General features: G+C 39.8%; 1 protein-coding gene across 2 annotated transcripts; it reads left to right on the top strand.

The window, feature by feature from the left end:
- Window positions 1-69116: 69116 nt before the first annotated feature.
- On the top strand, window positions 69117-267091 carry SNTG1 (syntrophin gamma 1; the record flags this gene model as incomplete). 2 transcript variants are annotated; one of them, XM_082674869.1, is made up of 17 exons in its annotated part: window positions 69117-69143; window positions 76730-76864; window positions 98034-98090; window positions 110894-110951; window positions 111769-111812; window positions 111906-111947; window positions 145093-145195; window positions 150213-150295; window positions 155833-155963; window positions 166410-166539; window positions 180437-180475; window positions 211651-211767; window positions 212991-213062; window positions 234627-234779; window positions 239288-239380; window positions 250697-250807; window positions 266933-267091. In XM_082674869.1, 17 exons carry the CDS (start codon window positions 69117-69119, stop codon window positions 267089-267091), a joined length of 1554 nt encoding a protein of 517 aa, XP_082530995.1. The 2 variants fall into 2 exon arrangements, with proteins under 2 accessions (XP_082530995.1, XP_082530996.1); XM_082674870.1 differs by lacking the exon at window positions 250697-250807.
- Window positions 267092-288358: the final 21267 nt, after the last annotated feature.

Raw genomic sequence — 288358 nt, 5'->3', positions numbered from 1 at the left:
ATGTAAGGATAACCACGAATTTTCCTCTCTTGAAATTTGAAGTCTTAGGGGAGTTCTCCAAATAGTTACCACGTACCCCTATTTTTTCAGGATTGTGGAGGAAGGGTTAAGACCTGAGCTGGACTGAGCTGTCTGTTTAGTCCCTATTTTTTTTTTTCCATCTCTTATTGATGTCTAATATCAATTGTGTCGTGTTAATTCTGATGTTTAGGTTAGGTTGGAGAATTTGTTGCTGTTTGTTACAATTGTTTCTTAATTTCATAATCAGTAAAAAGAAAGTTTGTAATGCAATTTTCCATTATTTTAATAAGGAAAAAAAGCAGTTTACTTTTCAAGTCATACAATTAGGCTTCTGCCCCATGACTCAGCTGAACCGGCCCTGATTGAGGTCATTGATGATTTCCTCATTACGGAAGCCAGTAGCCTGTTTTCAGAACTAGTTTTACCTCATCCCACTCAAGGATTTAACATTATTAATTTATTTTCCTGTCTAAAAATTCTCTTCTCTTTTCTCACCTCTCCGTAACCGTTCTTCGGGTTGTATTTGTGTCTTTCTTGCTCTGACTGCTAACGCAACATCAGTTTCTTCTGTCCTGGTTCTCTTTCTCCTGAGTAATTACTGCCATTCGCATGTTTCCAACACCTACCTTTTTACTTACTGTCCCAAACATTTATCAGGTTAAGGTCTGTCTCTCAAAATCTAGGCCTACAGACCACTTCCAAATGAACGATATCATATCTGAACTTACAGGTCCTGCACTTTTCTCCTAACATTGTTCTTCTGTTTTCATGAATAAAACCACTCAGCCAGATGGTCTGAAAGTTAGCTCGTTTCCACCTGCCCTCAGTACCCCGGCTTCCATGTACAGCTGTGCAGTTGACAGACTGAAAAACAGCAGCGAGGTCAGAGCACAGGCCCAGGTCACTTGTCCTGAGAGAGGTGCCCTAGGGTCTAGCTGGAGCCCATCCCCCCCATACAAAATGACCCCAAAATCCTGAACAATGAGCCTGAGTACAATCCCGTGGTCAGGGGTCCCCTCCTGCCTCCTCAGTCCTACTTTGGAAGCTCTTCACTTTATACCTAACTTGTCTTCCTGCTTCCAGAATCCTCACCGTCTGTACCATCTTCCACACTGAGTGGCCTTTGTGATACATACCCCTGAGCATATTACTTTCCTGCCTAAATACTCAACTCACCTCCTCCCACTGTAACCTGAGTCCAGACCGTCAGAGCTTTTAATGCTTCCTCTTCGCCCAGTTCACCCTTTCTATCTCATCTCCTGGTCTAGCCTTCAGAGACAACATTCCACACCAAATTCAAAAAATTATTTCATACTTCTCTTTGTTCTGTTTTATTTTTTTATTTTTCAATTAAGGTATAATTGGCATATAGCATTACATTAGTTTCAGGGGTACAACATAGTGATTCTGTGTACCCACTGCAAAATGGTCACCCCAGTAAGTCTAGTTGCCATCTGTTACCAGTTATAAAATAACTAAGTCCTAGGGATGTAACGCACAGCATGGGGACTGTAGTTAGTAACACTGTATCGCATATTTGAAAGTTGCTGACAAAGTAGGTCGTAAAAGTTCTCATCACAAGAAAAAAATGTAACTATCATACAACTTTTTTTATGTTCATGGAAGTCCTGCTAACTACTGTGTTCCTTCCATCCCTCTGTGTCCCCTGGCTTTCCACTTCCTGTTTTGCTGGTCTCATTGCAAATGTCTGTGATGCCTTTTCTGATGCCTTGCCTATTCCCTACTTTCTCCTTTGCCCCCTACAAATATGGCATTTATATTGTGGACCTTTAAGACCTGTAAACTTCTTTAGGAAAAAAACAAGATGTGCCTGTTCATTCAGATTTTTATTCGTAGTATCCAGAAGACTGCCATTTATACATTAGGACAGAATGGAATGATGTTAGTGAATGAAGTTAATGTTAGTTCTGATAAACACTCTTTTTTAAAAAGGGTAACAATTTGGGTTTCTAAGAAGGACTAAGGTAGCGCGCACCTAGATTTGTCGTAGTTTCTAAATACAAGCTGCCCTCCCATATTTTGAATTGGTTTAGAAAAAGAGAAAAATAGCCTACTCAAGTAGCAAAAAATACCTCCTCCCATATTTCTAAATGGTATGCCATTGATTTACTGGTTTATTGGTTTAATTAGAGAATCAGTGATTCACACTATTTCCCTAAAGCTCAGGACATATTCACTATATTGGAAAACTTTACTTCTTTTTTTTGTTTGTTTTTTGTTTTTGCGGTACGCGGGCCTCTCACTGTTGTGGCCTCTCCCGTTGCGGAGCACAGGCTCCGGACGCGCAGGCTCAGCGGCCATGGCTCACGGGCCCAGCCGCTCCGCGGCACGTGGGATCTTCCCGCACCGGGGCACGAACCCGTGTCCCCTGCATCGGCAGGCGGACTCTCAACCACTGCGCCACCAGGGAAGCCCCGAAGAACTTTACTTCTTTATACTGCCTTTGAGAGCAGGGAAAGTCCTTGATTATCTTTATTTATTTATTTGTTTTAACTGACAAACCAAACCCTCCCCTTTTGCACACATTAGATGCACAGTGAAATGAGCAGCTCATATCATAACAGCTCAACTCTCTGGGGACCCAGAAGCTCAAAAACGCTGACGATTTCAAGCGATACGTTTTGTGTGCAGAGTTATAACATGTGCTGTTTAAAGTCATCTGGAGAATTAAATGCAGGATAAATAGGGTGATTTCTAGTTACACAATTAAATAACATTGAAACGTAAGGCTATGTTAGTCATTTCAGAAGTTAACGAACTTCACACTCTAGTCTTATTCCTAGTAATTTAACTTTTAATTACCATCCAAGTATTTCATGTTATCTGTTGCTAACATCAATTTATAGTATCTCTTCTTTTTAAATTAAGCACAGCAGTTTTACCCTTTTCTTGCTGAAGGAGCAGGGCTGTGTCCTAAGGTTCAGTCTATTTACCAGGAAACTATGACATAATTCCAAAATGTGACCAATTTGATCAGGAGAATTTGATTCTGGTGCTGTTTGACATTTGCTTCGCAAGGCTTCTGTTGAGAAGAGCAAACTGGTGAAGGTCAACCTTTACACGTAAATAATCAGAATACAATGAACTTAGCTAGACGATTCGTATGTAAATATTGCAGCCTTTTGTTCTATGGGATGTGGAAAATAAAGTGGCATAAAAGCCACTCACACGCTGTGATGTGTATAGGGATCCAGGTACGGCTGTGTCTTTAACAGGTAAGACGCCAGGTTTGCTGAGTCTTACAGCACCATTTACTGAGTCATCACTGAACAGGATGTGTAGACCTGGGACGAAGCTTCAGTGCCTGTAACTCGCCCGCAGAGCAAGAAAGCACAAGAGCCTCGGGGTGGGGGGGCACGCTGTCAGCGTTGTGCTGACGTGTCCCCTCTTGCTGGTACCTCAGGTGTAGCGAGGTATTGCTGTGCCTCGTTAAATACTCCCCGTACATCACCGTATCACTGATGTTCTGGAATAGTTAATTATTTGGACTTAAAGAAATACCAAACTAGAAAATAAACTATACTGCACAGGGAAGTTTGTCTGTTCTGCTCTTTGCCTCGGACCATAGAAGAATGGGTGGCTGTTGAATGAATACGGGCTGAGGTGAGAGACTAGCATGTGTCCATCAGGACTGGCACCAGGAAAAACGGAGGAATCGGTTGGGTGTCCCCCTTCCTTCGGGATACCATCTTCTTCCGTTTCAGGGGACACATGATATAGACATCTAGGGAGGCTGGGTTTCCCAGAGTGCACTCACAGAATGTGGATGGCTGTGAACGGTAATGAGAAGAGCTATGAAGAAAAAAAAACTAGAGTGGAGGCATAGAGTGTCAATGGTGCTGTTTTTAACTGTCCTCAGGAAAGTCCTCTCTGGGGAGTGTGACTTGGGCAGAGGCCTGGATCAAGCAGAGAAGCAAACCATGTCAGTATTCAGACAGTGGGGAGAAGGCAGAAGGAGAAGCTTGTACGCATGCCGGGCAGGGAAGCCTGCGCGGGGTGTTTGAGGATCTACGGTGCCGCGAACGAGAGAGGGAGCAGTAGGACGCAGCCTTGGAGGAGATGCAGGGCCAGACTGACAGCGCCTCCCCGGCTGCACTGAAGACTCGGGATTTTACTGTGTGCGCGATGGAGAGCTGATGCCTGTTCTGAACACAGTGGAATGGCTGTTTCAAAAGTCTTCCGGAGTGGAGGTTAGGCTGTAGGAAAATAAGAATGGAATCGGAGAAACCGGTTAGGAGAACAACGGAAAAAGCCAGGTGAGAGAGCTTGTGTGTAGGACCATGGCGTTTGGAGTCGAGTTAGACAGAAGCTCAGCTAGGCTATGCTGTGAAGACACTGACCATGGCGTCTGGAATTGAGCTAAACAGAAGCTCAGCTAGGCTATGCTGTGAAGACAGGAAAGGTAGGCCTGTTGATGGGTTTGATCTGAGATGTCAGAGAAACGGGGGCTTCACGATGATCCCTAGTGCTTCGGCCTGGCCAAGTGGAGACATTTACTGAAATGGAGAAATGTTCAGCGTAAGGGCCAGAATTGGGAAGTTTTACAGTTTTTTCTTTTTTTTCTGAATGCTCAGTTTGAAGTGCCTATTACATAACCATGTTTAATGGTGGAATGAATTAGGCAGTAGGCTAGAGTCTGGAGTTTGTGGGAGAGTTTGATCCTAGACATACAAACACAGGAGCCATCCACATAGGTAGACAGATCTACAAGTGCGCACCTGGGTGACATCATTAACAGAAGACGAGCAGAGGGTCAGGGGAAGAGTGAGGGCAGGTGGTCACCAGGTTAGGAGAGTGGAAGGGAGAGTGCCAGGCTGGCATAACACATAACAGTTGGAGCTGGGAGCATGACCCATTGAAGACACGACAAACCAGTTTGGGTGAAACATTAAAGGCAGAGTTGACATAATATGAACAGAAAGAAGGAAGTAGTGCTAAGTTGGGATGGGGCTGGCAGCCACAGTAAGGGTACCGGGGAATGACTGAAGAACTTTCAACAGTGCCATGACTAACATATTCAGTGGTTTCTGTAAAATCTGTCAGTTGAAGTGTGAGGACAAGTCCAGAGAGGTAAAGAGACTATTTGGCTATTCAGGTGACTTGCAGGAGTGCAGGTGAGGCTGCATCTTGGGCACAGATGGTGATGATGGAAAGAGAGAAGTGAAAGTATTTGAAAGAAATTGGAAGACTTTGGTCAGGTGCCGGTTTGAGAGCTTGGAAGGAGTGTTAATACCAACTGAGCCAGAAGCCACTGGTAGGTGGAAGAGGCTTCGCGACTTTGATGGGGTCCTTGTCAAGTGGGTGCTTGGGTATTTGGGAACAGAACCGGCATGTGTATTTGGACCTGCAGTCATCTACAGCCTACTGGTGGCAGTAAAAGCCAAAGTAGTAACTGAGCTTTCTGTGTAAGTGCAGAGGGTGAGGGGGGCAAGAACCCCTGGAAGAAGAGGGGGTTCCAGCCTTGTTTATGAGGACCAGGGGGCAAAGGAGATGGAGGAGGTGCAGCCAGAGGTCTGAGACAAGCCCAGGGGATTCTGACCATGGAAGCAAAAAATGTTCAGGAGCCCCACCTTCAGGGCAACTCACGTAGGCAGTATCTGTGAGGTCCCAGACTGTGCTTGTACCCATTTGCTCCTTGGAGTATCCTGTGTGTGCATCTAGTGTGTAGCCTTTAGAACTGAGTGTAGAATTGGGCATCCACGCTGTTTTGTCAGTGTGTTAGTTTGTATCGCTGCTCTAAGCAGGTACCACAGATTGAGTGGCTTAAACAAAGGAGTTTATTTTCTCACAATTCTGGAGGCTGGACGTCCAAAATCAAGGTGTCAGCAGGGCTGGTTTCTTCTGGGACCTCTCCCCTTAGCTTCTAGATGGCCATCTTCTCTCTGTGTCCTCACATGGGCTTCCCTCTGTCCATGTCTGTCCTAGTTTCCTCTTCTTATAAAGATACCAGTCATGTGTTGGATTAGAGCCCTCCCCAAGGACCTCCTTTTAACATAAATGTCTCTTTAAAGACCCTGTCTCGAAATACAGTCATGTTCTGAGATTCAGGGTTTTAGGGTTTCAACACATGAATTTTGGGAGAACATACTTCATCTTATAATAGACTACATAAGTACTACATTTGTAAGAATTATTACTTGGAAAAGAACTTCTACAGAAACTTCTCAATATGTAGCATCGTACAACTTTACTATTCCTAGAGGAAAATAACTTACACTGTCATATTACTGAAGAGAACACCTAATCAAGAAAAAATTATGACCTAACAATACTGACAAATTAACTTAAGATTATTAGGATTATGTGGAAGACTGGATCAAGGTGTGAGTTGTCCACCCCCTTTTCTATCCGAAAATCTATGAAATAATGGGGAAAAGTAATGAAATGAATCCATAGCTTAAAAAAGTTAAGAATATCTATCATTATCGTGTTAAAGATTAACTCCTAAAAGTGAAAAAGGTAAAAATGTTAAATGAGATGATTACACCTGTAATAATTACACCTGTAATAATTACACCTGTAATAATCACACCTGTAATAACGTGTTCAGGATTAGATCGGTGCAGAGCTCTAGGCGGCTCTAATTCAGACTCAGCAGGTACAAGAAGCAGCAAGGGCTCCAGAACGTTCAAGCAGCCCTTGAGGAGGAGCACTTAGTGCGGTGTGTGTAGCAACCACAGAAAAACAGAAGCAGTAGTATGTGTATAAACACACAGACAGATGTTCTGAGGAATGGGCTCATGTGATTATGAGGTTGGCAAGTCTGAAGTCTGCAGTTCAAGTCTGAAGGTCATCAGGCTGGAGCCCCAGGAAAGAGCCCAAGCTGAGTTCAAGTCCAAGGGCAGCCTCCTTCTTACTCACATGAGGTCATTATTTTGTTCTAGTCAGGCCTTCAACTGACTGGACAAGGCCCACCCATGTAATTGAGGGCAATATGCTTTACTGAAATAGCCACAGATTTAACCGTTAATCTCATCCAAACCACCGTCACAGAGACGTCAAGAATGGCGTCTCATCACGTACCTGAGCACCACGGCCAAGCTGACACACAACACTCACCATCACAACCATCTACTTCTCCTCCACCTCTGCTTGCTAGCAGCACAGGTAAACCAGGGAGGGGGCTGGGGGGCTGATGCATAGGTCCGTGGCTCAGATGGCCACTGTCTTGCCAGGAGGCCCCACAGCTGGGCCGTGGGCACTAAGCCCCTCCTCCCAGCAGCACCTCAGATCCCTCGGCTCAGGGGCACGTGCTGACTGGCCAAAGCAGCCAGACCAGTACGGCAGTTTTCACAGAAGTCCTTTGTTCCTATCATATGCTCATGGGTATACTAGAGTCAGAGCAAGAAGACACTCTAAGACAGCAGCTAACTCCAGGACACTTTGAAAATGTAGACAAAAAGCAAAGGCGATCAAATCAAACCTAAGAAGGGAGTGCGTTTATAAGCTACAATCTAAATACTACATAAGAATACACATTTTCCACTAGAAAGAAGTACCAGTAATGTCAATACTGACAGCTGACTGAGCGGAGAAGACGATTCGTGTGCCAGCCTTCATTTCAAGCACGCCTGAGATTCTTGTACCTCTGCTCATTCCAAAAAATCCATGTACATTTGAAGGTATATGTACTATATATACATATATACATATACTATATGTGTATGTCGCTTTTACAGTTTACCTTAAGAAGTTTTTTTCTCTTTTAATAAAATATGTGAATAATTTTTTTGAAATAAGAATTCTGCTCTACACCAAACAGTGCGCCATTAACAGTGATAAGTGGTCTCCCAGCTGCCGTCACAGATATATTGATCTGAGTCACCTGCATAGGTTCTTCTTTCCTGTGATAGATTAAAGGAAGAACCATCACTGCCAATGAGCGTTGGTGTCAGCAGGTAACTTTTCAGAAGGTTAATTTTTCTCATTGCTGCAGATGCTCTTTGTTTGCCATTGTGTTCGCTTGGATATTCACATGGCAGTTTAAAGAAGATCTAGAAACTGCGGGAATCCCCATATAGCCGACATAGAAAATAAAGCACTAAAGGCATCGGCATCTTTATACAGATGCTCCCCTGTTGAGTCAAAAACCATTCTAGAGATGTTAATTCCTGATTGTTAATAAAGGAACTCTTGATAGAGGAATTGCGTCTAATGCATTAAGGTTCTGTGACGGCATTTGAGCATGTGTATATCTCAAAGCTCTAGGCTAGGAAAATTGGTTAAATTGGTTAATATTTTAAGATTTGAAATTATATATACAAGATTTAGTTTGTTCTCCGCCAGACCACACACTCTTCCCAAGCACAGAGCTATGCTCTGTATCCTAATTAAAGGAGAAATCTCTCCTATGGAAAGGGTGGGTTACAGGCGGCAATTAAAATAATCCAACTTCATTCCGTGGCCTTTACGTCATATTTGAGGAAATGAGCAAGCCCGCTTATTAAGCAGTGATCACAAGAAGTGCACCCCAAATATGTACCCCGCACACCCCATAGATCCATCTCAAGATCTGTCGTTCATCAGCTTGACTCTGGAGCCCTAAGCGCAGAGGCCATCTCACGCTCCCCTAAGTCACTGGTGCTCAAGGCGGCTCTGCGCACGTGGGTATGCCCCGCACACACTATGGTCTTCTATTCCATGGGTGCATATATTTTGTTAAATTATCTACAGAGAATTTTTGAATGCCAGCTTTTGAACAACTATAGTGAGTGTGGGAATGGTGTAGTAGCAAGAGGGCAGGGCTCGTTGATAAGCTGGCTTTTTTGACAACCATTTAGCCAATAAACAGTGCCATGCCTGTTGCGTGAGGACTCTCTTCTCAGCAAGGAGAAAACAAATGTAAGTGAAATACTGCCTTTGTCATAGTGGAGCCGAGGTGCAGGACAGGAGAGAGGCCCTTTACGCCATCGTCCTGCTCCAAAACTCCTCTGGCCACCGCCCCGCTGCCCAGCTGCTCAGGCTTCCACCCCCTCGTGAAGGACACGCCTGACACACTGGCGGTTTTTCAATTGCTTTTCATCTCAAAGTTTTCCCACAACATGTTCTTTCTGCCTCAAATATCATTCACATCGACCTCTAACCCCTCCTCACAGGACACATCTTCCTCCAGCTTCTTTCCAACTGTTTGCTTCCTTCGTTCAGCCTCACCTAAAAAGCCATTTCCTCAGGGAATTAGATCCTGATTCTAACTGGGAATCAGCAGTTAGACGTTGTGTCGCATATGCCTCTTGGCCCCGTGTGCCCCTATCTGGTGACTCCTTCTGAGTCTTATGTATTTGTTCAGCCATAAGAAAGCGAGATCAGCCTGGTCTCCTTACAGCCCTGCTCGACTTCACGTGTGATACCATAGAGGTGTTTGTCCACACAAGTGACTAGAGCATGTGATGAGCCGTGTAAAGGTGGGGATAACAGAGGGGCCGAGGAAAGTCATCCCGTTGAATTAGGAGATCGGGAAAGGCTCTCCAAAAGGACAGGAAGGTTGGGCTGAGACTTGAGGAATAAATAGGTTTTGCCTGCTGAGACAGCAGTTAAAAGTATTGTCTCCAGAGTCAGATTTCCTGGGTTTGCCACTTAGCTGGGTACATTTGCAAGTAGTCTTTCTAAGCTTCAGTTTCTCCCTCTGTGAAATGGAGATCATAAATATAGCTCATGCGTTGTGTTGCTGGGCACCATATTTATGTGCAAATACTAATAATGAACTTATCTGAATCCTGGTATATTATAAAAGCTGGTTAATAGAGTAGGAGGGTGATTAAGGGAAAGGAATCAGCATGACACCCAGTAACTTACAAGTTGCATGATTTTGGACAAGCTCTAAATGCAGTAATTCAATGAGAAGAGGAAATGTAGAGCCCCTAGAAACAGCTGGCCGGCTTTAACGATGTGAATCGTCTTGTTTTTCCTTTGGGTTTTTATGTTTCACTTTGCATGCAGTCACATTCAGCAATAGCTTTTTGGGGATTGTCTCGTTAGTAATTCTCAGGTTGTATAAATATAAAAGTTTGCGTCAGTGTGGGTTTCTGTGGCTGGCAGAGAGTAAACAGAGCTGTGGATGAGGTTTCGAGAGCTGTTTGAGAGGGCTGTTAGCAGTCTTCCTTGCTGAATCCGTCTCGACTGCTCGCCTGAAGTGTTCTGGGTCAGAGGCAAATGTCTTACTACTCCAGAGTAAAAATTGGTTAGTTGCCCCCTCCCACGTGCTTTAACCCTTATTCCAAGTCATGAGAGGCCAAGGGAATTTTTCCTGCATTCTCTGCTTATGAAGAGGCAGCTGTCCCCCTCCCCTCTCAGAAGAGTCTCCTGGGAAACACATCTGTCCTGAGTCCTAACTCCAGCCCTTTGGAATGTAATCAGGTTACGCCAGGAGCCATATCGCCCTATGTATGCAGATGTTTACAATTTAGAGGTGTTTCCAAATTCCAAGTATCATGTCTCTTTAAAATGTAAATACGTAGAAAGGGACCTTCACTGGTCTTCCTGACATTTGGGGGTGTAACCTAAGAGCTAGTGTGGGCTGTGACCATTTGTCCATCTCGGGGAGATGAAAGAAGTTGTGTCACCTTTTGGAGCAGAGAAATAAACTTGACGAGCGACTACAGATCTAATCCTCATATCGTGCAAAGAGTAAAATGTTTTCAGGGGAAGTGAGGCAGATGTCTCCCAATTTTACGTTGTATACATTTTCAGGTCTCCAAAGACTGAGGCTTCTTGCAGGAGCTCTGAGAACTCCAGGGAAGATTTATTTCCCCACAAAACCTTTTGTCAACTTTAATAATAAAACAGCTGGTTATCTCACCAGCAAAACGAGCTTATCCTGGAAGAGTCAGCAGGATTGCAGTTTGGAAAACACAAGCTATGTCTCCAGAGAGCAAAGGACAGGGCTTGCGTTTCTAGAGAAAAGGGGGTTTGGGGAGGGGCTGCTCTAAGTGAAAGTTTATTGGAGGAAAGTAAGAGTTCAGGGTGGTGGTGTGTTCTCATTGGCTGAGCTGCGGCATTTTCCATTGGCCGGGCTTGTTGTTAGGCCAGAAAAGATCTTCTTCCTTCAGCTGGGGTATTAAAGTAGCAACCTTCTTCCTGTTGGGGAGTCATGGTAGGTCTCTTCCTGTTTGGGGAAATTGACAAGTGGTAGGGATGAAAGTTCCCTTCCCAACTTTCATTTCAGTTGAGGTTTCCTTTATTAGTTGATTAGCATTTTCATATTCTTTAAACGTCGATCTCATAGCAACAGTGCCAATATATATGAGCTGATAGGAAAATTTTATTGCTTATAAGGTATTGAAATCCAGGTTGTCCTAAATGCATTTGTTTGAAAGTGAAATAGCATATACTTTGAACACGAATGCTCAGAACTCTTAGGTGAAACAAATCAAATAACATAATTCCAAAATCATGGCTGATATTACTTTAAGTCCCATCAAAACTAAGTTGTCTCTTCCAGGACCAGTTCACACATTGATGCTTTTAATGCCAAAGGTAGAGATTTAAAGATTATACAAAAGGTATATTATATTATATAAAAGGGTTTTCAAATTCCTTATTTGCAAATAGAAAGCCCAAATGTTATTTGAATATTAATCTCCTTGTTCTCAGACAGGATTAAGTACTTTACTAAGATTTCATCCTGGTCCCTAGAAATGGCTGGCATTAGCTCCTCTGTGTTGAGAGCATGTGTTCCAGACAGTAGAAACCTGCATAAAAACCACGTAGCTGTGCTTGTTCATGTGCAGAATGTTCCCTTTTACTTCAACATCTGCTAGTGTTTCAAGGCCCATTTTCCTCCTCCTCCTCCTTTTTGTGCTCAAACATAATATTTGTTTGATGGTTTATATCTTAACAGTTCATACTCATTAATGCAGCATGAGATAAAGTTGAAGTTACAGAGTGTCCTATATGACATCTAAGTACGGTACCTTGCCTAAATTATTTTCTCTTCTTACCATGTGAAGGACACATCTGAAACTTCATCAAATCTTAAGATTCATTTGGACAGCTAATTCAAGAATCAGAGTTGAGGAGGCCAGACAAATATGCACAGTTAACATTCTGTAAAACCTTTCTCAATATCTGAAAACAAACAAAATGAGAGTCATGAATATTTTTTATTGAAACATTATTTCTATAAACTTAGGCAAGTTAATAACCTCTTTACTTCTTGGTTTTTTCATCTATTAAATGTGGATAATAATTGGAACACCCTCAATTTGGCTCTAAAGCTTAAATGAGATGGTTACATGTAAACCTCTTAGACTAGTGCCCAGCTCATAGAAGGTTCTCAATAAAAATTAGCTAATTATTTATTAACATTATTACCCTGATACCATATCAGGCCATAGTTAATGAACTCTATCAAAATGCTCATAGTTAATTAACTCATCTATTCACTGAACAAAAGTTTCCTGAATGCCAACTATGAGTGCTCTGCTAGAATCCCAGGTACAAGTATAAACAAGATACACAGCATCTTAGGTCATGTGGTGTCCTTCATTTCCCCTGTCCCCACTGTGCCAGATGCAGACGAACAAGTATAAACAAGAAACACAGCATCATAGGACCCATACTATTCCTCACTCTCACAGCCGGCAGTGGAGGCTTAAGGAATGTTCATTTACGTCTTTCTTACCTATTTATAAATCTTGCTGATGAAGCATAGGAAAAATGTAGCCAGAAAAACTAGACAACATAAAAAACAAATTATTATGGCAGACTATCTTATGAACTAAGATTAATATGAGCACATCATTGTAAGAATTCCTAAAGTGTATTGTTCAAATTGTATTTTATACAATATATTCTAAATGGTACATGTTATGTTATGTAACAAACGACCTCAAGACTTAGTAGCTCACAGCAATAATAATTATTTGATTCTCTCTCCAGGTTTCTGAGAAGGTTGAGAGTTAGGGAAAGGCTTAACTCGGGAAGTCTGCTTCCGTCCTCTCACCTACGTTTAGAAACTGGCAAACTGAAACACGGGTGGGGATCTCTCTCTTTTCATGCAGTCTGAGGGCCTAGTCACGTGATCCCTCCACATGGACTGGTCGGGTTGCTTGTGGTGGTGGCCAAGTGGACATCTCATGGTCACCGGACTCTTCAGAAGTGTGTGTTCCAGCAAACAAAGCAGAGGCTGCATTGCCTTTCATGACCTGGTCTCAGAAATCACATAGCGCTCAGCTCCACCACACCCCATGGGTCAAAAATGTCACAAAACCCTACCCAGTTACAAGGGGAAAGGCCATAGGTCCCACCTCTCCGTGGGAGGTGGGTCAATGCTGCGTTATAAGAAGAACATGTGAGATGGGAGATATCGTTGTGGATGTATTTGAAAATGCATCCTGCCATACTAGGATTTCAGTGATTCTTGGAAGGTCGTCCTGTTCTAAGCTCTCTCTCTCTTTGCCTGATAGGGTATATACATTCCTAGTGTTCGCCATTAATTTATTTCTCTGACTTGGCAGATATATCTCTCCAGAAGTTGTTCCCTTTATTTTCATTAGTGTCTACCTTTGTTTAGAAACTCAGAAAATGTGAATGAAAGAATCGCTGAATATGACAGAGTTTACTAATAAAGAAAATAATTCCACTTTCTGTCTTCTTTAACTCAATTCATGAATATATTCTTTTCTCTCATTTATTTTTGATGAAGGTGTAACTAATGTCTCTGAATGTAAGAAGTACAATTCAAAAAACAAATGAGTGATTTCAGACATAATTTTCGTGAATTAACTCAGATGTTCCTGGTGAATCTTATTATGCAATCAGAAGTATATGGCGTTGAAGGAGGACATTGGATGAGAGGATTCATGAACATATGTTCCTGAAAGCACGTCTACACACACATATATACAATATACATGTTTACATACTTACACCTCCTTAAGATTGCAACTTGAAATTGATTTAAACAAAAACTGATATTCTAATAAGTGTCAATAATTGGAAACTTCCTCTTCTGTTTATAGATTAAGAAATTCAGATAAGTCTTCCCATGAAAGAAAAATAGAAAAATAAAGGACTGATGGAAGAAAACATAGAGCTAAAAAATAAACAATTACCAGAAAGACCCGAGAGGCAGCGAATAGTTATATATGCCTATGTAATATTCTTCATCAGTAATTCTTATTTCTTTGTATTGATTTGTGTTAATTTTCTTTTAGCTTGAAGGAATTATTTCAGCATTTCTTGTAAGGCAGGTACTAGCAACAAATTCTATCTGTCCCTTTTTGTTGTGGAATATCTTTACTGTACCTTTATTTTAGAAAGATAGTTTTTCCTGATATATAATTTTTGGTTGACACTTACTTTAATTCAATGGTTAGAATATGTCTTTCCGCTGCTTTCTGCCCTCCATTGACTCTAATGAGTAGTAAGATGTTTATCATATGTGGCTCCTTTTATGCGATGATGGGCCATTTTTCTCTTGCTGTGTTCAAGATTTCCTCTTTGTCTTTCAACAGTTTGACTATGATATAGCTAGGGGTGGATTTCTTTGTGTCTATCTTAGTTGGAGTTTATTGAGCTACTTGGATTAATATTTCATTAAGTGTGGGAAGTTTTGAGACACTTTTTCAAATACTTTTTCTGCCTTTTTACTCTCTTACCTCTACTTTTAGGACTTTTACTATACATATGTCGTTATGCTTAATGGACTATGGGTCTTTTTATTTTTTCTTTATTCTTCTTAATTTTTGTTTTTTGAAACTGGGGACTCTCTATTGATCTGTCTTCAAGTTTATTAATTATTTATTCAACCAATTCAAATTTACTGTAACTCTGTACTGAGATTTTCATTTCAATTATTGTATTTTGGTTTCTTTTACTTTTTTCTGACATGTATAATACCTGATTCGAAGCCTTTGTCTAGTAAGTCCAATAGCTATTTGTTCTCAGGGACAGTGTCTACTGACTGCTCTTATTTTCCTTTCTTTGGGTCACACATTCCTGTTTTAAATGGGTTTCTTTTTTCCAGAAACTGTAAATTTTATATGCTATTTTGTAAACTGTACTGCTGCAACTGTAGCTTCTCATGTTTCTTCGATACTGTGATATTTGCCATGTGTTTGTTTGTTTTAGTCATTTATTTATTTATTTATTATTATTATTATTATTTTTGCCGTACGTGGGCCTCTCCCTGTCGTGGCCTCTCCCGTTGCGGAGCACAGGCTCCGGACGCGCAGGCTCAGTGGCCATGGCTCACGGGCCCAGCCGCTCCGCGGCATGTGGGATCTTCCCGGACCGGGGCACGAACCCGCATCCCCTGCATCGGCAGGTGGACTCCCAACCACTGCGCCACCAGGGAAGCCCTAGTCATTTATTTTTAAGTGACTTGTTTGGATTATTTCTGTAAAATTTGTCTCCCCTGCAGTTTGCATCCATGGAAATCCCTGGTTTTAGTTTGTATTATTTTAGCTTAGCTCCTAAGTGTTACCTGTGGATCAGCTTTGTTTGGGAATTCAGTGGATGCTGTGCTTAAAAATACTTTGAGTGACCCTTTGCAGATGCGTCAGGTCAGTGCAGGGGGTGGGACACACACTCAGTTCTGAGGCGCCCTACAGGCATATCCTAGCTTCGTTTCCCATAGATGCAAGGCCTCCTGCTCAGCCAAAGAAGCTCAGCTGTTCCAGGCCTTCCACTGTCTCTGCGGAGATGCACAGCTTCTCAGACAATCAAGGATGTTGGGGGTTCATTAAAGACCACTATGGTGGTTTCATTCCTCAGATAACCCAGTCTTCTTAACAACAAGTTTGTTGCTTGGCTTTCCCTGTTGTTTGCTGGTGGGATCATGATAGTTTTTGACAGCACTTCTGGTCATGGGTTTTCATATTTCACTAAGAATCAGGACATCCACCTCCCGAAGTGAGGCTGCTGGTGTTTATGACCTGTCTTACGCTGGTAGAACGAGCCCATCATGGAGCTAGGTGGGGAGTTAAGAGAAACTTCAGACAAGACACCACAGACTTGAAATGTTCTTATGGAGGCTAAGTAGGTTTTCTTAAATAAGTGGTCAATTTCTAGACTAAGAACAAATTGCTTTTGAACAGTTTTGTCCAGTTTTATCATTGCTTTCTTGGATATTTGCTGAGATCCTCACTTAGAACATATCAGAATAATTTAAATATATTTGATGAATAAAATAATCAGTGAATGTGTTAATTCTTCACCTTGGCAAACATGTTTTGAAATGGCTTATTTCATTAACACATTTAAAATAACTTAGTGTTGGACACTTAAGCACATATTTATGTTGCAATTTTGAAAGCCTATAAATATTTTAGTAGTATTCTATGGTCTTCATGGTGAGAACTTACTACTTTTATCACAGTGGGCTCTCAGATGCTTTAGTTAATTAATTAGATACTCACCTCCTTATTCCACTGTCTCTGAGTCTATAAAAGTTCTGACTTCCTCAAGTAATTATTTTTACATACAATATTAAATAATTTTTGAGGGTGTTGGAATTACAATGTTACCACAGTCCTAGTACACACAGAAACATTAATCTAATTAATACTAAAAATTTCTTAACTTATTAGTATTTGTTTCAATGTCATATATCAAATACATATAGGAAAAATGTTTTGTATTACATGAATACTTAGTACACTTATGATGGCATATAATTAAAATAATATCGAATTTAAAGTAAAGCCTCAGATTATTTTGGAATAAGATGCATATAGATATAAAAAAACCCAACCTATATGAAATGTATAATTTCATAGAACATCTTCAATTCTCTTAGGATATGGCAAAAAATATTGTACTAGAAACTAGAAACGCATTTTGTAGCATTTTCAGGTAGTAAGTAAATTGAGAATGTTTCTGTTTCGGTCTAAAAAGTTTTTCTGTTCGTTTGTTTTTGTTCTTAAATATATAAAGCAATTCGAATGTTTTAATTTGTTACCTTGTATTGCGTCTGATTACAGTATCTAGAACACACTCCTCTATTAACCGGATGTGGCAGTTGGAGTAATTTCAAAGTCGAGACTTACAATTTCAAAAGTAAAAACTCCATTTGATGTTTTTATCCTAATTTGCCACTTTAAAAAGGAATCAGTGATTGTCCAAGCTGCTTTCCTATCGTTCTGTTAAGTGCAGTTGGGTATTGTGAGTCACACCATAGTTACACCAAAACAGACGTGTTTGTACTTTGCTTTGACAGCCAGCTTGGCCCTGTCCCCATCGTGACATCACAGCCTGTTTTGAGTGAAATAATAATTTGGATAAACTGTAATGTAGCACATTGTATCGGTTGATTTTCTCTGCAGTGAAATAGACCAGCGTTGACCAAACATCCCCTTCCCCGACCTGTCACAGAGGAAAACCTTAGGGAACCCTGGAGGATCAAGGGGTTTGAACAAATTGTTTTCTGTTCGATTAAAAATTTAAAAACACCTTGTTTTTAACCTTCACTTAGTTCTTCTCTGATGCTCTTCCTTGCTTTATGGAGATTCACATTTTTTACTTATATCTCTTTCCTTCTCTCTGAAGAACTTCTTTTAACATCTCTTGCAACACAGGTCTACTGGCAACAAATTCCTTCATATTGTGTTTTATCTGAGAAAAATCTTTATTTTTCCTTCACTTTTGAAGGTTATTTTGCAAAGTACAGAATTCTAGATTGATTTATTTTGTCTCAACACTTTAAATATTTCCCTCCACTCTCTTCCTGTACATGATTTCTGAGAAGTCAGATGTAATTCTTATCTTTGTATCTTTGTTCCTCTATAGGTAAGTTGTTTTTTCTTTTTCTTTCAGTTTCTTTCAGGATTCTTTTTCTTTATTTCTGGTTTTCTATAGTTTGAAAATAACATGCCTACATATAGTTTTTTTTTGCTGGAGGTGGGGGGCAGGGGTGGAATCAGTTCATCCTGCTTGGTGTCCTCTGAGCTTCCTGGATCTGTGGTTTGGTATCTTATCTTAATTTGGGGAAATTCTCAGTCATATTATTTCAAATAATTCTTCTGTCCATTTTCTCTTTCTTCTTTTTCTGGTATTTCCATTACAAATATTCCACCTTTTGTAGTTAATCTGAAAACTTTTCTATATTTTTCCTGTTTTTTATTTGTTTGTCTCTATTTCTTTGCTCTTCATTTTTGGAGGTTTCTGTTGGTACATCCCTGAGCTTAGAGAGTCTTTGCTCAGCCACGTCCTGTCTACTAATAAGCCCATCAAAGGCCCTCTTTATTTCTGGCGCATTGGATGTGGTCTCTGGCATTTCCCTCGGCTTCCTGCTTAGGATCTCTGCCTCTCCGCTTGCGTTGCTCATCTCTTCTTCCACGCTTTCTACTTGCAGAGTCTTTAGCATACTTGTTAGGGTTGTTTTAAATTCCCAGTCTGCTAATTCCAACATTCCCGCCATAGCTGAGTCTGGTTCTGATGCTTACTCTGTCTCTTAAAACCATGTTTTGTTTTTCCTGTTAGCGTATCTTTATTTTTTTCCTTCTAGCCAGAGGTTTCTCCTCAGATCAGGGTCTTGTCCTAGACGGGAGCTTTGGCTGGTGAATTTGACGCGCTGACAGGATTCACTGTCCCAGCCCCTTCAGACCTTAGGAGACCCTCCCACTCACCTATTAATTTTCAAGTACAAACAGTCCTGCCGAGCCTCAGCTGTGATGCTCCTTTAAGCTTGCTGTGCTTTCCAGAGAGTTCGCTTCACTATGAGTTTTCCTTCTGTTGGTTCATCTCCATCAGAGGTTTTGTTGTGTGTCTCTGCTTCCTTCTACCAGATATTAACACCATACCAGACTTGTAACTGTTTTTGTGTTTCTTCTCCCCTACCAAACACAACGCGGGGTGCCTGAGGCTGCCTCATCGCCTTTTGTGTTGTCATTGTTGTAGATGTTATTAATTTATAAAGAGGATATAGAGAGAGAGATTATATATGTGAGTGTGTGTGTGTGCGTGTGTCTCTGTATCAGTCCCTCTAGGGTTGTTTCTTGGGGGTGGGCAGTAATTTAAGAAGATAAAAACCTGTACTGGCACCACCTCCACCTTTCTTCTATATTCTTTTATGATTTGTAATATTCCAAGTTCTATATCTTAAGATGGATAGAGTATGCTACAGTTAATTTCATTTTTCTTTAATGCCTCATATGTTATACCTATTCATTTATTCATATTAAATGCCTAGTAAAATAAGAGTGTCTGTCATTTCATAACTGTCCATAGGTATTGTTGTATTTTAACAACTGGCTGTTAAGGTTATAAATGCTAGTTAGATTTTTTTTCTTCCTGGTCATGTCCTGCCCTCATTTTCCTAGAAACTGCTTTCCAGAGCTACAGAATTGCATAAACAGTGATTTGTTTTCTAAAAGAGGCTCCTATTCATGGACAGTTTTGTCTGTTTTAACTAGGAAGCAATACTTGTGATCTTCATATCAAAGACGACGTTGAACGGCTTTCACAAAAGGAAGCAAATGTATCTTCATGAATTCTTGGCGTTTATAGTCATCTGGAAAGAACTAATAAAAATAGTTTTCTAAAGCTGTCTGATGGTGTTAGTGGCCCTTTACTGAGCTTAATCAAGCTTAGAGTTCAGGAGATGAAGGAAACACATGCTTTTTGCTATTGTTCTGTATTTGAAAGGGCACCAAGGCTTAAATTTCTTTTGAAACATGTCCATCATTCCCAAGACAGAAATGATGGCACCCCACGATGAGACGCTAACCGTGGATTTACTCTCTTCTTTAAACTTCGAAATACTAAGTAGGCTATGCCACGTTCTCCTTTGGGGAAAAAAGCAAGTATGATGATCCCAAGGAAAGAAAGTCTAGTAGTTTTGATTTTTTTCCCCACATCATCTGATGCAAAACTACTGCTGGGCAAAAAAAATGTATTTGGCAGTGAATCTTATTGCACCGTATGCAGATTTTAAGTTTGACATGCAACCTACACTCATTCATTTAGGACAGATTGATTGTGTCTGTCTTTGGTGAAAAGATTTAAAAATCTACAGAAGCGAAAGATGACATTTAAGGCTGAACCAGGTACACTACGTCTTGCTCCTTGGCCTAAGTGTGCAGCTATTTCAAAGCTGACTGACAGAAGCACCCAAAGAAGAGATGGAAATGTCAGGCAGGTGTGTACCTAATTCAGCTCTCATCACTTCTCTTCCAAAACGTTTTCAGTCCTTAGAAGAAAAACATTTTAATACTTGGTATGATAGTAAAACGTTTTACATTTCAGTACCCTGCACATAAATCCACTGTCCATAGACACCATTGGTCAGGAAAGAAGACATATTGAATTGAGACAATTAAAGGAAAATATAAATTTGTTGTAACTCTGTCTTATTGATATTGAAAGTTAAAGCTCAGTGTCTACATATGTGAAAATAGTTAAACTGCCCATTTTATTTAACAGATATTAAGTAAGCCTCAGTCTAAATATGTGCATATCCACTGGCCAATGTGTTCATCTCCACAATGTACCTAAACTTGTAGTTTCCAATGAATATTATCCTTCAAACTGGAAAGGAGTGTGCTTACTGCAGTGATGCCACCATTGCTTAAGGTACCTGTTTTGTTTTATTTCAAACTTGTTACCCAGTTTGTTCTCTAGCTTTATTAAATAGCTTGTGGGTTCCTTGGAGAGTCATAAAATTTCAATTTCAGAGGTGATGATTTGACATTGGCACGGAGAGTCGCAGAAGTGCATTCTAAACACTGTTCTAAGGGTAGAATTTCAAGAGCCTTAAAGAATGGCAGTTGTTTTTATCTTGAAAGTGTGAAAGTTTGATTAAGTAATAAAGCCAAAGTTATCATTGAGAATATAATCTATGATTTAAGTGATACTGTTCAAATCCCCTCTCATCCTGTTTTCAAAAAGATGGATGTTCAGTTATAATCTTAAAATAATGCAAATAGGTGCCCTGGTCTAAATAAATTATTCTTTTTTAATTAAAAAACATGAGGCAAATTAAATTATCGGAAAAAAGAATTTTGGTACAAAATTTCTAAAATTTACAGATAAAATATAATTTTTTTTTTTTTTTTTTTGGCGGTATGCAAGCCTCTCACTGTTGTGGCCTCTCCCGTTGCGGAGCACAGGCTCTGGACGCGCAGGCTCAGCGGCCATGGCTCATGGGCCTAGCCACTCCGCGGCATGTGGGATCTTCCCGGACCGGGGCACGAACCCGCGTCCCCTGCATCGGCAGGCGGACTCTCAACCACTGCACCACCAGGGAAGCCCGATAAAATATAATTTAAGTGTAAAACAGAATTCAAAAATAAGGTTTAGTACCAGTGTAAAATTGAAAAACAGAGCTGTAACCAGAAGCTGGTCCTGCCTCACGGAGGACGAGGGTGAGGGGCAGAAGGGCTCTTGCAAGTACTAACCACGGTTGGGTTAAAAAGTACTGTGATTGTGGGCAACTTTAGGCATGTGCAAAAATACAGGAAGTAGTACTCGAAACAACTACACACCCATCACTGAACTTCTCTATGACAAAATACAGTTCACCTTTACCTCTTCTCAATTCCCAACACTCTTTTTTGGGTTATTTTGAAACAAAAAAAACAAACATATATTATGTTCATCTGTAAAGTTTTTACCAGGTTTATATAAAATGGGCTTTCTAAACAAATATAACCAAATACAATATCATACTGAAAAATTAACAATATCAAGTCAGGTTTCAAATCTGAAGAGTTTAAATTTTAATAATCATGTGCAGTCAGGAGAACGGGGGCTTCCTGGTTCAGGGAAGTGAAGGGAAAGCTTCTATGAAGAAGGAGGCTTCAAGGTATTTTAGTGCAGGAGTAGATTCAAAACTTCCAAGCTGAGGAGGAAAGGCATCGAGGCAGTTTTTCTATTGCACCCCGTCTCTGGGTGAAAATAAAGTCTTCTCTGGATATTTGTAACCATGCATCAAATTTACAAATTCTGTGTGGTCTGGGAACATGCAGTAAAAGACATGAACATTTAAAATCAGTTGCAAACTGAAAATACTGCCAGAAAGATACATCCCTGGCTCAGGACACACAAGACTCTTATAGATAAGACCACCTGAACATGAGTTCACAATCCAATTCCAGAACACACAAGGAAGCTTCCACTATTAGTGCAAGTTATATGACACAGCAAGCAAAAATGTGACCACAAAGTTTTACATGATAGGGTTACATAAGAGGGATGCAGAATCTAAAATCAATATATGTTAGTGAATTTCCTGGCGGTCCAGTGGTTAGGACTTGGGGCTTGCACTGCACGGCTGGGTTCAGTCCCTGGTCAAGGAACTAAGATCCTGCAACCCATGCAGTGTGGCCAAAAAATAAAAAATAAAAAGTAAATAAAATCAATATATTTTAAATAGTCAATTTTACGAGTGATTAAAATATAACAAGCTACTGTCAAACAATATACCAGACAGACCTGCAAAAGAAATAATTAGAAATTCTACCATGGAAATTAAAACCTCAATATATGCGTTAAATACCATAAAACATAGCTGTTAAAATATGAAGTAATTAGAAAACTAGAGTATAGAGCTGAACAAATCACACTCTGTTTTAAAAGATGGAAAAAGCAGAAGAGTTAAGAGAGATAAGTATGGAAAAAGATACCCAACATAGATCATGTAAGAATTCCAAAGAAGAGAATACAGAGAAAACAGAAAGGACATTTATTTTAAGGTATTGGTATTGTTGGGAGTTTTGAGGGATTCCTTATTAAAAGGCAATGTTCTTTTCCATCTGGCCCAGAACAACTTTACAAAATAATTATGGAAGTAAAATGTCACTTTTATTAATGATAGAGAATATTTTGAATAATGTACCTTAGTGTGAGAGACAAATTTATGAATGAAATTTTAGAAATACCAGCCATCAATAATCAGTATCTTACTGGGTAATACTGTGAGGTGAAACATGTGGAAAGCAGGAACAGAAGAGAGAGAAACAAAAGGAACAAGGTCGATAATGATCACGTCATGGCCAAGTTTCCTTCCCAGATTTACTTGTAAGGCATTCCACATCCTCTGAGCGTAAGTGAATTAGAGATACACAAAGTCTTCTGGGCTAAGATTATTTCACATAAAAATCAGATGATAAAAGGGTTTCCTCCTACAGATATACTTGCAGATAATGTTACAGAATAGATGAAAGACACGAGGAAACTCCTGGGCAGGATAAATAGGTACAAAACCACACCAACATATGCTGGACTGAAATCACAAAGTGTTAAAAGCAAAAAGATTATCTGAAAAGCACACAGACAGAACATGCAAATTACCTAAACAAAAGACAAATGTTTCAATAATAATAGACTTCTCAGTAGTAGAGATGGAAGCCAGAATCCAATGGCATAGTAACCTCAAATATCTGAGAGGAAATAACTGTTAACCTGTAATTTTATACTTATCCTAACTAATCCAAACAAGTGCACAGTAAAGTTTTTTCAGGCAATATACTTGAGAGTGTTTATCTTTTACATAGTTTGATTATAGAATTTTCTAAAGATTGTTCTTAATGTGGAGGAAAACCGGGCCTAGAAGGAAGGACAGAGGTGCAAGAACGGATTAGTGTGTGGATATGAAGACATTTGTGGTACATGTAACAGTGGTGGTGTAATTTAGATCATATTAAATTAATATGCAACTAAAATGTCACAGAACAGTAGGAAAAATTTTACAAGTAGGCCTATCTCCCCAGGGAGATAGGCCTACTTGTCTAATATGTGTGTAAAATGTTAGCAAAATTTTTTTTTAAATTTATTTACTTATTTTTGGCTGCGTTGGATCTTCGTTGCTGCGTGTGGGCTTTCTCTAGTTGTGGCGAGCGGGGGCTACTCTTCGTTGCAGTGCATGGACTTCTCGTTGTGGTGGCTTCTCTTGTTGTGGAGCACGGGCTCTAGGCACACGGGCTTCAGTAGTTGTGGCACGTGGGCTCAGTAGTTGTGGCTCACGGGCTCTAGAGCGCAGGCTCAGTAGTTGTGGCCCACGGGCTTCGTTGCTCTGTGGCATGTGGGATTTTCCCAGACCAGAGCTTGAACCCGTGTCCCCTGCATTGGCAGGCAGATTCTTAATCACTGTGCCACCAGGGAAGTCCCGTGAAATTTAAAGAATTAACTAAATTGTAAGTTGTGAAACAATAGACAGAAAAATTCAATTAACAAGAAAGGAAAAGAAAACCTTGAATAAACCAAAAAGAAAGCAAGAAAGGAGCAAGAACAACAACAACAAAACAGGCTAAATCGAAAGCTGAACGTGAGCTGTAACCGAGTACTGTGGTAATTGGTGTTATTGTGAACGGGATGAATGTGCCAGAGAGAAGAGCCCCATCTCACGTAGGGTCACACTGTCACTCAGGGCATTGTTTTTAAAGCCCCTTTACCTCGTTTAGTTGGGTAACTAGAAATTTAAAAAATGGACAATCAACATTTATGTAATTAAGTAGAAAATCATTGACATTGAAAAGACTCTGTCATATTTTTTCACAAATAATTTCCTACAGATACTTTAATGTTAAATAAATATACTATTTTTCTCATCAAAATATGCTTATAGATTTTTTCAAGTCTTCCATTATTAAAAAATAATCTTTGGAGCAATTTTTTTTTTCTGGAAATATCTATGCAAAATCTAGTAGGACATAGGGAAAAATAAAAATATTTTAAATTCTTATTTGTTTGTTGCATTTAGTTATGTATTTTTAGTATATTTCATTTATATTTGACATTACATTAATTTCTGTGTTTTATTTCATCTGTATTGATCCAGTGATAGTTAATTCACAGTCATTATATGACTACATTACAACCATTTATAGAACTGCACATATATGCCATCCCTCCTGTATTTTCCACATAAATGATATCCAATGGAAATCTCTTATCCTTCTTATTCTTTCCGCTGATTTCTCCTGGAGTACCAGTCATCTCCTTCACTTACTTTCTGGGCCTCAGATTTATTCAGAATATGTTTTACCTTTCTGTAGTATAATCCATACATTCAGTTATTTATTCTATCCTGTATTCATGATATTTCTTTTTTTTTTTAATCCTATGTACAGCCTAGTTAGCTCTTTTTAAAAATAAATTTATTTATTTAATTTTGGCCATGTTGGGTCTTCGTTTCTGTGCGAGGGCTTTCTCCAGTTGCAGTGAGCGGGGGCCACTCTTCATCGCGGTGCGTGGGCGTCTCACTGTCGCAGCCTCTCTTGTTGCAGAGCACAGGCTCCAGACGCACAGGCTCAGTAGTTGTGGCTCACGGGCCTAGTTGCTCCACGGCGTGTGGGATCTTCCCAGACCAGGGCTCGAACCCGTGTCCCTTGCATTGGCAGGCAGATTCCAAACCACTGCGCCACCAGGGAAGCCCCTTTCTGTATTTTTAAAAGCATTTATTCCCTTTCTTCAACATAAAATGAAAAAAATGAAATTTATTATGTGACATTTATTACTTCTATTTATTTCCTCTCCTTAATTTGTTCTCTCATTCCATTAACTGTATTATCTTCTTTCTTTATTCCTTTCCACTATGCCTTTGCATTATTTTACTGACCTTTTCTATTATTGCCTTTCAAATTAAAAAAAATATCAGTTCTGTACTTCTGTGAATGTGTGTGGTGTGTGTGTGTGTGTGTGTGTGTGTGTGTGTGTGTGTGTGTGTGTATTTTAGGCTGCTGCCTCTTGATTAGTGGGGTTAAATATTAAACAAAAGTTTTAGGGATATTCTGGATATCACTATATAAACAGCTAATCATAGACTAATAAAAATAAGAAAAACATTTAGACCAAATGATTTTGAATTACATTCAATTTCAGATCCACACAGATTCAGCCTCTATAATACAGTTTGGTTATGCATCATTGCTTCCAACTGTTGAGGCATTAATGGTGTAGTGATTACACATTTATTTTCATATAGACTGAAATCTAAGCTGCGTTACGATGGCAGAAATGATGCTCTCAATTTTCAGAATTGTTCTCTAAACTGAAATGATATATTCAGCTTTTTTTTATGTTTATCAGTATGGATTCCAACAGCTACATTAGCAGGAAGCCACTGTTGGAGCCTTTTTAGCTAGAACACGATGGAGAGGCCACTTACGAAAAGCTTTATTCTACTCTCCACCTGGATAGGTAAATGTGGCAAAGATCAATTTTATTTAGCTGCATTGGTTTTAGGTGTTTCATTTGAAAGGTTTCTTAATTGATAAATGCCCTTAGCAGATAGCCTTGAGTACATTCTGGTTTTGATTATGAGCAAACCCATTTCTTTTACTATTTTGTCTTAAATAAATAGCATTTTCAAGATAAACAGTACAAGACATAAAAAAAATTAAAATCTGCCTTTTAACTTCAGCTGCAATTTCCTAGTTCGAATCTATACATTCACTGATAGTTGCTGTATATGAAGTTTTCATTAATAGGATATTTTTATTGTTGTTGTTCACTAGCTTTTTCCTTAAGTGGAAATATAGGAAAATAGTGGCTATCTACGACAATAGAATAAAATTGTTAATTTGTACATTCTGAATTTATTTTTTGTTGTCAAAATTATGTAGGCATACTTAGAATAAAATGGTGTTTGAAAAACACATCTTTATAGCTTCTTTAAAATCCCTTTTATAATAGAAAGCAAACACAAAAAGAATAGTATAATGAACCATGATCAATGTCTTCTTTCGTTTCTCTTCAACATCATTTTTTTCAGCAATATTTAAAAGTAAATTTGGATTCCCTCTCATTTCCAACTTAAACACTCCACAGTGCATACCTGAGATACAAGGGCTTTCTTTTTCTACAAAACTAGCTTTTCATTATCACAATTTTAAAAATATTTATAAAACTTCCATTAATATTTAGTAAGTTATCAATTTTCAGGTGTTCGCTTGTCTCCACGCTATCTTTTCAACTTTGGTTTCTTCAGTTTAAGACCCGAAGAAGCTCTTACGTTGTTAGGGATGCTGGCTGCCCCAGGCTGTCCTCACCTTTAGGATTCTTCCGTGGCCAGTGTTATTTAATCTTAAGGAAAACACTCGATCTGAGTTTGACTAGTATTTTTAGTTTACACTTGTCTCTTTATTCCTTCATAATGAAAATCTTGGTTCTTTGGCTCATTGAAAATTTTCTTCTTTATCACTCGTTTTGAGCAATTTGATCACAGTGTGCTTTATAATATTCTTATATATATATAAGGCTATTATATGTATAATATTCTTTGTGTTTCTTGTGTCTGGCTTTGTTGAGGAAGTTGGGTCTGTGTGTTCCAGGCATTTTGCTTCTTCACATATATTTCTGTTCCCTCTTCTAATCTAGACATTCTAATTACATGTATAGTTGGCCACTTGTGATGACCTATTTATTTGTTTTAATGCTTATTCTATTTCATAAGTTCAAATTTACTATTTTATTTTTCTTTGTAATGTCTAATGCTGGCAATACCATTCAATGTGTTTCTTTTTTAATCTCAGATATTGTACTTTTCACATCTAGAAGTTGGAGTTGGGACTTTTTAATCTTCTATATCTTTACTAACCACTTGGAATACATGGGATCTAGTTATAATTATTGTTTTATTGTCCTTGTCTGTTAATGCTAACGTCTGTGTCAGTTCTAAGTCAGCTCTGATTGACTTCTTATCACCTTGTGATGGGTTGAATTGTCCTGCTACTTTGCATGCCTGGTAATTTTTTATTGGATGTCAGATGTGAGTTTTACTTTACTCTGTGGTAGATATTTTTCAGATTCTTGTAAATGTTACTAAGCTCTGTTGTGGGATGTAGTTATTTAGAAAGAGTTTGATCCTTTTGTATTTTGCATTAAGGTTTCTTAGGCTGGACTAAAGTTTTTTAGGTTGGACTAGAGCAGTGTTGGTTTAGGGCTAATTATACCTCCTTACCGAGGCATGGAACTTCCAAGTAATTTACCCAGTGCCCCATGTACTCTGGATGAGGGAAGGGCACTCTTCTTGGCCTGTGTGAGGATGGGGTAAGATTGCATCTAATGTTGGTAGGTGTTTCTCTCCCTGGCCTTGAGTCATTTCCTCCTATGCCTGTCCCCTTCCCAGGGATTCTATCCAGGCGGTCAGCAGGGGTGTTGTTAGGGCTCACCTCAATTTTTCTCATTTCTATGGATCACTGACTTTATTGCCTTATGTCCATAGTTTGAATACCATTGTTTCATATATTAAGTTTTTATTGTCTTATGGAGGAGATTAAATCCTATCTCTGTTACTCTATCTTGGCCAATAGCCTAAGTCATAAAAGCCAATTTTTATTTTGTATTATAGTTAGTTCAGCGAATTTATGTCTCTAATGTAAATCAGTCATATTTATAACACAAAAGCATAATTTAAGGCAATGTAATTGTTATGCAAAAGAGAATTAATGCAAGGATCACTGGGCAATAAAATCTATATGACTTGATCAGCTTTGATTTTGGAGGATGACATAAAGAGAAGAGTCAAAAGCTGGATGTCAAGAAGGGAGCAGCAGAAGGAGGTGGTTTTCAGTGGAAGACGTTAGAGCCATATTAGGCCTGTGTCTCATAGCAGGCGAGAAGCGCTTGTCCATCTGAAGAAAACATACTCATAGTTGTAAATGGAGATCTGAATCTCAGGGAAGGGTGGTACATCTTGCTCTTTCCTGAAAGTGCTTCATAATTTTTAAAAATCATGCTTTTGCTTATGCTGTTCCCACAATGTGGAATGACCTATGCCACCTGTCCCTATATTTCATATCAAAGTCTAAATGTAATTATGGGACAATTTCAAATGTCACTTGTTTTGTAAAGAATTCTGTCATCTCTTTAATTAAATATGATTACTTCCAACTCTGCATTTGGCTTATGCCTCTCGAGTATTTTTCATTTACCTTGTTTTATAGGCACTGGTGAACTTCACTGTCTACTAGATGCCATTAGCTTGAGAGATAGCCTGCATTACATTTTTGTATCCCTTATGGTAGTGGTTTTAACTATAGTACTTTGATAAATTGATCCATTTGAATTCATCAATTGTGCAGTGTTTATTAAGTGATTCATTAGTAAAAATGTAACCATTAAAGCTGTGAAAGACTTTCCTCATTCAAAATGAGTTTTAAAAGATTCAGATTTCTTTATTATAACGTTCTTTCATGTACATTATATTTGATTTCTGTAATGTGAGATCAGTGGGTGGGGCTGCATTGATCACTACGGGGTTAGTGCAGTGCAATTCAACTTCATTTCCCATGTGTGACCGACAGGAAAAAAATAGCATTGCTTTTCAGAAGCTAATAGAAGATAAGTTATAAGTTGAAATGAATAATTATATTTTTATTTACTTCATAAATACCTTAATATCATTGAAACTCTATGCATTTTATTGACATTCCCCATAAATTAGATAGCAAATAGTAAAAGAAATGAAAAAATAGCAATTGGTTTTACAGTGCAACATTGTTAAGCAAATTGCTTAAGGGTAATAAAGTAGCAGGTAAGAATAATAAACTAATATTGTAGGTAGTGAACACAATGCTGGATGGAAAATCAGAAAATGTAGATTACTTCAGAAAACCTGCAATATTGGACTAAAATGTAAAATAGATGAAATTGTGAAATACAGTCATTACAAGAATTTTTTTTTCTTCTTAGACACTCACAGTAAAAATAGGTATACTGAATAGCTAACTTCGTTAAAAACCATCAAAAAAAAGAACAATAATACGAAGGATGAAAAATCATCAAAGTTCTGCTCTGTTCTTCACCGTGAACATCTACTTTGCAGTTAAGATCAGCAATTTCCAGGTGTAAGCTGAAAGTATACTGATGACAAGCTAGTTCTACCTTTTGAATTTTAATTGAATAAATACTACCTGAAAATTCAGAAAAGTGAAAATTGAATGTGAGAAGACATCATTCAAAGGGAACAATATTACTCAAATGTTTTCTGTATTTTTTTTTTTTTTTTCTGTACGCGGGCCTCTCACTGTTGTGGCCTCTCTCGTTGCGGAGCACAGGCTCAGCGGCCATGGCTTATGGGCCCAGCTGCTCCGCGGCATGTGGGATCTTCCCAGACCGGGGCACGAACCTGCATCCCCTGCATCGGCAGGCGGACTCTCAACCACTGCACCACCAGGGAAGCCCCGTATTTTTTTAATTTAAATCACAATTAAGTTGGTTTTCAAGAAAGATTTTAAGATACTTTTTCCTTCAGATTTTGGGTGTCACTGTTTACCTTACCTTATCTCATTATTGTCCTATAGATTATATTTAATCTTCTTCCCTCTTAGACTTATATTTGCAAGTGATGAATTTAAATACTTATCATGGTCCAGTAGAATAGTACTTAAATCCATGTTCTGGTTCTATAATTACCACCTAATACATGTAGAGCCATTAAGCACACTTTGAATACTCTCTGAACCTTACTTTCTTCATCTCTTAGATGATGGAGTAAGTCAGGTGATCTTTAAAACCCACTAGGGTAGAAATTCGATGTAATTTCTTTAAACCAATGTATTACTTTTGGGAATTTTCACCTGTAATATGCCACTGATCTGTAAGTAAAGCATAAAAAACATGTACACACTCTCCTAGCTTGTAGAATTTGGTAAACATGGCAGAATCCATGATGATTCCAGAACATGTTTATTAAGAACCGAAAATGTAAGTCTGGGCACTGAAAGTAGTACATACCTCATCTCCTGTAATGACTCACCAAGTGACCGTGGTCATGTATATGTAACTAATTTTGGACCCATTTTGCATGTTTCTTTTACTGAAAAGTAAAGCTTGATTGTCAGAGGAATAGGTGCCTTCACTCATGTCACTCTGAAAAAAGTAACAAAACCTAATTAAGAGCGGTGTGAGGTATTGAAATTGACTTCTTTATGTCACATAATGGTTGGTTACTAACTTGTATAGCAAATCTGTCCAAAAAACTGGAATTTACAAAGGGATCATAAACAACGTGGCCTCTCTTCTCTCTGTGTCCTCCCAGCATCCGTGCCTACGCAGAGCATGTCTCTTACCAACTGAGTTGTAATTGCTACAGGCTTGTTTATCTTCCTCACTGGACTGGAGGGCAGGGCTGTTTCCTTCCTGTTTGTACTTGGAGCTGTTCTCAGCAGGGGCTGTACAATCTACAAACATGAGGAAAAGAATGCTCTAAGGTAATTATGTAATCATGCCAGGGTGGGACCCGCTGGGTGCAGCGCTTCACCACGTACAGAGCATCAGCCTTCCTGTAACTTGAGAACACACCGGGGTACACTCCTAGTGGTCTAGATCTCGTTCCTCCCTGGAGCTCCACCTGTTCAGTGTTCTTACCCATTCTCCCTAGAGAAAGGGAGATAACGTTTGATTCATTCCCTGCAGCACTTCGCAGCAATCACCCTTGATACAAACAGCGCTCTGTGACTCCCGTGATGCACTCTGTAGTAGTTGTCTTGGAAGGACCTAGTGGGGGACCAAGAGCTCTGCATCCAGAACTGCTGGGTCCATTTCCTCCCGTAGATTTAGGATGCTGCCAGCCCCTCTTGTCAGTACCTGAGTTATGTCACCTGTGATAATCCAGATGCACAGAGCCACGCATATCAGCTTTAAAATCCCGTAATACGTGTTCTCTGTATGTGTGTGAACCATAACGATGTATTATGTGAAAAATTATATGCGTGCACATGCATCTGACTATCGACCTCATATTTTAATGCACTTCTTTTTTTATGGACTTTTCAAAATGTTATTACATGTATTTTCTATTCTAGTTCAAACATTCCACCTTTGTTTATCAACTGGAATATGCTTAGAAATAGAAATGTCCCTCTTCTACCGTTTGGTTATCTAGTGTTACAGCTATTGCATTGTTTAGGAAAGGCAGGACAGATCAATGCTCGATTCTTTTCATCTATTTAACAGTTTTCAAAACATAATTTGATATTCTTAGTAGAAATACATGCTTATGCCGACTAAAATTTATACCAAAATTGTCATATTAGATTTATTCACAATAGCCAAGAACTTGAAACAAGTCAAATGCCCATCAGTATAATGGTTCACTGAATAGTGCTATATTCGTTCAGTGGACTATGATATAGTAATTCCAGTGAATTAATTAATAATTCGCATAACTGCATGGATAAATCTCAGAGATACAATGTTGAGTTAAGGAAATCAATTAAAAAAATACATCCTATAGACCTAGAGTCTGTCATACAGAGTGAAGTAAGTCAGAAAGAGAAAGACAAATACCGTATGCTAACACATATATATGGAATTTAAGAAAAAAAAATGTCATGAAGAACCTAGGGGTAAGACAGGAATAAAGACACAGACCTACTAGAGAATGGACTTGAGGATATGGGGAGGGGGAAGGGTAAGCTGTGACAAAGCGAGAGAGAGGCATGGACATGTATACACTACCAAACGTAAGGTAGATAGCTAGTGGGAAGCAGCTGCATAACACAGGGAGATTAGCTCGGTGCTTTGTGACCATCTAGAGGGGTGGGATAGGGAGGGTGGGAGGGAGGGAGATGCAAGAGGGAAGAGATATGGGAATATATGTATAACTGATTCACTTTGTTATAAAGCAGAAACTAACACACCATTGTAAAGCAATTATACTCCAATAAAGATGTAAAAAAAAAAAAAACATCCTGTATGATTCCATTTATGTACAGTCAAAAGCAGCTCAAAGTAATCTCTGGTGACAGAAGTTAGATGAGCAGTTACCTGTGGGGCAGATAGTGCTGAGAGTGGTCCAGGGAATCTTCTGGAGTGTTGGAAGCTATTTCCTCATCTGAGTATGTCCTCATCAAGCCTTTCACTGAAAATTTCTGTGCTATAAAGTGTGTAAAGTATAGTATAATTTTAAGTGGTTTAGTTCATATAATGGTGGTTAATAACACAAACAAACAGGCACACACACCATAGTGAGTGCAGTGAACTCACTCCCTGTGAGAAGTGTGAAGTCTCCATCTAAATTATTATTTTTTGCATATATGTGTCCAATTGTTCTAGCACTATCTGTTGAAAGATGATATTTTCTCCATTGTATTACTTTTGCTCCTTTGTAAAAGATTAGTTGACTATATTTATGTGTGTCTGTTTCTAGGCTCTCTGTTCTGTTCCTCGGGTCTATTTGCCTATTCTTTTGCCAATACCACTGTCTATTACTGTAGCTTTACAGTAAGTCTTGAAATTGGCTAGTGTTCGCCTTGCAACTTTGTTCTTCTTCAATATTGTGTTGGCTATTCTGGGTCTTTTGCCTCTTCATAAAACTTGAGAATCAATTTGTCAATATCCACAAAATAACTTGTTTGGGATTTTGATTGGGATTATGTTAAATCTATAAATCAAGTTGGGAAGATGTAACATCTTGAAAATATTGAGTCTTCCTGGCTGTAAATGTGGACTATATTTCTCCACTTACTTAGTTCTTTTATAATTTCTTTCATCAGAGTTTTGTAGTTTTCCTAATACAGATTTTATACATATTTCATTAGATTTATACTAAAGTATTTCACTTTGGGGGGTACTGATATTAATGATATTTTGCTTTTAATTTCAAATTCCATTTGTTGATTGCTGGTATATAGGAAAGCAATTGACTTTTATCTGTTAACCTTGTATCCTGCAAACTTGCTATATAGTTTATTAGTTACAAGAATTTTTTAATCAATTATTTTGGATTTTATACATAGACAATCAAGTCATCTGTGAACAGACAATTTTATTTCTTCCTTTCCAATATGTATACCTTTCTTTTCTTTTTCTTGTCCTATTGCATTAACTAGGACTCCCAATACAGTATTAAGAAGGAGTGGTGAGAAAGGACATTCTTGCTTTGTTTCTGATCTTAGCAATAAAACTTCTAGTTTCTCACCATTAGTGTCACGTTAAATGTAGTTTTATTTTTTTGTTCTTTGTCAAGTTCAGGAAGTAGTATTCCAAGTTTACTGAGAGGTTTTTTTTGTTTGTTTGTTTTTTGGTTTTTTTTTTATGCGGTACGCGGGCCTCTCACTGTTGTGGCCTCTCCCGTTGCAGAGCACAGGCTCCGGACGCACAGGCTCAGCAGCCGTGGCTCATGGGCCTAGCCGCTCTGTGGCATGTGGGATCCTCCCGGACCGGGGCACGAACCCGTGTCCCCTGCATCAGCAGGCGGACTCTCAACCACTGCACCACCAGGGAAGCCCTACTGAGAGTTTTTATCATAAATAGCTGTTTGATTTTATCAAATGTTTTTTGTGCATAAATTGATACAGTCATGTAATTTTTCTTCTTTAGCCTATTGATGTGATAGGTTGCAATAGATTCCACTTGATTGTGATGCACAATTCCTTTATACATTGTGAGATTCAATTTGCTCATTTTTGCTGAGGATTTTTGCATCTATATTTGTGAGAGATAATGGTCTGTAGATTTCTTTTCTTGTATTGTCTTTGGTTTGGGTATTAATATTAGTGTTAATACTGGCCTCATAAAATGAGTTAGGAAAAATCCCCTCTACTTCTGTCTTATGGAAGAATATATAGAGGGTTGGTATCATTTCTTAATTAAATGTTTGGTATAACCATGGAATCCATATGGGCCTATTGATTTTTGTTTGGGAAGGTTTTAATTATTGCTTCAATTTCTTTAAAAGATATAGGCCTAATCACATTGTCAGTTTCTCCTTGTGTGAGTTTTGTCAGATTATATTTTTCAAGGAATTGGTCCATTTCATCTAGGTTATCAAAATTGTGAGCATAGAGTTGTTCATAATATTAATTTATCATCCTTTTAGTGTCCATGGGATCTGTAGTGATAGTCCAACTTTTATTTCTGATTTTAGTAAATTGTGTCCTTTTTCTTAGTTGGCCTGGCTAGAAGTTTATCAATTGTATTGATCTTTTCAAAGAACCAGTTTGGGTTTCATTGACTTTCCCTGTTGATTTTTCTATTTTATTGACTTCTGCTCTAATTTTTGTTATTTCTTTTCTTGCTTACTTGAATTTATTCTGGTCTTCCTTTTCTAGTTTTATAAGATGGAAGCTTAGATTATTGATTTAGATCTTTCTTTTTTAATGTATGTTTAGTGTTACAAATTTCTCACTATGCACTGATTTTACTGTCTCCCACAAAGCTTGATAAATTATATTTTTGTTTTAATTTACTTCAAAATATTTTTCACATTACTTGAGATTTCTTCTTTGATCCATGTGTTCTTTGAAAGTGTGTTGTTTAATCTGTACGTATTTGGGGCTTTTCCAGCTATATTTCTGTTATTGACTTCTCGTTTACTTCCTTTGTATTCATAGAGAGCATACACTGTATGATTTCTCTTCTTTAAAAATTTTAAGGTGTGTTTTGTGATCCAAAATGTGGTTTGTCTTGGTGAGTACTCCCTGTGACCTTGAAAATAATTTGTATTCTGCTATTGTTGGCTGAAATTGTCTTCAGATGTTAATTTTATCCAGTTGATTGATTGGGCTTTTGAGCTCAACTATATTCTGACTACTTTTCTGCCCCCTGGACCTGTCCATTTCTCATAGAGAGATGTTGAAGTCTCCAACTACAACAATGCCTTCTATCCTTGTATTTCTATCAATTTGTTTCCTCACGTATTTTGATGCTGAGTTGGTAGGTGCATACACATTAGGTATTGTGTCTTCTTGGAGAATTTACCCCTTTATCATTATGTAATGCCTCTCTTTATCCTTGATAATTTTTCTTGTTTTGAAGCCTGCTCTGTTGGTATAGCTACTCCAGCTTTGATTGGTGTTCACATGGTATACCTGTTTTCCACCCCTTTTCTTTTAATCTATATGTGTCTTTATATTTAAATTGAGTTTCTTTTAGACAACATATAGTTTGGTTTTCTTTTTTGTTCACTCGGACAATCTCCATCGTCTAATTGCTATATTTAGATGATTGACATTATAATGATTATTGATATAGTTGAATTAATATGTAACATATTTGATTGGTTCTATTAATTCCTGTTGTTCTTTGTTCCTATTTTGTTTTCCACTCTTTTTCTGCCTTTTATGGTTTTAATTAAGCATGTATATGATTACAGTTTCTCTTCGTTCTTATAATATTAATTATACTTCTTTTAAACTTCTATTAATGGTTGTCTAGAGTTCGCAATATACATTTACAACTAATCCAAATCCACTTCACATAACTCTATTCCATTTCTCTGGTAGTACAAGTAAGTTATAAATTATTCCTAATTTTTCCATCCATTTCTTGTAGTATTTCTGTCATTCATTTCAATTATACATGTGCTATAGTGATCAAATACATTTTGTTATTATTTACCAGAAAACTGTTGTCTTTTAGATCAATTAAGGATAAGAAAAATATTTTATTTTATCTTAACTTACTCCTTTTCTAATCTTCTTCATGTATATCTGAGTTTCTCACCTGTATCATTTTCCTTCTCTCTCAAGAACTTCTTTAATGTTTCTATAAGACAGGACTACCTGAAACAAAGTCCCTCAGTTTTTGTTTGCCTGAGGAAGTCTTTATTTATGTTTCACCTTTGAAGAATAATTTTGCAGATAAAGAATCCTTGGTGTTTTTGTTTGCTTGCTTGCTTTTGTCAACACTTTAAATATTTAATTCCATTCTCTTCTTGCTTCCTTGATTTTTGAGAGGAAGGTGGATGCAATTCTTGTCTTTGCTCCCATGTAGATAAGGCTCTTTCCTCCCTCTGGTTTCCTTCAAGACTTATTTTTTATCCTTGATTCTCTACAGTTTTACTATGAAATACTAGATGTGGTTTTTTGGCAATTATCCAGCTTGGTGTTCTCTGAGCTTCCTGGATCTGTGGTTTGAAGTCTGACATTAATTTAGGGAAATTCTTAGTCATTATCGTTTCAAATGTTTCTTCAGATCCTTTTTCTCTTTCTTCTTCTTCTGGTTCTATCCTTATCCACACGTTATATTTTTTGTAGTTGTCCCACAGTTCTTGTATATTCTGTCAATATTTTGTCTTTTTTTTTTTTTGCTTTTCAGTTTTGGAAGTTTCTGTTGACATACCCTCAAGCTCAGAGATTCTTTCCTTAGCTGTATTCAATCTACTAATGAACTCATCAAAAGCATTCTTTGTTTCTGTCAGTGTTTTTTGCTCTATAGCATTTCTATTTTATTCCTTCTTAGACTGCTGTTTCCCTTCTTATATTACCCATATATTTTTGCTTTTTGTCTACTTTTTCCATTAGAGCCCTTAGCATATTAATTATAATTGTTTTAAATCCCTGGCCTGATAATTCCAACATCCCTGCTGTGTCTGTTTCTAATGTTTTCTCTATCTCTTAAAACTGTGTTCTTTTTGCTTTTTAGAATCTCTTGCTATGTTTTGTTGAAATTCACACATGATGTACTGGGTGAAAGTAAATAAGCCTTCAGTAATGTGGTGGTGAGGTTTGCAGGGAGGGGGAAGGTTCTGCAGTCTTGTGGTCTGAGTTGTTCGTGAACTTGGGCCCCTGGGCTGTGGCCTTCACCAGTGCCTCTCAGCAAGCCCCTCCCTTTGGTGGGGTAGGACGGCTGGAGGGACCTGGAGCTGGATATTTCCCTTCTCCTACATGAAAAGCTAGAGGGAGCTGGAGTTGGGAACTCCCCTTCTCTAATAGGAGTCTACAGTGGGCTGGAGCTGGGTATTTCCCTTCGCACAGTTTGGTTAGGGTTTGAAAAAAACAAAAACAGTAGGTTAGGTTCTGGTAAAATAGTTTCACTTGAAGCTAGGGCTTCCTAAGAACAGAATCCTTTCATAGTGTATGTATATGTATATGTATATGTATACGTATATGTATAACCAAATCACTTTGCTGTGCATCTGAAACTAACACAACATTGTAAATCAACTCTACACCAATATAAAATAAAATAAAACTTTCAAAGGACAGAATGCTCTAGTGTATTTCAAAATAGCTACTTTTCCCCTTTCTCCTGCCAGAAGCCCGAGGGGATTTTTCTCCAGTTTTCACTGTGAGAAACTGGTAGATTTCCTGGAGATAAACTCACAGAAGTGTGGAGGCCTCACCTGTAACTACCCCCCACCCCCAGAGTTGTTACCTCTCAGACTGTCCACACTGAACCTCCAGCAACTTGTTAATTCCAGTTCAGGTTTTCCTGCCTGGTCCCGGCTCCCACAGAGGTTTCTGCTCCCAGGTACACTGTTGTGAGGCTCTGTACGTGCCTGACAATTCTGGGGGCAACCATTTGTCCTGGCTGTCCAGCAATTTTCGGATGGAACTGAGCAGACTTGTTGACTTCTTCGGTTTGTTCAGCTTTTTCTTGTTGTTGGTATAGAGTAATGCAGGAGAAAACTATCTTTAGGGAAGTAAAATACAACGGGTGTTTTGAAACCGTGGCAACTGACAGTGGCCCCAGCTGAGTAAAGAAAAGGTGTGAGATACAGGAGCTAACACTGAGTGGACACATAACTGGTCCCTGCCCCCATCGTAGCAGATGGAGTGTTCCAAAGAATTTCATAAGCTTACATATTGATTTATTAACAGTGCAAACCATTTCCTATAAGATTTTCTTTTATAACAATAAGATGGGTCTTACATAAATGGGGATTATTTGTAAACAATTGTTTAGCAGGATTCCAAGAAAAAAGATATGTTAAACCGTTACTTGGCCCGTATTTTCCTAGGTTTAAGAGAAAAGCCAGAGGCTTCTGTTGCAGAAAGATTATGTGAAAAGCCAACAAGAAAATAGAATCAGAAATAAATGAGAAATCTTTTAAAGTAATTTCATGCCTATTATTTTTTTCTATTCTTTTTTAAGGAAAGTGGTTAAATCAAAGGTGGAAACCATAGAAGAAAACAAATTTAAAGTTTAAAAAATCTGAAAGAAAGTTTGGAACTGTATAGGGACCAAGATATATAGATATATATGGATTCAAGAGTCTGGCTAAGATAAGGATTCATTCATAATGGTCATCTATCTTTCTGATTTAGGAACTGAATTTTACTTTAAGATCATATACACAACTAAAATTTCAAAATGCTCTTTCTGTAGTTTTAAAGCTGAAATGTTAAAATCATAAATCATGAATATATTTTCCAACATTAACTTAAATCCTTATCATCAGTATTCACACTGAGATATTATTTAAGCAAAATGGTGAATCGGAAAGCTGTGTCTTAAGAAAAAAGTTTTAGATGTACAGTATTATAAAACTATCATATTATAAGAATTCATTGAGCTAATGAAAAAAGTTTTTCATCAATTCCTTAAGAACTTGTAAATGCATACATATATTTGTTTTAGTATATTTATATTTTGTATATTAGGTATATTATTATATCATATTAAATATACCTGTCTATATATTTATGTATATTAATATAAATATACCATGTATTAAATATACCTATACATTTAGGTACATTAATATAAATACATTTATATATCTTTTGGATACTTTTACAAAAGATAATGAAAAGGGACTTGAATTTACCAGATACACAAAATATTTCAACCTTTTTTTCCAGTCTTTGCTGGAACTGCATAGGTTTGGTGAGAAATTCTAGGCAGGAATCCTGAATGCAATAGGTAGTGTATGCTAGATTCTTTTTGAAGAAATTTACATATATTATCTCTTTAATCCTTAAACTATCAATATTTTGGCAAGCAGGTAATATTTGCCTCATTTTTCACAGAGGAAGACCACGGCCTTGAGAAATTAATACCTTTCTCAAGTTCATCCATTTCTATTCATCATTTTTTTGTACATCTTTATTGGAGTGTAATTGCTTCACAGTGCTGTGTACCCCAGTGTTCATTGCAGCACTCTTTACAATAGCCGGGTCATGGAAGCAACCTAAGTGTCCATCGACAGATGAATGGATAAAGGAGATGTGGCACATATATACAATGGAATCTTACTCAGCCATAAAAAGAAACGAAATTGAGTTATTTGTAGTGAGGTGGATGGACCTGGAGTCTGTCATACAGAGTGAAGTAAGTCAGAAAGAGAAAAACAATTTTTCATCATATTTTAAAAGCAGCTGCTGAGACCCAGGCTAAGTGTCCTGTCACAGCAGCAAACCCTGTGGAGTCGCTGCAGCCTCTTAAGGCCACATGAAGGTGACGGGGGGTCTGACTTTGATCAGGAGTCAGAGTGGAATCTCTGATAGCATCACATTGACTTGAGATCGAGGGACACTTGATTAGTGGAAGAAATAGCCCTGAGGGGGAAAAGAGCTTGGCATTTTTAGACACTGAAGGAAGGCCAGCGAGGCTGGAACAAGCAAACAAAGAGGGAGAGTCCACTGTGGGGACTCAGATGCCTCCGAGTCCTTGGAAAGAACGTTTGCATTTTCTCCTAAGTTTCCAGGGAAGCCACTGGTGGCGTTTAAGCACGGTTGGGGCGTGGCAAGCGAGTGCGTTAGCAGAACGCAGGAGCTTGTGCGTGATGAGCTGGAGGGTGTAGTTATGAAGGGGCAGGCTAGGTGAGGGGCCGCAGGGGCTTGAACGGCGTGGCGCTGGATGATGGAGAAGGGGACCGTCAAGACATTGTTGGGAGGCAGAGCTGACAGGACTCGGTGATGGACCCCACGTGGTGGGTGAGAGAGGAGGAGATTCCTCCCCTTCTTCACTGCTCGGCGAACCAGGTAGCTGGCGGCGCCATGATTCCACGTGAACAGCAGAAGGAGGGTTCACTTAAGATTGTCAGGTAACTAAATTATGTCTGAAGTCAAGAGGAGGGAAACAGAAGGCAACTCAAAAGGAAAAGGACCATCAGCAAATGGAATCATGAGGTGGGCAAGGGATTCCAAGGCTATGCAACCAATTCCTGCGGATCCGTGATTTAATTCTTGACTTCTCGGACTCCCGATCAGCGGCTCTTAATCGTGGAGCCTGGAGCTGAGAAGCGCACAATTGTGTGAAAGCTGAAAAACTCCCTTCGTCACCACGTCCTTTCTAATGAGCCACACTGATGTGAGCACCGTGTAATCTGTCACATGCATGTTATTTCTAACTCTTCATCAACCCCTGCGGGTGGTGGTTATTATCTTCATCTCACAGAGGAGAAGACTGAGGTGTAGAGAGTTAAGAACTCAGTCTAGGCATTGTTTCTATAGCCTTTGTCTACAGCCTTCCCTCTGCTGCTCCCATGACCCTCACCAGCTCAGAAAGAACAGAGTCCTTACGAGAAAACGACTACTTAAGCCTTGCGGGGAGGGGCGTATATATTCTTTTCACTATTAAGTTGATAGTAAACTGAATGTTATTGAGGGATATTCAAGCTTGTTTTGGAAATAAAATGGTAAAATATATAGAAACATGTGTAAAACGTTTAACAATTTTTGATTAATTGTGGGATTCTCCTGAAGGGATCAGCCGTTATGTCAGATCCCATGTCATCTCCTGTTGATAATGTGTGTCACAGGTATGCATGACTGGTCCACTAATGCAATCTCTGTCCCTAAAGTGAGATCGAGAGCTTTGCCAGCATCTCAGACCCTGCATCATCAAAACAGATTATACACCCATCCCGGGCAAGGGGAGCATTGAAGGCACTCAGGCTGAATGGTGACAGTGTCCCAGGAGGAGCTCAGTTACAGGACAGCAGGTCAGGCAGCTTTCTTCTGAAGGACAATTACTGTGTTCTCAGGACCACTGTCGTCATTTTTTCTGTGGACTCAAGTTGTGAATGTGTATCAGTGTGTAACCTAGTACAAATGTGGCAGAATAGTGCATTATATTTGTAGTCAACTGGCAGTAATCTGATGTGGCTTCAGATATAAAGATACTGACCCTAAAATAAACTAAGATGTTGGTAGCAAACAGCGTAAGCCTACAGAAATGAACAATGATGTGAACAAAAACAATTAAAAAAGGAAAATAAAGAGCAAGCATTTTCCAAGTCACTGCTGACTTCGTACAAACAATATTTTAATGCTCCCGGGGCTTTTCCAGCCGTTTTCCTCGTGCGGGATCTGCAGAGTGGCTGAACTCACCTCCCCTGTGAGTTTATGCTTAATTATGCTGTTTAGGTATCTCCCTGGGATATATTTTAAGTGATGGCTAATGTCTACTTCCAGGCACATGTTATGGCCTGGAGCCAGAGGTGGAGGGACTGCAGGGCTCAACTCCTGGCCCCTGGCTATGGGCCCTTGGCCATGGCAGTCCCTCCAGCCTGTGCCTGTGCTTCCCAGTCTGCAGAGCAGGGAGACTAAAAGCGCCTGCCTCGCGGGGCTGATGTTGAGATTAAATGCAGTGATGTTTCTCACCCCTGTGTAGTGCTGCCTGTCACATACTGGAGGCTATTTGTTTTGTATTTTCTGAAATTTTCTAAATGTAAGTGTTTTATATTTTCCCTGAACTTTTGCACACCTGCTTACCTCATTTATTATTCAGAATTTTATAGTTTGTTCCTTGCCGAGTAACTGTTAACATCACAGAGTTTAGCCCTTTCCCTTCAGAGCCAGCTCCGGCCCTTTTTCGTGGTGAAACAGTTACAGTCTCCCATTATTGTCGGGACGGTATCTTCTGGCTGCACACTGAGATTTATTCAGAGTTTCCCTCAATGTGTTCTCCCATCCCCCGTGATTCTGTGCATTCGTGCTGTTTCCTCTTCCTGGAATGTCCTAGCTCCGTTTACCTGCCTGGGAAGATGCCACTCATTCATCAGTGATAGTCCTTTTGTGGCATTGGTGGAGGCTTTGGGAGGTTCTCCTAGATTATCTGAGCCAGCTAGTCATTTTCCTTCCCGTCTTTGCAGAGTAACTTGTTTACACACTACGTATCCCGTGAGCCACGGTTATGGTCTGTCTCCTCAGAACGTAGGTGTTTTCTCAGCACACAGACCGTGTGTGCACACCCAGCCTCGGCAAAGCCCCCTGCGTGCAGTAAACCCACAGGATGTTGGAATGAGGCGATGGTGTGTAAGCGAATGTCCTAATAAACGTCAGATGAATTTACTGTATTCAGGTTTCCTAATACTAATAGCTCATGCCTATGTTGGCCTTATTCTGAGCCAGGCACGCATCTTCTCTGGTGAGGAAACGGAGATCCTGAGCAGGTCAGTAACTGCATGAGGTCATCACCAAGGAGAGGGAGGATGCCTTGAACCCGAGCATTCTGCGCGTGGAGTGTGGACTCTTCCCTACCACGTGCTCTTACATCGACATCACCAGAGAAAGTAACTGCGTTTACTTTGCGTGTTTGTTATGTGCCAGACAGTAAAAATGTTGCTTTGGGAATATTAACTCTTCACAACCTCCCTGTGGAAGAGGTATTGGCAGACCCTTTCTGTCCTTCAGTTTCACCAGATTAGAAAATTGAGGACTCAGACTGCAGCTTCTGCTCTGATGTGGAGAATTTAGATGTCATCACTTCCTTCCTCACAGCAAGAAAAAGCTGAGCAGCTCTCCTTAGGTCCGTGAGAACACTGCCACCCCCCGCAGCTGGACAGACAGGCCATGCGGGGAATCAGAGCTTCCCAGGAGCCTAAAACACCACCGGAGCCAGCAAATGGGAGGAGGCTTTGGACTAACGGACAGATTGCTGGAAGTCCACTGGACTAGCCTGAGAGTTAAATGTTCCTGGGGGTCCAGGCTTGAGGGACCGCTGAACATTCTAAGTTTTATCTCCAAGGACTCTACCAGGTTCCCACAGTAATAATCAGAGAGAAATATCCACCTGTTTTCTGCAGAGCAAGGGGAAGAGTATCAATCAGTCTTTTGAACTAGACCAAGAACACTCTTTTCTAATTAACAGAGACTTCTCTTAGGAAAAGCTACCTTATTAGAGCCAAACCAACATGGGGAAAGGAATATACTCACCTACAGACCCCTCAAGCCTTCCTGTCCCATCTGGGGGAGGGGAGAGAAGCTGAGAAACACACATGAAGGTCACAGGGCAGGGGTACAGTCTCCCTAAAAGACTGAGACATAATCAGAGGACTATGGAACGTTCCTCCTTTTCTCCAATGGTATCAGCAAGCCTCCAGCAAAATACCAGTGGATTTCAGGTGAGAGAATGCCAAGAAACAGACTCGATTTCAGAAGGAGACTGGAGAGAAACCCAAAAATAACACAGGAGACAAAAACGGGCCCAAGAGGAAATTGAAATCTTGGCACCAGTGGCTACAGTGAACAGTAAACACCAGATAAACACAAAAACTCACACTAAAGTTCCTTTTTACCTATATATCATGTCCAGCTTTGAACAGCACTGTCAAAGCACACTAAAAGACAAATCAACGAAACACAGCTTGAAAAGACAAAGCCAGCAAAAGAACCAGACTCAGATGTGGCAGAGATTTTGGAATCTTCAGACTTGGAGTTTAAAAATAACCATAATATGCTACTAACTCTAATGGGGAAAATGGGCAAATATCAGATGGGTAATGTAAGCAAAAAGATGAAAGCTGTAATAAAGAATCAAAAGTCAGTGCTAGAAATGGAAAACAGTGTAACAGAAATGAAGAATGCCTTTGATGGGCTCATCAGTGACTGGACACAGCCAAAGAAAGAACTAGGAAGCTTAAAGATACAACATTAGAAATCCTCAAACTGAAAAATCAAAGGGGAAAAAGACTGAAAAGGAACAGAGGATCCAAGAACTCTGGAACAATTTCAGAAGATGTAACATGTATATAATGGGAATTCCAGAGGAAGAAACAGAGGAAGGAGCAGAAGGAAGAGGGAAGTAATAATGGCTGAGGATTTTCCAAAGCTAATGATGGACATAAGACCACCACCCCAGGAAGTTCAGAGAACAACAAGCAGAATGAATACTAACAAGACTAAAAGAAAAAAATCTACACCTAGGCCCATCACATACAAACGGCAGAAAACCAAAGATAGAGAGAAAAACTTGAAAGAAACCATAGAGAAAAACAAAACAAAGAAACAAACGAAACAAAAACAACAACTTACCTATATAGGAACAAGGATAAAAATTGCTTTGAACTTCTCATCAGAAAACATGCAAGAAGAGAGTAGAATGAAATATTTAGTGTTGAGAGGGAGGTAACAACCACCGCACTGGAATTCTTTATACAGTGAAATTTTCCTTCAGAAGTGAGGAGGGATTAAAGACCTTCTTAATAAACCAAAGTGTGAGAGAATCGGTTGCCAGTGAAGCTCCTGTGCAAGAATAGTTGTTTGAAACGTTCTTCATAATGAAGGAAAGTGTTGTAGATCAGAGATGTGTACCCACATAAAGAAAGGAAAATTCTAAAGAAGTGGTAAGTGTAGGTGGGATAAGATCATTTATTCTTCTTATACTTCATTGAAGTGAAAGCTAGCTCTCCATTCAACATATTAATGACAGTGATATGCTTTGTGATTTTAGCTCATGGGACAGTGAAATGAATGACAACAATGCTGTAGGGGTCAGGAGGGAGGAATTGTAACTATTCTGTTATAAGTTACCAGCCCATGAATACGACCCATGAGTGGGTATAGTGTATATGAAAGCAGACTTAGATTAGCTGTAAATGTATATTGCAAACATTAGGGCAAACACTGAAATAACTGAAAAAAATAAATATTTATATGCTAAGAGGAGAAAATGAAAACATATAAAATGCTCAATTAAAACCAAAGAAAAATGAAAGAGGAAGGCATAAAAGAAACAAGCAAAAAAGGCAAGAAATAGAAAACAGTTACAAATACAGGCACACCTCAGGGGTGTTGCCATTTGGGTTCCAGACCACAGCAAGAATGCGAATATCAAATATCACAATAAAGAGAGTCACACGATATTTTGGGGGGGCGTTCCCAGTGCATATGAAAAGTAATGTTTATACTTGAGTCTATTAAGTATCTGATAGCATTATGGCTAAAAAAAAATGTACATACCTTAGTTAAATAATACTTTATTGCCCAAAAATGCTAGCTGTATTCTGAGCCTTCAGTGAGTTGTAGCAGTAATATCAAAGATCAACGACCACAGATCACCCTAGCAAATGTAATAATGAAAAAGTTTGAAATATTGGAAGAATTACCAAAATGTGGCACAGAGACATGAAGTGAGCAAATGCTGTTGGGAGAATGGTGAGGACGGACTTTCATGACACAGGGTTGCCACAAACCTTCAATTTGTAGGAGGACAGTATTATTTGAAGAGCAGTAAAGTGAAGCACAACGTGGTGAGGTGTGTCTGTCTGGCAGCTCTGAACCCCGCTGTATCCCCAGTGACTTCCGCTGTGAGCGGATGAAATACACCAGTGAGAGGCAGAGTCAAAGTGGATAAAAATCAAGAAGACCAAAGACATTTTGACAATTTCTTACAAAACTAACCATCCTGTTACCATAGGATCCAGCATTAATACTCCTGATATGCACCTAAGTAAGTGGAACACTTACTTCCACAAAAAACCTGCACACTAGTGTTCATGGCAGCTGTAGTCGTGATTGCCAGAAGCTGGAAGCTACCAGAACGTCTTTCAGTAGAAGAGTGAATAAACAAACTGGTACATTCGTAAAATGGAATAGTGTTCAGTGATGAGAAGAAATGGGCTATCAGGCCACAGAACAGCAGGGAGGAATTTTAAATGCCTATTGTTAAGAGCAAAAATGCAGCCTGAGGGCTTCCCTGGTGGCGCAGAGGTGGAGAGTCCGCCTGCCGATGCAGGGGACGCGGGTTCGTGCCCCGGTCCGGGAAGATCCCACATGCCGCGGAGCGGCTGGGCCCGTGAGCCATGGCCGCTGAGCCTGCGCGTCCAGAGCCTGTGCTCCGCAACGGGAGAGGCCACAACAGTGAGAGGCCCACGTACCGCAAAAAAAAAAAAAAAATGCAGCCCGAAATGGGAATGTATGGTATGATTCCAACTATACAGACACTACAAAGCTCTGTGATTTCCAGGGGCTTGAGGAGTGGGAGGGAGGGATGACCAGGAGAGCACAGGGTCTGTAGTCACTGAAGATACTCTGTATGATACTGTAGTGGTAGGTGCGTGACATTATGCATTTGTCAAAACCCACAGAATGTACAACACAAAGAGAAAACCTTAACCTTGATATAAACTAAGGACTTTATTTAAACATGTATCATCATCAACTGCAACAAACACGCCACCCCATGCAAGGTGTTAATTACAGGGGAGACTCCGGTGAGGAGGGATGTTGGTTCTGTGCTTTCTGCTCGGCTTTTCTCTAAACCTAGCACTGCTCCCCTAAACAAAGCCTATTAACTTAAAAAGGAGATTGGCAGGTTAGCTTATGTGTCTAGAGCAGCAGAGTCAGGAGTCCAGCCCAGTTCTTTCTCCCCAAATCCTTTACTTTCAAAAAGTCTGCCTGTCTTGTAGAAGGACATCAAGCCACCTGGAGGGATGGTGACTGATGGGTTATTAGCCACACACAGGAAAGTACTGACAACATATTTATTGAGAGTTATTAAAAAACAGTGTCGTTCTCAATATATTGACTGATTAATAAAGTACTTTTGAGCAGCATTTACCTTTGTTGTTCCCTGCTTTTGAATCTCGTATGTTACCCTCAGAACCTTTCAGTTTCTGATTCCACAATTAAAATATTTATGCATGAAAGCCTTCCAATGATTTTACATGTTTGTAATAAACTTACAGCATGTGACTTGTAATCATACCATCATCTCCGTTTTGTTTTCTTAACTGAGAACAGAACTAAGTTTCAACCAGTGTTTGCATTGGTCAGTCTCACTGGTCCATCGACTGTAAGTAGGTTAAAAATAACACACTATGTAAGTCAGAGAGGTTGATTTTGTCTCTGCAGTGTTGCTGAAATATAAAACGCTTCCTACTTAAAGTAGGTGCTCAGTTTGTTGAATGAGTTTGATTACGGAGTAGACAGGATTCAATTTAGAGCAGAAATTACTTCACTTATTCACAAAAGAATGATATTTTACTCTTGAACCGAGGCTTGATTCACCTCATTCAAACCTGCAAATGTGGGACAGTCATGGATGAAAGCAAAGAGGTTGAAGTTATTTGAGTTTTTTATTGCTGCAACTGTTTGTTGTTGTCTTTTGTTTGTTTGTGGCTAAATAACAGTTTGCCAGCTCAATGCAAGGCAGCACAGATAGAGATGGGTCTGTCCCAAGCTTCCTTGGAGAGATTGGGCTCTCTTTCTCTCTCTTTTTTTAACTATAGAAATATAAAACTGAGTACTCCTCCTGGCACATTGAGAAGTGATCAGTATTATATAAAAAGGCAGTAAATGTGTTGGAGTTCAAACAGGGACAAATAAGAATTAGAAGAACAATCTCTAATATTTTTTTCTCTGTTCCATAAATGGGACTTTTTCCTTCCCCATCTGTATAATCAGGCTTGAAGTTTAATGAATATTTGCTATATTCCTTTCTATGCAAAACATTAGGCCAATCTAACATATTATTTATTCAACGAACATTTATATTAATTTGTTCAACAAGTGTTTATTCGAGTATCTACTGCTTGCTACTCCATTGAATAGTGAAAGCTGATCGATGCAGAAAATGAATTTAGGTGAGGATTGCCACAAAGAACAAGACCCACAACAGAGAATAAAATGTGACTGGAGGGGAGGAAGAAAGCACACAGTTGGAGAGCAAACATGATAGTAGAGCAGCTTAATCATTTAATTCTGTCCCCACATGAATGGGATTTACTGTATTACAGGAAAATGAATGTCAGTAGGGTTGGGCTCAAGTATTAGTGGTACCAGTTTGGAGGTGACAATTGTCATTTTTGCCTCGTAATGGTAATTGATATTGAGAGTCTGAATAACCCTCGATACATAACATAGATACATACATAACATAACAAGATACTTGTCGTTGTAGAATTATAATAGGCTAAATGTAAATAAAGTTACCTTTTCATTCATTCTTAGCTATGCTAGAAAATAGTAAAATAACTGACCATTTTCCAAAAAATAAGTTTTTTTGGAAAAAAACTTATGAGTTTTTTTGAGTACCATGAAATGGTACCATGAGTACCATTTCTGTATTCTGTTTTTTGAGTACCATTGAGAAATGGTACCATGAGTACCATTTCTGTATTCTCAGATTAAACATACTCTCCCAAATACTGTGATTTTCAACTTCCCTTCATCCAAACTACCCTTATAGTCTGGACCCCAAAATGGCATAATCACTATTTGTACAGTAGCGATCTTGTCATTACATGCAGAACGACAATAAACACACAACTCGTTTTTGTTCCACAGAATAAATAGGCTGCTATAAAAGGCATTTGTTTTTCTTCTGCTCATTTCAGTTCTACATGGAGTAATTTCAAAGCGTCCAGAATAATACCACGTACCCTTTTAACATCACAGACTGCCACCTACTGGAAGATAAACTAAACATCTAAAGACAACTGTGAAAACACGCAGTATTTATCTTGTTGATCACACACACACACACACACACACACACGCACGTTCAATAGAAGAAAACATCAGTGTGCTTTACGTGAACAATAATTGTCCTGCTTGTTTCTATACTATGTTGTAAAGACAAGACATTTTCATAGTTGACCAGAAACTAATTTACTCTGTGCATTGCAAAAAAATAGTTCTTAACATGTAAATCAATAGGTAGAAAGGACTGTTTTGCTAAGGTAGACAAACCAGAAATATATTTAGAAAGAGGTGTTTTGGCTCCAAAACTTACAGTACATTCATTGGCTCCATCACGTCACCTTCTAGGTTGCCTGAAATCTGTCATCTATGTTCCCCAAACAAAACTGAAGCCACACAAGTTGGAAGAGAAACCAAGGAAACACATGTTACTAGAGAAGAACGTCAGTCCAAATGAGTTAAAAATAACTTTGAAAAAACAAATGCTCATTCATGGTGGTGTTTGTGTAAACTTATCTTACTTGTTTTGGCTAGATAGACCTAAACCTGGTAGTAATCAATTATAGCAAGAGAAGTCTTATGTTGCTTGTTACTGATGCAAAAACAAATGTTTTTCCCCATCTTCTCACTACTGATCTGCTCTTACAAAACTGGAAATGAACTCTGAGCTCTCACAGACTTTCCATACAAGTGGGGAAAACAAATTTCCATGGAAATCAAACATGAAACATAAAACAGGTATTTTGCACTATATTTCTCTATCCTTATTTCTTTCTGTTTCTCCATAAAAGTCATTAAAAACTAGTGAAAGTGGTGAGACACGGGCAAGATGAGAGTCATGTTCAGTTGATGTGTCGTCCAGCTGTAGACACACTGCACTTTGACCATACCCCCCGGGACATCCTTCAATGTCCTAATTCATTTACCTTCTGAAACCCGTGCTCTGCACTGCTTTCCAGATGTGTTTAGAGATGTTAGCATCGATCGTGTGTGTTGTACTTTTTCCCTGTGGGCTCATTCAAAATATTTGAGAAGTGCCCATGAGAATTAAAACCAGTCACATAATTTCCCATTGTCTTAACTTCGGGCAAAACTCTTCAGTGTGTGTATGTCTTATGTAGAAACACAGTAGAATTGGAGTTACTTTCTCAACGTGTACGTAATGGATCCGTATTTTGGCCTAGCCCATGTCATTAGAATTTAGAAAACACGGGTTTTAAGCACTTAACAAGCTATATCTGGATAGTTTGCATATTTTTCTCTGTATTTTTGTGTGTGTGTTTTTTTTAAATAAAGCTAAACGCTATTAATTAGAGCGCCATTTTATAAGGTCGAAACACGCAAAACTCCATTTTTCTCAGCCCCAAATTTTTCAGTATCAGCAACTGTATATGGATTAACTCAATACTTATAGACAAAATTGACTCAGTTGTCATTTAATGATACGTTTATATTCTCATTTTTAAGTCGTTTTGTTACAAGACAGTGCATGAATAATACCTCATGTGGTGATGAGCCCATTCTGTTTACTAAGTCCCAGACTTTCTGTGTCTTCAAGATATAGTATATGTTAATTTGTGACTCCACGACAATTTGTAACAAGTATAAACATATCAGTAGAAGAGAGAACATAATTTTTATTCACGTGTATACATATTGTCTTACAGACATAGTTATATGAAGGGGTCTAGGCAAAATCATCTTTTCATATTTGCTTAACCTGTAAAAGGAAAGGAATCAGTCTTTCATCTGATGCTCTAATGCGCCATCTGTACATTCTCGCTAGACTATGTTTAAGCCTTCCACTTTGCCATAAAATATGCTACTTTAATCTCTGTTTTCTCTTTTCATATTTATAATTGAGCCCTTTATATTATATTTCCTCTCCTCAGGGACTATTAATATCTTGTGTGTCTGAACAAAATATTTTCCGATATATCATATCCTGTGATTTCATTGCAATCATTTGTAACAAGAAACAGGCACAGCAGACCTTGTTACCCCACATGAGACATGGGAACGAAGGTAAAAGAGGTCGAACTCTCCCCATGGAAGGAAGTGTAGAAACTGAGACTGGAATCCTGTCTCACATCCAAACAGGCTCACAGGCTGGGTGGCTGGGAGTTGGGGAGCCCTAGTAGTTCAGTGCTGGAAAAGGACCGGCATATCCTCTGGTCTAATCCATCCTTCAGAGCTGAAGCCAGCGGGTCCCAGAGATGCCGAGTGGTCTGCCTGGAGCCTCTGACCGACCCATCAGCATGATGGCTCTGGATTAAGCCCAAGTCCTTCTTCAGGCAAAACTGCCTGGGATTTTATTTCCAGGAAACAAAATTGAGATCAAAACCAGAAAAGCCAAGAAACACACAAATCACACAAAATTTTGTCACTGAAACTTTCCTGCCTTGCTGTTGAATCCAAAGTAATTTCTAATGGCTTTATGCCAGTCAGAGGGATCGCACTCAGTTAGACTTGAAGGAGCTTAACCTCCCAGTGAGTGAAGATTTTTCAATCCTACACTAGAAGATGGGAAAGATAGACAAGGATGCCATCAGCACTGAGTAACGAGGTTACATGGCATTAATTAGAAAGTCGTTTATGAGCCAGCTGCTACATGGAAAACTTAGTGTCAGAACCATGATTTCTGTGTCAAAAAGTTCATGAAACTACATCTTAAGGATAGAATAGTGAATTGAGATGTTTCCGAAAGAATAGCCAGTGACATGAATATTAGGATGGTTGAAAGCAATTAACGATTGATTTACTTTAACCATAAAAACAAAATTTCAAAGGATTGCAAAATCCAAAGAAGGTAAACCCAAGAAAACTGTTTTAAACAGGATACTAATGCTGCACTGGGTTTTTTTAATGAATAAGTGTAAATAGGAAACAAATAGCAAAGTATATCAGATTTAGGAAATATTTTCTTTTACTATGTTTCATCTGTAGGTTTATAAAAATTACTTTAATCATGGGTTAAATTATATTTATGACTCTTATGTGATCACCATATCCAGTTAATATAGTGAGTTTATCAGATAATGAAAAGCAATGCAATGATCCTATGGATTTTTGAAATAAAAAAATAGTGATTACTCAGTATATATGAGATGCACATTTTTTATCAGGTTATGTTCTAGGCTTAATAGAGTTGAAGCCCTGGGCCTTAACGCCCTCATGGTAGTGATGAACGCACACGCTTCTCAGGCTAGCAGAGTCAGGAATAAGACATCAATAAGTAGAGTGGAGAGATCGGGGTGGCTGGCGTTCAAACCCTGAGGAAGTGATAAGAGTTGAGCAGCTGGCCTGTCTTCTTTCTGACAGAATGGCCTGGTCTCCAATGACAGTCTTCCAAAAGACAGTACATAAACGACAATGGCAAAGGCAGTTCACCTTCTGTCTGAGAAGGTTTAGGTTGGGGGTTTACTGCTTTACTCTAAGTCCGTTGGTTGAGTGTGCTATGCTCTGAATTTGATATTTTTCTATGAATTTTGATAGATGGTCATTTTTGAAAACACACAAAAAATCTCAGTGTTTAAAAATTCCACACAGCTTAGTGGCTTAAAACAACACAGCAAGGTTGATTTTGCTCAAAGATCTTCAATTCGAACAGAGGTCAGTGAGGTGGGCAAGTTGAAGGCTGACCCCGTCCCCCTCGGAAGGTTCACTCATTCACTCCTCAGTCTGACACACCAGCTTGTGGCCGGAGCAGCCTCACAACGTGGTGACTGGGCTCCCAGGGCAAAGTGACCAGAGAGAGAGAGAGCGCACCAGGATGAAGCCACCCGCCTGTCAGGTGTCACCAAGGAAACGCACAGCGTCCCTCTGTCCCTTCTATCTGAGCTGCCCCCACACGCACACCCAGTTTCAAGGGGAGTGGAAATGGATTCCACCCCTGGATGTTGGTGGCAGGGTTCTAGAAGAGCATGTGGGAACAGAACTGTCGCCGTGGCCAATTTTTGGATGATATAATCTATCACATTCTGCCCTCTGGCTAGCACAATTCACAACATCCTTCCTACAAGCAAAATGCACTCACCTCCCCCCCAAACTCTCCAAAGTTTCATCCCATTATTGCCCCAGGTCAAGATTTAATCACCCAGCTCACATCTAGGTCTATATAAGGCTCCTCATGTTTGATTCCTTGTCTGGTTCAGAAGGATGTTGTTATGAGCTGAATGACATCGGCTCAAAATTCAGCTCCCAGGACTTCCGAATATGACTGTTTTGAAGATGGGCTTTAAAGAGGTGATTAAGTTTAAATGAGGCCATTAGGGTGAGCCCTTACGCAGTCCGACTGTTGTCCTTACAAGGAGAGGAAACTTGGACACACAGACACACGCAGAGGGAAGACCACGTGAGGACACAGGGAGAAGGCGGCCACCTGCAAGTCAAGCAGAGAGGCCTCAGGATAAACCAAACCTGCCGATGCCTTGCTCTCAGACTTCCAGCCTCCAGAACCGTGAGAAAATCCATCTCTGATGGTCAATCGCCCAGCCTGGAATTTTGTCACGGCAGCCCCAGCAAACTAACACTTTCTGCACCAGAGAGAGCCGTCACCTTCGCCTCCTCCATGACCATTACCCGGTGGCGGGGGCACGTGAAGAGCGCGGCAGACCCTCCCATTCCAGGGCAGGGGACGCCGGGGCCCACAGCTTTCACTGCCCAGAGCAATTCCGAAAGCCAGCGGGACGCGCCTCACTGGTGCCTTGATTAGGTTCAGGTACAGGGCCTGGGATGAACCAAGGGGCTCTTGACTCTGCTCCCTGTGGTCCTGTGTTTCTCTTCTGGGACCTTGGTTCCTCCTTCTGACCTTCTGGCTCTGCCCTGTGGGATCTTGGACTTGCCCTCTGGGATCCTGGCTCTGCACTCTGAATCATACTTCCATTGTGCCACACCTGACAATTTAAAGTATATATTCTTGATTTATAAGGAACTGAGCATACTGGGTACATATTATATCAGCTAGAAATTGACTTCCATTAGATATTCATTTTGACTTTAGGCTTATTTTCTAATTGTTTTTCAAATTCAGACAAAAGTCAAAGTGTGCAATGACCATGTTTTCTTATATTCATACGAGTTTCCTTTTTAGTATTTCAGTGTTATATTGTGGTACACTTTTATTATATTGATATGCCAGGAATTTCTTTACATAAAATAATGTCTTTTCAAGTAGATTTTTTGGTTGATATTTTTAACCTTCTTTTATTTTATCTGTATTTGCCTGGCAGCTCTTTCCACTGAGTTAATTCTAACCATCTTTTTTCTTAGTTTAACAACAATTGCATTATCAAATCAAATTGTGTTTAATTATTCTGAACACCTGCTATGTACAAAATTGAAAAAACAAAACCCTGAACTGTGGGATCCTTGAGAGTGAGAGCACACATTGTTCAACTTTGTATCTCCTGAATCTCTCTAGAGCAAATATGCATTCCTTCCTTCCTTCATTACACAGAAGTCTGACATTATGGGCCCTTCAAAGAGCTTTCAATTCTATTACATGGATAAGATATGGAAACGCAAATATTCATATATGCATACATACTTTTCAATAGGATTGTGGGGAAATAAACCATGCCTGCATTTTCCCATGAGCCTGTGAAAAGCCCTGGCCTCATGAGCCATGGAAATAGCTGATATAACGTTAGGGGCTATTTGCTTTCACTTCTCAAGAAACATTCTCACCTACCGTATGGATGAGATCTGTCGCCAGTTGTTTCTGTAATAATGGAGTTACGTGCTCTGATGTAAAAGAAAAAAAGAGGTTTCTCTCATTTCTCTCCCCCAAAGCCAACTGGATACATCCTCAAGTAGACATCGTCCTAGGTGAGCTCCCAAGCCTTGTCTTTCTATGTATTTTCACATTAGGGAGGAACGAGGCCAGGGAACTGGGAGGCATCACCAGGTCTTGAGAGCCAGAGACAAGGGGTTTACCTGGTCCTTGGAAAGCATATTTGCATCCTACGATGGTAAGGTAAGAACGCAGATTCCTTCCCTTCAAGTCTCAGTGGAGCAAAAGGGTTTTGTGTTTCCTCCGTCTCTCCTCTTGCGGCCTTGCCAGGTTGCTTTGGGCCCGGCCTTCCTGCTGCCGGGATTCCTCCACTGCTGTTCTCTGTCTCACGGTTCTGGAATTGCGCGGACTGCCACCGTCTGGGGGCTTATTTCTTCCACTCATGTCTGTGAGGGAGCCTGGGGGTGTGGGGGGGAGCTGAGGTCAAATGCCTGCTTGGTCCCCACCTCGAGGGGACAGATTCGGGTCGTTTTGAGCCAGACTTCCAGACTCGTCTGCCCTTCACACCATAGAAGGAGCAGGGGTCCAGGGCGCACTGCAGTGCTGTTTGGACAGACCAGGGGTTTAGAGTCCAAAGGAAGGGTTCAGTTTTACCATAAACATCAATGTGGTGTTATATTGGGCAATTGCTCTACCCTTGAGAGAGAGCCCGTTTCCTCATCTTCACAAGTAGAAAGTAACTCTTACGAGGCTCCATTCAGGTGGTGTTTGCACAGGGCCTGACCCACAGTTGGCTCAAACCTCCAGGGGCCGTGGCAGGACGAGCCAGCCCGGGTCGGCTTCCCAGCCTCGGTGGGCCAAGCATCACCGTGTGAGCTTTGTGCTCCCGTCCCATCCACAGTCGGATACGCACGTGTGCGTGCGCTGAGCACACGCACCTCTTCTCCCCAGCAGCCCTCCACCCAGAGCCAGCCTGGAAGCCTCTCTGCTTCAGGATGGGCTTCACCTCCTCACGGGGATTCTCTCCTTCCCTGCGCTGCCAGCCGCTGGGCAGCCAGGCATGGCCCTTCCCTCGGCGACAGGGCTCAGGGCCCCGTCACGCACAGCCCGCACGGATGGGAGCTGCTTCTCTCCCTCGGGTCTTCTCAGCCAGGACCCCCAGGGGCAGGACTCTGCCCCCACCTGCTGCCCCCCTGCCCCCCCATGCTGCCCGGCAGGTAGGAGCCAATCAGTGTGCTAAGCGCGGCTGCCTCGAAATGGCAGACGAAGTCTACGTACTGCTTCTGAGACATGTTTTCTTCCTGCTCTGAAGTGATTCTCAGAGCATCAGGCACATCCAGGCTCTAAGGTCGGTTCAGAATCGCATTCCAGAATCAATATAAATGTTCCTTGCGTTGGGGGATGATCACTACTCTTCCCATTCCCAAGATGAATAGATTTTATATTTGCATATTAACATCGCCTTCTGTGCAGTAGGCCGACCTCAGGGAAATTGACGAGCCCTGACTCTGGAACAGCTTCCCTGCCCTCCTCTCTCAATCATGTCCTGTCAGCACAGTCATGTTTTTCTGCATTTCCAGAGTGATTTTCTCTTGGCACCTACGATATTTTCCAGTACGTTAATAAGTGCTGAGTGACGTGATTTTAAGGAACATCAAGCAATTTAATCTTGTATTCCTTAAAAATGGACAAACTAGGCTTAATAAGAGAAAACCGTACAATGAACTCGAAAGCCAACCATCAGTAATTGCTGGGCTATAGGAGCTGCCACTTCCCTGCGGTTGCCTGGAGCCCTGGTATTTGTGTGTGGTTAGAAGCCGTGCTTGCTTCCTCTTTTTTTGTTGTCTCAGGTACTTGCTTGGTCCTTTAAAATCCAAAGCCCAGCCTATCCATAGCCTATCCCAGCCTTTTCCAGCTGCCCTGACGTAACGTGAGGCCTCTTTCCAGTATTTGTTGTGTGCCCGCCATGCGACAGGCTCCGCCTGTGCTGGGGGTGGGGCTGCTATACTGGCCAGCAGTGGGGGACCCGCCTCCTCGAGGGGCTGTGGGCTAGTTTCAAAAGCACCTTGAACTTGATAGGAACAGAAGTTAGAGAAACCTTAGAGTTGCCGCACAAGCTGTGCTGCTGGTCACTTGCAGTTTGTTTCAGGGATGCTCATATACTCCTGTGTCTCTTCCTGCTCAGCGGAGCAAGTTTTGTTCCGTTTTGTTTTAACCTCACTCACCTAATGAGGATAAAAGCAAAAGTCAAGACCATTTATCTCCACGTGTCGTCAGGAAACCCTCAAACACAGTAGAAGGGAACCAGTCCCATGTTTGCCTTTGACACACTGAGAGAGAGAAAGGCCATGAAGCCAGGTGGGCGATTCCGGAGACAATTAGCCCAGGACCCCAGTTCACTTTTCAAGATTTCTGATGAGCTTTGCAGTGATTTAGGGCTTAGGAAATGCTGACCCAATAATACTACGTTCAACTTTCCTAACTACTTCATTCTTTTAAGAATTCTCCCTGTAATGATTATGTGGATAATTGAAATCGCTGTAATTACGAAATGACACTGCTGGAGGTGTAGAAAGGATGGTTTACTTCAGCAGTGTTGGGCTAATGCCATGTTATTTTTCACAGATTTCAAATTCAGTCAGTAAATTATAAAAATTACCAACTTCTATGCAGATACAGAAATGTTTTTTAAGCCTCGATTAACTTTTTCAAGTTCAAACCATCAGGTGCGACAATAGAACATTTTCCTGCCAGACGTTGGTATTTCCTGTCATTGCACATGAATTTGCATACAGTCGGACACCCTTTGTCTCTCAGTATTTAAGAGCTTCGTGTGCTGGCATTACGTGACCTCAGAAGTGCCTTCCCGCCACCCTCCTCGGCCACCATCCACAGACACATCACCCCACGGAGCTGCCACGTCGTGAACTTGATCTGTTCTGCCTTCTTTCCCACTGCAGAAATGTTTCCCTTTCACCTCTGCTGTCGTAACTGAAGCTGTCAGCTAGTTCCTTCCCTGGGTACGTGACTGTCAAGATTTCCCCAAATAGTCATGCCTTTCACCCTACTCTGTGCTCAGTCTTCATCTGAGTTCACCGCCTTGATCCGTGGAGTCGCCCCTGCTGGACAGTGGCTCTGGGTTTCCCACTTTTCTACTCTATTCATACTCTCCGTTCCGGGGCCTGCTCTGCCCCTGCTGGACTGGCCAGCATGCAGTTGACACCTGGACAGGGCTGGACCTTACACTGCTCTATGCATCCCGCTTTCTGCGTCTGCATGCTGTAACCCGCTGGCATTTCTGGGGTCCCCAATCCGCTTGCTTTGCATGTTATCACACGATAAAACCCTGGCTTAGCTCCAGTTTTTGCATCTCTGTGTCTCTTGTTGCTCCCAGTGTGATAATTTTTTTCAGGAAAGTTTGATTTGAGCTAATCTTGCATCCATGATGGTAATGTTTTCCAATCTCAGAGTGATTCTGTGAATCAGTCTAAAATATGACACAAATGTCTAAAAGAAATATGAAAACAAATGTGTTCTAAATTAAATGTGTGAAAAAAAAGCCCAGAGTGGTCTGTCAACTTCTCCCATCCTAAACGCTTTTTAAAATATCTTTCAGCATCAAGGGAGTAAATTTTAAGGTAAAAAGCTTCAGTATTAAAGATTAAAAATCTTATTTCAAAGTATTTTTCTAGTTCTTCCTGTTGGCTTTTGTCAGTCCTTGGTCCCAGTTTAAACCTCTGGGCTTTTGTTGTCTTACTTCTGCCTCTTCCGCTGTGAAGCTTTTTTCTCTCTTTGTACATGAACGTGTTACAGATTTTTCTGACTGTACTGTACTCATTTAATTCACTGAATGGTCATGTTAAAAAAAATAAAACCAGACAACTTTCCTAGAAATATAAGTCTTTGTGTAGAAGAGCTGTTAGGATAAATTAATGATGATTCTAAATCTCAGTGAATGTGATAATCAACAGCTATTACTGACTAGTGTTACTATTCACGCAGAAACGCTCAACACATCCCACACAGACATACCATCAGCACTCCCAACCTTTCAGGGTTTCTTCCCATCACACTAACTAGGGCAGCAAACTTGACAGTGATTAATATATACCAGGCAACCCATCATCATTTCCAAAATATCTACTACACAACCATATATAAATGTATATTAATATAATTATATATATATATATATACACACATATTATATATAATTACATATATTTAATCCCAAACACTTGGATTGCGTAGCATCTACTTGGTAATCCAGTTTTCTATCAACATCTGGCAGATCACATTGTTTTTTTCTTTTTTTCTCTTGGAGAAAAGTACTTATCAGTTTTATTATTACTATGGTACGTTGGTGATATCCTGGAAAGCACCTCTCTTAGGGGAGAGGTGACCTGGGTAAAGGGAAACTTCCTCTGACCCTCTCCAATGTCTTGGATTATTTTTTCCCTCCAGTGATTTGCTGGGAACTTCTCCATTGGACCCCCAGACTTCCACAGAGGAACTCTCATCCATGGGTGTTTCTCAAACTTGGTGTTCTTTGGGGGAAAGATGCTAGAAAACTCCTATTCTGCCATCTTTACGACGTGGCCCAGCCTGTAAGCTCTTGAGTCGGGCTCTGCTTTCTGAGGTGAGAGCCAGGAGCCCGGGGCTAAGGTTCTTTATTACTCAGTGCTCAGGCGCTGCACTTTGTTCCTGGATCTTCTCAGGCCACTCGGTGGACAGTGACGCATTCCTGTTTATGGCATTTGGAGTCAGTCTAAGCAGAAGCGTACCATATTCTGATTTGTATTTGTTACTATGTAAGACATATGTCATTCTCATCAACACTGCTGGACATCCACGGTGTGTGGGCACCCTAATTACCTCTTATATATCCTGACTGAACTCCCCCATTCTCCCGGGGGCGGGGTGGAGACCATCAACCTGAGATTATAGTGGATGAACAAACCTTAGGGAACTTAAATAATTTGACAGTTACTTAGACAGCAAGTGAGTGGCCTGGATTCAAACCTAGACCCCCTTTACTACAAAGTTAACATTTCCTTTCAAATATTATGTTTATACTTTGTCTTTCCAGTTATGAATGTGACATGTGTCTCCTATTTCACACAAACCTAACGCTGTGCTTCAAGAAATATTGAAGCCACGATAGGAGAAAGAGCTCATGTAGGTTTAATAATATTGAGTTCTATTTCAAATTTGGGCACAAAACTGAGGAATTTTAGAGAATGTATACCACTTTTCTGCACCTCCCTTTCCTCAGTAGTATTCAAGGAGGTTAGATGAAAATGATGGTCAAGGCTATGCTTGTTTTTAACATTTTATTATCTGTTAATCTGATTAGATACTTGATGGATTCATAAATTGAGATAATCTTTAAAGGTCTGATCACGAACCGGTTTGTGACATGTACACACTGCTATGTTTTAAATGAATAACCAGGCTTCCCTGGTGGCACAGTGGTTGAGAGTCCGCCTGCCGATGCAGGGGACACAGTTTGTGCCCTGGTCTTGGAAGATCCCGCATGCCGCGGAGCAGCTGGGCCCGTGAGCCATGGCCGCTGAGCCTGCGCACTCAATGGGAGAGGCCACAGCAGTGAGAGGCCCACGTACCACCCCCCCCCACACACACACAAAAATAAAATAAAATGAATAACCAACAAGGACCTACTGTATAGCACAGCAAACTCTGCTCAATATTATGTGAGAGATTTATTTTCATTATTACCATCATGCAATTATTGTTCCATGTTTTGAACATTATATCTTGCACCTTTTAATAGTATTAATAAATAATAATATTCTTTCTTATAAAATGGAGCTGAATGCACGTGTTCCCTGCTGTGAACCATGATTTTACATATTAGTGTTAAAATACATAGCTTGTCAGGAGAAGAGCTATTTTGATGGTGAAGGACTCTGTGAAAGGGAAGTTGCCAGCGCTCTTCTACCATATTTTGACCACCTTTTAGATGCTCTAGACCTCTCTCTTTGATGCTAAAGCCATATATTTCCTTGGGCCAGATTCCTCATCTGTAGCCTTGCTGATAAGTGTGGCCCAAGAACCAGAGGGCCTTGACTGTCTCTCGGGAGCTTCACCTTCCCCCAGGGATGCGCTAACAGGATCCCAAGGCCATTCCTTTGCACAGTAAATTCTGAGCTGCCTCTCTCTGAAGTGTAACTCAACTGCTCTCCTAGGCCTCTTAACGAGTGAAGATTTCTTTTCTTTAAGTTTTGCCATTTTCGAAAAATAATAGAACATTTTTTCCAATTTATGTCAGTCCCTGAATTTTCAACGGCAGCCATTAATATTGTTCCATTTCCCTCTTTAAATTCACAGCAGGATTTATGTCAATAGTTGAAAAGGGAAAAGATAAATCACATGTCTGTTAAAATTTGTCATTATTGTTCAAACCAAGGGCTGGATATTAAAACCATGATGATGAAAGTATTGTTCTTACTATAGAAAAATATGGTAATTGTTTTGAAATAACATGGTGATCAAACATTTTCCCCTCAATATCTAAACATTCAGTTAGAATATCAGAGTTGTTATTTTTGGAGTGATAGAAAAAGATCTTAATAAGTAACTATGTCTAACAGCATGATGTCAGCACTTTCAAATCTATTTAATTGCATTACTAGACTTCGGTGTACTGTTAGCATTCTGTGTGGCAGTGGCTTGTCTTTTGTTCTGATTGCAAAGCCTCTGTGGATGGACAGTGTCACTGCAATAAGGCGCACAAGGGGTTTGATTTTCTGGCCCCGCTGTGAGGGCCTCTGCCTGGAACACTTCAGGCCCGAAGGGCCACGGGGACCAGAGCAATTACCTAGGACAGTGGCCTTTAAACGGGGCCTTGCAGAGCTCTGGGCTTGGAGGACTCCTGAGCCAGCTGCATAGGATGTGTCCACGTGGAATGGACCCGGCGCGTGCGGAATTCAGGAGCTGAGGCTACAGAGAGGGTGGATGAGCTAGAGGTCTGATATAAAGGCGCGTGGCTGAAGTGCTGGAGTAGTAAGATCTAGGCACTGTGAAGCCAGCATCTTCATCAATCAAAACTTCGGGGAAAAATGGAAGAAGAAACATTGAGTGTGTAGCCACATGAACATTGACACCCACTTATATATCCTTTCCTGGTTTATTTCTGTGCACAGTGACTTTACAACTTTGTACATAATTTCACGTATTTTATCCATTTTCTGGATTTGGAGGAGGAGATAATTTTTGCAAAATAGGCATTCCAGAGATTTTTGGAGGGCTCCCTTTGGCACATATGCCTCTTTCAACATCCTGTTTGTTTCATTTCTGATTTGGTAGGCTTGCAGTGGTATTCATAAATTTCCAGAATTCCTTCTTTTTTTTCTAAGTATTAAGTGTTGAAACATACTTTCTTCTCTTTTTCGTGGAGTATTATCAAAACTCTATAATTAAAAATAAATATTCACTCAGAAATATAAAAATCTAGCTAAATAGATTGGGTGAAAATGAGTTAGCATTAAAAAAAAAAATGACTTAAGGACCTGACATAATTGCCTAAATACACATTCAAGTGCTGTAAAATCAGAGCAGACATTCAGAGTCCCCGTAAGTTATCAAAACATCAGTAAGAGATTGGAGTTGTTTCATTTTAAAAAAAATCTCAGAGAGAGACAGAAAATTCCAAAACTTCTTGACAACTTTGCACACAAGCAGAGTAAGCATAGCTGACCAAAACTGGTAGAACATTTAGGGGAAAAAAAACATATATATATATATATATATATATATATATATATATATATATATACTAAAAAGTGCAAAAAATGCCTTCCATAATCTCAAGGCCTGCAAAAAACGGCCTTAAAAGGAGGTCTCTTTCTAAGGGGACAGAGCAAGCGGGGACAGGGGAGTTCTCAGCTGAGGGCTGGGGGCTAGCTGCCGGCCCCTCCCCTGGGACACCCACGCCAGCTCCGCACAGGCTGCCGCTGAAGGGCTGCTTTCCTTGTCCTTGTGTTGCTGCGTGTGGCACTGTGATGAGAAGGATGAAATGTGATGGACGTGCTGTGTTCAATTCCCATTCTCTGCCCTACCAGGAATTTGGACGTGAGGGCAGAGGCTGACCTCTCTCAGACCACAGGAGCTGAGGGCGGCCAGGTGGGTTTCAGACCCTGTGAAATCACCTCTTAGCTGCTTGGCTTGGCCCTTACAGGAGGCAGAAGCAAACTGCCATCCTGTTTAAGCCACTATTTTGTTGGCATTTTTAAAATAACCAAGCACTCTCTTAACCAATATAGAAAGGGGAACGATGCATACAGACTCGCCCCCAAGGTACCCACCACAGAACATACAGAAGGTTCTCTAAAATCAAACCCAAGTGACTGCAAGTGTCATTGTTGCTCTTATTGCTTTAACCACTTTATTTTGGGGGGGCAGTTAATCAATTTCCAATCGGTCAAGGCATCACGAGAAGATGTGAAAGCTTGTAGAGAGGGTATAGGCTGGGTTTGACTTTGGGATACCCCAAAATATGAAAGGTAAATTTTGCATATTTTATAATTTAGCCTAGGGCAAGTTCTATAAACAGACAACATTTTTCCATTCAGTAAACTGAACTGTCATAGTAAGCAGAGTGTGACAGAGACTTTTTTACACTCACTAAAGCATTCTGGAGAGTATCTAAGTAATTTAAATCCACGTGTATTTGCACTGATGCTTTCTGTGCTGTCTTACGTAACTACCTGCTCAGGTCTCAGATCCCCACGTGTTGTGGCTTTGGAAAGAAGTTCTCTTTATCTCATCAACCTCATACCAAATGAAGCATTTTGAGAGAAGTAGTATTTCCACATGCATGAGTCTGACTGTTTGTCTAACTCTGCTTTCCCGGTTTTGGTTATAAAGAAGAGGTTTAATCAACAGGATCTGGTGTTATTCTCAGCATGATTGACAACAACAGTTGCAGTTAACTTCTTAGTCTTAGGTTTAATCATAGGAGGCAAGACCTTTGCACAGAGGCCAGGTCTGAAGATCCATGACATGTAAGTGGTACTCTGAGGGTACTCGGGAATATCCAGCTCCACTCTCACTATTCAGGGACCAGGCTGGCACTGTTCCTTGGGTCACATGTGTCAAAATGGTAGAAACAGGTTTCCTTAGGCTTGGACTTTTCCATGCTGTGCGGCTTCTCCCTGAGCTGGTCAAGGGGATTCTAAATTGATCAGGAACGTGATAGGTCACATTTATATATTGTGATTCTGTAAACATTAAAGTGAATTTTATCCTTATCCACCCAAGCTACTTATGCATTACTTTTCTCATCTCCATATTTTAAGTGATGAAGTTTTCTAAGAATCATTTTAAGAAATTCATTTTCATAAAAGTTTTATTTTTTCCCTGATAAGACTTATACTAAATACTAATAAATCAGTAAGCTATTTTTCCTTATTCTTGGATATAGAGATGAAAGCTTTTGGAATTGTATATTTGTTATTGCTTTACATTTTAACACAGATTAATTATTTTAAAACAATCATATAGAGAAAGCCCTAAAAATTTCAGTTTTTAAAATTTCTAAGTTATGCAATAAGAACTATGAGAAAAGAACTTCATTTTTTGCAATGAATGTACCCCTAGGAAAAACAAAAGACATTTTTTGTTTTGTGGGGAAAAAGAAATTCTTTGTAATTTTCCATGAAGGTATTAGTTAATTTATCTTGTTAATAAACCAATTGCAAAAAATCAAGTTCTTTTCTCATAGTTCTTATTGCGTAACTTAGAAATACCTAGTGTAAAGTATATCCTGGAGCTTATGTCATTGGGCTTGCTGGTACTGATTAGCTGTACTTAATGTATTTTCAGAAATACTTAGAAACATGCTGTTTCATTCAGTTATTGTCACACTAATACTGCCTGATGAAACCATAGAATCTCAGTGGCATACACAACTGTATCAGTTGGGATTCTCCAGATGAACATAACCAGTCGGATACCCATATATCTACATACATGTGTTAAGAGATTCATTTCAAAGAGTTGGCTGCCACCATCGCGGGGCCTGGAAGTCCAGAGTCTGTAGGATGGGAGGGACTTGGTGCTCCCATCTTGAAGCAGAATTCCATCATCAGAGACATGTCCCAGTTTGCTCTTAAGGCCTTTCAGCTGATGGCATGAGCCCACTGCTCCCCACATTATGGAGAATAATCTCATTTACTTAAAGTCAACTGTTTGTAGATGTTAGCCATAGCTACAGAACACCTCACCGAAGTACCTACATTAGTGTTTGATTCGATTACTTGGTACCGGGTTGAATAACTGGCATAATCAGGTCAGCACATGAAAACTAACCATCACAGTTCACCCTTGTCAACTTGACATTCACACTCTTCTCCTTAACCCTCCAACAAGGACGGTAAAGTCTTACTTCCAACGGAGATGAAACAAGTACCCTGCATGCAACCCAGAATAACGCGATCATTTCCTCGGAAGGGAGCACTAAGTCCTGAAGTGACATTCACTCCTCTCCTTGATGTACTGTGACTTGAATGCTGTGACGTAAAAGTCTACATTATTAATAAACTTAATGTTAGATCGTAAGAGGATACAAGAAGGAACAAAGACTCTCATCATCATATCTATAATAAAATAAGGAAGAAATCCTCATACAATTACAGTTCTCATTTCTCCAGCTGGACACATGTTGTAACTGGTATTGAAAACTACCTTCTACTACCTTTGCCCTCAGCAAGCACTTCAGCTAGTCATGGTTCTGTTTAAGGTGGAGGGTTAGCATAATTTTGACTGGATAAGTGTAATTGTGGTGCTTCCTAACAATGGAATTTTATCCTGATAAAAATAAATGACCTATTGAGCCATGAAATTACATGGACACACCTTAAATGCATATTTCTAAATTTTAAAAGACAGTCTGAAAAGACTCTGTCCTGTGTGATGCCAATTATATGACATTCTGGAAAAATCACAACTGTAGAGACAGTAAGAAGATCATTGGTTGACCAGGTGTTCACAGGGAGGGAAGGAAGGTTGCACAGGTGGAGCACAGGGGATTCTTCAGGTCTGTGAAGTGATCTGTGTGATACTGTAGTGGTGGGTGCATGACACGGTGCACTTGTCAAATCCCATGGAAATTTAAAGCGCAGAGTCAACTTGATGTGTGAAAATTTTTAAAAACTTCTTAGGGGATCAGGAGACCCTATTATGGCAAAGAATCTACTGTAATACAAGGTCTGAAATAATCTCACTGAAATGGGGGAGAAAAGGGGTTCACACTCATCATTTTGGAAATGAGTGCAGCTTGTAGTATTAAAGGCAAAATAAACTGTGCTCTAGTGGATAAAATTGTTTCCCACAGGGATATGTGTTAACAGTTCCTGTGTGGCTGTCCCTGTACGCTGGGGCTGAACAACTAGGTAAGTGAACGGTGGGTCCCTGCGGGAGTGGGAATCTACAGACAGACAAGGGGAGAAATTAGGAAGGTCCATGTAGTCATGTGTTAGAGACGCAACATCACTAAGAGCTCATGGTTAGCTTAACAAAGATACAGATGCTTATGCATGGAAATCTTTATAAATGCATGCATTCCAACACGGGTTATCATATGCACATATATTCCTTGCTCTGCCAGCTGAGAGGTCCTAAGTAAATGATTGGATAAATAAATAAATGGAGAAGAATAGTTGCATCTCCTGTCTAGAGCAATTCCAAGTAATCCCTGTCGATACTCAACCCTCAAGGAGGAGGAGCACAACTCCCCACCCTTTAAGCGTGGGCTGTTTATAGTGACTTGTCTCTAGAGAGTGCAGTGTGGAGAGTGGGACCGAGAGGAACTTATGGTGAGAAACCTGATAAACGCCATCTCAGCCAGCCCCTCAAGGTCAGCCTCAGCGGCAGGGATAAGGCGTGCTGACTGGGATTCTCTGACGTGAGGTGGTCAAGTGGCATTTATCTCTGGTCTTCCTCTCCAGAACCCATGACCCCACTACAGTCATGAGAAAAACGTCAGAATAATCCCAACGGAAGAACATTCTACCAATTACCAATAATCCTCAAAACTGCCAAAGTCATTAAAAAAGGGAAAGTCTGAGAAATGGTCATAGCTAAGAGAAGCGTGATGAGACACGGTGATGAAATACGATGTGGCGTCTGGGATGGGATCCTGGAAACTACAGAGGACACTGGGGGGTGAAAACAAGGAAATTTCAAAGAAGTAGGGCCTTAACAGTAAGATCACAGTCCTGGTTCATTAGCTGTAACAGCGTTACACGCCATATGCCATGCTAAGGCATGGTGTGCATAAATGTAAGATGTGAATAATAGAGGGAAAGGCATGTGGGGAATGTGGGAACCCTCTGTGCTATTTTCACAATATTTCTGTAAATCTAAAACCACTCTAACATAAACCTTTGTACAGAAAAGGTCTCAGAAATTTTTAAACGTATAAAATACAACTTTTATTCCAGTTTTTAAATTTATAATCACTGAAAACAGTTTTATGATAGCTATGAAATTTATGTTACCTAATAATTAAATTGCTTTGCATATTACATTAATTCTTTTTCTGAATAAATACCTGATATTATTACCAGATATTTTCATGAAAGCCAATGGAAAATTAAGAAAACAAGGAAGATGTATTAAAAATGGTAGAAGGCATGGGTACACCCCCTACTCAAATAGAGATTGAGTTTAGATGGTGGTTAAATACCTTCATGCCTGTTTTCTCTGGTTGCATTTAGTAGCAGGAAATTGATTCTAGACACACCATGTTTTTATGTAATCAATAAATACTGAAATTCTCCTCCTTTTATAGAAAAGGAATAGCTTCATGTCAGAGCTGGCGATAAGTAGATATTTGCTTTCAAATACAATCTTAAGAGCAATTTTGAAAAATAATAGTTAAACTAATGGCAAATTTCTCACGGACACTAAATAAATAGTTCGCGTCATCAGGTTATAATTTCAGCATCAAATTGCCCTTTCATTTGCTGATGATTTGTTCTTACCTAACTTTACCAAAATCAGCCTCCGTATGCTTTCCAGTCACACCAGAGCAGGCTCACAGCCCACAACTTATTTATGGAAAACAGTGTATTATGTGGCTTGTTCAGTTACTACCGAAAATGGTCAATCTCTTTTCCTTCAAAGGCAACAGTAATAATCCAGTGACAACATACTCCATTCCACTCACCCTTGATCAAGTGTTCATCAGTCTCACACAACAGAAAATGACAAAGAGGACAAGATAGTTTACTGTCCCCAAAGCTGAGAGGAGCAGTTGTTTGAGGTGTATAAAGTCTCCTATTTCGGAATTCACCGTTCATTTCACTTGGGCGTCTCATTCTCCTAAACTGTTAGATTTTGGCTCCGCATTTTTATACTGACAGGATGTCAATTTTCTATGACAACCCTTAGTTTTATTAAGTTCCTCACATAATTAAAACAAAACTCTCCAAAAGCATTTAAAATCAAACAAGACATATGCATTTATGTGCATTTAAGTCTATGCCTATCATTTAGAAATTAGAGTGACCACTAAATGCATCTGTATTAGGTACTTCATACGTTGATTTATCTTTATATTATTCACCCTGATAAATAGCTTGCTTTCTTAGATCACTCTGTTTGTGAATTACATTTTAAGTTCCGGAGAGAATTATTCATGCATGTAGCTTTTTAATTAAAAGGAGAAAGATTAGTCAACCTTTTATCAAGAGATAACCACATGAAAGGCAACTTTTAATTACTCCTTTTGAAGTTTCTTCCCCAGTTGCCAAGTGGGGTTTCACAGGGGATGCAGGGATGAGCCAGCCCCTGAGCGGCAGGCTGATCCCGCCCTGGGTCCCATCCGGATGCTGAGGGGAGGGAGCGGGGCCTGGAAATGCACATTCCCGGCCCGCGGAACCATGGCCGTAGGGTTATTCTTCACAGAAGCTGGAGCTGAAGACGTTTCATCTCCTCCTGCCGTCTCTTCGTTGTCCCCTGGGAGCTCTTGTCCTTACAGGTGGCTGTAAACAGTTGGCCTGCCGGCTCCGCTGCCTAATTTATTGTACTTCGTTACGTCCTCCTCTCTGCCCCTCGATGCTGTGCTTGATGGCCTTTCTCTGTCTTTTCAGACGACATCCTCTGCGGTGCCGCAGCACATGGATTTCAGGACTACCTGTGAGGAGGTAGGTCGCATGCCTTCCGTTTTTGATGAGGGGAAACAGGTGATAGGGAACGCTGGGCCCTCCCTTACGTATTTACGTGGAAAATGGCTTTCCACAGAGGGACGGGTGATGGGCCCACAGTGTTTCCAGAGCACGAGCTGTCTCTGCAAGACTGGAAAGGCCTCACAGGCCTGGGGAAGCCCCGGGATTTCAGTCTTCCTTCAAGAAGACTGGCGCATGTTTCATTGGACTGAATTGTCTCTCCCCACAAACTATACGCTGAAGGCTTCAGCTAGTGAAAGAGCTGGAACTAATTCTTTTCACATAAATGGTTATAAATTAGAAGACATCTAAGGTCCCTTTCAACACTAAAAGACTTTGATTTTATGATTCCCATACTCTTTAAGTATTTCAGTATTAAGTATTGATGTATGGCGACTCTCTGTAGAGCTGTCATCACATTCGGTGTGAGCGGAAGTGATGCATTCATTGCTCTTGAAGGATGTTAAAGGCCATCCATTCAAGTGTGCAGTCAACAGTGCATGGAGTTGGGGCTCCAGGAATGCAGCTCTTCTATTTTAGGAAGAAAGATTATCTTTCCATGCAACACTCAAAGCATTGTCTTTTCACTCTTCAGGCAAAATGCAAATATTCATATGTTAAAATATTTCATATTTGCTTAAAAGGTTTAAAATAGTTTAGTATGTATAAATAACCCAAGAAAGAAACAGCCATAACTAGATTACCTATAATAAAGTTTAAAAAATCTTCAGTATTAACATTTGTCAAAATTGTTCTTTTAGTGAAATGTCATGTATTATATTTCTTGCAAAAATATCTTTTTAAAAAAAATATTTGTCACAGTAGGTTCAATTTTAGGTTGTTCAGAAAAAATAATAAATTACTTTCATTCCTTCAATGCTTATTTTTAATTTTTTTATTTTCAAAGTTTAAGTATGGTAATACTTTTAAAAATCCTTTATACATGCTAGCACTTTTCAAATTATATTATATTATAGCTATTTGTTTACAAACCTCTCTCACATGCTACCCTGAATATTATAAGGTCAGAATGTGTAATTTATTCATCTTTTAATTCAGCCCCTTTCAAAGGTTCATACTTAAAAAAAAAAATTACTGTTTTCCGAGCTTACACTTAGAAGCATAAATTTTAAGTGTGTCATTTCTGGTTGTAAATACAGTACGTGTTATCATACTGGTCATTTTGTATGAATGTAGTAAACCTACAGTTTCTTTTAAAGTTTTATCTTACGTTTTGGGTGGTAAAGCACCCATCAATCTGAATGGATATTTGTGTGAATGAGACAACGTGACACACATCGGAGACGCATGTGGTAGAGACTGGACAGTGGCCAATGTTTCTAACACATGGTTCACCTTGGACGTGAGAGGCTGTATAAGATTGATTTCCCAGACCGTTTCTTACACAAAATGTTTTGATTCATTGATTTGAAACATACATCAAATTCTGTCCAAGGTTCAGCTGTTTTTTATAATGGTGATGCCGTTGAGGTCCTCTTACCCTTACTTCTGTAATAGATGTTCTTTGCTCTCCGGCAATGATCCCTTGAGGATCTCACCATTTCAACGCTGCCAGCGTGGAGCAGACCTCAGAACTGTCAGAGCAGTTCCCGCGTGTCTGACACATGCTGGCTGGACCGGAAGTGATGCAGGACTCTATGGTGCCCTGAGGATGATCGAATCGCCCTGAAGATGGACCGAAATCAAAGGGTTTGCCAGAAATTGACAGTCTTAGAACGTTTAAGTGGACCTGCACCGTAAAGACAATTTAGCTTAACTCTGCCACTTTGCAGATGAGCAAATGGAGAGGTTTTATGAGAATGCTGAGTGACACTTAATGAATTAGGTAAAAGCAAAACCATCATGTATAGCTTGGAATGCCTGAGTCTAATTTTGGGCCTCTTTCTTAAGTACTACATTGCTGAAAATTATATCAAAGATACATTAAATGAAACTTGTTTTCTCTTGACTTTCTCTTGACTGATAATAAACTACTAAGGATGAAAATTTGATATCCACGTCCATCAGACAGATCCAGATAGAATATTACCACGCAGATGCCAAGAAGTCTCTTCTTTGTGAAGGAATAGAAGTGTGGCTAGATAAGTTTCATTTAAACATCTTAATTATCTAATACGGACTTTTTTTTTTAAAGGAGGGTTATTTATTGTTTAAAAAATTCTTCTCTTAAAAAGAAAATGTTGTAATTATTTTAAAGTAATTGGGATTCAAAAGTATGACAAGAAACAAAAATGAAGAGAGAGAATACAATCAGGACAAATGCAAAACCCACATTGTAGAAGAAAAAGTGTGTGCATACCCAGGCAAAAGTACTGACTTCTCCACCTTTAAAAGTGTCGTCAAGGGCCTCCCTGGTGGCGCAGTGGTTGAGAGTCTGCCTGCCGAGGCAGGGGACACGGGTTCGTGCCCCAGTCCGGGAAGATCCCACATGCCGCCGAGCGGCTGGGCCACAGCTGCTGAGCCTACGTGTCCGGAGCCTGTGCTCCACAACGGGAGAGGCCACAGCAGTGAGAGGCCCGCGTACCGCAAAAAAAAACCAAAAACCTATGTGTTCCAGTAAACCAATATTCTATCTTTAGTGTGGGTTTTCCTCATTGTTCACTTTCATATCCACATTCTTTAAAATAGGATCACATCTAGGTGTTGAGTATGAAAATACATATTTCTCTATAACATATTTAACAGTTTAATAATTCATGCACACTTATAATCTAGTCTCATATAATAACATATAATCTGTGACTATGTTTCATTCAACAAATATTGAAAATCCCAGTATGAATAAAAGACTGTACTAGGTCCTATAGATTAATAATCCTTAAAAATGAAAAGAGTCATAACTTATGAAGATTTTCTTTAGATAACAGCATATAAGGTGAAGTCAGATGATGTGACATGGAAGTCACTACATGTCATGCCTAAATACACGATTAACTGTTAGGTGAATGTATTTATTCAATGAAAGCCCTGAGTTCCAAATGTTAAGGACTCATCTTTAGATGGAACGGTCTCTGAAGATTGCAAGGAGATACAAGTTTTGTACAAGTGCTTGAAAAGTGGCTGGAATTTAGCTAAGGAGGAGGCCAGGTAAGACCCCATCCCAGCAGGCAAAGGAAAGGGTAAAACGCAGTTTGAAACATCTTGTGTGAAACAGCATTAGTGCACTGCTACTACAAGATGGTACAGGATAAGGAACTACATATCACTTGCAACTAGAGGCTTACAAGACAAGTTAAATTAGATTTGGCAACCAAAATACAGAACTATGAGGATTCCTACAAGACTGTCGTGCATAGAATGGTCTCTGCCTGGTTTCTTGCAGTTTATTATATCTGATATTGCAAATTCCACACTTCAGGGTTAAAGGAGCACAGATATTAAAGTTCCATGAAAACACAATTTGTGTTCTTTCAAGGACTAGAACCTCAATTAAAGAGGTCTTAACTTTCAAGTAGACAGTGGGTGACAGTCTACTTCTCAAACTTCCAAAGGTACTTGGTTTCTGCAAAGCATACATTCTTAATAAGTTTACATGTGAGGTTTGTTTTTAAAACAGATAAATCCATGTAAATTCTTGAACACACTTCATTGATTCACAGAAAACAAGTCAATGACTAGATGTTTAAACATATTGCCTTTTAAGTAATTAAGAGGTATTGCCTTTTAATATTCCTCTAAGCAAATAGTCTTCAGTGTGGGTTTTGCAAAATCCAGCTGCAATGTAGGATCATCCGTCAGGGACAGGAAAACAACCTTTGAATGTATTTATCACTTTTCAGGTTTTACGTATGTTGTATAATTATGTAATATATTTGTATGTTATATGTAACACATGCATTTCCTCACTCATGCGTGATGCATCCCCAGTTAAACAAGTCTGAAGACAAATGACTGTTATGTTAGTAAAGAAAAAGAAGCTGCAGGTCTTAAGTTTATACTAAAATGTGGGACTGATCATTATTTGAATGATTTTTTTATTTTTTGAACAATCTGGGTCCACAGATCTGTAAAGACTTTGCATCCCTCAGTGTTCTAGTTTGTGCCGCACCGGTGGCCACACTCAGTGTCCTGTTGCCCGTTCTCACCCCTGTAGCAGTCCATGGGGGATGAGCCCATGTGGGTCAAGCCTCTCCCGGTATCCACTAGTGTCCTGTGCTCCCTCAGCAGCCTAGCTTTGGCAGGAAAAGCATCCATCAGGCCCAGAGTGGTTTCTGTCTCATTTTTCCCTCACTGGCCATCGCTCTGATCCATGAAGAATGGCTGGTTCAAGATGGTGTCCTTCTCAGAACTCTCTGCACTCCCATAAGGAGATGCTTGGTAACCAAAGTGCTACCAGGTGAAAGACACAGATAGCCTTGTCGTCGTGTGTGGAAAGACTGGGGGAGGCATCCCCTCAAAGACCTCTGCATGAGGGGACCAGGGCCAGGGGATAAGAGCCTGGAGCCTGGAGCCGGGCAGCCCGGGTTCAAATCCTGACTCACCCATCTCTGCGCCTCTGCTGCCCTGGGTTATCAGAGCCAAGGGGATTAATACTTCAGGGCGCACAGCCTGCCTTCACAGTGGTGATGCCAGTCCAGCGGTGCTGCTCTGAGCTGGGGGGCGCCCCAAATGGACTTTACCCCTCTTCTTCCAGCTACTGTAGCAGCTCCGGGTCTGAGCCAGTTGCTTCCCGTCCCCAGAGTTTCCTGCGCAAGGTTTATGTTTCTGCAACAGTAACTATGTGCTCACTTCCCCAACCCCCATCCATCTTCTTCTCTGCTGTAAGAAATACATTCATAAGACCTAACTCTAAACGTTTATGTTATTTCACTGCTCTTAGGTTCCTCCATGGCCCCTCCCGCCTGTTCACACGCTGGGCACACCGTACAGGGGCCTGACCGCCCCGCCCCCTGCCCTTCTGCCGCGGCCCCTCCCACATACCACGGGCTCGGCCTCGGGGCTGCGTTCTCCATCGTCCGGGGAGCATGCATTCTCATGCTTCTGGATGTTCACTCAGCTTTTTCCCTTTTGGATGAAATTACTTTTGCCTTCTCTAATTATTGTTTTCTTGATTTATTTTTTCAAGACAAGCCACACATTTTTCTATCTACAGAGCCTCCTCTAATGCCCCTTCTCTCATGAATAGTTAGGTCCCTTCTCTACGTTGCTCCTGTATCAAGTGCTCCAATATCATACTGCATGTTATTTATACATGTACATTTTTAGAAGTAGGAATACTCTGAGGCCAAAGATGATTGTCTAATTCATGTCTGACTCACTGTTAATGTTACACAGTATTGGCAAAGTGGATGTGTGTGTCGGATTTTTAATGTATTTTCATGTCCATAGGCTGAATTTTCGTAATAGAATAAATGTAACATCTGTAATGCCTGGAAAATGTATTTTAATGTGAATGTGTTGTTAGCTTCATTATCTCTCAGTTTGTTATTTTCTCCAAACAGCTATGTATTGGTGTATGCATATATATATATATAATTCTAACAAAAAGTTGCCTCATTCTTTATTTTCCTTCACTCTTGTCCTCTGAAGAGTCAAGCATGGGCTCCAAGTCTGTGTTCTGTTTTCCAGACAACCATCTAATAGTTAGGGGACATTTCACACATTACTTGAGTGAATGGAGCTTTGACCATATCAGAAATGTGATGAGAGAAACCTCATAGCTGTGTTTTAGTTCCTCAAACTTTCCCTGGCGATCTTTGCGATCTCTTTGATGTGTAACAATAATGTATTTATGGGATCTCAGGGAAAAGCCCCTCTTTCATCCACAAGTTGAGACAGGGCTTTATTTGTGATTGCCAGCTATTCCATTACATTTCTGGGGAAAAAATGGCTCGGGTACTGTACATCTAAAAATCAGCAAATGTGCCCAATTTTGTTCCCTTAGCTTTGATATTATCTCCTGCCCTTCTCTCCCCTGCATCTCAGAAGTCCCGATGTTGGCCCCTGGCCAAGATCACCTTGTAAGCATGAGAGACTTTTCCATGTGAAAAATGTACAAAAATTGTGTCTGTATTAAGGAAAATATAATTTGCTTTTGCTGACATTCTTTTGTCTTTTAGACATATGCACTTGAGTTAAGCTCTGTGGTAGATTAAAGGATGCGATTTAGGGGCCCCAGCTATGCATAGCCTCAGAGGAGGGACTGATGCCATCATGGCTCCTGGAAAAGCTTGTTTTTCCTTAAAAGATATTATAACACTTACAAAATAATTACAGACCAATTTAACATTGTATATAATAGAGGGTATAATGGTATGTATTTTCACATGGGAAAAAGCAATTTACAGAAAGAGTTATCTCTGGAAGTTGCGGTATCTAAGTATATTCTCATCAACACCATGGAACATTCTTTTAAAGAAACAAACCCCTAGCAATCCACATCTAATTTATATTCCAAGGGAAAGAAAGTCTCATTTGTCTGGGATTTTGTGCTCATTAAATAGTAAGGGTAAAAATGTATTTCTATGTACTTCTCCCTTTATCCAAATTAAGAATGGCTCAATGGTTATTAAATGAAAATGTAATTTCCAAGGTAGTCATTGTTTTTGTTGACTTTTTAGTTCAGAGTAACAGCCAGCGATTATATTCTGTTTCAAAAGAATTTCCATTTGCATCTCTGATAAATGGGACTATAAAGTGTCCTTGCTAAGGAGAATATTTCCATTTATCTGGCAAATATTATAACCCTGACCTGCTTCAGGAGGGACGAGATGTGTGGACTCCCTCTGTGATCACTAAGCTGATGGTTTAAAGCCATGCAGTACAAGTTTGGAAATATTCACAGGCTGTTTCCACAATTCCCGGAAATGTGTGAAGCAAAAACAGTGGAAAGGGAATCAAAAATCTTGGGTCTCAAGCCAGGCTGTGTCTTAATTAGCTGTGTTAATTCAAGCAGTTCTTCACCTCTTTATCCTGGTTCCCTCCTCTGTACAAGGTGCATGTGTGCTGGTGAATGGGTTGATCAAATAGTGGAGGGTAGAGAAGATAAGAAGGTATGTTTTTACAGGTTTAAAATTCTGTGAGAAAGACAGTAAGTAGATGAGTGGTTGCCTAGGACTGGGTGTGGGAGGATGGAGAGTTGGGAATATTAGGTTTCTTTACAGAGTGATCAAAATGGTCAAAAATTGGTTATAGCAATCAATGGCTGCATATTGCTACACTAAAAACATTGAACACTTTAAAGAGTTGAATTGTATACAGTGTGAATAGCATCTCAATAAAACCATTATGAAATTTATATTGATTGTAAGTATTAAACAAAACTTTCACTATTTTAAAAATATACTGTAAAACTGTAATCCTTACTTTCCAAATCTTTGTGGGGATTTTCTCACATAATCTCTATTATCTGAGGTCTACTTTATGTGAAAAGGTTATACTTTTCTGTGTACCTGTATTAAGTTTCAGACTCATCAGAGTGCATTTTCCCTAGCTTTCAGATGTTATTCATCATGTTTTGCTATAAATAAGCCATAAAATTATAATCTATAAACTAAGTATAATTCTTTTCTCTGTTTTGCTTTCTTTTTTTTTTCTGTCTGAAGACAAAGACAGGGATTTGTTTGCTGCAGGATGGTAATCCGGAGCCTTTCAAAGTGCGGCTACACCTGGCCAAAGATATTCTGATGATCCAGGAACAGGATGTGATATGTGTGTCTGGTGAGCCTTTCTATTCTGGTGTAAGTAGCTCTTCCTTCCCTTGAAGTTTTCTGGGTTTTTTTTTTTATTGTTGCTGTTAATAAAAATGTCTATTCACAGAACATACTTAATATTCTTTCTCTTACTTTCAGAGCCAGTAATTTTTGTTTTCAGTATTAGTAAGCAGTGTCCTTGTATAAGGACTTTTACTTGGGTCCAAAGGCATACAGTGGGCCCATCTCCAGCTCGGTGTCTCATTGACTCTGAGTTGTCATTATGTGACTAGAGTGACACTCGTATTTGTAATCATGAGAGAGTGGGTTCTACACTTCAACACTGAGGACTAGATGAGAACAGTGCATGGCAGGTTCCCTGCCCTGATGGCATCTTGCATCACAGTGAACCTTCAGAGGTGGTGCAAAGGTGGAGCCCAGCTCTCGACATCGGAGAAGCAGGAGGCTTTAGGTACTGGTCCCGGAACTCAGTGGCAAGGCTTCTCCCCAGGGGGTTGTGCATGAATAATTCTGTGGGCCTCCTCGATAGAATCAAGCTAGGTGCTGTAGCAAGCTCTGTCTGTGCTCTAAACAGTTAACGTATGACCCTGATGCTAATCCAGTCTCCGAAGGAGCCATAGGTTGTCTCAGAACCCATCGGGCTGCTCCCTGGTGCTGAAGTGCAGCTCTGGAGGACATCCTTAGGTGTGTTAAAGAACAGAATTTTAACTGAGCAGATTTAAAGATCTAATTAGCTTTGTGCAGTGATCCATGAAGCGGGCAGCATCCCATCTGCCACGCTGTTTAAAAGAAGAGGTTTTCAAAGGGAGAAAGGGGGCAGAAAAAGGAAATTTTCCCCAAAGAATGTCTTGTTTCAGTGGAGGTTGTCCTCCTAAGGGGAAAAGATGGGGTCTGTGAGGGCAGGAGGTTTACTCACTAGCGTTGACCAGGGAATTCCAAGTTGACTGGTTAAAGGTGACAGTCCTGGGAGAGGCTGAAACTTCAGTTAGGTTAAGTATTAAGATTCAGTCTGGTGACGTGGTCCTAGCACAAGTGATTCCATCTTGGGCCTATTGTCTCTTTTTTAACAATTTTCCCCTTTTGCTCAGACTCTCAGCTTCTCTGAGAGATGTGATCAAAATGTAAGGCATGAGCGCCACTCTCAGCTACTGCTCTGAAGCTCTAGTGGTTTTATCTGATCCTCTGTGTGGTATCGACAGGGCATGCTGTTTGGTTTAATCCCTGGGACATTCACGGCTTCGGGTTCACAATGTCTAAATTGGTCATTCTCGTTCCTTTTCTGGAGTTCTTGTATTAGGGACATCATTTACTTGGTGGTTAGTGGCTGAGAACTTGGATTTAAAGCTCTTGGGAAAACACAATTCACCAGGGAAACTACTACGATTGTTATAAGGAAGATAATCCCCAATATTTGGAGTCATGGTCAAGACCCAAACCAACTGAAGTCAAATAAGTCATAGAAAGACCCACTGATGCAGTCACCTTTTTACACCAAGTTGCTTGATCTTGTGTACGTGAGTGTCAACTTCTCCAGAAGTGTTAATCCAGGTGTAGCAGGCGGTATTGGCCACGGCACAGACACCTCCTGGCTCAAGCTAAAAGCTAATCCAGGGCTGTCCTCTTATCAAAAACAACTTTGGCCAGAGAGTCAAAGGAGCTTTGTTGCGCAGCTGTTGTCTTAATAGTGGATTCTGCAATACTTTCAAGAGTTAATGAGGGGTTCCTGATCGTAGCCTCATTTACGTTTACTCCTAACCAGGGAGGGACAGCCCAACAAAGGAAGCAAATCCTGAATCCTGAATGCTTCCTGGTAATTCCATCCGAACCTGTGGCTCAGGACTGGAAAGGTGCCAGCCGTGGCGGCAAGTAAAGTCTTAAGGGTGAATAGACCACGCAACAGTGTTTCTCTTGCCTTGGGTGTTTTCTTTGCCTAGGCGGAGCTTAGATGCAAATTTCCCCAAGTTTGGGATTGTTAACCAGAGAGAGGGGTTAACAGACCAGGGGGTCTCTAGCATTCTGACAAGTACAGAAACCTGTACTTGTCAAAAGTCCTTTCCTGGAATCTCCTTGAAGATGAAGTACTTTTGCACGTACACTTCTGAAAAAACATTAGAGTAAAACAATAACTGTAAATGACAAAGGATTCAAAACTGCTCATTAGTAAAAATCTGATGAGAGTTCATTGTAATGGAATTGGCAAGGGAATGTGGTTATTTTTTATAACACAATATTTTAAGATAGTAAATAGAATTGTGACTGATAACATTATACCAGGACATATCAGATTTCTAGGAATTTTATACAATTCAGGAACACTTGTAACATAAAGCCATACAAGTACAGCATAAAGAAAGCTCAGTATTACTTTTTTTAAAAAATAAATTTATTTATGTATTTTTGGCTGTGTTGGGTCTTCGTTTCTGTGCGAGGGCTTTCTCTAGTTGCGGCAATTGGGGGCCACTCTTCATCGCAGTGCACAGGCCTCTCACTGTCGCGGCCTCTCTTGTTGCAGAACACAAGCTCCAGACGCGCAGGCTCAGTAGTTGTGGCTCACGGGCCTAGTTGCTCTGCAGCATGTGGGATCTTCCCACACCAGGGCTCGAACCCGTGTCCCCTGCATTGGCAGGCAGATTCTCAACCACTGCGCCACCAGGGAAGCCCCTCAGTATTACTTTTTATTTGGCAGTATTTCCCATATAACCTGTCAAATAAGCCTAATGAGCCTAACGTCCCCCCTTTCATGAGGAGAGAGAACAAATCTTTTGAGATGTTTCAGGGGCCCTCTGGAACATCCCAAAGTTATGTCCAGGTCAAAAAGACATTATTTAGAATCTTAATTTTGGGAAGTTTGTCAAAAATATCAAATGGTTTGGACACTTGACTAAATAGAATCACAGATAAGTATGAAACAATATTTAATGATACATTTAATTAAGTGACAAAAGATTTCAAAGGCATATATAGAAGGTTACATTGTTCTGAGCAAAACAACTCTTTTAATATTGAGAAGACTTGGTTTACTTAAGTAATCAAAGACCAGATGATAAAGATAACATGAAACACAGGAAATCATTTTGATAAAATACAAACGTTTTGCTTTCTAAGTGGATTACTGAAATGGTAAAGAAAAAACTTTCAGAATATCTTATCAAGAACAGATCAATTGTCCAAGGAAAATTTGTCATTTTAGCATATAAAAGAAAGCTGTTTTAGTGTTACATAAGTGCACTCTTGGTATTAAAGCTTAATTTAAAAACATTTATAAAGATAACAATTCAATTTTTAGCTAACTTGACCATAAAAAATACTCTCCCTCTCTCTTGTCTCTCTCTCTCTGTTTTCAAATTTCAATGTCCATTGTTTGTCCTTTTTCTCTTTTGCATTTTGAAACAGCCAGCTTTATTTTAGGAGAAAATTTTCTTTTTCCCTAACAAAAATGCATCTCCATATCCATACCTTTTTTTACCCCAAAACACATCTATTTTCCTTGCATCCAGAGCTGTTTCTCTTATAATTTCTAGTAGTTTTAACTCTGTATATTAGACATTTTAACCCTAAAAAGCTTTAATTTTTAGTGAAAATAAATAAGTAAACAATTGTGAACCATCTTTTACATTAGCATTCTGTGGCTTGTAAATATTTTTATCTGTAAACCTGTAACTATTTTTTATAATTTCTAGACATGCGTGTTTCTCATAGTAAATTTCTCAGCATGGCACAGGACTTGTTTATTAATAAACCCAAATATCTTTAGTTTTTCTGTAAAAGGAAGTGGAAGTGGACAAACCTGTCTTCAATAATTAGTGTTTCAGTATTTTAGCTTGTTTGGAAATGATCTGGTTATTCAAAGAATTTAACTTAACTCATCATTTAACTTAGCAAAACTTTAAGGTTTCAGGTTATCAAAAACACTTAGGGAGATTAAAAAGTTTTCCTAAAAAGTTTTTATCCTACGTACATCTATTTATTTAAATTATTCTTACAAGGACTACCCAGAAACACTTCATTAGACATCGGACAATGTCAGTCATTATTCTGAGTTACTTTTCTGGCTGACAATTTTTGTAATAGAGATAACATGAATTAATTTGGTTAGTAAATTCAGGTAGGATAAAAGTTTTATTTAATGCTGATAACTCTAAAGACATGCCTATTTCAGTTAAACCAACAACCTTAAACTAGCTTTTATATTTTCCGATATCACATGAATCTGAAATTCATTTGGGTTAGTTTCTGTTATATTTCTGAGAATTTCATTTATATAAGAACTTTGTTTTATTTAAACCAATTAAAAAGAGCCTTTTTACTAATTATTTTTTGTGGTACCATCAGTGGTAGGAAAATATCACATAAGATACATATACCCACATAAACATATAGACAGACATGAACTGAGACCTCATAGCTTCTGTTTTACTAGTTACAAAAGAAGTTGGATCTAAGTTGTTCTTCTGGAAGATGGAATAAGTAAAGGCTGCCTGCACAGATGTCTAAAACTAAGTTTCAAATGACCTTTCCCTCTTTTGGTTTTTTTTCAGTTAAGCATTACCTCTCTGAAGTTTGTACTTTAACATTTACAGCTTAGAGGCACAGAGAAAGAATGCAAGTTACAAGCCTTTTAAGATAAATAGGGAAAGTTTGCGAATTGGTAAAAAGGAATAGGTAAATTTTGAATTGCCTCTTTAGTGGCAGTTTTAGATTTGCAAAGATCTGTAAGATGAGGACAGTTGCCTTTAATTCCTCAAGGAATTTGGTTGCAACTTAAATGACATCAGAGGTTGATCTACCCATAAATCCTTTACAAGGCTTTAGGTTTTCTTTTTAAATTTTAATTTCTGCTTTTCATAGTTGTTTCAGGAAATAATGCAGCAGTCTCCCAGAAAGCCCTCAGAGTCCTGTCAGCTTTGGGAGGGGCCCAAATTGGGGTCCCCCTTTGAGGGTGGATACAGTGTTTGTAAGGCCACTGACTTGGCAATGCTTATGGTCGAGTCTTCTCTTCAGAGGGAAAAGACAATTCAGACAGGTTGGTAGAGCAAGTACTGCATTCCAGCAAAGGAGGAGAGAGGGGTCACCAGGGTTAGGTCAGCCTCATCGTCTTTCTCTTTTTTTTTGAGGGGGAGGGTACCTCTTACGTCCTTAAAATTTTATTAGTGTTGTGCAACGAATTTTTTTTAAATGAAGCTACACGTATACCTCACTTTGCTGCACTTTGCTTTATTGCACTTCGCAGGTATTGTATTTTTTACACATTGAAGTTTTATGGCGACCCTGTGTCGAGCAAGTCTGTTAGGACCTTTTTTTGAACAGCATTTGCTCACTTGGTGTCTCTGTGTCACATTTTGGTAGTACCTGCAATATTTCAAATGTTTGGGCTATTACTGTATTTTACGGTAATCTGTGATCAGTGATTTTGGATGTGACTATTGTCATTGTTCTGTGGCACCATGAGTTATGCCCATGCAAGACTGTGAGTTTAATTGGTAAATGTTGTGTCTTCTGACTGCTCCACTGGCAAACTGTTCCCCCATCTCTCTCCCTCTCCTCCGGACTTCCTGTTCCTAACACGCAACAATATTTGAATTAGGCCAAATAATAATCCTACAATGGTCTCTAAGTGTTTGGATTCTAAGGTTCCCATCTTTATTATTGATTTATTTGTTGTTTGGTTTATTTTATCTTTTTTAAGCTAAGCCTTCAGTTCTCTTGGAGCCAAACCAATACTTGAAAGGGATGTGCTGCTGGGCTGGGGACTGTGTGATGGTTTACTGTGTACTTCATCACACAGAAATTTCCTTAGGTTGGCGGGTGACCTAGCATCAGTCTAACCTGTTCTGACCCATTATTCTAACAGATGAGTCTTATCCTAACACAGGAGGGTTTGGTGGCAAGCGTCTCACAGCTCTTAAATTCTTGACTCGGACCCACCAATTTTTGTGGCTTTTTTTGGCTTCCAAGATCCTCATTAGCAATAGCCTTTCTCTACACAAAACAAGACAAACAAGCTCATGCACCTTAACACACCACCAGCAATTCCCAGCAATGAACCATCAGAGCCCAGTAAGTGGGGACTGGGGAGGGGACCTGGAGAACGGGGTCCCAGACAACTGGGAAATGCAGGCTGAACCCAGGGCCGGGGACTGGGATTCTGGATGGAACCCCCTGCCTCTGCTCAAGCTGACCTGCTGAGCCCTGGATGGGAAAGCAGATCAGATACCGAGTTCGGAACCGAGAGCTCTCAGAAACGGTGATGAAGACAGTGGGCTCAAAGGCTTCTCCGGAGCCGCATCTGTGTTTCTCATCGTCCCCAAAGCCTTCAAAGGTCTCCTCTGGTCCTACCGCGGGCACCAAATCTGATAAATAATGAAAATCAACGGAGTAAATTTAAAGAGCTAATTGGCTTTATTCAAAATTTCATGAATTGGGCGGCACCCCATCTGGCAAACAGAAAGGCGCTCCACTGAGCTGCAGAAGGGGAAAGGTTTTTGAAGGTGGGATGGGGGAAGAAAAAGGAGCTTATTAACAAAGAATGCTTTGTCTCAGGGAAGTTCACCCTCCTGAGGGGAGTTTTAGGGGTCTGTGGGAGGGGATTACTCTCTAGCACTGAGCAGCGAATTCCAGGTTGAGTGGTTAAACCATGCGATAGTCCTGCGAGAGACTGAAACCTTAAGTGTCTGGTGACGTGGGCTTAGCACAAGGAACTCCATTCGGGCCTGTTGTCCCCTTTTCAATAGGTGATGTTAAATTGAATTTGACAGAACAATTTTATCATAAAACAGGAAGTTTTAAAGTTCATCATTGATTGCGCAATAACATTGAAGACATCGTCTTGACAGCGTTGTCATGTATGATTTCAGAAGAAAACTGCAGCAGGTGTCACACAGGCAGCCCCCTGGATTCCCTAGACATCAGTAGTGGCTCGGCAGGCAGATTTAATTTGTAGCTTATTAACAGACTCATCTCAGTGTCTTGTTGGGGTGAATAATGCTGAACTTGAGCTTCTACCACACTTCTCACTACATCCTGCGGAGTCACACTGGGTCCTTTAGGCTCCTGCTAACTAAAGAAAATGGACATTCTGCAGACTGTTAACTGCTCTTCTGTCACAGACCATTTAAAGTATCCTGAATCACGGTTCTGGCTGTCAAGGCTGATTAAATTGTGCCCACGGGGTTGCCCTTTCTTTCTTTTAGTTAATAAAAGAGTAGTGGTCAATTTCTTTCTTCCTTCCTTTCTTTCTTTCTCTTCCTTTCTTTCCTTCCCTTCCTTCCTTCCATCTTTCTCCTTTTTTTTTGGAAAAGATATATTACATATATATATTACATATATATATATACACATATGTTACATATATCAGAATGATACAGAGCAATTGTCCATCAGGTAGAAATGTGAAAGCTTCAGTTACTATAAGAGGAAGAAATCACCTTCCCTTGTGCTCAGAAATTGAATGTTCGGTCCCTGTCAGTCTCCTGAGTGACCTGCCCCCTAAGTCAGAGGAAGCTGTGTCTGTCCCCGGGATATTATCTCTTTCAGTGCTGCCCTGAAGGAACATCAAATTTAGCCAAGGCTGGTTTTAAATGTTGGCAAAATATTTTTAAAAGGCCAATGAGCCTAAAATCAATATGAGATGGCCGCATATTTCATCACAGACACACCAGTTTCAAAGGTGTTGCCAGTAAACAATAAGAAAGTCTTGGAGATTGAAGTCTAAATATGGCAGAACGACCAGATATATAGCGTCACTATAATCAGAGTTCTAATGAGCGTCGTCAGGATTTAGAATCAACTAAAGTTAAGCAACTTCCTTTAGTTTTCCTTGTGGGAGAAAACATGCAGTTAGTAATCCCACGTGTGAAACCATAATTTCCTGAAGGCAGCATTAAGAGAAGCTAATATCTGCCTTTTGCAATAAGAGTCAGTGTTCACTCCACATGTGATGGGATGGGATGGGATGCAGAGAAGTCGGGGGTGAGGTTCCTTATCTGTGGAAAATTTGATCAGGAGAGAGATTGCAGCTACAGTAGGCTGTGTGCTCACTGGGGTGGATTCTCACCAGGTCATCTAAGATGGTTGGTATGTGTATCCTCAGATTTTTTTTCTCTTTTTTCCCATCGAAGAGCCATTTAATACAGAAATCAGAATCTGTGAACACACGCACGCACGCACACACACACACGCACCATATACACATTATATATATTTTTCAAATTTAAAAAAGAAATCTCAATGCCAACAAGTACCTATTAGAACACGCAATAAAATTTGATCTATTCTAAGTAAATATATGTGATTTTTCCCCAATCGGTTTTAGAGGTAAAAGGGGTCATTAGTAAAGTAAAATCAGAACAGAAGGTATCGGCTTAATCCTGATCTTTTTACATTTGATTTTATATTTATGAATGAAGCAGTGAAGGGTATTGTATGTGTCTGCTTCTCTTTTTAACCTGTTCTGTTTTGGAGACAGCCATTCCAAAAATGCTGCTAATAAGATTAGGAAAGGAGAGGGTATGGATACTTCTAAAAATTAAAAACAAAAAGTTATAGGTAGGTCACTGTGGTCTAGCCCACTGTGATTTTATAAAAGAAGGATGAACAAAGGATGATCTTGAACCAGGGTGCTTTCTCTGTTGTTGTCAGAGAAGTTGCGAACTTCACAAGACAGTGCTGGAACCCTTCTCTCCTGTTCCTCGTGTGCTGTTTGTTTTTTGCAACAGTCAGCAGTCACCACTGGGGCCACTGATGTTCCTAAATTTCCCAGTGCTTAAGCTGCAGTAGATGAGGAGGTCCTGGAAGGAAGACTAGTTCCAGTAAAGATGTTGTCTCCAGACCCCTGGTGTTGGCCACGCGGGGATGGTCCCTCAGTGGCAGCAGTTGTGATAGGTCACCGGCAACAGCAGTGGTGCCCCGGCAACAACGAGGTCATGATGCTGGCAGCTCCTGGGATGGTGACACACAGACCAGATGCAGTAGACAGTCTGGTGTTATTAGTTGAAGAATCTCCCAGATGAAAAAGAAAATGAGTGATGACATTTACCCCAAGAACAACAATGGTAAAGAAATGGGAGAAGTACACTTTATAGACTGAGCTAACTTTTCTCACGAGATCGTCGTTAGGTCTACAACGTATATAAAGGATATTAAGGACATTATGCTTAACGTGCTGTGTAAAATGCAGATTTTTAAAGGCGTTTATCTATCCTGCACCGTAAGTTTTATTTTACCCTCAAAACAACTTTAACAAAAGATTTGCTTCTTACGTATAAAGCAAATTTATTGACAAGTCTTAAATCTTTCATTTTTAGAACAAAAATATCATTTCTTTATTATATTACTTTTGAAGTTTATTGCCACTGAGTCTTTGTAAGAAACATCCAATTGTATGCCTGAATACATTATAATGATTACATGCGCAATTACTGAAATAAAAGTATGTAAGAATAATCACAAACACTTTTTTTGAAATAGTGAATGAAATGCTTGACTGGACAGAATAACAAGTCATCACCATAATACATACTGATTAGTCTTCTAATTTATAAATCCTATTACGGTTGTCATACACTGGACATACACATAACAGATTTTGCCGCCTTAGCAACCATGGCTTCTCAATCCAGATTGCTAATTTATTTGGTTTGAAATGTAGTTTACCTGCCAACTTGAATCAGCCTACAGTCACGGATCTGGGTGTGTCCCTTATTAACAGTATATTTTAAAATCCGTATTATTTTATGTTTAGCATTTTCAAATAACTCATGCAATAAAATCATTTTTCCTCTATTAATCTCAACACAACTTATATGCTCAGAGGTGGTCTTCTGGATTGTTGCTCACTATTTGGTAATCTCTCTACTACCGAGTTATCCAAGAAAGGAATGCATTCTCGTAGGAAAGGTGATGTGCGTTGTCACAGGTGCACCAGATGAGGATTAAGGACTGACGTACATGAGAGCAGCCCCGCCTGCCAAGTGAGTGTGCTTCCACATCAACAGACAGAGCACGGGTGTTGGCATTAGGCCAGCTCTAGGCCAGATTGCTCCACTTACATATTCATAGAAATGAATTTTTATAACATATAATATGAACTCACAGAGCAAGAAGGATATGGTCACCCATGTGCCCATCACCAGTTTAAGAAGGAAAATGTTACCCTTCACTCTGAAGCCTCCCCTGCCCTCACTGATACCCTTTCTTCTTTCCATAAAAAAAAAAAAAAAAAAACTGTTTTGCATTTTGTGTTTCTAATCTTCTTAATTTTAAGTTTGTTTACTACATATAAGTAATATAAATCTTTCCCTGAGCTCGCTCTATCTACCATGTATCTATCTATCTCACATTGTGTGTGTGTTTGTGTATATGTATAGAATATTGTCTATCTATCTATTTATCTACCTGCCTATGTTCAATATATGTATGTAGATAATTGGTAGATAGATATTTAAAATGTTTTGTTCGGTGGTTTTTCTTTATCTTGTAAGAAGATTGACATTTTGCTTTATTTTATTATACATTTTCCCCAGCTGTCAGGTTGAGGTAGAGTTTTGGAAAGTCTACCATCCATTACTGATGCTTTCTCTGTAGGGAGCCTGACCCTTCTCTCAAGAGCATTGGATATTTAGGAATCCCCACCTGTGGTGACCTGCAGTTTCCCTGTGAAGCAACTATGAAGATTTGTTTTTATTTGCTTTGCACGGGAGTCAGGAATTCTTGAATATGCGGATTTATGCATTTCTTCAATTCAGAACAATCGTAATCATTTAAAAAGCTTTTGCTTATCTCCCTCTCTCTGTTCTTGCCTGTGGTCCTGACCTGTAGGTGGGCGTTACGTCAGCCCCTGAGTCCTCACTCTCTTCTGTTGCTCCACACTCTGCGCCAGATGGTCTGGCCTTGGAGGCCAGACGGCAACTCCCTCCGCTTTCCTTTCAGTTCAGGAACTCTCTCCCTGGTTAGATTTAGTCTGTTGCTTAAACTATGTATTGAAATTCTGATTCTGGAAACTTTTATTCTTCTAGAAGTTCTAGTCTGTCCCATTTTATATTTGATGCATAATATTTGATGTCCCTATCGTACGTTTGATATCTCCTCCTGTTCTATTCATCATTCTAAAAATCCTACTTACGTGGTGCGTCTGGAATTCTAGGATCTGCAGTCTCTACAGAACCTAACCGGCCACTTGTTCCTTGTTTGCCTGTTTGCTGTTCTGCCGACTCACGCGTTGTGCTCTGCGAATTTTCACCCTGAGTTCATGGCCTTTGGTGCTCTGTGGGAATTTCTTGGGTTTGGCTCCACAATGTGTTACAAAGACAGAATTTTCATTTTCATTTGCTTTTTCAAGGTGCCTGAGGCTACTGGCGACCCAGGTATTCTTTAAACTAAGTTCTCCACTGGGGATTCAAGACCACACAGGTAGACTGAATATCGTCTCAAACCCACATGTAGACCAATTCATGTTGACAAGTTCTCAGGAGAATTAGCTTTTAAATCTTTCATCTGGAGCCAGATTCAAAATGGGCAAATAGTGGAAGAAATGTTCATTCTTACACACACCACGAGCCGCTTTTCTCCCTCCCTGGTCCTTCCAGTCCTGGGCCCGCGGTGGATGCGATCAGGGTCACAGTTTGGGTGGAACCTTCTTACCTATCAGGAGACAATTAGTCTTCCTTTCTGACAACCATGAAATTTTTTTCTTCTTATTGCCCTGGTTACACTTTGACATTATTTTTTGTTTGTGTGCCTTATTTTATTCATCATTTTGTTGTGTGTTATCCTAGAGAAAGAATTTAGTATATCTGACTCAAAAGAGTGTCAGAACCAAGGTTACTTGTGTGTGTGTGTGTGTGTGTGTGTGTGTGTGTGTGTGTGTGTGTGTGTGTGTGTTACGGTGGAAAATCTATTGGCTCTAAAATCAGACAGACCTGGCTTGCCATCTCAGCCTGGCCATTTGCTAGCTTTGTGACCCTGTGTGAGTTAACTTCCTTCTCTGAATCTCGGTTCCTGTGAGTGAGAAGGAGAGAACATCTAATTTACAGAATTGGCTGTGACAGCACTGAATGTGACCACATTACCGTAGAAGATTGTAGAAGTGAAAAATAAAGCCTGGGTCCCTTCTTCCCACTTTCTGCTTTCTAACCATTTCTAACTTGTATTCCTCTCGGTTCTATAACCTAACGTGGGGTCATAGTTGTTTCCTAAAATAACTGATGGACCACTGATCTGAATATTTGTCCCTTTCTCTAATTCACTTTGCCTCTAATGATTATCCTGGATGAGCAATTTAAACTGGATAAGTAATCTTTCTGTATAATATTAGGAAACAAAACTTCTCACCTCAAAAGAATCATTCTGGGAGTCAGTCCTTTTTAGATGCAAAGGAGTTTCATTATTATTGCTTCAAACAAAAGTGCTTTTTTTTTTGCGATACGCGGGCCTCTCACCGTTGCGGCCTCTCCCGTTGCAGAGCACAGGCTCCGGACGCGCAGGCTCAGCGGCCATGGCTCACAGGCCCAGCCGCTTCGCGGCATGTGGGATCTTCCCAGACTGGGGCACGAACCTGTGTCCCCTGCATCGGCAGGCGGACTCTCAACCACTGCGCCAACCAGCGAAGCCCCTCCAAAGTGCTTTTAATATGGTATTAGTGAAAAGGAGCCTAAGGATATTCTAAAGTTTATAGGTTTATGAAGGCTATATTGCTTCATATAAATTATTTTAATTAAATTTGTAATTCTTCAATGAAATTAAACGAAGATTGATAGACTAAAATTTGCATTGTTCTGGAAATGAAGACTCATACAAACTAGGTGAAATGAAATAGACAATAATGTGAAAATAAGGCCTATATTATTTAGGTAAATACTATCCTACATGTTTAACATAATAGATTAAATAGTGAAAGTTTTGGTCAAAACTGTCATTTTTGTCATTGGTATATTTATTATTTTTCTTCCTTGGAACTGACTTCATCAGTTGTTTTGTACCACAGATAGAGAAATCTGCTGTTTAAAAATATGTTGTTTCTTCCACCCTGCCCTGGAGAAGTACCGGAGGAGGCCTCGTGGAAAGTCAGGATTTACTGTAGCACGTTGATGATGAGACCGCGGTGGACGCCTCTCAGGGAGCAGTGACCAGGCAGCCCTGCACTTCCCACCCAGGCTCTTGTCAGCGGAGGCCTGGAGCAGCTGGAACTTTCCCACCTATGACCAGGAGTAACAAGGAAATTCTCACCTCGAATAAGAAAAGACAATCAACAGATGCCAACCTTGCAATGTCACAGATGTTACAATTATCTAACAAGGATTGGGAAGTAGCTGTCATAAAATGGTTTCAGGTCTGTTACAAACAGGATTGAAACAAATGAGAAAAGAGAAAGTCTCAGCAAAAAGCAACTGGAAATTGTAGAACTGAAAATTCAACTGAAATAAAAACTCAGTGGATGGGCTCAAGAGCAGCATGGAGAGGACCGAGGAAAGAACCAATTAACTTGAAGACAGAACAATAAAAATTACCCTTTCTGAACTAAAGAGAAAAACTGGTCTGAAAAAAAATAAGGGACCCGTGAGACTATAATGAAAGATCCAGCGTTTATATCATCAGAGTCCCAGGAAAAGAGAAGGAGGTAAGAGCTCAAACAGTGCTTGAAGAAATAATGCCTGAAAACTCCCCAAAGTTTGCAACTGACGTAAACCTAAAGAAGGGGGGCAGATCTCAAAAGGATAAACCCAAGAAACCTGTGTTAAGACACATCATAGTCAAATCCTGAAAACTAAAGACAAAGAAAAAACTTAAAAGCAGCAAGATACGATAATACTTTAGGAATAGGGGGAAAACCATTCAAATGATAGTAGAGTTTTCCCCAGAAACAATGGAAACTGGAAGGAAGTGGCATGGTATTTTTCAACTGCCGAAGAGAAAGAACTATCAACCCAGATTTCTGTATATGCCAAAAATATCTTTCAAGAATCAGTCGGAAACTTATGACTCGTTAATAAAATGGGCAATAAAAAATGAGCAAAGGATTTGAATAGATGTTTTTATTACAAAGAAGATGTATAATTGGCCAATAAGGAAATGAAGAAATGCTCAACGCCATTAGCCATCAAGGAAATGTACATCAAGACCACAGTGAGGTACACTTCATAGCCACTAGGATGTTTATAATCAAAAAGACAGATAAGAACAAGTGGTCCTGAAGATGCGGAGAAGCTGGGGTCCTCGGACAATGCTGGTGAGAACGTAGGATGTCCAGCTTCACTGGAACAGCCTGGCAGTCCCAGTTTTCACTCTTTGGTATATACTCGGGAAAAACGATCACGCGTGTCCACGCAAAAACTTGTCCACAGATGTTCATAGCAGCATGATTCTTAGTAGCCAAATCCTATAAACACCCTAAATGTGGAGGGAGGGATAAAGTGTGGTATACCCATACAGTGGAATGTTATCTGACAGTTTAAGAAACGAAGTATTGATACATGCTACAACATGGATGAACCTTGAAAACATCGTAGTTAGAAGACAGACACAAAGGACTACATACTGTATAATTTCACTCATGTGAAATGTCCGTAATAGGCAAACCCACAGAGATAGAACGTAGATTAAATGCCTAAGGTTAGAATGGGGGGGATCAGGAGTGAGGGGTTCTAGGTACATTCTGGAATATTGAATACAAGTGTTCTAAAATTGTTGTGATGATGGCTGCATAACTGTGAAACTACTAAAAGCATCTAAATTGTACACTTTAAGTAGCTGGTGTTAAGGTACATGAATTATAGCCCCGAAGAGCCATTTTTAAAAAGACAGACAATAACCTTTGTAGATTCACTTATCTATGAGTATTTCTATATGTAACCACCTCTGTCTGTATTAAGCTAAACATGGGTTCATACTGATACCTCCCCGCTGTCTTCCTTGCCCATGGACTGTTCTAGCTGTCCCCCTGCTTGTGTCTGTAAATTCCCACCCCACAGTGAGAAGCTGGTCCCCCCCCCGCCAGGTGCTTGTTTAATTTCAGTATGCATGCATAGCAGTGTCAGGATCGTCACTACCCGCTCGTGTGGGACAGCTTTATCAAGGAGGGTCTCAGCCCGTAGCCTGTGTCTCTCAGACGCCACTCGTTTCCAAAGTCGCTCAGGCAGCGCGTTTGCCCACCCCTCTCGGCAAGGGGCTGACGCACACCTGTAATGCAGTTAGATTACTTGTCACACTTCGCTTTGGGCCCCCTAGCTTCCTAACGCGCATATGTGAAGGTGGACTGCTTTTTCTCCGAAGTTCTCTGGGGTTTGACAAATGCACAGTGTCACGTGTCCATTATTACTGTATCCTAAAGAATGGTCTCCTCGCCCTATAAATCCCTGTGCTTCATCCATTCAACCTCTTCCCTCTGCCCGAACTCCTGGCAGCCATTAGTCATTTCACTGTCCTTTAGTTTTGCCTTTTCAGAACGTCTTACAGATGGGATCAGAGTATATATCCTTTTCAGACTGGCTTCTTTTGCTTAGTGATATCCATTTGAGTTTTCTCCATGTCTTTTTGGAGCTAGATAGATCATTTCTATTTATTTGTTCGTTTGTTTATTTATTGTTCATTCTATGAATAAACAGCATCTTGGTCACTTCAGTTTTTGGCAGTTATGAATAAAGCCGCTATAAACATTTGCGTGCAGCTTTTGCGTAAACATAAATTTTTAAATTAGTTGAGTAAATACCTAGGAGAGCAATTCCTGCACTGTGTTAGCTTTGTAAGAGACCCCCAAACTCTCTTTTTGAATTCCCACCAGTAAGGAATGAGAATTCTTAGTGATGAGAATCCTCCCCAGCATTTGATATTGTCAACGTTTTGGGTTTTAGCCATTTTAAAAGGTGTGTAGTATTATCTCATTTTTTAACCTGCAATCCACTAATAAATTTTGTTGAGTACCTTTTCAAGAGCTTTCTTGCTATCTGTATATTCTTTGATGAGGTGTTTGCTCAAATATTTTGGCATTTTTAAAATTAGGTTGGTTGTTTTCTTGCTGAGTGTTGGGTTCTTTGCATATTTTGGAAACAAGTCCCTATCAGATAGATATTTTGCAAATATTTTCTTCCAATCTGTGACTTCTTTTTCATCCTCCTAACAGTATCTTCTGCAAAGCAGAAGTTTTCAATTTTAATATTTCCTAACATCAAATTTTTTCTTTTATGGACCATGCTTTTGGTGTTCCTTTTAAAAGCTCATTGCCAAACCCAAAGTCATACAGGTTTTCTCCTAGAATCTTTATATAAGACTGTGATTATGTTTAGGTCTGTGATTCAGTCTGTGTTAACTTTTGTGAAAGGATAACATTCATATTTGGATTCCTTTCTTTTTTTTGGGGGGGGGGTTATTGAAAGACTATCCTTTTCTCCATTGAATTGCCTTTGTTCCTTTGTCAAGATCAGATTGACTCTGTCTTTTTTCTTGGCTCTAGTTTTGGGCTTGCTGTTCTGTTCCAGTGATCTGTATGTTTAGTCTTCAAAAAAATTGCGCTGTCTTGATTCCTGTAGCTTTATAGCAAGTCCTGAATCAGGGACCCCACGTCCTCGGGTTTGGTCCTTCTGCTTCAGCTTCGTGTTGGCCGTTATGGGTTCTCTCCATAGAAGTCTGAGACGCAGCCTCTTGATACCCACAAAGAGCTTGCTGGGATTTTTATTGGGATTGTACTGATTCCATAGATCAAGTTAGGAGGAATCGATATCTTGAAAATATTGAGTCTTCTAATCCATGAATATAAAATCTCTCTCCTTGTTTATCTTGATCATCTTTGATTTCTTTCCTCAGCACTTTATAGTTTTCCACATAGAAAACGTTACTTGTTAGATTTATACCAAAGTATTCCCTTTTTAATGGGCTATTGTAAATGGTACTGTGATTTTAATTTCAAGTTCCAGTTCTCATGGCTGATATACAGGGACCAGTTGACTTTTGTATATTAACTGTGTCTCCTACGACCTTGCTGTAATTGCGTATTAGTGCCATGGGATTTTTGTTGGTTTTTTGGATTTTTCTGCATAGACAAAGAACAAAGGCAGTTTCCGCTCTCCCTCTCTAGCCCGCAGGGCTTTCATCCCCTATCGCTGCTCTGCTGCGCTGTAACTGTAACTTCAAGCACAAGCTGAAGGTCGGTGGTGCTAGGTGGGGGTTGTGCTCGCCTCATTCCCAGTCTCAGAGGAAGAGCGTTGCTTCTGACGACGCCTTCCCTTTCTGCTCCCTAGTTTTCAGTATCTTTGCTTCTTTCATCTGTTTCTCCATCTTGTATTGGGCCTGTGTGACGGAAAAGGTGGTGGGCATCAGAGACACTTTCATGTCGATCATGATTTGGATCTTGGCCAAGGGACTGTAATTCATTTGCATTTTAGTTTTTTCACTCTTAATTGGGAAAATATTGCCTACGCAGGTGGAATGTTGTGATGATTACATGTTTGAAATGAAGATGTTTGGGGAAAAAACCTCTTTATTCATTTAGCAGATGATTATCTAACTTTGATTTAGGCCTGATGCTAAATTTTAAGGACAACTGTGAACAAGACATAGGTTCAGAACTCAGAAAACTAGAGGGAAGAAACAGTCAAGGTCACGGTGTATTTTAATAAACAATCACGAGTGCTGTGAAACCCGTAAGGGCACATCGTATTTATTTATTTATTTATTTATTTTTAATAGATCTTTATTGGAGTATAATTGCTTCACAATACTGTGTTAGTTTCTATTGCACAACAAAGTTAATCACCTGTACATATACATATATCCCCATATCTCTTCCCTCTTGCGTCTCCCTCCCACCCTCCCTATCCCACCCCTCTAGGTGGTCACAAGGCACATAGCTGGTCTCCCTGTGCTATGCGGCTGCTTCCCACCAGCCGATTATTTTACCTTCGGTAGTGCATATATGTCGGTGCTACTCTCACTTCAACCCAGCTTCCCCCTCCCACCCCGTGTCCTCAAGTCCATTCTCTATAACTACATCTTTATTCCTGCCCTGCAACTAGGGTCATCAGTACGGTTTTTTTTTTTTTTTAGACTCCATATATATGTGTTAGCACACGGTATTTGTTTTTCTCTTTCTGACTTACTTCACTCTGTATGACAGACTCTAGGTCCATCCACCTCACTACAAATAACTCAATTTCGTTTCATTTTATGGCTGAGTAATATTCCACTGTATATATAAGGGCACATAGTATTTAGATTTTTGGTAATTAGAAGCTACCGTTTTATTCTTATCCCTTTTTGAGGTTTAGTTACTCTTCCTGAATTGTCGAAAAGAGCTCATGACTTTTCCTCTCTCCTTTCCTATGCATCTTCTTTGTTCCCAGCGCACAGAGTCAGTACAGTTCTTCATTGCCATCTCTCTAGTTTCTGCCTTATTCTCACCACTCCCTCCCCTTTTTCACTGTGTGTCTCAAAAACGTCCATTCCTGGGATGTATAAGAGCAATGTGTTCTGTTTGGTAACATGTGTATGTTGGTTCCCATGTAGTTCAGACAGTAAACACAGAGAGTATGTCAAATATAATACTCCAGAGGGCAGGGGTGATAATAATTATGTTTTTATATAACGCAAGGTAAGCGCTTCAACATGTTGTCCATAACATGAATGAATTTAGGTGTGTGGCACAACTTCATACGGGCTGATACCACTCTTGGGCTCCATCCTTTCATTTTGTAAGGAATAGGAAGAATAAATGAAGGCTTGTCGTATATATGAGTGTGTGGGAGCACGTCTCAATTGTGTTTTAAGAAATAAAATAGGGCTTCCCTGGTGGCGCAGTGGTTGAGAGTCCGCCTGCCGATGCAGGGGACACGGGTTCGTGCCCCGGTCCGGGAAGATCCCACATGCCGCGGAGCGGCTGGGCCCGTGAGCCATGGCCGCTGAGCCTGCGCGTCCGGAGCCAGTGCTCCGCAGCGGGAGAGGCCACAGCAGTGAGAGGCCTGCGTACCGCAAAAAAAAAAAAAAAAAAAAAAAAAAAAAAAAAAAAAAAAGAAAGAAATAAAATAACCAATTATACTTGGTTTCCCAAAGGATGGGGCCTTGTTGCTAGGCAACGTCTTTATGAAACTCACACTGTGTTAACTAAATACAGCTCCCGAGCAGCTTCCAGATACCCTCAGATTTATGAGGTGAGCAGCTGAAACAATTCATTAACATCCCTTTCTTTCCTCTGATTTTTGGGGCAGATGGGGAGGGGCTGGAGGGCACAGCTGACACGACATACAGATGAGCAGGAGGGTGTCAGCAGGTACCGTCTGAACGGGGGTGTGCCTTTCCATGCCTCCTGCTACCTGCAGGCACCAATTTAAAATTTTGGCTTTAAAACGCGAAGTAATTGGTCCTGCCCGTGTCTCCCCACTTCCTTACGAGTCAGCTAATGAAGCAGTAGCGTCTAGAGGTGCTGTCTGCGTTTGCAAGAGCGTGCGTTTGCAAGAGCGTGCGTGTGTACCCGTGTGTTTAAGAAACATTAAAATAAGTGCTGCTTCTGAGCTTTTCCACAGGTTCTGCTGACTCTTTAGTCAAACTCTTCTCTGCATCAGCAATTTTGTATCCAATTTGGAACATGTGCTGAATATTCTCCACCAAAGATTAGAAGGCAGTCTTGTACAGAATGAATAAAGGCACTGCATAGACCTTTAATAACCTGCATGCTTGCCGTTCCTTCAGAAAAAAGCAGGGCTTCAGCGCGCACTCTGCTGCTCAGGAGAGTTTACTCACCAAATTGCCCTTGCGGCTAATGATTGCTATGGAAGATGTTCTAGAAACTTGAGGTGATACCATTTGCTATTAAAAATGCATTTGCTTTGACAGGTTGAAATCTTTATTTTGAGACAGTTGATGTGGGTTTTCTGAGCTAACTGTACCCTTGGTTTTGATACTATTTTAAGGAATCAAGTATTTATCCTTACAGAAAAGAATTAAGAAAATAGCTGTGCCGTCTAAGAACTTTAGTTTAGTTTGATAGGCAGTGGGAAAGCAGCTCACCTGTCTGTTTGATAAGACTGAAGGTGACCATGTAATCAACTTATCCCGCTGAGTCTCGCAGTCTTTGAGCTCCTCTGTGATATAGCTGTTGGGATAGGATGTGGATAAATATTAATTAGATATCTAAATGTGCCAAGTAACTCTTCTTTCTTCAGAAAGAATTCTATATAAAGATATATAAAAAATAATTTTATTAAATGTAGTTTTCCGTTGTACTTAAAATTTGTTTAGAATGTATTTTTTAAACTACCACAGATGGAATACCTCAGGTGACTATTAAGTAGGGGAGTAGATAATGTAGCCAAATAAACTGAGCCTTTGTGGAGACACAAGGACCAGAAAACAAATATCTATTCCAGGTACCAGGGAAGAAGGGTGGAGTCTAAACCTTTCTAGGTAGGGGAAGGTTCAAGAAGATGGGAAGGTTATAAATAAATGGAGAAGGTTCTAAATAAAAGCTCTCAGCCCTTCAGCATGCCAGGAGATATGCATTATGTAGAGATGATCACCACAAAAAAGTAATATTGATTTTTTTTATTGGAAACTAAAGGATTTGTCCAAATGTGGCTCTTTGCGATTTTTAAATTTCATATGCCAGTGGTTGAATGATTGGTTCCATTGTGGAAGGCAAAAGAGAACTGCTTTTGAAAACTGATAATTTTATTATAGGTATCAGTTAACTGTAAAATGCATTCTTCTTTCAAACAAGCAATCATTGTGAACCTGGTTTATTTAGAGTTCCAACCCCAGACGTACACATGGACCATTTATGTGCTGAAACATGGCAGTCTTCCAGCCCAGCACTCAAGTCTCCACAAACCACATGACTGGTAGTAATGGAGATATGACCTTGGTTGGCAAAGATAATATTTACCATGTGATGCTGAATTATTTTTCAACAACAAGAACACATAATGTGAGAATGAGAAGAGGTTTTAAAGTTCAGATTCCAAACTATGTCCAAAAAATCATTGAAAGAAGTTAACTTGAGAATTTAGCAGTTTAATAAACTGCAGTCCCTTTTATCTTGACAAATAGTTAGCCTTCGATTTAAAAATTCCAAAATACTCCATTTATTGCAAAGTTTGGGGCCTTTATGCTGTCACAAAATGTCCTTTTTTTGAAGAGCAAGCACAAAACCGAGAGGAGGAAAATGGTGTGTAGGTACAGTAGCAGGCAACACTAACCACTTTTAAAATCTGTCTTTCAGGAAAGAACGGTGACCATTAGAAGACAAACTGTAGGAGGATTTGGATTAAGCATAAAGGTAGCCCGTCTCTCCTGTCTATCCTTACAAAGTCTGTGCCGTAACACCCGCGTTTCTGTGAACTTTAACTTTCTGCAGATCGATAAGTAGACGAGAATGGCTATAGCAAACTCCTCAATATTTGGACTGAGAGGAAATTAAGCAGGCTGTCAAAGTCTTGGCCACCTTTTGATTAAGAGATTTTAGAAAAGTATTTGGGAAATTTACCTTACCTGGAATTGAATATAACCCATTACTTTTCTTTATCTGGTTTCATCTAAAATATCAAATATGGCCTTGCGGTGTGCATATCTTTTAACCAGCCAGAGCGGGAAATACTGGTCTGTCAGTGAAAGGAGCCGAACATGTTTTAGGTTCATATAAGGTCTGATAGTAAGTTAAGTATTAGTTCTGTTCTAGTCATCTTTTTCTTTTGTGCAGTTTTCTTTTTTTATTTAAGAAATCAGTAAAATCTCATGTTCCAATGCCAAGTATATAGGATAGATTTAAAGTTTTAGCACCTCAATTCTTCTAAAAACAGACCATATCTGTTCTTTTCTAGTTATTATTACATTTCAAAGGGCTTTTCTTTCTGTATATCACTGACTGTTAAAGATGTACCACACCTGCAATGTATCATCAATGAAACAAAATATAAATTTTAAAAAAGGACAGAAAGTTATATAAATATTGAAAAAATTAACTCAATGATTTTAAATGCCCTTTAGAAACTTGTATCTCTGCAGAGATGAATGAAATTTAACTTTATCTTGGTTGTTGGGTTAGGCATTTTGCCTGTGTAGGGGGAAAATCATACATCTCAGGTGTACATTTCATGAAATTTTAACACAGCTTGAGGTACATACACTTGGAAAGTGGAACTCTAAATTTGGTGACTGTCATCTCTAGTTGACATTACGAAAATGATTCAGAAAACTGACCAGTGTTGACTGGCAGGGTCTTCGTCAAGTGATGAGAGTATTTACTATATAAAATGTTAGTTTTAAGGTTTATTTTTTCTTTCACTCTGTCATCAACTAAGGCCAAGGAGATATGTAGGACAAATTACAGGATGTGGAAATGATGTTGTGGGAATAAACCAAGAAACAAGTTTTCTTGTTTTTTTCCATATTTATTGAGATTGCCATGAAGGATTTAAAGGTACCACTGAAGATAGTAAATGTCCATGAAGAGAAAACAGGAGCTGAGTGTGAATAAAATCCATTCACGAGAGCTGCTTTCATTTGACATAAGCACTGACTCTCTTTCTGGGAGTGGAGCCGTATGAATTTCGTGCAGGATGGAAATGTTCTTTTCTTTCTGTTCTATTTCATTTAGAGTGAAACTCAATAATACGATGTTACTTATTTTTACTGAAATGCCACATTTTAACCTAGACAGTTTTTAAACGTTAAGAATTTTGCCAAATAAATCATTTTTGTTTAATATTTACATTATTTCAACCCAAACAAAACTCTTATACATGTAATAAATAGAGTTATTTTTTAAATCAAATAAGTATATATTTTCCATTCAAAATACTGGCCACAGAAGTAATATTTGAATTGTGATGGGGGCCATATATTAAGAGGTTTGACAAAAAAGAAATTATTTTATAATTCTTATGACACACAAACCAACCAGAAATAAAAACATCAGTATTTTTATTTAGAATATTATCCATTCAGCCTGAAGACTTTCCTTTTAGGGTTTTCCATTTTAGGTTTCTCACTACTTACCTCTGACCTTTGCTTTTCTATTTTTAAACTATCTTTCATTCCGTTAACATATTTCAACATGTGATTATTTGTTTATCATTCATTTATTTATTTTAAATAGCAATATTTTATACCAATCCTTTTTCCCTTTACCCTGTCATATGTAAATTGGATGAACTGTGTTTATCCATTTGCACTATTTTCTTTAGATCTGAGAATTACAATATACATAAGCAACAGTTTAAGAAAGTATTCTAGCCTAAATGCAAAATTCATATTTTGATGCTGACCATTTATTTATCTATCGATTTAGCAAATCTAGTGACTGGCCCTGGGGTGCAGTGAGGTGGGATCTAGAGGCATGGCATGCACACATGTCCACCTGGTCCCGCCTGTGTCTCTGAGTCACAGTGCATCCCCAGCCCCATCCATGACCAGCCCTGTCCAGGACCCAGCCCCATCCATGACCTCAGAAAAGAGCAGAGAGGAACTCCGGCCCTCGCTGCTGACCTGACACTCGGCCGTGAGTGGCTTCTGGGGTTTGAGCAGCGTGCTCACTCCTTTCTCAGTCTTCCAGGAATCCTTCCCTTTTACACCATTTTTAGTCTCGTGCTGCTTTTTAGAGCCATTCCCGTATCTGCTGTAACTTTGGATCTTTTCTGACAATTGTTTGGGATGCTTCGTGGCTGTTACCATTACTCAGTCTTCCTTGATTCAAACATCCCTCAGAAATCACAAACTTGGGTGTTTTTCCCCTTGTATTAGTTTTTGTTTTTGTTTGCATGTCATTAAAACACCAAGCTCTTCTAATTACATTTTTAGATTTCAAAAAAAAACATTCTCCAAAAGCTGGACAAAAGAATCACTAAACTTTCCACTTATGATCAACTATTTTTCTGTGTCCTCAGACTGAAGCTGCTCCTAGAAGCGCTCAGGCTCCTGCATCCACCTGGTTTATATCCTCCTGCATCCACCTGCAGGAATGCCCTCTTCACCTTGATCTGCGCGTGGCCTCTGGCTCTGCTCTACGTGCATCAGTATTCCTGTTGCATTTTCTGGTCCGCTTGTCTGAGCCATCCAGATACTTACCATTTCTAAATATAAATTAATGGTCTCCACACTACACCCCAAGTAATCACCAAAGTTTCTCATCAAGGGGTCTAATAGTCTTGCATTTTTGCCCCATTCTTCTTGTAAGAATTACCATATAATCACCTTAAAGTAAGCTGCCATCTTGACTCCGTGAGACTTTAATTTTTCTTCTGTGTCTCTTAAAATGCAATACCATCCATTCGCATATTATTAAATCATACCTCCGGTCCTTGTCATTAAAAGAATTACCTTTTAGAGAAAGAGTGTTTTGAATATTATTACTAGAAAAATGTTTTGTGGAGTATTTTTCAAAAGACTCAGCTTTTCTTCCCTAAACAATAAGTTATCCACGTCCCTCAGGGAAATGTTTGTGATCAAAGGTGATTTCCATCTGGAATCTTTAACTTTGCAGCAATCAAAGTGAAAGTATAAGTACTATTTCCATTAAAATCTTATCATTTATAAACAATAGTTGCTAATATTTATTAACTGCTCTTGAAGTGCCAGATTCTGAGCTAAATACTTTCTATTGTTTCCTCTGGTCTTTAGTGTCCAGAAAGTGGGTAACTGTTGCTGGACCTCTACAGACAGTGGTTAAGTATTAAGAGGTTAAGTAATTTACCTGTTTGTTGTAAGCGGCAGAGCTGGGCCGCAACCCCCATCAAAGCTGATGACAGAGTCGTTATTCCCAATAAATACGCTCTATAGCTGTAAAGCCTGCACTAAGTTATCTCTACGCTCTCTATTTGGAAACACAAATAATGTTTCCTCTCTAAGTTATTCACATTCTGGTTTATTTGAAACTGAAATAAATGGATTGAAATGTCCAGCATCAAGCAAACAATTTTTTAATATCAAGGGTTGGGTATTAATTATATCATATTTACCAAACAAACATATACATCTTCATAGCAGTTGTCATAAATGTCTGTATTTTCATTTATTAGTGATTTCAGGGCAAAAGTCTTTAAATATCAAGTGTTGCTACAAGCACAGGCACATTTGCATTCATTTCCTCATTCTGCCCTGTTCTCATTATTTGAGTCTGATTCTTCTGTTTCCCCCAAAGGTGTGCACAGGGTACATACCTTTGCACCACAGAAATAGGAGGGTAATAAGCAGGTAATAAAGCTTAGCTAGAAGAGTGTGCATTAGTTCCAAGAATCAGGCAAAACCACTGATGAATTATCATTTGAAGGATGAGTTTTTAACTTAAACAGCTTCTTGAGATGTAATTCACATACCATACAATCTGCCCATTTAGAGTGTACAGTTCAATGATTTTTATTATATTCACGGATGTGTGCACCCATCACTACAGTCAGTTTTAGAACATCTTCATCCACTGAGGGGAAAACCCATACCGTCAGCATCCGCCTTCTATACCCCATCCCCGGCTCAGGTCTGAGCAGCCAGCCGTCTACTTTCCGCCTCTATAGAGTTCCCTACTTTGGGTTTCCATTTGAAGGCGATCATGACTTACGTGGGAAAGCCAGTAATCTCGCCAGAGCTAGACTGAGTGATTTTGGCAGATAAGCGTGGCATTCAAATGTACAAGGGTATTTGTCCATGTTCTTTCAGATGATATTCCTTTAGGTGCCTCTCCCACACCTGTTGACTGGGCTCTAAACCTTAATTACTGTCTGTTATTATCTGTTCGTAAGTATTTTCCATTCTCTAAATGGATATGTAATGTTGGGGTCTGTGTATCCTTTTCTTTCCAAAGCCCAGAATATGATTGATTGATTGTAATGAAAATATTGAATTGAAAGGATTTATTTGGCAAGATTCCCAGCATTATAAAAACATTCTGGGTTTGATTTAGTGGAATTTCAGAGTTGTACTGGCAAAATCATTGGATAGAGTCATGCACAAAATGCTTTAGATGGGACTTTATATCCTTGTTCCTAGCTAGCTATAAAATTAATTATGCTTTGTAGAAAGGCTATCTCAAAACTGAGTGGTGTGTGTTTTAATATTTTCTGGGATGCACTCTAGAATGTCACCTCACTTTTTCTAATCTCATTTTACCCTGGATCAACAGAGCTCAAGTAATTCATTTATTCTCTAAACCGTGGCCTCAAGCCATACACCCTGGCGGGCCTCAGGATAGGTCAAGGAGAAGATAGTAAAGGAAACCTGCCCTGACGTCAGGCCCTTTACATGCTAGAGGGAAAGCAGACATTGACCAGAGTGTCATGTAGAGAAACGTAAGCCCCAGCCATGATCCAGTGCTATAGAAGTAATCACTGCAGGTAAGGAGAAGCTGAGGAAGGAGCCCTTAGGCTGAACTCCTGGATGTGGCCAGAGTGTATACGAGGTTAAAAGTAAAGGTAAACCGCTCTCCAGGCAGAGGGGACCGTGTATGTAGATGTCCTTGTCAGAATGACGAGGGTCCAGGATAAAGCTTCAGGGGATGCTGAGGGCACATAACAGGATGCTAAGGGACTTGGCTTTTATTCTGCGTGTAACATGAAGCCTGTCACCTATCTTGAACAGGATGAGTCACATTATTTGATTTCTGTCTGGAAAACTTGGAATATCCCCAATTAGGTTCAGAGCTAAATCTAATTTACTTTAATAGAGCTGGACTGCTCTCACATTTTATTCAATAAATGAAGGCACTGTGGTTTTATGTTCCAATTTTATCCCCTGAGTTTTGTCTTAAAATTAGCTCTCTTAATCAATTAATGAAGTGATCTCCTTAAACTAGCTTAAAAATTCTCTCAGAGCTCCAAATGTCTGATTGAAGAAATAAAGTTAAAAAAAAATACCTTTGGATTCAAACCATTCAAATTTCAGGAGAAATTTTACATATAAAAGGAAAATGTTGATAAAATAGGGGCTAGTTGTATCTTATTATTAAAAGGTATTTGTAAGTCTCAGGTGTTGAGGGAAGAATGGGATTGCTGAGTTGACTCTCAGAAAATCGATATCTCTAGACCAACCCTGAGGAGAGGTTTCCCACCATCCCACCATGGTAACCTGCATTAAAAATCTGAGCACTGAGAAAATCTTTAAATTCGATAGTGCAAGGACAGAAAACTGTGAGAAGCAAAATCAGTTAAAGGAAAATGCTCTGGTAACAACCACCAACCTGGAGTGACATAAACAGCGTTCTTCTCTGCCCCCAAATATCTGAACCATAATATCTGGATGAGTTTGTTTTCTCTTTCTATCATGTAAAACTTCATCAGTGCTTGATTTATATTAGCTAACCAGCATCTTATTCTAAGAAATGGAGATGTATTCTTAATTTTTTTCCCAGTTTCCAAGGATCTCTAGAAACTATCTGCAACCTTGCACGTTTGATTTCATTGTTCACCGTCTTAGTTTCTCCTTAAGATCATGAGCCTTTTAATGCGCTGTTGGATTCTGTTTGCTAGTATTTTGTTGAGGATTTTTGCATCTACGTTCCTCAGTGATATTGGCCTGTAGTTTTCTTTCTTTGTGACATCTTTGTCTGGTTTTGGTATCAGGGTGTTGGTGGCCTCATAGAATGAGTTTGGGAGTGTTCCTCCCTCTGCTATATTTTAGAAGAGTTTGAGAAGGATAGGTGTTAGCTCTTCTCTAAATGTTCGATAGAATTTGCCTGTGAAGCCATCTGGTCCTGGGCTTTTGTTTGTTGGAAGATTTTTAATCATAGTCTCAATTTCAGTGCTTGTGATTGGTCAGTTTAAATTTTCTATTTCTTCCTGGTTCAGTCTCGGAAGGTTGTGCTTTTCTAAGAATGTGTCCATTTCTTCCAGCTTGTCCATTTTATTGGCATATAGTTGCTTGTAGTAATCTCTCATGATCCTTTGTATTTCTGCAGTGTCAGTTGTTACTTCTCCCTTTTCATTTCTATTCTATTGATTTGAGTCTTCTCCCTTTTTTTCTTGATGAGTCTGGCTAATGGTTTATCAATTTTGTTTATCTTCTCAAAGAACCAGCTTTTAGTTTTATTGATCTTTGCTATCGTTTCCTTCATTTCTTTCTCATTTATTTCTGCTCTGATCTTTATGATTCCTTTCCTTCTGCTAACTTTGGGGGTTTTTTTGTTATTCTTTCTCTAATTGCTTTAGGTGTAAGGTTAGGTTGTTTATCTGAGATGTTTCTTGTTTCTTGAGGTAGGATTGTGTTGCTATAAACTTCCATCTTAGAACTGCTTTTGCTGCATCCCATAGGTTTTGGGTCATCGTGTTTTCATTGTCATTTGTTTCTAGGTATTTTTTGATATCGTCTTTGATTTCATCAGTGATCTCTTGGTTATTTAGTAGTGTATTGTTTAGCCTCCATGTGTTGTTTGTATTTTTTACTGTAATTGATATCTGGTCTCATAGTGTTGTGGTCTGAAAATATACTTGATATGATTTCAGTTGTCTTAAATTTACCAAGGCTTGATTTGTGACCTGAGATATGATCTGTCCTGGAGAATGTTCCAGGAGCACTTGAGAAGAAAGTGTATTCTGTTTTTTTTGGATAGGATGTCCTATAAATATCAATTAAGTCCATCTTGTTTAATGTATCATTTAAATCTTGTGTTTCCTTATTAATTTTCATTTTGGATGATCTGTCCATTGGTGAAAGTGGGGTGTTAAAGTCCCCTACTATGACTGTGTTACTGTCTATTTCCCCTTTTATGGCTGTTAGCATTTGCCTTATGTATTGAGATGTTCCTATGTTGGGTGCATAAATATTTACAATTGTTATATCTTCTTCTTGAATTGATCCCTTGATCATTATGTAGTGTCCTTCTTTGTCTCTTGTAATAGTCTTTATTTTAAAGTCTATTTTGTCTGATATGAGAATTCCTACTCCAGCTTTCTTTTGATTTCCATTTGCATGGAATATCTTTTTCCATCCCCTCACTTTCACTCTGTATGTGTCCCTAGGTCTGAGGTGGGTCTCTTGTAGACAGCATATATATGGTTCTTGTTTTTGTATCCATTCAGCCAATCTATGTCTTTTGATGGGAGCATTTAATCAATTTACATTTAAGGTAACTATCGATATGTATGTTCCTATTACCATCTTCTTCATTGTTATGGGTTTGTTATTGTAGGTCTTTTCTTTCTCTTGTGTTTCCTGCTAGAGAAGTTCCTATAGCATTTGTTGTAAAGCTGGTTTGGTGGTGCTGAATTCTCTTAGCTTTTGCTTATCTGTAAAGGTTTTAATTTCTCCATCTAATCTGAATGAGATCCTTGCTGGGTAGAGTAATCTTGGTTGTAGGTATTTTCCCTTTCATCACTTTAAATATGTCTTGCCACTCCCTTCTGGCTTGCAGAGTTTCTGCTGAAAGGTCAGCTCTTAACCTTATGTGGATTCCCTTGTATGTTATTTGTTGTTTTTCCCTTGCTGCTTTTAATATTTTTTGTTTGTATTTAATTTTTGATAGTTTGATTAATATGTGTCTTGGTGTGTTTCTCCTTGGATTTATCCTGGATGGGATTCTCTGTGCTTCCTGGACTTGACTATTTCCTTTCCCATATTAGGGAAGTTTTCAACTATAATCTCTTCAAATATTTTCTCAGTCCCTTTCTTTTTCTCTTCTTCTTCTGGGAACGCTATAATTCAAATGTTGGTGGGTTTAATGTTGTCCCAGGGGTCTCTTAAGACTGTCCTCAATTCTTTTCATTCTTTTTTCTTTATTCTTCTCTACGGTAGTTATTCCCACTATTTTATCTTCCAGGTCATTTATCCGTTTTTCTGCCTCAGTTATTCTGCTATTGATTCCTTCTAGAGAATTTTTAATTTCATTTATTGTGTTGTTCATCATTGTTTGTTTGCTTTTTTGTTCTTCTAGGTCCTTGTTAAATGTTTTTTGTATTTTCTCCATTCTGTTTCCAAGGTTTTGGATTGTGTTCACTATCATTACTCTGAATTCTTTTTCAGGTAGACTGCCTATTTCCTCTTCATTTGTTTGGTCTGGTGGGTGTTTACCTTGCTCTTTCATCTGCTGTATGTTTCTCTGTCTTTTTATTTTGCTGAATTTACTGAGTTTGGGGTTTCCTTTTCACAGGCTGCAGGTCTGTAGTTCCCTTTGTTTTTGGTGTCTGCCTCCAGTGGCTAAGGTTGGTTCAGTGGGTTGTGTAGGCTCCTGGTGGAGGGGATTCATGCCTGTGTTCTGGTGGATGAGGCTGGATCTTGTCTTTCTGGTGGGCAGGACCACATCTGGTGGTGTGTTTTGGGGTGTCTGTGACCTTATTATGATTTTAAGCAGCCTCTCTGCTAATGGGACGGGTTGTGTTCCTGTCTTGTCGGTTGTTTGGCACAGGGTGTCAGCACTGTAGCTTGCTGGTTGTTGAATGGAACTGGGTCTTAGCATTGGGATGGAGATCTCTAGGAGAGCTTTCGCCATTTTTATTTTGTGGAGCTGGGAGGTCTCTGGTGGACCAATGTCCTGAACTCGACTCTCCCATCTCAGAGGCACAGGCCTGAGACCCGGCCGTAGCACCAAGACCCTGTCAGCCACGTGGCTCAGAAGAAAAGGGAGAAAAAAAAGAAAGAAAGAGAGAAAGAGAGAGAGAGAGAGAGAGAGAGTGAGGAAGGAAGAGAGAGAGAAAGGAAAAAATAAAATAAAAAGAAATAAAGTTATTAAAATAATTTTAATTATTAAAAATTAAAAAGTAATAAAAGAAAGAAAGAAGAGAACAACCAAACCAAAAAACAAATCCACCAATGATAACAAGCACTAAAAACTATATTAAAAAAAATCAGACAGAACCCTAGGACAAAGGTAAAAGCAAAGCTATACAGACAAAATCACAGAAAGAAGCATACACACAGACACACTCACAAAAAGTGAAAACTGAAAAAAAATATATATATATATATAAAAGGAAGAGAGCAGCCAAATCAATAAAGAAATCTACCAATGATAAGAAGCTCTAAATACTAAACTAAGATAAACATAAAACCAGAAACATATTAGATGCAGAAAGCAAACCCCAAGTCTACAGTTGCTCCCAAAGTCCACCTCCTCAGTTTGGGATGATTCGCTGTCTATTCAGGTATTCCACAGATGCAGGTACATCAGGTTGACTATCGAGATTTAATCTGCTGCCCCTGAGGCTTCTGGGAGAGGTTTCCCTTTCTCTTCTTTGTTCGCACAGCTCCCGGGGTTCAGCTTTGGATTTGGACCCGCCTCTGCGTGTAGGTCCCCGGAGAGCGTCTGTTCTTCGCTCAGACGGGACGGGGTTAAAATAGCCGCTGATTCGGGGGCTCTGGCCGGGGGGAGGGAGGGGCACGGAGTGCGGGGTGAGCCTGCGGCGGCAGAGGCCGGCGTGACGTTGCCCCAGCCTGAGGCGTGCCGTGCATTCTCCTGTGGAAGTTGTCCCTGGGTCCCGGGACCCTGGCAGTGGCGGGCTGCACAGGCTCCCCGGAAGCGGGTGTGGAGCTTCTTGGTGGCGGCAGCAGCAGCCTTAGCATCTCATGCCCGTCTCTGGGGTCCGCGCTTTTAGCCGCGGCTCGTGCCCGTCTCTGGAGCTCATTTAGGCGGTGCTCTGAATCCCCTCTCCCTGCGCACCCCAAAACAATGGTCTCTTGCCTCTTCGGCAGGTCCAGGCTTTTCCCCGGACTCCCTCCCGGCTAGCCGTGGCGCACTAACCCCCTGCAGGCTGTGTTCACACCGCCAACCCCAGTCCTCTCCCTGGGATCCGACCGAAGCCTGAGCCTCAGCTCCCAGCCCCGCCCGCCCCGGCGGGTGAGCAGACAGGCCTCTCGGGCTGGTGAGTGCTGGTCGGCACCGATCCTCTGTGCGGGCATCTCTCTGCTTTGCCCTCCGCGCCCCTGTTGCTGCGCTCTCCTCTGCGGCTCCGAAGGTTCCCCCCTCCGCCGCCCGCAGTCTCCACCAGTGAAGGGGCTTCTAGTGTGTGGAAACCTTTCCTCCTTCACGGCACCCTCCCAGAGGTGCAGGTCCCGTCCCTATTCTTTTGTCTCTGTTTTTTCTTTTTTCTTTTGCCCTCCCCAGGTATGTGGGGGGGTTTCTTGCCTTTTGGGAAGTCTGAGGTCTTCTGCCAGCATTCAGTAGGTGATCTGTAGGAGTTGTTCCACATGTAGATGTATTTCTGGTGTATCTGTGGGGAGGAAGGTGATCTCCACGTCTTGCTCCTCTGTGATCTTGAAGGTCTCCCTCTGCAAAGTACTTTAAAGAATGAACAATTTTACAGGACTTCCCTGGTGGTCCAGTGGTTAAGATTTGCCTTCCAGTGCAGGGGGTGTGGGTTCAATCCCTAGTCAGGGAGCTAAGATCCCACATGCCTCGGGGCCCAAAGCACAAAACACAAAACAGAAGCGGTATTGTAACAAATTCAATAAAGACTTTAAAAATGGTCCACATCAAAAAAATCTTTAAAAAATTGTTTAAAAAAAAAAGAATGAACAATTTTAGGTCTGGAAAAGTTTTAGACTTCATTTATTCATTCACTCATTCACTCAACAAACATTTCAAAGCTTAAAAAAGAATGATTATTCCAGGCACTGACATTACATCAATGCAGGAAACAAATAACCAAAATAAATAAATAAATGTGTTGTGCTTGTGGAACTTGCTTTGTGGTTAGGAGAAAGAAAACAAATAATGTATGTAGGAAAGGTGTGAGATTGTAGTAGGTAAGAAGCTAATAAGTATAAGAGGGAAAGATAAAACAGAATGCAGGGGTTGGGAACTTGGGACCCTGACTGGTAAACATGAAGGGCTTGGATTCTGCTCCGGGTTTACTGTGCTAAGGAAGCACTCCTTCTGTACTGCACCCTGAGTCCCAGTCCTGTGCTTTGATCAGATGAGAGGTTGTCTTGGACAGGATCAGGGCTTGTTATGGACACAAACACAAATGCAAGAGCAGAATCAGAGGCCAAGGAAGCTTATGCCAGAGACCTTCTGCACAAACTTAGTGAGGGTGGGTGGGTGAATGTCAGGTTGGTGGGAAATGGTGAGAACAGGAGATTCAGGGGTGGGTTTGAATTTCACCCTGGGTAAGACAGTTTTCAGTATTTTATTTATCACGTCTCTTCTTAATGTCCCAGAAGTAGAAAGGACTACTTGCCAGGAAAAGCTTGAAAGCCACTGCTGTTCTCTACAACTGCTGCCTATCTTATATTTAAATATATTGACAACTCAGTGCTAAAGATGGACATTCATGGGAAAAAAGGTCTTGTCTAAAACAATTTTTGTCCTTGAAGGAAAAAAGGCTTAGGAGGTTTACTTATTCTGAAGCTACAGAAACCCCATGGAAATTTAGATTATCTTTTCAACTACCCATGTTAAAAGTGCTGTACTTGTTTTCTACATGAAGTCTTATTCTTTGATGCACTTACTTGAGTTTTCAACTATTGCTTTCAACCTTCTCAAATCTGTTATATAAAAACCATAAGTTTATGCAGTTACTTCAGGGAGTTATTTTATTTCCGTCCACATAAGTTTAGCTTACTTATTTTTCTTTATTTTTTTCTATCTTATTTGGTCAATTAGACAAAGCACTGTTGCCATATTCTTGTCAGTTTACTGTATTCTGTTAATTGTTTAGTATGCACTTTCACACAAAGAGGAATATAATGACCCTTCCCCATCAGGCATATACACAGTCTGTTTTTTGGTACCAGTTTGTGTATGTAGTTTCTCCAGCCATGCAGCATCCAAAGGGGCCCTTGCTTGGTCCCCAGCATAGAACAACTCAGCCAGATAATGGAAATACATCATTATCTACTGTTTGGAGCCCTAAGTATGAATTTCTACAATGGGCAGCACTGCTACACATTGGAGGAAATGCCTTCTTAAGGGATCACCAATCTTAATTTTAAAAATTGACATTTTCAAAGTCAACTGCTATTAATTATTGCATGTCACAGAGAAATTCTAAACAGATCAGTTTCTTGGGAGGACAATCTATTTGGTAGAAAAATTCCAGGGATCTATTTTAATTCTATTTGGTGTCTATTCACATGCTGTTCATAACTTGTATAGTTTCCTAACTAAAGGCTGTGTATTTAATTTTTTGAGATTAAAAAGCACGATATATGATTTTCTCTTTTCAGGGGGGAGCGGAACATAACATTCCAGTTGTCATTTCAAAAATCTCCAAGGAGCAAAGAGGTAAAGTGTTAAGAGGGCTGTCCTGTGAGTCCCTGTCACTGAGGAAAAAGACAATAGTTACATTCATAAATTCGTATATGGGACTGACCAGCCAGGGTCCCATGACCAGGCAGCAGGTGACGGTTCTGACTGCCGAGTCCAAGTCCTTTACCCGCCCGGCGGGCAGGGAGGGAAGACAGTAGAGCAGGTGGCTGTGTGTGAGCCAGAGACTGCATGACTGCACAGTGTCTCATTAACAAGGAAGCGTAGAAACGCTCTGATGCTTGCAAGTCTCATCAGTTACAGGCAACTCCAGTTATATATATATTTTTTCAGTTTTCATATGCAATTTAACTCAGCCCTTCATATGAAATTTCATCCAGGAAAAACTCTGAGGATGTAAACCAACTGTTACAATGACCGAAATCACTGAGACAGCCTAGTGTTTAAAAAGAAACGGGGAGCTGGTTCCATTGCTGACGGAGTGAATGTCTAGCTCTAAACGTTTTCATAGATGCCTTAATGCTCTCATAAGAACGTGAGAACATTTAGTCCTCCATCCAGAAGTGTGGCCAATTTCTGGCAACTAAGATCTGAAATGATAGAATGAAATGGAACTATCACAGCATGTGTTCCAATTCAGCTCATGTTTCAATCATAGGAGTTGAATCGTGATTGTTTTTGCATTTCTATTACCTGTGGATCTTTTAAGATGCTACCCATATAAAACATTTCATTTTTTCCCTTTTATCAGTTTTGACTTTATTTAATTAAACACTCTTTCATCTGTGTGAAGGAAGTAGACGATGCCTAATCAATTGTCCTTCTCCATTCACAGCCGAGCTCTCAGGACTGCTCTTCATTGGGGACGCAATTCTGCAGGTATACACCTTACCATTATTTTCCATGTGCAACCAAAACATAAGGTCAATTCACAATATACCACATGAAGCCGTGTCTCTCTTTCCATTGCAGATAAACGGGATTAATGTGAGGAAATGCAGACATGAAGAAGTGGTGAGTTTTCTTTACTTTTTCCTAATATCATAATTTTCCCCACGTGCAAATGAGGATTTAGGGCTTTGCTAAAAACTTTTCATTTTATTCATTAGGAAATATGACGCTGGTCCAGTGTGCTGTCAGACTTTCGGATAATCTCTTACTTGGTATTTGGGGTTTTTTTTTGTATATTAGAAACAGATCAGTGAGTATCACTAAGAAAAAAATGTAATTCAAAGAAATACAGCTGTTTGCTATGTTTTCCAGTTTTTCAGTTAATTCCTACTAGTCCGTGCCCACTAAGTGCATCTCTAGGTGAAATATATCTCTAAATCTTTGCAAATGTTTAGAAGCTTATAAACAAAAAAATTTATGTTTGTAAAATTTCATCTAGTAGCTGGGGCAATGGGAAGAGCATGTAAAGACCGTGTGTGTGTGTGTGTGTGTGTGTGTGTGTGTGTGTGTGTGTGAGAGAGAGAGAGAGAGAGAGAGAGAGACAGAGAGACAGAGAGACAGAGACGACATTTAGAGACACTTCATCTCAAGGTTCACAGGTTCAGCTCACTAGACAGCTACACAGAAAGATCAGCAGTGTTTACTGTGGTATTTTCTTGGATGTTGGTAATGTGCAGATGTGAAGCCCGGCTTCAGATCCTTTAATTCACTCAGCTTATGTGACCCAGGAATTTGTATTTTAACAACGGGCCCAGCAGTTTCACTGTCAGCGGCCTCTAATCTACACCTTGGGAGAAGCTGGAAGGTTGAGCAGCTTCTGTGGAGCTGAGGGAGGACATAAAAAATGATGCAGAAAAGTGATGCAGGCCGGTGTCAGGCGTTTGGGAAATGTTTTTCACAGCTAATTCAATAACATTCATAGAACCTTCACTGAATCCCCATATCAGCTCACAAGGGAAAGGAGAGAGGAGAAAAGACGCCTAAAGGTTTGTACTCAGGGGTCAAACAAAATGAAAATACCGTAAACCTTCGGCTTCTCGCGGCTCCAGTTCACTTGGTTTGTGAAGACGTGGCCCTGCTACAATTTGGAGAAAACTCTTCTGATATATTTACATATTTCAGGCCTCAAAGAGGCAACTCCGAGCATCTGAAAAGCCCCAGCTCCACAAGCAGAGCTGTTGGAGAGCGTTCTCTGTGGGACAGGCAAGGTGCGTCCATATTCATCGCTCGGTTTTTCTCTCAAAAATCCTACTTGATTTTTGAAAAATCAGCCCGTGGTGAACCTCGCATAAAATATACGTACTTCAGATCTCAGGCTTATGTCAAATAGGTACAGGGAAAAACAATATTTGAGAACAGAGTTTTAGACAAACTAGAAGCAGCACATCACAGACTACTCGGTTCTGAATATACACAGATTTCAAATACAGCCCTGTAAGCAAAGATATTTTAACTTTAGTCTTTTTTCAAAAGTACAACGTGATTTTAAATTCATTGTCCAGGGAGCAAAAACAAGTGCATTCTCTTCCAAAACCTCACACTGTTCCATGGAGTCCTGTTTGCAGTTTGCCCTTCAGAGGTAAGCAGCAAGCTTGCACTTACTGTGATGAGGCTTTGATTAAACAGATCCACGTGGCATGAAAGATCAGAATGCGCTAATCACGCCGCTTCCCAATGGTGTTCCTTCTGTTTCAAAGAGGGATTTAAGATTGTATCGCAAATCGCACGTGGCCCTTCACAACAAACTTTTACTCTTTTGAGAGGTTTAGGAAGTGTAGGTAGTGATATTCTTATTTGCTTCCAATCTTTCACTTTGCAGCAGTGATTAGGTGCTTTTGTCTTCACTGCTAATTATCTAAGCAAACAGACTGACTTACACCTCAGTGGGACTGAGATATTAATTAAATGTTTAAGAAGGGACTTACATGGGCAGAAAAGGTCACCGCAAGCTCAGAGGTGTGGATGGTTTTAAGTACCATGCTGATGGGCCGCATTCCTCATTCCAGGTCAGGGCCCCCAGAGGCCCAAATTCAGAAAGCAGCCTCGGAAGGTATGACGATAGGCTGTGCCTGTGACTTTCTCTTATTCGCCTACACTATTCACTGCCACGGTTAGAAGTCTGCGTCGTTCGCAGATGCCGTCAAGGGTGTGTAGCCGTAGCTTCCGTGCTGGAGGTAGCCACAGGCTTGATCTGTGTGGCCGGGGATCCCTGCTCTCCGCTTGGGCACTCAGTGGACTGTTGTTAACGGATTCTTTAGCTAAATAACTAGAATTAGGTCATCACAGCACCTGCATCTGTATGTTTCTCATGTCTGGGTGTGCGATCATCAATTCTGGGCTTCACCCACACCACCCCGGCCATTCTTCTTGCTAGAAGATTGCTAAGGAAGAAAAGCTACCAGTTTCCTGACCAAGAAAGATTAGAGCAGGTGCCAGCTTTGAGATCGAAAAAGAGTTTCATCTGTTTTTTGTTTTTATGGTCTTATTGATAGAAAACATTAGATAATTAGAACTGCAACCAACCATCACCCTGATTCTGAATTTGTGACTTTGAACCAAACTCTAAAATTGTGTAATTTTTACAGGAGCAGAATGAATAGCTTTAACTTACATAAGTTAAGTTACATACTTTAACTTATGTAAGTTAAAATGATATATTCATGCAATGAAAACAAATTTTGATAAAAGGAATAAAAAATGTAGTTTAATAACATTTTAGTTGTTATGATATATGCTTAACTTAATTCAAAATTTCCATTGAAATTTTCTTTTTTAGCTTAGATGAATCAGAAAATAAAATTACAAGAGTCACATTATCTCATCTGAAAATGAGGCATTGTTTTATATATTGGAACCATTTCAGAGATTTTATGAGTCATCAAGGAACATACTTAGATGCGATTTGGGAACATAAAGCATTTGAGATCTTGGCAAAATGCTTAAACTGTCATTGAGTAACATATGTTTCACCTAACTGCTAACAATTCTCAATTGGTTTTCAGTTTGGAAATAGGTTTTGGGGTCTAATGGATTAAGATTTTCCTCCAGAATTCTGACTGCAGTGAACTCTTTTTCTTTGAATTAACTACCACAGAGGAAAGCCATACATGAAATCACTTGACTTTTAATATTTCCCACCGGTTTGGGAAGGGTGTTAAATATTGTTTATTGTATCTCTGATTTTAAAAAGTAATAAAATATCTAGAACTTGCCTAATTTACATCCTTAGATTCTCATTAACACCCTTAGGAGTTCCTTCTCTGCTGGACCCACAGGTCTGTCCCCTAATTAGGCTATGCATAGAGACAGCACAGGTGACAAGTTCCTTAACTGCATTCTCTTTACTCCTGGCTGCTGATTCCCATCACATCCCTATTTGTTGTCTTACACACACTAAAGACCCGCTTCGCAGCGCCCTCGATAATGAGACAAAGCCAGGCCAGATAAACCCTTCCTTAGTGGAGCACGAGCCAGTTCCCACCCAGAGGAATCGGCAGGGAGGACACACAGCAGAAAGCCCAGGTGGACCCTGTTACAGAGAAGAGCAAGTGACCGGCGGGTAGAGACAGGCGTGTGGACATCACCACACCCCAGCAAAGATGCTTCCCAGTCACTCTCCTGCCCCGCAGATCAGAGTGAGGAGGGGAAGTGAGTGTCATCCAGGTTCTGCACTTCTCACAGAGCTGGCATTTTACTTTCAGAATGATCAGACAGAAAGGCAAGGAGAAGAAAGTGTCTGCGGATGGAAACGTGAACACCTAAGTTAGAATTTGTGTTATAGGTATTTTCCAGCTGTCTGATGGTCATAAAGGGCCTGCATTTCTCTGACTCTCACTTTTTATCTGAAAGATGAAGCGTTTGAACTCGATCACTCTTGATGTGTTTGGCAGCCCACTCATGAGAAAGTGCCTGGAAACGTGTGTTTTTTCTCTTTTTCAATTTTAATAGACTTTATCTTTTAGAAGCCTTTTAGGTTTACAAAATAATTGTGCAGAAAGTTTTCTCCCCATCTTGTCTCACACAGAGTATCCCCTCTTACTAAGATCACAGGCTGCTGTCGACATTTCTTACAGTTGGTGAACCCCTACTGATGCATCACTTGTTTTTTTAACATCTTTATTGGAGTATAATTGCTTTCCAGTGGTGTCTTAGTTTCTGCTGTGTAACAAAGTGAACCAGCTATACATATACATATATCCCCGCATCCCTTCCCTCTTGCGTCTCCCTTCCACCCTCTGTATCCCACCCCTCTAGGCGGACACAAAGCACCGAGCTGATCTCCCTGTGCTATGCGGCTGCTTCCCACTAGCTATCGATTTTACGTTTGGTACTGTATATGAGTCCATGCCATTCTCTCACTTCGTCCCAGCTTATCCTTCCCCCTCCCCATGTCTTTAGGTCCATTCTCTACATCTATGTCTTTATTCCCGTCTTGTCCCTAGCTTCTTCAGAACCATTTTTTTTTTTAGATTCCATATATGTGTTAGCCTACGGTATTTGTTTTTCTCTTTCTGACTTACTTCACTCTGTATGACAGTCTCTAGGTCCAGCCACCTCACTACAAATAACTCAATTTCGTTTCTTTTTATGGCTGAGTAATATTCCATTGTATATATGTGCCACATCTTCTTTATCCATTCATCTGTTGATGGACACTTAGGTTGCTTCCATGTCCTGACTATTGTAAATAGAGCTGCAGTGAACATTGTGGTACCTGACTCTTTTTGAATTATGGTTTTCTCAGGGTATATGCCCAGTAGTGGGATTGCTGGGTCGTATGGTAATTCTATTTTTAGTTTCCACACCCATTTTTCCCTATTATTAACATCCCACATTGTTACATTACATTTCTTACAAGGAATAAACCAGTACTGATACATTATTATTAACAAAAGTCTATACTTTATTCAAATTTCTTTAGTTTTTACCTAATACTTCTTTTCCTGTCCCAGGATCACATCTGGATTACACATCACATGTAATTATGTCTCCTTTGGCTCCTCTGGGCTGTAATAGTTTCTAGGACTTCTTTTTTGATAACTGTTACACTTTTGAGGGGGACTGGTCAGGTATTTTGCAGGCTGAATCTCGATTTGGAATTTTCCAATTTTTTTTGTGATTAGACTGGGCTTATGTGTGTTGGGAGGAAGATGACAGAGGCACAGTGCTGGTCTTATCATGTCTTATCACGTGTACCTGCCGTCATGACTGCATCACCAGCACCTGGATGAGGAGGAGTCTGCCAGGTTTCTTTTTTTTTTGCAGTACGCGGGCCTCTCACTGTTGTGGCCTCTCCCGTTGCAGAGCACAGGCTCCGGACGCGCAAGCTCCGGACGGGCCCAGCCGCTCTGCGGCACGTGGGATCTTCCCGGACCGGGGCACGAACCCGTGTCCCCTGCATCGGCAGGCGGACTCTCAACCACTGCGCCACCAGGGAAGCCCGTCTGCCAGGTTTCTTACTCTGTGGTTCTTGTTCCCTTTCCATGCTGTGCTCCTTGGAAGGAGCTCCTACCCTTAGTGGGGAATATGCTCTACCTCCACAGGGGTGGACTCTCTGCATACATTCCCTGGAATTCTGCTACGTAGCAGATTTGTCTGTTTACCTCAATTTTTCAGATTTCTTCAGTCATTTTGACAGATCAGTGTGGATTGTGGATACTTCTTTTATACTCTGGGCTGTAAGCTCTTCCAGTTGGTTTTAGTGTTGCTTTGAAAAGTCCTTGCATTTTTTTTTTTTTTTTTTGGAGCCCTTTCTCAGTTTCTGGTGCTAAAAGGTGTTTCAGGCTCATCTTGTACATTTCCTGCCAGTCCAAGAATCAGCAATTCCTCCCAGAGGCCCTGCTTCGCTTTGTTAGAGAATCTTTGAGAAACTACATTCTGGGAGCTGGTATGCTCATTGCTTGTGGAGTAGCTGTGTCTTCTAGGCCCCTCAGCTCACAGAACAGGAGGTGTGTGTGTGTGTGTGTGTGTGTACTGAATTGCTCACATACCTACTCTGTACCTACATTAAGCTAAACGTGAGTTTACGTGGCTGCCGCTAAGGGAACCCGTCATCACACAGACAGTCCTAGCCTCCTCCCCTTGCTTATGTGTAGCCTCCCACCAACAGATGCTGCACCATCTGCCATCTGCTTGTTTAACTGTTCTCATCCAGTACATACGTACAGCAGGATCAGGACAGTTAATCCACTCCCTAGTGGGAAGACTTGACTAGGTAGAGGATTGACGTACTGTTCTTTTTTGCCTTTAGTCTTGCAGATTTCATTAACTTCCAGATGCACTTAGGTCAGTTCCACTTTCCTAAGCCCTTCAGTGAGGTGGTTTCCGGTGTTTGTAATACATTCAGACTCTCTTGTCATATCCTGCGTTCAATTGTGATATCCCTTAACCTCCAAAATGATTTTTTTTAAAGATCTGCACACATTAAGGCTCACTCACCTTTTAGCTGCAAATTCTACAGGTTTTGACAAGTGGATAATACCATGTATCCACCATTATGGTGTCCTACAGAAGAGTTTCACTGCCCTAAGAAAATCCTCTTCAGCTATTTCCTCCCCACATCATGGTCCTCTAGAAATGACCATTTCACTGTCTGTATAGTTTTGCCTTTATCAGAATGTCATGTAATTGAAATCATAGAGAATGTAGCCTTTTCAGAATGGCTTCTTTCACTTAGCAACGTGCATTTAAGAATGATTCATGTCTTTTAGCTCTTGATAATTTATTTCTTTTTGAGCACTGAATAATATTTCATGGTCCAGACAATGGAATATTAAGCAACTTCACTACAGTTTTTTAAAAAATCTATTTACCTATTGAAGGACATTGTGCTTACTTCCAGTTCGTGGTGATTATGAATAAAGCTGTTATAAATATTTGCAGGCAGGTTTTTGCATGGACATAAGTTTTAAATAAATTGCGTATAACTTAGGAGGTGTATTGCTGAATTATATGGTAAGATCATAGTTAGTTAGTTTACAAGAAGCTGCCAACCTGTCTCCCAAAACGGCAGTACCATTTTGCACATCCACGAGCAATGAAGGAGAGTTCCCGTCGCTCTGCATCCTTACCAGCAGTTGGTACTTTCAGTTTTGTGGATTTGAACCACGTGTGCAGTGGTATCTCATTGCTGTTTTAATTTACAATTCCTTAGTGACAGATGACGTTGGGCACGTGTTCATATGCTCATTTTCCCTCTTTGTATTTTCTTTGGTGATGTCTATTCACATACCTTGCCCATTTTTAAATTCAGTTGTTTGTTTTCATATTGTTGAACTTAACAAAGTTCTTTATATATATATTGGAGATAGCTCCTCGTTTGTACTGGCTACCACATCAAATATATGTTTTAAAAATATTTTCTCCCTCTCTGTGGATGGGTTGCCTTTTAATTTTCTTTAAAAGTATACTTTGCAGAACAGAACTTTTTTTTCTCTTTATTAATTTTATTTATTTAGACTGTGTTGGGTCTTCTTTGCTGTGTGCGGGCTTTCTCTAGCTGCGGTGAGCGGGGGCTACTCTCCGTTGCGGTGCACGGGCCTCTCATTGAGGTGGCTTCTCTTGTTGTGGAGCACAGGCTCCAATAGTTGCAGCACACGGGCTCATTAGCTGTGGCACATGGACCTAGTTTCTCCACGGCATGTGGGATCTTCCCGGACCAGGGCTTGAACCCGTGTCCCCTGCACTGGCAGGCAGATTCTTAACCACTGCGCTACCAGGGAAACCCAGAACAGAACTTTTTAATTGTAATAAAGTCCAACGCATGAATTATTTCATGGCCATAAAGATGGCTTTATTTCCTTAAGTCAATGTAACTTTATTTTTTCATTACTGTCATATTGCAGTAGCCTGGACTTCCAGCATAACTTGAATATTCATTGTGAGAAAATATGTCCTTTCCTTGTTCCTGGTCTCAGTGGGAACGGGTCTGGTTTCTCATCATTAAGTGTGATATTAGCTGTGGGTGTTTTGTAGACGTTCTTTATCAAGTTGAAGAAGTTCCCCTATATTCCTACTTTGCAAGCAGTTTTAATCATGGATGTATGTTGAGTTCTTTCAAGTGCTTTTTCTGCATCATTTGATGTGACCATACTTGTTTTGTTCTTTAAACATTTGATGCATAGATTACATTGATTGAATTTACAATATTGAATCATCCTTGCTTACCTGGAATAAGCCCACCTGGTTGTGATGTATAATCCCTTTTATACATTGCTGGGTTTGATGTGCTAGTAACTTTTTGAAGGTCATTGCATAAATTATGATAAGATATATTGGTCTTAATTTTGTTTTTCTGTAATGTTTTTAAAATCGTTTTTGGTATTAGGATAATGCTGGCATCAAAGAATGACTTAGAAAGTGTTGCCTCTGCCTCTATATTCTAGACAAGACTGTGGAGGATTGGTTCCGTTCCTTCATTAAATATGTGACAGAACACACCAGGAAAACTTTCTAGTTTAGGTGGTTTTTTTGGTTCAATTTATGTAATACATATAGGCCATTTCAGAATATCGATTTCTCCTTGTGTGAGTTTTAGTAGTTGTGTCTTTCAAAGAATTGATCCATGTCACCGAGGTTGTCAAAGCTGTGGGCGTAGAGTTGTTTGTAGTATTCTACTATGAGCCTTTTCTTAATGTCCATGGGATCAATAGTGATGACCCCTCTTTCATTTCCAATATTGGTAATTTGTATCTTCTCTATTTCTTGATTAATCTGGTTAGAGGTTTATCAATTTTTATTTATCACTTCAAAGGGCAGGTGTTTAGTGTCATGGACTTTTCTCTGTTGTTTTTGTTTGTTTGTTTTCCATTTCACTAATTTCCTGTGTGACTTTATTATTTGTTTTCTTCTTCGTGCTTTGGGCTTTGACTGCTCCACTTTTTCTATTTCCTATAGTAGAAGCTTAGATCATTGACTTCAATCATCTTTTTGAATATATGCATTTAATGGCATAAATTTTTCTCTAAGCACAGCTTCCAACAAATTTTGAAGCGTTCTATTTCATTTTTATTTAGTTCAGAGTATTTTTAAATTTCTCTCCAAACTTCTTCTTTGACTCCTGTGTTATGTAGAAAGGTATTCTCCAAATATTTGGGGGACTTTCAAGCTATCTTTCTGGTACTGACTGCTAGTTTAAATTCCTTGTTGTCTGGGGGCATAATTTGTATGATTTGTATTCTTTTTGATTTGTTAGGTTTTGTGTCTGGCCTAGAATCTGGTCTTTGTGAATTTTCCATACAAGCGTGGGAGGAATGTGCATTTGCTGTTTTTGGACAGAGTGTTCTGCAAAAGATCGGAGTCCCTCCTTATCTGCGGCTTCACTTCACTTGGCATCAGTGACCCAAGGTCAACCACAGTCCAAAAATATTAACTAAAAGATTCCAGAAATAAGCAGTTCCTAGGTTTTCAACCACGCGTCATTCTGAGGACGGTGATGAAATCTCGCTATGTCAGCTCCGTCCTCATAGGACGGGAATCATCCCTCCATCCGTGTTCCACTTCAGTCACTCCGCAGTCGCGGGGGTAGCAGGCCAACTCCCGGGGTCACAGTGCTTGTGGTCAGGCGACCTTTCTCCTACGTAATAATGGCCCAAAGGGCACGAAGAATGATGCTGGCAGTTCGGATACGCCAAAGAGAAGCTGTGAAGTGCTTCCTTTAGGTGAAAAGGTGAAAGTTCTCAACCTCATAGAGGGCGGTAGGGACTCTCCCACTCGTGAACCTGTGAAGAGGGAAAGGAACCGTGTGCTCCCTGTGCCGCTGCGTCTGGAGCTGCACAAGTTACAGTCAGTGTGTGATGATGCCTAGTTAGGATGGAAAAGGCTTTACATTTGCACAGGAAGATATTTTGAAAGAGAGAGGCCACGGTCGCCTAACTCTTATGGCAGGATATTGTTCTAGTTGTTCTATTTTATTATTAGTTACCGTTGACAGTCGCTCACTGTGCCTCCTTTGTAAATTCAGCTTTATCACAGGTGTGTATGTACAGGAAAAGACATCGTATATACAGGGTTCGGTACCACCCAGGGTGTCAAGCATCCCCTGGGGGGCTTGGAACGTGTCCCCTGGGGATAAGGGAGGGCTGCTGTGAGCCAGTTTGAAGGATAGCGCTGTTTACTTCACCTGTGTCCTCACCGAATCGCTGCCCGTCTGAACTCACAATTCTTGAAAGAGTGCTGTTGAGGTCCACAGCTCCAGTAGTGGAGATGTCCGTTTCTCCTTTCGGTTCTATCAGTTTTGGCCTCACATGTTTTGATATTTTGTTGTTAGGTGTTTAGCATGACTACATATAATTGGAGATTCTACCATTTTATTACTATGTATTTCCTCACTTTAACCTGGATAATTTTTCTTGTTCTCAAGTCTGCTTTGTGTGTAGTTGATACGTCTCCTCCAGCTATGTTGGTCAGCGTTAGCAAAATACATTTTTCTATATGCCTTTACCTTAAACCTATCAGTCTTCGTATTAAAATGTTGTGTGTTTTTTGTAGAACCTAGAGTTGGGTCTTTTATATCCCATTGACAATTTCTGTTTTATAATTGATATATTTAGACCATTCAAATATAAAGTAATTACTGATAAACCGAATTAATATCCACCAGGTTTGAAACACTTTTCTATTTGTTGCATATTTGCTCTTTGTTTCTCCCATCACCACCCTAATTCTTTTTTGACTTCCTTGGTTTAAATTAAGCTTTTTATGTAAAAGCGTCCATTATATCTCTTATCTTATTGTATCAATTATACTTTAAAAAACAATAAGTGTTTGACTTAGAGTTTCCAATATACATTTTGAATGAATCCACATGCACCTTCAAAGAGCCCTGTACTGCTTCTTGCATAACTCAGGTACCTAATCACAGAATATTCCTGATTTATCTTTCTCATATATTATGGACATTGTTGTCATTCATAGCACTTACCTGTGTTCTTCAATAAAACCATACATTGTTACTATTATTATTTTAAACTAAAACTTGTTTCCAGTCAAGCAAGAATAAGAAAAATAAAATATTTTACTTTCATTTATTCCTTCAGCTCTTGCTTTCCTTATGTTGATCTGAGTGTTGACATATTTTCCTAAACCCTAAAGAAATTCTTATAACACTTCTTGCAGTACAGGGCTTCTGGTAAGGCACCCTCTGTAGCTGTGTATCTGGTACATTTTTTATTTCTCCACTTTAGAGAATAATTTCACAGGATATAGAATTCTGAGTGTATGCTTTTCTATTTCAACACGTTGAATATTTCACTTCACTCTCTTCTTGATTTCAAGATTTCTGATGAGAAGTCAGCTGTAATCCTAATCCATGTTCCACTATAGGTAAATTTTCCCCCAACTCAATGGCTTATTTCAGAATTTTTTCTTTGTCTTTGATTTTCTGCAGTTTGAGTTTCTGTAGTAAGTACCCAAGAGAAATAGCATATAGCCACACAAAAACCTGTACACAAGTGTTCAGGGCAGCACAATTCATAGTAGCCAAAAAGCAGAAACAACACATTAACTGATGATGGGTGAACAAAATGTGGTATATCCACGTAATGGAATGTTATTTGATAATAAGAAGAATAACTACTGATACGGGGTAAAAACATGGATGAACCCTGGAAAACACGCTAAGTAAAAGAAGCTGTTCACAAAAGACCACATACTGAGTGATTTCATTTGCATCAAATATCCAGGTAGGCAGATCCATAGAGACAGAAAGTACATTAGTGGTTGCCTAGGGCTGGGGCAAGGGGGTCATGGGACGTGAGTGTTGATGGGTTCAGGGTCTCTTTCAGGTTGGCAGAAAATGTTCTAAAATAAGATCGTGGTGATGGTTACATAGCTCTCTATATATACTAAAACCCACTGAGCTGTCTATTTTAAATTGGTGAAATTCATGATGTGTGAATAATTTATCAATAAAAATCTCAGATTAAAAAATACATTTTTCAAAAAAAATACATTTTTCAGAAGTCATTGAGTATGGTTTAAATGTGGTTTTAACATTTTACTTCATTTCATTTCATTTAACTTTTTGTGGTAAAATAAAAGGCAAATAAAGAAAACCACATACAACAAATGTATAGCTTAGTGAAAATTTTTGAGGCAAATAACCTTTTAATCATTTCTATGGCAAGAGGTAGAATTTCATCCACCTCCCAGAAGGCCACTGTGTACTTTAATCATAGCCTTCCAGATGAAACCACTAGCCTAAATTTCATATTCATCAGTTACTCGAATGATTTTTATTATATCTCCACACAGTATTGTTTCATTTTGCCTGTTTCTAAAACACTTGCTACATAGTTTAGTTTCTTAATCTCCAGACTTCCTCTGGAATCTCATCTGGAATTTTGAATTTTACTGTTCATGGATAATGGGATACTTTATACAAGGAATGTTAAATACCATCTCTTTACCTTATGTCCTAGAAATATAGCACAACTCTAGTCCTAATTATATCACATGATAATTAAGCTTTTTGTTCTTACTTAAGTGTAGACTCATATGCAGTTGTGAGAAATGATACAGAGAGAGCCTACATGCACTTTACCCAGCTTCCCCCCAAGAATAACATCTCACACAACAGAGCAACATCACAACAGGATACTGACACTGATACAGTCAAGACAAAGCACCTCCATGACCAAAAGGACCCTCCTTTTACCCTCTACGGCCACACCTACTTCCCTCCTGCCCTCACCTGCTGCTGAACACCTGGCAACCACTAATCTGCTCTCCATTTCTATAATTTTGTGATTTCAAGAATGTTATATAGTGGGATCATAAAGCCGAACCTTTTGGAAGCTGTTTTCTTCACTTAGATTTCTCTGGAGATTCATTCAGGGCGTGAAGACTTAGGTTCACATAAAACCCACACATAGATGTTTACAGGGCTGTATTCGTAAGAGCCCCAAACAGGAAACATCTCAGATACTTTTTAATGGTTGAATACACTGTGGTATATCCATACCATAGACCACTACTCAGAAAATAACGAGTGAACCGTTGATGCAGCGTGAACGATTATAGGCCTTTAACATCTATTCAGAATCCCTAGTAGTGCTCGCTTCAGTGTAGAACCATGAACATGTAGACGTTTCTCAGTCCTAGTTAGTGAACATCAGTGTACAACTTTTCTTCAGTTTTACTGAATTTAGAAAAACAACTGAATATTTAGCACAAGCAGGTTTTATGAACTCAAACCAAAAAAATGTAAGAAAAATGCTGCAAGTAAATTCTTCTGTTAACTGATTGAGTATTCGTTGGCAATACTGATTTTTGGAATTGGGCCAGCATGATTGTTTAATTGTTTACAGAGATTTAAAAGGTAAACCTTAGGTAAGTGGCTCATTCTAAACAAATGTTTCTATTACTTGTTTTACAATTATTCAGCATTCTGTAAATAGGTAGTGATAATAATGTGAGAAATTACAATGAAAATAAGTTGAGAAGTTTTTCTGTGTAAGATAGATAGATAGACAGATAGATCCAGGGTATGTGTGTATATATTTAAATAATCTCTATTTATGCTACAAGTTTATTTCCCAATATAATGTTACTTTATCTGTAGTATAAGTAGTATAAGTCTCCTTGCTGAGTTTGAACCTAAGCCTGGCAAATATAATGAGATTTATTAAATTTTTTGATATTTACTTTTTTAAAATGTTTACTGGGAGGAACAGAAAACAAAATTTCAGACAATCATTGTTTTGTTCATTAGAGAATCTTTTGGAGATATTGTAGTGATAGGATAAATCATATATGTGATTGAATTGTATATTTGTGGGCTTTTATTTTTCTTGGGTGTGTATTACTATTTCCTTCTTTTTCAAGGTTAACTGGAGTCTATTTGTAAATAGATTCCTTAACATGAGAAGATATTTATAATATATAACAATATTTAGTTGAGTTTTTAAAAGTAACTTGCATAAGAATATACACATCTTGTCTAAATTACAGTTTAAAATAAAAACATTGAATATAAAGGCTTAAAAGAGGTTAACTCAAGTGATCGTAATTTGGATATGGTATCACAGATGGTATTTATATTCTACTTGTGAACTTTTATAATTTCTAGATTTTCAACAAAAAATGTATAGAAATAATTTTAAGAATTATTTATTTTATAATGACAAGTTACTTAGTCATTTAATAACAGTATGACCCAAGCAGTGCATCAGGCAATGTCATTACCTCAATTATATAGAAGTCATTACTATTTCACTTCTATCTGTGGGGAAAGTAAGGCCAAAAAACATGGGAGAAATTGGTCCTAATTTGAGTAAAAATTGAGTTTTGGTAGAATTAAGTCAAATCCAGTTCTGACTCCAAAGTTTACGGCCAATGGGCTACAAACATTATTGTCCATATACCTTAATAAATACATGTTTTGAAACAACATGATTACCCTAAATTAGAGACAAAACAAAATAAGCGTATTTGTTAACAGAAGATTCTCCTCAGAGTGATTCCAATACAAAACTGCCATAGTTTGGAGAGGCGTTAGAAAATACTTCCCCTTAATTATCAGTATTTCCATCACAGGTACTTCCCATTAACACTTCAAAAAAAGGATTTAAAATGAAGTTCAAACTGAAGTTAACTTCAGTTACAATTTAGGTGGAGACGGGATTTTAAGGCCCCAGACATTCTCGTTTTTCCAGTGACATGTCTCTCCCATGCTCACTACGATTTTGAGGTCTGAGGTGTTCCATTGTGAATGTCAGAGACCTATTTACTCATCTCATGAAGGGAAGTATACAAATGGAAGGGATAAACATTTTATATTGAAGAGATAGAGATACAGATAATTACTTTGAATGATGGAAGAACACTTCCTTTGTCATTCAAGGTAATTAAGTACAGATGTGAATTTTTAAAAATTAAATTATATACAAATGATTATTAGTTTGTACATTTATGTACAGAAATTTACACCAATTAGTACTCTTCTCTTAATTCCAGCTTGGTCCTTCCATGTGGACTGAACGCACATTTCATACTTAATACAGCAACAAAAGTCTGAGTTAACCAAAACCCAGATGAGGGGAAGGAACCCTGCCTTTTGCTCTCTTCATCTCTGTAGATGACACAACTTAGTAATTAGTCTAAAAGGCAAGACACACAGCTTTGATTCTTTTCTTTCCTTTCACACTCCTCAGCCTGTGGACTCTTCCTCTCAAGTAAATCACAGCTATGTTCACCTCTCTCCTGGGTAACCACCTCCTCATGTGTGATGCCGTCATGTTGTCTGGACTTCCATAGTGGTCTCCTAACTGCCCTCACTACTCCTCTGTGTGCCCACCCTCACCATGAACAACCTGCCGGTGGTTCCCCAGCATGCAGGGAAGGAGTGCAAGCCCTTCATCTGGGCTTACGTGAGCTACAGGCTCACCTCTCCAAAACTCATCCGGTACCCCGGTCCCTTTATCCCTCCAGGTGTCAGCCCCACCCCACCCATACTTCCACTGGGCCCTCCCACCCCAGGCTCACAGGCACCTTAGCACCTTTGCCCTGGTCGTGTCTCTGATCGCCCCATGGTTGGGGCATCCTCCTCATTCAGACCTCAGACTAAAGTTCTGGTCAGAGGCCTACCCTGAGAAGTCACTCACCTATTTGACCCTCTCCACTTGCCATCTGGGGCTGTCCAGCATCACACCAACGTTCCTAGAGGGGGATTTTCCAAGAAAATTGGGAACTAGAGCCCTGCCTTCAATAACAAAAGCACAATGGGAGGAATACATATTCCCTCACTCAGTTCCATGGAGAGTAGAATATAAACCAGTAGACTAACTTTGGCCAAATTGGTGTTCTCACTAAGGGATTTTAATCCCAAGAGCATGCAAGAGAGGTAAAGGTTAGTATGAGATTCTGTTCTGTGACTGAACCATGGTCAAGACTTCAGTGCAATATGTGAATCTCCTCATGTCACCCCTGGTACAAACAGCTTCAACAGTCCATCACCTTAAAATCACATGTTTTGTGTGAAGGCAACTTTGCTCCTTCCTACCTGAGCATGTTTCTCTACCCATCGCTTCAACTTTGTGAGCCGATACCTTCCAACATGCTCATTTCCTGTATGTTTAAAAAATTGCCGTCTATCATGCGCAACAAACAAAACTGAATAGAAAACAACAAGATATCACCATAAACCTATTAGAATAACACGACCCAAAAAATCAACAGTACAAAATGCCGGTGAGGATGTGGAACAACAGGAATATTCACTCATTGCTGCTGGGGATGCAGAACGGTGCAGCCACCCTGAAACACTGCTCGATGGTTTGGTACAAAACAAAGCATTCTCATACAACCAAGCATGCACATTCACACGCGTTTACCCAAGAAAAATGAAAACATATGTTCACACAAAAATATGTACAGGAAGTTTTAGTGAAGCTTTTGTTCTTCATCACCAAAAACCAGAGCCAGTCAACAAGTCCTTCAACATATGAATGGATAAACAAACTGTCCTACTACCACAAGTGGAATACTCTTCAGTAAGAAAAAGGAATGATTGTCTCAACCAATGCATAAAAAACAATTGACAAGATTCAACACCTTTTCCTGATAAAAATAACAAACTGGGAATAGAAGTAAACTACCTCAACATAATAAATGCTTTATATGAAAAGCCCAGTGTTAACATCATACTCAGTAGAAAAAGACAAAAAGGCTTTTTCTCTAAGATCAAGATAAGAAAAGGATGCCTACTTTTACCACTTCTACTCAACATAGCACTAAAAGTTTTAGCCATGCAATTAGGCAAGAAAAAGAAAGAAAAGACATTCAAATTAGAAAATAAGAAAAAAGATTATATCTGCTCACAAATGACGTGATTTTATTTTTAAATTATGTTTGGAGAGTTTAAATTTTATTAGAAGGAAAAAGATAATAAACAAACCATCAGGTACAATACAGAATTACACTGCGCTATGAAACCACTCTTTAGGTAAGCAATTGTTGAGGATTCTTGTACTCCTGAGATTTAGTTGGAGACTTAGGAGTAGAGGGATTGGTAGAGACGCTTTTCTTCTGGGCTCCAGCGATACTTTGTCAACTGTGAGTCTTAGTGGCTCTGGATTATCTGCTTAATACAGATGACATAATTTTATATGTAGAAAATGCTAAAGAATTCATTAAAAACTATCGGAACTCATAAAAAATCTCATAAAAGTTATTGGATGCAAAATCAACTCACAAAACTCAGTTGCATTTTTAGACACTAAAATGAACAATCTAAAAAGCAAATTAAGAAAATAATTCCATGTATAATAACATCAAAAAGAATAAAATATTTAGGAAAAAAGGGAATCAAGGAGTCAACAGACTTGTATACTGAAGACTACAAAATGTTGCTGAAAGAAATAAAGAAGAAAGAAATGGAAAGACATCCCATATTCATGAATTGGAAGATGTAATTTTGTTAATATGTCAACACAACTCAAATCACTCTACAGATTCAATACAGTCTCTAACAAAATCCCAATGACTTTTTTTTTTTTTTTGGCAGAAATAGAGAAATCCATCAAAGGACCACAAAGATCAAACCATAAAGGGCAATGAATAGCCAAAACAAAACTGTAGGTCTCACACTTTCAAAACTTATTATAAATTTGCAGTAACAAAATTATGTGGTACTGGCATAAAAGCAGATATAAACTGATGGAATAGAACAGAGAGCCCAGAAATAAACCCTCATATGTATGGTCAAATGATTTTGACACAGTTGCCAAGACCATTCAATGGGAAAAGGACAGTCTTTTCAACAAATGCTGTTGGACCCTTCCCTTTCACGGTATAAAATATTAACTCAAAGTAGACCAAAGATCTTAATGTAAGACCTAAAACTGTAAAACTCTTAGAAGAAAACAGTGGAGAAGCTTCAAGGCATTGGATTTGGTAGTGATTTGTTGACTATGACACCAAAAGCACAAGCAACAAAAGGAAAGATAGAGACATAGGATGGAATACTATTTTGTCATAGGGAGAAAGCTAACCCTAATGGGGCACCTGAATGAACCTTGAGGACATTATGCAAGTGACGGAGGCCAGACAGGAAAGGTTAAACTCTGTAGGATTCCACTTATATGAGGTCTCTAGTGAAGTCAAACTCACAGAAACAGAAAGTAGGATGGTGTTTGCCAGGGGAGGGGCGGGGGAGAGGCAATGGGGAGTTTTTTAGAGAAGACAGAGTTTCACTTTTGCAAGAAGAAAATTTTCTGGAGATCAAAACAATGCGAGCATATGCTTAACACTACTGAACTGTACACTTAAAGGTGGTTAAAATGATAAACTTTAGGGTATGTGTATTTTATCATAATTAAAAATGTAGGGCTTCCCTGGTGGCGCAGTGGTTGAGAGTCCGCCTGCCGATGCGGGGGACACGGGTTCGTGCCCCGGTCCGGGAGGATCCCACATGCCGCGGAGCGGCTGGGCCCGTGAGCCATGGCCGCTGAGCCTGCGCGTCCGGAGCCTGTACTCCGCAACGGGAGAGGCCACAACAGTGAGAGGCCCACGTACCGCAAAAACAAAAATAAATAAAAGTAAAAGAATGAAGAGGTCACATAAAAATTCAAACTTGTGGCTTTTGCTGAAAAAGTTAGATGCTCTGGCGGCTCTAGGCCTACACATCTTCCCTGTTTTCCACAGTCTCCATCCTTCCTTGCCCGTCCGTTTGCCTGTTCCTTAAATTCGATGGTTATTATCAGCCATTTCATTCTTCTCACCACCACTGAAGCGGCTTTCTAATCACCAGTCTGCTGTTTTCTGTTTTGTCTTGCTTTTAAGACTTCTGGGATAATGCCCTTCTCTTTCTCCAAAATGTAAATCGTATCTATTCAGAGTATACAGTTGACCCTCGAATGAGGCAGGCAGTTGGGGGCACCTACCTCTCCACCGCCCAGCCCACCTGACCCCCAGCCCCGTGTAGTTGAAATCTCTATTCTGCTCTCTCGGCCTCAGAAACAAAGGAATTGATCAATGACTCGCCCAAGGGCAGGAAGCTGAAACAGTCTGGACAGAATCAGGACTCCAACCCTAGTTCTTTTGTTTCCACATATTGGGATCTCTAGTCAAACACAAACTTTTCCCCACACTTAGTGAATTCAAAGATTGTGAAATGAAAATACAGGTACTATATTTATTGGAAAAAATTTGCGTATGTGTGGACTCGTGCAGTTCAAGCAGGTATTGTTCAAGGGTCACCTGTATTTTCAAATCTCGCCTTCTTCCTCTTTCTCTGAGTTTCGTCATGTGTTTGTATGGCTGAAGCTTTGGGGGTTCACCCTGTGTCAAACAGCCATGTTATTTAAACGTTGGGAGTCCTCCTTCCTTGTCCTGTGGCTCTGAATGTATGTCTGGTCAGATACCTCTATTTCACGGATCTTCCAGATATTTATTGAATAAATCTATTAATAGAGTATTTCTATTATAGAAATACATAGAAGTTTTATCATAAAGTGTTTATATGAAATTCTTAATGTTTCAATTAATCGAATTATTTTTTCTACTGTTAGCTAACATTTATTAAGTAAATACAAGGTTCCCAGCTCTTCTCTAAGCATTTCACTGAAACTAAAACACTTAATCTTCATAAACTTGTTAGGTAGAAATGACTATTACTATCGTTTCACGGAGGAGAAAGACGTGTCGTAGAGAAATTAAATCAATTGCCCGGGGTTTTACAGCTGGTAGATTATGGCAACAGAATTCAAACGAATGGAACCTACCTCCAGGGTTCAAATTTTAACAAGTGCATGCCATTTAGAGTAAATAGTTCGGGAGTGATTCTCTTATAGTAATCTTTCTTCTGAAGATGATATAAAAATTAAAGTTCTTGGCTGGCTGTTTTTCTTTTCCTTCTGGAATGTGACAGTTTGGGTGCTGAGAGACTCTCCTCATTAGTCAGGGCTCTGATCTGAATGTGAATCTCATCTGATGCTCCACATCTGCCGCGTGTGTCCTGGGCTTTCTCCCCTGCAGCCTCTGGAATGGTTTGCTTGGTGCCTCTCCTCCGCCTGTGTCCCCCGGGGGAACATTCTTGGCTGTTGGCTTTATCCCATCCAGCTCTCCTCCATCTTCCCAATGTCCCTGATGGTTCACTTACCCTCATCTGCAGAGGCGTGGGATTTGTACACCCTGCTTCTTTGTGACTCACTGCAGGGCCCCTCCCCCTGCTTCCCCAGCAGCCCGACCCTGAGCGCAGCCCCGCTGTGGCTCCTGCGCCCGCAGCATCTCCGCCGCCGTGGTCCTCTGTGGCAGGGTGGCCGTGGAGTTCTGCTGCTGCTGGTCTCCCTACTGCCTCGTTCCTCTGCTGAAAATTTCCCCAAGTCCCTAATTAAATCCCCGTGTCCGAAATACCTAGTTTCTATTGACCAGATCTTGACAATTAAGATATTTATATTTCAGGGTTTCCTGGACTCTTAATAAATGTGGCTCTATTTTTCTTTGGAGAAGTTCAGTAAATGTTTGTTGATTAGGATAATAAATTGCATGAGGAAAAGTTATAAAAATAGATGGATTCCTAACAATGGAGGCTATAAAATAGTAAGATCTTAATCTAACTGAGGAAAGAGCACATGTCAAACATCTGGAAATAGAACATTACACCTTGTTTTAACTCACCAGACTCAACTTCCCAAACCCTTGCATCGAACATTCTTAAAGTCACTCACTCTGCACCACCCCCCTGCAGCCTGCCTTCACCCCACCCACATTTATACGCACTCTGACTATGGAGTCCAAGCTAGTTTGGCAAATATTATCATATTTTCCTTCCTTGAGGTCTTTTCCCACATGGACAAATGTAACTTTGGGCCACCCCGTGGTCAGGTGTGTGCAGCCACCTTTGGGATGGATACAGCCGCTTTCCGTTCACTGACCTGAGATATCTTGAAAACATACAGGAGAGAAATATGTCTACATCCATTGCAGCAGTCGGAGCTCTAGTGTCTGGTTTACTTAAAGTTATTTACTGTTAACCTGGAGAGGCTCCCAGGCGCATGGACAAGTGCCAGACATTACAGCATCATAAAAAACCCAAGCAGTAGATGGAAACGACCTCTTAGTTATTAGCATGAAAATGATTGGATGAAGTGTGCTCTTGGCATGAAAATGTTAACAACATAAAGTTACGAGAAAGCATCTACAACATCTAAAGTGTTTCTTTCACACTGGCTTGATGTTGAAGTTCTGGTCGAAGACGTTTTATATTCTTCATGGAAGTATATTTTGATGATCAGATACAGAATATTTTGCGTAGTCTAAGAAAGATTAGGAATTTTTTTACTTTCACAACAGAAATCAGCCTGTATTTAACAATAAAAAAATATTTTGTTGAGGAAATTACAGGTTGTGAAAATGAGGGAACACACAGTTGTTTTTAAAGTGATGTAGCTCAAATACTGTGTGAGAGACACAAAACCATGACTAGCGTTATTTTTACTAACAAGTATTGGGTATCCAGTGTACATATCACATCTCTTGGATAAAACAATCATACTAGAAACTCTGTTTCTCCCTGTAAAGAGTTTATCCTTTAAAATGACAACGCCCACAAAACAGAGCCCTAGTAGTTCGAAGGCATACGATATAGGCTACCATACACAGCATACGATGTAAGGCGCTATCAGATGCTGCTGAGAGACAATATATAACATCTGCTTTATTTTGAGATTTTTGTACTTTCTCCCTGTAATTACTTATGCTTCATCACTTCAAGGAATGTGAAGTTTATGCTTATTGGGTAGCAAATAACTTGGACCACATCAAATGAAACTCAAAACCTATACTGTTTCCCTTCATTAAACCCACTGAGGTGACACGTGAAGGACAAGAGGCTGCACCAGGTCCTCCACTTTGTTACTCTGGACGTAACGTGATGAATCTTAGCGACCCTCCGAGATGTTTCCTCCTCAACGATACGTATCTCCCAGTTGCTTCAAAAAGAGCTGGATGATTTGTTTGGGAGTTTCTTTGGCCAAGCAACGTCAAAGAGAAGGCATGCCTGATTATTCTTAACGGGGCCCTTGACAAGGCACAGCTGCTGTCAGCCAGCGCCATGGTTTCTGCCCAGTGATGAAATGACACGGTATTTCCGTGAACAGAAACCGTGCTGGGCCTAGAGTTCCAGCCGCACGCGGCACAGGCACGCTGACCGGGTCTCCCGTTCATGGAGCCCGGGTCGGAACGGTCTACAGCGTTGCTGGAGCGACGTCCCCGTCTGGTGATCTGACAGCTGCTGCCCCTTCAGCCTCTTCTCCCTACCCGACCCGTGCTGGGCAGGTGCTCTGTCTGGGGACCTGGCTGCCCAGGTTGCTATGACGACAGAGAAATAATAGATGCGGAAGTAAGAGCAGCTTTTCTCCTCCTCTCATTCCTGACAAACGTGAACTATTATTCTGCTCAGGACTTCAGGTATAACTAAGGCGGGTGGAGTGAGGAAAAGGGGCTTCCGACGACAGACGACACGGGTCTCGGGCAGGGAGCCCGGCATTCCTCACCACCTGCCTTTCAAAGGAAATGCTGGGGAGAATTACAGTCAGTAGTTTTCTCCAACACTGTTTCATTTGAAAGTACGCTTTGCGAGCTCACATGCCCTCAGTGAACCCTCATTCTTCTAAAATCTCTAACTGAACATAAACCATTTCAATTTTGTGACTCAAGGTTTCTGAAATTGGCCTTCACTTACTTGAATTTATTTAAAGAGGCAGAGCTCAAAGTCCCTGTTAACCATTGTTCGGGGGTCACACAAGGTACGCAAGATTCCGGACGGCCTCTGACACGATGCAGTTTTAAGACAAGACAGGCACCAAACTATGTTTAACATCTTGTCGTGATCAGCTTACCCTTTCCCTGAAGTGTCTTTAGGTTGAGACAATGCTGCGTGTCGGCTGGAGAGGAACGGGGTGAGCATGAGGTCTGAGCGTGAAGCCAAGTGACTGACACAGAGACTCCCAGACAGGCTTTTTCGTTTTCTGTTTTTGTCATTCAGGTAGCAGGTGGCAGGAGTGTCCTCTGGGACTCCTTTGAAAAGAAATAGGGTTCAAAGTAGAAGAGGACACTTGAGAGAAGTTCGAGGTGACAAAATAAAAAGGCAATAAGTTTATACTTTTCTAAGGGCCATCCTTACATATTCTCAGTAATTTCCATATGAGTAAGATGGGGACATACACAACTTCCAGACAGGGTGCCTGCATCTCATAAAGTGGTAAATATCTTAAGGGCTTTTATAATTGTCCTGCCTCCACCGTTTTATGCGTGATAGATTTCTCTGAAGACTGAAATTTGAAGTAATTATGAAGTAATAAAATGTATCTATTTTTTCGTCGTGTATTTAGCAACATATAAGGCAGATTATTTTCTCCCTACTCATTTAACACATTATGTTTGAGACACACATCTATTTTCAAGTATTTGAAATTACCAGACTCTCAGAGAAACCACTGTTTTCCTGTGGCAGGACAGCTGTGTTTCTCCCCCTGCAAACGTCAATTGCCAAGGAAGTGCTGGCAGAGCCAGCCTGGTGGCCCTGCAATGCTGCAAACGATATCCAAGTATTTATGCATCGCGGGGGGAGTGGCATCTAAAATTCAAAGTTACGTATTTAAATGACTCATGCAGTAGAATGAGATGAAAGACTATGGGAGGAAACAGCACTACAAGCGGTTCTACAGTATTTACTCCTTAGTCCTATGTTGTGCAAACACGTTGTGATAATGTGTATAAACAAATACTTAGAAACTGAGTGTGCTGCAGCTACAGATCCAATGTGGGTGATACCGCGTCTCGCTTTGGTTTTCACATCTTGACAATTCATTTTGTACGAGATGATCTTATACAGAATTCTATAAAAATAAGGAGAAGTGTTATGATTTCTCTCCTTTCCTTCAAGAATTCCACTTAAATCTGGTGCACTGTTTGCAAACTAGACATCCATGTAGCTGTGGTTAAGCTTATGGATTTAGAATAGATATGTGCATTACTTACTTCAGTCTAATGTGATTATAGGAAATGCTATCATCTGTATGGGACATTATTTTTAAACATTCTGGTTTTTCTTGGATGACTATGAAGATGTTCTGTACCTCACTTGTCTGCCTCAAAGATATCATAACCACATCCTCTAAGAGATATGCTCTGTATTTTTACCCTGGAATGGATGTCTTTTCTCCCCATTCCTCCAAGATTCGAACTGAACGTATGTTAATATGCAGTGAGTGCATTTTATAAACTTCACTTTCTATCATCTAAGGAAGACGGGGGCCATTCAAACAAAGGTCTGACTTAATTAAACATTTTAAGGTCTCAGTAAACGTTTGATTACACTTGGTGTGGTAAGTGGACCTTCGCTCATCTGAAAAGTCGCTGATGCCCTCCACGGTGTGACCAGCGAGAGAAGTGTGGGCGCAGAGGCACAGCTGCTGAGACCTTCACATCGTGGGCAGGTTCGGCCCACGCGTGTGTTTGTTCTTATCCTGCTGAGCAGTGAGGGAGGGTGCAGAGCGTCGGTGGCAACAGCGTTGCTAGCAGAGTGACCAGAGACACACTGTGACGCCTGCTGTAGCTGAGCAGGTTTGGGTCTGAGTAATTTCCACACGCTCTTCACTTTTTAACACCTTCCTGATCTCTTTCTGCTCCTTTTAATCTATCGTAAGCATCTGTCTTCTCACTGATGATTGTCTGTAGAACTAAAGGGCTTTATCATCCTCCTGTCAACACTGCACCTGCTATATCACGTGTGGTGTTTGAACGTGTTAGATGCTCGATGTACGTTTGTGCATTAACCGAAATTCTGTACTCATCTGTCCCGATGCACAAGAAAGTACTTTAAGCAAATGCAGTCTCCGCAGTTTAGAAGGAAGCCACTGACGCCTGGGAGACTCTGTCCCAGCACCTTCTCAGACCCGGGCGGCATGGTGGTGGGCGGAGCTGGAGTCCACAGGTAAAGGGACAGGTGGGCTCTGACACATGGTGAACAGCTGCTCCAGGTCTCTGTGAGAGTCAGAAATGCTTCCTAAGGAATTGTTTAAGCTTTACCATTAACCTTTTTGGGCAGTGGCCCAGTGGGAAGAAGGGGGAACTCACTTACTCATGTAGTTTTACTTCTCAGTCTGTCATACATCAGATGTTATGTTTGAGCAGGTCACTTCACTTTTGAATATTTTCAAATTCTCATTCGTAAATTAAAAGCTAATAACTTTTGCCTTGTTCTCGTCACAGGCTTTATTTTATAGACTGAAGGCGGCACTATAGCTGGCACACATGGTAACACGTTACTCATTTATATCAACGTGAATCATACAACTGAATGTAAGACTTTTAGCAAAAGCTAATTAACGAATCAAAATAATTTCTTAGACAACATGGCCCAATATTCGGGAGAGAGAATATTGTCAAAATGAATTATTGTTGGGATATTTTAACAATGTTGTGTCACGTGTCATTGTCGTGTCTGACGGTGTGGTGTTTAAAGAGCCATTGAGTGTGTCCATTGGCTGAGGGTGATGGAGAAGGTCAGGACAGGATGGGGGACCCCTGCTCTGTTCAGCCAGCTGTTAGGCTCGTGGTCTGGTTTTGTTCCTGTGGTTTAAAGAATAATCTACATTCAGTGAGATGCAAGATTCAAGCTTATTATTCTTCCTGTTTTTGTCCAGTAAAGAGTACACAGAGTCCTCTATACGCTTTCTTACAACATTATTCTGGTATTAATCCATTATTTAACTATTATTTAACTTTAAATCCATTATTTAACTATTGTTAACACTTAACTATTCAATCCATTCGGATTCATCGTTAGTGTATCCCCAGCTGTGCTTGCACCATTTATGATACCAGTCCTTTTAACACTAGGTTTAAAAAAAAAAGACACTCTATCATGTATTACAATTTCAAATACATTAAGATCTATTTTGGAGGTTCTATCCATTTCTACTGATGAATTTGTCCATTTGAATATTAATACATTGATTTGATTATAGGATTTAACAGCATATTCAGGGATTGATAACTTCTCCCAATTCCTACTACTCTTCTTTTTAAAGTATTTCTCAGATGTTCTGGGGGACATCTTAAAACTTTCTGTTGACTTAGTTTGTTTTTATTGAAAACTTCACCAAGTATATGGCGTATCATTGTTAAGAGCTTAGATTTTATTTTCTGTCCTTCAATAAGAATTTACAATTTCTTTAAAGCAATCTATGACAATTAGTTAAATTTCTAAAGATTTTATAGGATTCTCCCCCAGATTTTTAATAATTTTCCTGGTGTTTATTGCTATCATAGGAAAAAGGGTATTTTTATGTTGCAGTAATCTTATGTGAAGCTACATTATCTTTTAAATTCCAACTAGCATTTTAGGGGAGTATACTTGGAGTCTGCAATTATATTTTTAATAAAAAAATTGTATTTTCTTAATAGTTATAAAATTAATTCCATTTTCTTATTTTACTTTATAAGTAAAACTCATCAATATTTTTGAAAACTAATGGGCATCTTTATCCAGTAACTGATTTTGATTAATATGGTTTCCTTGTTTTAACATTTAGGATAATTTTTACTGCTTTTTAAAATTGACTTTATTAATTTTATTCTTTCAAAAATATTTAATGAAGGCTTTTTATGAGCCAGGTGCCACCTTAGGCTCTTTGACTACGTCTGAGAACAAGGTACAGCTTTTGCTGCCCTGGTGTGGAACCCAGCTTCATGGGGCAGAGACGAGTGACAGCATATTAGACACAGTGTGTCAGCACAGTGCAGGTGGGTAGGAAGGTGCTGACAGGCTATGAAATGAGAGGTAGTGCAGGTGAACAAAGACAGAGGTATGTGGAGAGCTATCATTTGTGAAAGGTTGGTGAATGTAGGACTCATTGGGGTAACTTTTGATCAAAGAGTAGCAGGAGGTGAGGGTGTAAGCCACACAAGTATTTAGGGAACGACCGTGCTGGGCTCAGGGAACAGCCAGGCATATTCAAGAAGCATCGTAAGGTTTTCTTCTATTCCTGTTTTCCTTAGAGTTTTTATTAGGAATTGCAGCTCAGTTTGACCAAATGTCCTCTCAGAATCTCTAAGGGAGGGGAAAAATCTCTCTCTCTCTCTCTCTCTCTCATCTCTGTATATCTCAGTAGATCTATGTATCAGTAGATAATGTATGTATATTTAACTTGATGAAAGTAATTACTTTGATAATAACATCTGATATTTATCCAGGTTTGCTGTTTTGAAATAAAACCTACTCATAGTTCAATTTCTTTTGTCACTTGTTGGAGTCTATATGCTAATAGTGTGTTTAGAATGATAACATCTGTATTCATATTAATAATGGTCACGTTTTCGCTTCATAAAATTTCTTACTAATTTTCATTTTAGTTTGATTTAATAACATGAATTAAAGCAACTTCAGTAATTTTATGCTGGAATAATTACTTCTTAAAGAATTAGGTAAAACTTAGTTTTGAACCCATGTGGTCCTGATGTCTTTTTAAAAGTAAACTTTTTACCTATTTAAAAATTTAATTTAACCTGCCTCATAGAACATAAAACTAGTCAGTTGGCACACAGCAATAAGAAAATACAGTAAAACATTACTTGTATCATTGAAGAAATCATCTTGGAATTAAAGCAAATGCTGAAATAGTGTTACTGTAGTGTGTGCACTAGCTAACAATGCATTCTGCTTGTTGTTCACCTTATCTAGAAGGTGACATTTCACCCGCTGTTATTACATAGAATCTTATTTTAATGAGGTCTTTGAAAGTGATGGGATCTTTAGTCATAGCTTTAAGTATTACAGTAAAAATGGATCACATGTTCTAGATAACCTTGCCTCACTAAAGTAAATGGTTCTCTTCCATGTTGAAATTCATTGATATATTATCATTACTATATCCTGATTATTAGAGCTGACATTTGTTATTCAGTCAACCTTCATTCTTATTTGTAATATTTACCAAAATTGAAAAATTACTGCATACTTGAATACTACTTTAAGCTGAAACTTTAGGAATTCAGGAGTATTAAATATTTGGTAGTTCTTTTTTAAACATACACCTATGTATACATTTTTGCTGTGACTTTTTATTTTACAACATAACATTCAGACTTGAAGTGCCTATGTAAAGGATCCTACTGTACTTATCTACGTACATGGAATGTTTTTCACAAATTAAAATGCAGGAAGGGTGGTGAAATGAATGAATGTGTGAAATGGGAATGTCACGTTGCCTTTTTCTCCAGCTGTTATGTCCCCAACAATCCTAACCCTCATCCCTTATTCCATCTATTTTTAGCTTTTCCAGCACAGTTCTGTGTCACTTGGTGGTAGCAATTGAAGGCGAGAATGTCTAAATTATCCCCAATTCCTTTCTTATTTTGCATCGATTCCTCCAAGTTCTACATGATACTTGATTTCCCACAATTGATTCACCCACCACTTCCAATGGTGATGTGATTTTCCTAGGTACAGTTCTATACCTTATTTTCCAGCTGGATAATTTCTGCTGTTACACTTGATTCACTATCCAACCAACGGCACCAGGGCTTGTAGACATTACAGACTCTGTCCTTGATTGGACGTCTCTCTCTTATGAAGGCCCTGTCTCCTGCCCTGAAAACTGGCACCATGCTGCCCCACCTGCCATCTGTAGGTGTGAAAGTGCACCCCTGTCCTCACACCACAGAGGGGGTCGTGTGCCCCTGCCTCCAACGCTCCGCAGATTCCTCTGAAAACCTAACCACGGATGTAGAGTGACAGGGGCCAGAGGACCCAACCCCATTCAGGAAAGCCTTACAATTACAGGTTCACCTCAAACTCTTATGCTGTAATAATATATGGAATAAGTAAATTCTTTCTTCCCCACAATTAATACGAATGAAAAATGATTACATAATGAAATGCTTTGCTTACTCAGTGTTCACAGGTGATCACCATCTCAACATGAATAGTAAAGCTTGATATATTATCTAGTGTTCGTATAGTTGTTTTGTCTGAAAAACAGTTTGTTTAAAATCATTCCTCAAAGTCACGTTCAGTTTCCTTTTCTGCCAGAGGTCAAGACTTTAAGGAAATTATTTACTGCAAGTAACATATCAAGAGGGACGGATCCAAAGTTAAAGTGAAATTCTAGGTAACCGCTTTGCAACGCGGCCGTCAGTGAGTTGCAATGCTTATCTTCCCCTCTGGAGATCTGAATCTTGTCTGGCTGTTCTGACATCATGCTGGACTAAGAGCTGAGGTCTCACAAGCTGTCTCCGTGCTCGTTTGCCACTGAAGCTGTGTGTGTGTGTGTGTGTGTGTGTGTGTGTGTGTGTGTGTGTGTGTGTGTGTGTGTGTGTGTTCCTAATGTGTGCTTCAGGCAGGTCCAGGCAAATCAGAAGTCTCTATTTTCATCAGTTAAAAACAATAGCCAGGGTTGGAGTGGAAGAGGGATGAGTAGGCAGAGCGTAGAGGATTTCAGCATTTAGCGAAAATACTCTGTGACTCGCTGATGGTGGATACACGTTCGAACGCACAGAGCGCTCAGCACCAAGAGTGAAGCCTAACGCAGGCCGCACCCTCTGGGTGATGTTGCCGTGTCGACGTAGGTTCGTAAGTTGTAACAAAGGTCCCACTCAGCGGGGGCACGTTGATCATCGGGGAGACTGTGCATCTGTGGGACGGGGGTCTAGGGGAAATCTCTGTACTTTCCTCTCAATTTTGCTATGAACCTGAGACTACCCTACAAAAATAAATTCTTTAAAAATGAAAATATAAAATAACCCCCAGCTATGAGCACTTTTGACTTCATAGCAAAGCAGTGGCAGACAGCTAAATCCCTCCTTAGAGTCTCATAGAAGATAGGGTGGCCCCCAACAGTATGGAGGAAGGACAGAGACCACAAAAGGATTTTATGAAGTTTCCCTTCTAACAGACGAATGGAGCTTAAGAACATTCAGTTGACGGACTGAGCTGTTAGCTTGTCCTGGTTTAACAGAGTCAACCTATAAATATCCCACTTAACGCCACTTCCCTTTTCTGTTTTCACTGATTGCCCTTTTTTACCAATCTCTGTCCCTTTGCTCACGTACTCACCCAAGGCAATGTGAGAGCATAACTGTGCTGATACATTATCTGATGAAAATGCACGCTTGATTTGCACCATAAACTGTGAATGAACATGAAGAAGACGATTGGATTGGTGCTGATTTCTGATTTTTCAGGAAGATGACATTCATCATTATTCATGATGTGGAACCTACATTTTCCAACCTGACAGTATCAGGCCAATGAAACATGCATCCAAGGCATGGTAGGAAACCTGAAAAAAGATTAAAAACACATTGTGTCAATCCTGGTCCTGAAAAGATGGATATTTCTGCATTAAGAAATGTGTATGTGTCAAGGACTTGAAGTTATGCTTATCCAGAAAGATACCCATAATTAGCCACTTATTAAAAACAAAGTAAAATAAAGTTCTCTCTCTAGGGTAAGATTTTATAATTTTTAAAAGGTTTTTATGTTTCTCAGTTACACTTGACCAAAACTTCAAGATTGAAGTATACAAATGTAAAGCTTTGAAAGAAAACAGTTGCCCGTTGCCTATTTCGGAGGTAACTATACTTAACTTGCACATTTCTACTTTATTCTCTTATTTACACTTGAGATGCTTGTAATGTTATTTTTTATTTGATGCCAGACATTATCTATTACATGCTTATGATGGAATGTATTTAGCCATTGCATTCCACTCTCCCATGTATTTCACTAACACACTCCCAGTGCACTTGCATAATAATGATTATATAAATATTAAATGTCACTTGGAAACAAGCCAAGTTCATAAATGCATACTAAGCTAAAAATAAAGAAAAAAATGGGGACTTTGCATGGGATTGCCTTGAATATGGAAAAGCAGGAGAGAAGTGATTTCCTCACAGTGTTATGTCTGGGGATCCAGGACGTAGCATCTCCCTCATTTATTTAACAATGTTGTATTTGTTTGTTGAAATTAAATCAAAACCAGTTGATCTTTGTATATTACTTTGTATATATGCTATTCCATACTAAACTCACTTAATAACTCACCTGGTAATGTCTCATGTAATAGTGTCCATAGGCTCTTAAGGATTTCCTGTGTTCAAAATCACGTTACCTCTGAATAATGTCAGTTTCATTTCTTCTTTCAATTTTTATGATTTTTATTAGCTCTTTTCTTGCCTTATTTCAGTAAGATCTGAAGAAAAATTAAGTAGAAATGAAATTGGTGGACATTCTTGCCTCATTTCTGATCTCAAAGAGAAGTGTTTCAATAATTCATAGTTAATGCTCTGATGCTTCTCATACATTTTTGTGTATACTCTTTATAATATGAAGGATACTCCTTTGTATACTCAGTTTTCTATGAGCTTTTATCAAATGAATGTAATCAAATGCTTCTTTGTATCTATTAAAATGATTATATAATTTTCTTCATTTTTAAAATTTTCTACTTTTAACGTGATGAAATATATTGTTTTTATGTGTGTGTCTGTATCTTCTCCGTTGCTCAGATTGGGCTAATTTTATTGTTCTGTCCTCAGGTTCCCTGATTCTGTCTTCTGTCACTCTATCACCAGGCTAATTCAGCAAGGTTATTTATGTTATTGTATTTTTTAGTTCTATAATTTCATTTCCTTTTTATAATTTGTATTTCTTTCCTGAGATATTGTCATTTTTCATTTGGTTCAAGATAATTTTTAATTTCTTGCTGAAATATTTTTAAGGTGGTTTTAAAACCCTTGCCAGATGATTCCGATATGTAATTCATCTAGTTTGTGTTACTTGATTATCTTTCCTCATTCAAATTAGGATTTTCCTGGCTCTTAGTGTGACATATTATTTTAATCCTGGCCATTTTGCTTATATCTTAAGAGTCTCTGGTTCTTATTTACTTATTTTTCTTTTTAGCAAGAAGTCACTGTTTAGCACACAGGTCCTCGCCTAATTCTGTGGGCTGTGGTTCCACTGACAATATGACATTTAGAACCATTTTGGTGCTAGTTGGGTCTGATTGATTCATCTGCGTCATCAGGCTCCCCCCACCCCGCCCGCCACCCCGTTCCCTGATGGTGCTAGAGGAGGGGAAGGGGCTTCCCCAGGTCGGGTCCCTGCTGCCACTAAGTGGATAAAGGGATGCTTCACCTAGCAGTGGGTGGACCACCCCTCTGTTGGGAAAGATCTGTGCTCTTCCTCCAGGCCTGGGAGCCCTAATCGGGTTTTTTTCTCTCTACCTTTCAGAGTTCTACTTGGTTGTGTCTGGCACTTTTTTCAGTGTTTTAGTTGTACTTGTTTGGGAGAGAGAACTTTATGCCATCTTGTAGGCAGCAGAAGTCATTCTAAACCATGTTGATAGTCAATCCTTTAATGACTGTATGGCGAGCGTTTTTCTATGTGTTTAATAAATTATGTCCCCATGTTTATTAATTGCTTCTTCACTAATTATTCTTAATTCTTCTCTTAGTTTATGTGAGTTTTTAAATTACATATATACTTACATATTTTCCAGGTATGTTTGCTATAAATAATCCTCAGCTTTCTGAACTTCTTTTAATATTGCTAACATTTGTTGTGGTATAATATTTTGAGAAATTATCATTATTTAACTGGTAGAAATAGACCTAGTAATTCTATAATTTAGAGAGTTGAGAGTTATTGATAATAGCTGTCTCCATCATTATTCTAAATTTTCAGGGAAAGGAAAAGAAAACGTACAATGATATAGTGGGAAAATAATAACCATTTAGTTTTTGCAAAAGTGTTTGAGTGAATTGGAACAACTTTAATTAGAATTAGCACGCTGGTCAAATTTGCAGGGTAATTTATTCATAGATCTCCAAATAGTGCATCATGGATGTTCAATAAATATTTAGTAAATTAATAAATATAGTGGTTCGAGCACTACATCTTTCTGTAGACCTAACATAGACCATAAACTCACGAGAGCCTTGATAAATGTGAATGGAAGATGATGACATCGTGAGTGAACAGGGACCACAGGATGATGGGAAGAGGAAGGATGTGGATGCCTGCATTCCTTCAGTGTTAGATCTTTCATCCCCTCCATCTGCCGTAAAATGTTTCTGACCACTAGGGAAAACTGTGAGACGTGGAAAAGACAACCCATTATTTCAAGGGTTTTCAATCGTACAAAAGTTTTTGCCAGCGTACTGATAATGGTATCATTTTTATTATGTTTTATGTTAGGTTCAGGTTCTTCGGAATGCCGGAGAAGAAGTGACCCTGACGGTCTCATTTTTTAAAAGAGCACCTGCTTTCCTCAAACTCCCACTGAACGAAGATTGTGCATGTAAGCATTTATGAAGAATAGGTAATATGCTCACGTCATATTTACTTTCTAAGCCATTATTTCCTGGCAGTAATTTCTTTTTAAAGTTGGGATTCCTGCCTGAATGCGAACATTTTTCTTTAATATCACAAAGCATTCAATTAACCCTTCTCCAAAGGGAACAGCTGTTGTCTGTGTTTCAGAATGTATTCACATTTAGTTATTTTCCAACCTATAACTGGGGAAATATTATTTACTTTAAAAATGAATGTCATATCAAACATATGCATTTTGTATCTCTATTAAAATTTCATTCATATTGTTTGAGGAATATATATTCTCTAAGTAGAAAATAATATTCTCTTATTTGGCTACTGAACTTACTAAATAAGCATTTACACTTCATTTGTCCTGATGAGAACAGGGAGATTGCAGGAAGCCCCAGTCTATGTGGAAATGTAATCATTTTCATAAGAACTACTTAAAACTTTCTGTATCTATTTTCATATTATGAAATGAAATGCATATTATCTTACAGTTTTTGCTAAAAGCAAAGAATTATTATTTTTAACTGAGGCATAGTTTACATGAACTGAAATGCAGAGATCCTCAATGCTCAGTGGGATCAGCTCTGACAGACGCTCACATTTGCTTAAGCCACATCCCTTTAGATCCCAGAACGGTTCTGCTGTGCCTCTTCCAGTAAATAACATTCCCAGAAACAGCTACTGCCTTAATGTCTTGTCATCAAGTATTAATGTAATCAAACTGTATTTCTTCTTTTACGTCTGCTTCTTTCCTTATGAACCGTCTCGTGTTAACGTATTTCGGGAGGTTATTTATTTACATTGCTGTACAGTATTCTACCGTATGAGTGTAGTAGAGTTTGGTAATGCATTCTCCTGCTGGTAGACAGCAGGGCTGTTTCCGGTATTTTGCTATTGTAAATAAAGCTGCTGTAAACATTCTCGTACAAGGCTTCTGGAAGTCATAGTATTTTATGTCACTACTATAAGTACCTAGGAGTGGAATTGCTGAGTCACAAGACGGATGTGTAATCAACTTGCTAACAAACTGCCAAATACATTTCTAAGGTGGGCGTGTGTTTACAAACCCCCCCCTGTCCACTCCAGTGGCGGATGAGAGAGGTCTGGCTGCTCTCCATTAATTCCAATATTTGATGGTCAAAAATTTCTTTAGCCATTCTCTTGAGTGTGTAGTGGTACCGAATTGTAGTTTTAATTTGCATTTCCCTGAAGGCTAATGGTGATTAGCTCCTGTGCTATTTGCATATTTTATTATCTATTTGCATATCTTATTTTGTAATGTGTCTGCTCACATCTTTTCCCCATTTTTCTGTTGGTATGCCTTTATATTATCACACTGAAGGAGTCGATAAGCCTGTTTATAGTAAGCTTTTTGTTAGCTGTATGTGTTACAAACATTCTGTGCACGACTGTCTTTTTTACCTAAACGTGTGTCAAGTTTGCACAACTTTTTGATTTTGATAAGATCTAATTTACCATTTTGTTGTTGTTTTCGTTGTATATGCTTTTGGTTTTCTGCATCTTTTCTAAGAAATATTTGCCTACCACAAGGTTGCAAGGATATCTGCCTACACTTTTGCAAGCAGGTTTATAGCATTGATTTTTACGTTTAAGTTTATAATCTATCTTATATTAGTAACGTTTTGGTTTCGAGGTAGGAATCAAGAATGAAGGAATCACTATCTTATTTCCACTAATATATGCGTCTGTTCTTTCACCAAAACCACACTGTTGATTATTGCAGCTTTATAATACTTTAAAAAGTCACCTAGGATAGGCTCTTCAACTTTGTGATACTTCAAGATCATTTGGCTATTCTAGATTCTTGGCATTACTGCATCCATTTTAAAATAGCACATCAATTTCTATTTAAAAAACTATTATGATTTGGAATGTGACTGAATTTATAGACAATTAATATAATTAACAACAATTTTAAACCTTTCATTCCACAAACATATCTTTCCATTTATTTATATTTTAATTTTTCTCATCAATATTTTAATGTTTCCAGTGGGAAAATATTGCATATCTTACATTAAATTTATTTTAAGCATTTTATGTTTTTGTTTTATTGTAAATAATATTTTAAAGATTTAATTTTCTAATTATCTGTTGCTAACACATAGAAACAATAACACATCACATTTTTATATATCAACATTCTGCAGCATAGTTTAATTTTCTTATTAACCAGTAATATTTTTGTACTTTCTCTGAATTTTTCTACATATAAAGTTATGTCATCTGCAAATAATGTTTTGCTTGTTTCTTTCCAAGCTGTATTTCTTTTAATTCCTTTTTTTTGTGGGGGAGGGGCAGGTCATCTATTGCAACAGCTCTGGCCTCTTGTAAAATGCTGAGTGAAGTGCTGAGTGCAGACGTCCTTCTCCTGCTCAGGATATTCGTGGGAAATCTTCCAGTTTTTTACCATTAAGTGTGGCATCAGCTGTGGGTGTTCATAGATGCCCTTTATTAGAATAGAATAGAGGTGCCCTTATATTACTGGGTACCTGAGGATTTTTCTTTTCCTTTCTTTTTTTTAATAGAAGTTAATGTTGAGTTGTGTCAAATATTTTTCAATCCATTGAGATATTACATTTTTTCTTTTTCTTTATTCTGTTGATAGGGTGACTTTTTAAAAATTGATTTTGAATGCCAAATAAAGCTTGCTGCATTCCTAGGATAAACATCATGGTCATGGCGTACTTTTTTATGTATATTACACGTTTTAATTTGCTAATGTATTGCTATTTTTTTAAAAAATCTTTGTGCATTAAAGATTTCCAAATGTACTTTTCTTTTCCTGTAGTGTTTTAGTGGGATTTTGGTACCAGGGTTATTATGTCTTTGTATAAGTTGTGAAGTTGTAACTCCTATTTCCAGAGAGAAATTGTTTAACAGAGATCATATCTCTTTCTTAAATGATGGAATAAATTCACCAGAGAAGCAATCTGATCCTAGAATTATCATTTTTGTTTTGTATGAATTAATTTCTTAAATGGATATAGGACTTTTTTGATATTCTCTTTTCTTCTTTTGTAAATTTGGCTTAGATTTTTTTCAATATTTTTGTTCATTTCAGCTAAGTTGTCAATCTTTGCATGAAGTTATTCATCATATCTTTTCATTATCCTTTCAATATCTGTTGATTTGCAGTAATGCCTCCTCCTTCATTCCTGATGCTTATAATTTATATTTTCTCTCTTTTACTAGATCGTTTTTGCTATGGGTTTTATTAATCGTTCCAAAGAACCCATTTTTGTCTTGGTTAGTTCTGTGTTATTTTCAGTGTGCTGTTTCATTGCTTTTCGCTTTTATTTTTATTATTTTCTGTCTTCTGTTTACTTTGTTTGCTCTTCCACTTCTAACATCTTAAGACACAAGCATAGATCACTGAGTTTACATCTACCTTCTTTTTGTGCTATAGTTAAGTCTTTAAATTCCAAAGGACTGCTGTCGATGCATTACAGAATTTGATATGCTATGTTTTCATTTTATTCAGTTCAAAATGCATATGAGTTTTAAAGTAATATGTGTGTCCATTAAAAATATTGTCTCATAAGAGAGAAATGCAGAGAAAACATCAAAAGAAAAAATAGCAAATACAAAGTATGAACTTCTTAAGATTTAAAGAGTGTGAAAACTATATCTAGGCTAGTATAGCAGAAAAGCCTGTTTCCCTTCTTAGCACCAGGAAAACTATAGAATTTCAGGGTCATAAAAGAGGAGAGCAGCGTCATCTTTTGGGTTTTTTTGAGCACGTCGGTTAATACATTAGGAGCGTAACCTGTAATGATGTTTGCATTTAAGCGTTGTATGTCAAATAAAAATTGGGAATCAATTACATTAATAGATCATATTTATCTACATTAATAACTCCAAAAATATAATGTTTACAGAAAAAGCAGTGAATCAGAAATCAAGAAATATGTATTTTAATCCTGACTGAAACAATTACTAAATTTTAAAATCTTAGAAAAATCACAAATCTTTAAGACATATATTACTCATCTTTATTTTTTTTATACAGCAGGCTTTTATTAGTTATTTTATACATATTAAACACTCATGTTTAAAAAATAGACATTGGTAGGTTTCTCATGAGGATCTACTACAAAGTGTTTCAGTTGCAAATTCACAAAATTAAATAGTGCCAATGAGGGTGCTTCCAATTACAGTATATACCAAGAACAGTTGTAAAGACAGAGCACTGACAAACTTTTTTTGCATCATAGAGTGTTATGGTAAATAAACATGGGATTTGCTAGTAGATAAGACATGATATTAAATAGAATTTTGTAGCCAAACAAAATCTTGCACCATTCTAAGTATGATTCATAAGAATAGGACACTTTGGATGATAAAATGAAATGGTATTTTTTATATGGTTGCATATTTCCCTTAATAAAACCTTAATATTTATGAAATCAAAGATAAATATTTAGACGTAGAGAATGGACTTGAGGACACGGGGTGGGGGAGGGGTAAGCTGGGGCGAAGTGAGAGAATGGCATGGACACAGATACACTACCTAACGGAAAACAGATAGCTAGTGGGAAGCAGTCGCATAGCACAGGGAGATCAGCTCAGTGCTTTGTGACCACCTAGAGGGGTGGGATAGGGAGGGTGGGAGGGAGACGCAAGAGGGAGGGGATATGGGGCTATATGTATACGTATAGCTGATTCACTTTGTTATACAGCAGCAACTAACGCACCATTGTAAAGCAATTACACTCCAATAAAGTTGTTAAAAAAAATAAAAAGAAAAGAAAAGATAAATATTTGCAGGTCTCTTTTGGGGCCACCTTAGGTTTTAATTTTAATTTTTGTTTACTTGCAAAACTCTGGCTTTGATATAAGTGAAATACAGATTTATTTTACTACCTGGCTTACCTGATACCGTTGAGTGTACTGAAGTACGCAGTGTAGAAGGTGTCCGTGTAGAACAAGTGGGCTTCTAACCAACGATGCTGTGACTCTTCCCGCAGGTGCACCGAGTGACCAGAGCAGTGGCACCTCCTCTCCCCTCTGCGACAGTGGCTTACACCTCAACTATCATCCCAACAACACAGTAAGAGGCCCAGGGCACAGTCCCCATTAATGAGGGCACCCAAGAAAAATGTATGTAGTTAGAGTTTGCACAAGCTGGTCTAGGACCCGGTTTCTCTGATGTAGTTGAAATCCTCGGCTGCTTTATTTTTTGAGAATTATGATAATTCAGGGAGGAGAAAAATAAGTAGGTCTGCTATTTTTTCCCCTCTCAGGCCTGTGTTAAGCCCTTTGTAAGCTCTAGAGACGACTTGGAGAGGTCACGTGTAAAATCATACAGTCATTTTATAACATTGCATGTTATATGTAATTTCATGTTCTCAATAGTTTGACATAATTTTTATCATTTTTCTTTTGAAATTATTTAGCTAGAAGTAGCTATATAATTTGCCATATATTAGGATTGCTTAGCAATCTTCATGCACACCAGGGAATCAATATAAAGGGAGAAAATCTAACCTACACATTGTATAAAGTGTGAGGAATATTAAACTATACATGTATTTAATAATTGATACATTTGGCATGTTTGTTCTATAAAGTGTCCATTATTATTTTCCACCTGTACTTTGGAGTAAACAGGTTTTTTTTCTTTTATAAATATTTTGAAACTCCTTGTATTTCACCCTTCAAAACATGTACACATTCTAAAGACAAAACGATTCCCTCTGGTTAAATGTGAGACTAACAATCTCCCCTGTGCTCACAAACATGAAGAGAAGCGGAGCTCACTTTATGTAGAATTTTATCTTTCTGTTCCATGTATTAGGCTGTATGTGCCGTGGAGCTTCCTCTGACTTGGGTGGTTCACTGTCCATTGGAAACTCTTGAGCTCACGGTGGCACTTTACTCCAGAGTCCTCCTGTGGACATCTGCAGGTCTCCGTGGCCCTCACCGTGCAGCACTGCACAGCATAATCTCAGCTGAGTCCCACGGGCCTCCACGTCCTTTTCATCTGTTTGTTGTTTTGCTCTGAAAGAGGAACCCTTGGCAACATCAAAGGTTATCTCTACAAGTGTAAGCCAGCCCCATCTGGGTGTACTTCACTGCCCTTCTCTTTTACTTTTGTTACCAGAGAAATAACTGTCACACGATAGTGAATACTTAAAATGCGGGATCTTCAGAAGATGGCAAGATCTGAGTGCCTTAATTTCCTGATGATATACACGTCCTGTGCTCCCATCAGCTCCCTCCTCAAGGCTCTTACAACCTCCCACCCAGTCTTTGCCTCTTGCTTCAGTAATTGCTCTGCTCACCTCCATCCCTTCCAGTGGAGACACTCTTGAGGCCTTTGATGTCTTTCCAGTCCTTTGTGCTGGGCGGTGCCCTGAGCCCCGCTGCTGTGAGTGTCGCTGCCCCTCTTACAGGAGTCTCTGCCTGGAATCGGTATGGCTGCAGCCGAGGACGCAGAGATGGGGCACAGAGGCAGCCTCCCCGGCCTTGGCAGGTGACACGGTGGCCACCCGCCCTCAGGAGCCCACATATAGCCAGGTGTTCCCTCCTCATCCGCTTTCTCCTGAGAGCTTTCCCCACCCAGGTCACTCACACAAGAGTCCCCATCTCAGCTCTGCCATTTACTGTGGAGTGGGGACCAAGGTGCCTAGGAATATTTTTATTCTAGTTCTTGCCCCTGTACCCTTGGACTCCTATGTAATAATAAGTGGGACTGGAAGGTCTGTGGGTAGGAGCCATTCGGGTCCGTTTTGAACTCATTCCACTGATGTACACAACAGCATCTACAGACTTGGTTACGTGACCTGTGCCTCTATGTGGTTGCTCGCTATAATGTCTTCCTTTACAAAGGCATAATGAGAGTAAGGAAACTGCTCAGCAGTTCTGTAACCTGGCTGTTCCAAACAAATCCAGCTGTAAGCTTTTCAAAAAACCTATCATCATAAATTGTTCTTACTGAGTTGTGTCGTTCCGTTTTCAGGAGTCATATTTTATTTCCATTTTTAGCATTAGGATTGAACATTAGTTGACATTGCTAAAGATCTTTAAGTGTAAGGAAATTAATGGCACTTATGATGTTTTAGACAACAAGAATCAAGACATATATAAATCAAAGTGTAATAAAAATAAAGACAGTAATTGCATTTACGTTAATTGGATATGTGCTGAGAACCTGCTCTGAGAAAACCCTCTTCAAGGTGCCGTGGGAAGAAGTCCATTATGGCTCCTGGGCCCCAAAGTTTAAAATCCAGATCTGTAAAAGTAACTGTAATGTAAGCGGGAAAATTACAATGGGCGTTAGCCTTCCAATATCAGAGACAAGGGCTGCTAGAGGCTTTGAACATCTGACTTACAGAAATCAACAAAAATGGGGGACTTCAGACCAAACGTGAGCCCGCCTGGGAATCAGACCCAAGTGGGTCACGCAGGGTCGGCATCCGGTTGAGGGGTGAGGACGTGTCCACTCAGAGGTTCATGAAATGAGGGGCAGTCGGAGCGTGTCTCCTCGTGACCCATCACTAAATAATGAGGCACCTGGGCCCCGGGAGGCGCGTGCCACAGAGAGTGTGCAGATCGCAGAGATGGGGTCCGTGAGAGAAGCACCCGGTCCTCTGCTGTGTCTGCGTCCTCACCTCTGTCCAGGCCCAGGGACTCTGTTTTTAGTTCCTGTGCCTGAATTATTCTCTGAAGGCAATTTTGCGTAAGCAGGTGCCATTTGAGTTCCCTCAAACGTTCTGTGTGTATTTTAAGGCAGCATTTTACACATATGAGAAAATAACACCTTGTAATGTACATATTAACATCACTCCACTTTCTTACATAAAAACGTAGTCTAGTCCTTCTAAGGGCCTGAGATCACCAATTTTAGCATATCCAAGGTCCTCCCGGTTTGCTAGCCAAAGTGAAGAAAGAATTTGCTTGTGCTCACCAGGAGACTTAAATTCAGACACCAGCTACCAGATTCTGAGGAACGTTTTTCTTAACTATAAACCTTTAACGATGCCTTTAAGGCAAATCCTTAACGAAAGCTGGATCAGCGCTCTGCCCTGTATGCTGTTCTGTTTTGGCCTGATAATTGCTCTTGAGGTTACCGTACGGCAATATACTTGAACGTGTTACATTTTGAGAAGAGAGTTTATTTTAAAGTGAAGGCTCTGTAAATGCTACTTTTCCCGTTCACACTATTAATATTATAGGAAACAACATTCTTGACACTGAAGAATAAAGCTCTTGAAAAGTAGTTACGGGCTTTAAAGCCATAAAAATTCTTGTGTTTTTAGATCGTTTTTTATACAATTAAAAATAACTCCGAGACTGCTGTTACACAACAAGACTAGAAAGCAAATTTATATTCTGCTATTGGAATTAAAATAAATAATAAGGATAAATAATTTCCAAAAGATACCAGCTATTCCACTGTAAATAACAGATCTGTGAAATGAAATGCATTAACCCTGATTAGTTCAGTAGCTGAAGTGAGACTTACCTCGTATTTTTTATAAGAAAGAAACGTAGAAGAAAGTGACATGCTGACAACTTCGGTACATAAAGACACCCGGTCGGGGTGCTGCGTCAGGACATGCCAAAGACCACATGTGCTTTACCTCTGCTGGTCCATGAAGGCTATGAAATGTGATTGTAAAACTCCTCATCCTCACCTGTTGGTGATTGTCATTCTCCATATTCCATTACCTGTGTCTTTTATGTTCTTTGACATTTTCTATCTGTTCAGGGAACAATGAAGTGAGAGGATCTCTTTGTGCTTTTCATGAACGACAGGAAATAAATAATTTGCCTAAAGTTACATTGCAAAACTGTGAAATAATCAAGGCAGACGTCTGAGTCGTTCTTTCCATGGTTTCAGCTCTGACTATGGAAGTTAAATGCTGTGCTGTGGTGTCAGAGAGACGTAGGTCGGAGTGAATCCTGGCCCTGTTGCTGGCCGGCTGGGGGCCTCGTGTAGACGCCTGACTGCAACCTCCCAGGCGTGGGCCTCGAGCACGGGGCCCGGGAGCAGGTTTCAGCCACGCGCTGCTGTGAGCTTAGTGACGGGGCTGCTCGGTCAGGTCAGGCCTGGCCACAGAAACCGCACCCATTTACCCCCGGGTGTCACACAGGATTGTGGCTTCAAGTGCCCTCATGCAGAAAAGACGGGAAGCAATAATTTACTCCTTCTAGAAACCTTAGGTTTTCCTTCGGTGACAGCCTTGTCTCTGGAGATGGGTGCGCTGTGGCACAGAAGAGCTACGTAACTTGCCCCGGCACTCCTCAGGTGGGAAATCGGGACTTTGAACCAGATGGTCTAATTCCTATGGGGAGCCTCAGCCCTCACACGCTGCCCGTCTGCGACATCTGACGTGAGGGCCAGGAGAGAGGAAACGATTAATGGGAACCTGGGCCTGTGCCTTTCAGTCACCATAGAAGAAGCACTGAAAGCAGCCGTCTTGCACCAAAGGCTGTGTGTCCCGGAGACCTGTCACCAGTGGAGCCCCTCGCTCTTGTCAGCCAGGACTCCTTGCCGGTGCTCTAAAATGCTCGAAGGGTTTCGTAGACTTTCATTGGCACAATGGTTGACAATTAACCTAATGCCAGAGAACTCTCAACCTCTAGTGAAAATAATGGAAGTTTTCCCCTCTCCCCAAATAAGCAATTTTGAAGAAGTTAATAACTGAAAGAAAAGTTAATAATATCTAGACTCACAGAGGCTCAACATTTAGACTAAAATAGAATCTCCTTCTAGCACCATCACTCAAAAATTATAGAATCTATAGCCTAGAGAGAAACCCGTCCGTGTCAGCAGTTCTCTGATCAGGTGGCGGCTTGGCTCGTACAGCACAGGCCGACTACATGTCAACGTCATTCCTGTGCTGGTGCCAGGAAAAATCTCAACAGGGAAGCTGATCCAGTGAAAGAAACACGGATCAACATCTGCTGAAAAACTCAGATGTTATTCAAAGACGTGTCTTTTGTATACATAAGGAAAAAACTTAAGCTTTTTATGAAACTTAAAATATATGTAATTTTAAACCAGTAGTAGTTGTCTTAACATTAAAACAATATAAGAAAATACAGACATTTTATTGACATAAACATGAGATTAAAACAATGGACAAAGATTTCCTGAGTGTTTGAGGGCTGTTTTATGGGAATGTTCATTCTCACAAATACTTTTAAGTAAGCGCTGAATCGCAAGCCCTTATAACAATGTTTAGTGCTTAGCAGATAGAAAATATTTGCTAATTGAACTTTCTGGATTTTTGTCACCTACTAGTTCACTGTAATTACAGTTCTGCCCCATCTTTCTCATTCTTGAATGAATTCAGTCGTCGCTACTTTATTTCTTCTTCCTTCTCCTCTACCCATTTTTCGTGTTTTCACTACAATTCTTAATCTCAGTGATTCCCTCCTCACTTTCTTATAGAATTCCATTAACAGCGAAATTAACAAATATACCTTTATTGCCCGCGAACAGGGATTTCCTGTGGTTTTCTATAAATGTCTTCTGATTATCTAAGGGTAAAATACCCCTCAGATGACAAGGGTGTGACATCAACACTGAAAACACAGAAACACAACAGCACTGCTGAACGTTTGTTGTCTTTTCAGGACACGCTGTCCTGCTCTTCGTGGCCCGCGTCCCCGGGCCTGAGGTGGGAAAAGCGGTGGTGTGACCTCAGGCTGATCCCTCTGCTGCATTCCCGGTTCTCCCAGTACGTGCCCGGGACAGACCTGAGTCGGTGAGTTCATGTCAGCGGCCTCCGCTCGTCTGTTGATTGCACTTGAGACCTGGAGTGACATGACATGCCTTACGGGTCTTACCTTCAGGTTTCTAGAAGTAGGAAGACCCGCAGAAGAATAGCGCAATGTAGTAAAACGCACCTCACTGCAGGTGCTCGAGGCTTCGGTTTGGCTCAGTTCTCAGCCCTGCTGACCGAGCCCTGGTGACGGTCGGGTACCAGCTCCATCACCCCGTTGCTTCTGAGTCGGGGGTCAGCTCAGTGGCTGGCGCGGCTCTGCTGCCACCAGGGAGGGTGGGCGGCAGGGGCAGCGGCCACCGCCTTATCGCTGCCGGGCAGCGGTGAATGCTCCGCTCTCCACGGAGCTCGGCTGACGGAGGGCAGCGGAGGGAGCGGGGGCTGAGGGCAGTCGGCCGGCTCCCACCACCTCACCCCACCACCTCCCCCACCACCTCACCCCCCCACCTCCCCACCTCACCCCCCCACCTCCCCCCACCTCCCCCCCTACCTCCCCCCACCCCCCCACCTCACCCCCCCACCTCACCCCACCTTGGGGATGACGGGTGGGTTGGAGCCTGAGGTCCTGCTGGGCCAGAGCGGTCAGCATGGGAAGGGGACAGAGGGCTGAGCAGCTCCATCTCGGGCCGCCTCACTCAGTCTAACGGCTGCAGGCGGGTAGGGAGCCTCAGCTCTCCGCTGGACCTCACGCTACCGGGACGGGACGGGGGCTCGGAGCGCTGCTTGGTTCACGCGGGTGGGGATGGGCAGGGCAGCTTGCCGCTCGACGCCTTGAACACCAGCAGGCGGGGACGGGAGGACAGGGGCAAGACCAGCTGCTGCTCTGCCTGCTGGAACCCTGGGGGGAAGAGTGGCGGTGCCACTGACGTTGGGCCAGATTAGGGCAGGCCGCCAAAAAGGTGGAATGCTTCTAGCCCGCTGCTTTGCTAGCCTTCGCACTACGAGGACAGACGCTCCTGGAAGCACTTTCTTGTCTTGCTCTTGGTCATCCTGGATGGAGACCCTGGAGGACCCTGCCTAGGATACACGGGAGGCGACAGGGAAGTTCAGGAGACTGACCCCCAGTCACCTCTCAGCCGCACGGCCCCGGCAGTCGCCCTACCCTTCCACCTTTCAGGAGCTGCCTGTGCTGGCCCTCGGGTCACGTTCAAGGTCCTTTAGTTGTATTAGGAGCCCTTGGGAGGGGCGGGCTGCTCTCCCTTGCCCGGGATTGGAGGCTCACCGGTGCTGATAGCCAGATATTTTTATTATGTATTTAATAGTGTTCCCTAATTTTTGTTACAATTAATTCTTTGACCCACGGGCTATTTACAAGTGTATTGCAAAATTTCAAAATAGTTTGAGATTTTTAAAATTCTCTTTTGTTATTGCTTTCTTGTATGATTTCATGCTGAGAGCTTTCAGCCCTTTGATATCTGTTGAGACTTGATTTCACCTAGCATATAAATAATTTTGACGGGTGTCCCATATGCACTTCAAAGAATGTGCAGTGTCGGGCTTCCCTGGTGACGCAGTGGTTGAGAGTCTGCCTGCCGATGCAGGGGACGCGGGTTCGTGCCCCGGTCCGGGAGGATCCCGCGTGCCGCGGAGCGGCTGGGCCCGTGAGCCATGGCCGCTGAGCCTGCGCGTCGGGAGCCCGTGCTCCGCAACGGGAGGGGCCGCGGCGATGAGAGGCCCGCGTACCGCAATAAAAAAAAAGAATGTGGAGTGTCATCTTCCTTAGTTCAGTGTCTACGTATTTCAACCAGGTTGTATTTGTTCATTAGGGATTCTGATCCTCTGTGTCATTGATGATGTTTTTGTCTGTTTATTGTCTCAGATATTGAGAGAAATGCATTAGTCTCCCAGTATGATGGTGGCTTTGTGTATTTCTCCTTTTAAGTGTGTCATTATTTGCTTTATATATTTAATTCTATATTATCGGATACAAACAGATTTAGATTTTTTACAATTTCCTGATGATGACCCTTTTATCATTATGAAATGTCCTATATCTCTGGAATTTTTCCTTACCTTCAAGAATTACATCAGGTGTCTACACTGTATATTCTTTTATCCATTTCTTTCAACTCTTTTTAGCCCTGTGCTGTAATATGTATCTCTTCTGTGTCGCATATACTTTTTTCTTTTTTTTTAAATTCAAAGTAATGATCTTAGTCTTTTAATTGGATTATTTAGTCTAGTTGCTTTTTTTTTTTTTTTTTTTTGCGGTACGCGGGCCTCTCACTGTCGTGGCCTCTCCCGTTGCGGAGCACAGGCTCCAGACGCGCAGGCTCAGCGGCCATGGCTCACGGGCCCAGCCGCTCCGCGGCATGTGGGATCTTCCCGGACCGGGGCACGAACCCACGTCCCGTGCATCGGCAGGCAGACTCTCAACCACTGCGCCACCAGGGAAGCCCTAGTCTAGTTGCTTTTAACATAATCACTGGTATATCAGAGATTATATCTGCCATCTTAGTATTTGCTTTCTATTCAACACTCTAGTTTTTGTTTTTAATAATTAAAATTTTTGTTTTGAGATACTTATATTCATATGCAGTTGTAGAAATAATAGAGAGAGATTACATTTTTTTGCCCATTTTCCCAAATGGTAACATCTTGCAAAATTATAGTTCAACACCCCATTTAGGAAACTGACATTGACAAAATCCACCACTCATTCATGCAGATTTCACATGCCTGAGTGTGTAAGAGTGTGTGTGTATGTGTGTGTGTGTGTGTGTGTCTGTGTGTCTGTATGTTTAGTTCTATAGAATTATATCACATGCTCATGTTCTCATATCCACCAACCCAAGCACAAGGTGGAAGAGTTCCATCACCACAAGAACCCTCCTGTTGCCTTCATGCCAGCATCCTTCTTCCCCATCACATGACAACTCACTACTCTGTTCTTCACCTCTAATTATCTTGTCATTTTAAGAACATTATATAAATGGAATCCTACATTATGTAACTGTATTGGATTGAATTTTCTCACTCGGCATAATTCTTTGCTAATTCTTCCTAGTAGTTGCATTTTTCAGCTGTTTATCCCTTTTTATTTCCGATAGTATTCTGATAGTATGGATGTATCACATTTTAAAAATTCCTCCCTTAAAGGACATCTGGGTTGTTCCAGTTAATTCTAAATAAAGATGCAGTGAACGTTTTGTATAGACTCTTGTGGGAATGTGCATTTTCATTTCTTCAGGTGAATGTTCAAGAACTCGAGTACCTGGTTGTGTGATAACAGCATGTTTAGTTTATTGAGAAACAGACACATTGTTTGTAGGTGGCTGTACAGTTTTACTTTCCCACCAGCAGGATATGAGCCATCCCGTTCCTCTACATCTTTGCCAGAATTGGGAGTTGTTGCTGCCTTTTACTTTACCATTCTTACAGGTGTAAGATATAGGTATGATATATCACTGTGACCTGAATTTGCATATCCTAGTGATGTTCAGCATCTTTTCATGTGCTTATTTATCACATGAAATCCTCTTCGGTGAAATGTCTGTTTGTCTTTTGACCATTTTGTAATCGGCTTTGCTTATATATTTTTATTTATTTTTTTACTGTTGAGATTTGAGAGTTTTATATATATTCAAGAAAAAAGTCCTTTGTCTCAAGACACTAGTTTCTGTATTCTATTTTCTTTAACTTTTTTCTTACTTTCTGAAATAATTAAACATTTTTATTTTTTAATATTCCCTCTATTATATTGTTATATATGCATTCTTCTGTTTTGTTTTAGTTATTGCCTAAACGTTACACCATATGTCTTCGTCCTTCCAGGCTGCTGTAACAAAATCCAGCAGATAATAACAGCAACAAACAACAGAAATTTGTCTCTCACAGTTCTGGATGCGGAAGTCCTAGATTAAGGCACCTGGATCATGTTCTAGTCCTTTAATGAGGCCCCCCACCCCACCCTTCTTGGTTCATATCTGGTGTCTTCTCACTCTGTCCTCACTTGGTGGAAGGGTCAGGGATCTCTCTGGAAGCTCTTTTATAAATCACTAACCCCATTTCATGAGGACTCGCCCCCCATGGCTCTAGCATCTCCCCAAAGCCCCACCTCTCAATACCATCTCGTTGCTCACTAGGATTTCGAAACATGAATAGGAGGTGGGGCACCAACACTCAGACCATAGCACCATCCATACATGATTTATTAGTGTTTAATGCAATTTATTAATTTTGCCTCTTTCAGAAAATTCTAGAAACTTAGAACACTTTAGCTAATTCCTTTATTTCTTTCTTGTCTTTGGGCATATATATAGATAGATAGATAGATTTGAATTATATATGTAGCTTAAAATTTTATTATTTTCAGCTATTATTCGTATCCTAACTTTAATCTTTCTGTTTCTCTTTTTTTCTTTTGTTTCTATTTTTCTTCTGCTTTAAGAACTTTTGAAATATTTCTGTTAATGGTATTTTTAATGTGTATACTTGTTTTCTTTTGTTTTGTTTTTACTTTAAAAAATTTATGTAGTTACATGATTTAAAAACGGTTAGCAAAGCAATTTATGAGCAGAAGGAAACTGTGTGGATCCAGATTCTTGCATGTTTACTTTCATGGCACCTCAACACATCAACAGCTTTTAGCAACTGAATTAATTTCACTCCGTAAATACGACAGTAATAAGCAGTTATAAACACAGCACTGTTCTGAGTGGATTGCACAGCACTCCAGCTTGTTCCCGCATTCGCTCAGTAAGTACTGATTTAATGTCTACGTAGGAGGTGTTGTGTTTGCTTCTTTCTGTGAAGGAGCTCACAGTCCAGTGGCAGCTGAAGCAGGGGATGAAAAAGAAAAGATAAATGATTGGCCCAAGATGACAGATATACAAAATTGTGGAGCTTGGTTCGAAACCTAGGATATCATGTGCTGGTTGGCTTGGCCAAGTCCCATAATCTTAACTCTGATGATGTGATGCATCTCATATTTAATGGCAACAAAGTTGTGTTACTGTCATATACTATTATGTAGCCTGAATTAGAACATCACACTATGTTATCAGTGGTGAGACAGTGTATGTTCATCGTATAGTAATGATTTAGAAGTACATGTCTCATTTCAGTTTTGAAGTATCAAAATATGACAGAACATTGCAGTGTCAGGGAATCAGAATGGGAAGGTTATTAAGGAGAAGAAAGTGGTTGATGGTATTAACTACAGAATAGAAATACTGAATAGACTGAGAAACAGATTAAACTGAAGGTGACTTTGGCTAGAGTAATTATTGGAGTGAATTGGATAGAAAAAAATGTTTGTTATGAGAAGGATAGTGACGGTAAAGTAAGGGAAACAGTATGTAAGGATACGTCACCCGTAGTGTGATGGGGGAAGGGATAGAAAACTCAAGGCGTCTCCTGCTCGTGCTTAGTGGCCAAGGGGAAGGAGGAGACACAGCGGCCCCGTTGGGTGCACCATTGCCTTTGCTCTTCCATCGCTCTGTCACAGGTGGTGCTGTGCAGATGTACTGGGAGTCGCTGAATGGATGGACTTTCCTCCATCTTCACAGACAGGCCAGCAGTTCCACCAGGACTTCGCTCTATGTGGAGCCGGAACAATTGATGATTTAAAAAATATATTCAACTAAATAACATTAAGATCCTAGTTGATTTCACCTACTCTATGAGCCATGCAGTGTCCCCTTGTATATGTTTGGAAGTAAGATGTCCTTCAGTAGGGGGATGGATAAATAAACTATGTACACCCAGAGAGTAGAATATTATTCAGCCCTAAAAAGAAATGAACTACTGAGCCATGAAAAGACATGGGAGAACCACGGATGCATGTCACTAAGTGAAAGAAGCCAATCTGAAAATCCCACACACTGCTTCCAACTATATGACCTTCTGGAAAAGGTGAAACTATGGAGACCGTAAAAATATCAGTGGTTGCCAGCGGTTGGGAGGTGGGGAGAGACGAAGAGGCAGAGCAGAGATACTTGGGGGAGTGAAAATACTCTGGATTATGTTATAATAATAAATATATGTCATTACATATTTGCCCAAACCCATAAAATGTGGGACACCATGAGTAAACCCTAATCTAAACTATGGACCTTGGGTGATATGACATGTTGATGTAGGCTCATTAATTATAACAAAAGTGCAACTCTCTTGTGGGAGATGTTGATAACAGAGAGGGTGTGTGTGTGTGTGTGGCAGGAAGTCTATGGGAAATCTCTATACTTTGTCCTCAATGTTGCTATAAACCTAAAACTTCTCATTACAAAAGTCTTTAAAATGTGAGGTACGCAGGACAAATGCTGCCATCTTCATTTTACACAGAAATTAGAGATCGGAGAGTGGCATAAAATCAAGGTTCTTGCAATACCTTACAGATTTTAACTGCAGCGGGACAGAAGGGCATTGCAGACAAAGAGAACAGTGGGGAAAAGCCTCTGTTGAACAAAAGTTCAGGGCTTGTGTCGGATTGGTGAATTTCAGCTTTGGAAAATAGGTAACAACATGGTTTGGAAGAGCTTCTGTACAACCTCACCAAACAGTTCAGGTTTTGAGCCTGAACCATAAAACCTGTGATGAGATGGTGCCCCAAGGTAGCATCACGAGCAGAAACGATCTGAACTCAGTGAGAAACAGCACTTTGCTGGAATCATTAGCCCGAGCGGGTTGGTTTGTTTGTTTGTTTGCTTGCTTGGTTGTTTTAGTTTTTCCTTTCCTTAACCATCTCCCCAAATTGTTAATAACCAGATCAAGAATAATGGCCCGTTTTTCAAATACTGCTTGAGTCAGTGCTGTCCTACACACAGAGAACCACTCTCACGGGGCAATCTTTCTTATGTTCCTCCTGAGCACTGGGACACCCTCCTTGCTTCTCTCCTGCCTTCATTCACATTTTTCCATGTTCTTATCCAGCACAGAGAGAACATATTTGTATCATAAAATACAATATGATCCTTTCACTCCAAAGAGCCTGTGTTCCCACGGCCCTGCCTGACTCGGGATTGGTCGGAAATGCCGCCACATGGTTTGCAAAGCTCTCGTCGATCAAGCTGTGCTTTACCGCCACCTTCATGACTCACCGCTGCCCCAGACGCACATCGCAACGAGCCGAACAGCCCCTGTTTCTCACAACCTCTCACGGCTTCACGCTGCCATTTGGTCCCGGAGTAACTACCTCCCATCCAAAATGTGCACTTTCTCTCCTCTGCCGCGTCTAAGCCATTCATCCAGTTGGATCCAAAACCCAGGAGCAATGTGGAGTCTAGCTGCTCCCTCATATTCTGTGAAAGGAAGCAATCACTGACCCGCAGACTTCCTAACGCCTTTATAAATCCCGTGAGCTCACCGTTTTATTTTCACTCTCACTAACACATGTGTATTTTGGTCCCACGTCATCGCATAGCTGCCAGGTACCCGACATGGTGTGACAGAACCGCCCACTCCACGCAAATCTGACCGTGGGAGGCCTCCAGGGAGGCTCAGCCATGGGTCCCGCGGGCTCTCAGCTCCTTCCGGGATGTTCACACCCTCCTCCGAGCCTGCCTGCTTCCCCATGATGTCCCCACTCCCTTTCCGGACAAGGCCATCTAGCCGCTCCAAACCTGTGTAGTTGAGTCTCTACAGCTCTCACTTCTCCCACTCGAGATGCCTTCTCCGACTCACTCCTCACAAATTCAGCATCTCCGACACGTGCCTTCATGTGGCATACGATGCACAGTGAGTCAAACATGAATAACTCAGTTGTAGTCATAAGACATGTGTGTGTTTTCATGTCAACGCATATTATGTTGAAAACTATGACTATTTTTAGTGAGCAGTCTATTTTTCATACAAAGAACGACTAAGTTTGTATTTTAAATGAATAAAACTACTCTGAAATTCAGCAACATTTGAGAATAACTTTTGCTGCCAGAGTTGTGATCAAGAATCCTTAGAAAAATAGAAAAAATGATTCTGAGCAGAAAGTGGACAATCTGCGCTCAGAAGTTCAGATTTTCCAACTGTAATCATGTCACTGCTTTTTTCAGCCTGTGTGTGTGTGTTTGTATCTGTGTGTGTGTGTGTGTGTGTGTGTGTGTGTGTGCAAAGAATCATAATTTAAGAATCCTCAAGACTACTGCAGATATTGTTAAAGTTTAATGTTTCCCGGTTACTACAACACTAACTTAATGGCTAATGTAGTTTATTGATTTCAGAGACTATATGATCAAATAAGATAAAACAAACAAATATTTTTTTTTTACGATTACTGGTTATCTTGACTCAAAGAATTACATTTTCTAAAAGCTGCAAATACGGCCACAGCACTGCAGTTCTTGCTAAGTGCTGGGTGACACATTCTTGCAAAACTCTCTCAAATATTGCATCAAGACCACACATTAATGTCTCATTCAGGGAGCTTCAGTGATTAGTGAAAGTATTGGGGTCCCACCAGTGAATCCATGAAGTATATTTTTCTCATTTTCTGTTAGGGGAAATTGAGATGCAACTCAGTGGACTAATTTGCCAATATTCTGATTTATTCAATAGCAGAGGCAGAAATAGGAGGCAGGCTATAATCTTTATGACCAATTTATTTTGTAAGAGGTTGTATGTAAGCAAATAAACTGTTCAAATACTTCACTTATATTCATGAAAGGGTTTCCAACAAATCAACCTGAAAAGTGGAAACAATGTAAAACTTGATACGTATTAGTGTATAAGCCCAGGTTTATGTAAGGTTAGTCCTTTAGAGTTATTCCATGTGGAGACTGTGTAGCACGTGTGGTTACATAGACGGCAGATTTCCTCTAAGGGCATTAACTCTAGTCAGCTGAAAATATCCAGCTGCCACGATTCATTTAAAGCAGAGAGTGCAAATGTTCAAGACGTGCTTTAATTTGCGGTGCAGGAAGCCATGGTTATGATGATCAGGGAGCGGAGAGAAATGTATGTCACTAACTCAGATTAGTCCTCATCTTCCATGGGTAGTTGAGCTTCTCTCTGCATATTTAAAATGTCTTCCTCGCTCTTGAATATCAAAATTAAAGTTAAGAAAGTCACGTGAAGTTGCAGTGTTCTTTTGTGCTGTGCATGTTTTTTCTTGTCACAAATTCAAAAAAACATTAGTTCAAAGAGACAGACAATCGTTGTCCCCTCTCAGGCTTTTCATGTATTTTTAAGAGCAAACAAAAAAGAATATTTGAACACTTCCCTGTAATCATTTGAAAGTGCTGGTCAAGGCTCTAGGAACAAGTTTCTCTGAAAACATGAATAACGTGGATGCAGAGAGCCGTAGGCGTGAAAGTCTCTGCCACGTGTCCGGTTCTGAAACCCGGACCAGTCTTATGGGACAGGAGAGTGACACAGGCTCCTGATGAAGCTGGGCCAGAGAAATGCCGCCTGGGGTGTCTTTGTTTGCAGAAATGAAATCATGTGTAATACCCACAAACTCCTACTTACAAAATTCAGAAGAGACAAAAAAGCAATTTAATTGGAGAAAAATATATAAATGTACACTATTTACATAGCATTTTGAATACTGAACTACACAATTTTTCTATTGCTTCAGAAATGGCTGGGATTGAAAGATAGTTTGTGCATTTTCTAACGTGCACAGCAGCGTGCACTTTATTGTGTTGCACCACAGAGGCGTTTGGCTACTTCCCATTCATTTGGGGATTTTTATCCATTCCTCTCCATTAAGCTTGTATTGAAACATGCAAGAACTTGAAACAGGAAGGTAGAAGTAAATAATGAAAGCTGTAGGAAGCTGCTTTAAACTCAACAGCACTTTTGTAGACCATTTAGGACGGCATCACTGAATGTTCTCTACCGACAACAGAAACTCAGTAGAAGACCATAGAGATATTTAGGGTGGCCGTGGCGTTTTAAGGAGAGTCTAGTTGTTATTGAAATGCGAACATCCACATAAATTTCAAGCATGAGTATTTAGACGTGGAGAAGAACTACGAACCTCTCGTCCGAAACCGACTTAGAGAAGATGAGGAACAACTGGCTTAACAGCTGACAAAGCGCTTCAGCTCGTGACAGCAAAAGATTGTACGTGGTGCTCGGTATCTGTGCGTGCGGTTTCTGTGTGATCTTTCCACTGTACATCGGGAATGCATTGAAAAATGTCAAGAGGAGTTGCTGGTGGCCAAAATAATGGATAAACATCGATGTGTAAGTTTGTGGCATGCTGGAGAAAGAATCCCGCTCACAGGTCTTAGATATGCATCTCAGAGATTCTCCAAGTGTACCTGAATCTCAGGATGCCTTGTAGTCATTCAGAGTTGTGTGTTGTCTGGGTTCCTCTGTAGCGTTCCATTTAAAAACAGATTTTTTTAAAAGGGAAGTAAGCAAATATGAATTTGAAGCTGCATTTATGTTGTTTGAAAGAAGAGCTTTTGAACACATAACTGTTTCAAGTCGCAAACAGACAAATGAGACGATGTTCTGATCTAATTTGTTCTGACACCTCCACAGGCAGAACGCTTTTCAAGTCATCGCCGTGGACGGGGTCTGCAGCGGGATCATCCAGTGCCTCTCTGCTGAGGACTGTACCGAGTGGCTGCACGCCGTAGCGGCCAATATTTCCAGCCTCACGAAGCACAACGTAAGTAGTGATTCAGGGAGCTCCTGGCCGGTTCCTCGGCCTCGGTGAATTTCTGCAGTACATGCATAACCTTGCATCAGCTGCGAATGGACCACTGCACACCCATCATAAACACTACTGTGCAGTGTTTAAAGAAAATCACTCTGTCCTGAGAGTTTTAGTCCAATGTATCAGCTCAACAGTATTGACACCTAAGTTTCCATTCACAAACATTATGACATCTACATTAGTTAAATAATTGAAAATAGATATTTAGCGTGTGAGCACTAAAATATCTATTATCTGTATCTATATGTATCATCCATCTATCTATGTCTGTATATCTATCTATATATGCATCTATCTAGATATCTTTACATCGCTTCTCCCTCTGGTTCCTCTGGAGATCCCCCAAATTTAGAGTATTAACTTGAAGCAAGTACTGTTTGTTACAACCCATGAATCTTAACCTTCACAAATCTATTCAAGTACGGGAGCTGGTTTAGGCTTTAGCTGGGACCCAGCCCCCTAACCCATGGCTCCTGCCACCTCTCTCCTTCCACGGGGTAAGGGAGTAGGATAAGTAAAGTGAGTGGGCTTCTGCGCAAGCACGGCTCTAAGGCGAGTCTCTCTGAAGCGTCATCTTCCATTGTTTAGTTTGGTGCCACCTTGGATAATGGTAAAATAAAATCAAAATAGTTTTGTCAGAATATTTTTAACCTTTATATTCAACGATCTAGAAAAAAGTTTTCAGGCAGCAAATATAATTGCGTTGTTTTTTTGCCTTGGGTTTTGTGGGGGTTTTTGTCAGTCTGAAACCTCTTGTCCTTTTCGGCGATTCCAAATGATGACGCCACCAGATCGGCAGACCCAGTCTTGGGTGGGCACTCTTGCCCCAACCAGATGTGCCCCGGAGATATCAGCCTGGATTATCCGGGAGGGTCCAGTGTAATCACTAGAGTCTTCAGAAGTGGAAGAGGTAGGAAAATGAGAGGAGTAGGGAGACGGCAGCATGGGGAGGGGGAGGGCTGACACTGCTGGCTCTGAGGATGGGGAGGGACCAGGACCCCAAGAGGGCAGGAGGCCAGGAGAAGCTGCCCACGACGAGGGGACACTGCCGCCCCGGGCAGACACCATCCTGCCCTCACCCTGGTCTCATCCCAGAGAGGCCCACTGAGGCTGCCGACCTACAGAACTGCAGGATCACGGATTAGTGTTTCTTTTAAAGCACGTTTGTGGTAATTTATGATTTCAGTAATAGAAAATGAATATAGCACCTATTTATCTTCAAAATAAATCCATGGAATTTTCTTCACTTAATCTAAATCTCATGGTTTAATCTGAAAATCATACTTTTTCACGTTTAACTTTTTCGGAATAACCATGAAATGCACTTGCATATAAGAGAAAACAACCTAATATTTGTATTATTAGGTTGTCCATGTGCAAAGCAGCCTACAATATTATTTGAATCCCTAGACCCTTTCAAAATAACTCATTTGTAATAATATCACAAGAAAGTCATCATAATTGCTGAGCTGAAGCCACCTGAACAGGGACTGTCTTTGGAGTGGGAAGGGTCTGTGTGTCTCAGTGCCTCGGTGGGTGGGGCAGGGCTGGGAGCCTTCAAATACCACAGAAAGGGGGAGGGATAAAGGGCAAGAATCAAGTGAAGGAAGATGGAAGTATAGCTCCGAACACGCTCCTGTTTGATCAAAGGGAGCTGAAGCTGATGCTTTTGCAGAGGTATGGCTGCCATGGGGAAAGCACGGCTGCAGTGTCAGGGAATCGGTGTGGAGCCTTGGTCTCTACTCACCAGCTCTGGGACTGGGCTTCGTGGTCCCCTTCGTCAGCGGGCGCTGTTAGCTCCAGCCACCGTGAGGGTTAAATGAAAAAGTGCTTTAGACATCCTGGCCCTTAAATGATGCTGAAACATTTGCGCGTTTTCTTCTCTGCAGCTGCACTCTACATTAAATGATTTAATCCATAAACCACCAATGAATGGCCGCATCGATTTGCTTATTGTATGTGAGGTGGCACACCTTTGCTTTGTCCAGTTGTCGTTTGAGATTCTCCATCTTCTGAAAGATGGCTGTTTGGATAACAATGCTGATAAAAAGGGACAAGACGAGTTAAATGTCTAGTAGTGACTAGACCATTAAGCAGCTATATTTCTGGCAGCCACAGATCTACCCCTCAGTTCCCTCATCTTTAAAAGAGACAGAGGGAAGACGATAGAAGACAAAGCTCTCTTTCAGCCAGCATTTCATGAATCTAACCTTTCCAGCCACTGTTTACCGCTCCAGCACTAAAATCAATCCTGAATGATAAGCAGAGAGAATCTCATGCAACATTTCTACTAAGGTTACCTACTAACATAAAGGGATCTCTTCTAGTCTAAATTCTTCCATATATATCCTACGCATGCATTTCCTTTATTGGAATGGAGTATGCTGCTTGAAATGTATCACTTGTGTGTGTGTGTGTGCGCACGCGCAGACAGATATAAATATATATGTATATGTAATATGCCTCTATTCTTTTTTAAAAGATTTATTTATTGCTTATTTATTTTATTTATTTTTGGCTGTGTGGGGTCTTAGTTGCGGCATGCAGGATACTTGTGGTGGCGCGCGGGATCTTCATTGTGCTGCGCGGGCATCTCTCTAGTTGTGGCATGCGGGTTTTCTCTCTCTAGTTGTGGCGCACAGGCTCCAGGGTGCGTGGGCTCTGTAGTTTGTGGCACGCGGGCTCTAGTTGAGGCGAATGAGCTCAGTAATTGTGGCGCATGCACGCGGGCTTAGTTGCCCTAAGGCACTTGGGATCTTAGTTCCCTGACCAGGGATCTAACCCATGTCCCCTGCATTGCAAGCTGATTCTTTACCACTGGACCACCAGGGAAGTCCCAATGCTTCTATTCTTAGTGGTTCAATGAAAATTACTGTGATCTTAAATAAGAATGATTGCGTATATGAGATTTTCAAAATACATAATTCATATTTTATTATGTGAAAGAGAATAGACTCTTTTCCCCAAATGTTTGTATCAATTGAGAATGCTTTCAATGACAAACTAGAGAAACCCTAAATACTGATGAGTAAAGAGTTGGGTTTTTCCCCGAATGAAAAGCACTGTGGATGGTGGCATCTGCTGGAAGCCACCATCCACCCAGAACCCATCCTCTGCCTACACACATAAGGGCTGCAACAGTTCCAAACATCACTTCAGTGTTCAGAACAGGAAAGAAAGGGAAGAAGGATAAGTAGCGCCAGCTACATCTCTCCTCTTTCATCAAGATAAGAGAAAATTTCCCAGAAACCCTTTAGTGGACTAATAATGTTCACTTCTTCTCCTGAACTCAGCCCCATGACGATTCTGAGGGGTGGGTGGCTGGAGAGTGGGGGGGCTAGTCTCTGCCTTTTCTAGTGTTTGTAGTGGGAGAACCAAGGAAAGAAGATTGTGAATGGCTTCTGAGTCAGATAACCAACAATATCCACTACACTGCTTAATACTAAAAACATATTAATTCTAAAAATAATGCATGAACAACCAACACCCCTATGCTTTTTGTGGATTGATCACAGTCCTTCAGGATTCACACACACACACACACACACACACACACACACACACACACTTCGTCAGTCATTTGAGTTCCTGCAGGATGTATTCCAGCCATCTTCCTGTATTTTACCCATTTACCTGCAGGAGCAAAACCCATTACTTGGGAGTCATATTTAATCCATAGAGTTCTGCTATTTTAGATGGCAAACACTTGCAAGTTGAGAAAAGGGAACTTTTTCCCATAATACTGTTGGTTGTGGAAGCTAAAGAAGAAACTTCTATCGTGTCTACCACATTAAAAAGACTCGACAAAGCTTGTAGGTGAATTGAAAGTCATGACAAAATAAAGCCTAGCAGAAAGGAGATTTACCGAAAAGGAACTGGCGTCTGCGATCAGAGGTTGCAGCGTGTGGTTCTGACAGGCATGGGTGTCACTTAAGGAGACGTTTTCTTCCTTTTTATAGCTGCTGAGTCCTCAGATGCACTTTAGTGTAGTGTGTTGCTTTCTGCATTGCTTCTCCTCACACATCAAAGTGCAAACTTCACACTTGCAGATGCCACCCAGAAATGGGTTACAGAGGGTGGAGTCAGACAACGGCAGAGTCAGTAGATCAAGTCAGAAGAAAGGCCGGGCAAGCTGGGCATTCTGTTGTGTGCATATGTGAACTAGCCAGCCTACTCTGTCTCTTAGAAAACTACTCACCAACAGTTAAAGTTCTTGTAGAGTTCTTGATACTGGAGAACATTAGCTGATGTTTACTTGCTCAATCCAGAACGTCTGCCTTGATGTCAACTGTAAAGCACGGTCGTAAGAAAACAGGCAGCTTTACTGACAGCTTCCCTGCCAGCCCTGGTCCGGTTGGGCTCTACCCGCCTGGCCCCGCCCCCGCCTCCCCTTTGGAGCATTCCCAGCCCCTAATGTTCCAGGGGCCTCAAAGCCACAGGCACCGCTCAGGGGCCCTTGCCCCGACACACCCACCCCTCCGCCACCCGTGCCCAGGCCTGGACTTCAACGTGGCCTTGGTCGTAATCATAGTGACAGGAGCTGACCGTCCTGGGCCCACAGCTGCTCCCAGGCCGACGGAAGCTCCACGGGAACGTAGGGTAATTCCTCCCCCGGGCATACCTTGTCCAGTGCGAGTCAGGTAGCAGAAGGAAGCAAGCTAACAGAGGACTTGCCCTTGCTCACTGGATGAACCATCTGGAAACGCAGTGACTGCACGAGGCTCTGAAGGCGGGTCACACCTGGTGAACAACCGACAGCATTTGATGAGAAGCCCTGGGCAGCTCGGGCACATGGACCACTCGCCAGCCGATGCCTGCTTTCTGCTGCCGGCCTCCCTTCCCTTCACCTGTGACTCTGGCCTCCTGAGGACTGTACATCCTCTTCGGGCTCTGTTTCTCGGGAGGTGAGACCAAGGGCACCGAGCGGTCCACGTTCCGCCCAGGAGCGGACGTCATGTGGAAGAGAAGGGCACTAAGTACGCAGGTGAAAGACCCCAGGACGTCACGCGAGAAATCACTGGGAGTTTGCAGTGGCTCCATGGAACGTTTCTTAGAACTGCCGTCTTCGGCAACTGAGCTCAAGAGCCAGACCCGAGGGAGCAGAGGCAGCTGCAGGCCTCTCCCAAGGACCCAGGCCGGATTCTTACTGTGAGCACTGCACGTTCCCCTCCTTAGGAAGCCTGACTAATAATTTGGCAATGATGGACCTCTTCTCTCCACCTGTGACCAACACCGGCGGATAAAACACATCCCATCACTGCCTGCAACCCAGGGTCCCCGCTGCCTGCACACCCCACGTCCAGCCAGGATCCCCGCTGCCTGCACACCCCGCCTCCGGCCAGGGTCCCCGCTGCCTGCACACCCCACGTCCAGCCAGGGTCCCCGCTGCCTGCACACCCCGCCTCCGGCCAGGGTCCCCACTGCCTGCACACCCCGCCTCCTCCGGCCAGGGTCCCTGCTGCTCACATGTGCGCAGGCGTTGTGCGACCCGCTCTAACACTCATGCCAAAGACATGCTTGTTTTGCCAACTCTACCAGAGGGTTCCTGAGGACAGGGATCTGGTACCCTTGGCATATTCCCTCCACGTCTGACATGTAGTCATTTCTGGAGTTCAGTGAATTCACGGAAGAATAAGAGCTCTGAGCAAAGAACGAGACATTTATAAATGGCTGCAACTTACTTTTAGCTTTTAGGCATCTAATTCACAGTAAGATTGTGTGTGTGTGTGTGTGTGTGTGTGTGTGTGTGTGTGTGTATTATATATACTATGTATGATATATACCATATACATGCTAATTGTAAGGATGGCGACAGGTAAAATTGAAAAGTTCTTGTACTAGAAAAAATAAGGAAGTTCACTTGGGTATAACACTGGGTGGTCATCCTGATGGACTCTTAATAGACAGGTTTTTAAAAGCAACAAGGCAGGTAATTACATTGTACCCATGGGCCTAGGGAATAACCAGGGTGGCCAGGGCGTAGAATCCATAGTCTGAGAAAAATGGATGAAAAAATTGAGCTGAAATGTGGGCTCCTGAGGCAGAAATCATGTTTGATTCTCCCCTTTCCTGGTGAAGGCAATTTTACCAACAGCTGCAGAACGGATATATCGCCGTGATGCACCCACACTAACATCATGTGTCATCGGAAGGACTTACATCGACGGAATAAAGATCTCTCCGGGTCCTCACACATCTGCTAACTAACACTGGCCACAAATCTCTAAGGAAATTGGGGGACCGTTTCTGGTTTCCATAAGAATTATTTCCTTGGATAAATCTTCAAAATTAATTTTCATGGGAAAATATACCTTGTGAGCAGGGTCCTGCAGCACCCATCCTGAGAGCACATCACTCACCAAAACTGACGTGTACGTGAGGTTGAAAAAGTGAAAGTAATAGAATTAGGATACAATTTTTTAAATGTAAGCTCGTCACTTATCATTTTTTGTTTTGTTTTGTTTTGTTTTGTTTGTTTTTGCGGTACGCGGGCCTCTCACTGTTGTGGCCTCTCCCGTTGCGGAGCACAGGCTCCAGACGCGCAGGCTCAGCGGCCATGGCTTACGGGCCCAGCCGCTCTGCGACATGTGGGATCTTCCCGGACCGGGGCACGAACCCGTGTCCCCTGCATCGGCAGGCGGACTCTCAACCACTGTGCCACCAGGGAAGCCCCTCGTCACTTATCTTTAAACATTTAATTGGAAAATAATCCCTAAAGACGTTTAATGTAGGAAGAGGAAAACATTTTAAAAGAATATTTGAATATCCTATGTATTTTTCTTTTTGTCTAAAGAGAATGTCAAAAGACAACATTACCGCTTTGGTTTCTGGATACAACTGGTGATGCTAAAATTGAATATACAAAATTAAGGAATTAAAAAATAAGAGTGATATTTAAAACAAATGGATGCTTCTATTACTCCAAATTTTATTTTTAATAAATTAAATCAAAACAGATCTTTATTAAAACCAGTTGTGTAATTATTCTCAGTTTAACAGGCCTGCAACAACTAGACTTCCTTTAAGGGGTTTCCATCATTAACATTCAATTAAAGGTTTTCAAAGAAAAAGAGGGACACATATTATCATTCCCCCCAGCATTTAAAGTGAATATTATTCCTTAAAATACAGTTCATAGGGCTTCCCTGGTGGCACAGTGGTTGAGAGTCCGCCTGCTGATGCAGGGGACACGGGGTCGTGCCCCGGTCGGGGAATATCCCACGTGCCGCGGAGCGGCTGGGCCCGTGAGCCATGGCCGCTGAGCCTGCGCGTCCGGAGCCTGTGCTCCGCGACGGGAGAGGCCACAGCAGTGAGAGGCCCGCGTACCGCAATAAAAAAAAAAAAAAAAACACAGTTAATAATATTTAAGCAGATGTTCACTTTTGATGTTGGGTAAATTATAAAGTAGTAGAATCATCATTTTATTTTCTGTTTGAGTGTAAGAAGTATAATCTGAAAAACACTTGTAATGTGAGTATTCAATGCCTTTATACGTACCTTCAATTTTTTTAAGGGGAGTCGCAAATTTTAAATTTAATTTTAAATTTAAGTTCTAATGAAAATTCTCTAATGAAAAAGCTACTGGATTTAAATTAAGCTTTCAATAATATAAGAATATACTATTGCATATAATAGAGTTTTAAAATATTTGTTTCTTTAAATAAGACTTCATTAATACCAAAGATTCCCATAAGAAAAAAAAAATCACTAATGTAATAGAATAAAGTAGGAAGGCAAAATAAATGGTGAAAATGTTTGATAAAACAACATACATCTTTTTCTTAATATTATTTAACATCTACAAAAGTACGTAGATGGTATGCCAAAAGTACTCTTCTCAGTAATAAATTGTAAGAGCTTGAAAAAGAACTGTCTTTTCTATTCCATTTCATCCAAATGGGAAGATTCTTCTCACGCTGGGTTTTTAATGTGTTCTTTCTCTTAAAAAATTATTCAAACTTCTCTTCCTGCAAGAGTATATCTATATTACTTTATTTTTATATCTACTGGGCATGTTGTTTCCTAGAAAATCAAACACTAAACCCTATTTGCCATTTGACGTAACAGAGTTGGTAAAAATATATCTTAAAATATGTGCTTTCATAATAATTTTAGACTTTAGGTATTTATTAAAGTTCAGAAGAGAATAAAAATGAAAATTTATTACAATAATAATGGTATATTTATTGCTAGTGTTCTTATTAGTGTATATGTTACATGTACATTAAAATGTGTGCTTTTGTTGACATATATAAAATAAAATTACCATCCTCTTGTGTAGATGGTATATTATCCTTTGTCGAGCTAACATTTAATCATGGGCATTTTCCTAGCTACATTGAATGGACTAATAGGTATTTTGCTATTTGTTTAAATCATAAATAATGAATGGATTATTATTTGACATACACATCATTTAAAATATATCATTAATGTAATAGCGCCGTATGAATTTTCTGGCCTATTAATTTGTAAAAGATTGCTTATTGTATCTTAATATAGGTGTCTAGGAAAAGAATCAAAGATTCTACACGTTCTTTAGTCTCATAAACTAAGATTGATGTCTTAATCCAGCTAAATCAGGCGGGGCTGAACTTTCTGTAAGGCTCTGCTTCTGTTTCCTCTGCCCCAAAGGTGCAGCCCACCCTCCCCGCCCGCCCCAAGCCTGGGGGCTGAGAGCATGTCTATTCCCGAACACATCTACCCCCGGGCTCTGACTTCTCCTGGCTTCTCTCTCAGCACAGGTTTACAAAACTCTGGTCTGTGTTCAGAGGTTCTCAGATTAATTTTTTTAGCCTTTTGCCCTGTTCAGATTCAGACTCCAGCAACTGTCTTGAGGTGAAAAGAAGTGTTGCATTTGAAGCCTCACAGATCTCGCGTGTCGCCCCTGTAAACCCAGGAGAAGATACATGCTCTGCTCCTCTGTCTGTCCACATGCTCTCCGTCTGGGCGTCTGTCCCCGAGCCTGCCTAGCGGCCCTGAGCTGCCAGCTCGTCATCTCATCTCCGGAATCTAAGCCACGCTCCCCCTAGTTACAGCGGGAGCTCTCAGAAGTCTTTAAACAAAGTGCTTTCACTAGGTTTATCTTTCCATTTCCATGGCCCTCAGTAGGATGGTTGAGGTGCCTCAGGCCACCCCATCCCGTCTTAAATATGTGTGCATTAAGTATGAGTTGCACTGGGAGTTTGTGGGTGATACATCGTTTTCAAGTAATTAACCACCTTTTCCAGCTTTGTTCTCTATTCAAATTTAAAATACAATCTTTATCATTAACTCAGTAATATGTATTTTAGATTCAATGTTTAAGTTTCTATCAGAAGTCATTGTCACAATTAGTTTGGCAGGGTAAAACCCTGTTTTGATGATTGTAATTCTGTAATGCATTCAAATAGCCCCCTGAGATTAACCTTAAACACCTTTGGGTGTATTTGACCTTTTATTCTTGATGGGCCCATAAAGGTCTAAAAATAGTTGCACTTAGAATAGCACCACCAAATAATATTTTAATTTGGAAGAAAGTTGACATTCAGCAATGGATCTATAATTTCATATTAGGTTGATTGTTATGAATTTTATTTTTATTAGGTTGATTAAAAAGCATTCTGTTTTCTCTTTTTTTTTCACATTTAGGAAGATTGTTGATTTGGATAAACGTATTTCCTATTCAGACACCTTGAAATCACTAAGTCATTTTTAATCTAATTGTCTTGGGTGTTTATAGATAGTCCTTTAGACTATCTTCCATTAATGCCATGCAAAGCTGTTCTTTCTAATACTGTTACATTCTATTTTTACATATTATCTTAAGTGTAATTTTTAATGTCACTGTTACACATTAATGATAAGGGTAATTCTCATAGTCTCTTGTTAAATGGATTTTATATGTTTAATTTTTAACCATGGTATTTGTTAATTTGATATAAATGCTGATTCTATATGATGTAAAAAAGCATTATTTTTTCTTTTACTTATTACATTTACTTTACCATTATTTTTATTACTTTGGGATTACATTTTTAGAGAAGATTTTGCATATCTTTGTAAGATTAAATTATTTTTCTTCTTAGCATAGCCATCCCATAGATGGGTTTCTATCAATCATGTCTGGTTCACAAATATGTCTTTGTGTTTAGTTCTCACTGTCTCTGAAAGTTAAAGTAAATGTCAAATTTACATATTGAGGTTTGTCATAACAATTAAATTTCCAGAATTGAATTTCTGATAAAAGTAGAACACTGTGTTATATTTTGGCATAGCAAGAATATGTCAGGTCTTAGTACCAACTGTTCCCTTTAGTCCAAAATGTGTATTAATCTAATGATTGCCATTATTTTTGCATTTCTGTTGATTTTACTCACGTGGAAATCATTAGCAAAGTGGATAAATGGGGTTCTTTCAATCAATTACAAAGCTCTGAGATGATACTAAGAAAGAGGATTAAATCAGATGCTAGTTCAGAAGAATCAGGATCTCTGAGCCAGTTGTAGATTTCCGGGTCAGAAAGGCGGGCATCCCAGGGGCCCCAGGCAAGGGTGGCAGCAGAAGGAACAGAGGCCCCCTCCCCCTCCCACCCCCACCCCCACCCCACGCTGTGATTCAGGGTGGGGCTTCGGAGGAGGTGGGGCCAACACAGGACACACCCCACAGGACAGCCGGCTGTGACTGACAGTGCTGGTCGGTCACGTGGGCACAGAGGGGAGATGAGGTGGAAAAGACCTTCTGCAGTCAAGGGTTCTGCAGCAAGGAACACAGCTGGACCCACACACAGGGCCCAAGAGAAGGTCACCGGCCACTTCTGCTTGGGTTTTCATGGCAGACCTGGTTCTTGGTTATGCAGTCCTCTGTGCACCTCAGGTAAACATACAAAAAAAGAAAGAAGACTCTTGCCAGGTGAAAAAGTGCGAGGGAGACAGAGGGAGCGAGGGCGGGTGGGAGTGAGGGAGCCAGCAGGTGGGCAGGGGGTGGGAGGTTGGTGAGAGCCAAGCCAGAGCCAGGCTATACCCCGAGTTCTGTACAGAGGGGACCCCGCCCCCCCTCACCCTGCGGAGACCACATCCCCGTAAACTCCCTGCGGAGACGTTCCTCCCGGGTGGCCAAGCGTCACCGTGGTCTCTGATGCTCTGACGTGTGTGGTCCCACTGGCGTCTCCAGCTCACAGCTCAGGAAGCTGCGTCTAGTCCTCCAGCGTTGCTGGGATTTTCTCACCAGCCTCGCAGGCAGGAGACATCTCGGAGCCTCTCCTGCAGATGGAAACACATCCTCTGCCTTCAGCTCTCCCGTCATTTGGAAACCACCCTTGACATGGGGATTCCATGAGCACCGGGGGAAGAGTCCAGAGCTCTCTCCACTGGGACCCCCAGACTGTGTTTTTCTGTGTCCAGTCCCTCAAGACTTGACCTAAGGCGACAAGTTGCAGGAGCCCAGATCCCTCGCCCCGCTCCCCCTCTGTATTTTTGTATCCACCGAGGAACTAGTCTTCCTCTGAAGTGAGAACTTGCTTTTAAATCATCAGCATTCTTTTCCTTCCCGTTATGGTATAAACTCTAGGTATCGAAGCCATTACAATTACTATAGACCTTCAAAGCTAGGAATTTAGATTTTTTTTTTAGAAGTAACTTGCATTCAAGACTAAGCTAGAGGTCAAATACAAGAGTTTGACTCTGTTCTGAGATATTCTGTCTCTTCACTTGTTCAACAAATATTGATTTTGCCCCTACTAAGACCCAGGCCGACGTCTAGGTGCTAGAAGTGATGTATTTAATGAAACAGACAGAAATCTATGACCTCGTGCTCTTGTTTTCTGGGGAATCATAATACAAAAATAAGTTAAAATAAAATAAACAGTATTAGATAATGCTAAGTGATAGAAGGAAAAAATCAGAAAAAGGCCATTTATAGCGGTGCACCGTTTGACATCTCTACCTTGCTACCTCTAAGCAAGGGTTGTAAAGAAACCTCAAATTTCTTTCTTTCTTGTTCACACCGTGGTAACTTAAAAGAATTCATTTGTTTTCTTTTGATCCTTTCACCCATTTTAATGAAGAATTTTGTTCAGGTTACCGTTTTTAATCTCAATTTTAAATTGTTCAACATATTCTCTGGTTGGACTCTATGAACCCAGATTAGCCACATTGTTCCCACCCTAAAAACCTAGAGCTGTAGGTTACCAATGTGGTATGTGTGCTTGTGTTTGTGCTATAAATCAGAAAATATCTGTCTAGTTCATTTAGGTACTGTGATTTTCTATTTAGAAGGAGATGTTCCAGTATGATTCAGAAAAAAATAGAAATCGGAGCACTGTGTGTTATTTTCTTGAACTAACCTGGAGGAGCCCATTGAAGCAAATTTGATGGCAGAGGCTTGATCGTGAAAACCAGTCTCCATTGAATGTCGTTTTAAGTAAATACTGTGCCAAGAAGTGTCGTTTATTTACCTTCAGTCATACATGTTATGTCCTTCGTAGAACTAAAATTACATGTTAGGGGAGCTAAAACATACACAGCTAGATAGTACTCACTCTAAGACAGTGGTCCACATAAAATGCTGGTAGGATTTTATAGCAATCCTTAAAAACTAGTAAAAAGCATAGTTCCACGAAGTATTCAATATGAGTTTTTGGACTGGTAGTGAAACATGCTTAGGGGTCTGCTCTTCTCTGCCATCTCCAGACTATCCTGATTTTAGCTGAAGGCACCGATAGTTCTGGAGATTTCCTGCACTGATTCCTCACCAGAGCGAAAACTACTTGGAAATGATTGTAGCGATGTTAGAAGGATATGATATTTGTGCATGACCCTGCAGAGATCACACACCTATGCTCAAATTTTCTTTTCTTTCACATTTTAAGTGACATATATCCTGCCAGTAAGTCTGTTCTCGTACATGAGCCATTTGTGCCTCCAACTTTGTGCCTCACGTTCATCAAATTTCCTCTTAATTCACGTTTATCAGTAAGACAAAGGGAAATAAAACTAAAAAAGGAAAACCAAAATAATTCAACAAAACATATTCTAAGTGAAAACAGTCTGTGTTTAGTCTGATGTAAGAGTGTATCACACAGGGAGCATCATTTAAGCTTCTCTAGAAAACCAATGAAAAATAATAATTGGTTTTAATTAGTAAAAATTCTGTTGAACAAAGATTTTTTGTATTATAAGGTCATTTGTCTAAATCTGATACTCATTTTCATTTGGCTTTTAAAGTTTGTTTACATGACTTAATACAGAGGAAACTCTTTCTCTGAAGACTTATTTTAAATTCTTATGACCTGCCAATAAATTGTCTTAAAGTAAATGTTTATTTTATTTGAGGTCCTGACTAAAACTATTTCGGTACGTGTACATTATCCTTTAGTGTTTGAATATTCCATTTCTTCTGTTCTCTTAAGTGTTAAAACAGATCGAGTATAATATGATTTCAAAGTGAAAAAATAAATTATAAAAAGTTACTCTAGGGCCTTCCCTGGCGGTCCAGTGGTTGAGACTCTGTGCTTCCACTGCAGGGGGCACAGGTTCGATCCCTGGTTGGGGAACTAAGATCCCACGTGCCGCGCGGCAAAGGTACTCCTTATTCTCAGCAGATTCTCACTTAACATTTTATGGAAACATAGGCTTTTCATTTCTTATAAAGAGAAAATTGTTAGATGGAAATCTTTCCAAAATGTTTCTATATGAAATTTGGGATAATTTTGATAGTCAAAATACAAAAAAAGTTCGTAATTCGTGTTAGATATGCAATGATTTTAGTAAGTCAACGTAAGTATCAGTTTACATAAACTCACTAAAAATAGATTCTCATAAAATTTGGGAGATCTCGTGTTCTCACTTTTATTGTTTATTTATTATTACAGATTAGAAAAATCAACAGAAACTTCCCTGTAAACCAGCAGGTAAGATGGAGAAACACTCGCAAAACCGAGTCGTAGGTTTCTTTCATTTTATCTATTACGTTAATAGAAGATAATCTTGATTGCATTTACTTTTATGTGGAAATAATTGGTACTGTCATTTGCCATCTTCAGGAAAATACATAATTTATTAGATTTCTTTCATATTATTTAATATACCTGGTTTTTCTAATCATACTAATAAGAAAAGCTTTTGAGCTAAGTGAATTAAGTCAAAACTATTTTGACAAAACAATTGTATTTATCTGAACGCAGTGCTGAAGAACTTTGACAGCTGTTTACATAAGACAGTTTTACTGTATCTTAAACATTTGGGAGACCTATGTTTAGTTGACCTAAAAGTTAAAGGGAATTTTCAAAATTGGCTGATGGTGTTGAAAATGAGGCTAAATTAATGTGTGGAATGAAAATAATGTCCGATTAACCAAGCTAAGAATTTAGTTGACTTATTGGACTAATAATTGATCTTAGAATAAAATAATTGATTATAAAAATAATTGGTTCCACTTACAATTTTATTTTGCTAAACTTAACTTTCATTGCTTCCGTAAACATAATATAAGCATTAATCAGAATAAGAAAAGGAAGCGCAGGTTCAGCTTGTGGAATCAGAGTCACCCTGTCTGGCACGTGTGACAGTGGCAGGGAACCCATGGCTGGACACAGACGTCTGACACTTGACATCAACCTCAGTTTGCAACCGCTGATCAAAATCTAAACACCTGCGATATTGATTCATAGATGGTACACCCGGCGCAAGTTAATTTCCATGGTAAAATTTTAAAAATAATCTTCAGCTTGTCAAAACAGGTTGCTTTTCTTATCTAAGCCTCAGCTCCCTCATCTGTAGCATTTGTGTAAGTCTAACTATCTCACATGTTTATTTTTGAAAAGTAAATGATAACATGTAAATTTCTTAATATATGCCATTATTTGCACTAGTGTATTAAGTGTTTAAGTGTGTTCTTTGCAGTAGAGAATTTATGTTCTGGTATAAGTTGTATCATTAACGACGCCCAGGCTGCCCGCAGAGCCACGTGTGACCGAGCTAGGAGTGATCAGAGCCTTGGAGAGCGCACTGCGCCTACAGCTCTGACCTGTCTTCCCCTTGGTGTGGCCCCGGGTACCCGGCACGCCTCCTCGGGCCCCGCATCTGAGCCAGCCGGTGCTCTGGGTAGACACACAGCAGTATGGGTGTGTTTGGGGCCTTGTTCATAGCACAGAGACCAGGCTCCAGCCCAGAGCATCTGATGCACTAGCTCCGGGATGATGCCTGGGAAACTGGCTTTGTTGCTCCCATCCCGTCCCAGGTGATTCTGAGGCTGGGAGTGCACAGGTGACATCTGGGAAAAACAGTTTAACAGTTTCGCAGGGCTAAAGCAGAGGGGAAAAGTCATTAAGGATAAGTTATTCAAATAGAAGCCTCAGCCGTGAGGGAAGATTGCCAGGCCCAGGACTAGACAGGGTCGTTTCATAGTCACAGATCTATGAAAATGTAGACCTACTCATTTGGGGAATCCTTGTCAAAAATATGAATGAAGAATATTTCCTTAAAAATGACTCTAATGTTTGTGTTATCACTTCCCTTGCCCTTTAGACCCTAAACATGTGAAGTGTTTTTTGTTTTGTTTTGTTTTTTGCGGTTCGCGGGCCTCTCACTGTTGTGGCCTCTCCCGTTGCGGAGCACAGGCTCTGGACGCGCAGGCTCAGCGGCCATGGCTCACGGGCCCAGCCGCTCTGCGGCATGTGGGATCTTCCCGGACCGGGGCACGAACCCGCGTCCCCTGCATCGGCAGGCAGACTCTCAACCACTGCGCCACCAGGGAAGCCTGAAGTATTAATATTTAGTGTAATTTAATTACTGTGAATAGATATTATTTATTAACATTAAAAACTTGGATTTGTTGTAATGACAGAAACTAAGGTTTTTTAAATGAAAATGATTTGTATTTCTTACACGCTGTATAATAGTATATTTTGTTCCATGAGCAAAACAATAAAGGCAGTACATGTTTCAAAGCATATGCAAAATATAACAAAAAATTAGTACTTAATAAAAAGCTTAAAGGATTATGGTAATGTAATGTTTAAAGATAAATAGAGATGTTGGGGAGAAGTTTTCCTCTAGATAAAATGATGTAGTATATTTAGAAGTTAATAAATATTCAATATTCTATGATAATACATTAGAAGGAAAGGGGCTCTGGAATAGATGCAGCTGTGGCTGGAAGAAGGAAAACAGAAATAAACCCTTGTTAGCTTTTTTTTTTGACGATTTAAGGCAGTTCAATTAAAACCTCTTCGGGTTTCCATGTGGAGAAGCTCTTCTGCTAAACCTTTTATAGGGACTTGAAAAGCGGTTTCTGATGTATGTCAGATCACGCACTGCGGGTAGAGAGATGAGAAATCCTCCTTTCACAAGAACTCACCAATAGCTTCCATTCACTCTGAATAACAGCAAAGTCTTTACAAGAAAGCATCATTTAGAGTTCAATCAAGAGGCAGAAGCCACTCCAGTTATTTGAACAGAGAGGATTTAATGTACAGAATTTTAACTAGATATCAAGTGTTAAACATGTGAATGAAAAGGTGGAAAAAAATCACTACGGTTTTCACGGAGGTAGCAGGAAGCAGCCTCACAGGTAGGTCTGATGCGATGCTGAATTCTGTTTGCTAGTAGTCTGTTGAGGATTTTTACATCTGTAATTCATCAAAGTATCAGTATTTAGTTTTCTTTTTTTTATAGGTTCTTTATCTGGCTTTCATATAGGAATAATGCTATCGTCATAGAATGGAGGTATTCCCTCCTCTGCAATTTTTTGGAAGAATTCGAGAGAGATTGGTGCTCATGTTTTTTAAATCTTACGTAGGATTCACCAGTGAAGCCACCTTGTCTTGAACTTGTCTCTTTGGGGAGGTTTTGATTCCTGATTCAGTCTCCTTACTATTTACACGTCTCTTCAGATTTTCTGTTTCTTCACGATCCAGTGTTGGCAGTTTGTGTGTTTCTAGGGATTCTCCCATTTAACCTACGTTATCCAGTGTACCCGCCTACAATTATTTATGGCACTCTGTTACAACACTTCTTATTTCTGTCAAATCGGTAGTAACAGCCCCGTTTCATTTCTGATTAACTTATTTGAATCTTCTCTCTTTTTGCTTCAGCACTATAGCACGTACTTGTCACTTATGTCGATCTTTTGGAAGAACCAACTGTAGGCTTTGTCGGCTTTCTCTGTTGTTTTTCTGTTCTCTAAATGTTCTTTAAAATGTAAGGTTAGGTTGTTTTCACTGGAATTAAAAAAAGTATAAATTTTAATATTTGTTAGAGAATGCATTTCATAACCTATAATCATAAGTTTAAGAGCAACTTCAGTGTAATTTACATCTCTTTGGTGCCATAAAACAAGGCAGTGAGGTTCTAGTCAGTGAGTTAGTTTTAACAAGACAATAACTGGCAAGCTTCACATATGACTTTAAGTAAACACATACTGTTCCTACAATAGATTTTAAATCCCCGAAAATACAGTGTCCTGTAACAACATTTATAATCCAAGGTTTACAATTCAATAATCCTTAGAATTATTAAACCAAACATTTCAAGGTTTTTGTTGTTAGTAGTAAATAGAACTAATAGAGAATAAGTACAAATTTAAGTCAAAATTTTTGATAACTTATATGTAAGTATTCACTTTCATCTCATTGATAAAAGTTATTTGTTAACCCAATGCTCTGCATTCCCCAAAATGCTTTTGAATCCTCAAACTTGTAGCATGGAATCCTATCTGAACTTTAATAAAAATTAAATTACAATTATTTTAGGCTTCCAATAACTTATTTCCTCTTTAGATACAATTTAATTGTATTAAAACATCTGAGTATCTCATAAGCATGAAGTTACAGAATATAAAAGAAAATATTCAATATAGTAATCAAGAAATGCAGTTTCCTTTGTAAGTGTCCTGGATTTGCCCCCTCCTGCTCCACGCAAACACTTTAAGAATTTTCACAAGCTGCCATTCTTCACATCATTTTTCTTTTTTTTTTTTTGGTTCGCGGGCCTCTCACTGTTGTGGCCTCTCCCACTGTGGAGCACAGGCTCCGGACGCGCAGGCTCAGCGGCATGGCACACGGGCCCAGCCGCTCCGCGGCATGTGGGATCTTCCCGGACCGGGGCACGAACCCGTGTCCCCTGCATCGGCAGGCGGACTCCCAACCACTACGCCACCAGGGAAGCCCCACATCATTTTAACATAAAAATATATACCAGCTTTTCACAATTTTTCTCTCTATGAAAAGAAATACTTAAAATAATTTTTATGTAATTATTTAAAAATAAATGTTTTCACTATGAGAAATTTAAAAATACTTCAAAAGAGAAAGAAGAAATATGGGTCTTATAATCTCAACATACAGATCTTATCATGTTTAAAAAATTAATATGCATTTTGTGTATATATCATACATTATGTAATATTTACTTGAGATTTTATTTTTCTCATAACTTTAAAAATTATAGTCAATTGCCTTATTGTGAGCTTTTCCTATATTCTTTCAAAAATCTCATTTTCAGTGGTTCTATCAAAGTATGTAGGTGCAATCTTCTATTAATATAAATTAATTTTTCTATTTCACCCTCCCAAACATTGATTCAATAAATAGCCTTGTGTGTGCTTGTTCATATGAATTTCTGATAATTTCCTTAGAAAATTGCTAACAGTAGAAATACTGAGTCAGTAATGATGTTCATGGTTATAAGTATATATATATATGGTTATATCTCACCGAACTGTCCTCAACATTTGTTATAAAAGTATCGCCCTGCAGCCACGTTAGCGTGGAAGCTGTTGCCATTTGAATTTCAGTGCCTCACACTAGAATCGATGTATTTTCTCTCCTTTTGTGTGATGATCGAGTTCCTCACCTCTGGCAGGAAACCACTTCTCTTCGCCAATAATAGCAAGTAGCCTTGATAACTCTGTTTTGCAGCTCTAAAGGAATGTTTCATCTGCTCATGTATCAAGAATTTCTGTTTCTTCTCAGGGTCACTCTGGCTACATATCAACTGGTCAGCTTCTCTAGGATGAGCAAAATGGCCCTGGAGGTCATTTTAAGTCTGGGAGAGGGAATGTGATACTTGAAATTCTCTCAGAGAATGAGGTGAAGGCCAGTTAGGAGAGTTATCATGGTAGTACTTATTCTTAGAAAGTTTAATCATTTTTTGTTTTTTTTTAAGAAGATGTTGGGGGTAGGAGTTTATTATTTATTTATTTTATTTCTGCTGTGTTGGGTCTTCGTTTCTGTGCGAGGGCTTTCTCTAGTTGTGGCAAGCGGGGGCCACTCTTCATCGCGGTGTGCGGGCCTCTTGCTATCGCGGCCTCTCTTGTTGCGGCGCACAGGCTCCAGACGCACAGGCTCAGTAGTTGTGGCTCACGGGCCTAGTTGCTCCGCAGCATGTGGGATCCTCCCAGACCAGGGCTCGAACCCGTGTCCCCTGTATTAGCAGGCAGATTCTCAACCACTGTGCCACCAGGAAAGCCCAGTTTAATAGTTTTGAGCTTAAGTCGTCCGAAGCAGTATTGATGCCACTTTATTGAGCTATCGGATTCTAGTCCTGAGGAAGACCTTCTGTGTTGTGTAACCTGATCCTCTATTTCTAGCTAACGAGACTTATTTCACACCTAACTCCCTTTATTTGTAAGTTAGCCCTTTCTATTCACAAAGTGCATTATTTAAAAGTTTCCTTAAAATGACAGGAAGTCATATTCCAGGCACTGTCTACTCAGTGACACCATGGTGTCCTCTGGAGGACACGAAGGTTTCTCTCTCTTCCATGTGGAGACTTTCATATAATCAAAGACATATTTCTTCCTCTAGGTCTTTTCTCCTATGACCTAAACATACTCAGTTTCTTTAGCTGTTTAATTTGCCACTTGCTTTCCAGAATCTTCAACATTTTTGTTGAACTTTTCGGAGCATACTTTAATTGAGCCATTTCCCTGTTAAACTATGATTCCAGAATAATGACAATAACCATGGTCTATTCCTAAGCTCTTAACTTATCCTATTTAATCCCACGTCACACGTAAGTGTTAAGTTCTCTAACCCCACCTTGCAGATGGGGGGGACCCCAACGTCATGGAGGTAAAGGATTTTGAGCAGAATTACAGTTACTGACATGACTAAGTACTGGACCCCAGAAATGTGAATCCATCTAAATTACTTAGCATTCATTGTTTCAAATATAGCACAAACCACGTAGATCACAAGAGGTCTGTTACTCCCCTTGTTGTAAGCATTATATTTAATGAATATGGTGGAGAATAAAGTCAACACTTCTGACACTTACATCAAATCATCTACTTATATTAATCTTTCAGGCAACTACTTATTTTTTTCAAAACTGTTGCCATCATAGATTACCCCACCCTTACTCATGTAGTGAACATTTTAAGAATAAGTGAATACTTTCACATTTAATTGTCTTAAATTCCATCGGTTTGTTTCCGTCTGACAGAAAGTACTTGTATCTGCTTCTCCACTCCAGTGTATTAGCTGATATTCCCAACTTTCTGCCACTGCATTTTGATTAGAATATTTTCTGCTTTCATCCAGATTAGCCATAAAATTGTTAAAAGTCACCAGGGTGTTCTTATATGTTTAGATATGATTCTTATAGCTAGGATGGGGATAGGAGTACGTGTGTATTAGTTATTTTTTAAACCTTCTTTTAGAAAACAGACGCCTCCTATCTTCCCTCTTCCGAGTGTCACTGTGGCAGTGGAGTCCAAACACTCCCTTTAGCCGGTACTCATTTTCAGACGGTCACCTCGTTGTTCAGTGTCTCTTCTGATACCAGAATTCAAACCAGGCTTGCCTGTGTGAGAGCACACACTGTTCCAGGTTATTCTTCTAGATCCAGGAACTTCCTAGAGATACATCTGAGCATTCCCACACTCACAAGAATTCTGTGTGTCGGATTTGCTTTGCACAGCAACCTCCTTTTACTGTATATTCTGTGTCAATTTGTCAAAGTATTTCACAAGTTCGCTGAGAGTATTAGTTATGGGCCATTATTGGCTGCATGTCGAAGTAGGTGACAGGCAGCAATGCAAGTGAAGATTACACAACTGAAATCTAGCAAAACGTGTTCCTGGAGTGGGAGAAAGGACACAATCTCCTATGTTGTTACTTGGGTTTTATCCACTCGATCTGCCATGGAAAGAAAATGTAAATCAAAGCGTCAGTTTATTTCTTCTCATCGTTCCCGTTATTTCCCATTATTGATGTTGATGTTTTCTTATTTGTTATTTGTGATAGATTACACATTTTATTATTCTGAAGTGCCTGTCAGCCTCACATGATACTTTTTCCCCCTTTTCCACTTTTTTCTGATATAGGCAGGTATTTTATATTTCATTTCTGATATCTCATTCCTTCCGGCTGGCATGTCTGCCTTTGCTCATCTTTTTATTTACAACTTTCCTAAATCACTTTTTTACATAGTTTTTGTACATGTTACATAGTGTTGTTTTGCTTAGTGAACTAATATGGCAGACATCTTCTTTTAATAGATAAATTTACTTCATTTATAGTAATTAAAATAAGAGATGTGGGCTTCCCTGGTGGCGCAGTGGTTGAGAGTCCACCTGCCGATGCAGGGGACACGGGTTCGTGCCCCGGTCCGGGAGGATCCCACATGCCGCAGAGCGGCTGGACCCGTGAGCCATGGCCGCTGAGCCTGCGCGTCCGGAGCCTGTGCTCCGCAACGGGAGAGGCCACAACAGTGAGACGCCCGTGTACCGCAAAAAAAAAAAAAATAATAATAAGAGATGTGAGATTTAATTCTACAGTCATATTTTTATTGGTTTTAATAAATAAATTGTATTATTTAATACTCCCTGCATGTTCCTACTTTTAGCTGAGAAAGGTCTACCTTACTATAATCCTCTAATTCACAGTCATTCTCCCTTTCACTAGATATGAGCTATATAATCCCTAATTTGAAAAATAAGAGACTGCATACACGTCTTACTTTTCCTTTTCTTCGTGACCCTTCTTCAGTAAATTACTTTATATTTTTAGTATATTTATTTCATAAGTACTTGATTTTTAGCACTAAATGACGTTTTGATAACTGGTTATAGCAGATGATGAAATTAGCGTAATTACACTACTGGTGGTCTCCTTTCCCCGACCACTGCCAACTATTCTTATCCATTTTCATTTCATTTTTTTTCACTTTCAACATTTAAATCCTCTTTTGTAACAATAACTGCCAATTCAATTTTAGTCTGGTTTTCTACAGACCCAGCACCATCTATGTTTGCTTTTTCTATTCATCTCATTTCTCTGGCAGGCAGAAAGTTACCTTCTTGTATTTTCTATAGGAAACTCTCTGGGGAATAATTTTTCCATTTGTTTGTACATGTTCAGCATTTTTAAACTGCACCCTTTATTCTTGAATAGCATGTTGGTAGTGGCAGAAAGTTCACATTTTTTGTTTCTGTCAGAGCACTACTCCACTGTCTTCTCGGGTTAAATTTTTCAGTCGAGGTGACTGAGGCTAAATTGGTTTTTCTTTCCCTAAGGAGGCTTCTTCACTGACCTGGCCAAGTGGACGGAAAGATCCTCTCGTTTTCTTTGAAGTTTAGTAGCTTATCAACTTAGGCCTCAGGATGGACTCTTCCGGTGCAATTATTCCTGGAACACAGTGTGTCTATTTAACTGGTAGATTCAAATAGTTGTACATTTTGCAAACTTTTCTTTAAATATATCTTTATATTTTTTTCCTCTTGCTTGAGCTTCTCTTATTCAGGGTCACTAATGGTGTCCATATTGAGTGTCCTTTACTTCTTCTCCATACTTGCCATTTTCTACTGAATCTTGGATATTCTTCATCCATTTCTACTTTATGTCTCTCATTTTCTCAGTCCCGTCCTCCACTCCTAGTTGAGTTGTTGGCAGTGTCTATTTTGACAGTATGTTTCAATTCCATCTTCATTTCTGTGAGGTAATATCTTTTCCGTTCCTCTTCTGAGACAAACCAGCTGTTTCTTTCTCCCTCTTGCTTTACTGTCTTCCCTGTGGTCTTTAGATTTACCTACTTTTCTTGTTATACAGGGGAGATGTTTTTTTTTTTTAATTTCTCTAATTCATGCAAATTTTCATCACAATTTAAATTTTGATTGCAATCAAATTACATATTCTTTATCTTGAAATGAGAGTGTCTGTTCATCATCTCCCTTATCTTTTATTAAGTTTAAAGAGATACCATGGGTGTTCCTTTAAATGAAGTGAATTTTTCCTGGTCCAGCCTGTAGCAGAGGAAACAGCTCTAGCAGACATACAGAAACTTTCCTGAAACAGTGGTAACACAACAAATCCTTACTGACCATACCCAGAGAGTTAAGGCAACATTCTGGTTAGGGAAAGAAAAACATTGCAGAATTCTGTGCGTGTGTGTGCGTGTGTGTGTGTGTGTGTGTGTGTGATACCATGTTTGCTGATATAATCCTGTGTGCCTCTTATGATGGGAAGTTATTTAACTGTGTCATCAATGCTATGCATCATCTCTGTATGCTGAGAGAATGACTGAAGGCTTAACGAATTCCCTGCTCACAGAAGCCTCGTCTCAGCCCTGGTCTGCTCTCCCCACCTTGTAAGAGCCACACCAAGCACTTCATTTTTGCCTTCACAGCCGCGTTGATTGGCCACCACCTGTGCTCATAGGAACTGCAGCTTCCTTATTCTCTCTGCTTTTTAGCATGCTATACTGTAATGGGCACATTTCATCATCCAAAAATGCCAGGGAGTGATACTGTCTGATGGACTTCGCTGCCGTGTCAAAGGAAACAACTATCTGAGCTCTTCCGATATTATTGTTCCATGTGACCTCACCACCCAGTCCAGGGCCCAAGCATGGGAAGTAACTGATTGTTTTTTCAATTGATAGATCAGTTGATTTTCTCTAATATCTGAATAACTTTGTAATTATTTTCAAGATTCAGTTTCCCTTAGGCTTGTTGTCGGTGAGAAATCAGAAATGATAAAAGCTAACTAGGAATTTGGGAAAGGTTTAGATTATTTACATAGTTTCATATAAATAAATATATGCAAGACTGTAAATATAAGATGAGGCTTGAAATCTTCATTTATGTCTATATCTGTATCTTTGGGTGATAAAGGAAGGATATCAAAGGTTAAGTCTCTTTGAAAGGGAGAGAAAGGTGGAATTAACTTAGTTTAAGGTTTCAAGGGGAGACCAGAGGACAGAAGTTGTCAGTCTTGAGCCTCCAAATCCTGGCCATTACTGTGTGTGATAGTAAGGGCCGCGTGGTATCTAACCAAGGGCTTGGGGTTCTGCAACCAAACTTCTTATCTCCACACTTCTTACCGGGTGAGTGTCCTTGGTGGTTGTCCTAAGCCCTGTCTTCTAGTTGCCTTATCTGTAAACCAGTTGTTTTAAAGTATGATGTGATTTAAGAGGTGTAAATGGCTCAGCTTTCTGTCTGGCACATAGTAAATATACCAGCTTTGGTTATGTGCTTTATATATAGATATTAATATTGCAGAAACATGAGGCACCTGGGTCATGGGAAAAAGTTCTCCATTGATTCTCACAACCAGCTCTTCCGCCAAAGGAACATCAGTGTCAGTGGCCGCACCCAGACTGCGGGGGATGCGATGAGAACGCCTGGTGGCAGCTACGCCCCGGAAGACAGATGGGGGAGAACGCGCTTCTCTGTTTACACAGGGCCGTGAAACCACTGCCCCCAACTGCTAGGAGACAGAGACAACCTGTCTTTCTGAGGCAGGATGGAAAGAGCCCTGGGTCTCCACCTAACCTTTTAAAATGTAAATGTCACTCCAAGGGCCAGATAAACCCAGGTGTCTCTGAATTTCGTGACTCAGAGTCTCCAAGCTCTGGGCCCCCTTCTCTTTGAAATGAATGTGTCCAGGGAGAGAGCCACCCAGTCTCCCTGGCACCCGGGGCCTTAGCCGGCAACTGTCTGGCCGTAAACATTCAGCCTCTCAGGGAGATAAAGCAAGTTTTATTATCCTTTCAGTTCCGATGAGAACAAGTAACTAGACAAAAGGCTCCGGTTCTAATTCTCAAGGTATATGAAAAGAAAAATGTCTCTAGTAAAAGTAAAGACAAGCATTCTAACATTCTTGTCTTTTTCTGTAGACGTTTCCTTGTCTCAGGAGCTAGGGCTTTTTTACAGGAGCACTGAGAAATCCAGAGAGTTTTATTTCCTTGTAGTAAAGTGAGTGGACACAGATACTTTGCAAGTTAATACATCTTCTTTAACGTCATTTTCTTCATAATCACCCATCGTGGTGCCCACTGTATTATGAGTCTAGTTTAACTAGAGCACGCTTTGTACGGTTGCCCAAGCAGTAGTCTTTCCATATTGTGGAACAGTTTCTAACATTTTGTAGACGGCATCAAATTATGACAATGAGTGACTCTGAATCCCATAACCAAAAAGTGTACTCAAGGGGGTATTACGTGTTAAAAGGGGAAGTTAGCAAAGGATACGTAAAGACAAGCCCAGTAGGTGCAAATGTTTTTGTTTTTAAATATACGTGGATAGAACAACTGCTATATTTTGCTTCCTTTGTCACTTCCTTAAGGGTGACTTAATTGACCAAACTGTATAATCCTTTTCCCCTGATATGTGAAAGAAGATTTAAGTGATTAGTGCCGCAGAAAAGCACAGCAAGGATGTTCCTGTAAGAGAATCATTCATCCCATTTGGGGTTTAATGGATTGACTCTATGCTCCATAGTGCACGCACTGCAGAAACCTGCTTTATTGCCAGAATTCCCTTCCTACCGGTGTTTATGGTATAGGCACTAGCCCAGTGCTCCCGTCCACTGTGTTCTACTGGACTCGTTTCTAGTGCCTTCGAAGCCTTAGAGTATAACCCAGATGATGTGGCTAATATGTTAAATGATTCGTCATTAAGAAATACTTTGAAACAAGCTCACTTCAAACAGAAATACTGCACTGTTTAGTTGTGTATTTTTGCAGTATTTTTCACCTGAAGAACAAAACAGCTCAAAATGCAAAACTGTCCATTAAATTATATTTATAGTTACCTTCTAGCTGCAAAAAGTAGATGTAGGCTTCGGAAATGGGGAATATGTTATAAAATGATAAATATCGTGTCTTATACTTTATTATCTTTTATTAGCTTAAGAGAAATATATTTGGTGTGCTCTTCCTATCATGAATAACTCAGGGCCAAATATCGTAAAACCAGTAAAATATATACAAACCCAAAGCTAAAAGTAGGAAGAAGACTGTCGTGTTCAAAAAGCAATCGTGGCTTTACAGCAAACGGAGGCTGATGCCGTTTGTGTTCACTTGCAGGCCCCAAATGAGGTGGGTGGCAGCTGTCCTCCCGGGCTGGGTCCCAGGTGGGAGGACTGCAAGCCCATCTGAGTCAGACAGGCGCTACTGAGGCACCAGAGCTGGGGAAGAGAAGAGTTGTCAGCGAGAACTGGGCTAAAACATAAACACAGAGGGTGAGCTAAGGATTCAAAAGTTAGGTATGAGAAGCAAGGTCTTAGTGGAGTGAAGCAGGTAGGCGATTGTCAAAGAGGAGAGTATCAAGTCAAGTGGTCTGTGGCGTGTGTGTGCTGGGGCTTTGCGTCTATGGAGGTCAAGGTAGGACAGCTTCCAAGGTAAAAAGAACCATGTGTGGCTGGACAAATCTACAAGGGAAGGAATCATTTTATACTAATGAAGGCTAGGAAGACGTGATTTTCAAGTGAAAAGTGATCATTGTGTCAGGCATCAGAGGGACCCAGTGACATGTGAAGGAAATGCATCTTCAAAGTAAGGGCTGCAGCTCATGTCATGTTTCCCTTGAAGACTCACGGAAATAGATCTTCCAGATCAAGGAAAAGACACAGCAGGAGCATCATGGGAAGGGCGCCCGTGCTTTGGGGGACATTCTCTCTGGCCCTTTTGCATTTCTGCAGGTCTTGTGAGCACACATTTTGTTTCAGGCTATTTTTTCAAGGGTGTTTACCTAGAAAGCAGACTTAGAAAATGGACATAGTGCTTCCCTCAGAACCAAGGGAAGATTTTCTTACCTTCCATTTGGAAGTCTTGGAAGGTAGAGATGTTATCTCCCTCCAGAGCAAAGGGGGGTTGTGCCTACAGCCCGTTATAAAAGATTCAGGTTCCCTAAAGTCAGGGATCCTCGCATGTGATGCAACCCATTGTGTGCAGACACATCTGACACAAATATGCGGATACTCCTGGTGTTTGCTGTGCCATGTTGATAAAGTCCTTTGTCTCTGTCCCAAGAATATACTTCTGCCAGCATCCATAAACCCGTGAGAACTCAGGAGCTGTTGCAAAACCTCACACCCTTCCTGGTTCACAGCGGTTTGCAGTGAGGATGAAATGCTGACAGAAACATTGCTTTTTGGTAGAAGAAGGGTGATTAATTAGATCTGAAAGAAGTCCATGCACCTCAGCAGCAAACACGTTGATTGCCTGTTAATGAGAATTTTTTGTTTGTTTGTTTTTTGTTTGTTTTTTTGCGGTACGCGGGCCTCTCACTGTTGTGGCCTCTCCCATTGCGGAGCACAGGCTCCGGACGCACAGGCTCAGCGGCCATGGCTCACGGGCCCAGCCGCTCCGCGGCATGTGGGATCTTCCCGGACCGGGTCACGAACCCGTGTCCCCTGCATCGGCAGGCAGACTCTCAACCACTGCGCCACCAGGGAAGCCCTGTTAATGAGAATTTGAGATGCGGTTCCAGGCAGAGGACTGGGAAGCAGATTAAAGAGCAGCCTCCTGAATTGAGCATCATCAGATGTTCTCAGCTGTCCTTCAGGTGGGGCAGCCTTGCCCAGCCCTCCGGCTGCAGCCTCAAGTCTGTCCCCCTGTAGCAACTAGATTTGTGCTGGGGCAGCAGAAAGGTCTGACCCTTTTCAGACAACAGTTACAGAAATTCCCCTGCGCTGAGCATTAAAGAGGGGAAATTTATAGGCACTATGGGGAGAAATCCGGTGAATAGCTCTGTACCTGGTCCACCTGGGAGATGAGAAGCGGGTGCACGTAATGTCTCATAAGGAAGAATGACAAAAAGGGAAGAAATGCTCCTTGCTTTCTAGCATGGGGCGTGCTGCAGGCTCTGTCGCTCTTGACTCCACCCTCTGGATCCTCAGAATCACTCTTTCCTTTTTCATGAAAGGAAACCCACGTTTGCACCTGAGTCATTTCATCAACTGCTTCCTGCTAATAGAATTTAGGGATTCCGAGAGGCTCCTTTAATTCTGCATTCGCTCTGTCCCTGTGGGGTTCAAGCTGGTGGTGTTTCTGCTTAAACAGCTTTCTTAGTAACTCCTAGGGCCCTCATAGATCTCAAAAGCATTCACTCTTCAGGACAAAAGCTAACTTCACAGATCTTTCTGCTGAGGTGTCTGGAGACAATACCCTTAAGACCCCTAGAGACCCTCCAGTTTAGCTGATGAGATCTCTGAGCACATCCTTAATCCCTGGAAAGGACCCTCCGCGAGAAGTTTTGATCCTTCTAAGATCTGGGGGAAAGGTTGTAGATCACACACCTAGGATTTCCTCTGTGCTAAAGTTTCAGGAGCCGCCCGACTTTTATCGTATTTGGGCATCTGGAGAGGCAGAGACTATTCAGAATCGCCAAGCCCTGGTTCGTTATGTCTGATTGTTCTTCTCCAAGTTCTGCCCTTCCTTCTCTCCTCTCACATTTTATGTTCGAGGCAAGAAGAAACCAGGCAGCATCCTCAGCATTTTGCTGAAAATCTCCATAGGTGTGTAAGCGGGTGTGCATAATGATTGACGGGTTTTCTTCCGCGTAACTGCAGGAACCAGTTTCACCAAGCTTCCTGCTGCTACACTGTCTTCCAGTTTCCAATAACACGTTCCTGACTTTCTTCTGAGCTCTCTTGCAGATAGCTTCCCCAAGTTCAGATTTCTGCTGACGGTCAGTTCCAGTTGATGAAGGCTTTTACGATGTGATCCAGGCCCCCTCTCTTGTCCTTCACCCCATACTTTTCCAGCTTCCACCCACTGCTTCTCAATTCCAAGCTGCTCCCACCTTTTAGGTATTTATTAAAGCAGAACTCTACTTCTGGTACAAAAATCTGTGTTAGTTTTCCATTGTGGTACAGCAAGTGACCATGCATGTAGTGACATTAAACAACACACGCTTATTATCTCACAGTTTCTGTTGGTCACGAGTCCAAGCTTGGCTTTGCCAGCTCCTCTGCTCGGGTCTCCCAAAGCTGCAGTCACGGTTCTGGCCTCCACTGTTATCTCACATGAGACCCTCGGCCCCTAGAGGCTGCCCGCCATTCCTAACACATGGCTCTCTCCACCACGTTGGCTTCTTTAAGGCCAGTGGGCGTTGTCCCTGCTGTTTCCAATCTCCTTTAAAGGGCTTACCTCATTCAGCTCCTCCAGGATCATTTTCCTTTTGATTAAATTAAACTCAACTGATTAGAGGCTTTAATTACATATGCAATATCTCTTCATCATCACCATAAAAAGTCACCATATGATTAAGGAAGTGGCATCTATGCTGTTCATCGTTTCCAACGTACACCTAAGAGAAGGGCTTTATGCAGAGCGTTTCCTACGTACACCTAAGAGAAGGGCTTTATGCAGAGCTATGGGCCATCAGGCAGCATGGTAGCATCACTTTTTAAAAACCTTTTATTCTCTTTAATAGATTTATTAGTCCTTCAAAAATTCTAAATGATGCTTAGGGATTCTCTTAAAACTTCTGCATGCTCACCTAGAACAGGATCCCATGATAATCTGGAGACTCAAGTAGTACTAGTTGCATGAATTAGTCTCTTCGTTTTCCATATCCTTTATGGTGTCTGACAAGATTAGGTGGTCAATAAGGACTTGATGACATCTTAGGAAGGAAGAACTAATGTAGTCATCGTCTTCTATTTGCATAAGTAAGACACTAAGTTTTGAGGAGATACCTATACTTGGTTCCTGAGATAGACCCCCGTTACCATTAGATCATAAAAGCAATTTTAAAGAATTATAATAATGCCTTTAACAGTTGAGAAAATAATTAATTAATTATAACAATACTCATTTCTCTAACCGTTATATTAGTTAGGGTGAGTAAGCCGCCATAACAGAGAGTACCGAAAGTGTGATGTCTCAAACACAATATAACAGTCCAAGATAGGTGTTCTGAACAGACAGGCAAATTCTTTCCTCACTGTGATCCAGGAGCTCGTCCTGTAGCTCCGCCACCTGGCAGGGTCTTGGTATCAAAACGCATCCAGTTGGAAGAGCAGGATACAGGAGCCTAGCCTGGAAGTGGTCCCCATCACCTCAGCCCCCAACCCACTGGTGCTTCTAGTCACATGGTCTTACTTACCTGAAAAGAAGCCTAGCATACGTGGCCCTTCTGGATACCTCACTGTATTTTTCAACTTCATTCCTAAAATCATCTCTAAATCTTAGCATGTTATCCTTGCTTGCTATGGGCTCAGGTGACTTGTAGTGAATAAAAGTTTCTTATTATACAGTCATATTCATTACAATTATAAAGTCTTTATTTTTTTAATTTTTATTGGAATACAATTGATTTACAAGGTTTGTGTTAGTTTCAGGTGTGCAGCAAGGTGAACCAGTCATACATATACTTATATCCACTCTTTTTGAGATTCTTTTCCCACATAGGTCATTACAGAGTATGGAGCAGAGTTCCCTGTGCTCTACAGTAGGTCCTTATTAGTTATCCATTTTATACATAGTGGTGTGTATATGTCAATCCCAGTCTCCCAGTTTACCCCCTCCCCCTTCCCCCCCGTAAACATAAATTTATAAGTCTTTAATTTAGAGTTGGCTTTATATATCCTTGAGTTTAGTTTTCTCATTTTACACAGAGAAAGACCTCAAAAGGTTAATTTTGTTCAATGCATTCTCTTTCTGTTATGTCTATAAGCTAAACTTTTTTAGGTCTTAATGGCCCAATATAAATAATTCATTCTTACTTTTGAGGAGCTTAAAATACAGTCTTGGTTAAATGACTTTCCCAAGGTCAGGAGGCAAGTGAATTGCAGAAACAGGCTTACAGTACAGGTTTCATAAATTGTATTTCACCACAGCAGTTAGTACAGTCTTTAGTCAATGCCAGGCTCCTATTTTATCTCTGATCCAAGCAAGACACAGAATTGGATGCCTTAGCTTTTTGACAAGGGAAGATAAGTGACAGAACATTCCAGGATCAATTTGGACTGTTTGCTAACGTATTTAAAGGAGTCATATCAATGTTGGGTTTATTTAATTTTTCAAAGAATTATTCAAATATAACTCTCTAGATATTAAGTTATTGTCTAATTAAAGTATTTTAAGGTGCAAGAATTAATTAAAAATATTACAGTGTAATTCTCTTTGAAATATTTCCTTGAATCCACACTAACGTATCAAGGATAAGTTTCTCAAGCACATTTTCTCAACACACTGATTTTTGCGTTGCTTTAAAAAATATGTCACCAATAATATGAGAAGCAAAATAATGGCCGCCAAAGAGGTGTCGTGTCCTAATCCCTGGAACCTGTCAATACATTACCTTACACGGAAAAGGGGGCTTTTCAGGCGTAATTTTGGTAGAGAATATTGCGACGGAGACATTGTCCCATATCGTCTTGGCTTATCCAGTGAAATCACACGAGTCCTTAAAAGCAGAGAACCTTTCCAGGCTCGGGTCAGTGAATGAGAGAGAAAGAAATTATAGGGACTGTGTGACCATGGAAGCAGGGCAGAGATGCCTAGGTGCTGGCTTTGAGGATGGATGAGGGGGTCATGAGATAAGGAATGCAAGCGGCCTCTGTAAGCTGGAAAAGGTGAAGAAATGGGAATGCAGCCTGCTGACATCTTGATTTCAGCTCCGTGAGAACGGTTGTAGACTCCTGACCAATAGGACCGTACTATAACAAATTTGTGCTGTGTAAAGCCACCAAGTTTGCAGTAATTTTTACATTCCTGCAGCAGGAAACGAATGCAGGTGTTGGTATCTGAAGATGAAGCGCCAGTGTAAAGTACCAAATATGTGATTATTTATAAATAAATGTGGACCCAAAGCCATCATGTAACAACGTGGGTTTTTCCCATCTGCCTTCTGCTATGAGTTTTGAGTGAAAAAGCAAGGAGTGAAGTTCCAAAATCTTTTTATAAAACATTGGCTACCCCAGTGGAAGCAGGAGGAGGCAGAAAATGTCTCTCCTCCACTGTCTTAGTGGAGAACACCTTACATACATAGAGGATGGAGGAAAGCAGTTATTCCTCAGGTGCTGAGCTCTTCTTGAGGTTCTATGGACACCCCCTCCATTCCAGAAGAGGAAGTAACCGTAGTCCGTCTCAGCAGACATTCTTTGCAACGGAAGAAGCCTCTCTCAAGTTTTCCACTTTAGAGAGTTTTACATCACTGAGAATTTATTTGATAATTAGAATCAGAGTTTAGGATGGGGTTTGCTATAACAGCAGTTTTCCTGCCCCAGTGAAATAGTATCAGGTTTCTACAAAGTCATAAACTTTGACTCTATGTGTAGATTACCTCTGTCCAGATCTGTATTCATGATTGATTTGATTAACTGAAGTTAGAGAAAAAAGGTCGTGATTCTGCTCAAAACGCTGAAAAATGCTTGTTGCTCTTGTTTGGTTTTTATTTATTCAGTTATTGGAGTTTTTATAACATCATTTCAGTTGAGTAAGAACTTAACTACAGCCTGGTATTAAGGAGAATGTATTATTTATGCAAACGTAGAAACTAAAAATACACTAAATGGAAATACAAGTTGAAAGTCCTGTAGAAGGAGAAACTAATTGTTCTGTTATGAAATATCTGTTAGTGACAAAAACGCTTTTCAGAAAAAACTATTTCTATATTTCAGTGGCTTATTTATTTTCACGATGGTCCCGTAGTCACTGGCGTTTATCAGAATAGGAAATTAGGCCAAGCCTCACTATAAGCTCTCTAAATTTTTAGTAATTTGATTCCCTTCATAAACTTCTTGTATATGTGGAACTTATTGGGTTTTTTCCTCTGAAATTATGTAGTAGAAAAAAATTGTAATGTCAGTATAGCAATGAAATTAAAATGGATTGTAAGAAATGTGATTTGATTTTATTGCTTCCATATTAATTTCAAATACACGTTAGCTTAGTCTACTAAAACATGTTTTGTTGATCCCCACAGAATCCTCTACGATCCTACCTATGATGTCCTATTTGCATGCATATTTTTGACAGCAAAATTCCACTACATCTCTGCTACAGTAATACATATTTAAAGAAATACTTATATTGAAATAAAGCATCAATGAAACCCCCAGGCCTGAATATTTCTAACCTGTAACTATTAACAAATCTTTTAGGTTATGATGATGCCTTAAGACTTTTAACCTCTTCAACCAACCATTCTGATGAGAGTTTCCTTTCTCCATAGATATTTATTTATCAGCAAAGGTGTTTATTAAGTGACAGACGGGATTTCACTTTTCATGACCAGTCCTCCTGCCGTGTCCTGCTGTTTCCGTGGCTGCCATCATGACACGTCCTGGGTGCTGTCACTGTGGGTTTGGGCACATTTTAATCTCACCACCAAAATGAGATTTGGCAAATTGCTTGAGATGTTGATTCAGCAATACAAAAGCAAGTGTTGAAATTTAATTTAAAAACGTGGATTAATTAATTTGTGTTGTGAAAACTTCAGCCGTAGGAGGACGGTATTTAGACTCAGGCAGGGAGACGTCCCCTGCGGAGACGTGTCTTCGTTTGTGCTGTTTGCACCCCGGCTTTTGCTGCCTCTGTCAGCCTCCCACTCTGAACGTGGAGGGGTTCACAGAGACCAGTCAAGGTCACCTGCAAACCGCTTCTTCCTGCACCTTTGAATCTGCATTCTCCTCACCTCCTTTGCTCCCTGGGTCTCCTGTGCAGGATCGTTGGATCCTGTAGTTCCTACAAGTGGTGCCTCATTCCTTCCCCGACTCTTCGTCTTACTAAAGGCGGAGACACAGGCACCGAGCTCGTTCCCGCTGAGTTGTCACTTAACGCTCCTGCGTCTCTGTCCACATGCGTGTGCGCACACACGCACACGCACTTTCAGTTCAGCTCCACCGTCCAAAATATCTCCACCGTGAGTCCTTCAGTAAAGCCAGGGCCCCCCGGGGCCCACGGGGGGCGCATCTGAGGTCATGGTCAATCTCATCTCATCATCAGCTATCCTCTCCAGCTGCCTGGCCTCTCAGCCCCCAGGTGGTCCTGCAGGCGCCTGCATTCCCGCGGTGCCTTGCTGGTCCCCCTGCCTCCACGCTCTGCCCTGTGGCGGATTCTCTGCTCCCGCACACCTGTCCTCAAATGTCCCCTCTGGGAGACCCTGCGGTCGGTCACCTTGTGGGAAATGCCAGCCCCTTCGCAGCACTTCCCGTCTTCCCTTCCCTGACTCATTTCCCTCATTTCCCTTGCAGTCCCTTGCTCTATAGCATAACAAATGTTTTACATTTTTCTGGTTTAGTTCTCGGTCCTCCAAAGCGCAATCTAAGTTGTACTACTGCATTGTGTATTCAGTTCACTGCTGTTTCGCAGATGTTTATGACAGAGGCTTGAACAAATTACTGCAGTTTTGGAGTGGGGAAAGGAAAAAGGCACAGGTTACAACCAGCTGATGTTGTTACCTTTCTACACAGAAGCTTTGCCTTTATGTCTGCTGTATCTCTTGGTACATATGTATGTACATAATTCACAAGTACACATGGAAACCAGTGTATATGCATTCATGTATGTATATATGTTGCTTTCCTCTTGAATTCGGAACTATACACATATATGTGTGTATGTATATGTATGTGTGTGTATATATATATATATATAGAGAGAGAGAGAGAGAGAGAGAGAGGGAGAGAGAGGGAGAGAGAGAGAGAGAGGGAGAGAGAGAGAGAGGGAGTTCTCCTCTTTAATTGTGAATCACGGTGGCCCAGATGTATTTTATAATTGTCAGAGAAAAGCCGGCCTAAGGAGAGCAAAGTGGTTCGGGTGACACCGACGGGTCTGCAGAAAGCAGGCCCCAGCCCTGTCCGTGCCCCCGGCCCCCTGCCGCTACCCGCTCCCTCGCGCTGGCACTGGGGTCCCTTTCCCCTTGCCTGATCGCTTCTCTCCAAAGCACCCTGGCAGAGCCCCAAGCTGCTAATCTCCATGTCTTGCGAGAAGCCCCTATAGCCAGCGCTCTGCGGTGACAAACCCGAGCGCCGGCCGTGGTCCCCGTGCGAGGGGCCCGGCGCTGCCCCAGCATCGCTGGCTCAGCAGAGGTTTTCAGGGAAGCGGCTGCAGGCAGGAGAGGAGCCGGGTTTTTGCAGCTGATGTAAACGTGACCAAAGTTCACCTGTAAACTCGCGATCAAGCCGGTTCCCTTCCCCATGGTGAGCAGTATTTCTTTCCACTTCTGCCTGACCACTCAGGGGACATTTAGCTCATTTTGCAACTTTATTTTGTTTCCATTTAAAGCTCTCCTTGAAATTCATTTTTGTAAATTTCTCCTAAAGGAACATTAACACAGCAAACGTTTTGTAAGAGCCTCCACAAACATAAGATCACCTGCTGGGACGTTCCTCAGACGGCAGGCGCCTGACGTAGCAGCGCGGCCGGCCGGGGAGAGCGGTCTTCCCGGGGAGAAGTGCCCGAGGGCCTGGCTGTTGCCCTGCGGGAGGGCGGGCCGGCCTGGCTCCCAGGGCGATGGTGGCCTTGAGGCCACGTAACCTCAAGGCTGTGACGGGACATTGTCTGGCCCGTTTCTTAAGCAAAATGGCCTCAGGTGCTGGGGGGGTGTCGCTGACCAGGTGAACAAGGGGCGGAGGAGACAGGAGGCACCCGTAGTAGAAGGCGGGGGGCCCAGTCCAGGCTCCACCCCAGAAGATGCTGAGGGAAAACTCCAGTGAGGTGCGCCGTGGTTGCCATGGCCACATAGCATCATCAGTGCAGACTCGCTTGTGTCACAGCCTCTTGGAAAGAAGATCAGAAGCAGACGTGGTTCTTAGGTGCCCTGGATGCTGCAGTCTGAAATAAAGGCCTGTGGATCGTAGAGGTGGTTGTGATTTGGGAGACACGCATCTCTGCTCCTTTGATTCAGGGATTTTTTTAAAAAATAAATTTATCTATTTTATTTATATTTGGCTGCATTGGGTCTTCGTTGCTGCCCGCCGGCTTTCTCTAGTTGCGGCGAGCGGGGGCTGCTCTTCATTACGGTGCGCGGGCTTCTCACTGCGGTGGCTTCTCTTGTTGCGGAGCACGGGCTCTAGGAGCGCGGGCTTCAGTAGTTGCAGCACGCGGGCTAAGTAGTTGCAGCACACGGGCTCAGTAGTTGTGGCTCACGAGCTCAGTTGCTCCGTGGCATGTGGGGTCTTCCCGGACCGGGGCTCGAACCCGTGGCAGGCGGATTCTTAACCACTGCGCCACCAGGGAAGCCCTGATTCAGGGATTTGAGATGAATTCTGAAGGTCTGCAGGGGGAGGAGTACCACAAGGATTCTTATTCTCTGGCCTCTGTATCCATCTTTGATCACTGTGACCTCGGGAAACATCTGTTACTCCACCTGCTCTTAGTTGTAACATTTAAACTTCTGCTAATCAGCTATGTACACCCACGTACACACACTCAAGGGGTCGAAAAATGGTCTACCCCTTAAGCATAGAAATGCAACTGATTGTTATGCTGATTCGTATGCAGTGTTAAATTCACTTAATTCTGTGTTCCTCTCTTCAGCTCTGTGTAAACTTCTACACGTCTTGATACTGAGCTGAAGTGTCAGCTCTTCCATTTTTATCTCTAGGTACGTGTCTTATTATTTTGTAATTTCCAGTTATCTGATACAAGTTTTGAACTAGTCATCTAAATTTTGAGGGTACTGAGTATAGACGTTTTTAACTCTGAACCTGGTACACCCAGAATCTGAACCTTGTATGCCTGTGTGCTTCCCCTCTTGTCTTTTCTCTCCTGATTTTCTGAATTCTATTTAATTTTGCCTCCTTGTATGGTTTCTCAGTATTGCATAAAGAGTAGACGTTGCATGTAAAAGTCATATATGTGACTTGAGGCTCCAGAGGATATCTTCCTTCAGAGAGCGTTACTTTTATTTCTGGCAAAATAAAATCAGAAGTACCATTTAACCCCAGTCAGGATTGAGTGCTTGTGAACTAGGCTCCCGTCCTTACGAGGCCTGGCCTGTTCTCATTTATGTTTACTCTTATGTTGTATCCTGCTGAGTTTTTTCTTGGAAGGAACTGAAATCCAACATGTGTGACTTGAACCTTGAATCTACTGAGACCCCCCATTTCAGCCCCCAGGAGCCAGCTCACAAGGGACAGACCCTGAAGCTGGGAAGCGACCCCGAAAGGGTCCTCACCCATCTGAGCTTTCCTTCCACTAGGAGCTGGGCTGCTTACGTCTTTGTGCCTTGATAACACTGAAATATCTTCTAAAATGGTTTTATCCTCATTTTGGGTTTTTTGCATCTTTTATTCCAGCTGTTCCTGGGAGTGGGATGGGTCTTCAACAAGCTTGCCCACCACTGTTGTGTTTGGAAACACCCTGTTCACCAAGAACCCTGCGTTTCGTTTTCTCTTTCAAGTACAGCTGACCTTGAACAACATGGGACTAGGGGTGCCAACCCCCTCTCCGTGGAAAATCTGCATATAGCTTTACAGTCGGCCCTCTGTAGCCAAGTTGCCTCCATATACGCGGATCCACAAGTGCGCATTCAAGCAACCAGAATCATGTAGTCTTGTAATATTTACCGTTGAAAAAAATCCACATGTAAGTGGACCTTCCCAGTTCAATGCATGTTGCTCAAGGGTCAGCAGTACTAGAAGTCTTTTCAACAAATGGTGCTGGAACAACTGGACATCCACGTGCAAAAAAAAGTGGACCTAGACACAGACCTTACATCCTTCACAAAAATTAACTCAAATTAGATCACAGACCCAAATGTAAAATGCAAAACCATAAAACCTCTAGAAGACAACATAGGAGAAAATCAAGATGACCTTGGGTATGGTGATGACATTTTAGAGGCAGCACCAAAGGCAGGATCTGTGAGATAAATCATTGCTAAACTGAACTTCATTAAAAGAAAAACCTTTGCTCTGCAAAACACACTATCAATAGGATGAGAAGACATGCCACAGTTTGGGAGAAAATATTTGCAGAACATGTATCTGATATAGGACTGCTATCCAACATATACAAAGAACTTTTGAAATTCAACAATAAGAAAACAAACAATTTAACTTAAAAGTGGGCCAAAGACATTAATAGATACCTTACCAAAGAAGATATACAGATGGCAAGTAAACATGAAAATATGGCCCCCATCAGATGTCATCAGGAAAATGCAAACTAAAACAACGAGATACCACTACACACCCATTACAATGGCCAAATCCAGAGCACCGACAGCACCGGATGCTGGTGAGGATGTGAAGCCACAGGAACTCTAATCCACTGCTGGTGGGGCGGCAGATGGCGCGGCCACTTTGGAAGACAGTTTGCTTGTGTCTTACAAAACTAAGTATACTTTTACCGTACATTTCAGCAATCACACTTCATGGTATTTACCTAAATTAGTTGAAAACCTATGTCCACACAAAAAGCTGTGCACTGCTGTGTACAGCACTTTTATCCTGATGGCCCAAACTTGAGAGCAACCAAGTTGGTCTTCTGTGGGTGAAAGGATAAGTAACCTGTGCTCCATCCAGACAGTGGGTTGCTCTTCAGTGATAAAATGAAACTAGCCATCCAGCCATGAAAGACATGGATGAAACTTAGCTGTGTATCACTAAGTGAAGGAAGTCAATCTGAAAAAGCTACACACTGTTTGCTTCTAACTATCTGCCATTCTGGAAAAAGCAAAATTATGGAGAGAGTAAAAAGATCATCGGTTTCTAGGGGTTGAGTAGGGAGGGATGAAAAGGCTGAGCACAAGAGGTTTAGGGCAGTGAAATTATTCTGTACGACACCATAGTGGCAGATACATGTCCCTACACGTTGTTAAAACCTACAGAATGTACAACACCAAGAGCAAACCTTAATGTAAACCATGGACTTCGGACGATAATGTGTGTCTACGTAGGATCAGCAGTTGTAACAAATGTGCCGTCCGGTGGGGGGGATGCTAATAGTGGGCGGAGGCACAGAGGCTGTAGGTGTCAGGGCAGGAGGTCTGCAGGAAGTCTCTGTCCCGTCCACTCAATAATGCTGTGAACCTAAAACTGCTCTAAAAATTAAAGTCTATTTCAAACAAGAAAAAATAATGTACAATAAAATGATCAAAATTTAAAGAATAAAATGTTGCTGTGCAGCACAGGCTTCATGTATTGGGTGTGTTTTCACAAGTAGCTTAAAAGCGTTCATGCAAATCAAAACGTGCAGTGAGAGGCCACCTCACACTTGTTATAATGGCTAAAATCAAAAGATAAGAGGTACGTATTGATGAGGGTGTGGAGAAGAGGGAGCCCTCCTACACTGTTGGTGGGAATGTAAACGGGTGCAGCCACTCTGGTAGACAGTATGGGGGTTCCTCAGAAAAACTAAAAATAGAGCTACCATGTGATCCAGCAATGCCACACCTGGGTATATTTTCAAAGGAAATGAAAACAGGATCTTGAAGAGATATCTTCCCGCCCATATCATTGTGGTGTTATTTACAATAGCCAAGATATTGAAACAAACTGTTAATAGATGAATGGATAAAGGAGATGTGAGTTTATATATATATATATATATACACACACACACACATATACATATGTACACACATATATATGGAATATTATTTAGCCATGAAAATGAAGGAAATCCTGCCATGGATGAAGCCTGAGGGCATTATGCTAAAAGAGAAAGATAAATAATGCACCATATCACTTATATGTGGAATAAAAAAAAATAAAGTCAAGCTCCTAGAAATATAGGGTAGAAAATGATTTCCAGCAGCTGGGGGGGTGAAGGAAACGGGGAGAGACTGGTATAAGGGTGCAAACTTTCATGTATAAGATAAACAAGATCTGAGGACCTAATGTATACATGGTGACTATGGTTGATAACACAGTATTGTACATCTAAAATTTGCTAAGAGATTAGAATTTAAATGTCCTCACCAAACATATATATATATATGTGTGTGTGTGTGTGTGTGTATATACACATATATGTATAAGTAAATATGGGGGTTGATGGATATGTTGATTAACTAGATGGGAAGCATTCTTTGACAATATATGTGTATATTAAATCACTTTACTAGTTTACATCTTTTTTATATCCCTTCCTAGCAGGGGTATAGGGCTTTGGGGAACATACAGGAAGGAATGGGTAAGGGTATGTTTGTTCAGTTTGTATCTAATGACTCTGTGAATGCTCATCTTAGGCCTTCCCTGATACCCCCATTACTTTACAGCTCTTGTGACTGGGTGTGCCTGATCTTGTGTTCATTACTGAGTAAGTGGCATCAGTGTTGACTAAGAACTCTACAGGCTTTCCCCCTATGTCCAGTGTCAGCCAGGGCTCCTTGAGGTCAGTCAGAGTGCCCGCTTAGGAGCCTCTGGGCTCCATAATTCACCACCTGTTCAAACCAGGTGCCTTGGAGGGTAGTGGCCGGGATCTGCCATTTCCATCCCCCTGCGGGGTCTGTGAGGGATTCTCCCTTCCAGTGCCCCTTTGGTTTGGGGGTAGGCTGTTAGGGTGCATTCTGCAGAATTGGAAGTTTTCTGGGTATCATCCGCAACCCGAACACATTTAACCTTCCTGTGTAGTACACCCTGGCCCCAACACCGGCTGCGAGATGGAGAAAGTTGGCCCGTCAATGGGTCTCTAAATTATAACACCATTATTTTATTACCCAGATTTTATTTTTATTTCCTGGGAATTGTTAATGGGCTTTGCTGGTGACACTTTGCAGTTTGAATTTTTAAAATATTACTTGTCTTGGTTACTGAGTGTTTTTGGTTCCTTCCAGTAGAATGTCTCATTGCCTTGCCCTGGTTCTTACTTTACATTTTTATTTGTCAATTTATACCTCAATAAAGCTGAAAAAATAGGAAAGTCTTCGAAATATTTATCTGAAAAGTGTGTGATACATGGTTGGCAGTTCACTTGTCATTTCATAGGTATAGGAAACTATTTTCTTTTAATTCTACTTGTTTCTAAAACATTCTGTTTGAAATATCCTTATGCCTATATTGCTCATTTGTTTCTTTTTTTAAAATAAGATTAAGTGACACAGTTTTTCTTTAGAGTTATTATTTGCTGTGACAAGTGTAGGATGAACTTTCTGAAAATGCATTATGTCTCCTCAACCATATGATCATTTCGCAGGAGTCAAGGTAATGATGAGGAACAGCAGGTGCCTTTTGGTCTTTCTGCAGAACTGAGAACAACCCTTTTCCTTGGCATAGAAAGTGATCAGGTCGATCTTTGGCCTGGAGAACAAGCATGAAGAAATATCCCTTGCAGATCCGATAATCCCATTTTTATTAGTTACATCCTGAGCTCATTCCTCCAAGCTACACTCAGTTCAAACTAATAAAATTGTACTTAATGATAATTCTTGAAAAATATCAATATATCATCCTTAATATTTCAGCTTCCAGCAAATTATAGATGTAGGAAGAGACAGCAAACTCAAAGTTCAGTCTTAGGAAGCTCAAATATTTCCTTCTCATGATTATGTAGACCACTTTAATCTCTTTTTTCCTCTTGCCAATGCAGAGAAGTCATAAACACAGAGAAATTGTAAGTTTTATCAAATTGAATTAAAATGAAAGACTGACTTAATTGAGAAATAATATAATGATTAAGTTGATATAATTCATAACTAAAATTTTATATCATTGCAAGGGCCCCAGAATGACAGGGCGATTTAACCCTGTCATTCGTTGGAACACTTTCTTCCTATAAAACTCACAAAACTCTATAATTTTTAATATGAGTTTGTTATAAAACTGTTATTAATAATACACAGTGTGTGCTATTTTAAAAATGGGATTTTATAAACTATAATACATGTATAGAAAGTTCATAAAACATAGATGTACAGCTTGATTATTCAAAAGCCAAACCCCTGTGTAACCACAATCTGGGTCAAGAAAAGTGGCTTGTTCCAGCTTAGATCGTGTCTCCCCCTCTGTATTCTTCCCCATGCACAACTGGCTTGCAGGCTTCTAGAGTAACTACTATTCTGACCGTTTGTCATCTTTCCTGAAGTACTTTTTATTCCAACCAAGAATGCATTCCAAAACACGACTATAGTTTGTCTTAATCAAATCATATATATATATATATATATTTGATATAGGTTTTATATATGTGTGTGTGTGTATATATATATATATGATGATATATCTCCTTTTATTCAACCCTGTGTTCTGTGAGGTTCACTTCCGTTGTTCCATGTAACTATAACGTACTCATTTTCCTTGCTGTATACTGTTCCTTTATGATATCACAATTTGTTACTATATTCATCTGCAGAATGTATCGTAGGGTACATGGTTTATGTTAAGCCATTTGTACATGGCTGGGACTAAGAATAACGTTACAAGGAACATCCTTGCCATGTGCCTCGGGGCACAGGTATACACACTGGGTTGAGTTTATATTAGAAGTGAAGGATCAAAGCCTCACCAGCTGTCAGAAGTGCATAATGGTTTAAAACTGTGATGGTTTCAGGTCTTCCATTTAAGCGTCCAATTTATTTTGAACTGATTTTTTATACTGTGTAAGATAAAAGTCCAATTTCATTCTTCTGCAGGTGGATATTAAGTTTTCCCAACACCATTTACTGAAGAGACTATCCATCCCCCATTGTGTGTTCTTGGCACCTTTGTCAAAGATTTGTGGACCATATATGTATGCACGGGTTTATTTCTGCATTTTCTACTCTGTTCCATTGGTCTACATCTGCTTTTAGGCCAGTATCTTACTCCTTTGATGATTGCTATTTTGTAATACATTTTAAAATCAGCACATGAAATACCTCCAGGTTGTTCTTCTTACTCAGCATTGATGTGGCTGTTCAGGGTCTTTTGTGGTACCCTGTGAATTTTAGGATGACCTTCCTACGTCTGTAAAGAAAGCCGTATGGATTTTGATAGGGATTGCATTGCATTGGTAGGTCACTTTGGATTATGGATATCTTAAAATACTAATTCTTCCAGTTCATGAACACAGATGTCTTTTTATTTACCTGTATCTTTAATTCCCTTCGTTAATGCTTTATAATTTTCAGTGTACAAGTGTTTCACCTCTTTGGTTAAGTTTATTCCTAAGTTTTATCCCCTTGTTGTTATTGTGAATGAGATTGTTTTCTTAATTTCCTTCAAAGACTTGTGAATGAACTCCTTCAAATAAAGTTAAAAATAGCTAAAGGGAACAAAATTAAGGACCAACGTGCAAACCTAGATAGTAATGGAATAACTAAATTTAAAAAGAAATGAGGGCTTCCCTGGTGGCGCAGTGGTTGGGAGTCCACCTGCCGATGCAGGGGACACGGGTTCGTGCCCCGGTCCGGGAGGATCCCTCGTGCCACGGAGCAACTGGGCCCGTGAGCCATGGCCGCTGAGCCTGCGCATCCGGAGCCTGTGCTCCACAACGGGAGAGGCCACAACAGTGAGAGGCCCACGTGCTGCAAAAAAATAAAAAAACAAAAAAAACAAGGGGTTAATAACCTCACCCATTTAGAAAAAAGAAAAAAATAAAAAGAAATGAAAGCAAGGAAAAACTTTGAATCACATTTTAAAGCAGGTAAAATGTTTCCAAAGTTTAAAAATAGCATTTCTATGTTTTTTTCCATTTTATTACCTAGTGTGTTCCATATATTTGTCATAAAAGATCTTAGCAAATGTTTTGAATAATCTGCTCAGTATTGTGTTTCTTTGAGGATTAAATCTGCTTTTGAAGGAAAAAGAAAAAAAGCAACTGTTTCTCTACAATATGATAGCAAGATAGACCATGTCTACTGGGTCTAGTGTTAATAGTCATTAATACCCACAAAGTTGTCTTTATGTTGCAAACAGGGACCAGTACAACATGTTTATTTAACATTTTTGCTTCTTCCTGTCTAACTGCTATGTTTATTGTCCAGATTATACAGCTGTCCCTTGGTACCTGCAGAGGACTGTTTCCAAAACCAAACCCTGCAGATGCTCAAGTGCCACAAACCCCCTCCCACATCCGCGGTTCCAATTTGCAAATTCAGACGACCGCGGATTGTGTGCTGTGTTTCCAGTCCGCAGCTGGTTGAATCTGTCAGTGCGGAACGCTTGAATACTCAGGGCCGAATGTAATATGTTAATTGTCACCATAAAGTGAGACATTCACACTTTCTAAAGCAGAAGAACCTCAACCTAATTGTTGCTGAGGCAACAAACAGCACAATAGATATGTACAGTCTGCTTCCGGATAATTTTATATGTGATTCTGAGCTAATGGTAACACAACATTGAACTGCATTAACGTCCCTGTAATATTTCTCAGGTTGAGGACGACTTACGTGTAAATAGGAAGGTGTTTTGTTGGGGGGTTTTTTCCCCATGGAAAGCAAACACAAAGTTAGACTAGTGGTATACTGTAAGTCAAAATATTTCTCTTCTCTGAATATATTTGTCAGTTGAAAGAAAGCAGTGCCCAGTTGCTATGACTTTCAGCCTTAATCCACCAGTATAAATATAGATATATAACATTATCTTAAATTTGGGTTAGCCCTATTAATTCATGAAAAAAATAATAATTTTGCTGCATATGAAATTCTAGGCTGGTTGTTGTTCTCATTTTATACATTGAAGTTTATGTTCCATGATACTCTGGCTTTCATTCTTTCTCTTGAGAAATCAGTTATCAACGTAATTGTTGGTTCCGTGAAGGTAACGTTTGTTTCTTGGTAAACATTGATGGAAACATAAAATCTTATGAGTGGTTCACACTCATTTATTGAAGGTAAATCTGGTTAATATACTTTTTGCATCAATTAAACTGATAATTTTATGAGAGAATTAAAATACCACAAAAGATACAAAAAGAACACACAAGCCACCTGAAATGAGGCTTTTTTGACCGGTCGTCGTGTTCCGCTTCCTTGCAGATTGTCTACATGGGCTGGTGTGAAACGCGGGAACAAGGTCCCCTGCAGGACAGCGCGTACTCGCCGGCGTTCCTAGCCCTGCGGGGCTCGTGTCTTTATAAGTTTCTGGCACCTCCAGTAAGTGTTTCTGTTCAACATTCCTTATTTTTCCCATATTATCACAACAGAGTGACATCAGCTTAACAATAACAAATGATATGTTACCAATATATTTCGAAAATAAGATACAGAGAAAAATAGAAAACAGTCCAAATGCTTCTGAGAATTTCTTGCTAAAGATATAAGTTCTGGCATGAAACATTGGCTTTATAATCCTTGAAAAACCTAGAAGGCATTTCTGTGTCGACATTTATGACAGGCTGAATACGTTTATCTATATGGCACAGGTCTGTCTAAGTCAAATCAATGGTGTTTGTGATAATCTGTTACATCCCGTATCTCGTCATCAGGCTGCGTGTTAAATATGCATGGCGATCTGCTGCACCTGAGGCCTTGCTTTTGGAAACATGTACTTTACACAACAGTAGATCCTCAATGAATATTTATTGACTATACATATTAAAGCCAGACCACTCACTTACAGGTCTAATACCACATAGGGTCTTGGCGGGATCAGGTTAGACTTGCTGTAATTTCGAATATCTATGTCTACACAAAGTTCAAATCACCCGGAAGACGGGGAAAAAAAACATAAATATTTATACCTTTTACATTATTCCTACTCTGAATAATTTCTTATGACTGGACAGACTAATACATGTTTCAGACACAAACAAGTGAAACAGCTTCACCGTGGTGTTTGGTGTTTCACGATGTTCAGAACATGGTGTGACTTCCTGATGTAAACTATATCTTTCTTAAAGATCAAAGCCAGCGTGGATATGGTATCTAGTATTCTTTGCATGTAACAGGTGGTAAATGGAGAAAAAACTATGACATGTGTGAAATATGAACACTTAGTATTTTCCATTTACAGTTACCCAAAATATTGGCTATATTCCCCATATAAAAAAATGAATCCCACCGCCAAAAAACACTTAGTATTTATGTAGAGAGAATGCACACACTACTTAAAACACATCAAGACACTGAGCAAAGGTAAATTGTTGCTTATAATATAAAACATCTGCTGAAAGAGGGAGAGAAATGGTGTGAAACTTAGGAGAAAGGAAACAGAAACATTGTTGAAGGTCAAGGACGTCTAGGAGGAGAACCTCACAACTTAGAGATGGCCTAGAGCACGTGTGAAGCTCCAGGTGTCCACCATAGTGTATAATAAAGAGAAAAGCAGGGGCCATCTTTCTAAAACAAATGATGTATTAGTTTCTCATCTTTTCAAGGTGACCACGTGGGACTGGACCCGAGCAGAGAAAACGTTTTCAGTTTATGAGATTATGTGCAAGGTTCTCAAGGTAGGACCAGCAAGCACTGATGATCATAATGGCTTTTCCTCGGCCAGGAGGGGTTCTGGGCTAATAGATAGTTCATGAAATCAAGTGATGCATGGATATGAAGGAAAATACAAGGTAAAGACAAAGAAAAGAAAAACACGTGTGAGAAAAGGTAGAGTGAAGAGAAATGCTCGGCTTCGATAATTCTGAAGCAGATTCCGAGGTTCCTCCATGTGGGGGGCAGTGGAAACACGAGGAAGCTTGTCAGGGGTCCTTTGAGGATGAAGTAGAAAGTCAACTGGAAATTGTCTGAGTTTAAACCACAATTATTACCGTAGTCCTATTTGCTGTATAAAGTACAGGAGAGAAAGATTTGGATAAGACTTGGAATTAGAAAGTACAGAAAATATAAAGGTATATGCAAAGAAAGGTATGTTTAAAATATGTTTAAATCCCATGGTTAGGTTGCCTCTCTGGGTGTGGAAACGAATATATAATTGTCATAAATCCGTTAAATTTCTGTGCTGTACACGGGATTGTTGCAATGGAAAGTCATTGAGAATTCTGTAAAATTCCAAACAGTTTTTGTGGCCATTTTTAAGAATCAAAATGGGAATGATTTATAAAACCTAAATAATAATCTCGTCCCTTTCCAATCTGGGGTCTGTAGGGTTGGAAGTACTGCAGATTGATATTAAATCCGAGTTAAGGTTGACCTTGTTTGTGTAACCAAGGAGAACCAAGTTCCTTGTGTTTTACGTCAGCTACTTCTCTTCCAGTTAAAGAATCAGCGGAGTAGAAAATGCTGGAACATTTACAACATAATGAATAGAATCAAAAGTGTCTGAAGGCAGGGAGACAAAGAAAATATGATTACCTCCAAAGTGTTCATAATTTTTTCTTCCGTCCAGAAGAATCCTAGATTAAAGCTGACATTCACAAGAGCACAAGAGCTAAATAAAAACAGGTCATTGCTTGCACCTCGCTGTGGATGGTTTTGGTTCTATTGTGGGACTATCGGTGGTGGAAAAACTCTAATACCCGTGAGTTTACTGTCAGCAAAGCAGTTCTGGCAACTCCTAAAAGATGTGGCAGCATCTGAAGGAAAGGAGGTCGCACCCAGCTCCCCAGTAACTCCCAAAGTAGCTAATGACATAGCTTCCTGATGGGATTTTAGTTTTTTACCAAAAAAAGAACTAGTGAAATTAAAAAGAAAGAATGAAAGAGATAAAGGAAGGAAGGAGGGAAGGAAGGAAGGAAAGAAGGGAGGGAGAGAAAGAAAAGATAAAGAAACCCAGAAATTAACTACCCTAACAGTTTATTTGTCCACACCCTATCCATACATTAATATAACTTTTTCATAATAGTAATCCAGCCTGCATTTCTATACTGTTGTTTAGTCTTAAATTATTTCCAAGTAGCTACCTGGTCTTTATTTTGAACTTTCAAAAATAATGCAGTCTCTAAGGACACGTTTAAAGGAGGGACTAAGAATTAGGCCCGGCTCCACGTAAACACTCATTATTTTATTTCTCTTTTTAAACATTATTTGCGCAAAGTTAGAATTTGGTTTGAATCTGCTTTTTCATATAATATGACTTGAGATTTTTATGTCAGTTAAGATTCTTCAAATATATGCCTTATTGTTTTATTTTATCTGGTCATGTGGCCGTACTTTTTGGCCAGTGCCTGAGTTTTGCCGTTTAGATACCTCCGCATTTGTTCCATCACACACATCACAACTGTCATCCTTTGATTTATTTAACAGATCATTGTTGAGTGTTGCCACTTACCAGGTTGTCGGCTAAGCACGGAATAGCTGGAGACGAACGCAGAAACAGCCCTGCTGTCACTGAGCTTACATTTTTCTTAGGGTGACGCACGTTTGGTTAAAGAGGCCCAAAAAAAAAAAAAAAAAAAACCCAGCGAAGAATTGATCTTTGCCCACAAACTTTTGTTAACTTCCGAAGTACTTCCTTTAATCTAAATTCTGAATTTTGGACATCCTGGGTGGAAATATCCTGATATGGTCAAGAGGCTAGGTTTACGTGTCTAAATTGTCTCTAGAAGAGCCATAATAATTTATACTGCTGCCGTCAATATCCGAAAGTGCCCACGTGTTAGCACTCTGCCCAGAGTAAAATCGAACAGCCCGTCTCATTGGTCTTCCCACACAAAATTTGCTATAAGCCCATTAGTTGCTTTGGGAAAATTTTTACCTAGGTTATGAGGCCTGGAGATAATATTTTCAGATACTGATTAGTACATGTCTACTGTCACTTGTATGTATATAGGAAAGCTCTCTTCGTGAGGGCAGCGGGCACGTTCCGTGCTTCCTGGATTTACACTTGACATACAGCGCTATCGGTTGAGGACTGTCTTTCACAAAGGGAAACTTCACGTAGCACAAGAACAGAGGCATGGACGCAAGGCTCAGTGTGAAATGATTCTTTTCCTGCAGGCAGATCAGTGCTGGAGGAGGAGCCCAGACTCCAATGGTTGGGTCTGGGGAGCGAGTTGAAGGGGCCCCTTGTGTAACTCAGTCACCCGTCCCACCACGTAACAGTCCTGTGCAGCTGGGCGAGGGGCAGGCTTCTCTCTCCAGAAAGGGGTCCCTCACATAAGGCACATTTCATTGATCTGGACCACGGAACATCTGGCCTCGGACCACTAATCAGGAAAACCCACTCTCTTCTGACCCAAAGCTACCCCCGTAACAACAAAAATGAAGCAGTAATAGTTACCCAGAATATATAGTTCATGTGCAGTGCCAGGTATTGTTCTAAGTGCTTATATAGTAATATATTTAATCTTTACACCACTGTGAGGCAGTTCCTATTATTCCCGTTTTACAGATATGGAAACAGAGGCAAAGAATGTTTAAATAAATAACTCAAGGTCACACAGCCGGTGAAGTTCAGACCTACAGATGTGAATCTGGCAGGCTGTCTCAAAAATCTGTGCCCATCAACTTGTACTCTGGCTTCTTTCTCTCTCGGTATAAGCGTTGATAAATAGGAAAGAAACGCCAATGAGAACGCCAGCCCGTCAACAAGGGGGAGAGCAAGGGTTCAGAATAAGGCACGTGGCAGTAAGTGGCGACTCTCACTTCCATGTGTTGTTGCCCTTTGCCGATGTGTCGGGCTCTGTGGACTTGACCTCTTCATCTGTTCAGTGGGGCGAAGAAAGCACAGGTTGTTGTGAAGATTAGCAGTTCGTTCATTGGTTTGTGAATGCGTTTTTATTTATGAATTCATTTATCAGATATTCGTTGAGTATCATTCATGTGCCGATCGCCCCACTGGGTACCAGGGATTCAGCACAACTGTAGAGGGGCCGGAGCTCACAGAAAGCCCAGCTCATGAGGGGATTTAGGTCCCTTGGAGGGAGGCCTTAAACAGACTGAAATGTAGATGCTCATTAAAGGACTCGGCTGAGGAGGACGCGTTGCGGTTATAGGGTTAGGAGTCCGGTGATACGGCGGGGAGGGGGCATCCCGGGCTCAGGAGGGCACGTGTGAGCGCGCCCAGGTGTGCGAGGAGTGTGTGTCCTTCGCCACAGCTAAAAATGCTCAGCACCGCGGTGATGTGCTTGGGTCGGAGGTCTGCGCTGGTGTTCGGGTGCGAAGACGAGAATCAGGACTGTGAACCTTATCTGAAGGACGAAGGAGAGGCCCGGCAGGAGGGCGAGCGCGAGCCTCGCCAGAGCCGGCCGCCCGGTCTCCACCGTGAGATGGGCCGGGCTCCGCGGAGGAGGCGGTCCCAGGGCTGCGGCGGAGATCCGGGCCGGAGAGGACCAGTGCCCGGAAGGGCGCGGGCGGGGCCGGGGGCGGGAGGGTCGGGCGGGGAAGACGTTACGAAGGAGACGCTCCGGTCGCCGTCCCCCCCGGGTCAGCCACGTGCTGCGGCGGCAGTCCCCGCCCACTGCTCTTGCCCGTCTGACTTACTGCAGAGCGACTGCCCCAGCTCTGACCAGAACCGAGCAGTGCAGCCGGACGGAGCTGGAGAAAGACACCACGCCTTTAATTCTGCCTCGCACTCGCGCTGGAGTGTTTCCGTGGTCCGTTCTCTGGCCTAATCCAGCAGGACGGAGGTTAAAGCGCCTTCCTTTCTCTCAACGTCAGCACACACTTCGCGCTCCCCGGGGGTGACCCTACCGCCTCCTTACGAAGTCCTCAGCCAGCGGGGTTACTGCGGCCCCCGGCAGGCCTGTCCTGACGGCCCGTCCCCGCTCTTACCTAAGGCAGACCGCTCCCCGGCAGTAGATCTCATCCCCTCTGCGTCCCGGGCACCCCGGCGTTTCCACCCTGACGCCCCCGATGCACACATGCTCCCTGACCTCGGCCCTGAGCTCTGAGCGTTCAACAGTGTGCACATCTGACTACTGACGTGTCCAGATGCGACGTGTCTCAGACTTAGGACTGGACAATCGGAGGGGAACCCAAACAGTACGGAGATAAGAGAAAAATGGGAAAAACCAAAAACTAGAATTCTGTTGTGTTTTGCAGAACCAGGAAGAAGGAGGGCCGGTCAGCAGATATTTTCTAGAAAGTGGCAAAGCCAGTGGCCTAGACAATGAACGGAGGCCACACTCAGGCCACACTGGACACACTTCACCATAAAGGCCCTCGAGTATGGATGTCAATCCCCAGGGGTGTCCAGATGTCAGGGAACCTGTCACTTAGTCAATTTGGGGGCCTCACTAATAAAAAGATTGCAGAAGTAGGAATATAAAATTAGTCACAAAAATGAACATTTAAAATGAGGAGAAACAACGAGTCACTGGGCCAGTGTCACCTGCCCCCGGAGGACACCCCCGTGTCCCTGTGACCAGGATCTCATCCTACAGCCGGACTTAGGAGTTCAAGTCCAGTGGTCAGATTCTTTCTGGTGAGAGAAGGACAGGCCCTGCCCGAATGATGTGGAAGCAATTACAATAGTAATTGTCCCGCCAACCATCACACGAGGAGACACACGGGGAGCAGGGAGTGGAGACCGATGTCATCCAAAGTGGTTGACTCGTGTGCTGATGTTTGCAGAAACACTTGTCTTTCAGGTTCTGCAAGGGAGACCATCTTAGTAAAAAAGATGTGTCTCTGCATTTTCCGAACATATTTGTAGCCCTCTTCTTTTTTTAAGTAACAGTTTTTCTTAGAAGGTTTATTGATTGTTTTACATTTTATACCTCATTTTAAAATGATTCCAGATCTTGGTTTTTTAATGTATTGCTTTAAAATGTGTAATCACTTCCTAAAATCCAAGCTTCTTAAAATATGTTTTAATTTTGTTTCCTCCAATAATAGAACTAAATGTCCCTGATTCTTTTAGTCTCTTCACCGACTGCAAACTCAAGGAGCCTTGCTGCTCTCGGTGAGGACCTAGGCTCCCCTGGCTGAGCTCGGGCTGTTGGAGCCCCAGCGGCAGATCAAAGCAAGAGTGACTTTGTCCGGAACACCCAGCCCCCTGTTCACAGCCTGCTTCCTTTCTTAATGCAATACAGTGATCACCATTGATAAAAATGTGATTTTATCTTTTATTTTTGTTATCTTAGTAACATGTTCTTGGATTTATTAATATGCTAGCACGTACCCACTCTTCTGTTAGGGCTCCATAAACGCACAACTGTTACATAAAGTACTTATTTCTGTTTTTCCGAAACATCTTTCAAGTCCCAGAGTGCTAATTACTTATATCTCATTTTTAAAGATTTGTTTTATTGACCTATTTACACTCTTGAAAGCTCAAAGGCATCATTTCTTTTCATTCTGGAAGTTCTCACCATTTCCCTTTGTCCTTATATAGTGACACACACAGCCATATCATTCTTACATTATTATTTTTTCCTTAAGTTATACCATTTGCATTACATTTTCTATGTCAGGTGTGAACAAAACACAAATGTTTTAAATAATTGTACATGATTTCCGTGACTCATCTCATGATTCCTCAAGTGTTTCTTTGTCCTTTTAGTTATAAAAAGTACAGCCTTACAGTGTTTTCATGAAGCTTCCAAAGCAATTCAAGGTCCTTTTTTCAAACAAACAAATATCTCTTAGGAAAAGGACGTGTTAATAAAAGGATTCAGTTGCTTCTTCTCATGAAGGACTTAATGCACAAAAGATATTTAATCTTGCTTTCCAAATAAACCAAAATCCTCTCTCTTTCTCGATATCTAAGTGTCTAGGGGGCATTCCTTACCCATGTAAGTGGGTCTAAGAGCAAGATATTTATGAATTATTACAACTTCATGTTGCAGAATTCCCTTCCCCTTCATTCTACGTTAGAAGCACAGCCTGACTATCATTCTGAAAATAAGCACTGGGGAGCAATGCTTTTTAAAATCTCAATATTTTAGGCTTCCCTGGTGGCGCAGTGGTTGAGAGTCCGCCTGCCGGTACAGGGGATGCGGGTTCGTGCCCCGGTCCGAGAAGATCCCACATGCCGCGGAGCGGCTGGGCCCGTAAGCCGTGTCCACTGAGCCTGCGTGTCTGGAGCCTGTGCTCCACAACGGGAGAGGCCACAGCAGTGAGAGGCCTGCGTACCACAAAAAACAAAAATCTTAATATTTTAATGTACTCCACTAATTTTAATAAAATATGACAGTATAACTATGTTAGGAAAACCTTCCTAGAATATTCTAAATAAAAATTTATATAACATAAAATATGAATAAATTGAATATTTTTGAAGTATTTAAAATAAGTGACAACTTATCTCTATATGAATTGTCTGGTTAGTAAAATTTTGTGTGGGCAGTTAGTAGAACATAGACTTTGTATAGGAGAAAGAAAATTAGTTTTGTTGCCCAAATCAATTTGGTGCCAATCTCAAGGATTCATCCCTTAAGAAGAAGATTACTTGTAATCCTCTACTCAGTTCAAATTCCTTCCTTCGGGTCTATTTTAAGTTTTTCCATAATCTTTTCAGACTTAAGACTTTTGGATTTCTGTTTACAGAAAGTTTCTGCCTTGCAAATTTCCAATTGTATGAAATGTTAAAACTGTTTGACCTTCCAAAAGCTTATATTACTGTTTTGAAAAGTGAAAATACAGTTTTAATACTGAAGATGTGGTACACGTATCAATGGAATATTACTCAGCCATAAAAAGGAACGAAATTGGGTCATTTGTAGAGACGTGGATGGACCTAGAGACTGTGATACAGAGTGAAGTAAGTCAGAAAGAGAAAAACAAATATCATATATTAACGCATATATGTGGAACCTAGAAGAATGGTACAGATGAACTGGTTTGCAGGGCAGAAATAGAGACACAGATGTAGAGAACAAACGTATGGACACCAAGGGGGGAAAGTAGTTGGGGGGTGGTGGTGGAATGAACTGGGAGACTGGGATTGACATGTGCACACTGATGTGTCTAAGGTGGATGACTAATAAGAGCCTGCTGCATAAAAAAATAAATAAAATTTAAAAAAAACTGAAGGAAACCAGATGTCAGACCCTTGAAGAAAAGTGTTGAAATCTCCTTCAAACTGGTCTAGAATACCTTAATTATTTATTTATTTTATTTTACTTTTTGGCTGCATTGGGTCTTTGTTGTAGTGTGCGGGCTTCTCATTGCAGTGGCCTCTCTTGTTGCAGAGCATGGGCTCTAGGCTCACAGGCTTCAGTAGTTGTGGCACTTGGGCTCAGTAGTTGTGGCTCGCGGGCTCTAGAGCGCAGGCTCAGTAGTTGTGGCACACAGGCTTAGTTGCTCCGTGGCATGTGGGATCTTCCCGGACCAGGGCTCGAACCCGTGTCCCCAGCGTTGGCAGGTGGATTCTTAAGGACCATGCCACCAGCGAAGTCCCTTTTGTTTTTTAATGATGCAGTGGCATAGAGAGCTTGCAGTACCAGTTTTCAATCACATCACTTCGTTTTTATTAATAGTAACTATACTTTTACTGTTACACATTACTTTATCAAGAAAAGTATTGTTCTTGTTATTTTGCTAGTTGTTTCTTTAGAATGCCATCAGCTTCTGTGGTTGACAGTGTTTCTTACAGGAGCTCAGCAGCACACACTGTGCACTGCCCACCTCGTCTTACTCATCCTTTGCGTATTTTAAAGAGTTGAATAGATCAGGCCCATTGCTCACCATCCCAAAAAGTGAAGATTAGAGGAACCCTAGGTGACACGTACTCGAGTGCTGTGTAGAAGTTGCACATGAGGATCTCACTTTCTGGAACCTTGCTGCTCCGTCCTGCCAGCCTGTCATGGTTACCCTGAGTGTGTCGTGACACACTGTTAGAGATGGACTTTGGAGCGGGTTAGGTTTTCTCGTTGTTTAATACATGCACGAACCTGATTGATTAAATTTAACTTATGTGATTAGATTTCATTACTTGTTTTTTCCGCTTTCAGTTTGGCAGCTTTAAAATTGTTCTATCTCATCTGTAAGGAAAAGAGTCTCTCTGGCTCTGAAATATCCAAAATATTTTCAATTAACGTATTTTTCTAAATAACAAAATTAGAACAGTTAAATTCTACATTTGGGATTACATCTATCAATCAGTTGGATCTTGTCAAAATCAACTGTGTTCCTAATTTAAAAAAAACTATTTATTGAGAAAATTCTTCATCGAGTTTCAATTTGTCGTGGCCAACAAAATATCATTGAGGAAAATAATGCACTCCTGTGAGATGTTTTCTTTTACGAGGATATACGTAGCTATAGTTACAGAGGTGTGTGTGTGTGTGTGTGTGTGTGTGTGTGTGTGTAGTTTTGTGATTTGGAAATATTCGTTATGATGTTTTGGAAGTAATAGCTAGCCTTTTGACATATTTTTGTTTTATCAAAACATGGAATAAAGTTCAGTTTTGCTTTAGAGTTACTGTAGTTATTCTCTTCCTGTATCATTGTTCGTTTGGAAGAGCAAATGTACTTAATAGGAACTAAGACAATTCTTAGCAATAGATTTATGGTTACTCTTATCCCATTAGATAATTTTACTACTTTCTTCTTTGTTTCCCTACAGTGTACTTCAGCCATCCATCACGTACTGCATGCTTCTGTTCAGTTTCTAAATACCATACTAACGTGATTACCAGGTTAGCTGGTTGAGGGAAAGAGCAGGCGTGTGTACAGTAGGAATCAGCAGCAGGTTGCCTGGGCTCGACTTCTGGTAAATCTCTGATAAATTACTTAGCTATCTTTATTTCAGAATTCTCACCATTATGTCAGGAATTATAATTATAGCTACCTTCTGGGTTGTCGGTTTGAAGAAGTAAGCTAAGAAAGGGTACTTCATAAGCGCTGGATAAATGTTAGGGATTTCTGTCTCTGAATCGCTCTTGAAATGTGTGTCACCCTAAAGTGGCATCGGTCATGTCCTCCAAGGTGGTTCCTCTACTTTTATCCCATTTTGTGAATGATACGACCTTCTGGCAAATGTAAAGGGCTAGATGTGTTTTTCCTTAGTCCAAATAAGTATTGAATGATGTGTCCCTTCCGTCCCTGGAATCAGAGGACAGTCTTTTGAGCAAGTGCTGGAAATGAAGTGACTGGACTCACGTCTCTGGGATGAGATCACTGTGACTCTTGAAGGTCACCTTTCCCTGGTGTGGTATCAGCTCTGTGACAACCATACACATCACAGAAAGAGAACTCAGGCCCCAGAGACCAGAGACAATGCTATCATTCAATGGCAGGTCTTTCTGGTACCACGTCCCAAGTGGAAGCCACGCACGGATGCCTCCGTCCTGGCAGTGGGAGCCTCTGAGGAGTCATTCCTGGGACCTCTTGCTGCACAGCCAGCAGCAGAGGTGGGAACGCAAGCCTGGCTGGTTGACCCCTGGTGCTTCTCTTTCTCCACTGCCCTCCATTAGGGGACTTTCTTTGAGCATATAATTGTCTCCATCATTGAAATTCCTACAACTCACCCAACCACCTGCTTAGCTGTGCGCCAGAGGGAGGAGGGAGCAGGCGTTCACGCCGCTTCTGCAGAAGGGGTGCTTGTGTAACAGGCAATTTCATCTTAAAGACTTGCTTATTCTGGGGCTTCCCTGGTGGCGCAGTGGTTAAGAATCTGCCTGCCAATGCAGGGGACACGGGTTCGAGCCCTGGTCCAGGAAGATCCCACATGCCACAGAGCAACTAAGCCCGTGCGCCACAACTACTGAGCCTGCGCTCTAGAGCCCACAAGCCACAACTACTGAGCCCGCGAGCCACAACTACTGAAGCCCACGCGCCTAGAGCCCGTGCTTCACAACAAGAGAAGCCACCACAGTGAGAAGCCCGTGCACCGCAACGAAGAGTAGCCCCCGCTCGCCACAAGTAGAGAAAGCCCAAGCGCAGCAATGAAGACCCAACACAGCCAAAAATAAATAAATAAATAAAGTAAAATAAATTAAAAAAAAAAAAAAGACTTGCTTAATCTACCGATTCAAGCACCATGAACCCAACAGTCTTCTCCTGATGTGCTCACGTAGAACGTGCACATCATGTCAGGGATCCTGGTATAACCAGATCTTAATGGGCTTGGGCTTCTTGGGGACGAAAAGCTGGTGAACGAAGGTTGGTGAACACACGGTGTAAAATTACGTGATTGTGTTCCAAGCACTGCAAAGAGACTCAGTTTCCTCACCGGACTGTGAGGTGTTGCCCTTATGAGGCTCCAGAGCCAGCCCCTCTCTGCTGGACGAGGCTCGAGGCCCATGTGCACTGGAAGGTGAGGGAGAGCGGCAGAGGGGGACACGGGCAGAGGACGGCAGTCGCTCTGTCCACCACTTCCGCCCACGCCCCCCAGCCCGCCTCTCGGGCTTGTCTCCCTTTGTTCACCAGCCTTCCGTTTGACCTCTGGTCCTCGCGGGCAGCACCCCGGGCCCTGGTCACACGGAAGCAAAGGCTGCAACACAGCAGGGAGACTGAAGGCACGTGCTCACAGCTCCGCCCGGCTCGGTCCCCCTGACAGTAGATGCCCTGCAGTGGAGAGACCTCCCATCTGCACTGGGTTTCTGTCCGAAGGACCCTAAGGACAGGACATGCACACACAGTATGATAAAATTCAACACATATTTAAGCGTCATTCTGTTTGGTTTATCTTCTCTCCTATACTGCTGTTTTTCCGGGGAAGTGCTTTCAAATACACAGAAGTCATAGCTAGCCATCTAAACAAAAGATAAATTGACACAGAATGTATTTATTAATTGATCTGATAATTTGGGAGCTAATACAACACATGCTGTATAATAGATCACTTGTAACGCGTAAACTAAGATTTCATCAAATTTGATTGCAGAAATTAAACTTATTTTGGACAGAAGAGTACCTGTATGCTTTGTATTTATGTAAAATCAGAGTTATAAACGTCCTGTGATTGTATTTTATTTGTATAGGAACATAAAGTGAGTCAATGAACATTATAAAGCATATAGGTTTTTAAAAGTCAGTCATGGAAAAGAATTACATACTAAAGGAGAGAAGGGTATTTTCATTCCAGCCATAAGTGATGGCTCTGAGTTGTACCGTGCTCCATTATTTTTATAATGTCTATTTTCCAACAATGTTATGTATATTAAAGCATATTTCATTAGTGTATATATGTGTGTATGTATGCGGCATTTTATATAGTTTTAAATTATTCATTGTTATATATACTTATGTATACCACATAACCTATTTTCTATTCAACAGAAATGTGTAAAAATGACAATACTCTTATTTTTGTATGCATGAAAGGAAACTTATTCTTGAAATATGTTGGTTTTTGGGGGGTTTTTTGTTTTTCTTTTTTTTTGCGGTACGCGTTGCGGAGCACAGGCTCCGGACGCGCAGGCTCAGCGGCCATGGCTCACGGGCCCAGCCGCTCCGCGGCATGTGGGATCTTCCCGGACCGGGGCACGAACCCGTGTCCCCTGCATAGGCAGGCGGACTCTCAACCACTGCGCCACCAGGGAAGCCCTTGAAATATGTTTTGATGGTTGTACTACTAGGTAGAAAAATGGGCGGGGACCCAAAGTGACTCAGAAGGATCCAGTACAGCTAACGGTCCTTCATGGAACCTCACTTTCTTCCCAATCAATTGCCAGTCGCATTGCTTTCGATGCCATTTTTACACCAATAATTATGAACCTATTCAGAACTCTGCCCTGCAACCCACCTCATGTCTTTATTGCCAGCTGGACGCTCCATGTGGGCGTCTGACCCACATCTCCCAGGGGACGTGCCCCCGCTCCAGACACCCCCTCGCCGGCGGCCTGACCCACCCGCCATTCACGTCCAAGAACTCAGGCACCGACCTCCAGTCTGTCTGTCACACCTGGCACCTCAGCAGATGCATCCCACCCGTCTCCACGACGCCATCACCCTCGCGCCTCCCCGCGTTAGTCTTACCGTTTCTCACGCATCTTCCTGCCTTAAAACTTGCCCCCGTTAGCGTTCAGTTCGAAGCGAAGCAAGATCCAGAGTTTTCAGGCACCTGCAGGGGGCCGCGGCCCGGACCACCACCCTCTGCACAGCCACCCGCCGCCCTCCCCACTTCCTCCGTCCTGCGCTGGCTCACGGCAGCCGTCCCAGATATCCCAAATACTAGTTTACTCTCTCCCTTCATGCCTGCCCTCAAATGTCACCTCCTTGAAGAGCCCTTTCTTATCATTCTGTATAAATGGCACGGCCCCTGGGGCTGGCACCCCGCAAAGCGCTAACAGGCTTTCCCGACATCTGACCTGTTAGGAATAAGCATTTCCTTGTTTGCGCTCTGATTTGTCTCATCCCCGCTCAAAACAAGTCTCCGTGAGACAGAGGTGCTCAGTGCTTGGCACACAGCAGGCGTGCAGAACTTTCCTGGGTGAACATCAACTGAGCACCCACCATGGGCACTGCCCTGGGCCAAGATAAAATACTTTCTGAGGTTGCAGGGGGTATGTGCAATCTGGAACGCCACCCGAAAATGTTTCCACAGTTGAAAGTTATTATCACTTGTTTAAAAAGAAGTATCACTAGAAAAAAGAGACGAAAAGACAGCATCTAATGGTCCTGGATGTAAACAGCATTCAGTTTCATCCTGAGTTGTTCTTTAGCAAATGACCCAGGAGCCAGGCCGGAGATGATACCATCTGTATCATGAGTACTAATTGGGCAGTTTGGCCCCCAGGCCTCCCCTTCATCTGACTAAATGTGCAGGGTTAATTGAACACATTGTATGAGAGGCTTGCTGGCCAGATACCACTTCTCACAGTTATCTTCACTTCTTAAATCTCCACAGACACGGCTCTCAAACAGGATCCTGGGGTACATAAACAGAGGTGTGATTTTAGGTGACACAAGGAACCCCCTTTATGTCTCATGCCAGTCAGATCCGACGAGTCCATCCTGGCTAGCTGGCATCTGTTACTACTCGAGGGATTAGGAAAAAGTTGGTAAGTTTCAGTGGAGAGATACTAAGATCATTAAATAGCTAAGGCACGGTACCCCCGAGGAAAGGTAAAATAGTTCGCTTCACTTGGTTTCATAAAGAGAAAGCCGAAAGGCGGCTTGATAATTGTCCTCAAGGATACAAAAGGTTACTTTTTAAGAAGTGGTGACCACTTGTTTTCAATCGCATCTGAAGAGAGATTAAGAATAAATTAGTGTACGCTGCAGTGTGAGGGCTCCTGTTTTCAGGAAAGGAAAATTAGGAGATTGAAGAACAGTCTTCACATACCAAGTATTAAAGGCTGAGAATTAGAGTTTCATTCTTTGGAAATACTTACAGGTGGCACTGTTTGGATTATTTCTTAAAGGCAGGACCAAATGACCAGCCACAATTCCTCCTGACCCTTAATGTCCACATCTGTAGGAACAACTAGTACGTTTCTCAGACGCCCCACACTGGACAGCCTGTTCTCCTAAAAGCCATCTGGTCTGTGGATTTCAAAGCATGGATTTGAGGATTTTTTTTTTAGTATGATGTAATTATCCTCAGAACTAGAATATTAGGATTGAAATCTGAAAGATGAATCTCGTAACTATTAACTAAAACCATTCATCTCCATAGGCGATACGGAAAGTCAACCCTGAATACTATTGTAAGAAATTAATGTTATTGTTTTATGTGTCTCTGGTTTGTTTGTTTTCTGGTGCTAGTTGTGCCAATTTATCGTAGTGACGCTTCTATTTGTTTCAATAATAATGTCTTTGGGAAAATGCTGATATCAATCAATAATGAAAACTGATTAAAGGATATTAAATAAGAAGTCAAAAATGCAAAGCAGATACAAGGGTAAAAGTTTCTTTTAATAATTATATTTTGTTTATATGCCATATACTTTTTAAACGCATTACCATATAAGAAAGCACTTTTCCCTTTGAAGGTACACAGCATTTTTCCACATGGCCTGGTTGGCTTTACTGAAACTCTTCTTTTTTTTAAGTAGGGTTTTCCTTTCTGTTTCCTGTCAAAAGCTAAAGCTAGCACATTTTAAGCTAGTGAAGGAGCGTAAACCAGGATGTGTGGATAGACTGAAACACGGGGATCCTTATCAAGGCTGTGACAGAGGGTGGGTTAGAGTACAGGGCCTCAGCTGGGTCAGTATATCCCACAGCCCCCGCCTAGAGCCCTGGACAAACAGCCTTGGCTTTGCTCAGAGATTAGTGGAGTTGTGTGTGAATCAGGTAAATTCCATGCCAGATGGGACACTGCTTGGGAGAAAGTTATTCTCTTAAACTATCACTCTCCTAGGGTCCTGGCGGAATGCATTCCAAACTCACTTTTCTAAGCCACTCCCCCCCATAGATTTCTGAAACTAAGAATTCTAATCTTAGAACATGTGTTCTAATGCCAACAGTAAAAAAAATTGTGAATGGCAGGTATATATTTTTTAACGTCTTTATTGGAGTATATTGCTTTATAACGGTGTGTTAGTTTCTGCTTTATAACAAAGTGAATCAGCTATACATATACCTATATCCCTATATCCCCTCCTTCTTGCATCTCCCTCCCACCCCTCTATGTGGCCACAAAGCACCAAGCAGATCTCCCTGTGCTATGTGGCTCCTTCCCACTAGTGTTCGACTTTACATTTGGTAGTGTATATATGTCCATGCCACTCTCTCACTTCACCCCAGCTTACCCTTCCCCCTCCCTGTGTCCTCAAGTCCGTTCTCTACATCTGCGTATTTATTCCTGTCCTGCCCCTAGGTTCATCAGAACTTTTTTTTTTTTTAGATTCCATATATATGTGTTAGCATACAGTATTTGTTTTTCTCTTTCTGACTTACTTCACTCTGTATGACAGACTCTCACTCCATCTACCTCACTACAAATAACTCAATTTTTTCTTTTTATGGCTGAGTAATATTCCATCGTATATATGTGCCACATCTTCTTTATCCATTCATCTGTCGATGGACACTTAGGTTGCTTCCAGGTCCTGGCTTTTGTAAAGAGAACTGCAATGAACATTGTGGTACATGACTCTTTTTGAATTATAGTTTTCTCAGGGTATATGCCCAGTAGTGGGATTGCTGGGTCGTATGCTAGTTCTATTTTTAGTTTTTTTAAGGAACCTCCATACTGTTCTGCATAGTGGCTATATGAATTTACAGTCCCACCAACAGTGCAAGAGGGTTCCTTTTTCCCCACACCCTCTCCAGCATTTATTGTTTGTAGATTTTTTGATGATGGCCATTCTGACCGGTGTGAGATGATACCTCACTGTAGTCTTGATTTGCATTTCTCTAATGATTAGTGATGCTGAACATCCTTTCATGTGTTTGTTGGCAATCTGTGTATCTTCTTTGGAGAAATGTCTATTCAGGTCTTCTGCCCAGTTTTGGATTGGGTTGTTTGTTTTTTTGATATTGAGCTGAATGAGCTGCTTGTAAATTTTGGAGATTAATCCTTTGTTAGTTGCTTCACTTGCAAATGTCTCTCCCATTCTGAAGGTTGTCTTTTGGTCTTGTTTATGGTTTCCTTTGCTGTGCAAAAGCTTTTAAGTTTCATTAGGTCCCATTTGTTTATTTTTGTTTTTATTTCCATTTCTCTAGGAGGTGGGAGGTGGTTCAAAAAGGATCTTGCTGTGATTTATGTCATAGAGTGTTCTGCCTATGTTTTCTTCTAAGAGTTTGATAGTGTCTGGCCTTACATTTAGGTCTTTCATCCATTTTGAGTTTATTTTTGTGTATGGTGTTAGGGAGTGTTCTAATTTCATTCTTTTATATGTACCTGTCCAGTTTTCCCAGCACCACGTATTGAAGAGGCTGTCTTTTCTCCAGTGTATATTCTTGCCTCCTTTATCAAAGATAAGGTGACCATATGTGCATGGGTTTATCTCTGGGCTTTCTATCCTATTCCATTGATCTACATTTCTGTTTTTGTGCCAGTACCATACTGTCTTGATTACTGTAGCTTTGTAGTATAGTCTGAAGTCAGGGAGCCTGATTCCTCCAGCTCCATTTTTCTTTCTCAAGATTGCATTGGCTATTCAGGGTCTTTTGTGCTTCCATACAAATTTTGAAGTGTTTTGTTCTAGTTCTGTGAAAAATGCCATTGATAGTTTGATAGGGATTGCATGGAATCTGTAGATTGCTTTGGGTAGTATAGTCATTTTCACAATGTTGATTCTTCCAATCCAAGAATATGGTATATCTCTCCATCTGTTGGTATCATCTTTAATTTCTTTCATCAGTGTGTTATAGTTTTCTGCATACAGGTCTTTTGTCTCCTTAGGTAGGTTTATTCCTAGGTATTTTATTCTTTTTGTTGCAGTAGTAGATGGGAGTGTTTCCTTAATTTCTCTTTCAGATTTTTCATCATTAGTGTATAGGAATGCAAGAGATTTCTGTGTGTTAATTCTGTATCTTGGTACTTTACCAAATTCATTGATTAGTTCTAGTAGTTTTCTGGTAGCATATTTAGGATCCTTTATGTATAGTATCATGTCATCTTCAAACAGTGACAGTTTTACTTCTTGTTTTCTGATTTGGATTCCTTCTATTTATTTTTCTTCTCTGATTGCTATGGCTAAAACTTCCAAAACTATGTTGAATAATAGTGGTGAGAGGGGGCAGCCTTGTCTTGTCCCTGATCTTAGTGGAAATGGTTTCAGTTTTTCACCATTGAGAACAATGTTGCCTGTGGGTTTGTTATATATGGCCTTTATTATGTTGAGGTAACTTCCCTCTATGCCTACCTTCTGGAGGGTTTTTATCATAAATGCGTGTTGAATTTTGTAAAAAGCTTTTTCTGCATCTATTGAGTTGATCATGTTTTTTATTCTTCAATTTGTTAATATGGTGTATCACATTGATTGATTTGCATATATTGAAGAATCCTTGCATTCCTGGGATAAACCCCACTTGATCATGATATATGATCCTTTTAATGTGCTGTTGGATTCTGTTTGCTAGTATTTTTTTGAGGATTTTTGCATCTATGTTCATCAGTGATATTGGCCTGTAGGTTTCTTTCTTTGTGACATCTCTGTCTGGTTTTGGTATCAGGGGGATGTTAGCCTTGTAGAATGAGTTTTGGAGTGTTCCTCCCTCTGATATTTTTTGGAAGAGTTTGAGAAAGATGGGTGTTAGCTCTTCGCTAAATGTTTGATAGAATTTGCCTATGATGCCATCTGGTCCTGGGCTTTTGTTTGTTGGAAGATTTTTAATCACAGTCTCAATTTCAGTGCTTGTGATTGGTCTGTATATATTTTCTATTTCTTCTTGGTTCAGTCTTAGAAGGTTGTGCTTTTCTAAGAATGTGTCCATTTCTTCCAGCTTGTCCATTTTATTGGCATATAGTTGCTTGTAGTAATCTCTCATGATCCTTTTATTTCTGCAGTGTCAGTTGTTACTTCTCCTTTTTCATTTCTAATTCTGTTGATTTGAGTCTTATCCCTTTTTTCCTTGATGAGTCTAGCTAATAGTTTATCGATTTTGTTTATCTTATCAAAGAACCACCTTTTAGTTTTATTGATCTTTGCTATCATTTCCTTCATTTCTTTTTCATTTATTTCTGATCTGTTCTTTATGATTTCTTTCCTTCTGCTAACTTTGGGGGTTTTTGTTCTTCTTTCTCTAATTGCTTTAGGTGTAAGGTTAGGTTGTTTATTTGAGATGTTTGTCATTTCTTGAGGTGGGATTGTATTGCTATAAACTTCCTTCTTAGAACTGCTTTTGCTGTATCCCGTAGGTTTTGGGTCTTCGTGTTTTCATCGTCATTTGTCTCTAGGTAGTTTTTGATTTCCTCTTTGATTTCTTTAGTGATCTCTTGGTTATTTAGTAGGGTATTGTTTAGCCTCCATGTGTTTGTATTTTTGACAGATATTTTCCTGTAATTGATATCTGGTCTCATAGTGGTGGGGTCAGAAAAAATACTTGATATGATTTTGATTTTCTTAAATTTACCAAGGCTTGATTTGTGACCCAAGATATGATCTATCCTGGAAAATGTTCCATGAGCACTTGAGAAGAAAGTGTATTCTGCTGTTTTTGGATGGAATGTCCTATAAATATTCATTAAATCCATCTTGTTTATGTGTCATTTTAAGCTCGTGTTTCCTTATTTATTTTCATTTTGGATGATCTGTCCATTGGTGAAAGTGTGGTGTTAAAGTCCCCTACAATTATTGTGTTACTGTCGATTTTCCCTTTTATGGCTGTTAGCATTTGCTTTAGGTATTGAGGTACTCCTATGTTGGGTGCATAAATATTTATAATTGTTATATGCTTTTCTTGGATTGATCCCTTGATCGTTATGTAGAGTTCTTCTTCATCTCTTGTAATAGTCTTTATTTTAAAGTCAATTTTGTCTGTTATGATAATTGCTACCCCAGCTTTCTTTTGATTTCCATTTGCATGGAATGTCTTTTTTCCATCCCCTCACTTTCAGTCTGTATGTGTCCCTAGGTCTTAAGTGGTCTCTTGTAGACAGCATATATACAGGTCTTGCTTTTGTATCCATTCAGTTCATCTATGTCTTTTGGTTGGAGCATTTAATCCATTTACCTTTAAGCCAGTTATCGCTATGTATGTTCCTATTACCATTTTCTTAATTGTTTTGGGTTTGTTATTGTAGGTCTTTTTCTTCTCAGGTGTTTCCTGCCTAGTAAAGTTCCTTTAGCATTTGTTGTAAAGCTGGTTTGGTGGTGCTGAATTCTCTTAGCTTTCGCTTGTCTGTAAAGGTTTTCATTTCTCTGTGGAATCTGAATGAGATCCTTGCTGGGTATAGTTATCTTGGTTGTAGTTTTTTTCCCTTTGATCACTTTAAATATGTCCTGCCACTCCCTTCTGGCTTGCAGAGTTTCTGCTGAAAGATCAGCTGTTAACCTTATGTGGATTCCCTTATATGTTATTTGTTGCTTTTCCCTTAGGTATATATATTTTTTAACACATTTTACCTTTAATTCTAGGATCTCTGAATTTTTAGAATATGTTTTTGTTTAAGTCACTTGATCTTTGTAAGCCTTAATTTTCTCAGAAATAGAATTCATAATGGCTAATGTCTGTAAGAGCATTTTGTAGTATATGTGATGTGCTGGGACAGGATTCACGCACCCCTCTGGGCGCACACACACACACACACAATGCCTAAAGAAGGGCACGAAAGTCAAACCTGCCTGCATAATAAACATTCAGACAAGCATGTTTCTTTTTCAATGTGAATACTGTTTGTTAATTTTATTAGAAAAGACTTCCTGACTCTCCTGCTACAGCCTGCATTCCACCATAAGTGGTATCACAGGTTTGTGTGTGTGTGTGTGTGTGTGTGTGTGTGTGTGTACTGGAACGTAATTTGGACCTGGAGTCTGATCCAATCCAGTTTTTTAGTAATAGTCAATATTAGTGATGGTGATATTGTGATTAATAATGATACTGTGTGAAAAAAAAATAATGATACTGTGTGATATTAGTGATTAATGGAGCACTTAATATACATGTCACTTTTCTAAGCAATATGTAAATATATCAACTAATTTCATCTTTATAAGAAATTCAGGCAGGTATATCATCCTCTTTTAAGAACCACCTGCACTGATTCTAGGAGAAGCAGAAATAAGAGGCAGAACTGACATCTGAACTTGGGCTGAGTGACTCCCAAATGATCTGATCTGAGTCACTAGGGCCAAGCAGCTTCTAAAATGGGGACCAACACATCCAAGACCTATTTCCCTCTTCAGGGGAAGGAAGATTATAGCCTATTTTCATGGATTATTGTAAAGATTAATTTAGAGACTGTATCTGAGGAATATGCTTCATGTTTTCTCTGAAATTTGCCATTATGTCCATTTATATCAGGGATTCCAGTTTCCCAGGGAAAAGGAGCAAATTTAAACTTTTATTCCTTCTTTTCCCAGATGAGGCAACTAAAATCCTCCAAAATGAATTGACTTACATTATACAGCGTGTTCACTTGGATTGATTGTAATTGATTTTTTAATATCTAAAATGCCTTGAGTTTTCTTTTAAATTAATTTAAAAATAATAGTTGTAAGTATTTATTTCAGTTACTTTTTTCAGAAGTTGAAATTTTTACTCTTCAGATCATGAGATTTACCTGTGAACATATGAGTAATAATTTAAAGGCCAGATGAGTTTGAAAATAGTTACTCTGGCAGGTATTCAGTGACATTTTACTAGAAAAGTAATTTTAATACCTTGATATCTGCCATAGCTATAAAAATGGAAATACTAACATTCATGTATATTACCTTCACCTACTTTTCCTGTATTTCTATATAGCACAAAAAAGTCAAAGTTACGTAATTATTGAGTTAATATAATTTAAAATGCAAGCTATTTTTCCACATTGGTCATATTGGCTGAATAAGACATGAATATCCTTTTCATTCTGTGACGTATGGAATCAGGTTTATAGTATTCTGAGTCATGGCCCCAACTTTCTCTTTTACAATTTTTCCTCAATTCCTAGCTGCATTCTTTTTACCTTTTAACATCTCTGAAGTTGCTACACATTGTACAATGTTGCTACACATTGTAGCACATTGTTGCTACACATTGTACAGATGTGTGAACACATTAGTTGAAAACTTCTAGTAAGACCAAGAAATGGCCACGTCAGAGTCTTCTTGACTTAATGAAATACAGTTACATAAGTAAGGTAAATGTGTATTTTTTTAAAAGCAATAAAATTTCTGAGACATGTTAGACACAGTTTTTTCATACCTCATGTAGAAGACTAGTCCTATGATAGTTTAGGGGTTATAGAAATCAACTCAATGTAAGCGACCATGCTTATGAAGCTCTTTAAATTTGCAAATACATTAATAAGTATCGCTTAATTTCATCATCTTCACAGCTCTGTAAGGAAAAAGAGAAATTGTGTGTTATCCATCTGTACAGTAAGGAATTGAATCTCAAGCATTCAATGCTTTGGTAGTTACCTTGCTAGTAAGAGATGAAGCCAGAAATCCTAATTTCTATCTTATGGACATGCCTCAGTGTCAATTCAAAGAAGAAGTGTTTCCGTTATAGACTTTGAGGGCTGGAAATTGTCTGCTGTGACCACTTGAATGAAGAATTAGTGCTGTCATAGAGTGTAATCTTTGTCACTGCAGCATCCCCGCCACCCACTGGTCAGCACTGATCCAGGTGTGGCCCTGTCAGAGTAGAACTGATGTGTGCCAGCCTGTGTAACTCCAGATTTTCATCAGGACAGCGACCTGCTGGACCGGCGGAAACACTGCTTCACCGTGCAGTCCGAATCTGGGGAGGACCTCTACTTCTCCGTGGAATTAGACTCTGACCTCGCCCAGTGGGAAAGAGCCTTCCAAACAGCAACCTTTCTGGAAGTGGAACGGATACAGGTGAGAGTCTGTGGAATCGCAGGACCTGTGACCCCCAAAGATGCATGACCACTCCCCTAGAATTCTAATATAAATTCAAAGGAGCATAAAAATGCAGTTCTGTGAGTCCTGACCTTCTCAAATGTTCAATAAGTAGCCATTGTTATTAAATGAAGTGCAACACGGCTCTGAAAAACGTTTTAATTTTCCTACAATTTGATCTTTCTAGGCTATTTCCTACCACTCATCAAAAACATATTTCTAACTTTAATTAGAATCTGCTCTACCTTAAATCTAAAGTAGAAAATGCTCTTATTTTAATTAATCGTTTACAAAGCCATTTCCTGGTCTCCAGTCACAGCCACCTAATTTCCAGCCTGAACGACTTCATTCACTCACAAGGCTCTTTCTTGCTAGAAAGCCTTCTCTTCATCTCTACCCTTCAAAACGACAGGGAATTTGAAGCTTTTCTCAGAGGTCCCATCATCCAGGACAATTTTACTAACCCCCAGTCAGCCCTGCCCTTTGCCCCCATTGCCCCTTCCACGTGAGTCCTGTTCAAACTCGCCCCTGCCGAACAGTCTCTTAATCCGTTTCCTTAGGTGTCCCCATGCTGTGCTTGTGTTGGAGTGATGAGTGCTGGTCATCCCCGCACTGAGTTGTGGGTTTCCAGGGATTCTTTTATTCCTTTACCGACTGAAGTATAGTGCATTTTGTACATCATGAGTAATCGGCAGAAGTTTGTTAAACTTTATCTCTTAACTGTGAAGTTATATCTAGACCAAACGTCATAAACCTGTAGCCTGTACAACTCACAGGACCGTGGATGGGAACAGGCTCTGCAGCTGACCCCTAACTGACCCTTAACAGAGACCAAGGGCAAAACTGAACAGTTGTGATGCACTTGAGTCATAGAGCCGGGACCTAAATAGACACACGGACACAATTTTGAAAACAAGTGTATGATGATGACAGTACAGCATTATTATCCCGGGATTCCTGCCTGCAACGGGGGACTTGGATGCATAGTTGTTCAGTTATGTTGAACTGATATGTGACATGTATTAATTTCTTTCTTCTGACTACAAATTTCTATATTCAACCCATCAGGTCACACCAGTATGACATAACAATCAGGGGAAGGGAACAGGAGAAGGCTTGTTTTCACTTTTTTCATTGCTTAATTGACATTTTCTCATATTCTGCTGATCTGCATTACCTAAAAATGTTAAAGTAACTGAGAAATGTTGTTTCAACAATTTAGCTGTATAGAACCTCAATTCAGTAAATAGATATTTTAATATCAAAGTAGAAAGATGAAAAATACCTTAACTATTATTTTATTCCAAGTATCAACACTTAAGACCATTTTAAAGCATTGTATAAAGTTGTACAGGAGTTGACGTTTTTGTTATTTATTTTGATAGTTTTGGATTTTCCTAATTATCATTTCCCTAGAATATCACACTTCACTTGGAAACAAATACATGGTGATTTCTACCTGCTGGTTTCAATTTAAAATTTCATTTTAAGTCTCCTGATGTTTAGAAGTGAGATAGAGATAAAATTATATTGTTTCACTGTATTTTACTATTTTTTAAAATCTGGACCTCACATTCTCTAAACTGATGTCCTGAGCAATGCATTTCTTTGTACTAGCACCTTACGTATTCACAATACAAATTTGAGATGCATATGGTAAGTGAAGAGAAAAATATTTAATGTCTTTTTAGCTTTTGGTTGTTTTATAGATTTTATAATTTCCCCTTGTTTACTCTACCAGAAATCAGTAATCAACGACTGAACACTGTGGTTCTGTTATTTTCAAAATTCAAAGATGTGAATATATTTAAATGAAGAAGTTTGTGGTTTACTTCTATGTTCCTAATATTTCCACTTCCACTAAAGTTGGTAAAAAAAATAAAGAGAGGACATACTCCTATTGTGAAACAGGCATAAAAGTAGGAAATTAATAAACTAATACAATAAAAATTAATAAATTAATCTATTTTTATTTTGAAATTAGTTTTCATTAACAGGACTGCACCCTAACATTTTCTAGCTTCTCATCTATTCCTTTATCTATTTAAATATTTTCTGATCTCTAATGTACTTAATATTGATATAAATATATATTTATTTAAAGGATAATTCACTGAAAGCAGGTATTTCTAATCATCCTACATTGTCATTTCAATTAACACCTTAAAATCTAGCCATACTTCCCAGGGTGACAGTAGAAAATGTAATGAACATTGAAACAGAAATATGACAATTTGCATGAATTACATCTTACATTCACCTAGAGTTAAGTACCAGAGTTAAGCCTAATTAATTTACTGTATTTTTAGTACCTTTATTTGTCCAATTTCTGAACAATTTTCCCAGAGTAAGTGAATAATACTGGTAAGGGACATATAATTGTTTTTTACACTAATTCAATATGAATTAATACAACCCTTTTAAAATAAGACTTTCTGTGAAGAAGTGGGTCCCATTCAAAACTTGATTTCTTTTAATGTTATTATTTCAGACTCTTTCATTTTGCTTTATCCAGCTATAGACAGTTAGCTGTCATCCAAAAGGGCATGTAAAAAATCATTTTATGTGGGATGTATCTTCAAATATTGTGTAATAATATATAAAATTGTGCAAAATAATATATAATAATTATATATAATTGTGCAAAAATCTTTCAAAGTGTTTCTAGCTTGAAATTCCCTAAAAAGGACAATTTTTTTGCTTTTTTCTAACTATAATTCAATTTTATTATAAAATAAATATAGAAATTAAACAATAAACATTTCAATGTTAAAACATACAAATATACTCATTACATATGTTTATTAAGACTATAAATCATAGAATAAAACTTCAGTGGATCTCAAGTTATATCGTATCTGTTTCGATTTAATGATTATTGAAACAATGTAATTTAATTCATAATTCTGTTCTTAATGAGATAAATTGTAGTGTTCCATACTGAAGGTGTTTCCACCTGACATGTATTTTTTAAATAATGTCACTTGAAAATAGCAAGCAATTATGTCTCAATTGGAGAAAACGAGATGGCCTTGGCTATTCCTTAAGTTGATAGTAGTTTTAATAAAGTGGTAATGGGTGGGCGCAAGCACGGAAGGTAAGGTGTTCATGTGTTAAATAAAATTACACCCACAAATAAACTTACAAGGCCCATTAAGTTTGCTTTCTAATCTGCTTTTTTGAAAAACTTAACTCCAAATGAATAATCTGGCCTGGTTATAACTTTGCAATGCAGATTGGGCTTAAACACATGAATATAGCTTTTTGGTGGAGTCAACGTGATGCATTTAGCCATCGTTAGTCAGAATGAGATTCACTTAATGTACATTTATACACAGTATTATAAACACAAATATGACGTAAGGATTGGTATCGAACATTTGCTTGAGATAGGTTTCTCTCTTTCTCCCTCTCCCTCCCTCTCTCTCCCCTTTGTGAATTACAAATGTTTTTCTTGGGACTTCCCTGGCGGTCCAGTGGTTAAGACTTCACTCTCCAATGCAGGGGGTGTGGGTTCGATCTCTTGTTGGGGAGCTAAGATCCCACATGCCTCTTGGCCAAAACAACAGAACGTAAAACAGAAGCAATATTGTAACAAATTCAATAAAGACTTGAAAAATGGTCCACATCAAAAAAGTCTTTAAAAAAAAGGTGTTTTTCTTGATTTGAATATCCCACTCCAGTTTGCAATTAAGTGCAAATAAAACTGGCCTATGGACATAAAAATGCATTGTTTCATATAAGCCCCAACTGTGTATTTCTCATCTGTTATTCTTGTATTCCAGCATCTATATTTTACTAGTTTTCCCAAACTATTTACATAAGTAAAAGTGTAGTTTAATCTGATCTCAGTGCGAGCGATCATTAATTATTGATTTCGAAGAATCAATAGGCTTACACAAATAATAAGGGTAAATGCCTTTAGGACATAACTTGCACCACACTGATGAACATGTAGAGACTCTTAAGGTCAAGACATTTCTTCTATTTCTTGCTCTGATTATTAAATCTGTTTGTGTGCCTGAGAGCTCTCTTTTTAAGAATATCAATGAAATTGATATGCCAAGAATTTAAGTCATACCTTAATCTTTAATAATTCACTTTTAGCTTAATAAAAATGCAGTGATATTTAGCTACAGAATATAACAACTTAACATAATCTTGCCTACACCTAAAAATGTGTGTACAGTTTTATTGCCAGGATAGGGAAGGGCATCAGTGTGACACAAGGTAAAGACAAGGTCACCAGGGCAGGATTGGAAACTCAGCCCTGCATCCCCCGGGCCGGTCAACAACCACTCAGCCTGTGTTTTGTTGACGTTAGGATGTTGACAACACCAGGTTCCTTATACAGTTATTGCTGAAATAAAGTTAGCTGGTGTATGAGGAACTTATCACAGCGGTTGTGACACAGTCTGATATATGTGGACTATTAACCCTGACATTGGGTCAGTCACATGAAAGTAACAGTGTTTTGTTCCGCCCAGTGCAAGACCTATGCGTGTGTGCTGGAAAGTCATCTGATGGGGCTCACGATCGACTTCAGCATGGGCTTCATCTGCTTTGACGCTGCGACCAAGGTACTGTGCGTGGTCAGCTCGAGGGTGCGCGGCCTGGGTCCTAATCAAGGACGACTGGAATTGCTTCCAGCTCCTGTCAGCACTCTGACTGGTTATCAGGTGTTGGATTTAAGGTCCTCGTTTTTATTAATAGGAGATAAATTATGCCTTAATATGTTTATAGAAAAACAAGAGATTGAATTTTCATAAAACAAATGTGTTGCCAGAAAACATTATAACTATAAAAAGTGTGTATATATGTACGATATAGACATATATGTCTATATATTATATATATTCTCTCTTACTAAAAGTATGGCCTCATAATGAAGGGAAATTTTCTTCTCTCAAAACAACTTTTTAAAAGTGTTCCTTTATTATTTTTCTGTGTCAACATCTCCAATATCAAAATGAGGAAACGTATTTTTTAGTTGTGTAGGTAATATGTTAGAATTATAGGATGGGGGAATTTCAGGGTTTGGAGGCCCCAAGCCAGGGAGGGTCACCTTGTGAACACTTGACTGTACTGTCTGATTGGGCACCTTAGTCTTCATAATCCATTCACGTCTTTAAGTGGACATTAATTTTTACAGTGCTTCAAGGTAAAATTTGAAAGGAAATTAATATGGCGTATATTCACACTTTTCATTTTTGAGAGTCTCTTCTGTGGCTTGGATAAGTTGAAGGACACTGATTTTGAGGATCTTCGATCTACTGTTTTTGCCAAGGACATATGACCTTCATGTACACACACAGTTCACAATATGTTTAATTTGACTTTTTCTAAAATGCATTTATATAGTTACAACATAATCATAATATAAATTCCATGGGTTAAACTTCCTTTTTGATTTATGTTTTTTATTCAATAATATTTCAACTCTTTCCTATCAAAGGTAGTTGTTAAAAATCCAGAAGGAAAATTCGAGAATATAAGAATGAACATTTTCTTGATGCACCGCCTACAAGAGTAGCACTCAGCACACATGTCTTTCCCTCCAGTCCTCCTGGGTCTCTGCTTCGTAGAGGTCCCTGTTCTCACGGCGCCTGGTGGAGGGGATGGACACAAAAGGGCTCATCTGAGGTTTGCTGGTTCTTAGCAAAGGGAGTTGTTCGGGGTGGAAGCGTGTAACGAGGGGAAGAGCGCCGGGCGGTACTCAGAGGAAACTGCCTTCTCCTCGGAATCCGCAGTCACGGTCCGCTGACCAGGCAGGAGGTGACAGCGCTGGCAGGACCCGCGGGGCCACGTTCAGAGTGAAGCAGGCAGCACCGGATAGCAGGGGCCTTGGCCTTCGTGGCCGATGCGGCCCCCGCGCTGCTGGGTGGCACAGTGACAGCGCCTCCCTGCCTTAGAGCAGTAAGTGCTTACTCCTCCCATGGCTGGTTCCCTCAACCATCCCCCACCTGGCTCTGCTCCCCTTACCCCTGATTCCTGTGGAGCCAGGAGGTCAGCCCAGAATGTCCTTTTCTTGCCGGTGACACAGGCAGGACAGAGCAAGCCTTACCTGCAGTCCTTCTTCATGTGCCCCTGCTGCTAGGACACCTACAGGCTCCCACTGGTCACAGCAGGTCACATGGCTGAGGCCACACCAAGTCAGAGGGCAGAGCGCCCGGCCCACGGTGGCAGAGCACAGATCTGGGGTGATGAACCCAGGGCTGACACGCCACAGTGCCGAGGGCCACCAAAGCCGCCAGGACCTGATGGCAGAAGCATGATGCCGTCTGTGATGGCCTTGGCGCCTTGGGGAGGATGCTTCGGAGGGGAGAAGAGTGGAGGGGGGGCGGGGAGGTTATTGGGCGTGTGGCTTAGACCTGGGAGCTTGCAGAGCTGTAGGGACCTGAGTAACAAGGAGGACGAGGTGCCCTTAGCAGGGCTTGCGGAGAAGGGCGGAGCCTCTGACCCGGGCAGCTCTGGGGAATTATTCTCCTGAAAGTAGCCACAGAGGCGTCATTGGGTAGCTACTCTGTTTAAGGACCGGGCTCACTTTTCTAATACTGTGTGTCTCGCAGTACTTCAGTGACTTTTCTAAGTTTCTTGGAAAACCCATTCCAGTGGCGTGTGCTCTGGCGCAGGACCCAGATATTATAAACAGACAGCGTGTGTCGCGGCCTTCAATGCCCGGGTGCATTTCTGGCAGCTGCTCTCCGCACCGTGCAGCCTCAGGACGGCCACTCCCCCGGGACACTTCTTGGTCTGGAACACAAACAAATTTCTGGCAGGCAGGTGTCAGCAGGTAACCGAGATAGAAAATTATTCCACATTCACTGGGTGAACAGAATTTAGGCTCCACTGGGACCCCCGACATGGGACCCGTCCTCTGCAGACCACTCAGGCCCTGGACGTACAGAGGCCCTCACCCACCTTGAGTGACTCAGACTCTCCTCTTCAACCGCTTTTTAACCAAATCAGGATGATTTGACACAGAAAGACCATGCATCCCAAGGTAATTTGTTATATGTTGCTAATTTAATGAACATAATAGTTTTCAAGTGATGCCTTTTACATGTGAGTCAATTTCTAGAAAAATAGATTTCTTTGAATTGGGGAGTTTTTTCTTATACTTAGGGGGAAAAGGAAAATGATTGACTCACAGTAATAAAGTTCATAATTAAATGTTAGATATCAAATAGTCAAAGTGAAGAATTGGCACTGCTTCAAAAATAAAATGTGCAGGAACTTATGGTTAATTTAGCAGTTATTTCATAAACTGCTTCATCTCTGTAGTGGAGCAGCCTTCAGACAACCTGGAGGAGAATAGAGCAGTGATGGCTTATTATGCTGTACAGGTATATTGACTTAGATGTAGCTATCCCAGTAAACTCATTTCCTTTTCTCTCTAGAGCTGTTACTCTCCACTGAGCTGGCAAAGATGTGTGCATATGTTAAAAAGAAATCGCTAGAAAAGAGCTGATTTCTATAGAGAATCGATAATATGAGTTATCAGTGTGGCTGAATTTTATCACGTTGCCAGAAAGAAGCAACAACAATAAACAAAACAAACACAAAACCCTAAGGATCCCAGAAATTTATACGAGAAAAACCAAATTTTCTGCCCGTCTTTGTTACACAGACAGCGTGTAAAGTTTCTCAAAATGAAATTAGTATGTTACGAATAACAAAGAGCACACCACATCCAGCAGCGTGTGGAAACATGTTAGTACCTCTTTTTCCACATGTATTTCGGTTATTCTATATCTTTACATAGATATGATTACAAGAAGTACTCTGTACCATCAACCCACCAGGTTGATGGATTTAAGCTATTACAAAATAACACACAAGGTCTGCATTTTAGAAACACTTTTCTTCTGTTTTCTTTTTCTTTCCTGTTTGAGAGATTCCAAATAAATTGTCAAAGTGAACATCTGTATACCCCTCTGTGAATGTTCCATATATTCGATGAAAATATTTATACATATAGACATATCGTATAGGGATAGTGTAGAGTCCATTTGGGGGGAATAAATTTAAATGAAATACGTTTGATCAGGATGAAATATGTTTGATCAGGAAGTTTCATCCAGTCTTTAGGCCCCTGGCCTGAGGATGGTAAGTTTTGGTTCTGTTAACTGGAGCTCAGACGCACGCCTGGATCCCTCAGACTGCATCCTGAACATGTCTCAGCACAGGGTCCGCCCCGGAGCTGGTCGTCTTCCTGATTCTGACTTCTCTGCGTTCCTCTCTCCGTTATCAGAAGGAATCTGAATTGTGTTCTATACCCGGGCCTCTTCCTCAACAGCTGCCCTTGAGTAAATCTGGAAGGTTCACTCTAACCGAAGTAGGGCAACCCCTTCTCATCTGGTTACGGCAGCATCGGCCAAACCTGCTTCTCGATGTAAATATTTATTGCACACACTCCTACGTATCGTCTATGTGCAGACACGAGGAACACAGAAAAGGGTACACTCCCTTCTCTCAAGATGTCCACAGTCTAGTGAAAGAGACACATCTGGAACTGGGGGCTTTCAGGAAGTCTGGGAGAAGCCAAAGCGTTACAAAGACATAGATACCTGCCCTTCTGTCCCTGTTCCCAGCCACTGCCCGATTAATGATGCTTCTAAAATGTAAACTCAGCCATGTCATCAGTCTTCCTTGTTACATTACTTTAGTGGCTTCCTACTGCCTTTGTGACATCTGTCAACACAGGATAGAAGCCCCTCAGGGTTCTGGTCTCTGTCCGGATTTGGCATCATCTCCTGTGTCTCCCAGCTTTTGAGGATCCAGCCGTACCCCATGCTTTTCCACATGACACTTCCACAGCTTGCATTCACCTTGAGAGCAGATCTGCCTCCAGAAAGCCTTCCCTCGCAGACTCAGGGGAGGCCTAGACACCCCCTGGCGCAGCACTGATCATCACGCGTCACAGCTGAGATTGCTGGAGACGTTGCCCTAATGCAGACTCAAGCGCCGTCAAGGACACAGAATCAGTTTAAGGACTAGTGAGGCATGTGCTGACGAATATGATGTTGCCAAGGAAACACGCGAGAGCCGCGAGCTTTCATCTAATTCTGTTTTCTTTTCATATTGCTATTTTTCTCCCTTTATTCATCATTTCCATTCACATTTATAAGATTTACAAAATTACTGTACAGTTGATGTACTAGTTTTAGTAAAAATGTAATTTATAAAGTTCAAAAACATAGTCAATTAGGATACATTTGACATGAATGAAGAACAAATGAGAAGGATAAAGATGTGTAAAGAAAAATATTCTTAAAGAAAAGGTTTGTCATGGTTTTCTACTAAATATGACTCCTAACCCACCCACAGAAAAAAAGGAAGGAAGAGGACGCGCTTACGGGACACTGGCATTCTAACATGTGTTGTTAATTCATTTCAGTGGGGAGGGGAGGGTGGAAGGCAGCAGAGGGAGTGTGTACCTGGGCTGCTCGCAAAGTCGAAGGGGGAGGCAAAGCAGAAAGAGGGCTTTGAGGGAAGATTTGATTTTCTGTTTAACCAAGAGACCCATCAAGACACTCTGCAGCAGAAAAAGAAAGAGCATGTTTGTGGTTATTGCTGGGCAAACGTTAGTTAACTGTCAAATACCAGGTGATTGGTGTTACAGGGAGATAAAAAAAGATTCTGCCTCCAAAGCAATTGTGTTGTAATTTTTAACGTGTTCTGTGTAATAAGTTGTAATCCATATAGATTGTGCTTTCTGGTATGTTTGCCCCCTATGTTGCAAAATAGCCTTAGATTCCTCACAAGATATATGACACAGAGCTTAAATTACCTTCATATGTAGACGTTATTTCATTTTTTGGAAGAGGAATTTTTCTGTGGGGCGAGAGAAATTAGGCTCTGCCCACAGTGAACCGATAAAGAGATGGATAAATGTATTAGAGGTTTTTTGGGTTTATTATTATTATTATTCTACTCCAGAGTTTTTCGTGTTTTATTTTATTTTATTTTTGGCCGCGTTGGGTCTTCGTGGCTGCACGCGGGCTTTCTCTAGTTGCGGCGAGCGGGGGCTACTCTTCGTTGCGGTGCGCGGGCTTCTCATTGCGGTGGCTTCTCTTGTTGCAGAGCACGGGCTCTAGGCACACGGGCTCAGTTGTTGTGGCTCGCGGGCTCTAGAGCGCAGGCTCAGTAGTTGTAGCGCACGGGCTTAGTTGCTCCGCGGCATGTGGGATCTTCCCGGACCAGGGCTCGAACCCATGTCCCCTGCATTGGCAGGCAGATTTTTTTTTTTTTTTAAACATCTTTATTGGAGTATAATTGCTTTACAATGGTATGTTAGTTTCAGCTTCACAACAAAATGAATCAGTTATATATATACATATGTTCCCATATCTCTTCCCGCTTGCGTCTCCCTCCCTCCCACCCTCCCTATCCCACCCCTCCAGGCGGTCACAAAGCACCGAGCTGATCTCCCTGTGCTATGCGGCTGCTTCCCACTAGCTATCTACCTTACGTTTGGTAGTGTATATATGTCCATGCCTCTTTATCGCTTTGTCACCGTTTACCCTTCCCCCTCCCCATAGCCTCAAGCCATAAAAAGAGACGAAATTGAGCTATTTGTAATGAGGTGGATAGACCTAGAGTCTGTCATACAGAGTGAAGTAAGTCAGAAAGAGAGAGACAAATACCGTATGCTAACACATATATATGGAATTTAAGAAAAAAAAATGTCATGAAAAACCTAGGGGTGAAACAGGAATAAAGACACAGACTTACTAGAGAATGGGCAGGCAGATTCTTAACCACTGCACCACCAGGGAAGCCCTAGAGATTGGTTTGCCTATTTTTGTTCGGCATGTAAGTTTTTCATCTCATTTGCGCAGCTTCATTTTCCATTTATAGACATACAATTGATGAATTATATTTTTGAATAGTCTGCAACTAAGCAACACTTGATATCATACAAACACTTGATTCATTTGCTAACCTGAGTCCCTCAGTTGCAGCCCACTCTGCCACCCGTCTCTGGGGGATTACAGCCGGCTCGGAAAGTCTCTGTGGTAAATGTCGAAAATATGGAGGAAGAGAAAGCTTCTTCTTTTCCCTTCCCACTGAAGTTCTCTAGATCACTGGCATTTCTAAACTTTAAGCCAATTCTAACCATGAATCTTAAACAAATGGATAGCTTATGGGACACTTTTTACTTGGAGAGAGAGAGTGAAAGAAGCTTATAATAGCAACAGCATTGTAAAGAAGAAGCAATGATGACTCAGAACAGACTATGCTTGAGAAGATCAGCAAATTACTTTCCTGAGTTTCGTGTCTTGTACCAAATGGGGCTCTGAGTCTGTCCTCTATTCTAAGGATCTTTCAGGCTATTTGCAATGGAAGTTCAATTATAATCATGCTCAATCAATGGGTCTTTGATGTTTGGTTAGGCAAATAATTGTAGAAAACCAAAGAAGCAGGTTGGGCTAAAAGAAAAATAGGAACCATGGAGCATGGCCGACTTGGGTTTGATTCCCGCTTAATAGTTGTGAAATACTATGAATGTACGTGATGTTTCCTTAATTGCATCCTCTGGAAAATGGCAGTACCCTAGCTATTGCAGGGATTAGTGGGAGGATGTGAAAGGGTCTAGACCAGCGTTACACTCACTGTAAGAAAGATGACATTCCACTGAAGGACAGCAGTGGACCCATGGAACGCTTCACAGGCCCTGAGTGAAGTCCACGTGGTCGCCCATAAATGACTCAAGGTCAGGAATGAGGGATGGATTCCATGCTACGTGCCTCATGATTTTCACATGAACATTCTGCTTGATAATATTTGAGCATTTCATCTTCCATCATAAGTGGAGTAATCACTGTTTGTAAGCATAGTTTATAAAGATTTCTCACTGGTTTAAGAATGATGACCTTAAATTATAAAACCCAATTGGCATTGAATCCAAAGATTTCAGCGTTATCTGTTTGCCTGCATTATTTTCTTTTATTTTCTCCAAAATTGTTAGAGCCTGCAGTAATTTAAAGAAAGCATATGTATTGTGAAGAGTAGTTCAGAGGCAAATGATCCTTTTGCAGAATTTTCTTTTGTAGTCTTTAATTGTGAGAGCGCTTTGGGTGATAACCTTTTACTGTATATTTTCCTATTACCCACCATGTTTCTTAGCCATCTTCAGTGACTTTTTTACAACTATTGAAAATGCTGGGACTTATTGTGTTCTCCACACGTACGGCATCTTTGCTTGCATGTTTTAGTCACTTAAAAATATTTAAAGACATCTTCAAAATGCCAGGTACATTTTAAATTTATCATTTCATATAGTCATTCAGGCAGGATGTTGAGTTGAACACTGTTTCTGACTGTTACAAATAAACAAAAAAAAGTTTTAATAAATACCATTAGTAAGGTATTTTGGCTCCATTATTACTAAAATCCATTAAATAGTTTATTTTATAGGGAAACTTTTTTTATAATTTCTTGAAATCTATTCCATGGGAAAAGCTAGCTGAACAAAGTTAAATGAGTTTCTTTTTCTGAGGAAATGAGAATGTGGCCTATGACCATTTATTCTGAAGACTGGGTAGAATTCTAGATTTCAGAAATACTCAGAAATGTTTTCGTACATTTGCTATCAGTTTTTTATTTGTTTGTTTTCTTTCTTTCCCTCCTTTTGGACTTGCTCTCCATCAAGTTCAACAAATTAAGATTACCACTGGTTGCAGGAATTTTCCAATCCAAAACCAAGGCCCCTTGGTTAAAGTTATGTAGAGAGGGCAGAGACCCCTGGGCTTGCAAAGTTCAGGAGATATTATGGACTATTTGCATACGTCATATCCCTTCTGTTGGAAATTTCACAGCACTTTTTAAGTTCTCACGTTAGTATATGTTTTCTGACGTATTCACCCAAATCAATGCAAGTACACTTTAGCTGCATACGTTTCTTAATTTAGGAAAATACTGATATTACCATAACACTGTGCTCTACCAACAGTACAAATTCACATTATTGTTGCAATAACAAATAACATATCCAATGCTGAAGTTTTTAACTGAATTTATGGTAGCATTCAGAGTAATAGATATTTCAATTTTGACATAATGAAATTTCTGAAGTTTTACTTTGATTCCAAAAATTGAATGGAAAAGAAGTTAAAGTTAACTGATTTTCTAATTGAAAGATTGATAGACAAATGACACCATTTAATCGTGGAGTTCTTCTGCTAATAGAGACAAATCAATATCAGTAGCTTCATTTTGATACATGAACAAGAAAACTTGAAGTCCTAAATTTGATTTAGAAAGGGAGTCATCTGATCTACATAAAAATTTATGCTTAAAGGATATTTTAAATGTACTTATCTAAATATATTACAACAACGTTATGGCAACAGAAACAGAATGGTCTAAGAACAGTGGTGTCCACTCATCTTTTTCAGTGTTGACATTCTTAACATAGTTGCCATAATGTTTATCAGAAGCTTAAAAACAAAATACAGGTATAAAGACTAGGATTTCCAAAGGTTCTTGAATTAAGCCAATTTTTATACCTGTGTAACTTTTACTGATTATATTTTCAGATTCAGATTCCTCCAGATTGGTCTTAATGATTTCATGGCATGTTAAGTCACACAGTTTACCTAGAAGGTTCTAAGTCTTACTAGTTTACTGAGTTACCTCTTAACTGACCAATCTTTCAGCCCATCATTAGATTCATTAACTACTTTATTCATTTTTGGCGTGATCTACTCACAGCCGAGGATCCATGCTCCATATTCCAAAAAGTCTGCAGGCTTCCTTCCCGTATCTGCCTCATCCGCATTCTTAATATTGTTACTCTTTATTTAAAATAATGAGCTTTAACAGCTGTTAAAGTCTGGCCTTTGGAAAGGTCAGCTAGTTGAAATAGCAAATTCCTGGTTTACTTTTATGACTACATATGAAATATTATTTCAAGTTATAATTTGAGAATTTGCAACCTTTACTTTTACAGTTAATCCAAGCTAGACATAAAGTTTCTTGTCCAAAACCACATGGTAGGTTAATGTCAGGACCTGAGCCGTGTATGATAATGTTTCTGGCAGACGTTCCCCTGCAGCCTTCTACAAGCTCCTTTATTTTAACACACTTACCTGCTTTCCTGTTCTTATGTCCCCCTTAAAGTCATATTATTACATTTTCCATGTAAATACATGACTCTTATGAGCATTATTTTAATGCAAATTGTTCAGAGTTTTCATTTTTTTATATTTATTAATAATAAGGTGTTTAACACTTTCCTTTATTTTTCATATATTGTATTTCCTTACAGTGAATTTTTTGAAAGGGAATGTCTGGATCACATAACATCCACATTTTTAAGGCTTTAATATATATTATAATTATTGCCCTAAAGAATTTCACACAGTTGCCAGGAATTTTATACAAATATTTCAAGGTAAACGTGCTAGCTTTAGTTATTTTCATTTTCAGTGATCTTTGCTAATTTAACGTTTGGAAAAAGCGAAGTCATTGTAATATTATCACACTCTTCTTTTTTTCTAGCGAGATTTATTAGGAACAGTAATGGCTTTTCCATTTTCTTCAATGGCGTCTCTCTGTAGTACTGTCTTTTTATTTATTAGGTTGTTAGGGTTTTCCTGCTACTTTACCGTATTCCCTGCTATACTGCCACTGTTTGCTGTTGTTTTTCTTTCACCCTAACCCTAATTGTACATATGAATATATAATTTCTTATTAAATCTAGAACTAAATCTAGAACTAAATCTAGAACTCCCTCTTTACAAAAGTTACTAAATACTCACTTACCTCCTACTGTGTAGTTCTGGATTGTTTAAATTATTTCACTTTTTAAAACATAAAGGATTTTATTTAGAGGAAGTTGTGAGATAAAGGATATAACTCTTCTATTTTTCTTCCAGAAAGTTAATTGCCCCAGATAATTTTATTGCTAAAAGATGCTTTATAGTAATAGACCTCAGGCAAACATTTAAGAGGATTTGTAATGACTGGATATTGCTTCTGTATAGATTGTGTAGCCTCATAGTAAGAACAAAAGAAAAGACATCTACTTTATACAGAGACTAACATCTTCAGAAAACTGACGGTGTCTTTTTATCTTAATGTATAATAAAATGCTTAATATATAAGAGCATAAGTGTTTGGTGAATAAATAAATGAGCAGTATTCTGTATAACTTCATTATGCCTCATTATTATATGTTACTGAGAATTTCCTCGTCCTTATTTTTAAGGACTTTATGATGTTGCTATTTTATTATCCTTTTAAAAGTGTAAACTTTTTAAATTAGCATGTAGATTTCATACTGTCCAAACCTGCTGCTGCCACATTGGAAGATGGCTTTTAGCCACATGATCTTCTAGACCGAGGCCCCGCGGATGGATGGGGCTGGTCCCATGAGATGTTCGTGCTGGTATGTCTCATGAGGGCACCATGGAAGTTTCCGTTGTGATCGGTTACTCAGACTGACCTTTCATCTTGACAAAGACACGGGTTATTAGTTTGAGCTTCAAGAGAAAGTTCTACAGAATTATCAGTTGAAAATCACCTTATCACTTCTATGGATGAAAAAAAAGAAATGGAAAGTAGGTGTTTTTACTGATTCACTGGCATGGACTTAGGCTTTAAGTGAGTTTGTTTCTATTTCATGATAATGTAAAACCAGATATGCAAACTGACTTATTCATATATATGTTTAAAATGACAATTTCATGGGAACCAAAGTTATTTCAGGAAATTAAAGGATATATTGAATACTAAGCCTTTGATAAGTATATTTTCATTTACTTTTTAATACTGGAATATAGGACTAAATCAATATGATTACCTTTAACCAGTTAAAGAACAATTTCTTGGTTTGAATATAGCTATGAGTTGCACTGACTCGCCTATGTTTTTTTTTTCCCCTTTAGGCAGTACTTTGGAGGTACAAGTTTTCTCAGCTTAAAGGTTCTTCGGATGACGGCAAGAGCAAAATCAAATTTTTGTTTCAGAATCCAGATACTAAACAGATTGAAGCAAAGGTAAACTGAAACTCATCACAAAGACCACCTCTAGCTACATTAATGCCATTAAGAAAGAAAGGGGAGAAACTTTAGGAAACCCAAAAGTGCGAAAACACACGTTCTCTGTTTTTACCTTGGAATATACTGCATGGCCAAAAGAATAAATTCACTTAAAGATTTTAATGGCAAGTTTTCACTGAAACGCATACCTTAAAATAAATTACACACAACAAGTTGCATTTCTTAGTTTTAATTCCCTACGAACTGTATTTGTGTCACACTAAAATAATATTCCGGGAACTAAAACAGTCACCTTCTTGATGGTTTCACATTCTAAATAATAATTTAAAATATTCTGACTCTAGTTTATCATTTTTGATTCCCTCTTCAGATATGAACACAAATCCCCAAAGAAAAATATTTTTTTAATCAATTTATGTTTTCCCCATGTTATTCTATGTTAAATAAAATGAATAAATGAATGATTTTTTTGCTTTGCTCCATGCAAATTTTCAGTATTCTGAAATTTATTAACTATGTTGTTTTAACTCATCAGAAAGATTCACTACTTTTGTGCTTATGAATGTATATTTGTAAATATTCAAAATCTGAGTGATTTCCTTTACCCTTCTGTGAAATTCACAGCAACAGTCTTTGGGTTAGAATGAGTTATAAATATATTATTTCAGTGGGGAAGAAAGAATAAATAATGAATACCAAAGTGAAAAATCAATTCTATGGAAATGAAAACTGAGACATAAATTTCAACTCTGGATTAAAATCACCGTAATTCTGTTACGTTCCTGTATGTATTAAATCCAGGGGGAGTCTTGGCCTGCCGTTCAGAGCCTTCCCAGGACCGAGCCCACCTGACTCTCCCGTCCACGTCTCTTGCGGCCCTGCTCTGTGTCCAGACCAGAGGCCCTCATTCTCCCTTTACCAAGACGATGCCTTTCTGGCCTTATACATCTGCTCATGCTTTTGTCTGGATTTTTCTCCTTAGTCCCCTCAGCTCTTGATCTGAATCTCTCTACGAATACCCACCCCTGCCTTATGTTTGCCTCTGACTCCTCCTGGGCTGCAGGCTGTTTAAGGGGGGCTGTGCAGGCAGCTCCTTTCTGCTGACTCCTGTCCTCCTGCGTTTCTTTAAAGCTTCCCTGTTCCAAGTGGTCTTGCCTTATATTTGTCTCGCATCAGTGTGGACAGAGGCCTGGGTAACTTCACCCGCTCCGTCCATTTGCTTGTCTCCTCATTCTCACATCTACACCCCATCACAGCCCGTCCCTAAGCGCAGGCCTTTCTGTGGGGCTACAGCACCTCTGCGTTCCCCTCCGGCTGCCATGGGTGGATCGTTACTCTGTGCCACTTACACCGCTCTTTAAACTGGTTCTTAGTGTTACTATGAACAGTGCATTACTGTTGTCCAAAAGTCTGTATCTTTAGCTTTTGGTGGATTTCCCAATCTTTCACACACAGGACACATCCTAATACGGGTGAATGGTGTTAATGTTGTCAGTTCTATACTCTTCTGGCGAACGTGGAGTGTCAGCCACTAGCTGATACGTTTGATTTGATAAGTTCCTTCTCTTCTGATACTTTCAGTGTGCTAACAAATCCTTAGTTGACAACATGAAGCAAAAAAGATAAATGCAGTGAAATGACTGCTAACTGTAGTATTTAGGCTTCAGTTTAATGTGGTGTATATTATACATGCACCTAATTATACTTCCTTAACTTTTCTAGTCATTAGCTGTCTGCCAGCTTCTAAATACTACTTTTTCTGTTTATAATGTTTTAAGCAATATTTCATAAATTCATTTAATAAGAAATAGTTTCAGAAGATATTTATTGAATGTTTTTCTTGAATTTAGAGGCAGTGTTTTTTTTTTTAACATCTTTATTGGAGTATAGTTGCTTTACAATGTTGTGTTAGTTTCTGCCGTATAACAAAGTGAATCAGCTATATGTATACATATATCAAGGCAGTGATTTTTAAATAGTGAAAAGAGCAGTCTTAAAACCAGTGGGGGAATCTGACCATTGGTGAGTTGCCAAACTTCTTTAAAGTCGCCATCACCTTCTATAAAATGAGAGAGAGTAACACCTCCATGGGTAACACTGAAAGCACCAAATTAAATATGGAGACTGTTTAACAAGTGACACTTGCCAGTCAGAACAGTGGCCAGCTCTATAGAATTGTTTAGCCGTACTGGTGTGTATCACCTCGGCAAACATCATAGAAATTATATTAGATTAAAACTAGTACAATTGCTAACTATGCTATAACCTTATAACCGCAATTTGTGAGCAGTAGTCAAAAGGACCGTCACAGGAGGAAAGCAAGGAGAATGCCAGCTTTGTGTATCGCATCACAGGACTCATGGGACCATCTATCGTAAGCATGGCTTATGGTTGAAATTGATGTCATTTGAGAATTCAACGTTTTCTCTGTTTAGGGCAGCACTTTTTTTTTTAATGAGAGAGTAGGTAACATGATATAGTGGAAAGAAAATTAGGATCAGGTAACCTTGAGTAAAAAAAAAAAAAATCTCATATTTGCCATTTCCTGGCTATATTCCCAGGGGCAATTCATCACCAAATTATGACTGCTACCTTGCAGGGAAAGTGTAGGGAATAAATACCCCTGGTACCTGACATATGGAAGACACTCGATAAATCACTGATGAATGATTTCATCTTTAAAGAATGTAGCATAACAACTAAGGAAGTATTAAAAAAAATAGCAGTATTATTATTAGGAGAGAAGTTAGTAAAGGTGATTACCTAACATATATAGACTGTTTGTCCTTCCCACATTTAAGAAATTCAAGTTTATAACCATACCCCAAATTTGTGTCATTTTTCACATGCTTTGGACAGTTTCTGTGTTTTGTTCATTTCTATTAATTTTTATAATTTTAATGTGGGAAATTTGGCCTGTGTCCCCCTCTCCAAGTCAGGCACACGAGCTTCTCCTGTATATTTATAACATAATTCCTCTTAATTTACGTACGTTGTAACATTGGTGTCCATTCTGTGTGGTCATTGTTCACTAGCCTGCCTCCTTCACTAGATCAAGAACTTTGAAGCACAAGGAGTGTGTCTTGCAACATATAATCCTTAGGCTCAACCTGATGCTTGCCTGGGATCAGGCAAGTAATAACTGTCTGTGTTTCACTTCATTTAATATTTCCTGGTACATTATTGAGTCACTCTCCCCAGTCTCTTTGTCATTTAGGCAAACAAAATTAGGTAGTCATAATCTGAATGGATGGAGGTTGGAAGATAGGAAGAAATATTTGGACTTTACTTTGTGTAGCAGTGTGCTGAATCGTTTATTCTGATTAACTATTATTTCCTTTCGTTCATTTTTTAAAATCTTGGTTTTATTTATACTCTCCTGCAACATAAATAAAATGCTGTAGAAATATTTATTTTAAAACATGTTAGAAAAATGTCTTCTGGGAAAAGTAAACACAGTTACCAAGGCCAAACCTAAAGGCCATATGGATGTAAAAGTGTTTGTGAACTCTTCCAACTCACAGGAAGTTATAAAACTAGAAGATGTTCTCTGTACCCTTCATCCAGTTTCCCCGAGTGGGTAAACCTCATGTAACTATGGTATAATATAAAAAGCAGGGATTTGAACATTGACACAATATGTGTATATTTCACATCAGTTATAGCATGTGTAAATTTGTGCGCCCATATCCACAATCAAATACACAACCATCTTCCTCATGCTGCCATTTATACACACCCCTCACTCCCCCCATTCTTAGTTCCTAGAAGCCACTAATCTGTTTTTCATTTCTATAATTTTGTCATTTTGAGAATATTGTATAGATTAAACGTACACTATGTGGAATTCTGAGATTGACTTTTTTCACTGAGCATAATGTCCTATGTAGGCATATTGATCGTTTGTCCCTTTTTATTGCTAAGTAGTATTCCATGATGTGGAATATGGAATATGGACCTCGTTTTGTTTAACCATTTATCTGTTGAGGGACATTTGACTGCAGTGTTTAGTTATTGCTGCTATGAATAATAGCATACCCGCTTCTATGTAGACATGACCTTTCATTTCTCTGGGATAAATGCCCAGGAGGGCAGTTGCTCAGTCATATGGAAAATGTTTATTTAGTTTTAAGGAAAATGCCAAACTGCTTTTCAAAGTAGTGGTGACATTTTACATTCCCACCAGCAATGTATGAGAAACCCAGTCTCTCTACATCCTCACCAGCATTTGAAATGGTCACTACTTTTTATTTTAGCAGTTCTCATCATAGGCTTAATTTGCATTTCCCTAAAGGGTAGCAACGATGAATAACATTTTACATGACTATTTTCTCTCTATATATGTTCCCTTTGATGAAATGTCTTTTCCAGTTTTTTGCCTATTTTTGAATTGTATTTTGTGATTTGTTTGACTTAGAGTTTTATGAGTTATTATGTATTTTGTATATGAGGATTTGTTAGACGTGTTGTTTGCAAATATTTTCTTTCATTTTGTAATTTATCTTTCATCTTTTTAACAGGGTATCTTGCAGAAAAATTTAAAAAAATTTTACAAACCCAATTTATCAGCTCTTTCTCTCAAAAATTATAATTTTGGTGTCATGTCAAAAATTCTTCAGCACGTCACAGGTGCCAAAGGTTTTCTCCTATGCTATTTTCAAAATGTCTTATAAGCTTTCCATTTACAGTTAAATATATGGCACGTCTGAGTTCATTTTTCTTCTGTAAGTTGTGGGGCTTAGCTGACCTCTGTTTTGCCTGTGGTTATCCGGTTACAACAGCATCGTTTGTTGCAAAGACCATTCTTCTTCTATTGAATTATTTTAGCAGCTTCGTTGAAAATTACTTGGTTCTACCTCTGTGGTGCTGCTTCTTGCATCTATCTCTTTGCCAGTATTATACGTTCTTGGATAGAGTAGCTATATAATAATCCTTGAAATGGACGATTCTGTCCACTTTACTGTTATTTTTCAGAATGCGTTAGCTGTTCTAGTTGCTTTGTATTTCCACAGACATTTTACAATTACCTTCTCTATATCTATGAATAATGTCACTGCCCCTTCGGTAGGGATGGCATAATCTATATATCAATTTCAGGAGAATTGACGTCTTTACTATGTTGATTTCTTAAAGCAATGAAAACAGAATATTTTTCTATTTTTTGCCCTTTTGATTTATTTCTTCAGTATTGTGTAGTTTTCATCATAAAAATCCTATGCATGTTTTGTTAGATTGGCATTTAGGTAAATCATTTCTTCTTTTTTTGAGGGAATGTAAATGATATTTTGAAATTTTATTTTTCAACTATTAATGCTACTATGTAGCAATATAATTAATGTTTATATATTTACATTGCATCCTGAATCCTGTATATATGTGTATATATATATATATATATATATACACACACACACACACGTATATATATATATATATATGCACTTAGTTCTAGGTCTTTTGTTTCTATTTTCGATTTTTTTAATTCTTTGCATTTATTTACACAGATTATTAAGCAAATCAGGAGAGATATGTTCCTTTTTTCAGATCCGTATCACATTACGATCTTTTTCTTGCCTATTTTGCTGCCTACAAATTTAAATACCATATTGAATACCAGTGATGAGTGCAGACATTCTTCATTTCTTCCTTATTTTAGGGGAAAGTCATTTAGCTTTTCACCATTAAGTATGATGTTAAATTTAGCGGTCTAATAGAAATTTTTTTCTCAGGTTGAGTTAGGTCCCCTCTATATCCATTTTTCTGAAAGTTTTTACCATGAATGGGTATCAATTAATACGACAATGTCAACTTTCTTGCTTAGCTTGTTAATGTAGTGGTTTATGTTCATTGATTTCCAAATACTGACCCTGTCTTACATTTCAGGAATAAACCGTACTTAGTGATGTGCAATTTTTATATATATTGCTGAATTTTATTTCTCAAAATTTTAAGGATTTTTGCTTTTACATCTATGAGAGATTTGGTCTGTAGGTTCTTTTGTTGTTGTTTTTTGCTTATTTTATTTTGCTTTGTTTGGTACTGTCTTTGCCTGGTTTTGGTATTGGGACAAACTGTCTTTATAAAATGAGTTGAAAATATTCCTCCTCTTTTACTTTCTGGAAGATACTGCGTACTATTTTTGTTGATTCTTTTTTTTTAACATCTTTATTGGAGTATAATTGCTTTACAATGATGTGTTAGTTTCTGCTTTATAACAAAGTGAATCAGTTATACATATACATATGTTCCCATATCCCCTCCCTCTTGCGACTCCCTCCCTCCCACCCTCCCTATCCCACCCCTCTAGATGATCACAAAGCACCGAGCTGATCTCCCTGTGCTATGCGGCTGCTTCCCACTAGCTATTTATTTCACATTTGGTAGTGTATATATGTCCATGCCACTCTCTCACTTCCTCCCAGCTTACCCTTCCCCCTCCCTGTGTCCTCAAGTCCATTCTCTAGTAGGTCTGTGTCTTTATTCCCATCTTGCCCCTAGTTCTTCATGACCTTTTTTTTTTTTTCTTAGATTCCATATATATGTGTTAGCATACAGTATTTCTTTTTCTCTTTCTGACTTACTTCACTCTGTATGACAGACTCTAGGTCCATCCACCTCACTACAAATAACTCAATTTCATTTCTTTTTATGGCTGAGTAATATTCTATTGTATATATGTGCCACATCTTCTTTATCCATTCCTCTGTTGATGGACACTTAGGTTGCTTCCATGTCCTGGCTATTGTAAATAGAGCTGCAATGAACATTGTGGTACATGACTCTTTTTGAATTATGGTTTTCTCAAGGTATATGCCCAGTAGTGGGATTGCTGGGTCGTATGGTAGTTCTATTTTTAGTGTCTTAAAGAACCTCCATACTGTTCTCCACAGTGGCTGTAGTAATTTACATTCCCACCAACAGTGTAAGAGGGTTCCCTTTTCTCCACACCCTCTCCAGCATTTATTGTTTCTAGATTTTTTGATGATGGCCATTCTGACCGGTGTGAGATATCTCTTTGTAGTTTTGATTTGCATTTCTCTAATTATTAATGATGTTGAGCATTCTTTCATGTGTTTGTTGGCGATCTGTATATCTTCTTTGGAGAAATATCTAACTCAGAATGGATTAAAGACTTAAATATAAGGCCAGACACTATCAAACTCTTAGAGGAAAACATAGGCAGAACACTCTATGACATAAATCACAGCAAGATCCTTTTTGACCCACCTCCTAGGGAAATGGAAGTAAAACCAAAAATAAACAAATGGGACCTAATGAAACTTAAAAGCTTTTGCACAGCAAAGGAAACCATAAACAAGACCAAAAGACAACCCTCAGAATGGGAGAAAATATTTGCAAATGAAGCAACTGACAAAGGATTAATCTCCAAAATTTACAAGCAGCTCATGCAGCTCAATATCAAAAAAACAAACAACCCAATCCAAAACTGGGCAGAAGACCTAAATAGACATTTCTGCAAAGAAGATATACAGATTGTTGATTCTTTACTTAAGGTTTAGTAGAACTCTCTAGTGGAACCATCTGGGCCAGGAGATTTCATTTTGGGGATTTTTAAAAATTAAGAATTTAACTTACTTAGTAAATAGCTATTCAAATGATCTATTCTTATCAGATGACTTGTGGTAATTTTTACTTTCCAAGGTCTTCATTAATTTTATCTAAGCTGTCAAATTTGTGTGTGTGGACTTTTCCATAGTATTTCCTTATTGTCACTTTGAAGTCTGCAGATTCTGTTATGACACCCCTGAGTCATTCCTGATACTAGTAATTGATGCCTTCTCTCTCTTTTTCTGTTAGGCTTGCTAGAGACTATTCAAAGAACCAGGATTACTTTCTCATTTATTTTCTCCGTTGAGTTTTGTGATCAGTTTAATGAATTCTGCTCTTATCTTTCTTATTTACTTCTTTTTGGTTGCTTTGGATTTTTATTGCTCTTCTGTTTCTGATTTCACACGGTGGGATTTTTAAATTGTTAACTTGAAACTTCCTTGTTTCTAACATAAACATTTAATTCTATAATTTCCTTCTTAGTACTGCATTCACTGCATTCCACAAATTTTGATATATTGTATTTCTGTTTTCATTCAATTCAATGTGTTTTTAATTTCCCTCAAGGCTTCCTCTTTGACAGGTGGATTTTCTTTTTAGAAGTGTGATGTCTATGTTCTAAGTATCTGGGGATTTTTGTTATATTTATAGAATTGATTACTAGTCTGATACAGTTAGTCAGAGAACATACTCCATATGATTTCACTTTTTTTTTCTTTTTCTTACAGTCCAAGATATGACCTTATCTCAGATACTATACTTGTATAAGACAAAATAGACTTTAAAACAAAAATTTTCCAAAGAGAGAGAAGGGCATTATATAATGAAAAAAAGGGTCAATTCAACAAAAAGTTACAATGATTGTAAATATATATGCATCCAACATCAGAGCACCTAATATATAAAAATATTGACAGATCTGAAGGGAAAAATTGACAGAAACACAGCAATAGTAGGAGACTTCAATATCCCACTTTCAGTAAATCTAAGAGTTGTAGTTTTTTTTAAAGAAAAACAAAATTTAAAAACTCTTAGATAAAGAAAAAAGAGATATACTCAAATAAATAAATTCAGAAATGAAAGAGGAGACATTACAATGGATAACACAGAAATAAAAAAGGATACACCAACAAATTGGATAACCGGGAAGAAACTGATAAATTCCTAGAGACATAAAAACTAAATACTGAATCAAGAAGAAATAGAAAGTCTGAACAGAATAATAACAAACAAGGATTACAAATAGTAAGCCAAACTTTCCAAAAAGAAAAGCCCAGGACCGAAATGCTGCATAGGTCAACTCTAAAAAACATTCAAATAAGAGTTAATACCAAACTTTCTTAAACCCTTCTAAAATATATAAAACACTCCTAAAATGAAGTTATGAAGCCAGCATCACCCTGATTCCAAATCCAGACAAGGACAGCATTAGAAAAGAAAACTACAGGCCAGTATCCCTGATGAACACTGATAGAAAACTCCTTGATGAAATATTAGCAAGTCAAATTTGAAACATATTAAAAGAATTATGTAACATATCCAACTGGAATTTATGCCCAGGATATAAGTATGGTTCAACATATAAAAATCAATCAATGTGATACACCACATTAACAGAATAAAAGATAAAAAAAAAATATTTCAATAAATGCAGAAAAGCATTTGATAAAATTCAACATCCTTTCATGATAAGAAGTCTCAACAAAATAGGTACAGAAGAAACATCCCTCAACACAATAAGGCTATATTTGAAAAACCCACAACTAACATCATATTCAATAGGGAAAAACTGAAACTGTTTCTTCTAAGATCTGGAACAAGGCAAGGATGCCCACTCATGTCACTACTATTCAACATAGTATTGAAAGTGCTAGCCAGAGCAATTCGGCAAGAAAAGGAAATAAAAGGCATCCAAATTGGAAAGAAAGAAGTAAAATTATTTCTGTTTGCAGATGACATTATCATATATATATATTAAAAAAACCTAAAGACACCATAAAAATTGTTATAACTAATAAACAAATTTTACAAAGTCATAGGATACAAAATTGACATATAAAAGTCAGTGGCATCGCTATGCACTAACAAGGAACTATCTGAAAGGGAAGTTAAGAAAACGATCCCATGCACAATAGCAACAAAAAAGAATAAATTACTTAGGAATTAACTTTAAAAGGTGAAAGACTTGTACAATGAAGTTTATAAAACATTGATGAAGGAAATTTTAAAAGACACAAATAAATGGAAAGACAGCCCATGTTCATGAAATGGAATAATTAATATTGCTAAAATATCCACATTACCCAAGGTGATCTATAGATTCAGTGAAATACCTATCAAACATAATGATAATTTTTCCAGAAATAGAAAATATCCTAAATTCATATGGAATTGCAAAAGACCCCAAATAGCTAAAGCAATCTTGAGCAAGAAGAACAAAGCTGGAGGCATCACACTTCCTAACTTAAAATTGTATTACAAAGCTATAGTAATCAAAACAGTATGGTACAGGTATAAATATAGACATATAGACCACTGGAACAGAATAGAGATTCCAGAAATAAATCCACACATTTATGGCCAACTGATCATTGACAAAGGTTCCAAGAACACACAATGAGAGGACAGTCTCTGTAAAAAATGATGCTGGAAAAACTGGACAGCTACATGCAAAAGAAGGAAATTGGACCACTATCTCACACCATACATAAAAATCAACTTAAAATGAATTAAAGACTTAAATATAATACCTGATACCATAAAACTCCTAGGAGAAAACATAGGGAAAAACCTTCTTGACATTGGTCTTGCCAATAATATTTTGGCTATGACTCCAAAAGAATAGGCAACAAAAGCCAAAGTGGGTAAGTGGTACTATATTAAATTAAAAAGCTTTGCACAGCAAAGAAAATAATTTTTTAAAAAAATAAAAAGGCACTCTACAGAATGGGAAAAATTATTATTTGCAAGCCACATATCCAATAATGAGTTAATTTCAAAAATATATAAGGAACTCATACATCTGAATACCAAAATTACAAATAACTCAGTTAAAAACAAGCAAAGGGTCTAAGAGACACTTCTCAAAAAAAGAAACTTAAATAACTAACAAATATACGAGAAGTTGCTCAATGTTTCTAGTTCTCAGGGAAATGCAAATCAAAACCACAATGAGATATCACCTTACACCAATTAGGGCGACTATTATCAAAAGGACAAAGGATAACAATGTTGGCAAGGATGTGAAGAAGGGAACCCTGTGTACTGCTGGCGGGAATGTAAATTGGTACAACTCTTATGGAAAACAATATGAATATTCCTCAAAATAATTAAACAGGATTGCCACATTATCCAGCAATTCTACTTCTGGGTATATTTCCAAATAAAATGAAATCTGTATCTTGAAAATATATCTGCACCTCCATGTTCATTACAGCAGTATTCACAATAGTCAAGACATGGCAAAAACCCTAAATGTCCTTTAATAGATGAATGGATAAAGAAAATAGATCAGGTAGATGGATAGGTACATAGATACATAGGGATAGAGGTATGTGCATACACATAAAATGGAATATTATTCAACCTTACAGAAAGAGGACATCTTGTTATTTCTGACATGGGTGGAGCTGGAGTATATTATGCTAAGCAAAATAAGCAAGACACAGAAAGAGAAGTACAGCGTGATCTCACTTACATGTAGCATCTGAAATAGTCACGTTCAGAAGCAAAGAGTAGAGTGGGGGTTGCCAGGGACTCGGGGGAGGGGGAGGGAAATGGAGTGATGTTGGTCCAAGGGAACAAAGCTTCAGTTAGATAAGATTAATAGAGAGCTAACGTATAATGTGATGATTGTATGTAACAATATTGAATACTTGAAACTTGCAGCGAGGATAGATGGTAAATAAACCACCCCCAACACACACGATAGTAGTTATAGAGGTGACGGTATGTAAATTAGCCTGACTGTGCTACACTTTTTACAATGGATACGTATATCAGAACATCAAGTCATGCACCTTAAATACATACAGTGGTATATGTCTAAAATATCAAAATAAAGCTTTACAAAAGAAAACTTGAGCCAATGTTTTAAATATAGACACTGTTGCAGTGTTTCTTTTCTTTTAAAAATGATTTTTAAAGTGATAAAGTGATTTAGCAAATGGACTCAGATCTTGCTATATGTGATAAGTAGACAACTTTACATAAAACACGCTCTAATAGTACATTAATACATTCCCGGTTACAAGGCAAATACATTACAACCAGAGTTTATTGAACAAGAGATATTGTTTGTTTGGGGAATATGAGTGTTTGAGTTGCCATATGTATTACAAGATTAAAAGCAGTAGGTGCTAAAGGAGAACTCTGGACAGCAGATTCCTCTACCTTTAAAAGAGCTCCTGAACTCCTGGGGATCATGAGGGTTCTGAATCATGTGTATTTCTCACTGAGAAGGTTTTTTCTCCTTATACATAATTTATTTTTCAAGCCTCTTATATTCTCCATAAGGATATTGACTTTTATTTACCCATGTGTGTTAAGAATCCAAATTATTGGGCTTCCCTGGTGGCGCAGTGGTTGAGAGTCCGCCGGCCGATGCAGGGGACACGGGTTCGTGCCCCGGTCCGGGAAGATCCCACATGCCGCGGAGCGGCTGGGCCCGTGAGCCATGGCCGCTGAGCCTGCGCGTCCGGAGCCTGTGCTCCGCAGCGGGAGAGGCCACAACAGTGAGAGGCCTGCGTACAGCAAAAAAAAAAAAAAAAAAAGAATCCAAATTATTCTCTAACTTGGTAAACTAGAAAACTTAAACTGGCATTTTTTAGGTAAAACAAATATATTAACCACCTCCAAAACAAGGAGCTGTTAAAGGGAACCTGTCCATGGTATGATGCATTTTTCTTCCTTTTTGCCAAAAGTCACCATTTATCTATAGAAGAAATGTAATTGTATTTTTATTTAATATAAGTAAAAACATTTTGAAAATCAGAATTTTAAGAATAAAGATACACTTGAAAGCATTTTCCAAGGAGGTAAAGTAACTCAAAATAATCAGGTCTGGTGTTATCATCTCATAATAAAAAAAAAAAAGCAAAATTACAAAAGTCATGAAAGCATTTGAAAATGGAAAAAAATAAACTGAATTTTGACCTGAAAAATTAACTATTTGATTATGAAAACAGTAATTATTGGATCTATCTGGAAGCTCCCTGGGAAAGCCCATATTTGCAGTGCTTGTCATTACTTGACGTGACTCAGAACTTGTTCATTGGGAAAACCCATCCCAAGGTATGTACTGAAAACAGTTAGCAGCAATTTCTGTAAGATTACAGCAAATTGCGCTGGTGATTCCGGCTGTAACAGGTGTGAGGTGCTGTCTCACGGTGGGCTTGGCTTTCATCTCTCTGATGATGACTGATGGTAATCATCTTTCCATGTACGTGCTGGCCATCTATCTACGTGTCTTCTCTGGAAAAATGTCTATTCATATCTTCTGCTCATTCTTTAATCAGATTGTTTGTTTTTTTGCTGTTGAGTTATATGAATTCTTTATACGTTTTGGATAGTAAGCCCTTATCAGATATATGGTTTGAAAATCCTCCTTTCAGATGCTCAACCAAAGATCTTGGAATCATCCTTGACTCAATTTTACTGTCAATCCCACACATTTTTTAACTGGAAACTTTACAACTTCCCTTCTTTCAATCTTATTCCCAGAGAGTTGATTATCAACAGTGTGGCCAGAATTATCATTTTGATACTCAATACCAATTCTTGTCACTCTGTGCTGAAAAGTCTCCAGTGGTTTTCCATGGCAGTCAGAGTAAAGCTCATAAAGGGCTCGTCTGCACTACAGTTTCTGGCCTGAGTTATATCTTTGACCTCATTTCCTATTAATTACTCCATAATTCACTCCATCCCAGCGCTGATGGTCCCTGGCTTTCCTCAAGCTCTCCTAGAATGTCTCTGTCTCAGGGCCTTTGAAATTGACTTCTGCCGGGAATGTTTCTCTCACAAACATCCAGGTGGTTTACTCCTTTGTCCCGTTAGGTTTCACCTCCAGAACAATATGGATTTCCCTGTCCTGCATGCCCTCCCACACTCTGCTCTCTTCCATGCCTTATTTTCTGGAGTATACTTATTATTATATTCAGAAATATTATATTTAACTTGTTTATGCCCTTATCTGTTGTCTCCTGCCACAAGAATGTAACTCCCATTAGACCATTTTTTTCTGTCTGTTCTGCTCACTACTTTATCTTTTCACCAAGAAAAAGACTAGATGCATAGTAAGCACCCAATAAATATTCATTGAATGAATGAATGATTAACTTTTGAGGAGAATTATGTTTAGTGAGATTCCTGGGGCTCAGAAGAGCTCTAGTACAAGGAGATGGTAAGTAGCTTGGTGGACTCACCTGTGGATACGCTGTAGCTAGGTAAATTCTGTAGGTCAGAATTTACATTAGAAATGAGGGAAAGAGTGTTACTAGTGTATACAGAAATGCAAATCGAAGCCTTAGGAGTGGATGTGATGACCAAAGGTGACTACCGAGCCCGAGGGAAGATGAGTTGACTCTGGAATCAAGGACCAAACTTGAACACATCTCTGCCTCTTATTTTATCTTCTAATTACCTATCATTTCCTGCCTACCCACATCCAAAAAAAGGCGTAAAAATTTGAAAGTGCCCGAGTCCGCATCAAATAATTGACATATACTTGACAAGGTACGAATCACTGAAAATACTAATCATCCCCCAAATATCTATATATTTAGACTATTTGCTTTTTTGACAACCAAGATATAATCTCCAATCTAATAAAGTACGGCACAATTATTTTTGAGAAAAAGTTGTTATATTTTTGCCTAGTTGCAACGCTCAACAGTATTCTCCCCTTCACCAAGTATAAATTGTATGTTTTTTATTGTTTTGTTTTTTAATAATATACAAGCATATCTCATGCTTTCCAGAACTTTCCCATCCTTTTTACAGCTGGTGGATTTTTAGGGGTTGACGCTGAACGTATTCAAAGTCTGCACCTGAAATAAACCGGCTACACAGAGAACGAAGGGGTGAATTTTGGGCTTGAATTAAGGCCAGAGGAAACCTGCTAGGTGACCAATAACACATCGCGGTGACATGAAGCAGATCGCTAAAAATATGGCTCCTGAAATCATAATGACTGAGTAAAATCATTTTGAGTTGGAATCATTTTAGGAATTTAAAATAGTTAAACCAGATCTTTGCTGTTTTAACATTTGCCATAGGAAACTGACTAAGATATTCTGAAGTTTTGGAGGGAATCACTCTGACAGCATAGCTATTTCATCTACATTGTACCAAACTCTGAATCTATATTGTGGCCTATTGTCCTCCTATTACATATCTGAGAAAGTACTACTGAAGTGAACTATTTTATTTAAATAGTTCCTTGGTACATGACAGATATTACAATATGTCCTAGGTGAATGAATACATTATTTTCCATTGCCACATACCATGAATTGAAAGCACCATCAGCAATGTGCCTATTACTTGCAATTCTGCATCCTTTATTACTATGTATTGACATAGCGTCAGTTTCGTCAGCAATTCCATAGGGTTTCTTACGCCCTAGTTATCCTCTCTGTGACAAGTTTATCAAATAGATCTCATCAAGCACATATTTTTATTCTTCTTCTCTCAATCCTTTTGGAATTAGATCATTTTTATGGGACTATTGATGGTTTTTCATAAAAATACTTGTGACGTCAGCTTTCGAAACCTATCCTGAGCACCGACTCATGATTTTACAGCTAATCTGATATCATTTGTGGTTTGAAGTAACTTCTTTGTATTTTCATTTCAATATATATATCATTTGGTGCTACTGGTTGGTGCTACATTTCCTTAAGTACCCAAATGGGAAATATATTTCCAAAACTCCAAACAGTTAGTGGGCCCTGGCTAACATTTTTTTGACAACCAAGTATGTTAATCAGAATTAATTAAATTTAAAATGAATGCATTCATTATATTTTGGAAGTGAACCCTTTGGCTTCTAGTGCCTTAAACGTTCATATCCCCTTGCTCTCAGTATTTCATATTCATTGTCCTACGACAAACAGCAACTTATTCTAGATAGTAGTGAAGAATACTTAATTATTCCAATCCAAATTTTTCATTTGAATTGTGTGTAAAGAGATAAAAATACTTTTAAAGCTGTTTCTCTTTACTTACACTATGTCAAAAGTAGAATTTTAATCTGGCCAAATATATTTCTATGCAGCATTTATCAATATTGAAAAGACTCTCATGGGTGATAAGAATGTTTAGTTCTTCTGACCCTCGGGCCACTGTATTTTGAAGTCAATTGGCAATGCATTTGAAAGTAACATATTGAACAATAATGCCTACAGTGTCCATAAGTTAGATGTCATTGATTCTAGTTAAGTTTATTGCACTTGAAAGAAAAGCTCTGGCTATTATCTAGTGGTGTAGTTATTCTCCATTTATTTTCAGGACGCTGGTTTCTATTTCACGTGACCACCTCTCTCTCCCTTTCAGGAGCTGGAATTTTCGAACCTGTTTGCTGTTCTTCACTGCATTCACTCGTTCTTTGCCGCCAAGGTGGCTTGTTTGGACCCTCTCTTTTTAGGCAATCAGGCTACTGCCTCTGCTGCTCCCAGCTCCGGCATGATGAGCAAAGCCAAGTACATGACTTGACGGCCTGAGCTTGGCATCCCTCTTACCTTGACTTATAAAAACAATCATACTCGTCGCTGTAGACCCTGGAGAAGCAATCACATCATAGTCAACAGTGAAGCCAAGTTGAAATTTCAGCAGAAAAGCAGGTCATACGTATCTCAGAAGCACTTCTGTTTTGAAGGCCTCTGGGAATCATCCTGAATGAACAGGATAGCTTGCTCTCTATCGGTGGGTCGGTGCCAGTGTGTTGCTTTCATCAGAAGGGAAGACGAAAGAATGAATGACTCGAGTATGTAAATAATATAAAAAATTGTAAGCTACCTATAAATAAAAATACCCATTAAATGGTCATTTCGGCATTTTAGATTATTTGGTATGACAAATACATGATGGGCCTGGTCAGGAACGAATACCCCATCACTGCATCAGGAACAACAGAAAGGAGACAGTTGCACAGAGACCAGCAGGCAAAAACCCTCGTCAAAGAAGAAAGCACTTTAACTCCCTGGTGTGCACTTCTCCTTGTACCCTCATCCCGTGATTTGACACTGGCGCTCCAATGTTTGTTTATCTTATTGTAGAATATTGCTGAGAATTGCAAAAGGATCATACATTTTACCTACGGTAGACACAATGTGCAACAGACTATTTCTTCCTTGGGTCACTGACACTGAGTGTTTTATTTGCAGCCAGTGACATTCAAAGATGCCAAAATGTGTCACTTTAATGATGAATGAAGGGAACATCCATGAACCTCTTGTTCTTTCCTTCATTTAAGGGGATTTATATTTTACCTGGAGTTTATTATTAAGTTAAAATTTCATGAATTTTCAGTGACCCCCAAAACCTTGTAGAGAAAATAATATCAACCCATGCGGTGTAAGAAACAATTCTGTGTAATCCTGACCCTACCTGTTAATGCTGAACCACAGTGTCCCTAGGAAGCATTCTCAAAGCTGTGACTTACGTTGGGTGAATGACATCTTTCCATTTTAGTTAGAGTTTATGAAAGAATAAGGTGAGATATGAAAATAAAATTTTAAATTTCTGACTTGTCATGAAAAGTGATTATGTAATGCCAAACTGTTTGAGTTATTTTAGGCGTCTTATCTTAGGAATGCAAGTGTGAAGAGATTGGGAATTTGAAAGCCCTGAAGTTGTGTGCACACGACTCGGATCCCAGGTGTTACATAACTATTTGTATAACATTTTCTTTCCTTCAAAGCAGCTGTACTGAAATTTACTTTTAAACAACCACCTTCCCATTAAGAAAAAAATTGCTTTTTTTAATACACATGTTCCCAACTAAATCAAACATTGGATCCTTCCTTGTGAAAATGACCAATTATCTAATAAGGTGGATTGATTTTTTTTAATAAGAAAGAAAAAAGTCACTCAAGAAGGAAACATTATTTGTAAAAAGGACACATGAAAATTATAATTAAAAATAAACATCAAACTATTTCCATAATCATTATAAATTATTAATTCACTTTTCATCTGATTAACTCTTAAGTGCATTAAATTGAAAAGGAAAAGTGAAGGTTCACAGTTGTACCTGGCAAGTGTTAAGTTCTATCTAGGATGACTTTTGAAAAGAACTGGGGCAGGACTTCCCTGGTGCAATGGTTAATAATCCGCCTGCCAACATAGGGGACACAGGTTCGAGCCCTGGTCCAGGAAGATCCCACATGCTGTGGAGCAACTAAGCCCGTGAGCCAAAACTACTGAGCCTGCGAGCCACAACTACTGAGCCCACACACCACAACTGCTGAAGCCCATACGCCTAGAGCCCGTGCTCCGCAGCAAGAGAAGCCACCACAATGAGAAGCCCACGCACCGCAACAAAGAGTAGCCCCCGCTCGCCGCAACTAGAGAAAGCCCTTGCGCAGCAAAGAAGACCCAACACAGCCAAAAAATAAAAAAAAATAAAAAGAACTGGGGCAAACTGGACAATATACAGTTTAATATAATTTATACTGAACATCAAACTAAATACATATCCATAATTGGGATAACACTATGGAATTATTGCTCACTGTGTTTTGATCAAACAGAGCAGTCCTTTTATTGGATTGGCCAAAAAGTTCGTTCGGGCTTGTCCGTAAGATCTTTTTGGCCAGCCCAGTAAAATCAGAAGCCCACCAAAAACAGGCTTCAGGAGGCCACCAGCTCAGGCGGTGGAGTGGAGGGAGGGGGCAGCTGCCTTAGGATCCGCAGCCGCAGTGGCCAGCTCATCACAGACCCTCTGTTACCAGCTCGAGTTTCGTGTCAGCCCGCCCCACGCTAGGGTGACATCTGTGTGTCCGTGGTGTGAGAATCAGTGGATTCACAGGCAATATGAAATGGGCTGCTTAGCCTAAAGAAAGAAAAAGGGTTTTAAAACTTTCTACAAGTGTAATGTAATCATTAAAAAAAATGTCAGGTTTTGTAAAACTCCATTTAAAAAATACAAAAAGGTGATTTAATTAAATATCCTTTTTGTGTATCATAAAAATCTTCTAGGCTGTACTTACGTGTATAATAAAGGAAAAGGTGCACAATGAGATATGTGTGGGTATATATCTCCTTGTACAACACACACACACACACACACTCGTATATATATACTAAAATGCTAATCCCATATTATATAGAAGAATATATTTCAAATAAATATATTAATATACTTTAAATTTACACTGTAAATTGTAGCCTGAATTAAAATTTATGATAATACCATATTGTGTTTATTTTTGATACTCTTGAAAAAAAAGCCATGGGCCCAAATTGCTACTTAACATGATTAGTGGAGAAGCCACCTACTAAAAAATATTATTTTGATTTTCCTCAGTTAGCAAATAGTGTTGAATGTTTCCTTTCACAGTGCAATGAGTAGACACTGTCATTTGCTATAACTTGGACTACTTGAATAAGAAAGTTTAGAAATGAACAAAAATACTCAGATAAATCTCTATTTCTCATGTAATTTAGGTTTAGGTGCATGAGATTTATTCATCATATCCTGGTTCGTATTAGGGCACATTTTAACAACAGAATGCTTAATTATGTGCTAACCTCTCCAGTGCCTTGGTATATGTGTGTATGTGTGTGTGTGTGTGTGCATACACATTATACATATATATACATATATGTATACATATGTATGTATATATATATACACACTAAGGGTTATATAATTATAGTGTACATAGTACAAGCTTGAAGGGAACATTACATTATACGTACTTGGGTCAGAGAAGGGAAATCTTTGCTAACTACTATAATCATGTATTTTGCCTGATAAAGAATAACAATTCATTTAAGCTGAAGTATATTAAAGCAGGGGCATTTTTAATTTGTTATATTGCCACAAGTATTTACTTCAAATACTTTAGTAGATAATGTAAGTATAATGTGTACCCCAACATGTACCATCCAACACTGTTTTTAAGGGAAAATAATCAGCGTATCATTTCTTGCCCGTTTTTCAGGCATGTACCAACTAAGCGTTTTAAAGCCTTTGATCACAAAGCTCATTCGGCAGAAGCAGCGTAATTCCCTGAAAATAAATGTCAATCCCATATTCATTAGGGCAACAGAGAGACTTTCTTTTTGTACATTAGTTTAAAGTTAGAGATTTCCCTCATTTTCTAAAGCAAAGCTTGTCATCAGCTTTGTTTACATGGCATGCTGGATTTGAGAAATGCTTGATTTATTTCTGTGGAAAAATAATCATCCTAACAATGATTCAGAACTATCGCTACAAAGCAGCAATGTGGGGAAGCTTTAAAAGCACAAGGACGATCTTGGGTTTAACTTTTTAAGGTAAGTGTCGATTTCTGATAATATTAACACACATGTTGCTACCCTTAATACTGAAGTCCTGATGACTCTCCACAAGGAAATGCTTTATTCATTCCTCTAGAACTCTTGTTTATGATTTATTCTTATTCCTGAATACTTTAAAATCATAATTCACTTCTTTGCACATTTGATGTTGCTTTTAAAGATAAATAAAATATTATAAATGTTATATATTTATACATATTAAAATGCAATGAAAATGCCAGAAATACGAAATGTATTTATTTCATTTTTAATTGTTTTGGTCGATGTTTGTAAAAACATTACCTGTGTTTTTAATTAATATCTGTGACAAAAGCTTGTCACTTTGTTCTTTAAGTTCATTAATGTACTACTAGTAAAACTGTACCTTTTTTAATAATGCATACTGGAAAATAAAAACAGATAATTTTTTCTACATCTGTGTTTTCACTTCTTGGGTTTGATTTGTAAGTTTTACAGATATTTAGAGCATGACCTTGGAAGACTTAGCTGCCATGAACAGGGCCAGTGGTGAGCAGCCTGCCTTGGGGTGCATACCTCTTAAGACATGATTTCTTCTGGTCCATGAATATTTATGAAGATTACCTACCTGACCCCTAAAAGGCCTTAAAGACTGAACAAAGATGATATTTGCAAAATCACTTAAGCAATCGGAGTTACAACATTTGAAAGCAAGACAACTTTGATAGCCTCACAATGGTCCATTATGAGCTGAATCTATACTGAGAGGACTGGTCTGACTGGGCATCATTTGCTGGTCATTTGTACCTGTGAAGAAGCTCATCACTTTATGTCATAAAAGACCACAGTTGTCTTTCAGGTAATTACAGTGCCATAAGCATGAGTGATCACAGAAATAATTTTAAAACGACTCTGATATCTACATTATTCTAGTTGTTGAATGCACATCTTTACCTTCTCTCATTTTTTAGTTTCAGAAAAAAACACTGCTGAAAAATTAACACATGTTCATCATAAGTAATTAAAGCAATTAAAAAGAGTACAAAAAATTCAAATAGATATCATATTAAGTCTCATCACCACAAAAAAATAAGCACAATTCATTTTTGATGAACTTTATTCTATACATATATCTATGTTTACATAAAGGTAAAAAGAAATATAATTAGTCGATGTACAACTACATAGATTTAAATGCTTAAGTAAATATATTCCAGCAAAAAGTACAACATAAAATAAATAGATTACTATGTCTTGGAGGAATATATGAACAAGAATAGCAAAATGTGAATTCTTGAAAGTTACCTACATATTAGCAAAAAATGAAATTATGAATATATTTTAAGGGGATCATGACCTCAAGAATATTCTCTTTAAAAAAAATTTTAAGATAAATTGAGGCAAATTTTGGACATTACAAGAAAAAATCAAACTTTTCAGAGTGTAGTTTTGTAAGTTCCGAATAATGAGTATGATTGGGAACCACCATCAAGTTCAAAATACAGAACAGTTCACTCTCACCTGTAAGTCCCCAGTGTCATTTTCTAGGCAACCCCTCTGCTACTCCTGAACCTTGTCAACTGTTGATCTGCTGTATGTCCCATAGGTTTCCCTTTGCAAATTGAAACGTATGGGATATTGTCTTTTGAGATTATTCTCTTTTTGGGGATCACTTCTCTCAAGAAAGTCTTTCTGGGAATGTTCTCTTAAGAGGATACCTGAACTAAATACTAGCAAACAGAATCCAACAGCACCTTAAAAGGATCATACATCATGATCAAGTGGGGTTTATCCCAGGAATGCAAGGATTCTTCAATATACGCAAATAAATCAATGTGATACACCATATTAACAAATTGAAGGAGAAACACCATATGATCATCTCAATAGATGCAGAGAAAGCTTTTGACAAAATTTGACACCCATTTATGATAAAAAAAAAACCTCCAGAAAGTAGACATAGAACATACCTCAACATAATAAAGGCCATATATGACAAACCCATAGCCAACATTGTTCTCAATGGTGAAAAGCTGAAACCACTTCCTCTAAGATCAGGAACAAGACAAGGTTGTTCACTCTCACCACTATTATTCAACATAGGTTTGGAAGTTTATCCACAGCAATCAGAGAAGAAAAAAGAAATAAAAGTAATCCAAATCGGAAAAAAGAAGTAAAACGGTCACTGTTTGCAGATGACATGATACTATACATAGAGAATCCTAAAGATGCTACCAGAAAACTACTAGAGCTAATCAATGAATTTGTTAAAGTAGCAGGATACAAAATTAATGCACAGAAATCTCTTCCATTCCTATACACTAATGATGAAAAATCTGAAAGAGAAATTAAGGAAACACCCCATTTACCATTGCAAAAAATGGATAAAATACCTAGGAATAAACCCACCTAAGGAGAAAAAGACCTTATGCAGAAAACTATAAGACACTGATGAAAGAAATTAAAGATTATACAAACAGATGGAGAGATATACCACATTGTTGGATTGGAAGAATCAACATTGTGAAAATGACTATACTACCCAAAGCAATCTACTGATTCAATGCAATCCCTATCAAGCTACCAATGGCATTTTTCACAGAACTAGAACAAAACATTTCACAATTTGTATGGAAACGCAAAAGACTCCGAATAGCCAAAGCAATCTTGAGAACGAAAAACGGAGCTGGAGGAATCAGGCTTCCTGACTTCAGACTATACTACAAAGCTACAGTAATCAAGACAGTATGGTACTGGCACAAAAACAGAAATATAGATCAATGGAACAGGATAGAAAGCCCAGAGATAAACCCATGCACATATGGTCACCTTATCTTTGACAAAGGAGGCAGGAATGTACAGTGGAGAAAGGACATCCTCTTCAATAAGTGGTGCTGGGAAAACTGGACAGCTACATATAAAAGTATGAGATTAGATCACTCCCTAACACCATACACAAAAATAAGCTCAAAATGGATTAAAGACCTAAATGTAAGGCCAGAAACTATCAAACTCTTAGAGGAAAATATAGGCAGGACACTCTATGACATAAATCACAGCAAGGTCCTTTTTGACCCACCTCCTAGAGAAATGGAAATAAAAACAAAAGTAAACAAATGGGACCTAATGAAACTTAAAAGCTTTTGTGCAGCAAAGGAGACCATAAAGAAGACCAAAAGACAACCCTCAGAATGGGAGAAAATATTTGCAAATGAAGCAACTGACAAAGGATTAATCTCCAAAATTTATAAGCAGCTCATGCAGCTTAATAACAAAAAAACAAACAACCCAATCCAAAAATGGGCAGAAGACCTAAATAGACATTTCTCCAAAGAAGATATACAGAGTGCCAACAAACACATGAAAGAATGCTCAACATCACTAATCATTAGAGAAATGCAAATCAAAACTACAATGAGATATCATCTCACACCAGTCAGAATGGCCATCATCAAAAAATCTAGAAACAATAAATGCTGGAGAGGGTGTGGAGAAAAGGGAACCCTCTTACACTGTTGGTGGGAATGTAAATTGATACAGCCACTGTGGAGAACAGTATGGAGGTTCCTTAAAAAACTACAAATAGAACTACCATATGACCCAGCAATCCCACTACTGGGCATATACCCTGAGAAAACCATAATTCAAAAAGAGTCATGTACCACAATGTTCATTGCAGCTCTATTTACAATAGCCCAGAGATGGAAACAACCTAAGTGTCCATCATCGGATGAAAGGATAAAGAAGATGTGGCACATATATACAATGGAATATTACTCAGCCATAAAAAGAAATGAAATTGAGCTATTTGTAATGAGGTGGATAGACCTAGAGTCTGTCATACAGAGTGAAGTAAGTCAGAAAGAGAGAGACAAATACCGTATGCTAACACATATATATGGAATTTAAGGGAAAAAATGTCATGAAAAACCTAGGGGTGAAACAGGAATAAAGACACAGACTTACTAGAGAATGGACTTGAGGCTATGGGGAGGGGGAAGGGTAAACGGTGACAAAGCGAGAGAGAGGCATGGACATATATACACTACCAAACGTAAGGTAGATAGCTAGTGGGAAGCAGCCGCATAGCACAGGGAGATCAGCTTGGTGCTTTGTGACCGCCTGGAGGGGTGGGTTAGGGAGGGTGGGAGGGAGGGAGACGCAAGCGGGAAGAGATATGGGAACATATGTATATATATAACTGATTCATTTTGTTGTGAAGCTGAAACTAACATACCATTGTAAAGAAATTATATTCCAATAAAGATGTTAAAAAAAAAAAAAAAGAAAAAAGAAAACTGGACCAGAGAGAGAAAATGGACTGAAAAGAAACACGCAGAGCCCCAGGGATCTGTGGGCTTACAGCCAAAAGATCTAACAGTTTTGTCAGGGAGATTCCAAAAGGAGAGGAAAAAGGAGGAGGGGTTAAAATAATATTGAAGAACTAATGGCTGAAAACTGCCCAAATGTGCAATATACACACATAAATCCAAGAATCTGAGTGAACTGATAAAGTCAAAGAAATCCATGACAAAAATATGTCACGGTCAAACTGTATCAAAGTCAAGACACTTCTGTTGTCAAACTAAAGGCAAAGAAACTGAAAGCAACAAGAGAGAAAGGACACCTTCTCCATAGGAGGAAAAAAACAGTTATAGTGATAATAGTTTCACTTCAGAAACCTTTGTGGCCAGAAGGGAGTAGCACAATGCTTTGCAAGCCCTGAAAGAAATGCATTAACAGCCTACAATCCTATATCCAGTGGAAATATCTTTCAAGATTAAGGGAGAAATACAAACGTTCTTAGATTAAGTAAAACCAAGAAAATTTATGGGCAGCACACTTATCGCAAAAGAATGGCTGAAGGATATTTTCTAAACAGAAAAGAAATTACTGTTAGGAAAGAAAGTCAGCGTACGATTAACGACAGTAGACTTAGCTTCTCATCTGAGTTTTCTAAATTATGACTAATGGTCAAAGCAAAAATATTAACACTGGTTGATGAAGTTCTCAAGACAATTATAAATGGAGAAGGATAGACAGATGGAAAGGAAAGTAAGGGGGCTATGCTCCACTGTAACTGGGAAATGACGACAGAAATAGACGTGTTATGAAGATACAACGTTTCACCTACCACACTCAAGGAAAAAAAGCTATGCAGACACACACTTAAGAACACCAAAGATAAATCCAAATAGAATTCCAAACAAATTGTTCAAGAAAGCTATAGTGAGGCAGGAAAAAAGGGTGAGAAAACACACACACACACACACACACACACACACACACACACACACGGGAAAAAGAAACAGAGAGAACAAATAGAAGTCATGCAAACATTAGCAAAAGGAAGCAAGAGTGGATATAGTAATTGAAAGGTATTCTGTGTTAATGGATTGGAAGACTCAATATTGTTAAATTGTCAATTTTACTAAACTGATCTATAGCTTCAAAGCAGTCCTCAACTGAAACTCCAGCTCGCTATTTTATGGATAACCAAAAACTGATTTACAGTTTATTTCAAAAAGAAAAGGCCCAGAAAAGCCAACACAATACTGCAGAAGAAGGACAAAGTTGAAAGACTCACGTTATCCAAGTTCAAGATTTAATCTGAACTTATAATAACCAGTGCAGCATGATACTGGTAAAATAAGAGACACAGAGATCAACGATGTTGGATGTAGTGCCCAGAAAGAGACCTATACAAATATTACCCACCAACCTTTGACACAGTAACAAAGACGGTTAAATGGAAAAGGGACAGACTTTTCAACAAATGGTGCAGGATCAGTTGTACACCTGCATGCATGGAAAAATCAGGAAAGCAGGACAGGTCAAGAGAAAAAGACAAACATGCGATCACAGTCAAATCCCAGCTTTAGATCGAGTCCACAGGGGACTGATTTGTCCAGGAGGCAAGGGAGGTGGACTCTCATACTTCCAAACTGGTGCGTGTGCAACTAGCGCACACGGCTTGGCTGGCACAGAATTGTTTTAGGAGTGAGCTCTAGGAACAGAAGAACGCAGAAGCGAGGAGATGGGCCCCTAGAAACGTTCAAAGGAGCGTGATGGGATCTGCCAGAAGCATCGCCTGTCATTATTCCTACACGTCACCACGTTGAGGCTACTATCATCTCCTGCTGAGGAGACTCATCTCCTTCCTGTTTGTTTGGTCTCTGGGCTCAAAGCTTTGATCCGTCCTAAAAGCCCACCATGATGCAGCCACAGGGACCTTTCAGAAACAAAGATCTGACTGTGCCACCCCCTATTCGATACTTTCAGGAACTTCCCACACCTTCATTGTAAATTTCAATCAGTTAACGTGGCACAGAGAAAAATGGATGACCTGGCTCCTGCCTGCCTTCTCACCGCTTCCCCTTTACTGTGTGTATTTTAATCATACGAAACTATAGGGGACAACTGGCCGTGTCATATCTGTTTTACACGGGGTTTTCACATGCATCTTCTTTACCTCGACGCCCTCCCCTGTACCTGTGTTACTCTAGCTTGTCCTTTAGAATTACTTCTGCTATTTCATATAGTGAAGAGGCTCTTCTGACTTTTGTCTACCTTGACAAAAGTACCTTAACTCCAGCCAAAAAGCTCTTTTACATGCCCTGCTTTTGTATTTCCAGGATAACTTCTGTAACGTCTCAGAAGATTGTAGAATATACTTATAACTGTCTATTTATCAGTATCCACAGAGACTATGAGTGCAAGGCTGCTGGAGCTGTTTCACATCCGTCAGTGTATCCTCTGTATAAGAACAATGCCTGAGGTCTAATAGTAATTTAATACATACTATATGCAAATTAAAAATTAATAATGAAATGTCAGAGTAAGGATGTGGGATCCTTCATATCACTTTGTCCGGTATAAGTCCTTTCACATGAATAGTTTCCCCTACATACATTTTATAAAAGTTCCTTATGAAGAGCTGTTATTTGTGACTCCTCTGCATTATAAAATGTCCATAAGTGTGAGAGCAAGAAGAAATAATTTCTTCACCTCACTGAGAACAGATGTTATCAAAACATCACTCAAGTATGATTCAATTATAAATATAAAAACTACAAAGATGGAATTCTCAGCAACACTTTTTTTTAATATATCGAACTCAATAAATGCCTTTTATCAAGGGAAACAAATAGTTAATGAAACGATAGCACCTCAGACAAGTGTGTACATTCTCTGAGGTTGCTTTGATTGAATGACACACCCAGATATACTTCAAACTCATGGACTCAACCTCATCAACCCCGTGTCTCGGAAGCAGCTAAAAGTAACTGACATGAACAAGCCTTGCTAAATGTTTCGTATTTACCAGAGTATATACAAGAGCTAAAAGGTTTATAAGGAAACAGAACGTCTTAAAAGTCTACAGAATCAAGAAGTTTGCTCTGCCTCACTAATGTTACAGATGTTACTTGTTTCCGTGGACAGTGATATTTAGATGAAGTATGTCTCCATGCAGCTTCTGGGCAGACTGCTGTGGATTTCAAGATTCTTGGGAAAATACCCAGAGAAAGCAGTTCTGAGGTGGTATCTGCAACCTGCATGTGTGGATTCAGGCACTTTTCAGCCATCCCCTTCTCTAAGGAAAGGGCATCCGCACCAGAGAACATTTGTGTGAAGTAGCTATGTTAGCTTTTATTTTTAAAAGGGTTACATTTTTTAAGCATGCTTCGTTTGAATGACTGTGTAGCTAATTGAGCTCACAGCTGTACTTGTTCAGACATTAATATTTTCAGCAGATGGTATGTTCAAATCTAAATTTTTGGAATTCCTAATGTTCTTATGGCAACATTTAAGTGAAAGATTTGGAGAATCACTGTTTAATTCTGTGGGTGTGAGTCATTACGTGTATGTGTAAAATTATTGCTTCTTTTAGTTTAATTTCTATAATTTAGATTCAGTTCATGTCTTTTCTAATGAAGACAGTTTAATAATTAATATCTTCTAATTTTCTACCTATCTGAGATACTAATATGTAAGACCTCCAAACTGTAGAACACATTTTCTTCAGCCTCACCTCGTCAAACCTATTTTGATTCCTAAATTTATGCATAATGAAAGTAGAAAGCCATTTTTTATATTTTGATGACAGGAAGAGTTGAGATGATTTTTAATGTTATTTTTAGTGTTATTATAAGAAAACATCTGTCACATGTAAATAAAAAGCTTAATTCTCTATACTGCTTCTTTCCCAACACTGAAGTTTTAAAATTTTTTCTAAAAACTGTGTCTATATTCTACTTACTTTTATTATTGTATTACACATTTCTAATCCTAGGCCTAGTCAATTATGCTGTACTGTCAAAGACCCCAAAGATTTTTTTCCTTTCTTTGTGTAAGTGTATATACTCATTTTCCCATTCCACTGATTTTGCTATGAGCTTTCCAGTTATTAATAGGAGGAGCTGTTATTGATTGACAGTGTCTACAAGATCATTTTTTCAATTGCTCATAAACTTCTCAACTATTTTCAGTAATTAGGTCAGGAAAAAGTCCTGTTCTATTCCTTCTGTAAAAAACACTGATAAACAAACAAGCAGGGACTTCCCTGGCCGTCCAGTGGTTAAGACTTCGCCTTTCAATTCTGGCCGTACAGGTTTGATCCCTGGTCAGGGAGCTAAGATCCCACAGGCCTCACAGCCAAAAAACCAAAAACATAAAACAGATTGTAACAAATTCAAGAAAGCGTTTAAAATGGTTCACATCAATAAAACTTTAAAAAAAAACCAAGCAAATAAAAATACTGCTAGAAATAGCCCTTTTATTAAATACAGAGATGAATTCATTCAAAATGGATAAAACAAATATATTGAAGATGGCAAAAAAGGGCGATAAGAAGCCAGAAGTTACTGTTTTAAACTATTTTTCCTTCACTCACAAGAAACTCGCAAAAAGCAAAATTATGAAAAATACCTAACGTACCTAAAATTTTGTTGTTTTTACAGATACATACATACATACATCTGAACATGCATACAGATACATAAAATAAAATTTTAAAGTTTCCTATAACTTAACTTGGCAGTGTAAATGGAATATGTTGTCTAAATTTATGTTTAAAAAAATCAATGAATTTTTCCAAAAATAAATCTAAATAACAGAAAGTTCTATTTAGTATTATCAGAGATAATTTTAATATAAGATCTAGAAAAGGTTTTGACATAAACTTTCAATATTACATCTTTAATTCCAAACATACATCAAATTTTGGAAGCAATCAGTTCTGTTGTCATAGACTTTAGTCTTAGATGAGCATTTCTTTCACGTGTGAATCCAGCATAAAAAGACGACTCAAAGACAGATACAAGAGTATACGGAGCTTATTTTATGAGCTTTGTGATAAACGTAACAGCTATATCCAGTGGTATTACTTATTTTTATTTTGCTGTAAACTGTACAGAACATTTTTATAACTTTTTCATTGTCTCTGTTTATTATAAATACAGCAATCTAACTCGTAACTTGCTACCACGTAAATGTTAGTGTGCAAACATTCTAGTGGCAAGCAATAAACAGTATTACTAATAAAATAGGTGACATTTTAAGAATTATGTAAATTTACATTAGTTGAGCAATTTTTAGCTTGATTTCACACATGTATTTGCTTTTAAGTATTATGAAGGTCTTTTTTTAAACAAGTTTATTGGGTATAATTCAAATAATACAAAATTCACTCTCCTGAAATGTCCAATACAGTGGTTTTTTATTCTTCTCAGAGTAGTGTAACCATCACCACTGCCTAATTCCAAAATATTTTCATCACCACAGAAAGAAACTCCAGACCCATTAACACTCCCTACTAAATGACCCATTTCTCCAGTCTCTGACAACTACTAACCAACTTATAAACAGACCATATGTGCTCCTTTCTGGCTGTCTTCTTTCAGTTGTAATACTGTTTCTAAGGTTCACCCATGCTGTGACATGGATCAGTACTTCACTTCTTTTTATTGTCAAATAATATTCTGTTACATGGATAACGTATTTGGTTTATCTAGTCATCAATTGATGGACATTTGGGTTGTTGCTTACTTTCTGGTCTTCTTTACTTTCTTGCAGCAACGTTTTGCTGTTTTCTGTATGCAAATCTTGCAACTCTTTCTTAAAAATATATTCCTGGATATTTTATTGCTCTGATTTAACTAAAATTGTTTTCTTGATCTCACTTTTGATTTTTCATTACTAGTGTTTACAAATAAATTTGATTTTTTATGTTGGCCTTGTATCCTGAAACCTTTTTGAACTTGTTTATTAGTTCTAAGAGTTTGGGGGTTTTGTTGTGGGTTCCTCAGGAGTTTCTTGTGTTCTACAAGATCACAACATCTGTGAGTAAGGATAGCTTTATTCTTTTTTCTTTCAAATCTGGATGACTTTTTTTTCCCTTTTTCTATTTGTCCTTGCTAAATCCTCCACAAAAATTTTGAACAGAAGTGCAGATATCCCTGTCTTTTTCCTGATCTTAGAGGGAAATCATTCAATTTTCCAGCATTAACAATGATGTTAGCTGTGGGTGTTTTTAAATGTCTATTGTCAGATTAAGAAACTCCCTTCTCTTTTTTAGTTTGTTGAGTGTTCTTATGTTGAAAGATGTTTCGATTAGGCCAGTGCTTTTTCTGCATCTGATTGATATGATTGTGATTTTTTGGTTCTTTATTCTACTGATATGGTGTATTACCTTAATTTTTTTTTTTTTTTTTTGCGGTACGCGGGTCTCTCACTGTTGTGGCCTCTCCCGTTGCGGAGCACAGGCTCCGGACGCGCAGGCTCAGCGGCCATGGCTCTCGGGCCCAGCCACTCCGCGGCATGTGGGATCTTCCTGGACCGGGGCACGAACCCGTATCCCCTGCATCGGCAGGCGGACTCCCAACCACTGCGCCACCAGGGAAGCCCACCTTAATTTTTTTTAACGTTAAAGCAACCTTATCTTCTAGGATAAATCCATATTTATGCATTAAAGATGCTCCTTCATTCTTGATTTTAGTAATTTGATTCTTCTCTCTTATTTTTGGTCAATCTAGCTAAAGCTTTTTCAATTTTGTTGAACTTTCCAAGGAACCAAGTTTGGGATTTGTCAATTTTCTATATTGTTTTTCTTTTATCTATTGTATTTATTTCTGCTCTAACCTTTATTTATATTCTTCTTAGACCTTTCTGGTTTTAATATAGGTACTTATTGCTATAAATTTTTGAACTCTCTTTTAATTGCATCAGTAGGTTTTGGTATGTTGTGTTTTTGTTTTCAGTCATATCACAGTGCTGTCTTACCTCTTTTCTGTGTCTTTACACCACTTTTTATTAGAAGTGGGTTTAATTTTCAAATAATAATACATTTTCCAGCTTTTCTTCCATTATCGACTTTTAATTTCATTCCACTGGGTTCAGAAATTATACTTTACATGATTTCATTCCTCCATTTAAAATTTATTTTAAACTCCCTGTTGTTTTTCTTATTATGTGTTTATCATTTTCTTAGTAGGTACTCTTGGGATTAAATTAATATCTTAACTTGAAACAATACAGCTTGGATTAGTACTAAATTAATTTCAATAGTATACAAAAAAATATGCTCCAATATAGCCCCTTTCTTTCTCCCCTCCTTTGTGCTGGTACTGTCATATTTATTACAGCTTAGTACATTAAAAGATCAATACAGTTTTGCAATTGCTTTTATGCAGCAGCCTTTTAAATCAGTTAGTAGAAGAAAAGAGTTGCAAACATAAATTTGTACACACTATTTTTAACTTCCCCTGTGTACCACCTTATCAGAGCTCTTGATTTCCTTGTGTGGATGGAAGTTACCACCCTAGAGCCCTTTCTTTTCAGCCTGAATGATTCCTTTAGTTCTTCTTACAGGGTAGATCTGCTAGCAATACATTTACTGTTTTTGATTATCTGGGAAAGCTTAAGGTTTTCTTAATTTTTGAAGAATAGTTTTGCTGAATAAAGCCCTCTTCGTTGACAGCCTTTTGCTTTCTTCATTTGGCAAATGTTATCGCACTGATTTCTGGAACTCTAAGGTTTTCTGATGTGAATTGAGCTTTTTTTTTTTTTTTTGCGGTACGCGGGCCTCTCACTGTCGTGGCCTCTCCCGTTGCAGAGCACAGGCTCCGGACGCGCAGGCGCAGCGGCCATGGCTCACGGGCCCAGCCGCTCCGCGGCATGTGGGATCTTCCCGGACCGGGGCACGAACCCATGTCCCCTGCATCGGCAGGCAGACTCTCAACCACTGCGCCACCAGGGAAGCCCAAATTGAGCTTTTTATCTTATTTAGAATTTCTTGTACATGATGAATCACCTGTCTCTTGCCTTTGACTTTTGATTGTTTGACAATAATGTCTGAGTGTGGATCTCTTCTTGATTAAGCTTCTTAAATCTATAGATTAATGTTTTAATTAAAAATTTTAATGAAATTTTGGATGTTTGGGACCATTATTTCTGCAAGTGTATTTCCTATCTTTTTCTCTCTACCCATTCCTCAGTTCTCCTGTTATGTTATCCTTGATATTGTCGTCCACGTGGCTGAGTTTCTGTTCCTTTTTTCTTTCCCCTTTCCCAGTTCTGTTGCTCAAACTGGAAAATTCCAATTGTCCTGTTTTCAAGTTCACTGACTCTTTTTTCTGCAAGTAAAATCACTCTAGGAAAAATTTTTTTTTAAATCTGAAATACCTATTTGGTCTTTATTATAATTCCTCTTTGTTGATAGTCTCTGTTTAAGAAAACACTACCGTCATACTTTAAAAAATTCTTTAGACAGGGTTTTATTTAAATCTTTGTACATTTTAGGAAGGGTTGACCTTTGCCTCCTCACCCCAACGGCCAGGCCTACTTCGGCAATTTTGCCTGTTTTTATTGCTGTGTATTGGACATACTTTCCTGTGTTTTTGCATGTCTTAATTTTCTTGTTGTTGACAACTGTACATTTTAAATTGTATAATGTGGCAACTGTGGGGGTTGGATGCTCCCTTCCCAGTGTTTGTTGTTGCCATTTGCTGTACTGTTGTTGCATTCGTTTGTTTAGTCGTTTCTCCGCACAGTTCGGTGAAGCCTGGGTTTTGTGTTAGGGGCAGCCTCTGGAGTCCAGCTTGCTTAGCTTACTGACCAGCTAATGGCTGGACAGAGGTTTCCTTAAAGGCTTTGGGCTGAGGGGTCCGTGTGTGTCGTGGCACGCCTGTGTCCTTCTGGAGGTTACAGCCTTCGCGCGCTGTTTTTGCCCAGAGCCTGCGGGTCAGCGACCTGACACCTTAGTGCTCAGCCCTTTCAAGCCCTGTGCATGGCCCGTACATGCCCCTGGGTTCCAAGCGCTATTCTGGAGCTCTCAAAGCCCCCTATGATATGTCGTTTCCCAGATTCTCCTCTTAAGTTTTGGGGACAGTTTTTGCTAGTGCCCGTTGGGGCTAACATCACTTCAGGTGGCTGCAGTGTTAAAACATCGCCATAGATTTTATGTGATAAATGCCGTGGGAATAGGGCTACAACAAAGGAACAAGCTCTGGTGAGTCTAACAAAGGGAATCCCTGAGGATGGAGCTTTTCAGGGAGCTGCCAGGCAGCTCAAACTGTTAAAATTCTCTGGGGACGGGAGCTCTCCTGGAGGAGCTCTAAGCCACTCGCCCTCTCAGGTGTCTGCCAGACTGTTTTCACACCTACCATAGTTAAAAGGCCGTTGATATTCACGCCTGCCTTGGCGTTGGGCATATAGGGCAAGGTTAAACCCCACAAACCTTGCTGTCTCTACCATGAGGCATCCATTCTTTCTTGATAAACACTTTTGGGTTTTACAAGCTGTGGGTTAATTTCCTGTGCTCTGAATAAGTGTATTGTGACAATTTTTTCTAGTATTCTCTTTTCTTTATGGAGGACTGGATTGTCAGAGGTCTTTGCCCTGACATTCTAGATGTGCTTCCTTCTGTCATGAAGTTTTATCTTTCCAGGGAAAGTGAAGAGAAGCAGAAAGAACGGTAGGCACAGAGTTTAGAAATAGGAAGGAGTATTTTCCCTTTCAGAAAAATAAAACTAAACAAGCAGGGAAGAAGCAGGAAGTTGTTAATGGGGTTTTCGTCCTGTAAGGTTTGTTTTTTTTTTTTGCGGTACGCGGGCCTCTCACTGTTGTGGCCTCTCCCATTGCGAAGCACAGGCTCCGGACGCGCAGGCTCAGTGGCCATGGCTCACGGGCCCAGCCACTCCGCGGCATGTGGGATCTTCTCGGACCAGGGCTCGAACCCATGTCCCCTGCATTGGCAGGCAGATTCTCAACCACTGTACCACCAGGGAAGCCCCAATATCTGTGATTAAAGTAAGAGTATGGTAGCATTTTTTATAACACTTTGTGATTTAATTTTTATTTTAAGACATTGTAGAAAATAAGTTCACACAAATTTAGGTTCTAGAAGCAAGTAAATTAAAAATATATATTTAGTTTGTGTACACACATGCTTAATACTCCTTAGATATGTGTGTATAGCTGTTAATTAAATGTAAGCATATGCATTGAAAATTATATGAAGAACCTGATTTTGTTGATATTTTTAAAAAATGGAAATGAGTATATAGTGTAAAGTGTTTGTCAAGAGGTGTTTAATGTTAAATAATATGAGCACAAACGTGTGTGTTTAGAGAAATATCAACATTTCATTCATTATTTCTGTGTCCTTATGAACTTTGGGTGTATCCGTATGAGTTTAACCCTTTAAAGGAATAGCTCTCCGTTACTTGGGTCACATGTGAGGATACTGGTCATTGCATGCTGGGAAGTGAAGGACCACCTCCCTTCCCTGTCCTATGCAGTCACTGTGTCCATCTATCAGAACTACCATTTCCCGTGATAATCTTCACTCACATTTTTATGATCATTTTCCAATATGTTTGTTGAGCTCCTCTATTAAGCTCTTGGTGGCTAAATATTATTCTGTGAATATCCTTCTCCCAGAGACTGCCCAAGAGAGCCTTTTGCACAAATTAGACACTCAACGTTTCCTGAGAGGCACTGTGAGAGTTGTCTTATTTTTCTTAGTTTTTATCCATCCAAAGTGCCCTTGTCTTTACTGTAATCCATGCTGTCGAAAACACATGTACCTTTAATTGCCTGGTGTCAGCAGCTGGAACTAAAATTAAATGACATAGAATGAGCTGAGTGGCCACTTTATTATTTGCCCTTGATTTTAAGTGTCTTAATAGTTATGGACTGCCCCATTTATACTGAGATATTTTCCCTTCTGGATTTGCCAACCCCAGGAATAAGATAGGAGATGTTCAGGCACGGGCATTAGGGAACCTAGTGAAATGGTAGAGAGCCTGATGACTTCACCTGTTTGCATTTTACAAGCATTTAGTCTCCTTGTAGAGCTAAGTGCACATAATAATTTCATAAATAAAGAATTTGATTTCATAAAGTAAATACAGCAAATAAATTGGTTAATTTCAATTGGGCAAATACTTATTGAACCTATAGTACAACAGACCTACGTATTAAATTATCTCTTCTGTAACACTCAAAGAGAATACTGGCAACTAGCTAGATTCCAACATGGTCATTTATTCTAAACGTGCACTTTGCCTTCAGGGAATCTGTTAATTTTGCAATTTTTAATTTATAGTGTTACAAAATTTTAATACTTCAGTATAGATCATCTTTGTAAACTATGCCTATTTCCTGGACTATAGTCAAAAATATGAAAGAATAAAGGTTAATAGTGAAAAAAAGCAAGCGTCCTTCTAGAGAGACTTTTCTCCCAGGACACCTAGATTTTGTTTTCCAAGGACTGAAAGTTAAATTTTAAAACGTTAACTCAACTGCTAGTAAAGAAGCTTTAAAGTATGCTCGTCTAGAACAACGTTTTTACACACATACGTTTTAGTGACATCACATAGTGTATGAGTTTATCTGAATCTTTGCCATTGTTTTTTCAAACTTCCTTGAGCTCCACAGAAATTGTAAGGCAAACACTCTGTAGCTTGGAGAGGCTACTCAGCATCTTGGGAGCTTGGCGTACGGGACTGTGACCAGATGCTGACGATTTGGGTTTCCAGTCATGTAAAAGACATACGCCCCTGATTTATTCCAGGGAATCATGGAGCAGAGTTTAGAGAGTCTGAGACTGTGATTGATGCACTGAAGTAGCAGAGCAGAATGAGGAGACCAGGCCCGGCTTTAATTGCTGCAGAGAAGCAGCTGTTCACCGTTATGGGGCACGAGCGTCCCTGGCTTCATCTCCGTCCTCCCCTCACAGGTACGGACGTGATGTCTCCAGGTGATGGAGCACAGCTGTTCCAGGGGCTGTGCACCCTGAAGAAGCCAGTAGCTGCCGGATGCTGTAGCACGACCGCGTCTAACACGGCACCCTCCGGCATGCTCACGTCTCACAGGGGGACAGTGGCTTTCACTTTATGGCAAGCATATCTGCACGCCTCTCCCACGAGTCCTGGAGCTGAAGAACGAATGCCTTTCCAGAGCCATCGCCCTCTGCTCACAGTGGGCAGAATGAGCAATACCTGGGCACTCAGGTCATAAATGATCCTGTTTATACAGTTCTTTATGCAGAACTTGTCTTCCTGAGGTTGTAAATGATCAAATACAGACCAAAAAAGCTTCTCAAAACAATAAAATCATTGTAAAAATCACAGAAAATATTTTTGTTATGATATTGGGACAGGAGGAGTCTTCCCTGAGAAATATATGTAACCGCAAAGGAAAAATAAGACAAATACAGCTACTAATAATTACAAATGCTTGTAACATGAAAGTTACTGTAAGTCGAGTTTAAAACAAGGGGAAAAGAGAAAATATTTGCAAGTCATACGATAGATGAAGAATACAGTTTTCCTTATATGCAAAGACTATTCATAAGAACGTGACAAAAAATCTGATTAAAAAATGGGCAGAGGACCTAAATCGACAATTTTCCAAAGAAGACATAGAAATGCCCAACAAGCACACGAAAAGATGTTCAACGTCAGTAAGTATGAGGGAGAATGTAAATCAAAACTATAATGAGGTGTCACCTCACACCTGTTAGGACGGCTATTATCGAAAAGACAAGAAACAAATGTTGGAGAGGAAGTGGAGAAAAGGGAGCCCTTGTGCACTGTCGGTAGAATTATACATTGGTGCAGCCACTAGGGAACATAGGTATGGAGATTCCTCAAAAAGTGAAGACCAGAACTAACTAACATATGGCCCAGCTATTCCACTTCTGGCTATTTATCCAAAGAACATGAAAACACTAATTCGAAATGACACAGGCACCCCTACGTTCATTGCAGCATTACTTATAGCCAAGCTATAGGAGCAACTTAAGTGTCTATCAGTGGATGAACTGATAAAGAAGACGTGGTGTATATATTCAATAAATATTACTCAGCCATAAAAAAAAGAATGGGATCCTGCCGTTTGCAAAAACATGGCTGGACGTTGAAGGATCGTGCTAAGTGAGAGACAAATACCATGTGATTTCACCCATAGGTAGAAGTTTAAAAAACAAAACAA

The sequence above is a fragment of the Grampus griseus genome, assembly GCF_964374135.1.
Source record: "Grampus griseus genome assembly, chromosome: 17".
Lineage (NCBI taxonomy): Eukaryota > Metazoa > Chordata > Mammalia > Artiodactyla > Delphinidae > Grampus > Grampus griseus.
The sequence above is the reverse complement of the archived record's forward strand: the minus strand, read 5'-3'. Positions and strand labels throughout refer to the sequence as shown.